Here is a 243,793-nt window from a genome sequence, read left to right on the forward strand (position 1 = left end):
ACAACTTGTTTGGGGGCAATAAACGGTAACTACAAAGTTGTGGAAACTGTGATTCATCTAAATTAAAGGAACATTTTTCAGCATTGAAAGTTACTTTATACTCCTTTTTAATTTAATTTAATAATTACTTGAATAAAACCAGCTCCTAATCAAGTACTCGATACCCCGACTCGTTAAAAATATTACTCGACGTTTTTTAGTTACTCGACTCGAATAAGAGAAAGTCTCCCCTTAATCAAGTACTCGATTACTCGACTCGACCTCAATATTATTCGACTCGAATAATCCATGAAAAAAATTGATACTCGATAACCGACTCGATTGCCTAAAACAATTAATCGCACAGCCCTAACTTTAACCTTTAAAATTGTGTAATTTTTGTTGTATAAATTTAATAAAATTGTGAAGAAATTGGATTCCAGGGAGATTTTTCTACATTAATCCGTTGAATTATCAATCGTTGATTAATTAGTAGGAAATGTGAAAAGGCCTGAATTGCTATAAGTAAGCTCGTAATAACTTCAATTTCTACTTCATTAGCCACGTCTTTTTTACTGCATATTTATTTGGGTAAATCTGGGGTCAAATAATTTGCCCTTCAAAAAAAGTGTTCTTTTTGAACTATGCATTTATACTTTTCTTAGACGGAATACGACATATTGGAGTGAGAAGAAAGGAAGAATTGAAATAAATCCTCAATTTGAAACGTTACGTAAGTCTGCCATATTTGACTCTTTATTTTGGTGAAGAATTCACGTATCCGTAAGGGGTTTACAGAGGAGTCTGGAAATATGACGGAGTTTATTTACCCTTAGAGGCAAGCCATACATTTTCAACATCGCATCCGCAACCACGCTAGTAACGGTTGTTGATCGTGTTCAAATTGAAACAAATCTTAATAATTAAAAAAGGAAAACATCATTTTTAATTTATTCGGTATATTATACTGGCTAAGGGGCAAACCACTAAGTTTTTGAATGTTCTAATAATCACGATTAAATGATATTAAAATTACACGTGATTAAATCGTATAAAATAGGATAATTGTAATGATTTACTTTTCCTTATTACACCAAAAAGACCAGGTTCCAGGTAAAATATCGCCTCCTATCGTACCGATCGAAACATCCGTATTTTGCGAAAACGGGAGAGGAAATGAAACGGGCGAGCGGCTTTTAAAGATTCGGAGAAAACGTAGAGACGGCTGAACCGTCGGCGGACTCACCTCGGGACCCTCCTAAGTTCAGTTGGAGTTCTCCGTGCTAACAAGGTTCTCAACGCGGAGTGATGAAAAAATAAAATCTGTATTTAAACCAGTGCTTCCACATGCGGGGAATTTTTCAATTTCCAGTAATTTTTCAACCTTCTAAAACGCTAAAAGGGAATAATACAATTTAAGAGGGAAAAGTGTTCTTTGCACGAGAAGAAAGGGGACTTTTAGCTTCTCTGATAACATTGCCGGTTTTAGTCTACTCTAATTGTATATTTAGTCCAAGGATATATGAGTCACTGATGTAAAAAATATTTTTAATACGTTAAATAGTAATGAAAATCATGATCTAAAATATCCATTTGCGACTTTTGAGGATATATTTTTGCTAAATTATTCAAATGTAAGTAATTTTGTAATAAATAAAACCTTTTATTTGGAATTATTTTCAGAATTTAACTGAATATTTAAACAAATCAGTATTATAAACTGCAAAATATAGCGAGGGATAAAATTCAATTCAATTCAATGTTATTAAAAAATGAGAGATTAAAATTGAGAAATACAATGGTTCCCATTCGATCGCGAGCGATTAATATTGAGTCCCATTCGATAGAAAATTGCCTAATCAATTTTTACGTTTTTCTTATTTTTTATAGTACATCTAATAAGTAATCTGGTATCGTGCGCTAAGTATTGGCGGCGCCACCCCAACCCCATTCCTGCTATCACGGTGGGCTGTCTACAACGCTACCCAATATTAACCCAATCTAACCTAACCTAACCTAAATATTGTCTATATACAGAAAAACTATTTAAAAATTTATTTACAATATAAAATCCCAATAAACCAAAACCAGCCAAATGGGCTATATTTTGAAATTATTTCGGTCGAATGGGATTTCGGCCGAATGGGAATATACCGATAAAAATGGTAATTTCCAAGTCAAAAAAAGAGATAAAAAGGATTTTTCGTTTACAAATTTATCGCGAGAGAAAAAATTTAGATATCAAATGTGGAAGCCCTGATTTAAACGGAAAATAAAAGAGTTATAAACAGAAATACCGTATCAACATTATTCAACCCAGAATTAGCGTGTTTCAGTCCGCGGTTATTCTCAAACACGCTCGCCTAACAGCTAGGGTATCGTTATAAAAAGATATTATACAAGCCCTAAACAAATATTAGATCTACAACCGATATCCCGTATCATAACAAGTACTAATCGTTTTTCGCCCTTGAACCCACGAAAAATTTGCTAATATTTTTATAAAAAAATTGTAAATTTTTACTTTTACTTATCAGAATGAACTTTCATATTAGCAAAAGTAAATAGGGGATGTGCTTGGTTCGGATACCGCGACGGGGTAAAACTATTTCTCATAATTTGGATTCTTTTTGATTCTTTAATCGGACAAAACTAGTAATTTAATCATTACTTATTGGAATTATCAAATAGGACTAAATCATGAATAGAATAACATCATTATTAAATGATTAAATCACGATTACAAATTAAATCGTTATTAAAATGATTTGATCGTGATTATAATGATTTAATCGTTATTAAAATGATTTGATCGTGATTATAATGATTTGATCGTGATTATAATGATTTGATCGTGATTATAATTATTTAAGCGTGATTGAAATGAATTAAGCGTGAGTGAAATGAATTAAGCGTGAGTGAAATGATTTAATCCCGATTGAAATGATTTAATCACGATTGAAATGATTTAATCGCGATTGAAATGATTAAGTTGTGATTGAAATGATTTGACCGTGATTTTAATGATTTAATCGTGATTATAATTATTTAATCGCGATTGAAATGATTTAAGCGTGAGTGAAATGAATTAAGCGTGAGTGAAATGATTTAATCCCGATTGAAATGATTTAATCACGATTGAAATGATTTAATCGCGATTGAAATGATTAAGTTGTGATTGAAATGATTTGATCGTGATTTTAATGATTTAATCGTGATTATAATTATTTAATCGCGATTGAAATGATTTAATCGTGATTTAAATTATTTAATCCTGATTGAAATGATTTAATCGTGTTTGAAATGATTTAATCGTGAGTGAAATGATTTAATCGTGACCGAAATGAAAACCGTATAAATCATTAAATCATTATTATTATGACTGCCTAAAGCTCGTCGACTGCCTGGCAATTGTCACAATTTCCTGTTTTTATACAATTTTTGTGTCCAAAGAATCGCATACGTAAAGCTAGGCTTACATGTAATTGCCACCGCAGCTCTGGTATCAAAAATAAAAATTTCTTTATTCTCTATAGTCGAGGAGCTCAAAAATTATTTTTAGATTTTCCCCCGTATATTTGTGATTTTGTCACTTTTTTTGGAAATTCCTGAAAGCATTAAGTGGTCTGAAATTTGTAATGTAAGAACTGCCTACTTCGAGTGGGTGTTTGTCAAATGGAAAGCTGGAATTTTCATTATTCTACCGTGAATCTGGTAAACATACGGAAGCAGAGAGTGTGCTCAAAATCATTATTAAAATAAATATTAGCAGTGGAAATATATTCTACAAATATCGTATCAAAATGACGTATTTCCACGTTCGCAACTCGGGACTCACAAAATTGCCAGTCAATCGCCATAATGGAAATTTTAGGATCGGTTGGACGTTAGCTACGTGGTTTAAGGTCTAATAGGTTCTGTAAGATTTATATTGCTCTGTACATACACGAGCCTAAGTCTATAATATTTTTCCATAAGTTGGTCACTTTGGGTAATATTGTACTGAGAGCTAGTAGTGACGTCATCACAAGAAGAAAATCTGCCCCTAGCGAGGAGCTGTCAAAGGCTACGTGTGACGCCAAACTGCGACGAAGCCCGTAATGAAGTCTGCCTTGGGAATAGCTCTCAGTAAAACTTTTGCGTGTGAAGAATAGGAAGTGTCACACTTTCGTAGCAATATTATACACTTATGACACGAGGCAATAATTTTGAAGGATGTCGATGGACAACACGAGTTGCTCAGTTTTTGTAAGGGCCAACTGATCGGGTTATTCGAGTCGTAAATTTCAATTACCCTTAAAGCCCCATTTTCATGCTCGCTGGTAGCGGGTAAAAATCGTCAAAATTCGCTTCCGCCACTCGCAAGCGTGAAAAGAAACCTAAAATATCTGTTTGAAACTGATCGACGCGGAAAGTGAAAAAGTGTGTAGCTGAAGCGAATTTTGTCGATTTTTACCCGCTACCAGCGAGCGTGAAAATGGGGCTTAAGATCAGGTTCATCTTTTATCTCACATTCACTCGGGAATCCCTAAAAAATCACGTACACTCTAGAGAAAAATGATTTTAGAAATCGTAAATATAACATGAGATTCCCGAAATCTGGTCGAAAATCAGCCGAAACAAGATGTCACGGACATTTCTGTACACACAATCCCTCCGCTGTATTAACTATATTTTAAATATTAAATATTAAATTTAAATTTGAACAAATTTCCAATCATATTGCACATTAATTTAATAAACCAAAGAGGAATTTTATTGAAAATTAATTTTTTGAGTTACCTGGTTTTGGAAACAAGGTAGCGAAACGCGAACGAGTTAGATGGCGCCTGTATCAATTGGCACGAAATTCAAATATGACAATAGCGGGTTGTGGGGTCCCGCGATTATTCCAGAAATCTCACTTAAAATTAAAAATTCTTAATGGAACCGAAAACTTAGTTCAGAAATGATCAGTACTAACTAAAAATATAATTTTCAACAAAGTCGGTCTTAATGTAAGAAAATTATGGACACTTAAATTCGAAAATCGCCAAAAATTACTAAAATGGGGAAATGCCCCACTTACAATGCCAGCGAGGGCATGATATTTCCACTCGTTTGATGTATCATGTGTCTTTGTACCTCTAAAGTGCCGCGATAAATCAAGCAAACGGACCCTGTACGTGAAACTAGCCTATAATAAGGGTCTCGTTTTCGAACTAGAGGTATTCGGAGGAATACAGATTTGTTAAGGCGATATGAGGCCAGAAAATATAGTCCTCTCGATATATTCATACCGAGGGACTCCAGGTGTACGAATCAGCAGTGAAATCACTTGAAATCACGTAAATTTAGTAGCTTTAATAACTTTAATCAATTAAATATTAAAATCACTTGAAATCTGAAATCAGATGTACAAAATTTCTAACATTGGAATGATTGGATAACCCCTCGATTCATACGCGAGCAGTAGCGGAGAAAACATTTGGAAAATGCAGACAATTTTAGCTCGTAATTCCCTTATGATTTCGCTGGAGATTTTAAATTTTGAGAGACTCGCCTCGTTTGGATTTAACTTGGTAATTTCTACATTATAAAGGAAATAAATGTTAAAACTATTATTTTCTATCATAAATATACATACTAATGAACAATAATCGTGATTCTGAATGCGATATCTCCGTATAATTTTCTCAATACGCTTTCAAAAACCTTAAGCCTTGCACGCCTTTCGCGTTTAAAGTTTTAAACCAAGGATGATCTATACCTACGTTTCAGGATTTCCAGCCAAAGTTTTGGAGAGCAAACTACTTTTTCGCTGCAAAGACTAAATATAGGGCTCACTAGATTTGCTAGTCCTAGGCCGCTTTAATTTCATCTTTGCTCCATGTCGAAAACCAGACGTTTCAAAAGTTTTACGTTGGCGGTATTGGGAGTTAGAAGCTTCTCTTATTATAGGCTTCTGGTGAAACTAATACACACAAATCCCTTAGGATTGTGTGTAAAAAACCAAAAATCAACACGAAAATCTTGTTCGGAAATCTCAAAATCAGTTTATGATTTCTGAAACAACTTTGACATTCAAAATCTCGTACGGAAAAACTTGCGAAAGTTTGACCCGTCGGTATCTGATCCCGAGTAACCGATCTGACCTGATCTGCTATAATTCATCTGACAAGATTCAGTTAGCTAAACCGTTCGCTGGAAAATGCGATCAGGAAACTCTATACCACTTGTGAATACGCTTTTATAGTTTATTGGTCACGGCGCGCCGTGGGGCAAACTGAGCCCAAACCTGGCCAAAAGTCAAAAAAATAAATCGCGCGTATGAATTTTATTTTAATTTATAATATTTGTTTATAAACCACCGCACACTTAACCGGTGTTTGATTTTTGACTGCAAAATTTTATTCTCCACCAGGCTCCTTAGAAGTAGTAGATTTTTTTTAGAAATTTTAAGTAGGAGTTTTGGCATAGTTTTTGGTATACATTCAGGCTTGATATCAATACCAAGTAGATATCGATATTTTAGAGTTATGAAACTATTATACAAAGCCGCGTAATTCAAATAGTGTGAATTCTGGAAAACGACGTTAAAGGTCTTAAACTAATATATTCCTTTTAGAATTAATGTGACTTTTAGTTATGAATTCAGGTAGATTAAGTTACAATTTTTGATTTAAGTTCATGAATGTTCATTATTTATCACAATATCGATTAAAAATTTTGCCAATATTTGCCTATTTTCTATTTTTTGTACAGATTTTCAAAAGATATATGAAATTAAAAAGGGTGTCCAATTTAAAAATTTGAAAAATCTGGGTTAAAATTGTCAGATCCGATCAATCAGATTCTGTCCGTTTTCGTGAAATTCAAACCCCAAAGGACCGGTGCCACGCTATTCCAAATATTACCTCGTTTGAGTCCTCGTTTGAGTTTACATTTAACTATTAAACACGCATTTTTTAAACGCACCAAACTGGTTATTTCCGTTAATCAGCTTGGCTAATACCCAAGGCCTAAGTCATCGAGTGACTTTTAAAGCCATTAATTCAGGTGGCCGGGTTACAATGCGTAGGAGGGTAGTGGCAAGCTTTTCATGCTACGCGAGCCAACAGCTCCTTACACCTACTATTACCGTTAACCTCCACAAGGTTTTCTTGCAAAAAATTGGCCACCATTTATTTTAAAAGGTTCGCTTATACCTAGCCCATAAAGAGATTGTTCTACGAACCTTGTACCTAGCCCACCTACAACACCATGGAAGATGCAAAAACAAGCTATATGGAATAATACCATAGTGACAGTCTCGAGGGACTTAAATATTTGTCTTATTAGCACATGTTTTAGAAATAAGACGTGATACGCGGGAAGTATTATTTGGTTTTGAAAACGTAGGAAAAAGAACAGAAAGAATACAGGTGTTACAACGAAATTCCAAAATGTGAGAAACATTTATTTTACCTTTTCAGTTTATTGTTCAGGAAAAAATACTAAAAGTTATTAAATAATTCTAGAAAATATAACAATTTTAAAAAGGAAACCCTATGAAAAAGAGCTAGATCCTTAGGCCTTGCTCGTGCAGACGAAATTCTTTTAAAATAATGAAAATAATTGCATATGATCATCACTTTCTTAAAAATTGGCACCCTTAACCAAGTCGGGGTTCCAAAGCGAACGGGCGTTCTCACTCGAAATGACCTTGTGGAACACCTTCCTTAGGATGATAAAATACGCGAATAAGTAGATTAGTTTGAAGAAATTTAAAAACTTACAAGTAGCTCATACCGATTGGTCTTCGAGCAAACATAAAGACGCGAAACTCAGACCAAATAGATCTTAGAGTGGAAAACTAAATGAAATGAAATAAAATAGCCAGAAAATCCAACGGTAGACCGGTTTCGTCCTATTTGGGACTCGTCAGTACCGCGCGGGAAATCTGGCTCGCGACTATAACACCGAAAAGAGAAACTAAGCCTAAACATTAAAAATTTCAAAACGCTTTGCGTAGCAACGGAAAGCCAAAATGGGGGAGAGTGGTGGAGATTAGTATATACGAAATGTTAACATTTATATATATGAGGTCCATAGGTGGTTCCTTTTAACTGAACGCCTTCCTTAGTCTATGATAACACTGAGGCACACGACGAACGCTTGGCGGCACGTTCCAATTAATACGTAGCACCGTCTTTAAATAATAGCGTAAAAGACCCCAGATGTCGCGTCTGCCGTTGTTTTCAAAATTTAATAACAAAATAAGCGTTTAATATTTTTAAACGTGGCTACATTTCACCGTGCTTCCGTCGAATATTTTAAACTCGACGGCGGTACTTATATTATTCCATATTTACCCTTTCGAACAAACTTTCGACGTAACTTTCCCCCCAAATAATAATCCGTCGATAATAGTAGACGTAAAAATTAAAATATTTTATCTTTGTACAGGACGCCTTTTCATTTTCCATAGTTGTAGTGAATTATCATAAAGCATCGGGCCAGGCACTAGAATAGAAAACGTGTCTCTCTTTTTGTTGTTGTGGATTTTAGGCTCCTCGAGAATAAGTCTGTCTCTATTGTCGAGGATGGCTTCTTTGGCAGGACTCTCTCCATCGTCTGGAATCTTCGGGCTCCCAAGTTTTATAAGAACCTAACTCCGGCACGTCTCGCAAATATATCTAAAAATTTGTTTTTATATATTCATTTTCTTTATACGACTCTCGAAGCCCGGTGATTTTTCAAAATTAAATTTTTGAAAGAGATTTGAATAATATTGTCTGAGCTGAAGGCCGTTCTCGAAAATCTTTTCCAATTCCATTCGATTCAATTCTCGGATTACGTCTCGAGTATTAAACTTACCTGGGATGCGCCCTTTCATTTTATTCGATGAATAGAGCAGTTGCTTTTCATTTACAATGGACGACGCCATGTTGGTTTTCCCCTTGCCAAGGCTATCTGACCAGCGGCCAATTTCAAATCGGTCCCGTACCGCTTGGTAATATCAACGGAGTAGACCAACCGATGATAGCAATTTCACGGCCAGATAGCGTACTTTTTGCAACGCCATCTATTTTTCGCAATCACTCGGGGAAAATATCTCAAATCGATTTTCTTTCGAAACTTAATTTCCTGTCCTTTTCGGTTGATTTTTTTTATTAAACGTTGTCGGGGGGGGGGGGGGGGGGAATATAGCAGAAGTAAATGAAGCGAAGTTACTGATAAAAAAGTTCTTTTTCGGTGATAATCGCATCAGGGAATTATGGGTATTCCCGCAGCTGCCATCTCTGGGGTCAAATATAGCCACTGAGTGCCGGCCGATAGTTACGATACTTTTCCTTCGACTAACAAGGAGAAGTGTTTATCAAAGATTTTTACCAACTCGGGGGTTAAGTACAGTGGCTTCGCCAGTTAGTGGACCAGTTAGTCCCCCAAATTCCTACGAAAGGTGTCCCAATAAATTTAAATCTTAATATACTCAAAATTTTGTATTTTACAAAAGTATAACGATATTACTCAAAAGTATTTCAATTCAATTTTTTTTTAATTTTATCTAACTTTACTTTCATGATTTTACTCAAAATAGTTTCGATTCGTACTGTTGTTTTGCATGTTATAAACAGCTATTATTATATTATTATATTATTATATTATTATATTATTATAGTATTATAGTATTATATTATTATAGTATTATAGTATTATATTATTATAGTATTATATTATTACATTATTGCATTATTATAGTATTATATTATTATATTATGACATTATTTTTATTATTAACACAATTTAACCGATTTTAACTGATTTTACAAAACAAATTGGCATTCCTCTAATTTATTTATTGGAATTTACAAAATTTATTCGATTTAGTCCAACTTTATTTCATTTTACACCAAATACTTCATTTATTTATTTTATTTATTTTACTTCATTTGAGTTAGTTTAATATTGCTTGATTTTACAAAAAAAAATTTAACTTTACGCCTTTTTTAAGTTTACTCAATTTTATCCCAAAATTACAAAATTATTACAATATTCCCTATTTACAGGCATATTTTTTTATTTAATAGCATTTACCACACATTGCTTAAATTTTCCTTAATTTATTCGTACATACTTGAATTGACTTATATATTTACCCGAATTTCCTTTCCCAAAATTTACAGAGATTTTACTCGAAGATTCATAAATTTATCCGTTTTTGATATATTTATATAATTTAATTATAACTACAACAATATTACTGTGTTTTAATAATTACTACACATTTTATACAGTATGGTTTAATTAATTTTGGGTGTTATTTACAGTGTTTACCATTTTATAGTTTTAAGTTTATTTGGGATATTATTTTGAGTTTCATCCTAAAAATTTAAATTTCTTAACTCCCGGTAAAAAATTTCAATATCATAATAATTTATTTAAAAATTAACCTCCAAATATTTTCGCTAACTTAAAATTTTTGGGACACCTTTCGTAGAAATTTGGGGGACTAACTGGTCTACCACCAGGCGCAGCCACTGTACTTAACCCCTGAGTTATTAAAATACTTTGATAAACGTTTCTCCTTGTTAGTCGAATAAAAATATACCGTAATAATATGACGGTTTTTAATGGGTCAATTGAGCAAAATAGTTTTCATTTAACCGTAAATTTCGGCATCGTTTATAAAGTCACACGGTTAATTATAGATTTTGCGTTTACTTATAACATAAGTAACAATGAAACTTAAGTATGACACAAACAATATGGGTTAGTAGTTTCAAGCATTGAGTTGGCAATAAATAGAGGTACAACTAAATCTGGCTGGCGCGGGACCAATTTCGTTCCATAAGGAGACTTTATCAACTTTATCGTTCTACCGTGGGGGCATCTGTCTCTATTGGTGGCAACTATATTGCAATTGATTTTTTTCGCAAATCTGATGCGAAATTGAAATATATGATTTCTCGTAACAAACAAACCTTTGAAGTTGTTAAAAAATAATTTTATTCTGTCAACACGATCCTTTTTAACTCAAGTTACGGTGAATTAACTAATAATTATTTATTTTTAGCCATATAACTTTACAAAATATAGATGGCGGTTCCACCTAATTATAAAGATGAATTTCGTACAGTCTTATCAGATTAGGTCCCGCGTAACCATGGCAACCGAAATTGTAATTGTAATTCTAGCAGTATTATTCCCAATTCAATGGTTTCAAGTTTCGGCTCTATTTATATATCTTTGTTGGAAAAATTTACCGCGAAAAATAAGAACCGAAAACAAATTTAGAGTTTAATAATAAATATTATATTTTACGTTTCAATTCAATATTTAATAATTATTTTATTAAAGTAGCCGTTATTTTTATTTTTGATGGCTAATTACTTTCCAATAAGCCTTGGCCGCTCCGTAAATAATATCGTATCATGGCTGAAATTCATCGTTAACTGTTAGTTCCAAACCATATAATCATATAAGTTAAAAATTTTAGTTCCAAAGATATGTAAAAATTCGTGGATAGAGGTCACTATTTCATAGTCATTCATTTTGGTACTAAGATAAAAAAAACTGACTTTTGAAGCTTACTTACTACTGCTACTTTACTTATAGTGCTCGGCATTCGATTAATTTTTATCCATGAATAAAATAAGCTCGGCTATATTTAAATAACCAATAGTTGAATAAAAATTGTAAAATGTTTAAATAATCGAAAGTGAATAAGCCTATTATTTAAATAAAACAAACAAGTGTTTAAATAAATACCACTTTTATTCAAATAAATGCTTGGTTGCGTAAAAAAACATAATTAAATAAGTTAAAATGATATTCTTATTACCAACGTTTTTTAAATAAATCGGAAAATTTGTGGATAATGAATAAACAATTCCGAGCACTAGTTACTTATGCTTATAATTTAATTAGAAATACATTGACGCTTCGATTAACTTTATTACATGGAATCGCCAGACAATCATTTGGCGTAACGCGAACTTCAGAGACTTCTATGGGACAACACTACCAAGATAGCGTGTCGAAACGTTAGCGAAGCATGGTGGAAGGCTCATACACGTTGCCGTTCATGACGTCGGCTGCTTAATCTCTCCAATATAAACGACGAAATTAGACACAGTTCGTCCAAGTTTAAACGGGAATTTCAGACTGCTATGGGACAACACTACCAAGATAACGTGTCGAAACGTTAGCGAAGCGCGGTGGAAGGTTCATAGACGTTGCCGTTCGTGACGTCGGCTGCTTAATCTCTCCAATATAAACGACCAGCTCTTAACGAATATATTAGTACAGAATGTTTAAAGAAAAAGAACGTTTGGGGTTGAACGTTAATTTCGTTCCCTGTTCGAATGGCTTAACTTGGCAATTAAATGGTTCGGAAAAATCGGCTGCAACAATTATTTCCAGTCCAGTTGTCGCCCGCGTGTGTGCGTTGTCACACCTCTCTCCACCCCCCCCCCCTTGCACCCTCCTGGATTTAATGCTCCGGAAATTTCCTTCGAAATTATCCAAATATGTGTCATCCCCCTCAAGGTTTTATTTATTTATTTATTTGTCCACTAAATTAAATTCCTATTGTTAACTGAACATTTCTCGAAACCCAGATCGTCAATATTTAAGTATTGACGTATCCAAAGTTATATCCCGGAGGTGGGATACACTAAAGCCAAAGTGTAAAGGGTGTAAACAAAACAAGTTGGCAAGCCAAAATATACCTCTCCTCGGAAGAATTGTCCCTAGCGATATTAATTTTTCAAGATGACTTTTAAAGATATATCTCCGCAATTCCGAGTTATTTACTAAAAACTTAATCCCAGTTCAATCCCACCCGGTATAAAATTTTAATTATAATTAAAATAATTGAGACGAAACAACCGATTTTAATTTATTCAGAATATTATAAATTAAGTAAAAACAATGCACAATTGAATTTAACCCTATTTACGGTACAAGTTTTTCAGTTAAATTTAATACGAAGCCAATTTTAATGAAAGAAATATCTACAGAGGGTATTTGTATTTTTCTCGCTTACGAAATACTTTCCGCATCTTTAACGCTCATTTTATTTCAAATTAAACATCTTAATCAGTCGAGAAAACGTTTAAAATAAATAACGAAGTAATGACGACCCAGTTAAAAACCAGACCAACATAAGTGTAAGCGCACGATGTATACAACTCGATAAAAATATACGACTGAAAAAACGAAATAAAATACAAATAAAACAAATGATATTTAAAATTAAAAAAACTGATCCTAATAAAACGTAAAAATACCCTCCACATCACGCTCATTCGAAATACGCAGAATTAACGTTATACTATATCCAGTTTAAAATATTAGAGTATCAAAAAATAAAAATAACGAATAAAAAATACACAATAACAACCCAATCAATCAGACTTCAGAAACAAAATAATTCATAGAAAAATATTATAACGCACTCAAGCAATAAATTAGTTCAAATATTTAGAAATCAAGCAATAGAAAATATAATATCAAGAAGCGCAACACCTTACCATTCACAAGTACGATTTTTCACGTTATTATAATGAAACCGGATAAGCTTTTGGGCATGACTTATGCTCTGAAAGGTTCCTCTAAGACTGGACGATTTTGCGGGAAAAAAGAAATAAACTTAAAAAATAGTAGATACCAATATAAGACAGAAAAAACCAACAATACCAAAGATTAGACAAAAAAGAACGTAATCGGGATCAGTTAAAAAACACAACAAAAAAGGGTATCCGAAACAAGATTTCACCTTTAAAATTTCATACGTAAAAAATGTAGACTTTAAAAACCATTAATATACTCTTCCGAGAAGCTGATTTTATAATTTTCAGAAATGAGTAACATGTATTGGTGGTTCTATGGTAGAACAATCGCCTGTCACGCAGGAGGGCTCGGGTTCGAAACCTGGGCGGCGCTTTCGTTTTTAATCAACAGAGAATACGCTACATTAGAATTACTTCGATGCAATAATTTAAATGGAACACAAAATTTCGTTCTATTTAGTAACAACCAAAATTTAATACTGTTTATTTGTAATAAACGTTTCAATTAAGCGTAATAAGTGTCGGTGGTTCTGTGGTAGAACGTCCGCCTGTCAAACAGGAGGTCTCGGGTTCAAGTCCCGCCTGATGCGATCGCAAATTGATACTAAGATACGAATACCGTAAACAATTGGTGGAAACCCTGCCATTTGGACGTTGAGACGTTTATCGTAACCCTCAGCACTCGGTCCGTCTCAAAAAGTCAATAAGAAGAAGTTGGAGAGCAAAGATGCATATGCAAATTCAACACTCACAACATTCACAACCGTCATAACAAACAAACTCAACATTCCTACACTACACATAAACATTGCAACAAATTCCCATTACAACTGAGCCGAAACCGAAACGAAAAAAACTACTAAACCGCACCCTACGCAACCGCAACTTTACCCGTTAACGCTCACCGTCAGACGGTGGTTTTGCCAACCTTTAACAACGATTTCACGACTATTGGACTTTGCCCCCGGTAACGCATTCGCACACACACACACAGACACACAGACAGACACACACAGACACGATGATTGTAAAACCCCTCCTAGGGGACTTTGTAAAAAACGATCCAGTGCTAATAACTCAAAATGAGGTTTAACTACGAATTTGAAATTTTTAGGACATATAGAACGTGCAGGGGGTAAATTGACCTTGAACCATGTCTTCAAGGTCATTTAAAATATATTTCGAGAACCATTAGAGATACAAAGTTGATTTCAATTAGAAAAGTGGCGGCGGCGTTGGACCGGCGGCGCTAGGCTCTAAGAGTAGTTAGCACTTTCACCTCACGGCAAGAGGAGCCGGGTTAGACCCCAGCTTATGGCACTGGGTGAATACTCTGAACAATTCCTTCTGCGGAGAGTTTCAAAATTATCTCGTCACTGGTTAAAAGGGTTTTCCTCCCGAGTGACTTTTAAAGCCATTAATTCAGGTGGCCGGGTTACAATGCGTAGGAGGGTGGTGGCCAGCCCTTCATACCACGCCAAAAGTGTCAAATATTAAAGAAATACCTTAACGGGAGTACATTATAAACGAAAAATCTTATTTTTAACGTAACTAGCGCCAATTACCCAAGTTACTGTTAAATCTGGTGGCAGATATGTGAAATTATATACTTAATAAACTTTATGTATCAACCAATCAGGCCTATCACATTAGGTCGGACTCACTACCGACATCTATCGAGCTATTAAGGTACTACACCAGAACCGCCACTTTCTTTAAGTATATAACTAGAGCCTAGCGCCGCCGATATTTTATCTCCACCACCGCCGAGTCGTTTTTACTTTTCGGCGCGCTTCAGATTTAGTACGTAACTTTATTTTTTTTACCTTCAAAATAATTTTAGAATTTTTTGTTCCAAATTTTCAAAAGGGGGGAGACACTTTTGCCCCTTCACGCCACCGCCAAAAAAATTCAACGCCGCCGAGTATTTTTGAAAAATCGGCGCGCCACGTCGCCGCCGGGTGATTTTCAATCAAATCAGCGTTATGCTCTATATATAACTTCTCAGAAGCCACGTTCACACTAGAGCCTAAAACCCAGATTAGGTTAGTTTGAATGCCAGTTTTGATAATTCGTGGTTCACACGTGCGAAATCACTTCACCCCGGTTCGCTTATAGCCAAAGCTTAACGTCATTTCTAATTACGACCATAATTTTTAAAATACTAAAATTTCTCCCAAAACAATTAGTTAATCATATTATCTAGACATACAGTAATATTATTTGACATTATTTAGAATTTTAATCCCATTATTTTGGAAAATACGAGCAATTTTACTTCCCCGCCTTGTCGTTTTGAAAGCGATTCTAAGCGACACAACTTGGACGAGTTGCTTCCCAAACCAACACGAAGCGATTTCTTACGCTGGTTTCGAAAACTAGTTATCTAAACGAAGCGATTTAGGGGTAAGTGTGAACGCGGCTAGAGAGACAGAGAGAGATTACTCAATAATTTAAAAAAAAAATTGTCGATTTTGGACGTTTGACCTTTCGTAGTTGGTGTAAAGTTTGACGCCCAAAAAACTACAAAAAAGAACTAAACCATCATAATAAATTTAAAAAGAACTTCGATGAAGCAGCGAAATATTTTTGATTTCCGAAGTGTTCGGCCAAAAAAAGCCGCATCAAATTTCGATTTGGCCTTCTTCTAAGACTTTTTCTCCTTCGATATTTTAAGCCCTGGATTAATTGTTAAGGAATAAACGAGACAGGCCCTTATCGGGGCCATTTAGCCCTTACCAACGAACAATGGCGGTTTGTGTGATTTGTGGCTTGCAGAAAACGTTGCTTTAGTATTATTATCTAGAGCTTAGTTTTACTAATTGGAACGTGGTCGTATTGCGCTTAAAAGAAACGATAATATTTAGACTAGTTACGCGTAAATTGATAGCCAAATAACTTCGATATGTCTAAGTAAACGTTTTGACGTGTGGATCTATCGCTTCAAAAAAAAATTGCCTCGAAGAGTGGACCAAATGGTTTCCAATGGACTTGTTACTTAGTTTTTTTTATAACGCTTCGTGGGATATGCAAGTTTTACCGTCGCCATCTGGTGGCACTCAAAGAATTTGAAATCGACAGATAATATGGTGGCCATACATCATAAAATAGACCATTGAGATTGGGATCAGATTTATTAATTTTTAATAACTTGTTAGCCGTTAAATTTTTATTTTTATTTTTACTAACTGGGGTAACGACGAAACTTCGATTTAAGTAACTCGGTCTTTGGACTAAGACCAAAGTGTAGTATCTTCCGAGAAGACATGGCTAGGAAGAAGCGCCAATGATGGAACTACGTTATTACCTGAGAGTGGGGAAATATACCTAAACCAATTTATATTTGTACAACTAAGGAAAGATATTCCGACACATTCACTTGCAAACTAGAACGCTGCATTAACTGTCTCCACGCATGGCATCGTACCCAATATAACCAACTGGTTAATGAAAATATTAACCACTTGTACGTTGATTACATAATCATTTGCCTTTTATTATACGGCCTAGTGTCTATAGAAGAAGGCTTTTAAAATAAAATTGCAATAATTTAAGCTTTTTACGCGTTTATGTCTAAATAATTAAGAAACTCGGTCTTTTGGCTAAGACCAAACTGTAGTATCTTGTATATAGCGGATATACCTATTTATTTAATTAATTCAATTAATTAAAGTTGTTTTGCCGACCTTAACCGTCGAAAACCACAGTCAGGGTACCATGAGGTAGTATACCAAATGTGGTCGACCTAAATTAAGTTGAAAGCTGTAGATTCCTATAGCGGACAAACAAACACTCATCTTTATATATTAAATTTTAATTTTTGAAATTTTTCTACATAATAATTATAATAATTTAATAATCAGTTAGGCTAATACCCAAAGCACCACCTTAAGCCCAAGTCATCTAGATACTTTTTATGCCATTAATGGCGGTTTAAATTGCATAGGAGATATAACAATAATAATCATAATCATAAGGAACCACACAGGCCTAAGTCACCTAGTGATTTTTGGAGCCACTAACCGGTGGTAGGGTTAATTTACTTAGGAGGGTGGTGGCAAGCCTACATGCCACACGAGCTAGCAGCTCCCTACACTTACTATTACCGTGCTCTACAAGTTTTTATGGAAAGGGGAAACTCGAGTTGTTAATTTTGCGGAAAAATAAAATGCGGAAAAATTTCCAGAAAATATCCCGCAAATAGGGAAAATTAAAAATTGAAACATAAATTACTTTTTTAGGGTTTTTAATGTTTTAAACTTTTTATCGATATAAAATGTCTAATAACAGTAAACATACTACAAAACATTGATATTGTTACATTGTTAATCAGTTTAAACTAGCCTAGTCTAGAGGTTTAGTTTTACTTTTAGATTCGAAAAAATTAGGCGAAAATGCCTCTTTATTTAAATTTGCAAACCATATTAGACTAATCATGGAATGAAACCTTTTTTATTTTTTTCTGAAAATTATACGACTTACAACACTAGGAAAAACCAAAAAACTCGGAGGAAAAGCTATTTACCCCTGCAGTGAAAAATTTAAAAGTACCTTTAAACGCCGCTGAATTCTACACAGGCTGTGTAGGCGGGAGCAATTCCTTAATGGAGCAAATCTCAAGTCCTTATTGGCGTCCTTTGTCCACGCTGAAAGCGACAATATTCTGGTAAAAATTAACTACGCGTTGCTTAAAATATTTGGTGTTTACTTTTAAAAACTGAAAAAACTTCTTATATTAACTATACTAAAGATCGAGATTGTATGCTAACCAATCAGTTGATAGTTATTTTTCTAGTGCGCCTTGAAACTGACGCGTATTGTCGATCCAAAGCCAATCAGTTTGTCGATATGAAGCCGCTTTGAAAGCGCTTTGAAAGCGCTTTGAAAGCTCATTAGTCAAAGTATCGCGAAAAGAGTTCTAACGGGATAAATTTGAGCTCCTAACACATCAATTTAAAACTCAAACTATCCCATTAAATATTTCAAACCTTTCAGAGATTCCTAATAATATCCGAGAGATTTCAAAACATCGTGGCGTAGCCTTGAGTCTATATTGGCTTTGCTACCATATTGTTTAATCAAGAATCTATTTAGAAGGACTAAGAACGAGCTCCTCTAGATTTTTCTTAAGGTTCAGGCGCACTCACCTTTTGTCTCAAAATTTACAAACACGAAAAAGTTACTTAAAAGTAATAAAAGTTATGTTACTTAATAATTCTGAAAAATCCCGATCGTCGTATTCGGAGCGAAACTAAGATAAATCTTTTATTTCGAAAAGTCGAAGAATTGCATTTACTAAAATGAATTGTGGAATCATCTTACGAAATTTACATTTTTATCGAAAATAACATTTTTCCAGGTATAACACTAACCGACTGTGATACCGTCCCCCGACTTTGTGTTCCCGGAATAACATTAACCGACTGTGATACCGTCCCCCGACTTTGTGTTCCCGGAATAACATTAACCGACTGGTAACCAGTCCCTCCACTTAATTTTTCCAGGTATAACACTAACCGACCGTTATCCCGTCCCTCGACTTTATTTTCCAGGACTACACTAACCGACTGATATCCACTTCTCCGACTTAGTTTTTTCCAAGTATAACACTAACCGACCGAAACTATATTTTCCAGGAATAAAAATAACCGACTGGTAACCCCTCTCCTCCCCCTTAATTTTCCCAGGTATAACACTAACCCACTGTGATTCCGTAACACGACTTTATTTTCGCGGAATAACACTAACCGACTGGTATCCAGTCCCCCGACTTCATTTTTTCCAGGTATAACACTAACCGACCGTGACCCCGTTCGAGACTTTATTTTCCAGGAATAACACTAACCGACTGGTATCCACGAATAATTCTAACCGGCAGCAACATTCACCCCGACTTTATACTTCAGGAACAACGCTACCACATGAACACTAAAATCTGGTTCCCAGTCTAACGTCTTCAGAAACTATTTAAGAGAGTAGTGTGCTAATTTAAACGTTTAGATCCGGAAGTTCAGACGTCAGGAAAACCATGTATTTGGTGTGAACTTTGGAGTTTATAAATTTTATGATGGAGTTAAAACCGTCTATTATTATTATATTTTTATATTTATTTTCATATGGAGGTTTTTCTTGCTAAAATAATTGTATTCTGATTTTAGTCAGATAGATAGCGTAGAAAATGGAAAGCCGTCTACAGTTATAAAATTAAATTACATTTTTTGAATTTGTCTGCTTGAATTATTTTATTGAATTATTTTTCAGCTACTAGCGATAAAATAACCGTGAAAACGGGTTTCATGATTTTTTGAAACCAGTTTTCGTGGCTAGTTTCCCTTAATTTTATTGCTCAAAACTGGCATTGAAACCGATTTAAACTGGGTTTTAAGTCAGCGGCGGCGCTAAGACTTTATTCAGGGTAGGCTATAGAAGGTTTTAGGGGGGGCCCATAAATAGGTCAGGGGCGAGCGATTCTACACTAATTTAAATTGTTTTCTTATTTTCGTGAAAATTTTTACGATAAGAGTAGAATCACACCCCAAATGAAATTAATTCAAACAGATTCAAAAAAACTTTTATTTTAAAAGTTATTATAATTAGGCTAGAAAAGTGTAGCAAATATATAGGCGCTGTTTATTTTACAGCTTAAATTGAAGCCTGCGATTGAGGGGGCCAGATAATATTTATAATTTTAAAGTATCATTTTTGGGCCCCCCTATTATAGGCTACATAGGCTACAAAAAATTTGACATAGGCTATAGTCTACTTAGCCTGAGTGTAGCGCCGCCACTGTTTTAAGTTCCAGCGTAAGGTTATAAAAACAGAGCGGCTTGTTACATTTTTCGTCGCTGTATGTCACTAGTGGTTTCTAAAAAACACCAAACTAAGTACAGGACATAGATCTATATTTTCCCCGTATTTAGGCCTTGAATTTCCACTATTTTTAACGCTGATGGCGAGTGTCAGAATCTCGGTAAGCCTATATAAGTTCTAGGTTTGGTCTAACGCCTTTGACGTTCAATTCGCGACACAAATTGTAGACTTTTCGACCTTCAAAAAAGTCGTATTTCCAAATCGAATAGACGATTCCCTTCGGGCAGTTCTTTTTGTCAGCTAGACAGATCGTCGGCGAATTTCGTCCATTGTTCAATCTTTGAAAGGCACACGCGGTTGCCGCAAAGAGAGGGAAATAATGAGGCGTCACGCGAAATTGAGAGTAACATCGCTTTTTAGAAGACAGTGAAAATTCGGACGCGCGTGGGACGTCGCTAACAGTCTCGCCCCGTGTGTCAAAAAATATTTCGCGGACACTATGCTCCGATGACGAGATCAAAAAATTTACAGATTGAACTACGATACGGATCCTAATTGCGTGGGGACACTTAAACGAGTTAAAATTTTGATGGAAAATATAAAATAGCCGCGCTGTAAAACGTGACCAGAATATTACTAGCTATTAAATGTAATATTTTTTTCGTCCGCTTAAAAATCTTTATAAATGAACCACCCCAAAAAACCATAAAAACCACGTCAATATACATCGTACCCCGTGATACCCGAACCGGCCAATCAAATTATCGATTTTTCCAGACCTATTTCCGGAGCTCTCATGGGAAATTAATAAAATTCAAACTCCCACGTGTCACCTTGGACGAATAATTACTGGACCCGAAACCAAATGGCGCGCTTGGTGCTTTTACGGTAGCGCCGTAGTGTCAAGTATTGGAAAGATTTCTATCCAAATACTAAACACGTGCCCAATATTAGGCCTAGCGTTCTTAGCTCGTCACTGTCGTCGAAGCTTACAACTTTATTTCCATTTTGATGAGCCATTTTTAAATTTATAAACTATTTAAACCTTCACACAAAATATATATGCAAAAACATTAAAGCGAACTTCCTATTTAAATTAATTAAATCTATACCCTTTCATTTTTATTCCAATAAATCATCCTCCCATAAAATTGCCAAGAAGTAATATTCCCGAGAGCCAGGACCCGCAAGGTATTGTTTATATAGTGCTGGTGGAAATAATGGAAACTTTTCACCTGTAAACAGAACGTCGCAATATGTCAAAAAATCTACCTTGTTAAAAGGAACGCCATGGGGAACGCTTGTAAAGATGAAAAATTTCCATTATTTTAACAAGCACTATATAAACAGTGACTTGCAGGTCCTGGCTCTCGGAAATATTACTTCTGGACGATTTCTTGGGAGGATGAATTATTGAAGCCTATTAAAATTCCTATTTAAAATAGAGGAGCAGACGACGGAATGCGGGTCATCTGACATTTTTACGCGCGTGTTTTGTATTTGGACAGAAATATTTCGCGATTCTCTAGGAAGGAGCGCTGACGGGCGATGCAAATTGTTTCGAGTCCAGTAATTATTCGTCGAAGGTGTCACCTTAAAGAGCCACAGAATCGTTTGAAAACTTCGCTTATATAAAAACGAGTTTGGGGGGGGGGGGGGCACGTGTCAACTGAGCGTCTGCATTTGCTCACGTGACTATGATTTCCGAAACACGTGATTACGCACCCCACGCATCCTCAAAATTCCAATGATTCTGTGGTCCTTTAAGTGAAAATTATTACAAACGCCACTCAGCCACTTAATATTTATCGACGTAGAGGACTAAGCTCCCGTTATCAAACTAACCCGTGGTGACAAATAATTTGAGCAATAGTCAAGCCGTACAATATCGCAATTGTGAGAAGAAATGATACATTTTTGGCGCTTTTTTTCTTTATTTATTTCGCTGGAGCCTTTTTTCGGAGAGTAGTCTTTATAGCGGCGAAGATTGAGCCATTTTCTATTGTATTTGCCCTTTAAAGTTTTCTGGCGTGGCTCACGTGTCGGCGAGGGTGCTGACTTATGAGCTCCGATATTTCCAAACAGAGAGAGAGAGGCATTTTATCTGGTCGGGCGCTCGCTAACAAGTCAGCCTTGCTGGAATGGCTCAGGAAATTGGCCATTTCGACAGCACCCTAACCTTGACTCGGTAATTGAGTTATTGATTGCGCTCTCCCTAGCTGCAAAGTGACGCTATATATGAAAATATAGTTTTTCCCCACCTTAACATAACTCCAGATACATTTGCCTCGAAAGACCTTTTTTTTCCTTTTATCACGAGGCGAATTTTTGTCGCGGGACTTTTGACTTAAATTTGTCGCCATATGCAAATAAAAGATTCTATCTTATTCCCCGTAAGTAATCCTCCACTTGGGTTTAAAAATAAAGGTTTTACTTTAGACCTCTAAAGTGGTTAAAACTTTTTCCAATATTTAAGACCGTTCAGGGTTTTATCATAAAACATATTTTAATAATTCACACTGACTTACATATACTTTGGATTTATCGGTTACATTGATTTTATTACACACTTAAATTGTTATAATCAGAAAAACTCTTGTTTATTTTTTAATACGTTGACCTTCTGCTCACGTGATATTAGAACTTGAATATGGCGCGTGGTAAAATTTTAAATCAAATTAAAACTAACGAACGACTGAAGAAGAGTCTCGGCTCGAAACATCTTGTTGAAAATAAAGTTTTATCTTCTAATACCATGCCGTTTTCTCTGAATTAAACATAATTTCTACTAATATTTAAACCATCTGCTCCCCAAACTCAGTCCTTTTGTGGAGTGTTTAAATATTTATTTTACACTCTTTTATCCATTTTACTTCATAAACAGTAAGAAGTTAATCCTTTTTAACTTTATTTTCAGTCCTTTATAGGCCCTTATTTAATTAATTTTTTATTATTTAATACGACTCAATATATTAACCATTAAAATGGCCAGATTAGGCGGGTTTTCGCTCGGGGGAAATAGCCGAATGAGCGTCCCTGAAGTCGTTGAACGAAGGGAGTTGATCACGTAAAGTATCAGTTAATACCTTCAGATCGAATTCTTTGTTGCCGATATTTGGGTTATGATAGTTTGACGCCTTAATCAATATCCCTATATTTAAAATCTGTAATCAAACATTTAAAGATTTAACCGCTGTTAAATATTCCAAGTGATTGGAATATCTTCGCATTATGTTACTTTAAAGAAAATATTTAAGAAAAGAAATAACGTGGTATTCCAATACTAGTCTCGAAATTGGTCCACATAATTTCTTTCTTCGTTTAAGGGAATTAAATGGGTATTCAAAGGAACTAAATGTTAGAACGTAACGTTTTTATACCTTTACCACCAGGACTGAAAAAGGTTTATTCTTAGGTCTCGTTCCCTTTCAATACCCCAAAAGGTATTGTATTAAACATGAAAGAGTAAAATGGGTCTAAAATAATTTATTAGACCGTTTTTAGTAACCAAATGGTTTGAAATAAATTAAAAGTCCAAGTTTAGTCGTTTTATAAACCTTTATTTTTAACAGTGTATAAATTACCGAAAACGTTTAACCAAAAGTGACCTAATTTATCGTTTGCGACATTTTTCCAAAGCTGGTCAAAGGTTACGCTAAGAAGACGCGTTTTGAAAAGGATAGCTAGTCCTTTACCATTACCGCCATCTATTGGTTTCAAAAAAATTGCAGTGATTGAGATTAGCGCGTTCTTAAAATTATTCTCGCGCAAAAGTACCATCTTGGCCAAAAGGCCTTTTTATAAAATAAGCTAAGCTTGCTGAACTGGTTTTTATGCAGCTCATTCGTCACGAAATACGTAGAAGTTCAGTTCATTTTATGCTTAAAAACCGGGTGCCTCGTCGAATTTACTCTAATTTCCAGGGCTTTTCGTAGTAAAACGTCATCAATACGTCACCCGTGACGCAGCAGCCCAGCAACATCAAAACAAGAAGGCCAATGTTACTAGGCTGTACCAATGGTATTTGAAAATACCTTTAAATTATTGAAACTGGCGAATTGACCAATAGGAATAGAGAAACAAAATGTAATTGGAATTTCATTGGCTGTTGGCTCGCGGGTCTTGAAGGGCTTGCCACCACTTTTCGCACGCGTTCTAACCCGGCCACCAGTATTTGGCTTCGCGAGCCACTAGTTGACTTAGGCCTCTGTAGTTCCTTGGGTATTAGCTTAGCTGATTATTAAAATAGAATTTTCTGTAACCAACGATTACCTCCGCGCATGCTTTCGTACCAGAGTGACTGAGAAAACTTACATCACCTCGTGCAGGAACCGAACCTACCTGGGTCCGGTTCTTGTAACCCATTAACCCATCTCAACGACATTAAAATTGGCATATGTAACATAATTACTCATAAGTGTGCCAGGAAGAACTTTTTCTCAATGAAACCTTATTGCAAGGATATGACGTAATTGACGTCATCAAAACTAGTTCTGGCGGGGAGGGATGGAAGTTAAAACCAGTTTTACGTGACGTTAGTCCGTATTTTCTTTGGTGGCTGTGAAACAAGGTCTCATTTAAATTTTTAATATAGAGATGTTAAACCGAGGCACACTTATGAGTAATTATGTTACATATGATATTGGACAACCTATCAACAGGCCTCGGACATCCAATTTTATGAATGACTCGATTGGGTTAGCTTATTGGACTAGTTGCCTTTTATCCCGTTGTTGATAAGCATTTCAAATTTAATTAATCTCATTAGCTGATTATTGCTATTGTTATTAAGCCCTTAACGGGTCACAGTGTGCAATAACTGGTGGCTTTACCGGGGAGTCGGGGTCCGGCTCTTGTAACCCATAAGGGCGGTGACGCACTGGGAGATGTTAGCCATGATCAAATGGTCCTATCTCCATCTCCGACTTCTGGAAAATGGGTTTCGGCTCAGGCTAACGGAGAGGGTCTGTGCAAACTGGCCGCCTCGGAGGATTGGTAGCCTGCTGTGGGGTGGTGAGTCTCCGTATGAGGCGCTGTAGCACTTGCTTCCTCGCCTTTGAGTCACCAGCGGGGCTCCGGGGCTCCGGTGCCAGCTGTGCCCAACGTTCGCATTTTGGAGCCATTTCTGAAGGGCTGGCTCTCTACCTACGTAGGTAGGGTGTCGATTGGAGATGTTAGAACAGCCACTCTTATTCCCACAGCTGTGCGCGAAGTGAGGGGTTGTCGTCCCATAGTTGCGCTTTTTAAAAGGGTTGAGTGGCTCGCGCCAGCCGGTGCGACTATCTGTAGTATGGTTCTCTCGCGACTCCCGGCTGTTTCGTCACCCGTTCTGGCTTTTTAATGAGAGCACCGGTGATATGGGTCACGTATCATTGTACCTAGGTGCACCGGTATACAAATTCTGACCACCTGTTATTGTTAATGTTATTGTTATGTTATCGTACCATCTAGTGAATAGTCTTTAAATTAACCTTGGGAATTGGAGGTTGGACGAAAAATGTTACATAGTGTAAACGTAACTAAAAACGAAGAATGGTCCCTATGAGTTCGAATCCGCCATAGAAGGTTATTTCTTCCGAGACAACTATGTCGCCATCTGACGGAAAACAAAACTGCCGAAGCACAGTTAAGCCTTTGCTTACACGGCAGTAAATTTACATTTTCCGCGTATTATCTTAGGCGATGGTACGTGGGAGAAAGTTAGGTTAGGCTAAGTTCATTAATTTTTTAAAGTTTAGAAATGAAATGGATTCCAGTTAATTTGATGAATTAACCTCAACCATACGCGACTTACTGGTTATTTCTACTTAATACAATGGTTAATTAGCATTACTTAAACTTTTAAAGAAATAATTTCAAAAATAAAAGGTCTAAAATTTTCTAAGCTTCATCATTTAACCGACAACAACGGCGCCATTTTATCAAAATTGAACGTGAACGCTCCAGCTTCTCTACGAAACTACGTCAGCGGAAATCGACTTCAGCGACGCCAAGTTTGTCCACATTGAACTTAAATTAGCCGTGATTTTCCTATTACCAGTATTAACGCGTGCTTTTTAAAGACTAAACAATGAGTCCCTTAGATTCTTGGTCCATGGTTAACCACTGACGCCTAACAACTGGTCGGGACATTTAAGCCCGACGACTTACCGACAATTTTAGGTTTATTTTAGTATTTTTGTACCCGTCTCGATTTTAAAAAAAATGTACAGAACTTTTGTTAAATCCATTTTCCCAAAAAGTTTTTATTTAAATCATTTTGATAAGCTTCGTCGGCAGTGGTCATTAAGAACTAAAGTACGGTTCGTTAAACATTTGGGAATACAAGCTAAAAGAAGAATATCTGTCTGGGATCTTTCACCCATATACGCATTTGACAAAGGAGAAGATCCATTTACAGGGGTAACGCCATTAAAGATCGAATATTTAATACCGGAAGTTTTAGAAATTTTAAATTACCTAACTGTAAAAAAAATATTAATTTGGTCATGTTTCTTTTTTCGCCAAATTTTTCCTGATTTGATCATTCGTTTATGGTTTAACCATAAATGTCGCTTTAAATAGTCGTTGAAGTGGTTTTTCATAATGAATTCTGAAGTATTTCCAATACGTTTAAATTAGCGCCATCTACTATAATAAAAAGCATTGAAATCAAAGCCCTAATGGAAGCTAGTGGTGTGTTTCGAGGCACCCTTTTCCCCATATTCAAACCACCGCAGTAAGGCCGCCTGCCCCTTTTTCCCATGCGAGAATTACCGTGGCACCCTTTACCCCATAGTTGAACCACCCCAGTAAGGCCTTTCCTCCCCTTTTTCCCAATGTGATAATTACCGTGGTACCCCTCCCCCCTTTTCTCATGTGATAATTACCGTAGTACCCCTCCCCCCTTTTCCCATGTGATAATTACCTTGGTACCCCCTCCCCCGTTTTCAAATGTGATAACTACCGTGGTACTCCCTCCCCCTTTTCCCATGGATGTGATAATAACCGTGGTACTCCCTCCCCCTTTTCCCATGTGATAACTACCGTGGTCTCCCCTCCACCCTTTTCCCCATGTTATAATTACCGTGGTTCCCCCTCCACCCTTTTCCCATGTGATAATAACCACGGTACCCCCTCCCCCTTTGTCCCATGCGAGAATTTCCGTGGTACCCCTTCCCCTCTTTTCCCATGCGATAATTACCGTGGTACCCCTTCCCCTCTTTTGCCTTGTGATAGTTACCGTGGTACCCCTTCCCCTCTTTTGCCTTGTGATAGTTACCGTGGTACCCCCTCCCCTCTTTTCCCATGTGATAATTACATTGGTACCCCTCCCCCCTTTTCAAATGTGATAACTACCGTGGTACCCCCTCCTCCCTTTTCTCATGTGATAATTACCTTGGTACTCCCTCCCCCTTTTCCCATGGATGTGATAATAACCGTGGTACTCCCTCCCCCTTTTCCCATGTGATAACTACCGTGGTCTCCCCTCCACCCTTTTCCCCATGTTATAATTACCGTGGTTCCCCCTCCATCCTTTTCCAATGTGATAATAACCACGGTACCCCCTCCCCCTTTTTCCCATGCGAGAATTTCCGTGGAACCCTTTTCCCCGCTAAAATAACTCAAAAACTCGCCGCCGTCCCAAACCCCTCTGTACTTCTGTAAACCCCCTGTATCCAATGGCTGATTTACTCTCATGACGAACAAATAAAAATACGCTCGTCCTTGAGTCCCGATTTACAGTGCGAAATTTGAGCCAGTGCGAAATCCGATCCGAAATTTCAAAAACAAACTCAAAGACAAAAATATATTCAATTAAGGCGAAGCGCAACGACTACGGGTTATACGATGTCACGTTAGACCCGATTTCTGAAATATACTCAATGACCTAGTATTAAGGCGAAGCGCAAGGCATACCTTCGGTGTGTACCTCCGTGTACCCGCGGCGAATGAAAGTCAGAAAAAAATGCGACGAAAGAGGCTTAGTTTTATTATGCAGCTGCTTATTTCCGACCCAAAACTGATCTAATTATTAGATGCCGCGTTTTTCGAATACATATAAGTTTGAAGAAAAAATAAAAGTGAATTAAAAATTATCTCAGAAAATCATCAAATAGTCAGAAAATAATTAAAATATCCCCTTTTCCTAAATACATATAGTCTGTTTCATAAAGTTAATGTCGAATCCAATAATTAAATGTAAGGTCTATTTTAAGTCGAATAATGGTCGGCATACCGACCATAAATAGTCCCAAAAAAGGATTTACCGTTTTAGTGTTGAAAAACGTTCGGACTTTTTTAGGTCGGCATTTGGTCGTCGACTATAAAGCGACTTTTCGACCGTACCTCGACCCTAAAACGACTTCATGTGCTAAAGGGGCGGGTTCGTAAAATGTTTTCGATATTTCGATCGTTAACCGGTCAAGAAAATTACAATAATAATAATATTAATATTATCTTTTATTTTTGTGTAATCAAAGTGATTTGTAAGAAATGTATTAGATTTAAAAATTTAAAACTAAGCCTCAGTCAGAAAAACAAGTTGTTCTTCAAATATTATCAAATATTATCATTTATTTTTGTGTTATCAATGGGATTCGTTAGCAAATTATTAATTTAATTATTTAAAACTAAACCTCAGTCAGAAAAACAGGTTGTTCTTCAAACTTGACCAACAAAAGCGTTGGTGTGGCCAGCACATTGTTGAAATCTTTCCTCCATTCACACGGAGCAACTTGGCTTGTTGGTAAACAATGCAAAACTTTGAACACGCGTGAATAGGCAATTTGTGAATTAGGCTTATTTTTGCTTTGTAGTGGACTAGGACCATTGAATTGGGAATAGTACCGCTAGAATGACATAGGCGCGTTCGGGAATCGTGGTTTCCCGAAACAAATTCTGAAATTTCGAGTCGGCGCACTCAACCGTCAACTCCATAGATACAAGAAATGTATATAAAGGTCTAGATAAATTTCGGGGCGTCTAAGCCTAACATAAAATACGGAATTGACACCTAGCAGACACCGAGGAAGGCACGTGACCAAGAGCATTTTAGCCGTAGTCTTTAGACACCATTTGTTGGTGACTTTTAGTATAATTTTTAAGCAGGAGACAATGGCTCTCGCGATGATAGCACGAGCTTTCTTACCGATAGATAGCGCCTTATAAGGATATCCTGCAGAAATTACGCGTTTCGGCTAGCTGTCACCTCCGTATTCACTCCCTTTGAAATATTTTATCTAGACCTTTATATACGTTTCCTATATCTATGGTCAACACTATCATTATACGGGTGGCGCTATCTATCACTTTCAAAAGTAGCATAAGACCTAAAAGTGTGTCAGCTGTACCTTCGCGCCTATTAAAATTTCTAGTGAGACCTAGTCACACTATAGACTACATATTATACATAACCTACTAGTTCGAATAATACTCGCAACACTATATTTAGTCTATACACTCTTTTATATCCTTATTTGTGAGAGCTGCCATTTTATTACAGGTCTGATTTCAAATAGTGCATGCATGGCCGCTTCACGCGGTCAAGTGCACGCGACGTCTCGAGCTGATGAGCACGTGCGGGCGCCCTTGCCTGTACTATTTTAAATTAGGCCTGTAATAAAATGGCCGACTTCGTAAAAGAGTGTATAGTCTGGCGCGATTTTTCTCTTCGATTTACTCGCCCGTAGACATACGTTCTAAAACGCCTCACTCTGCGGCGCTGGAGTACCTCGAATTTGATGACGTATTTCCGACCCCCTTTCGTTTCCCTTTTTTACTTTGCGACAAACTCTCATTAACTACTATACCGTTCTGACACACTTTTGGGTCTTATGCTACTTTTGGTACTATTAATTCAATTGCATAGGATATAGTTCCCGCTGCTAACAGCGGATGGCGCCACCGACAAATGATAGAGTTCGCAAATTCGAAAATTTGTTTCGCGGAAGGCAGATTGAAATGGTAATTCTAGCGGTACTATTCCCAATTCAATGACTAGGACATCTACGAACAAAGGATTTGAATTGACGTGGTATTTTCCTCAGGGTCTCCCCGCGATGTCTTCCACGGTATTGGGTGTCCACCAGTACCGAGTGTTTGTCTCCAGGCGCGTTGTCCCTGCCAACGCCAGCGGGAAGCACGATTGAAGGATGGTCGGCCTACGAAGATGGTTCCCGAAAATATGGAAACGCCCGATAACGAAGTCGAGAAGTACTTGGCCTTTCGATTGAACTTCACGGACGAAAACCGCACCCTGGAGGACGTCCTACGATACGTGGACAACGACTTTTTCCAGTTGGACTTTTCCGACTGGGGAACCAACATCTTGCTGATCATTTATCTGATTTCCTTCACTTGTTCCATGGTGGCCAACAGCGTCTCCTTTGTGATAATTATGAGGTCAGTTATTATACTATATGTATACGTATATGAATGGATAATAGCAGAAAAATATAGGCTATAATAAGAGAAGCTTCTAACTCCCAATACCGCCAACGAAAAACTTTTGAAAAGTCTTGTTTTCGACAAATCTAGTGAGCGCTATATTTAGTCTTTGTAGCGAAAAAGTAGTTTGCTCTCCAAAACGTTGTCTGGAAATCCTGAAACGTAGGTATAGATCATCCTTGGTTTAAAACTTTAAACGCGAAAGGCGTGCAAGGCTTAATGTTTTTCAAAGCGTATTCAGAAAATTATACGGAGATATCGCCTTCAGAATCACGATTATTGTTCATTAGTATGTATATTTATGATAGCAAACAATATTTTTAACATTTATTTCCTTTATAATGTAGAAATTACCAAGTTAAATCCAAACGAGGCGAGTCTCTCAAAATTTAAAATCTCCAGCGAAATCATAAGGGAATTACGAGCTAAAATTGTCTGCATTTTCCAAATGTTTTCTCCGCTACTGCTCGCGTATGAATCGAGGGGTTATCCAATCATTCCAATGTTAGAAATTTTATACGTCTGATTTCAGATTTCAAGTGATTTCAATATTTAATTGATTAAAGTTATTAAAGCTACTACATTTACGTGATTTCAATTGAATATTCAGCATCTTCTTCAAGTTTAAAATACGTTTCAATGGCTCATAAATAAATATATATATATATATATCCCTATTTACTGCCCATTGAATCATTGGGGCATTCTAAAAATCCCTCGAAAAATCCCTACATATACGTACACTCTAGAGAAAAATGATTTTATAAATCTTGAAATCAAATTAAAAATCCCTACGTACACTCTAGAGAAAAATAATTTTATAAATCTTAAAATCAAATTAAAAATCCCTACGTACACTCTAGAGAAAAATGATTTTATAAATCTTGAAATCAAATTAAAAATCCCTAAGTAGAAGGAAAGTGAGGGCGAGGCTCCGATCCTAGGATCGAGGATCGAGGATCCAGGATTTTAGGGCTGAAATGGGGGTAAAATCGTCGAAAAGTCAATGTATTTATGATATTTCTCGCGACGATTTGTTTTCCCGTATATCAACATATTGTGTCCAGGCCAACTTGTTCATTTATCTACGCTTATCTCGAAAGATACTTGAACGTATATCTTATCAAGTTTTATCGTACGGAATAAGTTGAAATGATGTAAAAATTAATAACCTAGGCGGCGCGTGCGCAGATTACCCCGGAGGACGCGGTTAATTTGAATTTAAGAGTTTTTTGACGTCATGGAATATGGGACGCGCGTTAACGTGCGCGGATTGGGGCGCGGTTAATTTGAATTTAAAACATGGATTTGAGTGTTTTGACATCATGGAATATTCGTTGTTAAAATGACGTAGAATGGAAATATTTTTAAACTTAATTTTAATATCATTGTAGTACTTAAATATGCTTGACACTTGAACCTTTCTCACGAGTATTTCAAACGAATATTTTAGGGTACTTTTGGTCCGAAATGGGGTACATAGGGCCGAAAATGGTGACTTTGGTCGTTTTAAGGGTACTTTTGGTCTATTTTGGTCCATTTTTGGGTACATCAGAAAAGCAGTTGGAAAAACGAAGAGCCTTATTTTTTTTCCACCCATCTCCAAACTCCAAAAATTTATTGCTTTAATTTATTTATCGCTTCCGTAGGTATAAAATAAGATAAAAACCACTTACCTATATTTTAATTACGGTAAATTAAAAATACTTAATTAGTGTACTAAGTTACGTTTAAAAGAACCTTTTGTAACAATTCCAATATGTAAATATAGGTATAAGGATTGAAAAAATACTTAAAGTGGTTTTACTGATAAACTCTAAAGGAATTTAACTTTAAAGGGTATCTTAGATTATTGTTTTTAATTTTATTCAAGTTGAAAACGTATTAAGAGTCCTTCAAAGTACTATAAAAGGATTTTATTTACGAACTTAATTCATATTTTCTTCAAACTTTCAATTCGCTTTTATTACTATTTAAATATGGTAAAATATAATTCTTATACACAAATATAGTCAGAAAGATACTATAAAACACTAAAATTAAAATTAAATTAAATTTGTGTGGATAAGATTTGTAAATATCATTTTGAAACTAATAACTTTCACGCTTTATTTAAGTCAAGCCAATAAAAACAATTACCTATATTTTAAATACGGTAAAATATAAATACATTTCCGATATGTAAATAGGTAGAATAACACTATGAAAAGTTCCTTTTTCTTCTTTTAATACGACAACACACAACTCTGATACGCAAATATATAAAGAAAATATAAAAAAAAATTTACTCTACGTTCGATACGTTAAAATACATTTCCGATACACACAAATATAGATAAAGAAATACTATAAAATGTAAAAAGGTAGAAAAATACTACACATTAACCATTATGAATTTAAGCTTACAACATCCTTCACGTATAGAGCATAACATATATGTTCAGAGTTAACTTGTTTCCTCGTTATCTTTATCGCATGTGTTTTAAATAGCGTATGGAATAAGTTAAGAATGTACTGAAATGGTGTATGTTTAAACCTCGTAGAATAAAGAGTAAAACATATGTTCAGAGTCGGCTTGATTACTAAAGCGAATAACACAGAGACGTTTCAGGTGTAGTCACGTAGGAAGAAAAATACTACAACACTCTCTATACTCTACATTCAACACGTTAAAATATACTTCCGAAATGCCAATATAGGTAGTAAAATACTACAAAATCTCTATACTTTACCTTCAATACGTAAAATTACATTCCAATATGTAAATATAGGAGGAAAAATACTACAAAAGCCTCTTTTCTTGGCGTTCAATATGTTAAAATAGATTTCTGAAATGCAAATGTAGGTAGTAAATACTACAAAATCTCTATACTCTACCTTCAATACGTTAAATTATATTCCAATATGTAAATATAGGAGGAAAAAAACCACAAAAGCCTCTTTTCTTGGCGTTCAATATGTTAAAATAGATTTCTGAAATGCAAATATAGGTAGTAAATACTACAAAAGCCTCTTTTCTTGGCGTTCAATATGTTAAAATAGATTTCTGAAATGCAAATATAGGTAGTAATTACTACAAAAGCCTCTTACTCTACGTTCAATACGTTAAATTAATGATATGCCTCCGATCGAATCGTTCATTTTTTCCTATTTAAATATACGCATTTAAATTAGAATTGCTTCTAGTGTTCGGCAGTCGATTAATTATTATCCACAAATTTTCCGATTTATTTAAAAAACGTTGGTAAAAAGAATATCATTTTAACTTATTTAATTGTGTTTTTTACCCAACCAAGCATTTATTTGAATAAAAGTGGTATTTATTTAAATAACCAATAGTTAAATAAAAATTGTTAAATGTTTAAATAATCGAAAGTGAACAAGCCTATTTTTTAAATAAAACAAACAGACTTTAGAGTTGATAAGATTTGTAAATATCATTTGAAACTAATAATTTTCACGCTTTATTTAAGTCAAGCAATTACATTTTTAAAAATGAAAGAAGTTAAACAATATAAATTTTTTTAAATATTGTAAATATTTTTAGGTAATAAAGAAATTAAGAAATGTTTTAATTAAAATATCTTTCATTTTCTACTACATTTTTAAAAATGAAAGAAGTTTAACAATATAATTATTCTAATATAATTTCAAAATCAGGTATTATTTAAAGTACAAATGCATAATTTAGTGAAGCAATTCTTATTTAAATACTTTTATTTAATTAATTTGTGTATCTGAAATGTATTTATTGAAAAATAAGTGGGTTTTACTATTTATCACGGTTTTTATATATATATATATATATATATATATATATATATATATATATATATATATATATATATATATATATATATATATTGGAATTGTTACAAAAGGTTCTTTTAAACGTAACTTAGTACATTAATTTATTTTGGAAGTTCAAAACGTATTAAGAGCCCTTCAGAGTACTATAAAAGGATTTCATTTACAAACTAAATTAATATTTTCTTCAAACTTTCAATTCGTTATAATTTGAATTTAAATGAAAACATCATGGATTATAGGTGTGTAATCTACTATTAGACCGAACGGATTAAAAAATACTTAAAGTAAGTGGTTTTACTGATAAACTAAAGGAATTTAACTTTAAAGGGTATCTTAGATTATTGTTTTTAATATTATTCAAGTTCAAAACGTATAAAGAGTCCTTCAAAGTAATTTAAAAGAATTTTATTTACGAACTAAATCAATATTTTAGAAGTTAGTTTGTATGAAATACTTACTAATACCTGAAAAATGGACTTTAGAGTTGATAAGATTTGTAAATATCATTTGAAACTAATAATTTTCACGCTTTATTTAAGTCAAGCAATTACATTTTTAAAAATGAAAGAAGTTAAACAATATAAAAAATTTTAAATATTGTAAATATTTTTAGGTAATAAAGAAATTAAGAAATGTTTTAATTAAAATATATTTCATTTTCTACTACATTTTTAAAAATGAAAGAAGTTTAACAATATAATTATTCGAATATAATTTCAAAATCAGGTATTATTTAAAGTACAAATGCATAATTTATTGAAGCAATTCTTATTTAAATACTTTTATTTAATTAATTTGTGTATCTGAAATGTATTAATTGAAAAATAAGTGGGTTTTACTATTTATCACGGTTTTTTATATATATATATATTGGAATTGTTACAAAAGGTTCTTTTAAACGTAACTTAGTACATTAATTTATTTTGGAAGTTCAAAACGTATTAAGAGCCCTTCAGAGTACTATAAAAGGATTTCATTTACAAACTAAATTAATATTTTCTTCAAACTTTCAATTCGTTATAATTTGAATTTAATGAAAACATCATGGATTATAGGTGCGTAATCTACTATTAGACCGAACTAATTAAAAAAAATACTTAAAGTAAGTGGTTTTACTGATAAACTCAAATATTATCAACTCTAAAGTCTGTTTGTTTTATTTAAAAAATAGGCTTGTTCACTTTCGATTATTTAAACATTTAACAATTTTTATTTAACTATTGGTTATTTAAATAAATACCACTTTTATTCAAATAAATGCTTGGTTGGGTAAAAAACACAATTAAATAAGTTAAAATGATATTCTTTTTACCAACGTTTTTTAAATAAATCGGAAAATTTGTGGATAATAATTAATCGACTGCCGAACACTAGAAGCAATTCTAATTTAAATGCGTATATTTAAATAGGAAAAAATGAACGATTCGATCGGAGGCATATCATTAATTTAACGTATTGAACGTAGAGTAAGAGGCTTTTGTAGTAATTACTACCTATATTTGCATTTCAGAAATCTATTTTAACATATTGAACGCCAAGAAAAGAGGCTTTTGTAGTATTTACTACCTATATTTGCATTTCAGAAATCTATTTTAACATATTGAACGCCAAGAAAAGAGGCTTTTGTAGTATTTTTCCTCCTATATTTACATATTGGAATGTAATTTAACGTATTGAAGGTAGAGTATAGAGATTTTGTAGTATTTACTACCTACATTAGCATTTCAGAAATCTATTTTAACATATTGAACGCCAAGAAAAGAGGCTTTTGTAGTATTTTTCCTCCTATATTTACATATTGGAATGTAATTTAACGTATTGATGGTAAAGTATAGAGATTTTGTAGTATTTTACTACCTATATTGGCATTTCGGAAGTATATTTTAACGTGTTGAATGTAGAGTATAGAGAGTGTTGTAGTATTTTTCTTCCTACGTGACTACACCTGAAACGTCTCTGTGTTATTCGCTTTAGTAATCAAGCCGACTCTGAACATATGTTTTACTCTTTATTCTACGAGGTTTAAACATACACCATTTCAGTACATTCTTAACTTATTCCATACGCTATTTAAAACACATGCGATAAAGATAACGAGGAAACAAGTTAACTCTGAACATATATGTTATGCTCTATACGTGAAGGATGTTGAGAGCTTAAATTCATAATGGTTAATGTGTAGTATTTTTCTACCTTTTTACATTTTATAGTATTTCTTTATCTATATTTGTGTGTATCGGAAATGTATTTTAACGTATCGAACGTAGAGTAAATTTTTTTTTATATTTTCTTTATATATTTGCGTATCAGAGTTGTGTGTTGTCGTATTAAAAGAAGAAAAAGGAACTTTTCATAGTGTTATTCTACCTATTTACATATCGGAAATGTATTTATATTTTACCGTATTTAAAATATAGGTAATTGTTTTTATTGGCTTGACTTAAATAAAGCGTGAAAGTTATTAGTTTCAAAATGATATTTACAAATCTTATCCACACAAATTTAATTTAATTTTAATTTTAGTGTTTTATAGTATCTTTCTGACTATATTTGTGTATAAGAATTATATTTTACCGTATTTAAATAGTAATAAAAGCGAATTGAAAGTTTGAAGAAAATATGAATTAAGTTCGTAAATAAAATCCTTTTATAGTACTTTGAAGGACTCTTAATACGTTTTCAACTTGAATAAAATTAAAAACAATAATCTAAGATACCCTTTAAAGTTAAATTCCTTTAGAGTTTATCAGTAAAACCACTTTAAGTATTTTTTCAATCCTTATACCTATATTTACATATTGGAATTGTTACAAAAGGTTCTTTTAAACGTAACTTAGTACACTAATTAAGTATTTTTAATTTACCGTAATTAAAATATAGGTAAGTGGTTTTTATCTTATTTTATACCTACGGAAGCGATAAATAAATTAAAGCAATAAATTTTTGGAGTTTGGAGATGGGTGGAAAAAAAAATAAGGCTCTTCGTTTTTCCAACTGCTTTTCTGATGTACCCAAAAATGGACCAAAATAGACCAAAAGTACCCTTAAAACGACCAAAGTCACCATTTTCGGCCCTATGTACCCCATTTCGGACCAAAAGTACCCTAAAATATTCGTTTGAAATACTCGTGAGAAAGGTTCAAGTGTCAAGCATATTTAAGTACTACAATGATATTAAAATTAAGTTTAAAAATATTTCCATTCTACGTCATTTTAACAACGAATATTCCATGATGTCAAAACACTCAAATCCATGTTTTAAATTCAAATTAACCGCGCCCCAATCCGCGCACGTTAACGCGCGTCCCATATTCCATGACGTCAAAAAACTCTTAAATTCAAATTAACCGCGTCCTCCGGGGTAATCTGCGCACGCGCCGCCTAGGTTATTAATTTTTACATCATTTCAACTTATTCCGTACGATAAAACTTGATAAGATATACGTTCAAGTATCTTTCGAGATAAGCGTAGATAAATGAACAAGTTGGCCTGGACACAATATGTTGATATACGGGAAAACAAATCGTCGCGAGAAATATCATAAATACATTGACTTTTCGACGATTTTACCCCCATTTCAGCCCTAAAATCCTGGATCCTCGATCCTCGATCCTAGGATCGGAGCCTCGCCCTCACTTTCCTTCTACTTCCCTACGTACACTCTAGAGAAAAATAATTTTATAAATCTTGAAATCAAATTAAAAATCCCTACGTACACTCTAGAGAAAAATGATTTTATAAATCTTGAAATCAACTTAAATATCCCAAATCAAAATCTGAAAATCAGTCTAAATCTCAGAAATCAATACGAAAATCGTACTGTGAAAATATTTGAGATTAAAAATCAAGTACGCAAAATTTGCAAGTACACGTTTCATTTTATATCCTAGGTGGCTGCTTAAATCGTAAAAGATATATTATCTCCTGATGATATTGTACGATGGTTGTCTTTAATTTCCGCGCGCAGATTTCGCAACATGCGTCGCATCTCGAACTGCCTTATAATGACCTTAACGTTGGCGGACTTCTTGGTGACCCTGATCTGTATGCCCATCGCTCTGGGCTCCTACATGTACAAGTTGTGGGTCTTCGGGGAGACACTCTGCAAGCTCTCCAATTACATTCAAGGTACGTGACGCCCTCTTTGCAATTATTTTAGCACTCTCTTTGAAATTGACGTTTAACGACGAAATTAATTTATTAGCACGATTAGCATACGGTTAAAAGTTAATTTCTTTTATTTACAGGATGACTACAAATTTTACGTGTCCCAGTAGTCGTTTATAATCGTATTTTGGTTTTTACCTCTCCGAGGGGACTTTGTACCCTAGTAGGGGTTATACAACCACCGTGTCTGTCTGTCTGTCTGTGGGTCTGTCTGTCAGGCCTGCATTTTCGGGGCAAAGGGTAATCACTGCGTACCTAGTTTCTTAGAATCAGGGAAAAGGTTTTTCCAAAAGCGCCCTCTTTTTGTCATTGGGTGTAGTATAATTTTTTAATCGGCCGGGATTCGAACCCGAGCCTTCTTGAACGACAGGTGAGCGTTCTACCGCAGAACCACGGATACAGTCACGCTTCACTGAAAATTAAAAACTCTTCCGAGGAGAGGTATATTTTGGCTTGCCAACTTGTTCTTTAGTACTAAGACTAATTTTGTACGCAAATTACTCTTAAATGTTGGTAACATTGATTTTCGAGGGTCGAGCATTTGACCAAGTCCCGTACAAGATTTGGATAAAAATTCACAAATCCAAAATCGTTGAATTTTCCTGCCGTAGACTTTATATAACAAATCCAGAATATTAAATCCAATATTTAATAAAATATCCCAAGTCCCGTACGCAATCGAGGCCAATTTCTTTCCTTTGAATAGAATAGAATCAGTCTTGACAGGAGGCAATGAGGAGATTGATCACTCGGAGTGCGCCGAGATTAGGCGAAGAGTACTCTTTACGGGAAGCGTGTGCACCGATTGCGCCGAGTGGTCAGCCCCTCGGCTTTAACTAAAATCAGAGAGAGTAAAGGGTGGAAATTCAGACTACGCAACTTTTAAATGGCAATTAGTTCGGCCACCAAACTTGTCGAACTAATTGGCTGTGATTAAATTAGCGAATATGTAGATTAGAAAAGGAATAAAAAAGCTAAACCCTATACAAATTTGAAGAAATTTAAAAACTTACTAATCGCTCGTACCGATAGGTCTTCGAGCAAACAAAAAGACGCGAAACTCGGACCAAATATGTAGATCTTCGAGTGGAAAACTAAATTAAATTAAATTAAATAGCCAGAAATTCCAATGGTAGACCGGTTTCGTCCTATTTGGGACTCGTCAGTACCGTGCGGGAAATCTGGCTTGCGACTATTAAACCGAAAAAAGAAACATTAAAAATTTCAAAACGAGTTGCGTAGCAACGGAAAGCCGAATAGGGGGAGAGCGGTGGAGAATTATCGGCTTTTAAAATTAATTTTTCGCGTGAAAATACCTCTACATGTTATGGTCAAAAAAGCACGCAAAGAAGGCTGTGTGCCCAAGACATGTACCTGTAGTGTCGCGCGCTAAAACGTCATTTCAAAATCCGTCAATAGTAGATTCGAAATGTAACGTTAAAAGGAACCACCTATGGACTGCATTGCAAAGGGTGATAAAATTAGCGAATAAGTAGATTAGTCCATTATGAAAAGGGATAAAAAAGCTAAATCCTAAACAAATTTGAAGAAATTTAAGAACTTACTAATAGCTCGTACCGATAGGTCTTCGAAAAAGATCGTTGGTCACATTAATTTGGTTACTTTCTGTCGTACGGTTTAAGTATTTGAGCGCGCGCGAAATCACCCGAGTCACAATCTACTAATATATCAATTAAAATGTTGGTACACTTTTTGCAGGACCGATTTTTGAATGTAAAATTTGTTTAGCATATTCAACTTCTGAAAATTCAGCCAATGAAATTAAGCTATTTCGTCACGTCAGTAACTCGGGCACTTTGAAATATTTGACCCGTTGACCGCTAATTTTGCTAATATTGCTATTTTTGAAATAGCACACATACATAATTTTGACAGGTTAAACCTTATTTTTAAATTTAATACAGGAAACATTTTCTGATTATAGCAGACGACAATAAATTGAAAGTCCTCGTGCTACTATCTTATTACAAAAGTTCTTTTTATAAAGTAACGTGGCCTTTTGTTTTAATGTGCCTCGTACGCCACAGTCTCTTAGTTTTTACAAGTCTACGAGCGCGCGCTACACTCGCCAGATGAATAAAGCGTTTTCTAGCGCGCGTGCAAATTGCTCGTGCGAAGAATATACTAATAACATACGTAACATAATTACTCATAAGAATGCCACTGTACCTTTATGCCATTCAAAAATCTTCACTAATGGTTTGCTTCACCACGAACCAGTAAAAAGGTGGACTATGTTAGATTTTAACCTTTTTATTCATCCTAGTAATTTTGGGAGTTACACTATTGGCTACTAACGTATGTATTTAAGCCAATGGAAAACCTCTAAATTGAGAAGGAATTTTTTGCGTCGGAATTTTAGTCAGCCTTTATTGAAATTAATAAACTCGCTCGGTTTGTGCGGATGAAGTTAAACAATCAGTAGTTTAGTAAAAGAAAAGGAAAATGACCAATACGGTTCGGTTCAGAGATCACTTTCCGAAAATAGCGTCGTAGAAGTAGGATACTCCACCAGCGTTATTAAAAACATACCATACCTAGAATAGTTAGTCCTAGCCTCAAAAGAATCTGCAAAGACTCCAATCTTGTAGATGTCCCAGAAAAGCTCAACCTGAATTTCAACTATTTTTTTTCCAATAAACCTGCTTCTTTTATTTGACAATGCAAATTTATTTTAGAACCTGAGTCTCCGAAAACTTAATTAATTTGCATATGAATTGCATTAACAGCACTTGACAGTATATTGTAGTTCATTTTAGCTCCTAAGCCTTGGTTGCTCAAACTGGTTTGTTTACTAAAATAATGGCCGTCGGTTTATCAGACGTAGAGCTAATTGCCCGACGGCATAATCGGCATTTGAGATTTGATGACGTCAAATATTACGTAAGGTACGAATGACGCAATATCTGTGAAACCAACCGTTATTGAAGAAATAGAGCTAGTGGCATACTTATGAGTAATTATGTCTTGTGACGTAAGAGCAACATTTTAACAAGTTGGGCAAGACCACTTTTTATTTTATAAAATCAACTATTGAATATAAAAGCATTGTTAGGTTTAAAAATTGTATTGGTAAATTCAGGAATCCATACATCATCTTGGAATGCTTATCGCGGCAGATTTTGGTTTCGATGTGGCTGACGGTTTTTTTGACGTCACTATGTTAACTTAACAAACAACAACGTGAGAGGGGAGCGCGCGCAGAGGGTATTTTTTCTCTCGTAGGCGGGGCCAAAGCCGTCAGAGTGATCTTACCATACGCGGTACGGCAGGATAAGCATTCCAAGTAGATGTATGGATTCCTGGTAAATCGGATCATGGTCATTAGTATATCTAAAGATATATCTTTAGATATACTAATGTCCATGATCGGGCAAAACAATTTACTCCAATAAAATTGCATATCCTGAGCGGTACTTAGTCCCAAAATTGACAGACAAAAATCGATAGTGGGCGCTCAAAGAAATTAAATTAAAAAATCTAAATTATGGGTTGTTGCGTTCGATTGTCAACAGGTGTCGCTGTAAGTGCCAGTGTGTTCAGTATGACTGTGATGAGCTTCGATCGCTTCATCGTGATTTGCCAGCCGATGAAGAGCCGCCGCGTCTTCTGCCGACGTCATTTCCGCTGGGTCATCACCGGACTGTGGATCGGGGCCTTACTCATCTTCACACCCGTCCTTTACGTCCGCGAACTGCAGGAACTGCGTTTCTTCAACAAGCACGGGTCAGTGCCACAATTCACTAATATATTTATCATGTTTTCTGGTTCGAGGGGAAAATACTTATGCTTTAGAATGCTCTAATAATCATGATTTATTCATATCAAAAATGATTTAATCATTTCAAAAATGATTTAATCATTTCAAAAATGATTTAATCATTTCAAAAATGATTTAATCATTTCAAAAATGATTTAATCATTTCAAAAATGATTTAATCATTTCAAAAATGATTTAATCGTTTCAAAAATGATTTAATCGTTTCAAAAATGATTTAATCGTTTCAAAAATGATTTAATCGTTTCAAAAATGATTTAATCGTTTCAAAAATGATTTAATCGTTTCAAAAATGATTTAATCGTTTCAAAAATGATTTAATCGTTTCAAAAAGGATTTAATCGTTTCAAAAAGGATTTAATCATTTCAAAAATGATTTAATCGTTTCAAAAATGATTTAATCATTTAAATCCCGATTTAATGTGCTGACCAATCTCTTAACCTTAGTTAAGTTTTCGGTGGATTAACTTGGACTAAAGGTTCAAATTCGGACCCCTCTCGTAGTGCACTTTCCCCGATAAATTATACCGGAGTTTAATAGCTGTTTATTTTTTATTATTTTATTGGATAAAGAGTAATTAAGTACAAAACACAAGAGACTGTATGTTAAATAGGCTTACCTTTTAACATCGTTTAATCGTATTAAGTTTAATTTTGCTACTGATAACGAATCGAAAGCGACTATGGGTGGAGATTAATTGAGAACTGTGTCATAGTTCCCGTTTATGAGCCCCCAATAGTACTAGATATAGTATTATAATTTAGATTTTTACCCATTAAAATAACGGAACTGAAACGAAACAGTTTCAAGCCCTTTGTTCTTAGTTGCCTTGATCCGTTCTTGGTGATCTCCTTCAATATGACCCGAAGCAATTATTACGGAACTCAGCGGGGTGAGGTACTTTCCAATGGTCGCTCTTTGTTACGATGGTTAGGGGTTTCGAAACAACTAATTGTCCTTAAGCTTTTGGTTGTTAAAAAATTCTTAATGGGACTATAACCTCTAACATTTATATCGCCCCCAAAATGGTTCCAAGGCCATTCCCGTCGCCACTTAGTGGTTTGTTGGGATCCTCCGTAAAGAACGCGTTGGGGTATTCCTGGTAACACGAGATAATTAAAGGCATTAGTTATCTAAGCCCCTTTCTGAACGCAATTTCCGTTTGTTGGTCTTTGCCGCCTAGGTTGGAGATAGTCTTGAAGTACTGCGTGGAGCGATGGCCGCGAGATTACTTGCGCCAGGCCTACGGCTCGGCCATTTTCTTCGTGGTGTTCCTGGTGCCAGGGGCCATCATCGTGTACGATTACTCGCGAATCGGATACCGGTTGTACGAGCGCAACGAACGTTTGAACCCGCTGGACAACCGGCGCGTCCAAGGCAACGACGTCAAGAGGGTCATCCTCAAGCGACGCATCGTGGCCACTCGCTTCCTGATTCTGACTATCGTCTTCGCCGTCTGTTGGATGCCTTACAACATCGCCTCCCTGATCCTTGACTTCCGCGTCGACGAGGAGACCCGCAACCGCCTGCTCTACTGCCTGCCGTTCCTCCTCTTCCTGGGACACTTCAACAGCGCCGCCAACCCCATCCTCTACCTGTGGCTCAACCGACGCTTCAAATGGAGGCTCATGGACCCCACTGTCACGCTCAACCACGAGAGGATCTCCTTCCGAGAAAGGGTAAGCGGACGAAACTTAATCCAAATGGGCTCGATTCCAAACCAAACCGATTTGCCGCTTTCTTTAACGACCCGAGATATGGCTCTTTATAGCCGACCCACCTAATTTACGCCTTGTTTTGGATAAAACCCGTAAAATAACTTGGCGCTGTTTACGTAATTACCCGGCCTTTACGCCATCGCGGTTAGGCGAGATTAAACCGGACAATAAAACGTCTAGTGAGAACGCTTCAAAGACGTTGCTTCATTTATCCTCGATCTCAAATGGTATTTTATTTTGACAGGGTTGCCACACGTCAGGGAATACAGGGAAATCAGGGAAAAGTCAGGGAATTTCAATATTGGCCTAAAAAGTCAGGGAAATGTCAGGGGATTTTAAGAATTTGTAAAAAGTCAAGGAAAAGTCAGGGAATTAAATTTTCTTTTGACACTCTTTGAAGGTAATTTTACTCTAGATTTATGACAAATAGTCTTAGTCGGTAATTCAAAATAACGGTCAAAAACGCCGTCGTTCAGTTTAGTAAAATATTTTCGGCGGCGTAATCGTCGGCCATTTTCGGTATGGAGATACAAACCGGAAGGCAGGCAAGGCTGCCAGATTTCGATAGACCGAAAACGGCCAACTCTCTCAAATATTTTCGTTTTCAAAACGAATATTTTGCGGCGTAGCTATCGACTAAGACTATTGTATGATTATCATTTATTTCCTTGAAATTTTGGCCAATTTTTTCAACATTGAAATTACCTTTTTACTGAAATATAAGTCCATTTTAATTTATTAACTTCTGATAAAACTAAAATATCAAATAAAAATTTTGGACTTAAAAAGTCAGGGAAAATCTCTTAATATGGTCAGGGAAACAGGGAATAGTCAGGGAATTTAAATCTAAAAAAATTTGTGGCAACCCTGTTTGACGCGATTTATCATAAGTCAAAAGTACTACTTTCAACAGTATGAAACTTACTATAGTGAAATTTCGCTTACTCTTAGGCTGCCTAGTTTTATGTAGTCAGGATTACTTCCATTCTCAAAGTGTATAAACAAAAGTTTTATTTACAATTGGCCAAGTTTTCTAATCAGTATAATATCTACCCTTCCAAAAGCGAAACGTTGCAAACTGGTACGGTAAACTCGAGAGTAAATATAAAATCAAAAATGAATAATTAGGTTGAATTTAGGTATGGTATGAAATGAAAAGTAATTATCTACGTTTGTGTAGGCGGATACGGATGTCTTACAACTGTCCAAAAATTAATGATTGAGCCAATTGCCACCCGCTAATAAACTTGTATGCAAAATACAGAATATAATCAGATTACGCAGTCATTCTGAACGCGTAAGGTTTCAATTTCACCGTGCGTCGAATGTTTCCGGAGAAACGGACGAGGCTTAATCTACGTTGAATGTAAGTTGTAATAAACATTTTCAAATTCATTGGTAACTATTAAACAAATAAGCACTAGAGTGGTTAATTTTCCGAAAAAATATCCAAAAAGGTTTCCGAATTACTTTAAGGTTTTTTAATATTTTTCACTTTTTATCGATATAATAATAATAATAATAATTCTTTATTAACAACAGTATAAAGGTTACCAAGTTTTAGCGAGGCCAAGTCGAAAAACGACTTTTAGGACTGCGCTTTATAGAAAAAATTAAACTAAATGTAAATGAACATAAGTATACAAGAAGTTAATCAAAATACAAAATTGAGACACTATGACCAGTAAAAATACTGAAAATTGTCCGGAACAACTCCAATTGGCACTGAGTGAAAACTCGGAACCACTCCTTCCGCGTTGAGTTTATCTCCCTGCTCGTTAGAGAATTTTCCCCCGAGCACTTCGGTTTCCCCTTTCCATAAAAACTTGATGAGGTTAACGGTAATAGTAATTATAGGGAGCTGTTAGCTGGCGTAGCATGAAGGGCTTGTCACCACCCTCCTACGCAATTAAACCCGGCCGCCTGTTTTTTTCGCTTATGATTGACGATAGGTGGCTCTCTGGTCTGGACCTAATCAGATGTTTTCATGAAGTTCGTTACGAAATTATTATTAAATTAAACTTATTAAAAGAAGCGAATCAATCCATAATTGGTTGTAAAGAAACAGTTTGCAACGCCATTTTTAATAGGTTTTGAATATTGAAACCTTGTCGTTGTCTAGGCAACGGAGTCCAGATAAGAGAGAACCTAGTGGTCAGAATTGGCGAACTAACATTCCAGAAAAGAATTAAAGAGCTTTCGCGTAAATGGGCCTTAATAATAACGTACGCAACGCGTATATTTTTCCTGATCCAGCCTGATACTTTCGGCAAGGCTTAGCAAGATGAAAGAGGAGGACAATCTTCGCTTAAAAACTTTCATCGTCTGCTATGGTTTGTTGTAGACGACTCAAGCTTTTTCAAAATTACCCCTTATTATCTGGAATAAGGTTAATTGGTTTCTAACTTTATGAGTACCCAGTTGCGTAGCTAACGTTTTGTCGCTCTTGCACGAGGGGCAGGTCACTTCCATTTTGGGTGCGTCTTAATCATAGTAAAATGATTAAATCAGGGTAATCGTGATTAAATCAGGGTAATCAAGATTAGAAAATCTAATCACGATTTAAACGAGATTTAATCATTCTAATCATGATCTAATCTTTTTAATCAGGATTTAATCATTTAAACGAGATTTAATCATTCTAATCATGATCTAATATTTTTAATTAGTTTTAATCATTTTAATCACGATTTAATCAATATAATCGGTCGAATAGAGAATTTATCATTAAAATCAAAACTAAAGTACGATTTAATCATACTAATCACGATATAATTTTTTAAATCAGGATTTAATCATTTTAAACAGATTTAATCATTTTAATCAGATTTAATCATTTTAATCAGATTTAATCATTTTAAATAGATTTAATCATTTTAATCAGATTTAATCATTTAATCATGATTAAATCAGATTTAAACATTCTAATCATGATTAAACGTGATTTAATCAACTTAATCGTGATTAAATTAAATTTAATCAAAATAATCACGATTAAATCGGATTTAATCTTTTGAGGGGTGCGTCGTTAATCAAGGAAGTGACCTGCCCCTCGCTCTTGCAAGGCTCTCAATGAAATATTTGATAAAGATACTTACGTTTTGAACGCTTTTACAGACTTCCGGTGTTATACAAGGAAATAATCAATATTAAACCATTCTTGTGGTAAAATTTGAGTAGCGTTTCGACTCGTTCTTCCTAGGCGTTTTACTGCCACCAGCTTAAACTCAAAATATAAAGTTTATTTTACGACCGTGTATTCCACACGACTGGAGCGTTATCCAGTGCCATTACTCGTCCCATTTCTAATTCAAACTGCCACAATTCAGGACTATTCTCGAAGAACGGAAAAATAAATCGACATTAAGCGGTAATAGGCGGATTAAACTAGCGCTACAATAATGGTAGATCTAACTTTATTACGCGTAGAATGTTTACCTCATACGTTCAACCAAACGCGTTTTCCAGCGTGGAATTAACCCCTCTGTTGTTGTCGTCGATATGGCGTGAGGTCAAGGAAAACCGGAGAAAATAGTTTCTCAAAGGAACTGCGGTTAATTTTACGACCCAAAAATATAATTTAAAACAATAACGCCCAAACTTTGGCGAAGTAAGGCAATCAAGGGGCAAATATTTATAATCAAATTTTCTGATCGTAAAATGCAAAGCTAGGTTTCCAATAGGCCGATAAAAATATTTCGCCTAAGTTGTTCTCTTTCCCTAACTACTAGAGGATTTCGGAAAGGGGGTAGGAAGGGGAAGTAAGTATGTTCAACAGCAGTGCCATCTATGTAGAGATATCAAAACTATAAAAAAAGTTAAAAACAAATTTTGTCTGCTGCAGTATTTTTGTGGGAAACATAAGCCTTAGCAAGAATCGTGGCCTTACGCGAACGTTTCTTATGATTAACACGTAAATTAAAAGTTAAAAATATAAAATGAATCGTCTAATTGGAATCGGAGGATCTGTTTGCTGTTTTATTTAAATGCTATTTAATTTACATTTATCAAAAACATTAACAAACCTTTTCTTTGAAGAATCCATCGCTTCAAACTTGCCGATTCGCGAATTGCGAATTCGTTAGACTGCAAACAAATCGTCGAAGTTGGCCGTAAATTCCAACCAATCAGAGAAATCCTCTTTTTTGCAGGTTTACGCGAGGGAAGTACTGATGGGAAGTCTCCTCGTAGGATAATATTTTTATCGGCCTATTTGTAAATTCCAATTTGGAAACTTCGTCCAAGGGAAATCTCTACTTACGCAGGCAGAAAAAGTCAGCTTATGCGCTATTGCTAGCGCCGGTGCAAACTTTGCTTTCCAAGCTTTAGCATTTTATAATTTCTACTCTGAATCGGTGGAACTACGCAATAAATTAGGCCCTGACAAGAGTCTTATTAAAATGTTTACAAGAAACATAATTTTGAATAATATTATACTAAATAGCTGCGTTATATTCGCAATTCGAATACAGTCTCTCGAATTTAACACGTGCACCGGCTTATGACCGAGGTTTAACCGTTTAACACCAAGTTTTAGCAAAAGTAAATAGGGGGAGAAAGTCTGGCACTTGGGTCCAACCGCACGACGTCTTATTTGAGGGGTAAAATTTTGGGCTTCGGAAATGACTTCCCCCTCGCCTCTTTACAGGGACACAAAGGTATCGGTTGTACTCCGCCACGATGAAAAATAGTTCTCTATAAAATACGTGAATATTAAACTTTTGCTTTCGATAATTTGGTTAATTTAGTTCAAAAATAAAGTAGATATATGATAGAAACTAAAACGCGACATTTAAAAAATAATAACACGACTTTTGAAAAGTAATAAACCGTAACTAGAATAACGCTCATTTCAATCGTGGAGAGCGGAGATCGGGACTAATTGGTAAATCTACGATGTTAAGGCCTAACAATTTGCAAGTTTAACTGAAATAATAGCTATAGCTACGAGCTTTTTTGTTTATTTTACAATTGATATAGTACCTATTAATTAAAATCAACCGTTATTGAAGGAAATAATGGTCAGCATTTGACAGAGAGACTATTTGAAATCGCGAGGCGGTGACATGGTTGCCAGGGAATAAAATTCAAAATTTTCATCTTGAGCGCGGACCGGAATACCACAAATGCACTACTTCGCGCGTAATGTGCTATCCTTATTGGTTAGAAATATCACGTGATCACTAGCTCTTCAAAAAGGGTGTCGAGCATGGTGGAAGGTAAAATCTGAAGGCAGTGATAGACTTTCTCCCCCTATTTACTTTTGGTTTTAGTTGTAAAATATAAAAAAACTTCTTTTCGATAGGACAAAAATAAGTTCAAATATGAAAATGTGCACGCCTAAATTACGTTTATTCGATTGCGGTAGATGAAGTATTTTTGAAAGAGTTACGGGTAATTTCCTTCCCCGATTCAACTGAGAAATCCGCGGGGTATATGCTAAAAATAAAATATTTCGCTCAGCGACTACGATAGGGGGCGATACTTTATAGGGTCTTTTTGGTGTAATAAGGAAATTCAAAAAAGGAGTTTCTTTAAATCCTTCTTCTGGTGAAATTTACAAGCCTACTATCAATTCAGTCTTTTGGGAAATTATGAATTTGTAGTTTGATACTTCAAATTGGTTTCGCTCTTTCCTAAAAATAAAACCTTTACGAAATATATTTTTGTCAGCGCAGTAAGGTTACAACAAAAGTTGATGAACCGAAGAAAGAATTATTTAGGTTATTGAGAACGTACACGCCTTACCTGTTTACAGAAAATAGAAGTACCTGTTGGACCATATCAAATTGACTCAGTGGCGCCATCTGTCACAGACTTATTCTAGAATTTTTCAACCCTGACACAGTAAATGATAACAATTATTTTTGTAGTAGACCGTTCCATAAAATACTACTTAATGGATTATTTACTTTTGGATATAGAGAGGCTGAAGGTTTGGCCCGATTTTTCATGAACCAGGGCGGCTCATTATTATCTTTTATCTGGAAAACATGCAACACTAGTTGGCTGGTCGGTCAAGCCATAGAAGAAGAACGGGTCAAGCTAAATAAATGTAATATGTCTAGCCCGAATAAGGACGGAACAAATTCTTAAAACTAAAGAATAATTAATGTTGCCAGTCCTACAGCAATAGCTGTAAAGTTTTTGCCAATGGTTTGACCGGTTTAGCTCGGATTTTATAGAATGGTCTATTCATTATGAATTCAATTAATTAAATTGTTAAATTCACCTTATTTAGAGTCGTTAATGCAACTGTCGACCATGAATCTATCCGATTCTTCGAAAAAACGACTTTAGTGGAGAGCGTGGTGCCATCTATTAATAGCACAGGAAGCTAAAATTCAAAATAGCCAAATGATAACGTCATCAGAGAGATCCATTGTAGAGTATTATAATAAGACAACTTATCATCTATTTAGTGGACTTTAACCTAAAGTATATATCCCATGTAAAAACTATTGTTTAAAATTACTGTAATTTATGTTATTGACCAATTTACAAACGATTCAATCAACGCGAGCGGTACCCGCCTTTTGGGTCAAAATGTAGCTTAACTCTCTTGTCTTTATTACGACGATAGCGACATCTGTTGAAGAAAGAGCTACTTGACGTCGAGCCGACGCTTGCTTAAAATATTTTCATTTAGCCCCGCCTTGAAACAACCGCCATTTCCATTATTAATTTGTTTACTAGCTATGGCATTAAAAAATTATTAAAACACCAACTAGAGTAACCACAACAACATCAAAATGTATCGACAACTTTTTTACCAATATTCTTGGAACTGCTAAAGTAGTTTCCGACGCAGATGTCTCGGGCCACCCTCCAATTTTATTTGACTATGAACTCTCGGTTAAAACAGATAATCTAATCAAAATCAGAGACCTCAGTTTAAAAAATACGCTCAGATTTGCAACAAAAGTGTCCGAAATTAATTGGGCGGGTCTGTAAAGTTTCGACAACCCAAACGAAGCATATAATTATTTTGAGGAGACCTTATCAGAAGTCTACGTTGGAAATTTCCCATTCAAAAATATTAAAATCACTAGGGAATCCTGGATCAATGAAAATTTAAATTTAATTATTAAAACAAAACAGCAACTTTATAAAAAATACAGTCGTAACCCCATAGAAATAGAAATGAGACTAGAACCACGATCGGATTGGGGGGAGATGTACCAGCTAGATGGCCGCCATTAGAGTGGAATTGCACATATACGCGCCATCTAATAAAAATAATTTAAACTAAATATGATCACGTGGCATAACGTCTTATGCAACGTCGTCTGGTTTGTTTAGGTTTTTCGACATTGTTGCGTTGTAAAAAAGACAGATTTATTATTTCAAACGACAATACGGAAGTTATTTAAACAAATATGAAATTCATTACGTTCACAAGAATCTACATTACCGTAAATTGCAATCGCTAGTGTGTATAAATCAATAATAAACGCTTTGGACAAATCTAATTTTTGTATGGGAATATTCATAGATCTGGAAAAAGCGTTTGATAGTGTCCCTCACAAACGACTTTTGCAAAAACTAGAACGTCTGGGAATTAGGGGTCGCGCCCTTGCCTGGTTAACTAGTTACTTAAGTAATCGACAATGTCTCACCAAAATTAACCAAGTGTTATCGGAACCTAAATGTTTTTCGGTCGGGGTCCCACAGGGACCGATTATCTCCCCCCTACAATTTAATATGTATATAAACGATATAACCCAGATAGTTCCGTGGGGTCTTATAAAATTTGTACGGTGATGACGCAAAACTGCTATTAGAAAATATTGCACTCAGGCCGTTAGTTAAAATAGCAAATGAATATATTGTTTTAATAAATGACTGGATATGGTCTTAAATTAAATAAATCTAAAACCGAATATGTTGGGTTTAGAAACCGCGGAAAACCTCTAGAAGAAGACTTGTGTAATTTAAATTGAAAAGGCTCAGAACTTAAGAGAGTTTCCAAATTTAAGTATCTGGGAGTGTGGTTTGACACACATCTTACGTAGAATGATCATATTAACTATGTTTGCCAAAAATTGTCGAGTTCCACTTATATGATTCGAAAATGTAATGAGTAATTGTTTGAACTTTACTATTCAATGTTCCATTCTTATTTAACCTACGCAACAAACTTTAACTTGAACAGAATCCAAATTTTACAAAAACGTACGATTATAAATATATTTAGTGTAGACTGGAAGGCTGCTACCAAAACACTCTACAAAAAAAGTAAAATATTGAATATTTATCAAATTTATAATTTCGCGTAACTTTTATTTATACATAAAAATACCAATACAACCCCCGACAATTTATTTACTTTTGATTATAGAGAAACTGTCGCAAGATCTCAAAATTTATTAATACTGCCACAAATTAAAACGTCTAAAAAAATTAATTTAATATTCTACTATGCTAGCGTGAATATTTATAACAATATTTATGAAAGTCTACAAAAAAAATTCCCTCCAATCCACTAACAAATTCTTAAAAATTTAGTTTTAGAAAATTACTGATTATAAGTAAATTCTTGTTTATTTTATTTCATTTTTTCTAATATTTATTATTTTTTGTAAACAAAAATTATGGTAAATTAATAAATTGAAATTGAAATTGAACTTAATTAACGTCACAGATCACGGGGCCAAAAGAAATTCCTAATGTCATGGACGTTATAAACGCGTTACCTTGGCAACGAACACAGACCACACCCACGAGCAAGCTACGAATAGATATTTTAAGTGGACTAATTACTCTGTCCCTTCAGATTTTGATTTTTAATTCTTATTCTCTGGTTTATTTAATAATTATTCCGATAAAAATTAAGAAATAGGTGCCAAATTAAAAATTACAGTTGGTTATGATTGCAGAGATCGTATCTTTTGTCGTAACTATGCTCAAATTAAATACACAGTAGACTACCAAGAACTAATTTACTCAAGAATCTGGGTCTACGCCGTCCCATTTAGGGCTCAATTTTGATTTTAGGTATAGAGCACCATCTCCGGAAAGCGATTCGAAACCGTATTCAGAAATAATATTATATTAATTAATTATTATGAGTATATTTTCAAAATACTTTATATTTTGTAATATTAATATATAGCATATTAATTACATTTCATTCATAATATTTTGTAGTTTTTATTTTTATATATAATATAATTTTAATCATTAATAGTATAAAACGTACTTATATTAGATTTAAAATTATCGCTAGCGTTTGTCCATAAGTATATTTACCTAGAAGTAGTTTGGAAAATTAGATATTTGTGTGATATTATTAATACTTTATTTTTCGCTTAATTGATGGCGGAATGTGTTTCTTAAAAAAAAATTGGATAAAATTGCATGAAAATGAAAACTGAGCAGGGTTGCCAGGGCACCTGCAAAACCTGGATTTCCTGGAAAAATCAGGGAATTTTAATATGGTTGTAAAAATGAGGGAAAAGTAATTGAATTGGAATATGGGTATAAAAATCAGGGAAAAGTAATTGAATTGGAATATGGGTATAAAAATCAGGGAAAAGTAATTGAATTGGAATATGGGTATAAAAATCAGGGAAAAGTAATTGAATTGGAATATGGGTATAAAAATCAGGGAAAGGAATTGAATTGGAATATGGGTATAAAAATCAGGGAAAGGAATGGAATTGGAATATGGGTATAAAAATCAGGGAAAGTAATTGAATTGGAATATGGGTATAAAAATCAGGGAAAAGTAATTGAATTGGAATATGGGTATAAAAATCAGGGAAAAGTAATTGAATTGGAATATGGGTATAAAAATCAGGGAAAAGTAATTGAATTGGAATATGGGTATAAAAATCAGGGAAAGGAATTGAATTGGAATATGGGTATAAAAATTTCTTGACACAACATTTCAAAGTACTAAATTCGGGCATAGCTATGACTTTAGTAATCTCTCAGTTCTTATATATATGACGAAATTTCATACGAATCTTTTGAGATTTTCCCGTAGTCTTAAAATGGCGTGATTTGTCACGTTCAATATTTCAGATCACAAGTCAGATCACGAAACGTAGATCATTGAATTATACCAAAGGTTTTTACCGATTGTCTTCTTGCTTTTAACACAATAAAAACAATCATGGCTTATGCCATAAGATCCGTAAGGTGATGAAACTGATGGCGACACGCGGGTCACGTTTACTTGGATAAAGTCGCGCAATGCGTATTATGTTGGGAATGAAAGGTCTGACTTTCTCGCAAAGTCAGCAACCGATCTTCCGGAGAAGGAGATGAAGCCGACTAAGTTGGTGATTAAAAGGTGGTTAAATGAGGTGACGACTCAAAGGTGGCCTGAGTCGTGGGAGGTGAGTGAGAAAGGTAAAGATACTAAGCACTTTCCTAGAGTTAAAAGTAGTTTCAACATGAACTACTATTTGACGCAAATCCTAAGTGGACACGGTAAATTCCCACTTTACCTGTCTGTACAACTTACAAAGAGACGACCCGAGGTGATAATCACCGATTTTGTTCAAACTCGGGTATAATGTACACCTCCATGTAACTTGAAAAACCTGCAAGGGAAAAGTTACGATGGGCTTTCGTTTTGCCATGGCAACCGAAAACGTTTTTGACATCATGATTTGGAATTTTTCCCATTGAAAATAACATGGGAATCTGAAGGATTTTAAGGGTCCCCCAATTGACCAAACTGCATTTAAACTTGATTAAATTTAATTTTAAAAATCAATTTAAATGTATTTTTAACGTTTTGGAAATTTTCAAATTTTTTCATTTCTTTAAAGGTTTCACAGGGACCCTTAAAATCCTTCAGATTCCCATGTTATTTTCAATGGGAAAAATTCCAAATCATGATGTCAAAAACGTTTTCGGTTGCCATGGCAAAACGAAAGTCCGTCGCAACTTTTCCCTTGCAGGTTTTTTAAGATACATGGAGGTGTACACTATACCCGAGTTTGAACAAAATCGGTGATTATCACCTCGGGTCGTCTCCTTATTAGGGCATATGGCGTCGCCCAAATGCATATGCGCTGCTCTGGAAGCAAACTCAGAACACTATGTTCGTTACTATCCCAAAACGAACCATTTGATAAGAAGGCCACTCCAAGCGGATGGACTTCTAAATCTGGATAACGAAAGGATCAACGAGCTGTAATGCGTTAAGTCGTTGCAAACTTTGACGAATTCACGAGTGAGTCGTGAGTAGGAGTTGTTGCGTATCCGGGTGTATACTTCAATGTGTAGGTTTTAGGAAGTGATTCCTGACATCGTATACAGGTCGGGGGCTCGGCCGGAACAAATGACGCTAAACCCCTGTAATTTGGTCCACGGGATTTATAAATACTATAGTCTGATGTCTACGGCATTGGTTGAGAATTATCGCGGATAACCAAATGCAGAGCAGATTTCTCGACACAAACGAAAGATAGTTGAACTTTATAAATCGATAACTTAAGAGTCCCATTTCGGATTTTTATCCTATATATTTCAGGAGATTTTGGTCCACTCACAAATATCATTAGAAATTTCTCCGAGTGCACTCCAAGGCCGCTTCGTTTCAATATCGGATTTAAATTTACGCGATTAACCTGGCTTTTTCCAAAGGCGCTTGAAAACTGACAAAACTTCGGGTAGAAAAGCTTAACTTGTTTTGAACCTTTTTTAAACGTAACTTTATATTTGAAGCGCGAGAAATAGAAATAAAATAAGGTTAAATAAAGTTTTTTGGATATTGAAAATAGAAACACGCGCGAGAGATTTAAAAATCGAGACAAGTGCGTTTTAAAGGGAGTTCAATGATTACGGTGGATGACCCGTATTTTAAAGCATGGACGAATTAATGAAGGACACTTTTTGGCTGCCTTTCACTTCACGCTAACGCATTGAGTTGGGAATATTAATCTAGAGATCCAATCAAATCTGCTCCCCACGAAACAAGTTTTTGGAAATTACGAATGTGCCGTCTCCTCTAAAATGACGAGAAAACGTTATCATATGACCCGTGGCGCCATCCATTATTTAAAAAAAAATCTTTTGGCCGGAAAACGCGTCTTATTTGAACGAACCATTGAGAGATAGACGGCGCCACGGGTAGAATGATAAAGTTTTCTCGTTATTTGGGAGCAGACGGCAGTATTCTTTTTTTTTTTAAACTTGTTTCGCGAAATACTGAAATCCGACGTTTTGATTGGACCTCTAGATTAATATTCCCAACTCAATGCGCTAAAGAAGAACTGATTATAAAAATTAGACGTTTTTGGAAAACGAGTGGCAGAAAATCAGAAAGAGTTGATAAAAAGGAAAAGCAAATATTTGGACCTAGGATATATTAGAAAATGTTCTATAACGTTTAGGGCTATCTTAGCCGGGAGTAGTGGCTCACTCCTGTAATCCCAGGCGTCCGGGAGACAGAGTTTTTGGATGGCCGTGTGAGGACGACCACCGATCCCCCAACGGGTGGTCGGCATACCCCCGTTGGCGTGGCCGTTACACATATCTCGCCCTGATTAATCAGATGGTGTCTTCGCCGGGCTCGCGGTCTTCTCAGACTCAAATCAGCCCTTTCTTCTTTGAATAAAAAAAAGGGTTATCTTACGACATCATTTCATTTTACCTTCGTACAAAATTGGTCAATTTGTTGCTCAGATGTAGTCTTGAAATATTATTTTTACAAATAATTATTTGTAACTTTTAGAAAATTTCAATTTGGAGTTAAATAGAATTGTCTTGAACGAAATGCTTCGATTTAAGGATATCTTGCGTTATTTAAAGCAACTGTCGGCTCTATTATTGCCACCTGTATTATGATAAGGCCCTTGTTATTAGAGATGGCCATGAATCTATCCAATTCTTCGAAAAAACGACTTTACTGGAGAGCGTGGTGACATCTATTAGTGTCACAGGAAGCTAATTTCAAAATAGCGAAACGATAACGTCGTCAGAGAAGCATTGTAGAGTGTTATAATTAAACAACTTATACTCTACTTAGTGAACTTAAACCTAAATTATATATCCCATATAAAAGATATTGTAAAGAATTACTATAATTTAAGTTATTGTCAAATTTACAAACGATCCAATCAACGTGCGGGGTACTTTTATGTCCCGCCTTTTGGTTCAAAATGTAGCTTAAGCATCTTGTTTTTATGTCGACGCTAGTGACATCTGTTGAAAAAAGAGCTAATACACGTTGAGCCGACCGTTGCTTTAAAGCAAGTGTCTCCTCAACGTCTATTCGTTCTTTTTTCAACAGATGTCGCTAGCGTCGAAATCAAAACAAGATGCTAAAGCTACATTTTGACTCAAAACGCGGGACAGCAAAGTACCCCTCGCGTTGATTGGCTCGTTTTTAAATTTGACAAAAACGTAAATTATAGTAATTTTGAACCATATATTTTATAAGGGATATATAACTAAGGTTAAAGTCCACTAAGTAGAGTATAAGTTGCCTAATTATAATAATTATAAATGGTTCTCGGACGACGGTATTGTTTCGCTATATTGAATTTTAGGTTCCTTTTCCATTAATAGATGTCACCACGCTCTCCTGTAAAGTCGTTTTTACGAAGAATCGGATAGATTCATTGCTAACTCTAATAACAAGAACCTTTTTGCCGACATTTGCTTTAAATTTAATTTTCAACCTTCCCTTTCAAATGTTACCTTCTTTGTATGAGTTCCTTCAAGGATCTATAGTTACTAATTTTTTTTCTCTTTCTGGAGAACAACAGCGCTATCTATCCTACGAAATACGAACTATTATTCATTTTATTTTGCTAATGACGGTTTAAATTTTGATCGATTCATCTAATTGTTATTATTATTATTTTAAACATCTTTTAATAGAAAGGTGTCTGCAGTATCTGGAAGTTATATTATTTCTTTACCGTCGCACGGCCAACTATGAACAGGAGTTACCAAATCGAAGTTGGCTGTGATATGGTAGTCACGTGATTTTGTTTTCCCATTTTAACAAGTTGGTAAAGACTAAATTTACTTTATAGTTTCGCCTATTGTTCGAAACAGACGGCCAGATTTGACGCAAAACAAAAGTAATTTAACCGATTCCGATACCGATACCGATTTCATGTTTCAACCGATACCGATACCGATTTTTTTACCGATATGCCAAATCGGTACCGATACCGATTTTTTACCGATTTTCACCGATACCGATTTTACAATTCTTTATCAATGGTCCAATACTAATGTTACCGATTTAAAAAAATCTCGATCTATGAAAATGGCGTCTCTTCCTCTCCACCGCCATTTCTCCATGCCGCAACTGAAGTTTGAACTTCAAATGGTCAAGGTTAGTGGCGCCATCTACCAGGACTTTAAGAAAATTGGTTTTAAATAATCGGAAAAAAATCGGGTAAAATCGGTATCGGAAGGTTTTTTTTATAATCGGATAAAATCGGTATTTTAGACGCGAACCGATTAATCGGGAAATCGCGATATCGGTGACCGATACCGATTTCATATCGGTTTGGGCCCAACAAAAGTATTAGGCCTTCAAATGCCACAGAAATGGAAAATGAAACGTAAACCAGGGCTATTCGTTTTTAGCTTAAACTAGAAATAGAAACGCGCCCTCTATCGCGTATAAATAGAATCTAGTAAAAAATGAGAAAATAATGAATGGTTTGATTAATTATGAAAATAATTTAAAGTAACTGTCATTGCCAACTGTATTACGAACAGGCCAAGAATCTATTCGATTCTTCAAATCTTTACTGAAGAATAATGAATGTTGCCAGTCCTACAGCAAAAGCTGTAAAGTCTTTGCCAATGGTTTGACCGGTTTAGCTCGGATTTTAAGGAATGGTCTATTCATTATGAATTAAATTAATTAAATTGTTAAATTCACCTTATTTAGAGTCGTTAATGCAACTGTCGACCATGAATCTATCCGATTCTTCGAAAAAACGACTTTAGTGGAGAGCGTGGTGCCATCTATTTATGGCAAAGTAAGTTAAAATTCAAAATAGCGAAATGATAACGTCGTCAGAGAGCCTTTGTAGAGCATTATAGTTAGACAACTTACACTCTATTTAGTTGGCTTTAACATAAATTATATATCCCGTGTAAAAATATTGTTTATAATTAGTGTAATTTATGTTATTGACCAATTTACAAACGAGCCAATCAACGCGAGGGGTACCTAAAAGTACCGCCTATTTTATTTCGACGCTAGCAACAACTATTGACACTTGCTTTAATAAAATTTATTTAAAATACTTTTTTTAATAATTAGAAAACATATATTAAATAAATAGTTTTAGTACATATGTATTTAAAATTATGGCTATCTTTCATCAATGTAATTAACAAGGTTAATAAATACGTTATCTAAATGACAGGGAAATTTGGGGAAAGCAAATCTGACTTATAGGCGCCATCTGAAATCTTCCGTGAGATAACCTACTAAAGTTGAATAACCCTGTCTCAACGTAAAAATATTTAAATAAATGTAAAAATACAGCGTAGACGCTACACAAAAGTGAAATCTAAAACAGGTTGGCAAGCCAAAATATACCTCTCCTCGGAAGAATTGTCCCTAGTGGTATTAATCTCTCAAGATAACCCTTATAGATATATCCGCAATTCAGAGTTATTTACTAAAAACGTATTCCCGGTTCAATCCCGCACGGTATACAATTTAATTATAATTAAAATAATTGAGACGAAACAACCGAGTTTAATTTATTAAGAATATTATAAATTAAGTAGTTACAACAGTGAGTTAGACGAACTAGAACAACGCACAATTGAATTTAACCCTATTTACAGAACAAGTTTATCAGTTAAATGTAATACGAAGCAAATTTTAATGAAAGAAATATCTACAGAGGGTATTTGTATTTTTCTCGCTTACGAAATAACAACACTAAAAACCTTCTTTAAACCACTTCACACGAAAAAATGATAATTAAAAGCCAACAATACCGCCCAAAAGCTCAACACAATCAAAAAATTAAAATACCAAAACCCAATCGACCAAACTTTGGAGCCAAAACGACCAATAGAAAAATATATAATAACAACCCAATCAATCAGAGCAAAAATAATTAATAGAAAAATAATTAATAACAACCCAATCGATCAGGCTAAGAGCAAAAATAACGAATAGAAAAATATTTAATAATATCCCGAATTATCAGGCTTCAGAGCATAAATAACGAATAGAAAAAATTTATAATAATATCCCAATCAATCAGACTTCAGGATCAAAATAGCTCATAGAAAAATATTATTACGCAGTCGAGTAATAAATTAATTCAAAACCAAGCAATAGAAAATCAAGAAGCGCAACACCTTACCATTAACAAATACGAATTTTCGACGTTATTATAATGAAACCGGATAAGCTTTAAGCCACGATGTAACCACTTTAAAGGTTCCACTAAAACTGAACTATTTCGAAAAATAAGCTTCAAAAACCAACAATACCCAAGAATAGACAAAAAAACAACGTTATCTCGATCAGTAAAAATAACATAAAACCCTTACTTTGCCTGAAACCCAGATACTTTTTATATTTTAAAACAAGATTTGACCTTTAAAATTTCATACGTAAAAAATGTAGACTTTAACAAGATTAAATCAAATTCGTAAAAAAAAACAGATTAGGTCTTCATAAATTCATTCATAAAAAAATTCAGGACTTTATTACCTATTATGCTTACGATGAGTTTCTTATTTTCAGTGAAGCTAAGCAGCTTTCGGTGGTTCTGTGATAGAGCGCTCGACTGCCAAGCCAAATGGCCTGGGTTCGAAACCTGGGTGGCGCATTTGTTTTTAATCAATAGAGAAAATGCTAAATTAGAATTTCTTCGATGCATTAATTTCAATTTCAATTCAACCAAAATTTCGTACTCTATTAAATACGCTTCCGAAAAAACAAAATTAACATCTTCGTAGGGTGTTTATAATCTTCCCTCCCAAACAAATATTACATTTATTTTTATCTCGGTTTTACTGGAATTTCACGAGCAGTAGATGTCAATGGCTCATCGGTAAAACGTCCGTGTCTTAACAATGTGGCCCCGGTTCTATTCCTGACGGCGATCGAATTTAACTTCAAATTAATGTATTTTCACATTTGAAAATAATTTAACTTCAAATTAATTAATTTTCACATTTGAAAATAATTTAACTTCAAGTTAATTAATTTTCACATTTGAAAATAATTTAACTTCAAATTAATTAATTTTCACATTTGAAAATTTTATACATATCTAAAAAATTAAAATTGTACAGGATAAATTGACGATAACAACTTTAAAACTGCTTAAAAGACTTTCGATAAAGCTGTTATTGAATAAATGTTAACAACATTATGGAAATATTTGACATCAATAAACTCATAATAGCGTAAAAAAGAACGGACTTTCGCCAAAGCTGTTTTAAAAAAATTTAATTAGTCGAATACTTGTCAGTGGTTCGGTGGTAAAGTATTTTCTTGTCAAGCTGAACGGCCCGAGTTCGAAACCTGGGCGGCGCATTCGTTTTTAAAATATCTTCGATGCAAAAATTTAAATCGAACACGAAATTTCGTTCTATATAAATAAACACCGAAATTTAATTCTCTATTAATTAGTAATATACACTTCCGATAAATATGAAAGTCTAATTTCCGAAGAAGCGTAATAAGTATCGGTGGTTCTGTGGTAGAACGTCCGACTGTCATACAGGAGGTTTTGGGTTCCAATCCCGCTCGGTACGATCGCAAATTGACACTTAAAACGAATATCGTGAACAATTGGTGGAAACCCTGCCATTGGATGTTGAGAGGTTGCCATAACACTCAGCACGCGATCCGTCCGAAAAGTCAAGAATAAGAAGAAGTTGGAGAAAAAACGCGCATACATACAAAACTCAAACACCACAAACACAATTCAACATTGCCATCCAACACATAAACATTACAAAAAAATAACTGAGTTAAAACTGCCGCGACGGTAAGCGTTAACGAAAAGCAACAACCAAACTCAACGCAATCGCAAATTTATCCGTTAACGCTTACCGTCACACGGTGGTTTTGCCAACCTTTAAACTGCTAAAACGGTTATTCGACTGCGTACGCAGTGATTACCCTTTGCCCCGAAAATGCGAACGCGTTCGCAGGCCTGACAGACAGACAGACACGGTGGTTGTATAACCCCTCCTAGGGGACTTTGTCCCCTCGGAGAGGTAATGAGTACTTTTATACTACCAAAAGTGACATAATTACCAAAAGTGTGTCAATCTGATCTATATCTTAATGAATGTTACGAGCAAAATACAAGTTGGGAGGGGAGAAGGGAAAGTAGAGGCCTGCGCCGATCTGATATGGGTCAGCGGCGGCGTTTGCCCCAAAATATACCGGCGGCGGCGGCTTACGCCGGCGTTTAGGCCTACGGCGGCGGCGTCTTCGGCGTGGCCCAAATGACCGGCGGCGGCGGCGTACGCCGGCGTTTGTATAAATTTTAGAGCTATTTCTTGTAGCGACAGTTTAAAAAACACGCGACCAGAAGGGCAAGGGCAAATACCAACTCGTACTAGTCCTTCCATGGACTAATTAATGTACTTCGCACAGGGACGCCCCGTTCCCGAATATTTGCTTCGGGCGATTGTTAAATGTGCGCTCTGGCGGCGGAGTTAGGAACTAACTAACTAATGATAACCGGGGAAGAAGGAAAAGGGGTGAGGGGAGGGAAAATACAAATGTAGCTCAGCATCTGGAAAACACGTGGGACTGGCCGACTGGCTCAATTTGTAAAACGTTTGTTTTAATGTTTAATTTGCGAAGTACATTAATTAGTCCATGGTCTTTCAGAGGTAGGCCACTGGCAGTTATGCCGGGTCGAAATTCGGTTGATGGCTCGATATTCGCTTTTTATTTTTTTGGTCGTGCTCCACGATAACGCTCTGCAGTGGCGTAGACAAGGAGGGTTCAATGTCAACCTCCTGGGCCTACCTTGACTTTACTAATTTGACACCCCCTTCTCGACACCCCTCTTAATATTAACATTCTTGGACCCCCTTTGACGAAATTCTGGCTACACCACTGACGCTCTGAGCCTTCCAATCAGAAATAAATCCGAGTTACGAATAATATCATTTTTGGTTATCATCGCACGGTGAACATACATATTGCTATTTTGATATGTTATGTTGCATTTAAATATAATTTAAGGTATTATGATGTGATTTTATAAACGTATTGGACGTCTAAAATGCAGTATATCAAATGCTTCATTTATTGAATTTAAAGTAAAAAATTATTATCAGTCTCGAATTGGCCATAGAGGTAACTTGCCCGATGGCGTGGATCCCATGGACCGTTCATGAAGTGGGCCTCCGTAAACATGGTAGCGTTATAGTTGTTAAAAATGGGACCCTTAGTCTCCTAGCAACCAAAAAATATTAGACCCAGTCCGCCACTGATTATTATAATGCAATTTTAGAAAACATATCGATAAACCAAGCAATATTTAAATTTAAAGATAATTAAAATGTGGAGAAGCCTTGGTTATATTAGTGAAATTAGTCTGGAAATTCTCCGAAAAACTCGATTTCCACCATTTGGACTTCTTATAATAATTTTAAGACCGCTTAACCCATTTTGATGAAATTTTCCGTTGTTGCTATAATATGTTTGCTCTTTCTAATGAAACATTAATTATCCATAGCTAAAATTTCGTGCAATCAACAATTTAATATTACATTAATACAGCGTATTCGAAAAATTATATATTATTAATAATTAGTTTAATACTTATGAATAAAGTTTCGTATTCTTTTGAAGAGACGGCGCTCTGTACTTAAAATAAAGATGAAGTCGGAAAAGCAGCGCAAGGTCGTAATTATAAGCTGCAGTCCCAGGTTCTTTCTCGTTTAAATTAGTTCTTGGCATCACCGTGACGCAGGTGGGATGACGGAAATTGGGGTAGACATCGAAACATTCCCCCCGCAGGGATGACGTCAAAGCAACCGTCAAAGCCGCTTATTCCCCAGCTGCTGGCGTCGTCACGCGCTAAAGAAAGACCAATGCTTACCCCCTTTTTGTAGACTTTACCGGCATCTCCCCAATTCTCCGGCTGGCATCATTATGACGGGTTAAAGCAACTGTCGGCTCTATCATTGCCACCTGTATTATGAAAAGGCCCCTATTATTAGAGATGGCTATGAATATATCCGATTCTTTAAAAAATAAAAATACGACTTTAGTGGAGAGCGTGGTGTCATCTATTTATGATAAAGGAAGCTAAAATTCAAAATAGCGAAACACTAACGTCGTCAGAGAGCCTTTTGAGAGTATTGTAATTAGACAACTTATGCTCTATTTAGTGAACTTTAACCTAAATTATATATCCCATGTAAAAACTAATGTTTAAAATGACTGCAATTTATGTTATTGACCTATTTACAAACGACTCAATCAACGCTAGGGAGCCTAGGGGTACCTATAAGTACCCACCTTTTGGGTCAACGAATAATCTCAAAATCCGGCAATAAATACAGAACTCCGACGGATAATCTCGAAATCCGGAAAGAAATACATAAATAAGACGAATAATCTCGAAATCCAGCAATAAATACAGAACTCCGACGAATAATCTTGAAATCCAGCAATAAATACAGAAATCCGACGGATAATTTTGAATCCAGTAATAAAAACAGAAATCCGACGAATAATCTCGAAATCCGGCAATAAATACAGAAATCCGACGGATAATTTTGAAATCCAGTAATAAATACAACACTCCGACGAATAATCTTGTAATCCGGCAATAAATACAGAAATCCGACGAATAATCTTGAAATCCGGCAAGAAATACATAAATAAGACGAATAATCTCGAAATCCAGCAATAAATACAGAACTCCGACGAATAATCTCGAAATCCAGCAATAAATACAGAACTCCGACGAATAATCTCGAAATCCGGCAATAAATACAGAAATCCGACGAATAATCTCGAAATCCTGCAATAAATACAGAAATCCGACGAATAATCTCGAAATCCGGCAAGAAATATAGAAATAAGACGAATAATCTCGAAATCCGGCAAGAAATACAGAAATAAGACGAATAATCTCGAAATCCGGCAATAAATACAGAACTCCGACGAATAATCTCGAAATCTGGCAATAAATACAGAAATCCGACGGACAATTTTGAAATCCGGCAATAAATACAGAACTCCGACGGATAATCTCGAAATCCGGCAAGAAATACAGAAATAAGACGAATAATCTTGAAATCCGGCAATAAATACAGAACTCCAACGGATAATCTTGAAATCCGGCAATAAATACAGAAATCCGACGGATAATCTTGAAATCCGGCAATAAATACATAAATAAGACGAATAATCTCGAAATCCAGCAATAAATACAGAACTCAGACGAATAATCTCGAAATCCGGCAATAAATACAGAACTCCGACAAATAATCTCGAAATCCGGCAATAAATACATAACTCCGACGAATAATCTTGAAATCCGGCAATAAATACAGAACTCCGACGAATAATCTCGAAATCCGGCAATAAATACATAACTCCGACGAATAATCTTGCAATCCGGCAATAAATACAGAAATAAGACGAATAATCTCTAAATCCGGCAATAAATACAGAAATAAGACGAATAATCTTGAAATCTGGCAATAAATACAGAACTCCGACGGATAGTCTTGAAATCCGGCAATAAATACAGAACTCCGACGGATAATCTCGAAATCCGGCAAGAAATACAGAAATAAGACGAATAATCTTGAAATCCGGCAATAAATACAGAAATCCGACGAATAATCTTGAAATCCGGCGGATAATCTCGAAATCCGGCAATAAATACAGAAATCCGACGGATAATCTTGAAATCCGGCAATAAATACAGAAATCCGACGGATAATCTTGAAATCCGGCAATAAATACATAAATCCGACGAATAATCTCGAAATCCGGCAATAAATACAGAAATCCGACGATAGTTAAATCTCGAAATCTGACGTTAAATTGAGAAATTGTAAAAATGCGAAATCCAACGATAAATTCCGAAATCCGAAGGGAAATCCTGAAATCCGTGACAAAAATTAAGAATTTTGAAATCCAACAAGAAATCTTGAAATCCAGCTTGAAATCATGTACACATTTTTGGTGAATGTCCGACCCCTCGCTTCAATAACTATAGCTAGTGACGTAGAAAAACATTTACACGTGACCTCACGTATTTTATAGAAACACCTATTCATTTATTCCTCGCGTCATTGTAAAGATTACCATGGAAACAAAATCTAGTGATCGCGAGGCACGAGCTGAACTATAGATTGGGAAACATAGAAACGTGCGAGCACCTCTGCTCGTTTTCAAAATACGCATCACCATAAGTGTATAAGATATCTCTGACGAAGAAAGTATCCATCTGGCCCTAACCCGCTAAAGATATTCGCTGGAAACATTTTTCGAATCTCTGTTTGGAAGAGAACCTAGTTCGGGTTAAAATTCACCATATAACGAGTTTCTAAAACTATTTAAAGGCCGACTACATAAATCTTCGGTTTACTCTGTCTATCACTGGAAGTAGGCTGACTGGATGGCACACGTGTATTGCAGTAAGCCTACTTCCAGTGAAAGACAGTAAACCGAAGATTTATGTAGTCGGCCTTTAAAGAGGGAAAATTATTTATTAATATTAGTTCGGTGATAATTTTTCCTATTTGACATACTTTTTACTATTATGTTACTTATGCCTTGGGTCTAAGGTGGTGCCAAGCGTATTAGCCTAGCTGTTTTTATTTATTTATTATTTACTGTCGTAAGAAATATATTATAAGCTTTTAACATTAGTTAACTTCTATTTCCCTTCTATGAAGTTGATGACAAGATTTTCGTCATATCCCGTGAACAAGGGTTTATTAACGAAAATACCGTTATGGCATATTTAAGAGTAATTATGTTTCATATGGTTTAGTATAATAGTTTAATTAATTTAACACAAAATAGTGCAGCCAAGAACATATTTAGGCTTTTCTGAGAACATCCCAAGGAGACTACCCGAGGTGGTTATCACCGATTTTGTTGAAACTCGGGGGTTAAGAAGACCTTATGGTAGTATGAAAATTTCCGAAGGGGAAAGTTGCAATGGGCTTTTGTTTTACCATGGCAACCGAAAATGTTTTGACCTCTCCATTTAAAAAAGCATGGGATTTTCTCAGTTACCCAAATTTTGTTAAAATTTAATCAAAATTGATCAATTTTACCCAAAATCCTTGATCAATTTTACCATAAAGTCTACCTAACCCCGAGTTTCAACAAAATCGGTGATAACCACCACGGGTAGTCTCCTTGTCAGTTGCGGGTCAAGAAAGGCAAAATATCTAGTTCATTTGGCGGAAAGATACTTGGATGAATTTCCGGTATATCGGCGGCGGGAATTTCGAATTTGGCTTGTTTACGTTTGAATTTCTAAGTATTCCCGCTGGCGTTATACAATTTTGGAAAATACCGTCTAATGCGTTATATTTCATTAATTAACTAACATAGATAATATTAAAAATGAGGCAAAAAATCAGTTTGGCGAGTCCAGGGTAAGTATAGAACGGGTAATGCTAATATTAGCACGTTGACGTACATAGAAGCATAATTCTAAAAATACGCTATAATAAAGCTTAATAATAATCATCTACGTTAAATATTTATTGATCACGTTGAAATTTACGCAATAGACCTTTCTTAAATGGATTAATATAACACGCGCAGGAACCTTTAGGAATTCAACAGAAAGTAGGCGAAAAGCGAAATTCGCACCGCCGATTTACCGGAAATTCAATCTGTATCTTTCCGCCAAATGTACTAGATATTTTGCCTTTCTTAACCTGCAGCTGAGTATAGCATGACCTACTTTCTACCATGGTTCATTAGTTCTATACGCTCCTCTCTTTCAAACGGAAATCATCCATTTTTATCAACTTTATAACGCCCCCTAGTATCGGTCCTAAGAACGTGTTTTCTTTTTGCTTTACGGAAAAGTTTTATTGAGTCACGGGTTCAAATAGAACATCTAGCAAACAGCCGCGGTATTTTCCGCGGTCGTACTACATTTGAGCCATCTGGTAGTGAGCTATGAAAACAAAATTGTAAAAATGGTCAGCATTCTTTCTTTACTTTCCTTTACTCCCCCTGGAGAATATGACCCTTCGGCTAGTTGCCTCTTCCCCGTTTCATCGACCCATCTAGATTAATTTTGCGTCATATATCTATGATTGCGTCAAGGGTCTAGATTAATTTTGCGTCATATATCTATGATTGCGTCAAGGGTCTAGATTAATTTTGCGTAATATATCTATGATTGCGTCAAGGGTCTAGATTAATTTTGCGTCATATATCTATGATTGCGTCAAGGGTCTAGATTAATTTTGCGTCATAAATCTATGATTGCGTCAAGGGTCTAGATTAATTTTGCGTCATAAATCTATGATTGCGTCAAGGGTCTAGATTAATTTTGCGTCATATATCTATGATTGCGTCAAGGGGAAAAACTAGATCATGACAGATGGCGATGCAGTTTCAATTTGAATTACAAGGCTAAAATTGTCATTGTGTTTTCTATACGACTCCTAAGTTTTCATAACATCAGAAAATAGAACAAAAAACGTTTAACATGGATGTTTAAAGCAACTGTTGGCTAGATCTTTTTTCAACAGATGTCGCTAGCATCTAAAACAAAAACAAGTTACTTAAGCAATATTTGGACCCAAAAGGCGCGACACAAAAGTACCCCTCGCGTTGATTGGCTGGTTTTTAAATTTGACGATAACTTAAATTACAATATATTTTATATGGGATATATAACTAAGGTTAAAGTTAACTAAGTAGAGAATAAGTTGTCTAATTATAATAATAATAATAAATGGTTCTCTGATGACGTTATCATTTGGCTATTTCGAATATTAGCTTCCTGTGCCATTAATAGATGGCACCACGCTCTCCAGTAAAGTCGTTTTTTAAAGAATCCGATAGTCCATGAAGTAGCAGTTCTTTTTATCATAAATCCTTTTACCATTTTCAAATAGAACCATGGAACGGAACTCTAAAGTTCAAAAATCCGATATATTCATTGGCATCTCTAATAACAAAGGCCTTATCATTGCCACCTGTATAATGATAAGGCCTTTGTTATTAGAGATGGCAATGAATCTATTCGCTAGCGAAACGGGTATAGGTGGCGCTGCCGTCGCTACCCCTGCAGCTTGGTTTTCCAGCGTATAGTCAGAGAGTGTAAAGATTATGAGAGGCGTCTCTCTTTCAAAAAAGCGTACTAACTTTTTTTTCCCAAAAATGTCCACTACTACCGTAAGAGCGATGGCGCCACCAGTGGCGCCGTTCTCACAGCGCGTGCGTTTCGATGTTAGGTTTAAAAGAGACGCAAAAACTTTCCAGATTTTTAATGCTAGTTTTACAAGGTTTTTAAATAATTTAGTGGGTCTGGGGTATATTCTTTTGTTTTAAATTGTAAAATATTGAAAACAAGAAATCCTTGTTCATCTTTTTTTAAGTTTCCAAAGGAAAAAGACTGGTAAATTCGCATTTTCATTAGATAGGCTTATTGGCATATTAACTTAATATAAAGTTTAGTTCTATTTTGTGGCTGAAAAATGTAAATAATGATGGGCTTACAAATAAAACTACGGAATATTTACACGTTAACCATATAATTTGCGCAAATAATTTCATTGATGCCAGTTTCATGAATATTAGAACTAAAAATAGGCTCACACCATCCGCTGTGCCAACAATTTTCAGTCTTAATGACTCTACACCATTGGAAATTTAAGAAAATGGTAATTTCAATTCAAGCCTTGCTACTCCTCTGGGAAGATCTAAAGGATAAAACCAAAATTAAGTTTTTATTAACGGACAGGATTAGCCAAGATTTTGTAGATAATTTTCTTGGATCTATAAGACAGAAAGGAGGCAACCGCAAGTCCGTGATCATCCCAATCCACAACAATTTCGAGCTGCATACAGGGCGGCCTCTGTGAATAATCTCTTGAAACCACCGGATTCTAATTTTGAAAATCTTGTAGTCTCGCAAAGCCAGGGGCAATGTTCCGATGAAGACTTAGAATTTTGTAATTCTATTGGAAGTCCAAACCTGCTAAAACAAAATGTTCTTAGTTACATTTCAGGATATCTAATTCAATGCTCTTCTTGCATAAGTCAACTCAAAAAAGACAATCCAATTGTTGACCCAACAAATCTGCTCTTTTACTTTAAAGCTTTCAAAACAGCAAAGAATTCTTCTATCAGCTGCTCAGCAGCCTCATCGTACCAACTGATAGTTTCTTCAAATTTGTAACGGAGACAAATGAATTAAGTATTTGACACCAGTTTTAAGCTTTTATCGCACATGACAAATATTAAAGGATGTTTGGAGAGATTCATCATTCAAAGAATTTACAAGAAATATTTTAAAGCTAATGAAGATTCTCCATGTGCAACTGCATACCAAAACATGATATCTTTTTTCATAGAATTCTGCATACATAGTTCCCTTAAAAAACAAGATCTCAACCATGAATACACGAAAACCCAGAAAAGATTAGATAGGAAACTGTTAAAAATACAACATTAATCTCATTTTACCAACTTCAATGTTTCCTCGTATTTTTTAATTTATAACGCTCTGTTCTCGTTAAGCCTCGGCCATTTCATAAAATTTCCAATGAATTTCCTTGGTTAATCAAACAAATAATTCTTTTAGTATCAAAATATTATAAATAGTCCGCTTTCTTGTACTTACGTTTCTTTATTTTTCATGGAATTGAATTTTATTTATTTTAAATTAGCATAATTCAACTATGTTTAACAGCCATGACTGATGAAAAACTTTCCGGATGTTTACAAAATTTAAAAATTTTCCAGTAGCGACATCGTGTGTCGGATAGTATCGTAACCTCTCCTATGGGCGCGCGCTCTCAAAATCTTGTACGAAATTTTAACGTTACGGGAATAGGAAGAGACGCCTCTCATAATCTTTACACTCTCTGGTATAGTGGTGATCACAATCAAAACAAATCCAAGAAATATGGCGGTTCACATTAACGCTAGAGGTGGGAGAAGTTGTGCGGTCCCTTTTTGCAATAATACTGCGCTTAAAAAACGTAAAACTGAAGAAAATAGTGAAGAACCAAAGCCAGGATTATCATTTCATAAATTCCCAAGTTGTAAGAAACTTTTAAATGTATGGTTAACAAAGATAAAGTCGGGGAAAAGGCCTAGTAAGTGGGCTCAGATTTGTAGCGCCCATTTTACAGATGATGACTTCTTGGAAAGAAATGGTGAGATGCAAATAATATAAATTTTTTTTAAATAAATTAATCGAAAAACTCATCAATAGATGGTAGATCTGTAAGAAGACGTTTGAAATGTAACGCCATTCCCTCCCAAAAATTGCCATGTAAGCCAATTAAAGAATCAACCGAAGTTAGATTAAAAGAACGAGCTCAACGTTACGTAAAGCGTTCTAAAGGTATTCTTATTTTATGGTAAACTTTTGTGAAATAATAAATAGAATAATAACACAAATTTAATTTTAAATCAAGCAGTTCTATGTTCAACATCACCAATAACAGATTCCATTGCTCCAAAAGTTGTTGAAAGCGCAAGTGAACCAGCTCCGGATGATAATGTTTTGTCATTATCAAACTTAGCTATGCTATCTGAAGTAACAACTGAAGCTCAAGGAAAGGACCAATATCACAAACCATCTAGAGTAATGAATGCGTCTATTGGTGTTCAAGTTTATTTGGACCATGGAAAGTATTTTGCTGGGTCAAGAGTTGGAATTTCAAGCAATGGAATGAAAAATGCTGATTTTGTGTCTCTTACTGGCATTGGGAAAGAACTATTTGAAAGCCTTTCAAGTGAGGTTTTAGGGCTTGAAAACCAGAGCAAGCTCTCTAATTTTCTAATGCCTGTAAAAGATAGGGTGTTGTTAACCCTAATGAAACTTAAGTCAAATTTGACATTTGACGCTTTGGCTTCATTATTTGTCATTTCGAATCGTACAGTTTCAACATATTTCAAAAGAACCCTTTGTGCCCTTGCTGAAGTTTTGAAGAAATTTATCTTTTGGCCAGATATGGAAAATATCAGAAGTAACTTTCCTAAATGTTTTAAAGAGTTTAATAATACTCGCATTGTGTTGGACTGCTCAGAAGTACCTATGATGAAGCCCAACACATTTCACGACAGAGTGGCAACCTACAGCCATTATAAAGGAACTCACACAATAAAAATTCTCATTGGAATTTCACCTTCTGGCATGATCACGCTCGTTAGCGACCCCTGGGGTGGAAAAGTAAGCGACAAGGAAGTCACCATTGAGAGTGGGGTCATAAATCTTTGTGAACAATTTATTGATGGAATTATGGTTGACAAAGGTATGCATAAAAGTGTAATATGTTAAAAAAATATTTTAAAACTCATTCAACTTAAATTTAGGCTTCCTTATTGAAGATGAATGTGCGGCCAATGGCATAGCTCTACACATCCCTCCATTTTTGAGAAAAATAACAGTTTAGTAAGGAAGAAAGTGTAAAAAATCAAAAAATTGCATCCGCTCCTGTTCACGTGGAGATAACCATTTGACCTTGATTTAGTTCCCTACTGTGACGAAATTCTGAAGGTCGTATGTGGATTAGTAAATTTACTAAAACCAATTCTAGTAGATGATAAATTTGATGACTAAGTTTAAATCTTATTTAATGACGATGATGATTATTTTATTAATTTTTATCAAATAAGTTTAAAAATCTTTGATTATAAATAAAACTTCAAGTAAAAATTCATTTATAACATTAATTGATCAAATACATTTTACTTTTCTTATATAATACCAAAAGTAAATAGGGGGAGAAAGTCTATCACTGCCTTCAGATTTTACCTTCCACCATGCTTGACACCCTTTTTGAAGAGCTAGTGATCACGTGATATTTCTAACCAATAAGGATAGCACATTACGCGCGAAGTAGTGCATTTGTGGTATTCCGGTCCGCGCTCAAGATGAAAATTTTGAATTTTATTCCCTGGCAACCATGTCACCGCCTCGCGATTTCAAATAGTCTCTCTGTCAAATACTGACCATTATTTCCTTCGATAACCGTTGATTTTAATTAAAATTACTATATCAATTGTAAAATAAACAAAAAAAGCTCGTAGCTATAGCTATTATTTAGTTAAACTTGCAAATTGTTAGGCCTTAACATCGTAGATTTACCAATTAGTCCCGATTTCTGCTCTTAGATGGCGCCTCGCTCTCCACGATTTAAGTGAGCGTTATTCTAGTTACGGTTTATTACTTTTCAAAAGTCGTGATATTATTTTTAAAATGTCGCAATTTAGTTTCTATCATATATCCACTTTAAGCAAAAGTTTAATATTCACGTATTTTATAGAGAACTATTTTTCATCGTGGCGGAGTACAACCGATACCTTTGTGTCCCTGTAAAGAGGCGAGGGGGAAGTCATTTCCGAAGCCCAAAAATTTTACCCCTCAAATAAGACGTCGTGCGGTTGGACCCAAGTGCCAGACTTTCTCCCCCTATTTACTTTTGATAATACTAATTGGCACAGTACAAAATAGGAACTTTTTTGTTTTAAAAATCACTTACTCTTGACTAGTAATGGTAAATATAATTTGAAATAAAAATTGCACAATTTGACTATGTTTTGTTTCAAATAATCTTAGTCTCTTTGAATATCAATTAAAAGATGAGCTTTTATGCTTAACACATAAAGGCCAAGCTGAATTTGTGCATAGTAGCCTCTACAATCGTTAGTTGGTAAATAAATTCAGTCTTTTCCAATTTTCAAGAAGTAAAATTTGTTTTGAGCGACAGCATCTTCAATTGATATTTTCTTCTTAATCTCGAGTAATTTTATCTCTCCATTTTCCATGTATAATCCATCTGGACTAAAAGCTAGAAATGGATAATTTAAGTTAATTAAGAGGCCATATTCCAATACTTGTACTTCTTTAAGCCACGAAAATTTGGCCCGAGCAACTTTCTCCATTTTGATCCTTTTGGGCTTTCTCTAAACATCTGTTCTCCTTCTTCTAAGGCTCTTGGCTTTTCCCCAATGTATTTCCAAATTTCAACCATGGTGAGATTCACTATTATGGAATAAATAAAGGTTAAAATAGGATAATATAATAGAATACCAATTAAATGTTAGCATACCTTTTTGAGATGTCATCTTTTATTTGAACAATATTGCTCCAAGGCCTACTCTAACAATGTTTTAAGTAAATCCAAAAGGACTTCAAATCTTAATGACAGTATATAATTAGAACCAAACATTATGTCTTTAAACTTGACATTCAATCCTACTTACCAAGAAAACACTAATTCGCTGTTAAAACGTATATAATACCATCTCATCAGTAGCACACCACTATTTGCTGAATGCTGATCACCACTATACAGTTACACGCAGTGTGGACAGGGGGCGCTGCCGGAGTTTTCGTTAGCAAATCCGATTCTTCGAAAAAACGACTTTAGTGGAGAACGTGGTGCCATCTATTATTTATAAAATTCAAAATAGCGAAACAATAACGTCGCCAGAGAACCATTGTAGAGTATTGTAATTATATAACTTATACTCTACTTACAAGGAGAGTACCCGAAATGTTTATTGCCGATTTTGTTCAAAGTCCGGCGTGATGTAGACCTATATGAGATATGAAATTTCCCAAAAGGAGACTTTGCACTACCCATTCGATTTGTCATGGCAACCGAAAATGTTTTTGACCACTTAAAACCAAAAAACTCCATTTAAAAAAACATGGGATTTTTTCGGTTTCACAGGGTACTTACGAAAATGTAAAAAAAAAAATTGAAAATGGGTAATTTGGATAAATTTCCTCCAGTTTGGGTAAATTGGAACATTTTGGGGTAAGTTGCCATGACAATTACAATGGATAGTGGAACGTCTCCTTTTGAGAAACTTCATACCTCATATAGGTCTACATGACGCCCAATTTTGAACAAATTCGGCAATAAACACCTCGGGTACTCTCCTTGTTAGTGATCTTCAACCTTAGTTATATATCCTATATAAAATATATTGTTAAGAATTACTATAATTTAAGTTATTGTCAAATTAAACAAGTGGGTCAAGCCCCAAATATAACCTCTCCTCGGTGGAATTGTAAACCTCCTGCGACGGATTAAATGACTCAGACGAAACAAGCGAGTTTAATTTAAAATATTTAATAAAATATTTCGAGAGCAACTAACGCTATTAGTTAGAAATCGCGTAACGTAAAACTTAAATTCATTACATCTAAGTAACTGAATAACTGCATAGTGGAAAGAGCGTCGTCGGTTCCGTGGCTTAACGCCTGTCTTTCATGCGGAAGGAGTCGAGGTCAAACCCCGCTCGATACTACCGCAATTTTTAATATTCAAATATATAATACTAACTTAATCAATTAGGCTTCAAAACAAAGGTAACCAATAGAAAAAATAAACAACGCAATCAACAAATTAACTTACAATTTAAGCAAAAGTCAATCCAAACACCCACACTAATAATTAACGTTTTCTCACAAACCTTGACAATACCAAAAAGTTATTACTCTTAAAAAATAATAGATAACAGCGTACTATGGACGTGAAAAAACCTACCAACACCAATAATAGCAGAAAAAGGTAAATAAAAAACACTCGTTATCTCAACCAGAAAATAAAGAGATTAAACAAATTAAAATAAATCAGAAATTAAAGACATTTTTATAAAGACAAATATAGTTATTTTTACGCAGTAAATAAAACTAGGTGACCCGGGATCGATTTCTGCTACCGATCGCATTTTACGTAAAAATAATTAATTATTTTAAATTCAATATAATTCACAAAAGCGTAAAATGTTGTTGAAAAAAAATTTTACAAAAGTGTAAAATGTTGTAGGAAAAAAATTGACGTCAATAAATTTATAACAGCGTAAAGGACTATCGCTTAGCTGTTTTTAAAAAACACCGAAGCTTAACAAGCGTCGGTGGCTTAGGTGTTGGAGTAAATCTCTCCACGCAGCAGACCCGGGTTCGATTCCCTACCGGCGCCAATAAATCGCAAATAGACACTTAAGGCCTTTTCACACGAGCCAACTTTTTGATCCAACTAGATGAGTCAACTTGAGTTGAGTCAACTAGTTGGTTCGTGTGAATAAAAGTTCGAAGAGTTGATCCACCAAAAATGTACTCAGCATTTTGATTTAAAAAGTTGGCTCGTGTGAAAAGGTCTTAAGACGAATACCGTGAACAATTGGTGGGAACCCTGCCATTGGAAGTTGAGAGGTTGTTAAACACTCAGCATTCGGTCCGTCCCAAAAGTCAACAAGAAAAAGTTGGAGAGAAAACGCACGTACACACAACCAACACAAACATAACATAACCAACACAAACATAACATAACCAACACTAACATAACACACTCAACACCCACAACCGTCATAACACAAACTTAACATTCACACCCTACACATAAACATTAAAATAACGTAATATCCAATCAAACTGCATCCACACTGTCGCGACGGTGAGCGTAAAACCAGGGGTAAAACCATCAAAACCAAACCCAACCGCATTGTAGTCCGTTAACGCTCACCGTCAAACAGTGGTTTTGCCATCCGTTAGACTTCGCTCTCTAATTCCTAGCAACTGCGAACGCAAAGAGCCCTAGCAACTGCGAACGCGGTGATTTCAACACAAAGCGTACGCAGTGATTACACTTTGCCCCGAAAATGCGTACGCGTTCGCAGGACACACACACCCACACACACCCACCCACAGACACGGTACCCTCGGAGAGGTAAAAACGAGCCAATCAACGCGAGGGGTACATTTGTGTCCCGCCTTTGGAGCCAAAATGTAGCTTAACTGTTTGGTTTTGATTTCGACGTTAGCGACATCTGTTGAATAAGAGGTAATACACGTCAAGCCGACACTTAAAAAAAAATAAAATTTAATTATATTTAGAATATGAAAGTGAACTTTCGACCCGCGGGTCATTTTCAAACGAAAGCGTAACGCGTATCCGTGGTTCTGTGGTAGAACGCTCACCAGTCGTGCAGGATGGCTTGGGTTCGAATCCCACCCGATACTAACGCAGTTTGAAAAAAAGTTATACTACACCCACTGACAGAAAGCTTTTCCCTAATTCCAATAAACTGTGAACGCGGTGATTTCACTTTTCCCCGAAAATGAGTACGCATCCCGGACAGACAGACCCACAGACAGACACGGTGATTGTAAAACCCCTTCGGAGAGATAAAAATAATTAAATTTTATTGTAATCGTTTTCTCCATAAATCCAATAAAATATAATTTCAATATTTTGGTCAGTAATTTCCCGCTCTAGTCTCCAGAATATAGCTAATTCGGGTTGAATTATTCGTGAACCCTGCCTCGCGAAACAGAAGCAATAACTTGATTATCTAATTGCGGCCATTTAGGTAAATTGGAGAGCTCAGAGCGCCAATTCGTCTGGTATTTGGGGACTAGGGAGGCGGCGAATTATCTAGAGTAGAGTCGCTGCGACGGAGTTAATTCGGTCCGCGGATCCCCGGCGCGTCACTCTGATAACTATCGATGATCAGAAGCGAAGTTGACGGATTGGGTGCGTGAATAGGCACTTAGTACGCTCTAACGCGATTTCACGGCCGTGGCTTCTTTGCGCTCTCTCGCTGCACCTTCTAATTAGATCTGAATATATCAGCCAAGTCATATGTCAAACCGGCTTGACACACTTCATTTTCTTTCTTTCAATTATAGTGATAGTAAAAATATCATTTTTTAACCTTTTGTTTAGATATAACCGCGTAAGTTTATAAATATTGTTCGTAGAAGTATGACATTTTTACTGAGAGACATTTATCGAATGACCACATATTTGAAGTTAATTTCGGACTAGGTAATTAGGCTTAATTAGCGCGCTTTGCCTCGTCGTCAATGAAACTGCTTCATTTGTTTTTGCGTTGCGTATTATATAAATAAATATTATCGTTTTGGGTATGCCGAGAATTCTACACCATTTCGCGCGTAGCTATCAGTAATTATTCCTATTAAAGAGATAGTTGCAAATTATTTCTTCCACGCTTAATTTTAGTATTAAACGATGCGCATACGTTTAAAATATCCGAATATAAATTTTCGTTGCTGTACATTACATATTTAATTAGAAATATTTAAAAGAAAAAGATGTTGTAGGTTTATTCAAATTATTTTTCAGCAGCCGGTGACGTAGACGGCCGCTCGCTACCCAATTGGCCGATATTTTCTTAGCTTCCACAATGTAGAGCTTTGGCTTATATACAAACGGTAGAAACTACTGATTTCGGAGGGTGTAACGGAAAATCTCCTATCGAACCACGTGATGCTACCATGATTATACTACAATTTGTTTTCTCCGACCACGGGTTTTTCTTGGTCTAGCCACGGCCCACGTGATAACTAAAAATGGAGAATTCAAGCGATGATGAAGTATTTTATTCGGGTCTATCTGGGAACGAATCGGATGATTCGATTAATTTTATAGCAACTCAGCTGTAGATGAGGAAGACTACATGGGCCTTGGCAATGAAATTGATTTTGGTGTTTTACCATATCAATTTGAGCCTTTGGCGCCAGTGGAAGATGATGTTGTAGCTATTGAGGATATTGATGTTGAAAATGAAGTTGTGCCACATGATAGACTGGACAACACTGACTGGTAAGCGCCTTTGTATTTACTATTCATACAGCTTGGAAATAAAGTATAATTTTAACACCAGGTGTAGTTGTGGTGAGTGCCATCCCATGTCAACACTTACAGAGAGTCAGTGTTGTCGGGAAATGCCCTCTGTGGATGCCAAAATTTCCCATGGCAGCTGCATAACGCAACATGATGCGTTTCATCGGGTATGCATTGATCGGCTGATGCTGGACCTTGCATACCAGGCCCATTATGATCCCCATGCCCGAGGTAGAGATAGGGAAGAGCCTCCAGAAGGTTTTATTTATAAGTAAGTTAGGTAATTATTGTGGCTTGAATATTCCACGCAGGTAAGTTTTGGTTATATTAGAAGCTTGCGTTACATCATTTTTTTGGTAGCGTTAATGCTTCAGTTTACAAATAAGATTTAGGTATTAGTTCACGAAGCAAGTTTTGTGGAATATATTTGCATGAATGATAAAAAGGTATAGGGTTGTGGTTTCTATTTAAAATCACTTTCAAACTGTAGTAATATTTATTTTATTCCAATAGAGCCTATAGGTACCAAGCGTACTATAGATTTATTAAATGGATCTTCGGGGCGATGGGCCGCTATAATCGTCACCCTATCCCAAGTTGCGTTGTGTCAGAAATCAGATCCCATTATCCATCGGATGAATACTGTGGGTTCCAGCGAGCATTTTAACATCAATATTTTCAATAGATTTATCATCATCTCTCACTGTAACTTCCTATTGATAGTAAAATACCAATATTTTTTGCTAAGGCACTCCTGAGATGTTATCTTCAGATTTATCTGTAAAATTTCAACCATCTAATTTGATCCCATTAATAAAAATTTTTTTCTTCCTTGTTTCCATAATGTAGAATGTGCGTTATTGTGACATTTAATTCCTACATAAAAATTATATAATATAATTAATATAAATATTGGTGTGCTTGAGGGTTCGTAAGCTTACAGTTGATGCACAATTCCTTTTCCTAACACCGAATAAAGTTGGTGTGGCATTTCGCTTCAATCGATTTGCAGCTGGAATGATGTTACATCCACGCTCATAGCAGTCACTTTCGAAATGAAGTGAGCAAATTCTTGACCGTTCAAAAACCTTGGAAGTCGTAGGACCCATATTAGTGAGCCACTTAGCCCTAGTTTCTACATTCTTGGGTAGCGTGTGAAACGTTAAACCAGAATTGCTGCTGGTACTTTTACAACCTGGAGCTATGCATATCATTTTTGAAGACATTCTGTATATGAAATGAACTAAGAGTTAAACAATAAATATAATAAGAAATAGCGAAATAACAATATATAAATAATAATAAATATTCAAAATACCTTAAATGACGTTAAGAAGCTCTTTTATTCGATTGAGAAAAGGATTCTCAAGAATATAATTTATAAAATATCTTGAAAACAGAGGTTTGGAGTTGAGCACAATGAATGAATCGGAATGTAGATGAATCACAATAAAACCCAAAGAAGGAGGGAAACCGTTCTTGGTAAGATAGGAGGATTCTGGGGTAACTAGAAAAACAGTGGTAAAAATACCGCACCTACCAGCATCGGCGGCGCGTGGAAAAAGAAAAACGCGCGATAACTATCCTGTTCAAAATAAAGCCGCTGCGGGGCGCTGCACGTAAATTTTACTTTATCTTAAGATTAACTTAACGGTAACGTTATTTGAAGCTATTTACATTTTCGGAAAGCCCATCTTTAAATTAACCAGAAAAATATAAAGTAGACTATTTTCTAATCTTAAAATCTACTTGCAACTATCACTTTAGCTAAAACCCTAGTTTATGAATGTAATTATACGCTTATGATGTTAGTATAATATACAATATTCAGCACAAAGCTATCGGTAATTACTTCCATTAACTAAAACCCTTATGAATATAATTAAAAGCTTATTATATTAGTATATTATACATTATTCTGTGTATAACTGTCAGTAATTATTTCGACTAACTGACACACTTATGAATGTACTTATACGCTTATAATATTAGGATATTATACATCATTCAGCACAAAGCTATCAATAATAACTTTGAATAGCTGACACTCTTATAAAAATAATTATACGCTTATGATATTGGCAGGGCCGGACTTAGAGATCCTGGGCCCATAGGCAGAAAAGTAGTCTGGGCCCCCTTTTCACGCGCTGCATTTACTCTTATCCCTGGAACTAGGCTGTGCCTGAATTTCCCTGATTCACCGTAGAAGTCTGAGCTCTACGGTTATATTACTAAATAAAAGCTCGTAACAATCGTCGACTAAATATGCGATAATTATGCAACATCGCGATTTAAGGCTGCGTCCGTAAACTGCCAGGAAGAAATTTTGGTAATTTTAAAACAAAATCTTCTACCTAGGAATCTCTCCAATATAAATTACGATTGATATTATAGATTTATGCCCTCGAATACAGTAATTACGGTCACTGGAGGGCCCCTTCCAAGGATGGGCCCCTAGGTATTACAATAAGAAAACATTTTCATCGAACTGATTTTCAGAATTATTGCTCCATCAAGGTTTAGTTCAACACCGTCATGTCTCCTTGTGTCTATATATGCCAAGGATGACAATTCGCTTGACAGTCCGAGTCGGAGCTGAGAGTGTCAAGTGTTTGTTACCTGTGATAATATTATTGATCTTAAAAGCTTATTATTAAATTCAAAAAAGTGGTTTTATACGAAGTCATCCAATTAGCACAAAGTTTTTTTTTAACGCCATAACATCTCTCGAATATATTTGATTGAAAATCAAATTGATTTGGACTAGTTGTAAACAGTTTTAATTAGGTTTTATTAGAAGTTAATTAATCAAGAATGTTTTCATTCAAATTCTATTTCTACATAAGTTACGATCGAGAGTTCAAAACTCTTCGTCATTATTTAAAACGTTTTTTAAATTCTTCTTCATTATTTAAAACGTGTTTTTAACTCTTCTTGATTATTTAAAACTTGTTTTAAACTCCTCGTCATTATTTAAAACGGTTTTTAAATTCTTCTTCATTATTTAAAACGTGTTTTTAACTCTTCTTGATTATTTAAAACTTGTTTTAAACTCCTCGTCATTATTTAAAGCGTGTTTTACACTCTTCGTCATTATTTAAAGTGTGTTTTAAACTCCTCGTCATTATTTAAAGCGTGTTTTAAACTCTTCGTCATTATTTAAAGCGTGTTTTACACTCTTCGTCATTATTTAAAGTGTGTTTTAAACTCCTCGTCATTATTTAAAGCGTATTTTAAACTCCTCGTCATTATTTAAAGCGTGATTTACACTCTTCGTCATTATTTAAAGCGTGTTTTAAACTCCTCGTCATTATTTAAAGCGTGTTTTAAACTCCTCGTCATTATTTAAAGCGTGTTTTAAACTCTTCGTCATTATTTAAAGCGTGTTTTACACTCTTCGTCATTATTTAAAGTGTGTTTTAAACTCCTCGTCATTATTTAAAGCGTATTTTAAACTCCTCGTCATTATTTAAAGCGTGTTTTAAACTCCTCGTCATTATTTAAAGCGTGTTTTAAACTCTTCGTCATTATTTAAAGCGTGTTTTACACTCTTCGTCATTATTTAAAGTGTGTTTTAAACTCCTCGTCATTATTTAAAGCGTATTTTAAACTCCTCGTCATTATTTAAAGCGTGATTTACACTCTTCGTCATTATTTAAAGCGTGTTTTAAACTCCTCGTCATTATTTAAAGCGTGTTTTAAACTCCTCGTCATTATTTAAAGCGTGTTTTAAACTCTTCGTCATTATTTAAAGCGTGTTTTAAACTCCTCGTCATTATTTAAAGCGTGTTTGAAACTCTTCGTCATTATTTAAAGCGTGTTTTACACTCTTCGTCATTATTTAAAGTGTGTTTTAAACTCCTCGTCATTATTTAAAGCGTATTTTAAACTCCTCGTCATTATTTAAAGCGTGATTTACACTCTTCGTCATTATTTAAAGCGTGTTTTAAACTCCTCGTCATTATTTAAAGCGTGTTTTAAACTCCTCGTCATTATTTAAAGCGTGTTTTAAACTCTTCGTCATTATTTAAAGCGTGTTTTACACTCTTCGTCATTATTTAAAGTGTGTTTTAAACTCCTCGTCATTATTTAAAGCGTGTTTTAAACTCCTCGTCATTATTTAAAGCGTGTTTTAAACTCTTCGTCATTATTTAAAGCGTGTTTTACACTCTTCGTCATTATTTAAAGTGTGTTTTAAACTCCTCGTCATTATTTAAAGCGTATTTTAAACTCCTCGTCATTATTTAAAGCGTGATTTACACTCTTCGTCATTATTTAAAGCGTGTTTTAAACTCCTCGTCATTATTTAAAGCGTGTTTTAAACTCCTCGTCATTATTTAAAGCGTGTTTTAAACTCTTCGTCATTATTTAAAGCGTGTTTTAAACTCCTCGTCATTATTTAAAGCGTGTTTTAAACTCTTCGTCATTATTTAAAGCGTGTTTTACACTCTTCGTCATTATTTAAAGTGTGTTTTAAACTCCTCGTCATTATTTAAAGCGTATTTTAAACTCCTCGTCATTATTTAAAGCGTGATTTACACTCTTCGTCATTATTTAAAGCGTGTTTTAAACTCCTCGTCATTATTTAAAGCGTGTTTTAAACTCCTCGTCATTATTTAAAGCGTGTTTTAAACTCTTCGTCATTATTTAAAGCGTGTTTTACACTCTTCGTCATTATTTAAAGTGTGTTTTAAACTCCTCGTCATTATTTAAAGCGTATTTTAAACTCCTCGTCATTATTTAAAGCGTGATTTACACTCTTCGTCATTATTTAAAGCGTGTTTTAAACTCCTCGTCATTATTTAAAGCGTGTTTTAAACTCCTCGTCATTATTTAAAGCGTGTTTTAAACTCTTCGTCATTATTTAAAGCGTGTTTTACACTCTTCGTCATTATTTAAAGTGTGTTTTAAACTCCTCGTCATTATTTAAAGCGTATTTTAAACTCCTCGTCATTATTTAAAGCGTGATTTACACTCTTCGTCATTATTTAAAGCGTGTTTTAAACTCCTCGTCATTATTTAAAGCGTGTTTTAAACTCCTCGTCATTATTTAAAGCGTGTTTTAAACTCCTCGTCATTACTTAAAGCGTGTTTTAAACTCCTCGTCATTACTTAAAGCGTGTTTTAAACTCCTCGTCATTACTTAAAGCGTGTTTTAAACTCCTCGTCATTATTTAAAGCGTGTTTTAAACTCCTCGTCATTACTTAAAGCATGTTTCAAACTCCTCGTCATTATTTAAAGAGTGTTTTACACTCTTCGTCATACTTTAAAATATGTTTAAAACCATGAATCTACAGATTACTTTAGCGAATTCTGATTTGTCCAGATTGCAAAATGTCATTTGCGTCAAAGGTTGATTAAAATGATGCTAATGAATTTGTAAATTGAATAGACTTGCCTATTCTGTCTGACGGCTTGGATTAGTAGACAAGTTAAGACACCAATTTGAGAACGCTTATGAGGAACTTGTAGAAGTATATAGTTTCATACACAACGAAGCTACGTCTACACTCAGCTACAAGTTTCCTTTACAGCTCTGTCTTAACATGTCTATTCGCTTTCCATATAATTTACTCATTAGTACAGCGTAAATAATGTTAAGATATTTTCGACAATTATTAATGCTCTAAAGAAGAATTAATTAAAGTGTATTTTGGTTGTTATTCTATTGTCTTTCCTTATTTTAAATTCGGCAAAGCGAAAAAATTATAAAGCAAAATTTAAATTTAAAGTGTCGGTGGAAACGGTTAATTTCTACCGGGTGTTAATGTAGCCACATTATCCATGGACTAAATCTGCATTAGGGCATTTCATTTTGGCTTAAAATCGGTAACAGACTTTCTACAGGAAATATAAATTTTAGCATTTCTGCCGTCACCTAAAGGGTTGCAATATTGGCCCTTCCCGCCTTTGGGTTGGGGCATTCTCTGCGCTGCTTAGTGGATTGTTGCGTAGTTATATTCCCTTTAAGCAAAAATAAATATTTATTTTTGCTTTAAGCTGTTAAACTAATTTACCTTTCCCTTTGGACGTAGTACCCTATTCAGTAGAGGCCTATAAAATAGGGCTTAGACGCCACAATTCGATTTTTCTGAAATATACAGGGTGTTTCAAAAGGTTATGCAAAAATTTGAAAGAGTTGTAGGGGGTGAGTTGACAAGTATGCCTGTTTTTTTTTCCTTTTTCCTACGATGAGTTTTAAGAGAGCTTCAAAGTGTGGCCTACTAGCCCCAGGAAGTAGGCTGCAACAAGCGCAAAACCAAGCAGCGGGGAAACGCGAACATTAAGGTTTGGGTTCGTGTGGAAGGTAAAAAAAGGCTTTTTAGGTAGACCAACGTGTTCTGCGGTTGGCCTACCACCAGGATATTTGCGTGGCGGGAAGAAAACTTAAAGGAAAACTGGCAGAAGAAATCCTAGGCCTTTAACCTCGGCAAGTTTTTATGGAAAGGGGTAACCGAAGAACTCGGGGGACAACCCTTTTAATTCAAACTATACGCGGAATGCCACCAGCTGGGTTCGAACTCGGCTCCTTTCGCGGTTAGGCGAAAATGCGAACCACCCCACTTCACTTACTACGATGTTACTTATGATATTTTTGTCAAGAGGGCTGAGACATTTTGTTCTAATAGATTGTGTTTCTCTTTGATCTCTTAGCGGCCGAGAGAAGTGTGCTGGTCGAATTTGCTGGCCGCCTGCCGACTACCTCGAATGCTGGGAGGCCCCAAAGCCGAACCACCTTCCGCGTTCATTTGAGAGCGAACTGTGTCCGGAAGCGTCAAACGCCGAAGTGGAGACTGATATCAAAATAAGAACCCCGCGATTCGATTTGTGAAAAGAAGAAATTAAAATGTTTGACCCGAAGTTCAATCTAGAAACAGGATCGAGGCTAATATATATATTTTCGTATGGACGGTGCAGGCGCGCGTGTTTCTTAAGTTGCTCAGGATGTAGTTAAGTACCTATTCGTACCGCGAGATGTCGTTATTTAGTCGAATGAAGGTACGGTTTGATTGGTTGGTGCGGTACTCGATTGATAAGTTAGTTGTTTTGTGTTATGGAAAGATATTTTTCGCCACTTTATTCGTTTCGCTGTTTGCTCTTTTTACGTGTACAAGACCGTAGTTACTAAGCTTTCGGAGTAGTTATGATAGTTAAACGAGGGACGGATCACTAACGTTATTACTAGGGAGTATTTAAATTATTAAATTTTGATGAAATGATTAAACTTTAATTAAATGATTACGTTTTGATTAAATGATTAAACTTTAATTAAATTATTATGTTTTGAGTAAATGATTAAACTTTAATTAAATGATTATGTTTTTATTAAATGATTAAATTTTTATTAAATGATTTGGTTCTGATTAAATGATTAAATGTTTATTAAATGATTTAATTTTGATTAAATGATTTAATTTTTATTAAATGATTTGATTTTTATTAAATGATTTAATTTTTATTAAATGATTTGATTTTTATTAAATGATTTAATTTTTATTAAATGATTTAATTTTTATTAAATGATTTAATTTTTATTAAATGATTTAATTTTTATTTAATGATTTAATTTTTATTAAATGATTTGATTTTTATTAAATGATTTAATTTTTATTAAATGATTTGATTTTTATTAAATGATTTGATTTTTATTAAATGATTTAATTTTTATTAAATGATTTGATTTTTATTAAATGATTTAATTTTTATTAAATGATTTAATTTTTATTAAATGATTTCAATGTAGATTTATTTAATTAAATAACTATTGAATGAATTACATTTATTGAAATACGACAAATGACGTGTTCCTTAATATTGAATCATGATTTTGAAATAATTAAATCGTGTAAACTATGATTTAAATGATTACGCCAAAATTATTAAATCGTGTATTAAAAATGATTAAATTAATACACACAATTTATATAATTACGATTCAGATTTAATCATGATTAAATGATTTAATCTGTATTTAAGCATGATTATTTTTAATGACCATTGAGACACCCAAAATCTTAGTGATCTACCGCTCGTAATTAACGCAAACGAATTAATTAATTAATTAACGAATATTCAGCAGTGTTCCTGTTAGCCGCTAAGGCCCGCGCTTATCGCGAGGGAAAATGTAAATTTCTAAAATTAAAATTCCAATTTATTTTCGTAGAATGTTAGACTAGAAATGAAAGGTTTTTCGCAAACATGAACAAATATTTATAAGGCCTTTTAGGTAGATATTGCTATATTATTTATTTTAGGGGAATGTTAGTAGTAGTAATAAGAAAAAGATTTGACAAATATGAATAAATGAAAAGAGCTTTCACGACAGGGGACCCTTACCGAAGGCGAAATATTTTTGGAACTTTAGAAATGATTAAAAAAATATATAAAATTGCATTTTCAATATTTAAATACGTGAAAGACGTTTTTCTATTTTTAACTTATAAATTGTATTTTATGAAAGAAAACTTAACGGGGTATAATTGTAAAACCATATTTACCTGTCATGTTTTATTTTACGTTTAATATTTTACCGTAGTCTAAGAAAGACTCTTAGCCATTGTTTTTTACTATATGAAAGCAATACTGACAATTTCGCCAATATTTACGAAATTTAAACCAAAGTTATTCCATAGTACGATCTAAAAATATAATATCATCCCCAAAAAAACCAGATAAAACACGTGCCAAATTATGTGTATAGGAATTTAAGATATCTCAGTGTACGACAATAATTTCATATTTTGAACGAGTTAATCTTAGCGATAAAACAAATACGTTTGAGGTTTTGTTAAATCACGCCATTAAAAATACAATATTAAATTTAGTTTTAAATTAGATAGTTTAATCACCTCAAAACGGGTACTCCCCCTCAATTGTTGAGGACTGCAAAATTGCAAGTGAAGTTTGTTCGTTTCATAGATCACAAGATCGTGTTTTTTTAACTCTGTACGTGTTAATCAATTTTGTGTTCCTATTTAATAATTCTTCATTATTTATCTTTATTTTCATTTTCAAAAGAGTTTTATTTTTTTAATAAAGCTTTCTATGAGAGGTTTACACACTTTGAATAATTGACCCCGCATTACGGGGTCAATTATTCAAAGTGTGTAAATAGCTCAAGCCTATTGGGGACTCGGTGCTTAAGCCGTCTAATCTCTTTTAAATGACGCGTAACCAACTAAATAATCATTACGTTATAGGCTTCGAGCGTAGCTCCATCTGGTGTAATATTTTTAAGCTAGCTCTGGGGATTATAGATCCTAATAGAAATTGCGCGTTTCAGAATGAATATTTTTGTCGCGGATAATTTTTAATGAGCGAACAACCGGCATTCAGTTTAAAACTCCGCCAGTAGGCGGCGACACTACCCACCGAAAATAAATTCTGCTTAAAGAAAGAAAATATAGAAAAGGAATTGAAACTGCAATTGAAACTACTGTACTTTGGCGTTCGAAATCTTTATTGCTTTTTGCGCGATGAACTTCCCGTTAAAAGTATTTCAATAGGCATAAGCTTACTTTAAGTGAGTAGCCCTAACATCACCCGAGATGGAATTTCAATTTTATCTCTATTTTCTTTGGCTTGAAGCCTATTTAAAATCATAAATGTATTTATTAACACTTGGAAATAATGACTAATTGACTATGTCGAGCGGACCCGCGTGGCCAGGAGAGGAGCAGATCGAGGGGTTGTTCACTTCGATGATTCAGTTTGCAACCTTGATCGAATAAATCACGATTAAGATGATTAAACCACGATTATGATGATTATATCACGATTAAGATGATTATATCACGATTAAGATGATTAAACCACGATTATGATGATTATATCACGATTAAGATGATTATATCACGATTAAGATGATTATATCACGATTAAGATGATTATATCACGATTAAGATGATTATATCACGATTATGATTATTATATCACGATTAAGATGATTATATCACGATTATGATGACTATATCAGGATTAAGATGATTATATCACGATTAAGATGATTATATCACGATTAAGATAAATAAAAATAAATATATTCAAAAATTAGATTAAATGAAGATTTAAAAGATTAAATGAAGGTTTAAAAGATTAAATCAAGATATAAAAGATTAAATCAAGATTTAAAAGATTAAATCAAGGTTTAAAAGATTAAATCAAGATATAAAAGATTAAATCAAGATTTAAAAGATTAAATCAAGGTTTAAAAGATTAAATGAAGGTTTAAAAGATTAAATCAAGATATAAAAGATTAAATCAAGATTTAAAAGATCAAATCAAGGTTTAAAAGATTAAATCAAGATTTAAAAGATTAAATCAAGGTTTAAAAGATTAAATCAAGTTTTAAAAGATTAAATCAAGGTTTAAAAGATTAAATCAAGATTTAAAAGATTAAATCAAGATTTAAAAGATTAAATCAAGATTTAAAAGATTAAATCAAGGTTTAAAAGATTAAATCAAGATATAAAAGATTAAATCAAGATTTAAAAGATTAAATCAAGGTTTAAAAGATTAAATGAAGGTTTAAAAGATTAAATCAAGATATAAAAGATTAAATCAAGATTTAAAAGATCAAATCAAGGTTTAAAAGATTAAATCAAGATTTAAAAGATTAAATCAAGGTTTAAAAGATTAAATCAAGTTTTAAAAGATTAAATCAAGGTTTAAAAGATTAAATCAAGATTTAAAAGATTAAATCAAGATTTAAAAGATTAAATCAAGATTTAAAAGATTAAATCAAGATTTAAAAGATTAAATCAAGGTTTAAAAGATTAAATCAAGATATAAAAGATTAAATCAAGATTTAAAAGATTAAATCAAGATTTAAAAGATTAAATCAAGGTTTAAAAGATTAAATCAAGGTTTAAAAGATTAAATCAAGGTTTAAAAGATTAAATCAAGATTTAAAAGATTAAATCAAGATTTAAAAGATTAAATCAAGATTTAAAAGATTAAATCAAGACTTAAAAGATTAAATCAAGATATAAAAGATTAAATCAAGACTTAAAAGATTAAATCAAGGTTTAAAGATTAAATCAAGATATAAAAAATTAAATCAAGATTTACTAAGATTAAATCAAGATTTAAAAGATTAAATCAAGGTTTAAAAGATTAAATCAAGATTTAAAAGATTAAATCAAGATTTAAAAGATTAAATCAAGATTTAAAAGATTAAATCAAGGTTTAAAAAATTAAATCGGATAAAAAATTTAATCGTGATTAAATCGGATAAAAAATTAATCGTGATTAAATCAGATAAAAAATGTAATCGTGATTAAATCGGATAAAAAACTTAATCGTGATTAAATCGGATAAAAATTTAATCGTGATTAAATCGGATAAAAATTTAATCGTGATTAAATCGGATAAAAATTTATTCGTGATTAAATCAGATAAAAAATTTAATCACGATGAACACGATTTCATACATTTAATCGGATTTACTCGGGGGAAGACAAAACGTCACCGGCATGTATTTCAATCGCGTCGGAAATCTTCAGTCTTCGAGAACCAATGAGATAGCAGGACGATTTGATTGACTTATAAAGGGGAGGAGCTTACTGTTAGAGCGTCAGGCCGATTCGGAGCGACGCTAAAAATCCTCTCAACATTCAGTCATTCTTCTTAAGTATAAATATATGCATTCTTGATGAAAGTATTAAGGATTACCATGAATCTATTTAAGCCATGAATTATATTCAACTCGATCACTAGCCACGGTACACTCTGAGAGATCGTGGGGTGGAGCCTATTTTCGCGCCACACGAGTTATTTACTTTTTTAAGCCAATAAGAACGAATTCGGGAATGACGTCATTTTAGCGCGAGATATTTTAGGAGAGCAGAATAACCACGAAATTACAGTCCACGCCATTTTGTAAAAATAAGGTTTAAATTCACAAATATTTCTAGAATAAAAATACGAAAGGAAGGAATGTAACTTCGATCTTTTGAAAGCGATTCTATCAAGTGCCTGTGAAGTCTTAAACAATTTAAACATACGAACAATCTCTGAAAAGCTAAGCCTAGGTGATACTTTTGAAGAAAACCTGCGTCAGTGTTTACCATATTATTATTCAAAAATAAATGCTCTGTTTCAATTTTATTAAAATAATAAGTATTCTAATAATCATATTAAATAAATACATGAATCTATTTATTTTATTTTATTAAATAAATTCATTTTGCAAAAAGGAAACCTAACCATAACTCGTCATTTTAGGAACTAACGCTTCGACTGCTGATAAATAACACCGGAAATGACCTAGGGTATTCCAATTGAATATTCATGGCTTAAATAGATTCATGTTATTACGCGCATCTTTAAATCAAGTCAATATGAAAGCTAATTTTAAGATAGAATGCTTCAATCTGCAGCGATTTCTGGAAATTTGAAAAGCTAATTCCTATTTATAGTGTCGAACTGGCTAACTGGCGAAGTTTGTTTATCAATCCAAGGTTTACATTTCGAAATTGCCACCTGTTGTTACACGGTGATGTCTTTAAAATGTCAAAAGACGTTGGACGGAGCACAGACCACCTACCCCAAGAGGGACACGTATCGCTGCTAGAAGATACAAAGATGGGGCACGCGATAATAAAAAATTTACTTTGGAAGTTGGCTCGCGCACGACTTTTTTATTTTAATTTCGTAAAATAAAGAATTTTCTCGCGCTATTTTCTATTTGTTGTAAAAAAAAGTCGTATCACTTTTGAAACACCTATTTTTCGAGGTTGATGCGAGTCCTTCTTGGGGTAGGTGGTCTGTGATATTGAATCCATATGAGGTTCATGAGAGACCGGAGAAGGGACCAAATTCCTACCTATCATGAGCTATGAAATATAAATACCTTCATAAAAGTACCGCCCCCTTTTAAAAATGTCTGCGAGGCTATATTTCCTTTAAACACGGTGACTTCGATGTATTAAAAGATATAACTTGTAACATTACATCCATAGGGGATTCTAACTTTGTTATTCCCTTATGCTAAATCCTATTTGGTACTTATCGAAAATGTCGGAACCAAGTTCTCTAATTTGATGTTATTATAATTTTTCTAATGTAGAACTAGATCACATACACACGCCAACAGTATTATCCACAAGTAGTAAGTGAAATTAATCACCAAATAAAGCACACCAAAAGTATATAAATTTATTTGTAAATATGTGTAAAAAAGTAGATGTAAATATATAAATAATTCGCGATAATTGAAGGAGATATTAAAATAAAATCATTCTTTTGGAGATTTGTTTCACCTTTTCTTAATAGGCAATTTTAGTCACCTTCAGAATTAGTATTTTCAGTTACCCTATAGCCACCTAGCGGCCAATACGAGACGTTGTTTTTGCTTTTAAAATGACAAAGCGTTTGCTTAGCACATAAAAATTCAGCTGTTTAGAGGCTTCTTGGGTTGGCCGCTAGGTGGTTCTGTGTAAATTGAAAAGGTTAATTACCTATGCGTACTGCCAGTTTTCTACTACATTTCATGGAAATCTTAGTGCAGAGTATCTATAGAATGCGTACCGTTGCACCGCACTTGTTGACAAAGGATTTATCCGCAGCTTTTTGATCAACGTATTACATCCGTTAATAAGTTGTATCGCTGTTCCGAATACAGTTACACTAGTACCATCTGATTAGTTGGCATTTAAGCATCATATTTTATTGTTTGGATAAGACTGCAGCAACAGGGTAAGAGAGAGAGATATATATACATATATATATATATATATTGCGAAAAAGGAAACCGGAAATTACTATTTCATATCCTGTTGCAGTGGCGGCTTAAGAAGGCTGGGTCCCCGGGGCGGCGGCAGTGTTTTGTGACACCCCCCAGGACCATGCAGAAGTTTTCACGGGTCCATCTTCTTCAAGTTTAATCGTTCTGATTTGCACCCCCCCCCCCCCTCGAGCTTCTCTGATGGCACCCCCCGCTGCCCTGGTACCCGGGGCGGACCGCCCCCCACCTTAGGCCGCCACTGTCCTGTTGACCATCCACTTTTCTGCGTAACGTAATTGTAACGTACTCTGCAAAGAGTCACTACAGAGGCGGACCAAATTTTGTTTTTGGGGCCGGTCGCATTATTAGGTGGTTTCTTTTCGCTTGTTCCGGGATTTCGGAGTAGGGTAAGCAGAGTAAGGCTATGACGTCATTTTACTCCGATTCTCTGGTGGCGAATAGTTCGAGTCTTTGTAAAAACGTTTTTCTGAAATGGCTGCCTGTGGCCTTTTTAGCAGATAAATTCTATCTAGCAGACGAAAAAATCCGATTTACTCCCTTACACCTCCTTTTCATATAAAACGTTTTAGGGTAAAAAGAGTACACTTTTAGTCCGAGAACAGGTGAAAAGAATCCACCAACTAAGGGCTTAGGTGGTGTTTAGGAATCCATTGGGTGGGTATGGATTTGGGTGATTGCGACCGAGCTTAGGATGACCTTTCTGGAACCAGCACCACAAAAAGAGATAAATGTACAACCAGATGAAAAGTAAGGATCCCTCTGCAAGTGTTAAATTTTGAAAATATTGTATATATGTATATTAAGATTTCATAATTACTGTAAATAATTGTTAGTGTATTTTGTTTTGTTGTACTTTGTGTATTGAGCTTTTGTGCATGATAGAAATTGAGAAATGTTGAGAAATATGGAAAAGCCCGAACTGGGGCTAGCAAAGAAAATTTCCTCTCTCTACTCAACAATGAGCGGAATCTGGCCTACCCTATAATGGCCAAATAGTGGTCAGGCGCGGAATGTTAGGAGGGGGTAGAGAGAGGAGAGGGCAATCATGGAAAGTTTTTGGGCTTAGAAGAGTGACGAGTGGCGAGAGGTCACTAGTTAGAATTTAGTAGAAGAAAGGAGCTTGAACTGAGCGGAGTGATAATTTATGTGCTGAGTAAAAATAATTTTAAGTTGTCCTTTTGAAAATAAAATTGAGTTTGTGCTAGTTGTACTAAGGAAAACTATGTTGTCCATTTTTTCATTAGAAGACACGTACCCGAATCATAAGCAAAAAAAAATGCGCAAAACGTCGGTGTTTCAGTCCGCTGGAAGTTTTTAGAAGATGAGCTCTCCCGACGGTTTATTATCCGCAACAGCAAGTATACAAAGGGGAGGCCCCTGAGAGAGCCAAAAATAAAACCAAAGGCCTGGAGCATACCAAGACACGGCAACTATGGACCGAAGATAAAGTGGGTCCAAGACAATACAAGAGACATATTGGCCAAGGTCTCATTCCACACGACACAATTAGAATAGGAACGCGGCCACAGGAGCGCGGGTAATCTTATTTTCTTCGTACAGTAGCTGTTGACTGTTATAACGAAGATAGTACTGTTCGTAGTTGGAAGGTTTCTGGATGAAATTACGTTTCCAGGTATTTAGACAATGCTATTAATCACGTGTAATTTTAATTCAATGTGGACAAACTTGGAGTTGTTGAAATCGATTTCCGACAAAATGACTCCGTGGTTGTCGGTTAAATGATGAGGCTTGGTAATTTTTAGACCTTTTATTGTTGAAATTGGTTCTTTAAAAGTTTAAGTAGCGTTAATTAACCATTGTGTTAAGTTAAAATAACCAGTAAGCCGCGTATGGCTGAGGTTTAGTTTTATTAAATTAACTGGAATTAATTTCATTTCTAAACTTAAAAAAATGAATGAACTAAGCCTAACCTAACTTTCTCGCACGTACCGCCGCCTAAGCCACTACTAAGATTCTCGTAGTGGTAGTTGAACATAATTCTGGTGGGTGCTTCAAAGCGGCTGGCGTACCTCAGTAAGCCTTCCGATTTAGGCCACGCCTGCCATGTCAAAACATTGGGAATAGCGAGTCCAATTAAATTCTTGGTCCATGCTGGAGCAAAAAACGTCGGCAAAAGGTCAGCCTATATAATGGGGTGCAGTGTCACATGGGGTCAAAAATTAGTCGGTCTTCATGCTCGTTAATTGCTTGGATCAACTTACTGACCACGTTTGCGTTAGGCGATAGATCAACGTAGAGTGAAATAATGGTAGGTCCGTCATGTACCACTGTCGGTAAGTATTGAACCTCAAACAGCTACGTATATTAAAATCTGTTTGTACATTGTCTAAGCATATTTTAGACCTTCTTAATTTGGAACGCGATTTGTGAGAAACTTCTTTAAAAGGTGCTGGAAGTATGACTAGAATATTCTCTTAAGGAACAAAGCAAATATGACAGTGTAGCAGCCTAATTGTCTGATCTCACTTGTTAAGTATTTAGAAATAAAGTTACTCCTTAAATCCTGGCGACTTTTTCATGAACAATTGTAATTTGATGTTCATAGCTAAAGTTAAATTCTTTGAATTTAATGTAGAGTTATAGTAGTTTATTCGTGTTTGGAACTTTAGAACTTTGGGATTAGCGATGGAATTAGATTCACATTTTCCGAAACAGTGCTCGGTCGGTGAACTAAAGAGCGAAGAGTGTTATAAAAGTTCATTAATTAAGACAAAGGGAATAAAGAAAATGGACGAATTGGAAGATGAAATAAAAAGTCTGATAACAGCTCGCTTAGACGATATTGCAGTTGAGAGTTTGCAAAATATTTTTACCACCATTACGCAATTTTAATTACGATATATTAATTTTGGATTTAAATCCAGAATTAATATTCTCAACTAAACGCAATTTACCTTACAATAGATTTGCTACGTGAAACTTCTTTAAAAACGCCCTAATTGTATATATTTGCCATTTAAATTCGTTCTAAGTAAATAAATAGTATGTAAAGTCAAATTTTAATTTAAGCTATATAATTCGAACTGCACTGCATTGATATCGAAATTTACATTATTGGTTACATATTAAGACTTCGAAACTATTATACAAGGATTTAGCTGAATCTACTGACTCTAGAATGAGTATGTATCTTGTGGATCGATCAAATTTGAATGCTGGGCATGCCGAAATATGTTACTACCATAAGTAAATGGAAGAACAAAAAGTAGGACAATTATCAAAAGGGACGTAGGAACCCAATCAATTTACTGGGGTGAGTAGTAAGAAAAATGAGAGAATGTGACCACGAAGTATCGATTTGTCATAGGTTATTGACGGGGTATCGATTTTCTATGGAAAATAATTGAGCGGTGTATCGAAATCTTTACTAAGAGGGGGGTATCGATTTGCTATAGCAAAACCGGGTATCGAAATCATTGCTGTTAAGGGCATCCTATCAACGGGTAAATAAAGTATTGAGGGTATCGATTGAGCGAGGTGGATTGAAGAAATCGACAAGTTTCGATCATTCATGAAAATATGAACGGGCTCTCGTTGTATTTAAAAAACTCATGTGGACAATATTGCAATAGTGATGAATGTGAAAAGTCCAAAATAAATTGTTTAAAAGGATACAGGTCTGGCGTCTAAGTCATCACAAATTCGAGAAAACCCCAAAAAACTGTAAGATAAATTTTATAAAATATGTATGGTAAATAAATTGTTTAACATTAAACTTGTTGAAAGGATAGTCTTGTATATATTACAATTGATTCAAATAAAACCACTATTGTACAATAAAAAAAATTATTACAAAACTTAGCTACGGCCGTTTCGGCGCCAATACTAGCGTCAGGCTATTTGTTTAACATTATTAATTTGAATAGGTCGTGTATCGTAGAAGTCAACTTTTTAAGAGCCAATAACAAATACGTTGTTCAAGAATTGGCATTAGTCGTCATGGAAACGGGTGAAAATGAAGTGTTCACAATTAGGCCGCTGTTTCCTTTTAAGGAACTAACCATAAAGGACAAAAGGCTTTGCTCTAGGATTTCCCGGACTATTTGCGGGATTCACTGGAATGAAGGGGATTATGAATTCGAAGCCTTACCTGATATATTTTTGGGAATTGACGAAAAAGCATTATTCTTTTATTAAAAAGGACTGGAGAAATCAAAATTTCTGTCCCAATATCTCGGAAAAAACGTTATTAACGTAGACGATTTTGGATGCCCAAAATTAAATAAATCAACTGGGGACTTGTGCCCAATACCTTGTAAATATCATTGTATTAAAAACACGAACTGTTCTCTATATAAAGCGTGAAAATTGCTCAATGGAGAAATAATCGCGATAGACCCCTCACAGATTTAATATTTTTGTGTTGATAAAATGAGTTCAAGTATTTTGTTTATTTCAAGTATAAGGAGTATTTTGACATAGAGTTACAATAAGAAAATTGGGAAATGAGACATGATTAATAGCAAAAGTAATATAACACCCAAAAGTGTGTCAAAACGGTTTGTTAAGTTAAAAGGAACCACCTATGGACTGCATTGCAAAGGATGATAAAATTAGCGAATAAGTAAATAAGTCCATTATGAAAAGGGATAATAGAGCTAAGCCCTAAACAAATTTGAAGAAATTTAAAAACTTACTAATAGCTCGTACCAATAGGTCTTCGAGCAAACAAAAAGACGTGACACTCGGACCAAATAGATCTTCGAGTGAAAAACTAAACTAAATTAAATAAAATAGCTAGAAATTCCAAATGTAGACCGGTTTCGTTATTATTATATTTAATGAGGAGGAAGTGAGAGAGGGAACGAAAAATCAAAATTTTTAAATTTGATCCACTTATGGCACTATCCATTCGATTTGCCATGTCAACCGATAATGTTTTTGACCACTTAAAAAAAAAAGTTTTTTTTCTTATTTTACCCAAAAACGTTCCAATTTACCCAAACTTGATGAAATTGAACTACATGTGGTCCAAATTACCCATTTCGTGATTTTCAAATTTTTAAAAAAATTTCGAAACCGAGAGAATCCCATGCTTTTTAAATGAGATCTTTTTGTTTGAAGTGGTCAAAAACATTTTCGGTTGCCATGGCAAATCGAATGGCTAGTGCAAAGTCTCCTTTTGGGAAATTTCATATCTCATATAGGTCTACATTACGCCCGACTTTAAACAAAATCGGCAATAAACACCTCAGGTACTCTCCTTGTAAGTTCGGTTGTATGAAAATGAGCATTAAAATAATAGGAAGGGTTATTTATGTATCTATTAATAATATAAATAGTTTCCTGATATAATTGGTGTTATCTTAAAATTATATTGTTTTGGAGATAAATCTAGCGTTAGCTATAGCGTAAAGCTTGGTTTCCACCAGCGCGCGTCAAAAAGCGACACTCAGCTTTGAAACGTGCAAATGTTCTTACGCTTGTTTTCCACTGGCGCGCGCAACGACGCGTTTCTCAGCTTTGAAACGTTCAAACGTTTTTACGCGCGTAAAGAAAATAACATTATGACGCGCGCTAGTGGAAAACAAGCTTTACGAGCGACAAAAAATTAACATTATGACGCGCTCTTACGCCCGTCGATGGAAACCAAGCTTCAGGACCAAACGCGCAAACAAAAAATATTTCGAACCTACCAGTAGTTATCGCTCAAGCGGCCCAACCAACTATTTCGGTTAATTGAAACCCCTACGCTGTTCGTAATTCAATAAAAGCACATTAAATAAATACGGAAACCATCCTAAGATCTCATTAAGCAACAGATGCGGTAATTGTTCGTGTCTCTTTTGCAAAGCTTCGTTATTTGTGTTTCGTACCGGTGGTTTCCTTTTGAAACGGGGCATTTGGAGAAAAAAACCCAATATTACATCCGCGGCCATTTTTACATCTTCTTCCGGCTCTTTTTAGAAATGCCATTATGCTAATAATGGCTTCTAGGGACGCCAAGGCCACCGAATTAAATATCCTTAGCTCACATCACTTTACCAGGATCCCATCACCGTCCATTAAGATAACGCCTCTTCATTTTGAGTCGTATTTCGACGTCTTAAAAGACGACCCGCAATTCCCAAATTAGCTTAAAAATTCCATTTTAAAGTTGCTTCGAACGTTTCAAGGCATAAAGGACAAATAAAAAAAGGTTTACCAAAAAGCCGCGAACGAAAGAGATAAAAATAATACGTGAAAACTGAACTTTATTATTGATCGAACGCGTTATTTCGGTCGACATAAAGCGACTTGAGTCTGAAGGCCCATTCACACGAACCAATTTCCCCAATGCGGGCCCCAATTCAAAATGGGAAATGGGCCCTCCTTTACACTGATGTCGCGGTTAGTTCGGTCTTCGTAGGGGATGGCTGTGGGCCCCAATAAATTAAGCGGGCCCCAATTCAAAATGGGAAATGGGCCCTCCTTTACACTGATGTCGCGGTTAGTTCGGTCTTCGTAGGGGATGGCTGTGGGCCCCAATAAATTAAGCGGGCCCCAATTCAAAATGGGAAATGGGCCCTCCTTTACACTGATGTCGCGGTTAGTTCGGTCTTCGTAGGGGATGGCTGTGGGCCCCAATAAATTAAGCGGGCCCCAATTCAAAATGGGAAATGGGCCCTCCTTTACACTGATGTCGTGGTTAGTTCGGTCTTCGTAGGGGATGGCTGTGGGCCCCAATAAATTAAGCGGGCCCCAATTCAAAATGGGAAAATGGGCCCATCTTTACACTGATGTCGCGGATAGTTTTGTCTTCGTAGGGGATGGCTGTGGGCCCCAATAAATTAAGCGGGCCCCAATTCAAAATGGGAAAATGGGCCCATCTTTACACTGATGTCGCGGATAGTTTTGTCTTCGTAGGGGATGGCTGTGGGCCCCAATAAATTAAGCGGGCCCCAATTCAAAATGGGATAATGGGCCCATCTTTACACTGATATCGCGGATAGTTTTGTCTTAGTAGGGGATGGCTGTGGGCCCCAATAAATTAAGCGGGCCCCAATTCAAAATGGGAAATGGGCCCTCCTTTACACTGATGTCGCGGATAGTTTTGTCTTCGTAGGGGATGGCTGTGGGCCCCAATAAATTAAGCGGGCCAAAATTCAAAATGGGAAATGGGCCCTCCTTTACACTGATGTCGTGGTTAGTTCGGTCTTCGTAGGGGATGGCTGTGGGCCCCAATAAATAAAGCGGGCCCCAATTCAAAATGGGAAAATGGGCCCATCTTTACACTGATGTCGCGGATAGTTTTGTCTTCGTAGGGGATGGCTGTGGGCCCCAATAAATTAAGCGGGCCCCAATTCAAAATGGGAAAATGGGCCCATCTTTACACTGATGTCGCGGATAGTTTTGTCTTCGTAGGGGATGGCTGTGGGCCCCAATAAATTAAGCGGGCCCCAATTGAAAATGGAAAAATGGGCCCATCTTTACACTGATGTCGCGGATAGTTTTGTCTTCGTAGGGGATGGCTGTGGGCCCCAATAAATTAAGCGGGCCCCAATTCAAAATGGGATAATGGGCCCATCTTTACACTGATGTCGCGGATAGTTTTTTCTTAGTAGGGGATGGCTGTGGGCCCCAATAAATTAAGCGGGCCCCAATTGAAAATGGGAAAATGGGCCCATCTTTACACTGATGTCGCGGATAGTTTTGTCTTCGTAGGGGATGGCTGTGGGCCCCAATAAATTAAGCGGGCCCCAATTCAAAATGGGAAAATGGGCCCATCTTTACACTGATGTCGCGGATAGTTTTGTCTTCGTAGGGGATGGCTGTGGGCCCCATTAAATTAAGCGGGCCCCAAATCAAAATGGGAAAATGGGCCCATATTTACACTGATGTCGCGGATAGTTTTGTCTTCGTAGGGGATGGCTGTGGGCCCCAATAAATTAAGCGGGCCCCAATTCAAAATGGGAAAATGGGCCCATCTTTACACTGATGTCGCGGATAGTTCGGTCTTCGTAGGGGATGGCTGTGGGCCCCAATAAATTACGCGGGGCCCAATTCCAAATGTTAAAATGGGCCTCCTTTATACTTATGTAACGGACACTTCACGGAGGACATTTGAGCTGTGGGCCCCAATGCCCACCACTGATGAAATATTACCCAACGAAAGCGTTTGTACACTTTTACAAGTTGGTCCATGTGAATAGAACTTTAGTGTTTCTCTTATAAAGCTTATTCGCGCCTCGTTCAAGGTCGTTTTTATACTTCCTAATAAGAAGTCGGTCAACAATCGCCGCTGGAAATTTGTAATTAGATATTCGAGGTTAATATATGCTTCAATAACACATCTTCAAGGAAATTGCCAAGAACTAATATTTCCGAGAGTCAGGACCTGCATTATACTGTTTATATACTGTTTGTTGAAATAATGAAACTTTTCACCTGTACGGTATGCAACAAGTGTTTCAAATTAACCAGATAGCTTTTTTATCCTTTCTCTTTATGGACTTTTCGGACTTTTCGACTTATTCGCGTTTTTATCTCTTTGCAATGCAGTCCATAGGTGGTTCCTCTTAACTTAACATTTCGTACATGTTATTATCAGAGAGTGTATAGTATAGAGAGGCGCCTCTTCCTATTCCCGTAATGTTATACTTTTGTCGTACGTTTTTGAAGAAGCAGACGACCCGTTATGATAGTGGCGCCACAGAAAAACCAATTATAAAAAAAAATCAAAACAGCTGCAATTAATTTTTCTTCAATTGACGGCTTTTAAAATTCATTTTGCGCGTGAAAATACCTCTACATGTTATGGTCAAAAATGCGCTCAAAGAAGGCTGTGTGCCCAAGACATGCACTTGTAGTGTCGCGCGCTAAAACGTCATTTCAAAATCCGTCAATTGTTATTTTGAATTCTTCAAAAAACAATGGTGGATATCATTTGAAATGTGAGATGCAAGTACAAAAAAATTAACTAATTACAATATTTCAATTAAAAAAAATCACGAGAAATTGTAAAGGAGGCCAAGTCTTAGATGAACAGGAACAATAAGTTCATAAATTAGGGTGGAGTGGAATAAATTATAATAATATTGTAATTTAAAATAAAATAATTAATTTTTATAAGTAATGTAAATATGAACTAAATAGTAATTCAATACAAATATCTTTGAAGGAATAATGAACGTTCAGTGTTGTATTTATAATACAGGGTGTCCAGTAAAAAACGATCCAGGACGAATATCTCAGAAACCGTTTTCTCTAGCAATTTAAATTTTTTTATGTTACGTAGCACGTGCAGGGGGCCAAAGAAGAATGATAACCTCGATGACCTTGAACCAAGGTCAACCAAAAACTATCTCGAGAACCGTAAGTGTTAGAAAGTTGGTTCCAATTAGAAAAGTGTTCCGCGTCACGTTTTATGCCTACTTAGCGTGAACATGATCGGATTCGACCAATAGTAAGTCGAGAAAATTAATACCAAAATCACAAAGGTCGTAAAAGGGAAAATTGCAAGACAGCGCTAATAACTCCAAAACAAGTCGTGCTACATTATCGATATTTGCTAGAAAATCGCATCATGGTAGGATATTTTAATATTTGGAAAATTGTACGACCTTGAACCATTGTCTTCAAGGTCATACTAAAATTATCTCGAGAACCATTAGGTTTAGATCAAAAATTCCAATTAGAAATTATAATTTAAAGTTAATAATACATAAAATGTGACAAAGAACAACTTTCTAATTGGAATTTTTGCTCTAAACGTAATGGTTATCGAGATAATTTTAGTATGACCTTGAAGACAATGGTTCAAGGTCATACAATTTTCCAAATATTAAAATATCCTACCATGATGCGATTTTCTAGCAAATATCGATAATGTAGCACGACTTGTTTTGGAGTTATTAGCGCTGTCTTGCAATTTTCCCTTTTACGACATTTGTGATTTTGGTAACAATTTTCTCGACTTACTATTGGTCGAATCCGATCATGTTCACGCTATGTAGGCATAAAACGTGACGGGGAACACTTTTCTAATTGGAACCAACTTTCTAACACTTACGGTTCTCGAGATAGTTTTTGGGTGACCTTGAAGGCATGGTTCAACGTCATCGAGGTTATCATTCTTCTTTGGCCCCCTGCACGAGCTACGTAACATAAAAATTTCAAATTCCTAGAGAAAACGGTTTCTGAGATATTCGCCCCGGATCGTTTTTTAGTGGACACCCTGTAGTTTTCTGTCAAACCTTTTCTGTGCTTTTGTATATTGGTGATCAAAATCTTGTTTTTTAACCATTTCCTGTCAATTCTCCACGCTTCCATGCTTTGAATCTTTGTAAGCGTCCTTTCACATTTGTCATATGTGATAATAGTTTGAAACTGGTGTCAAATATCTCATTTACCTTTGTTACAAATTCCGAGAAATTGGTACCAAAAGAAGAGTTTTTGGAGCATTTGAATGCCTTAAAATAAGCAAGCACATTAGTTGGATCAAGAATTGGATTGTCCTGCCTTAGTTGACTGATGCAAGAAGAACATTGGTGATTTGAAAAGCAGCGATGGATTAGATATCCTAATATATAACTTAAGTGGACATTTTCTTTGAGCAGGTTTTGACTTCCAATGAACTTGTAAGACTTCATATTTATCAAAATCAGATGAATCCTCTTGTGGTCCTGGAGCTGATTTCTTAAAGGAACTTGTTTAAAATGAAGTTATCCAAATCATCGAAGCAATTTGAATCTGCAGGTTTTAAGAGATTATTGACTGATGAAGCTCTGTATGCTGCCCAAAATATTTCAGAATTCAGACGATATCTATTGCCTCCTTTTTGACGAATATAACCAAAGTAATTTTCTAGAAAGTCTTGACTAAAAATGAAATTATCCTTTAGATCTTTCCACAGGAATAGCAAAGACTGAATTGAGAGTTTTATACCTGCAGTTTTGAGCCTTCCATGTGTTTAATGTTAAGTCTCCTAAGTCCTAATCTCCAAGAGCATGCTGTTTGAATGCAATTGGCGACACTCCGGCTGAAAATGTGGGCTGCTAAACGGATTTTCATATTGGAAAATGCGGGTAAATTAATGTGTTTGTGTGTCAGCTTATGGGCGCTTCGAAACTTTCCAATTTTTAGATCTATCCAAGAAATTACTTGGCCCTCCACCATTATTGAATATCGTTTGAAATTGTTCCTCACACTTTTCAAGAGATAGGGAGGATCAGAGAAGAAATGAATTTTCTCTTCATCAATTTCCATGTACGGCTTTTCAACTGATATCCTCATACTTCTGAACAAAGTTTGTTTTTCCGTCTCTTGGTAACAAACCACGGCTTTGGCAATGAGTTCAATATTACATAGTAGTTATTTGAAGCGTAGCTTTCGTTTGTACGGTTATAATTGAGTTCTATTGGAATGCATTTAGTTGAGAATATCAATTCTGGGTTTAAATCAAAAATTATTTTCCCATTGCCATTAAGTTTATCTACTGAAATTTTTTATCAATTTAAATATAGTGTTTATCTGCCTTAAAACTTCAAATTTCCATTTTTACAATTTGGTTCATTATAGGGAAAGCGTAATTGCGCAATTGGAGAATTTGTTTTGTCCCGTTTATCTCTGGCCCTGTGTGTAGCGAACGTGTTTTCTTTTGAGATATCTTCTAACCCATGTTCATTAGCCCTGTTTCCATTTACTAGTTATTGGAATAATTAATTATTAATAAATATAAACAAGCAAGTTCCCCTGGTAGATGTTTTTCTACTTTTAATGGGTGTAGGGGAAACTGAAATTTGATATCCATTATTGCAAAAAAATAGTTGTTAGTCTATTTCTGGTTTTAACATTCGTGAAACAATCGTCAATAAAATAGAGAGAACAATGTGTATGGTTTGTGTACAAATACTCATTTATTTTATGTAATAGTTTGTCATTGTTGACATTTCGCAGCCACCATGTAGAACTAAAAGTTTGAAAGCTAATATATAAGCTTATCTAATAAAAACGCGTGTTCACCGTTCTTTTTCCCTTGGAAACTTAAAGGGCAACGCAAGTGGTCATGCAGGGGGGGAACTATGTTTTCTTCAACAAGCCGTAAGTAGGTTTTCCAAGGATGATTCTATACAGCGTGAAAGCCATATTCTCCTTGGTGTAGCCACGTGGCGCAATTTCGCTCTCTTTCGCGAATTTTTCGATTTTCTTCGCTGAGTTAGCTCGCAATCAACGAACCGAGGAATTTAAGCCTAGCTTAATTTATTTATTATGGAGAAAAGAACTGGGTTAGTTTCCGAGAGTTGGACTTTGATATTTTCGATTTAACAAAGTTTTGGAATAAAATTATTTGTGAATTGAATATTTTTAATAATAGAAGTTGAAACATTAGGCCTTGGACGCGGTAAATCTCTGCCGCTAGTCTCACATTGGATTAAGAAAATTCAACACCACACACACTCCTATATCCCGTCTCCCTTAACAATTTCCCTATCATTATACCCCGACAGAATATTTATCTTTTTTTATTACATTTATTTTGTAGAAGTTTAGGATCCGATTTGTCGGTAAGCACGGATACTTCACTTTCCTCGGCCATATTCGCGACTAAAGAATGCATGGATTTTGCGTAAAAACCGCGAGAGGCTCATTTATACAAAATAAATTCGGCAAATATGGTTCTGCTTTTTTTACAGAGGGAAAGGCTATGGCAGATAGCGCATGCGCAGTCGTTCTTTTTATCTATAAGATAATTTACCCCCCTGCATGGTCACTTGCGTTGCCCTTTAAAGGCCTAGGTTTTCTTCTGCCTGTCACCCTTTAAATTAACTTAGTGGAGTACAAATACCCGGGTGGTAGGCCAACCGCTAAACATGTTGGCCTAATTTAAAGGGGGACAGGCAGAAGAAAACCTAGGCCTTTAAAATAATAGATTTATTGATGTTAATTTATCCAACAAATAGAAAACGTTTTGCGTCGTTCTACGCCTAATATTAAATTGTGCGCCGCTCGAGGCCAATAGTGATAGTAGCGCCCTCAAACGTCCAAGACTAGTGGACATTTTAGCGAAAAAATCATACGACGGATTTTTGAAAGAGAGGCGAGACACTCTCTGTTATTGCCCGATTTCAAAATAACGTTTTTGCGCGTGACAGTACCTTTACATTGTGAGGTATAGCAGGCTTATTTACCCGCTTTTATACCTTAATATGGCGGCGTATTTTCACGCGCAAAATGAATTTTAAGATCCCCAAATTATCCTCCACTTTCCCCCATTTTGGCTTTCCGTTGCTACGCAACGCGTTTTGAAATTTTTAATGTTTAGGCTTAGTTTCTCTTTTCGATGGAATTGACGGCTTTTAAAATTCATTTTGCGCGTGAAAATACCTCTATATGTTATGGTCAAAAAAGCACGCAAAGAAGGCTGTGTGCCCAAGACATGTAACTGTAGTGTCGCGCGCTAAAACGTCATTTCAAAATCCGACAATAGTCGCGAGCCAGATTTCCCGCGCGGTACTGACGAGTCCCAAATAGAACGAAACCGGTCTACCGTTGAAATTTCTGGCTATTTCATTTTATTTAATTTAGTTTTTCACTCTAAGACCTATTTGGTCCGAGATTCGCGTCTTTTTGTTTGCTCGAAGACCTATTGGTACGAGCTATTTGTAAGTTTTTAAATTTCTTCAAATTTTTTCAGTTTAGCTTTTTTATCCTTTTTCATTATGGACTATTCTACTTATTCGCTTTTTTATCACTCTATAAACGGTGACTTGCAGGTCCTGACTCTCGGAAATATTACTTCTTGGTGATATACTTGAAGATGTTTTATTTAAGCGGCTATTGCATTCCTGCGGGATTTTTCGGGCGCGTCTTCCGCAGTCTGTTCACGTACCCCATTACGACCAAACAACAACCATTCACGGTCAGGAACTATTTTTCTATTTTCGCAACGGTATTTCATCCGCTATGAAAGTGAAATAATATAAGCCTTTCGCTCTACGAAGACTAAATGCGGCAGAGGTGGATAACGGACGAAGTAGTATTTAGCAATTACATTAGATTCCTCGGAGGACGCGTTGTTGGTATTTTGTCGGCGGAACCCTTTTGAAGCGTTGACCTCTCCATCGCCCCTACGACCCGTCAACACGCGAACCCTGTTAAATTGATTGATTTGAACAATGGCCCTCAGAGTGCAAACAATCAAGAATGCTATCTGGGTTTTAAAGGGATGGCCTCAGTAAATACGCGAGGAGTCCGGAGTCTTTCGAGAGGTTGTGGTATTTCAGAATTCCCGGTTCGCCAATAAAAGTTTCCAAAAGTCATTACTTGTCTAAGTTGTCTTTGACGGTTCGCGTCTGAGAAAAATTCCAAATTAGTTACCCATAGCGCGGAATTTTACGCCACAAATGAGTGGCGTAACTAGGAACACCGAACCCCCCCTCCCGCGAAAAACTACTCGGGGGCCCTTTTAAATAGCACCGATTTTAATCATAAACGTTTATGGGCCCCCTAGTTCTCGCTATTTACACCACTGCCACAAACGATTGGTCCACGTTCGAAAGTTTCTCCATTTCACACTACGATGACGCGTTTCTTGAATGCAAAACAGGCGGCTTCACAAACGACCGTTTGGCAGCTTAGAAAGCTCTTTTGAATTTTTAACTAACTTATTCCAAAATATTAGACTATTAACAACGTCTTGGATGGTTCGGCTTTTAGGTCTATTGGCTGTTGCTTTAAATAAAGCTTAGCTTTCACTTAAATTTTTGGGTGCATTTTTACTTGTTCATCTTATTCAAAAGCTACAAAAGGTAAATAATTAAATTTGATAGCTCTAATTAACCCAATTTTCGTTACTCTCGGTATTTGTATTAAAACCAAATAAAAACGTAAAGCATTTCTATTGACTGCTGTTATGGATATTTGTTAGTAGACGTAATATTTCAAATGCACCGATTAGATGGCGCTACTTACAATGTAAGTACTAGGGGGTTTAAACTATTTCAACCTAGTACTTAGTGAAGCCAACTCTTAAAGCAACTGTCGGCTCTATCATTGCCACCTGTATTATGATAAGGCCATTGTTATTAGAGATGGCCATGAATCTTTCCAATTCTTCGAAAAAACGACTTTACTGGAGGGCGTGGTGCCATCTATTAATGGCACAGGAAGCTAAAATTCAAAATAGCGAAACGATAATGTCGCTAGAAAACCATTGTAGAGTATTATAATTAAACAACTTATACTCTACTTAGTGAACTTAAACCTAAATTATATATCCCATATAAAATATATTGTAAAGAATTACTATAATTTAAGTTATTGTCAAATCTACAAACGAGCCAATCAACGTGCGGGGTACTTTTATGTCCCGCCTTTTGGGTCAAAATGTAGCTTAAGCATCTTGTTTTTATGTCTACGCTCGTGACATCTGTTGAAAAAAGAGCTGATACACGTTGAGCCGACCGTTGCTTTAAAGTCGAATTTTAGAAGAGATAATATTTGAAAATATAGTTAAGAATTGAATATTTCAAATCAAGACAAATATTGTGGCACTTGTGCCCTTCATAGTGTTAATCCAGCCTTGGGCCCGAGACGAGCCTAAAGAGAGCTAGTTCAGAGGGACCCTAATAAGGGTCAAGCCTACTGGCTTCAGTAGCGTCACTAGGGAAGGACGGTGGATGCGCACCATACCCGGTGTCATCCTTAGCTGGGGTGGCACTAACCATAATTACACACGAAAAATTTCCTTAATTCTGGTATCCGGACATCTTGTTTCGTCTTCTATCTTGCTTTACCAACAATACCCCAAATATCGATCAATCTACCAAAACCGGCGCACGAAGCACTCGTACAAAGAACAATAGCAAAGGGATACATCCAATTCTTCAGAGTAATCCGTACGTCTCTTTTAATAATTTAAGTTTCATTTTTACAAATCGCCATAGTTCATAGACGAAATTAATTAATTCCGGTACAAAGGCCTAAGAACATGCTTATTTGACTGTAAAAACAATAAATTTGTAATTATAATTTATTATTAAAACGCAAATCATAATTGAGTCTATTTGATATTTCAAGATAATCCTTCCGAACATACAGGCTAGGCAATAAAAGCAATTGCCTAGGGCCCGCCCTTTCGAAAGGCTCTGATTCTAAATATAGGTTTCCTTATAGATATTTTAGGCAAAAAAAAGCATTGAGCATTGGGCCCAGAAAAGCGCTTCCAAACATTCAAAAATATCTATCAGGCAATGGGAATTTTCCAAAATTGATATTACTTCACTTTAACTAATTCTAATAAAACTTAAGTTAAAGGGAACCACCTATGGACTGAATTGTAAAGGATTATATAATAAGCGAATAAGTAGATTAGTCCATTATGAAAAGAGATATTAAAGCTAAACCCTAAACAAATTGTAGATATTTAAAAACTTACTAATAGCTCGTACCGATAGGTCTTCGAGCGAACAAAAAGACGCGAAACTCGGACCAAATAGATCTTCGAGTGAAAAACTAAATTAAATTAAATTAAATTGCCAGAAATTCCAACGGTAGACCGGTTTGGTCCTATTTGGGACTCGTCAGTATACGTGCGGGAAATCTGGCTCGCGACTATAACACCGAATAGAGAAACTAAGCCTAAATATTAATAATTTCAAAACGAGTTCCGTAGCAACGGAAAGCCGGAAATTTGTTTAGGGTTTAGCTTTATTATCCCTTTTCATGATAGACTAGCCTACTTTTTCGCGTAATAAAACTTACATATGAAGTATTCTAGTACTATATTATATATGAAATCATTAAATATTAGTTATTATTTTTAGACCCTTTAGGGGCACCCTCTTTTAATTCCTAAAGCTAGCTTAATGTAGTGTTTTATAATTAAAATTTCAATTTCTTTGTAATAAATTTCGGCAGACTTTTAAGGAAGTAAAAATTTAATCTTCAAAAGTCGTTTCTTATTTCAGAGACAATATCGGCCGATAGTTTCGAGTCGAAATGGCTTCATCTTCAGTTTCCAATTGATCATTGATCTCTCTTTCCTTGGCCGACGCGGGCCTGAATGGGAGGATGCGGATTTCCGCTGCATAGCGAGACGCCTTCCTTCCTCGCGAGCCCCTCTTCCTTATCCAATTATAATATCCGCTTTGAATATTCTAATTGTTCTAATCGTAACCGTGTCTCGGCCTTTCCGAACTTCGCCGCCGTCGACTCCTCCGGGCCTTCAAATCTCAGTTGCTTATTGTGGCCGAACGGTCGAAAGCCACGCCACAATGATACGCCCCAATCAGCGAATTTTCCCCCGAAGACCTTAATCATTCTTCGAGTAGATAATGTACAGGATTATAGACTTATCAGGGTGCAGGAGGGTCTTCTTAAACCAACTCGGTTGACGACCGTGGGTTTAAAACTCGGAAGATAATTTGATGTTTTTGTTGCGCAAAGGTTGAAAAATTATTGTTTTTATGAATAGTGTTTGTTCAGCGAGGATAGCCATTGTAGAGTTATCTACGTCTGTGTGTGTCCCGTTCTTTCAGTATTGTTGGACTGACTTACCATAATCACATACGTGCACCCAAACAAGTTGAAGCAGCGACAAAAACGAGGTTTTTGTGTAGTTATAGATTGTAATTATAAAGTAACAATAACATTTCCTTAAGTTTAATAAAAAAAAACACAATGTATCGCCCCTGATAACTAACGTCGTAAGTGTTTTTCGATTGAACAAATTTGTTTGTACGTTTTCAAGTATGATCTACAACTTTATCTTTAACATTTTTCTTCCATCGCATACCGGTCAAAAAAAATTCAAATCTAAAATTTATGATTTATAAACTTTCCCAACTAAATACATATAGCCTTGAAATTTCAAAACTGTAGCTAAAATGGTTTTTGAGAAAAACGCCTGGTCAGGTTTAAAAAGCGACGGGTGGTTCCATTTTGTCGATAATTTAAATTATTCGCTTCCACCGTTTGGTCGTTATGATTTTTTTTCTAAACGTACGGTATGAGTTCTCAAAGACTGACTACGTTTTCATGAAGGTAAATATTCGTGCATTGGCGCACCCAAGGAAGGGGCCCCGGGGTCCGGGCCCCTTCTAAACGAAATGAAAAAATCGAAAGGTCTTATTCCCATATGGACGAAAATCGAAAGTTTGAGTACAACCTTCTAAATTTTTCAGAAAAATACCAATCATTGACCGATGTCCTCCCGAAGTGAGACCATGATCGGGCAATGATCGGTTTTTTAAATTTACCCGAAATATTATGATTTATTTTTCCTTATTCTCGAATTTCTTCTAGGAGTTCGTTTACGCTTTGCGATTCCGGTGGACTCTGCGCTTATTTCCGTCCCTGCTTGACATTTTCTCTTTTGTTTTAAAAAATGAGGTAACGCAGGGAAAGCGACGTAGAATATTCTGAGTTTAAACAAAACTAATTTTTTTTCATTTACCCTGGATAGAGTTTATCCGATAGAGCCTATATGTAACTTAAATGTATTGAGTAATTTCCTTTTTATAACTAACAGATATTAAACTCTAGTAACTGATTATAAAGAAACGAAGAAGCATAAACCCTATGAAGTCCAGTAAATATATTATCTTTTTCAAAATAATAATATATTTACCGAACCTCTTATGGTTTATGGCTAGCTAATTCCTTTTTTTTTATAATTGGCACTAGTAAATTACTAGATAATAATAAATGCGTGTAACGATGTAATTTTGAACCGTTTGCTCATGAAAATTAATTCAGCGAAATGTTTTACCATTCTTGCGGATGAAACTTGCGACATATCTACAACGGAACAATTTCGAATTTTCATTGTGTGTTAGATATATAGACGAAGAAAACGACATCATAATTTGTGAACAATTTTTACAGTTCGTTCCTGTAACTAGTACAGGTAAACACTTGTCTGATAAAATATTAGTTAAAGCTTTACCGATTATGTAATCGATTTGTCGTATCTACGTGGGTAAGGGTACGACGGAGCAGCGTCAATGAGTGGAAAGTTTAATGGTGTTCAGTCTCACATATCAGCGATTTAGCCACAAGCGTTGTATGTTCACTGCGCGCCCACAGTTTAAATTTGTCAATAGGAAATGCCGTTTCGGTGACCCAAATACGAAATTGCATCGGCATAATTGAAAAGGTATACAATTTTTTTAATAACCCAAAAAGACAAGACGTATTGTTTCAAAATATTGATAAATATACACCTGAAACTAAAAGGCAGAAACTACGTCTAGTGTGCCCGACTAGGTGGGTAGAAAGACACGACAGGGGCGTAGGAACCGGGAGGGGCAGGGGGGGGGGGGCAATGCCCCTCCCTAGAATATTGCTGGGAGGGGCAACTTATGTTATTGCCCCCTCCAACCTTTGGTCAGTTGAAATCTTCAAAAGACTCAAATTATCATTTTAAAAGCATATACAGTTTATAGAACCTCAACTGTGTTTAAATTTAAGTCTTTTCCCGCCAATTTACATAGTAGTGACCAGAACACACGCATTCGGAGAAGCTACACTCCATTAAAAATTCAAAACCATTCTCTAGACCCCTTTTCGTTTATCTTTGCCCCCTCCAACTTCTAGAACGTTCCTACGCCCCTGAGACACGAAGCAATTATTACTATGGTAGAGTTTTATGATGCTGTAATACATAGTCTTGAAGCAATAATGTCTTCTTGGGACGATAAAGACTAGACCTCTAACTCAAAACTTTTGATTAATTCTTTGTGCGAGTTTAGCTTTATGATATCTTTATGTACCATACAAAAAGTATTTGCGTATACATTACCATTGTGTAAAATAATGCAAAAATCTAATAGTGATGACGTTGTGGATCAAATAAGTATTCTTCGTGAATCACCGGAATCTTCGTTTAAAGAAATTTACGATTAAGCGTGTTTAAAAGCTTATAACTTAAATTTCGATATTAAAAAGCCAAGGACTACATCGAAACAAACATTGAGATCCAATGTTCCATCGGATTCCGTCGAAGAATATTTTAGGAGGACTACTTTTTTACCATTTTTGGACCAAATATTAAGTTAACTCCACGAACGTTTCACGCGACACCGGAGCATTTTAAAAAACTTTTTCACTCTTCTCCCTAAAGGAAATATCTTAGCAGAAAGTGAAATAAATAAATTTCTTGAGCTTTGCGAATTTTACGAACGTGATTTGTCTACTACGAATTCAGCGATTTTAATAGCAGAAATTAAATTATGGCACAAAAAATGTGAAAACCTTGTTTCAAGCAATCCCTGCAAAAACGCTATTGACGCGTTATCGAAATGCGATAAAATTATATATCCTAACATATATAGCTTACTTAAAATATTTGTAACACTTCCGGTAACATCTTGCGTTAGTGAAAGGTCATTTTCAACGTTACGTCTTTTAAAGACTTATTTAAGATCAACCATGACTCAATCTCGATTAAATGGATTGGCTATGTTGTATATACATAGAGAGATTAATGTCTCCACCAGCGAAGTTGTGCAAGAACTTTGTAAAAAGAAACAAAAACTAGACTTTACCATCTAATAAACTTTTATAAAGATTTTAGGCTTTGTCTTTCATTAAATGTCTTCAAATTATTTCAACTGAGTTTACTAGACCAATCAGGGCCCCCTCCATAAAGAAAATCCTGGGTGCGCCACTGTATTCGTGTTTGGTGTAAACCGAATTTCGAAATCCGTGCTACATTGCGTGAAAACGATTGTGTTAGAGTGTTTTCTCTAACACGGCTAATGGACCCGTATTTTCTTAGAAAATCCGATTTTTCTAAGCTTGAAAACGCACGAACACGGGTTTGATATGCTGGGGTTTTTTTAGTTGGGAATGTGGGGTTGTTTATTGAACGGGACGAAACGAAAACGTCTCGTTTTGATCCTTTCTTTCAAGGAAATTCCGAAATAATTCCCAGAATACACTAGAAAGGGTTTTACCGAGGGGTCAGACATTTGCCTGTTTTGTGTACGGGATTTTGGATTTTTTGAAAATCCAGGATTTTTTATTGTGGATTTGTCATACAAAGTTTATAGGAACAAAAATTTAGATTTGTGGATTTTTTTCCAAATTTTGTACGGGATTTGGCCAAATGACCGACCCCTCGGGTTTTACGGTTACATTACTAATTTCGACCTTTCGACTAAATTGCGATAGAAATAGAGCTAGAGCCGTTTTAACCATGATACTCGTATTCATTTTGTCCAATAGATTTTGCAGAGATCGAAGCTAAGATAAAAATTCTAAACAGTTTTTTTTTTGGTAGGGCTAAACCCGTGGACGTCATGAAAATGGCTAAAAACGTGTTCCCGCAAGGCTCCCTGTGGAGAGCGAAATCGTAGTGTGTGCTGTCCGTTTTCGGATTAACCTAGTGTTGTAAGTCGGAAAATTTTCCGTATTTTTCCGAAAAAATTAAAAAAGTGTTCATTCCATGATTAGACTAATATATTATTTGCAAATTTAAATAAAGCGGCATTTTCACCTCATTTTTTCGAATCTAAAAGTAAAACTAAACATCTATACTAGTTAAAACTGATTAACAATGTAACGCTGTTAATGTTTTGTAGTATGTTTACTGATATTAGACATTTTATATCGATAAAAAGTTAAAAACAATAAAAACCCTTAAAAAGTAATTTATGTTTCAACTTTTTTATTTTTTCGATTTGCGGAAAATTTTCTGAAAAGTTTTCCACATTTTATTTTTCCGAAAAATTAACAACACTAGAATAACCAGTTAGTTATTTTGTGAAAAAATCGTCAACTTGACGAAAACCAGCGTTTGGGAAAAGACGTTTTCTGCCATATTTGGCTCTTTGTAGGGAGCGTTTGCGCATTGATAGAGTCGTTTTGATTTGTGTTTCGGAAACTACGATCAGTGCCGTATTTCCGCCTAGGCCAACGGACGCAGCCTAACATCGAAATGTTGCATAATTATCACATATTTAGTCGACGATTGTTAAAAGCTTTTATTTAGTAATATAACCGTAGAGCTCAGACTTCTACGCTTAATCAGGGAAATTCAGGCAGAGCCTAGTTCCAGGGATAAGAGTAAATGCAGCGCGTGAAAAGGGGGCCCAGACTCCTTATCTGCCTATGGGCCCAGGATCTCTAAGTCCGGCCCTGACTACGATGTCGATTCTCGGACATAGTCATCTCCGATTTTGTATTAACCCATTAGTTATTATACAAAAAAATCTGAAACATTAATGAAAATACAAAAAAGCACCCTCCCGCGTAAAAATCGGGGGCAATACTGTAGAACGCTTGTATTCTTTACCGCGATATGTTTTTACTCAATCAAAGCTAGCTGTGTTGAGCACTCAACGGGGAGGTCTCGGAAGAGTACAGACTTATTAGCCTCCTGCCCTTGGCTTCAGTGTTTGCCTTTGCCTCGCCGCTTAAGCACGAAGAAATTTCCAGCTCTCTCTCTCTCTCTCTCTGGCCTCGAATTCGCGGTGCCGAAAGCTGATTACGGAGGACTCGGGAGAGTATAGTTTTATTCTTCAGATGGGGTCGTCCCTTAAGTAATCAGGTGTACAAATCATAGGCTATCACGGTAATTCACTTAAAATAATCGCCAGAAATCACTGAAAAATAGTGAGTTATCATTGGAAATCACCGAATATTTTACGAAAATCAGTTATCATGTATACGAACTTTTTACAAGTAACTACCCCCTCGTTTTATTCCCCCCCCCCCGCCTTTGGCTTAACTATCCGTGTTTTCCTAGGTTTCTGATTGGTAGTTTCTGGTAGTTCTAAAATAAAACTATGACACGTTGTTCCCATTAATTTAGAATGATGAAAGTATCTAAACTATGGTGCAAAATTCACTTCGTTTCATTAGAAAGTTTATCCGCTTTGCTATAAGCCGACTTTAAAGGGGCCTAGAGGTGGTATATTTAGAAAGTGAACTTCAATTGTCAAATGTAGTCAGTGGCGGCGCCAGGAATTTTCGCGACGGTAGGCAAACCAAATAAATGGGCCCCCGACCCGGGACCCCCCTTTTCTCAACGAAATACTGCAATAAAATAAAGTAGTGATGTACATGACGAACAAAAAAGTTCTAACCACAGTAAAACGAGTCCAAATATAACAGAAGTGGTTTTATTTACTAAGAGATACCTAAAAAATTTCTAAATACATTATCGACATTTGTTTCATTGTTATTTATATATAATTTTTCTCTTGGGACAATTTTGAGACCCTTTCTAGATCAATTTGGGGCCCCTTATAGGGTGATTTTGGGGGCCCTCAAAATTTTAAGGTAGGCAGTGGCCTACCTGGCCTACCCCCTAGCGCCACCACTTAATGTAGTGAACCATATTGGCACTCTATAAGAGGGTGGCAGACATACTAAAGATTATATTCCCTTTAAGCGTACACATTTATTTTTTAAGTTGTACAACTAAAGACCTTTTCACACGAGCCAACTTTTCAAATAAAAATGCTGAGTCAGCAAAAATGGATCAATGATCCATTTTCTTCTCGCGTACTTTGTTTGTGGATCAACTCATCGAACTTTTATTCACATGAACCAACTAGTTGACTAAACTCAAAGTTGACTCATCTAGTTGTATCAAAAAGTTGACTCGTGTGAAAAGGCCTTTATACAATCAACTCAACTAGCGAGGGTCCGGCCAAATCTAAAACGGTAAAGGAGATTACAAATTATCCATGGTTTCTTAGGAATTTGGAAAAACGCGTTATGTCTTACAATCGACGTAGTTTAAGCCCCGTTGCTGAAATATATTTTATATATATTATTATATATTATACTTTCGCCTTACTACTTGGGGAGGGGACCCGTTTGGAGAAAGGAATTTTTAAGAGTAGAGGTAAAGATAGTACGGCTGTGACGGCCTCCACACTGATAATCTTCGGTACAAGATAGAGGATTTAAAATTACTAAGCCCAAACATCTAAAATTTATAAATATATAAATTTATAGATAGTAAAATCTAGTTAGGCCCATTTTAGTGCGGTCGTCTTTCTTCGGCAAAGAAAACCTAGGCTACGTTCAGCAGCGCTCAGTGACATCGGTTTCCTACTGTACGCTTTTTCGCGTTTCCGGTTTTGACGTCACGATAGTCATCGGTTACTTACCGAAGTCATCGGCTGGAAGAGTCGGTTTTTCCGATGACTGACCTCATTACTGGCGTAAAACTACTATAAATTCTACGGCATTTTAAAAAACACCGATGACTGAATAAAAGCGTTCAGCAATTTACGACGTCACTATGACGAACAAGGAAACAAAAATATATTTTTGTAATATGAATCGTGTACCCGTGTGTTTTCTCAGATTGTTTATTGTTAGTAGTTATTTTAGTTTAAAGAGTGTAATTTAATATTTTTAATATTTTTGGAAATACTACTGAAATTAAATACTATTATAAATAATTATAATTGAAAAATACAGCAATTCCAAAATTCTTGGTTATTTTTTTTGTAACGAGATGGCGTTGGGAGCCCAAAATGAATTAAAATGACAAGATAATTAATTCGAGGAAATTCAGTAATATAAATTATTTGATATAAAAAGCAGATAAAATGTTCAAACTGAAAATAAAATTAACAGAAAAAAATTTATCTAAAATATATGCGGAAACGAGATTTGAACTCATGCCCGGTAGATTGACAGAGCGCGTCTTTAACCATTATACCGGCCTCTTCGCTGAGTGTATTGGCCAAAAAGAAAAATATGTATAAATGTAAAAGCATCCAAGTCTTAGCGATAAATTGACAACGAAATAGCCAGAAATAACCGAATTACAATTACATACAGGTCAAATCGCTAATTATTTTATTGCACAAACTCAATTTGCAACTAGATTTTGTATTATTTATGAATTAGCTTTAATTTTGACTAGAAACTAAACCCGTTTTGCCTGAATGCTCGTATTTTCTCGACGACGTTCGGCCATCTTTTTATATTTCATTTCTAGCCGGGAAGCCGAAAAGCGCATGCGCGCAGTCGTGAAACGAATATACTTCAACCTGTGTTGTCACGTCAATTTGCCGTTGTATAGGGCTCTTGATGATCTACACAACGCAAACTAAGAGGAATTTCCCCCGCTTGGCTACGTTTTTTCGCGTTCCCAATCATACCCGATCACACACACACACACACACACACACACACACACACACACACACACACACACACACACACACACACACACACACACACACACACACACACACACACACACACACACACACACACACACACACACACACACACACACACACACACACACACACACACACACACACACACATGGACGACACCAGCCTATAATGACTCGTATACTATATATAGTACACGATTCATAAAAAGCTCATCGGTAGAAAATATCAAATCCATCGGGTTTTTTTCCGTTGACTGCTACTGAACGTACCCCTAATCAGCGTCGATTGAACCAAAATGATTCCACATGTTCTCTGTTCACCTGAATACATTCTCGCTTACGATTTAGTAAAACTATCTGGACTATTTAACTTTGCAAGGCTACAAGGTTCTATCCAAATCTAATGCTTGTAATTTAGCTCTATATTTTCATTTGAGATGGCGAACGGATGCTAGCGTGACTGAAGTTCATATTGACGTTAAATTAAGTATACTTTTTCCGTAGACCTTTTACGGCGCTCTATTTAAGGAAAACGTTGTTGATTTAATTAAATTCCGTAAAATAACGTATAATCGGCTTTTACTTTTCTCTTTAAACTTCAAACCCGAAAGGAAAACTTGAACATACAAGAAACATCAATAGAAATTATCTTCCTGCCATTTAAAGAATCCATTCTTGAATATAATGCCCTATCCTTCTAAGCCTCGGGGAGTCGAAGTTCCTATTATTATACTTTTCATTTGAAGTATATTGGAGCAAATTTTTATCAAAATCCAGTTCAATTCCTATTAGGCGACTCATAACGTCGTACGAGCATTTATTTCAGATCAAACAATGGCCGAGATATTCTGCTTTTCAGAATAAACGAGATTTCCTACCCTTATAGCTCCAGGACCTTTTAAATTATCTAAATAGTATTCAAAAATAATATTTTATTTTAATATTTAAATAAAAACTCGGGCATCAGCGTTTCCTCGTATATATTTGATAGGATTTCGACGGGAATTTTTATTCTAACTCTGCAATAAAGGCCTCGGGTATTAGCCTAGCTGATTATTATTATTATTATTATTACTATTTTAAAATGACTAGCCAAGTTATGCTGGTCCAAATTTTTAGGTATCTGAAAGTAATTAGTTGGTCAGATCAGGTTAGTTTTTAATATACCTCTCACTCGGCAATCTGATCTGGAATTGTATCTGATTTATTATCCAAAATAAAAGGTTAAAACTTAAAAGTTAAAACTGATTTGCTCGGACCTTCGTAAACAACGAATTGATTTTCAGAGCTTTTGCGCAATCTAGAGCCGCGTTCACACTTACCCCTTAAATCGCTTCGTTTAGATAACTAGTTTTCGAAACCAGCGTGAGAAATCGCTTCGTGTTGGTTCGGGAAGCAACTCGTCCAAGTCATTTCGCTTAGAATCGCTTTCAAAACGACAAGGCGGGGAAGTCAAATTGCTCGTATTTTCAAAAATAATGGGAATAAAATTCTAAATAATGTCCAATAATATTACTGTATGTATAGTAAACATGATTAACTAATTTTTTTGGGATAAATTTTAGTATTTTCAAAATCCTAGTCATAATTTGAAATGGCGTTAAGCCTTGGCTATAAGCGAACCGGGCTGAATAGATTTCGCACGTGTGAACCAAGAATTATCGTCGTCGGTCAAAACTGGCATACAAACCGACCTAAATTGGGTTTTAGGCTCTAGTGTGAACGTGGCTCTAGGTATAGTTCTCAGCACCCCCTAGTGCAGCGGTTCCTAAAAGGTGGAAGGGTCGCAGGGGTTCCGAGAATTCGCAGCGCGGCCATCTTTGTTTGTGTCAAGAGTCTTTTAAGACGCTCGTTTTAAGATAAGTAAAAAAATGAGTTGCGGTTCCGCCAGAATAGTTGATTTTATAAAATGTCTTTACGCTTGCCCAACTTGTTGAAATGTTGGCCTGGAATAGTTCAGCCAATGCCTAAGAATGAGTTCATAAACTCTTTAGTGGGAGAGAAAACGGATCCACAGCTGAAGCGGGGAGGCAACATTTCAACATTATGGCCAAGGTTATTTTATAAAAAGAACTATTAGGTGGGTAATTTAGGGTTCCATTGCAAAAAAATTGGAACCCGCTGCCCTAGTGTCTGAATTAAGGGCTTTAAAAGTCGCATGATGACTTAGGCCTAAGGTGGTGCCTTGGGTATTAGCCTAGCTGATTATTATTATATACCAAGGAGGATAAAAAAGCTCCTCAGTTCGAGTGCAAGTCCAAGTCGCAGCTTGACGAGAATGTCAGTGTCGAAAAAACGTTCGGTCAGGAAAATTAAAATATTAGGAAGCTGTCATACTTATTGTTATTTGTTGGTTAAGAATTTCGTTGCTTATTTCATGATACAACTATTGGGGGTAGGTACATTTGTTCGAATTTCAATCGTCCGAACGGTGGAACAAATGTTCGAATTTCAATCGTCCGAACGGTGGAACAAATGTTCGAATTTCAATCGTAAGAACGGTGGAACAAATGTTCGAATTTCACTCGTCCGAACTCCGAACCGCCGAAATAACAAATGTTTCAATTGTTCGAAAAGGGCTAGGTGCAGTAGCTTGCAACAAATTAAACGTTGCAGTATTTCGGAACCGGTTTTCTACTGTACGCTTTTTTTCATTTCCGGTGTGACGTAGCGTTGCTGAACCGTTGCTGAAACATTTGAACCTGCTCTTCCAGCCGGTTTCTTCGTTGTTAAACGGAATCGTGACGTCACAGCACGCGGGAAGGCTAGCTGCGGACGACACAGCAGACGATATTTTATAAAAATTACAACAATCGTAAAAAAGCGTTCAACAAGACCGGATAAAAAGTCTCAACGGAAACAACGCAAACGTTAAACGGTATAAGACCGTTAAGCTTCACTGAACGTAGCCTTGGACAACTTTTTTGTTTCATTCGTCCGAATCGGTAGCATCACTTGTCCGAATTCTGTCGCTAAATTAGTATTTCTTATTGCTGTTTTTTTGGTCCGGATTTTTTTTAGTGCAAGAATTAAAAATAAAAAACTACATTGTAAATATCGTTGTTTGTTCAAGTTGTTTTTTCTTAATTGCTGCTATATCTATACATTGTATATTTTACTTCATATTCGTATTAATATTATTTAAAAAAAACAACCAATTCCTAATGTTCGAAAAAACGGACAAACGATTATTCGAACAAATGAAATTCGCCAGTAAAGTTAACATAAATTGAACGACTAAATCACCAAAAAAAGTTGTGATAAATTTTTCAGGCAAATGACATACGTTTTCGGACATACGATCCTGTTTTCCGGCATTCGGAAAAATGTACCCAAATCAACTATCGGCGTAGCTAGCATAGGAGGTACCCGGTGCGGATATCATGATGTGCTACTTACTAGTCAAAACGTGTAAAAACGTTTTTTCGAATTTTTCTAGTTTGTGTAATTGTTTTTCACGATCGGATATCACCCCCAAAACGGCCCCAAACGGGTGGCCCCCGGTGCCCCCCCCCCTAGCTACGCCATTAAAACTAAAATATCAGAAGCCTCACACTCATTTCAGATTGAAGCAAATTGCGGGCTAATCTATTTTCTAAGGAATTAAATTGTTTTAATTACAAATGACTTTTCCATTTCGCCACCTGATTTATGAAAGAAATTCGAAATGATAATTACTTAATTTTTTCTAAGTAGGCATAGTTTTACATTTATTTTCATGCAATTTAATTTTTGGTTTACTATTGTCATAATTGTAGATTTAAAGAAAAAAAATTAGAACAATTTTTTATTTCAAAGGGGGGTTTTTAGACTTGCTTGACTTTTGCTCTCAGGTAACGCGTTAAAAGTGACAAATCCTTTGCTGTACCAGAGTTATTAAGCCTAATCAAATAGAATCGCATCTGCTGCCATGGAAACCAAAACGCGCGAGAATGTACTTGGCAGCATGACGTAGATAATACGTCACCAATGCTTTTTCCAATTGGAAAAAAGCATACCAGCATGGCGGCCATAGCCAAAGGTACGGCGTGACGTCATACTACCAAGTATCTATTGTAAACGGAGGCACGTTAATTATTTTTTTAATTATTTTTCGCTGTGAAAGGAACTTAATCTCCATTGATGAAGTTTTTGGGTTAAGTTAAATTTATTAATTTACAATTGTGTCGTAACTCCGAAAAATTATCCTAGAACATTTTTTATTCCAAAAGACCTCTAGAAACCGTAGACTCTCAGTTTTTGAAACTGCTTGTTTACATAATCTTCTGGAAAGGAAATCAAAATAAACAGATTTTAATATTTCGAAAGGAATTTTGATCGAGGGATATGGTAAATCGATAACGGCGAGGAATTTGCAATCGGTTTACTTTGTATCTGTCAGTTTACAATTAATTCGGATTAGTTTCGGGTTTAAACTATCTGGTTTTCATTTTGACTCATATTAACTAATCTGATAAAATCTGAGTTAAATCTGATATTTATTTATGGAAAATATTATGATCTAGGTTCTGATAACGCCACTGATATCTGAGAATCGGGTTGGAAGCGCGAGCTAATATGACTCATCATCAGTATCATCATATGTAACATAATCGCTCATAAGTATGCCATAAAAATCATTTTCGTTAATGAAACCTTGTTCACGGGATATGACGTAAATTACGTCACTTACAACTCCGTGACGAAATATGCGTCATCAACTTTACTGATGGGAAACGGAAGTTAGTGAGAATTCCTCGCGCGTTTCTGGCTTTGCCCATGTCAAGCTTAGCTCGTGTCTCGCGATCACATGATTTCATTTCCATGGTAGCCTTTTCAATAGCGCAAGGATTATAAGCATTTTTGCATTTTTGGGTCCGCTCAATGTATATTCCGCGTGAAACAAGGTCTCATTGAATTTTTCAATGGAAATATTATACAGAGGTATACTTATGAGTAATTATGTTACATATGGTATCATTGAATGGGTACCAAGCCTAAAGTCTTTCCCATCAAACTCATATTTTGTAGATACTAAATTTGTTACTTCAAATTTCCCGCGGTTTGGTATCGATGGATCTGAAGGTTTTTCTCCGTCACGGTTTGAAACGCCATCTATAATTTACAAGGTCGGTAACCAAGGCGTATTTTGTTTTAATTTATCGTGACTTAAACATTGAGATCACGTTTCGCCTCGTACAGTTTCATTAATGGGTTATACAAAATTTAACATTGTGATTCTTTTAAAAAGCTTAAAAACGCCATAATCGTGATCGACGCCAACTCTCTTTTTAAATTTATCGTTTTAAACCAGACCGCCCAATTACTAAAAAAAAATTAAAACACCGAAAGAGGAAAACTTAATATAAAATTAATCTTGAATGCGTGTTATTAATTGAACGCTTTTCCTTATAGCGATTCTATTGTTTCAAAAATATATTAATCTTCTACTGTGTTTCTGAAATCTTGAATCCCGTCTGCGTACTATTTGGATTCTTTCTGCAGGAAACGGATTCCCTAAGGATATTTCAAAGTCATCGTACTGTTTCTCGTTTTTTGAATTCATTATATGGTCGATGGGGTCGTAGAACGTTTTCTTGTTTTATTTTGAAAATGAAATCCTGGCTCAGCGTTTTATAGTTAAGTCCGCTGTCAATTTGAAAGGCCAATTTATTTCACAAGGGCAAAACGCGAAACATCGACGCAAAAAAATTTCGTTAGGCCTAATGCTTATTTTCCACTCGCGCTCACCGGCGCGAATTTCAACTTCGTCACGTTTTTACGCGCGTAAACGAGGGCACATGGATTAATGGATTTATATACCCCCGTACGGTAAAATACATACCGGGGGTACAGTTGGGACGTTTTGGCCCTAGCGAAAACCACCCTTAAAGGGAATATGAAAAGTGTTTATAGTGGATCAAAAAATTTATCATTTGTTCCACCAAGTTTAACAGAAGCTAAAGATGATGGGCGCTAGTTACAATAAAAACCAGTCCTAACATGGGCTGGCAGACGATTTTTTCATTTAGTTCATATTATCTTATTGTATCAAAATATTATCCCTCATTTATGTAATAATATATTTCACGTACGATGCCATTTTAAAACATGGTTGCCGAAATAATTCGAGTGTGAAATTTTGGGTTTTTTTATGTATAGCAATTTCTTTTTGCACCATTCATTGAATTTCAATATTTTTTACTTTGAAAATATGGTCATGTTTTACGGAAAAAAAATATAGCTAGTCATAAATACGGAAATCCAACTTATTTCATTATCAACGAAAAATAATGGAACGGAAATGCATTACAACGTAGATTTGTAGTAAATTTCGATATCAACTATACATTATTTGTCATGTAATTATTAATTTTTACACTCTATTGACTACGTCAGTTTTTTGTTTCGTTTCTGCATTGTTTTTAATGGTTTTAATTTAGGGATTTTTACGGCAATATAGTGAACTTGAAATACAACGCAGTTTGTTAGGTTTGTTTACCACAAGTACGACCTAGACCTTATTGATGCGGTGAAAGTAGAACGGTCTGCCTAGAACCTTCTAACTGAACCAATATTGATTTGAACAAAAATACTAAATTCAGTCGCGTTCGTACGAAGGCCACTGCTAGACTTAAAAAGTTGAATTCGGGCGCGCGCGAAATTGTTAAAAAAAGTGAGAGAGAGAAAGAGTGGGAGTCAGCTGTTTCGCGAAGAATGTTTCTGCGAATTGTTTTTTCATCCGCGCCCAAGGCTTAGCGGCTATATTGAAATCTCGTTTTTTTGTCGCCGGCGGCGCTGCGATCGTCGCCGTTCACCCAACCGGGGAGATAGTACGTACGACTTCTACTAATGAAGTTGCGTATTATTTTTGACGTAACGGGCGCGCTCAAAAATGTAATGTTGTTGTATTTGTAAAACCTCGCGCCGTCGGTCGACCATGCATTTTGTAGCAGAAAGTCTTTAGGTGTCGCTCTATTAAGGCTTCGAATTATTGTTGCGGCGACTACTATGGCTCGTTAACGGGTAGACGAGGCCTAACAATTATAATATCCGAATATTAAAGGTTTAATTCCTTCAAACGCGTCTAGGGCATTCGGGATTTTAAATTATTAACATGCCCAGTGGATCGTGGTTCGTGGTCTCTATTCCCAAGAAGGAATACGAGTACCGCAACGGCAAAATTCCGTCCGTGACTTCCGCCAGTAGCAAGGAATCATTGTCCAAAAAGAGTGGTAAGTTTGATTTCGCTTTAGCCGTTTTTGTAATTAGCCTTCATTACCGGTACCCCTAAAATATGGAAATATTTTTTCTACCCGTTTTTAATAAAGTGGAGGAATATGGCGTGTAAGATTTCGGGGAATCGGCAAGTTTCTGCGAGCCAGTAGTTAATATAAAACTTTTTCGTGGGATAAATGTATCAATGTCTGTGCCTTGAATCGATAAAGCCCCCCCCCCTTACCCTGTTGCCAGGGTTACCCTTTCCAGCCACATGAGGAGTATTTTATTTTTAGACTTAAAACTGACGAGGCCTCTAGGTGCATTCTTACATTCTTATATTTATTTGGAAATCGACTGTTTAGTTGATTTTTAAGGAGCCCTGGGAGGTTGCGTAATCCTTTCAAACTTCAAAATTTGTTGTTTAGAAAGAAACAATGAATAAAATATATTAATGTTGAATAAACTTCCATATTTTAAAATTATTATTTGAAATCTTTATTTTAAATATAAAGTTAGTTCTATTGAAACCATTGACCAAGGAAAAAATATATTTTAGAATATTAATTAGCTATTTCTAGTATTTTATTTTGGTTTAGGGGCACTTTTTAACGTAAATTGCCTAAAGTAAAACCACGAATATCGAACTGTGTTGTTAATTACTCCATGGTTATTATGATGTTGGTCACGCGCTGCCGATCAAAAATTGTATTAAACGGCAACGTTTGGAAACTGGACTAGCTTTCAGTGCCAAGGTTTAGCGTGAAAATTAGTTTCAAAATTTTAATATATCTTTTTTATTGAACGAAAATATGTAGGGATATTCATAATAAATTCGTTTATTTATGATTATCAAGTAATTTTGTTAAAGTACAGGTATTTTTCTAAGAATAACGAGTAACTTTTTTGCGCGCGCCGGTTAAGGGGGAAGACTACAGTGGTCATTGTCTACTATCGCGTTATTTCCAAGGTTGGCAAGAACCAGCCAGACTAGTTTAATCTACCCTGGATTAAACCGGGTTTAACCACCGAAAAAATCCATAGTTAAAACCTCTTTTTTTATTAAAAGAAAATATTGAGAAATGAATTAGAAATATTGAAAAAACTAAATCTTTAACCTTCACTTTTTGTCGCGAGTAATGAGCGCTAGATATAAGCAATTAGGGGATCTTAAAATTCATTTTGCGCGTGAAAATACGCCACCATGTTAGGGTATAAAAACAGGTAAATAAGTCTGCTATACCTCACTATGTAAAGGTACTGTCACGCGCAAAAACGTAATTTTGAAATCGGTCAGTTTGATCATTTTCGAAGTAATGAGGGCTAGATATAAGCAATTTGAGAATTTATTTATTAATGGTTTTACCTGGATTAAACCACCGGTACAACCGATTTTATACATACTTGATTTTTCAATTTTTAAAAAAGTCGGTTTTTTGCCAACCCTGGCTATTTCAAGCTGAAATTAATTTAATTTTTTTATTTTAACTTATAAAATTAATATTTAAGTGTACAACAGCTTCTTGTTTAGTGACTAAAATAATTTTGACAATTTTAAATTTAAAAGTAATTAAGTTATTACGTTTTAATTCGGACCCCCGGAGCTAAACAAGTTGGGCAAGCGCCCAAACCACCCTTTAATTAGGACCTTATATCTCGTTAACTATTAATATTAGAATTATCAACATTATTTTAAGCACTAGAGGAAGGTTCATCCTAACAAGAAAAATATAATTCAATTGTGTAATTATTAAAACAGAAACCTTCAGATTGAACGAAAAAGAGGCTTTTACTGTATTCTTCCCCCTTAAGTCGCGCAACCCCGGAAACGTTTTGTGGCTCAAGTCAATGACAAACGCCTGTCTCCTGATTGGCTTAAGTGATTACGTAAATGCAGTATGCTCCTCCCATCTTTGCCCCAGATGGTAGAAAGGGTAATGATATATTTAGATATTCATGGTTGAAATGAATACATTCATGGTAAAACTGATTGATTCATTTGATTATTTAAATGTAAATATTTGAAAACTAAATTATGTTGGGTTGTAAATATTTGTTTTAAATCGTAAATATTTGTAAACTAATTTATGTTGGGTTGTAAATATTTGTTTTAAATCGTAAATATTTGTAAACTAAATTATGTTGGGTTGTAAATATTTGTTTTAAATCGTAAATATTTGTAAACTAAATTATGTTGGGTTGTAAATATTTGTTTTAAATCGTAAATATTTGGAAACCAAATTATGTTGGGTTGTAAATATTTGTTTTAAATCGTAAATATTTGGAAACAAAATTGTTGGGTTGTAAATATTTGTTTTAAATCGTAAATATTTGGAAACTAAATTATGTTGGATGGTTTAGAAGTCACCTGACATATTTATAATTCCAAGTATTGTCAGGCCTCACCCGAAATACAATGCTTACGAACACCATATTAAGTGAACGACTTGTACTTATTTGCATACGCAACGCGTTACTGGAATTAATTTTGACGCCTCGTGAGTTGTCATAATCGCGGTTTAACGGGTGATGGACCGAGTACGTTATTGTTACTCTTGTTTTATAAAGGGCTATTGTTTTTTGGTAACTCTCACTCTCGTTTTTCGGGTGCTCTAATTGCATATTGCCCTCAGCCCCCCCCCCAAATAATTGAAACTTAAGTATTTTAATTATCAAAAACCACCGACTCTCGTTTCAAAGTTTTTATTGTATTCTCAATAAAACCAGTAAATAAAACATATCTTTTGAATAGGTAAATACCCCTATGCAGTATGCACTGTATTTGTTTTTACATTTTACATCATTAGGCGGAGTAATATTTGTAAATTTTGAGCAGTTATGTAGTGTAATTATTCCAGAGCTCTGGCTGGGAATTATCTCCCATTGAAAACTGCTTCGAGCCGGTGAAGGAACACATTCCATATTTATATGCTTCAGCTTCCTTGTAATACGGGAAAGCATTCAAAGGTTTTGTTTGGGGCCGCCATATGGCTTAATGTGATAAAATTAGCTAATGCTGATAACCCTCTTTAGACAATTGGCCAATAGCCGATTTCGCTTTATCGTAAGTCGAGAAATTAGATAAATATAGTTAGCAACCTTAACAATTGATTTTAGTTTAAAAATAAACTGCGGTTAACTAAAGCCACGGTCACACTGGAGCTTAATACCTAGTTTAGGTTGGTTTGAATGCCAGTTTTGACCGCCGACGATAATTCTTGGTTCACACGTGCGAAATCACTTCACCCCGGTTCGCTTATAGCCAAGGCTTAAAGTCATTATGACCAGAATTTTTAAAATACTAAAATGTACCCTAAAACATTTAGTTAATCATGTTTACTATACATACAGTAATATTATTTGACATTAATTAAAATTATATCCAGTGGCGTAACGACAAAATTTGGGCTCCCCCGCAGGATATCCAAAGGGCCCTTAATAAAAAAACAATTTTTTTTTATTTTCAACATTTTTACAAGTTCTCTGAAAATATTGCCAGATTTCTACATTTTTACCAATAGTTAAAGCATAATTTTTTTAATTATTTAAAAATTCAAATAAAATTTAAAAAATCAATACTTAAACGAAGGGGCCCCCTATTTGGTGAAAATGTCATGCCCCCCCCCCCCCGCGTTCGCGGGGTCTGCGGGTCCTTAGTTACGCCACTGATTTTATTCCCATAATTTTTGAAAATACGACCAATTTTACTTCCCCGCCTTATCGTTCTGAAAGCGATTCTAAGCGAATCGACTTGGACGAGTTGCTTCCTGAACCAACAAGAAGCGATTTCTCACGCTGGTTTTGAAAACTAGTTATCTAAAACCAAGCGATTTTAGGGGCAAGTGTGAATGTGGCATAACAGAGCCGGTCTTTTTTTATTCAAGGTAATGACATGTTAAACGTAAGCCCAGTACCATTGTGGAGGGGGAGGGTTTATGCGCGCGTTACTTTTCAACCTACATTTGAAGCGTTCTGTTCAAGTCTACTCAGTAGATGTAGAGCATCCACGCATGTTGTATATAGAGGAAATATTTGATAACCAGAGATATGACTCACGATATTTTCCAATCAGGAAAAAAATAAGTCACACATCAAGGTAAATCTTACCTTTCCACCCACAAATTATCCGTATATACCTTCCACATTTTGTTGTTATATCAGAAGTATATATAATAAATCATTCGAGGGGGAGTAAATAGCTCTCCTATCCTTATGTCGTCCGCTTGTCTATAGTATTTTCTAAATTAGGGTTTTCGTTGTTAATTATCTATTTCAGTTTAAGTGAGCCACGGTCGCAATTGAGCTTAAAACCCAGTTTAAGTGGGTTTGAATTCCAGTTTTGCCCAATGAAATGGAGATAAACTAGCCATCAAAACTGGTTTCAAGTGATAATGTGTAGTGACCAACGTGAGAATTTCATAAACTGGATGTATTTGCTTTTATAAAACACCAATCCAGAAACTTATGAGCTTCTAGCATTGGCCAATTTATCGACTTTTGAAATTTGCTCATCCACGGTTCTAGCCAAGTACTGGTTGCTCCGAATGTTTAAGGCACTAGTGGCATGACCCTAACTGGAAATCTTAGTAGACGTTGGTGGTGCCCTCTGAGATCCGGGTCAAATGGATGTTAAAAGGAAAGTTTATTATAAGCTTCTGATAATATTTATAAAATAATAAAGCTAGTGACGATCGATATTCCAGTAGTTGTCCTATTGTCGAATTTGTTATTGCTGCGATATCCTTATTCTCGTGGGTGTCTCCAATCAAAGATAATATAAACCTCGTACCCTAGATTCGAAATAACTACCTAGCGCGTAGTCAATAGCGTTTACCCACTTCATGACGAAACTCCGGAAAATTAAGCTCCAAGTTACCATGGTAACTAACAGCGATCGAAGGAGACCGATTTTTCGTCGGTCACGTGACGTAAGTTGGTAATCGCCTCGTTACCAAATCGTCAATCGGAAAGTTCTCCGAATTGGAATCTAGGGTACGGAGTTCAATATGATCTTTGCTCCAATTTGGTCGAATTTAAAATTATTTGTTGTGACTCGAGTGTACTTTTGTTTTTAAAATTGGCGTGTCGCCGAACGAAAATATGTCGCAGTCATTCTCAACTGAGGCTGTTCGCTGGAAAACGCGGTCTCATGGTGGTTGGAAAGTGGCGAAGAATCTCGATTTCATTTGGTCATAGGCGCTTTGGATGGGTCTCGGGCGAAAACAATTATTTCCAGTCTGTCATTTCGGCTATTCTCGGTGTCTCTGGCGTGGAACAATCGATTTATGATTCCGCGCACGGAAGGTCATCTCGCGGTTATAATTCATTTAAATACCATGGCTGCGTAAAAAGGACTATGCACGCCGTGTCACAGTGTGATACGCGCTGAGCCATCCCTACACGTCATTTACGACGTCATCTCTTTTTATATATATTGCCACAATTGAGTACATTAGGCTGACACACTTTAGTTCTGTCACTTAAGTGAACAAATTAGTTTGTTGGCGTTTGCTAGTCTTACTTGTCTTTGCACAATGTGCATTTTTTTCATGGTCATAAACAATTGCTCAATTTTTCAAATTTTATTAAAATATTTCAGTTGTAAATTGAATATACTTCTAAGAAAAATCTTAATGCTTGCTCAATTTTTAATTTAAATATTTTCTTTGTAAATTGAATATACTTCTAAGAAAAATATTAAATTTTGCTCAATTTTTCAAATTTTATTTAAATACTTCCATTGTTAATTGAATAAACCAATAGTTTTTGGTGCAATTCTGTAACACACTTTTTGAAAGTTAGATCTAAACAACCACCAACGTTAAAACTAAATAGTTTAATCTTTATACAGCCAAAATAGATACAGATTGGCTTTTAATCCAATTCAATCATTATTTATTTATTTGAGGGTTTCCTGATAATCGTGGCTGCCTCTCAAAAACGCAGGAAAATATAAAATATTTTTAATGTGAACCCTTCCTACTTAATGCTGAAATTTTACCCGGGAAGTTATTAAATAAATTTCTTTAATAGTATATTCAATTTACAACGGAAATACTAAATAAAATTTAATAAATAGAGCAAGAATTAAGATTTCTCACGCTGGTTTTGAAAACTAGTTATCTAAAACGAAGTGATTTTAGGGGTAAGTGTGAACCTGGCTTAGTTTGGTGCCAATTCAGATAGAAATTGGCTTTTTTAAACTGTGGGTGTAAAGATTTCCAAAGTGGAAATGCCAAAATGCGGCACTGGAATTAAAATTCCAGAAGATAAATGATCGCGATGGTACCCTGTTGATTAAAGCCACTTTGAAATGACGCCCGGTATCACGTGATTTCCAACTGTTCCGGACCTTGAATGTAATTCGTTTTTTATTAGTTTATTCACCCTTTCATGAAAGACGTTTGTATCCATGGCGTTCCTAGTTTTCGCGGTAAGAAAATATTCCGCGGAAAGCTTTAGATTTCGAGTGTTTTTTATAGTTTGAAGTATCGCTTTTGAAAGTAATAAGCGTAGTAAACCATTAAAAGACCCCCCCCCCCCCCATTAGCGCGATACGTTCATAGCCGGGATGGCGACTCTGCTAAAAGCACCCAATTTTCAAGTACTTTCTCGGAAATGTATAATGTACTAATTCGGAATAATTTTGGTTCTACAAGGTTGGAAAATCCTACTTCCCTCACTTTCCGATTTTTTTATCTTTGGCCAGCACGTGTCCCTCTAACGGCTGCTAATTGAAACTGAAATAACGCGTCTTGTTTAATTTAACCGACAATTACACGTCTGTGTAGAAGGACTGGAAAGTGGCCTAGATTAAACATTTCCTTTTAGAGAGATAAAATTGTACACGCGAAAATTCTGCAAATATTGTATAAGCATTCGTATCTCTTCCGCAAACCTTTTCTTTTCCCGCGAAATGGAAATATTTGTTTACCTGCACGGTTCGTATGTCCTTTTATAAAGACTAAACTCCGGAGGAACTTCTGTACGAGATAGGAACTCGCTACCGGATCATATTAAAGGCCGACTACATAAATCTTCGGTTTACTCTGTCTTTCACTGGAAGTACGCTGGCTGCATGGCACACGTGTATTGCAGTAAGTCTACTTCCAGTGAAAGACAGAGTAAACCGAAGATTTATGTAGTCGGCCTTTAGAGCCACGTTCACACTAGGGCCTAAAACCCAGTTTAGGTCAGTTTGAATGCCAGTTTTGACCGCCGACGATAATTCTTGGTTCACACGTGCAAAATCGCTTCACCCCGGTTCGCTTATAGCCAAGGCTTAACGCCATTTCAAATTATGACTAGAATTTTGAAAATACTAAAATGTATCCCAAAACAATTAGTTAATCATGTTTACTATACATACTGTACTATTATTTGACATTTAGAATTTTATTCCCATTATTTTGGAAATTACGAGCAATTTTACTTGCCCACCTTATCGTTCTGAAAGCGATTCTAAGCGAACCGACTTGGACGAGTTGCTTCCCGAACCAACATGAAGCGATTTCTCACGCTGGTTTTGGAAACTAGTTATCTAAACGAAGCGATTCTATGGGTAAGTGTGAACGTGGCTTAAGTGTCACCCAAGCTGCTCAAGAACTAACTTGAACTTTAAAAGAAGCTCATGAGTTTCTTAATCATGTAAAACATTTTAGCTCTAATTCCCCCATGGATTTTGAAAATTTGAGTATTTATAACTTGAACTGCTCCATACCACCACTGGAGTGATGGGCTGGGTCTTTGGGCAGTATTAAAAACTTAAGAATCGGAACGAAGTCTTATCACGGACGAAATATAGTCATTAGGATCTATATGAAAATTGGCAGAGTTCCCATTTAATCGGTGTTAATTTTATTTTAACTAATTTAAAAATAATATTAGCACTTTCGCCTTGCAGCCATAAGTTTGCAAGTTCTCTCCTCACTGGTTAAAGGGGTTTTCTTCCAAGTTCTTCTGTTTCCCCTTTCCATTATAGCTTGTTGAAGTTAATAGTAATAGTGAGTGCAAGGAGCTTTTGGCTCGCGTTGTATTGAAGTGCCTTCCACCACCCTCCTACGCAATGCTACCTACATACTAGGAACAGTGGTGGCGTAGCTGAGAACTCAGAGGCCCCCCCCGCAAAAATCTCTATAATTTTTTTTATGGTTAGCGCCCCCCCCCCCCCCCCCGAAGCTCGAGGCCCCCTTGAAGCTCGAGACTAGGAATCATGGCATTACAAGTCGGTCGATGACTTGTGGCGCTAATTATTATGATTTTTACAACATGTTTGTCTGTAGTCCTGTTCAAACCTGAGATAATCTGATTCTCAGACGAGACTACTTCATTGATTTATTAATTTAATTAGAAGTAAATAATTAATCTATTCTATATATGAATATATTACTTACTTTTGGAAGTACCTACTACCTAGGTCGCAGGCACGAAATGAAAGTCTGCCAATTTGAATAGACAGTTGCTTATCCTTACGACTGTATTCAGTCTTAGGTATGTCCATCACCCAGGATCTTAGGCCTTGTAACTATAACCATAAGCAACATAATACCAATAAGTATGACAATTATCATATAATGCGCGATTTAGTGCATAAATATTCCCAAGGCAAAATAATTAAAACCAAGGACGATAATCTACAGTTCGGTTACGAGTACCAGTCGGAGCTGGGTTAGAGTTTGTTAGTGTCAAACAACATGTCACGGACATTTCGGAACACACAATGTATTATATTTGAAATATTAAATTTAAATTTGTATTTGTACCAATTTCCAATCATTTTGCACGTTAATTTATTAAACCCGAGAAGAATTTCATCGAAATAGATTTAATTTAGTTTGTTTTGTAACTGATTTTAGCAAAAAATTTAGTCATTTGATTTAAATTAGTATTATTATATATCATTTGCTGTATTTACAGTAGCGCAGAAGGAGTAAAGAACTTCACTGCTCTGATTAAAACTTTTTAAAAATGTTATTTTGTTGCGTTAGATGACTTTAAGGCCGTTTGAGCCCCTCTTTAGATAAGCAGCCTGCCATCCACTGTAGGAAACCAAACTCCCCACCCATTTGTTACTCTTGCAGCCTTTATTCTCGAAGTTTAACATTCAATCTCGGCAGTAGCTGCCCAAAAGTATTCGACTGGTGTAAAGTAAAATTGAATGGATGAATAATTTAATAAATAAAAAGCAAAACATGCACTTTTTTCCCCCTGGAGTAAGCGAATAATTTACACCTATTAAAAAAACTGGATGGCCAATTTAGTTTTACAATTAAACTACAAGAACTACCGGTACCTTAATTAAATTTTACCGAAAACTCTCCATTTCACTGTGTAAATTAAGATGGATTTTTTTTCTTGCTAGCTTGAGTGAGCAATCCGTGAACTGCGAGGTCGTTGTTAAATAAAATTTCAGAATTACGCAGAAACTAACACCGAATTTTCCAAACGGAAGTTACTAGTTATGTTTTGGGTAATATACGATACGCTAGTTTTCTGGCGCAGATCCGGTCTACTCGAAATGAAGACTTAAAGCATACTGGACCAAATCTAATAATTCACTGATTCTGCTTTAATTCTTTGTCGTTAATTCAGAAACCTCAACCGTCCCTAATGGAGGGCCGAAAACGCCGGAACCGGAAACGCCACCCGTCAAAGAAACGCTCTCCGCTAAAGAGTCGACCACTTCCCAAACATCGCTCAACAAAAGCGCCGACAAAAACTCCCAGTACAGTGACATGGTTTACTTCTGCGACAAAAGAGGACCCCTCGAAGATGTCCGTTCACATTTATTAAAAACGCTACCATACGCCAAACGTTAGCTGTAGAACGACCTTGTTGATATTTGAATAAATTAAACGGGGGCTTTAAACTTCGTCTACATAAACGTTACGCTATTCAGTTACCGAGGAAACACTAGTAGTTTCTCTTCCTTGACAAAATTGTCAAATACGAGCCAAAACACGTTTATGGTCTCAAATTTCAAAATAACTAGCTTCAGAAAAGAAGTGAATTCTTAAAATCGCCAATTTTCGGTTCCAATTAAAAAAAATGTATCACTCTTTCGCTAAAGTAAGCGTTATTTTTACTTTTAAAGGGAGTATAACCTTAGAAGAGAAAGTCAAGCTTCCTTCAGTACAAATTGGTGGCACGACAGTCTAGAGCATAATATAAAATCGTGCGGACAGCCTGTTTCTACCAAAGTAATTTCTATACACCTCGCAGCAGAGTGGGTAGTTGATTTTCTACTGTCGCGCCATGAGATAGTATGGACAAGAAACTTGATCTTCCCTGTTGATTTTGTACTCCCTTTAAAAATCGTGCAAACGATATTGCTTACCATGCATACAGCGCCGTGTTCTTTGTGCTCTTTTCAAATGTCAACGAGGTCAATAGAGCTAGGCTGACCACGGTAGAATTTCTAAAAATCTGAAGACAACTTACTTAAGTGTATTTTAAACGACTTCTTTTAGATGATGAAAGATGCTCTTCAGGTCCTGGGTATCACAGATGCCGTTTGGTGTAGTGAAAAAAACGACAAATTCTATCAGGTATTTGGCGTGAACATCTACTTACAATAGAACCCAATTTCTAATGAATAGTTTTAATTCGACGTCAGGTATTCTTTCCTTGTGACTCCGGCGCAACATGCGACCACATTCTAAGAACGCTAGCGGCCCGAGGAATTGGCTTCGTTGGCGAATCCACAGTCGCGTAAGTTACAACTTTAGACCCACGATTGTCATTGGATTATATTTAATTGAATTTTGCGTGGCGTCGTAGTGTGTTGCCATGCGCCGTGTTTTACCAGGAGAGGAGTATTCTGGACCAGGAAGACTCTTCCTCGGAATCCGAACCAGAAATGTATACTTTCTAACCCACTTGCGTCTCGCGGGTTTCATTTATCCCTCGTTCTCTTTTGCCCTTAATTAGAACTAGTACGACGAAAGATCCTGGCCAAAGCGTCAAGTCGACGAACCAGGAATCCAAGGCGGGAAAGTCCATGAAAGGGTTCAAAGCCATGCAACAAGAGTTCCTAAAATCCGTAACGGCCCGACTGACAGTCGCCCAGGTTGTCGAGAGCGTCAGAGCGGGTGCCACGCTGACGTTCGACTTTCTCCTCTTTGTCATTTTAGCCGGGTAATTATTTTTGGAGAAATAAAGTAATTGAAAATGCGTTAATGGACGTCTTTTGGTAGCCTCATTGCCGGCTTTGGTCTGTACGACAACAGTTCCGTGTCCATTGTGGCAAGTATGCTTGTGTCTCCTATTATGGTAAGACATCGGCAACTTTATACGTCATTTAGCTTCGGTACATGCGCGTGAAGACATATTTATTTTCAGGGTCCAATTATGGCTTTAACTTTCGGAGCCGCCATGTAAATTATTAAAATTAATCTCATGTCAAAGAGTTTAATACTAAATGAATTTTCCACCGAATAGCCGCGATCGAAGTCTCTTAATGTTAGGAATCAGAACCGAAGCGATCGGTTTAAGTATATGTTTAACATTAGGTAAGATATTTAGTCTACCTTACAACGCATTTGGATGGGACTCACCGCCTCTCCCATCTAGGCTTGACTCTGGGTCTCATTTGTAGCAATTTTAGCGAGCAATGGGGTGCGAATTCTTTTCCAACTCCCGAAATGGCTGGCAGGTAAACCTATTTGATCTATATTAAATTCCACTATCTTATTAACGAAACACAAATGTTTTCGCGGTTCAGAGGACAAAGTCGAAGCTTATGGATGGGTGTACTTATTGCTTTGCCTTCTGGTGCCGGGGTAGCGCTGTCGATCCTAGGTGGTAACGCTGGTTCTTTAGTCGGTGTCGCCATTTCCGCTTCCTTGCTGCCGCCTGTGGTCAATGCGGTAAGTCTAAGTAGTTGCCAATGCCGGGACGCGATTATAAATTAACAGAACTTATAACTCTTTCAGGGTCTGCTATGGAGTCTTGCCATCGTGAAAACCCTGCAATCATATAGTTACGAATTGAAAAAGGTACTTCTTACGCTTTTCCTAAAGACGACGCTAGTCTGTTTCTGAGTTTTTGGTACTTGTCGTAGGTGGTGATCAACGGGAAGACTTACGAAATCAACGAAGCCTTGATTCCTCCCGAAAACTACGTGAACACTTACAGGATTGAGATGAACAAGGAGTGCGCCATTCTGGGTATCTTCAGTTTTCTTCTGACGGTCGTCAATATCGTCTGCATCATCATTAGCGCCATGGTCGTACTTAAAGTACGCTCGGAACACGTTTAACAAAAATACTTCGATTATTGAACAACTTCAACGCGCTTTTCAGGTCAAAGAAGTAGCACCCAATACGAGTATGAACACGACGAAACGGTTCTGGAAACAAGACATTAAAGTAACCAGAGCATTGACCTACGCGCGTATTTCCGCAGTTTGTCCACCGTTAATGAGATTGTCGTTTCAATTGGCAGATCGCTCGCGACTATAACAAAACCATCAGCAAAACGGAGGGAACCGAAATGGGACAACAGTTCCTGGAAGAATGGGCGGTAATGTTTAGCGTTTCCTACCTGAAATAAAACACACTTAACAATTCAGGGTCGCGCGTTAATTGCGCCTGTGGCTGTAAATGTTTATCTATTTTACTCGCGCATGACCGGTCCTATACTATTATTATCTTTCGAACTTTCACTAATGCATTTTTCCTTAATCCGTACAGGCCTGTACGGATAACTTCAAGCTTTTGAAGGTATTGCGGTGGAGGCCTTTATCTTTTTCTCTTTTGGCTTGGTAGCTGGGTAGAATAGGGGGACATGACTCGATATTAGAAAGCGGGATTTTGTTTTCTTTCAACACCACTCACTCGGTGTTGACTTTGTACGTAGAATCTTAATGGAATTAGCCCAAGTGAAGTTCTGCAAGACGAGAAAACGCAATACCAGACCTTGCAAGACATGCTCAACGTAGGTTTCTCGTTATTCTTATTATTCTATCAAGGTAGTTGGTGACTATTTCGTTCCTTTACCAGGACGTGGAGGATGATGACGTGTACAGAAGTATTTTAAGTTACGTACCCCAGCGTCCGCCTCAAGTAAGGGCTCGACCAGAATTAATTCGAAAACTTCTTTAAAGCGGATATGTAGATACGCTTCATTTTATTAGGACATATCGCGAAGGGTGACTCTGTGTGCCTGGCCGACAAACCAATCCAGGAGAGTCTCGGACGTCGAGAGTGGATATTCGGCCAGTTCACCCGTTAGACGCGCCATCAACAGGAAGAGACACACTCGACTCAACGAAACCGGAAGCCCGCAAAACGTAAGCTCTAAATTATCTCTAATTATTCCAATCTCATAGTCCCTCCTCGGCACTCTTGTTTATGAAATATCTTTACGTGAGCAGGACGAGACGATAACGGCGGGAGCCACGACCGCTTTCCACAATCTGCAGGGCGACCCGGAACTGGCCGGAGTTCGACTACGGCACCCTCAGGGAGGTTCTTCGTCTCCGGGCATCCAGGACATCAACCCGATGCTTCGGCGGTCTCTTCAAACGGCAGCTAGCCCGCCTTACAGTCTTTGGCCGTCAAGAAACAAACTGCGGAGACTGGCCAGCTCAAGGTTCGTCGTCACCCCCGTCGAAGATCCGCTGCCGCCATTACCTCCTAGATTTAGGAAAAGTAAACACTTCACCATGGAATCTAATATTTAATTAACGTAGGCCCTCCCTCCGTAATTCCCAAGTGCTCATTTCGTCTTTTTAGTTTAGTGTTTTCTTCCCATCATCACCATCTTTGTTTGTCCGCTTACGTTTTTAAATGGATCTTTAATCTTTACCGTTTTACGTTAAAAGTAACGATAATTTATGAGATTATTACGTTATTATAGTTTAGGGGGTGTCGCAAATCCTCCGCCCAATGTAAACGTTAGAAGTACCATGGAGAAAATGGACAATTCTTAGAAGTATTATCGGTCATCGTAAACAAAAACAATTTGGTTTACCTTGCTGTAGTTATCGTATTGTACAATTTAATTTATATACAAGATAATAATAAACTGCGATAGTAGAATATATTCGCACAAAATCAATGGGCAACTATTCGGAAATTTTCGATTGGTTGTTTTTTTTTTCATAAGGACCATACTTTGACCCTCGACGGATTACAATATTTTACCTCTGTATACCGTAGTTTTTCTGAAACAAATATTGTTCTAATTTTATAACGCTTTTAAAAAATGAAATTTTTAAAAAACAAAGCCTTGTTAATTAATGCTATTGTGATAATTGCTGAAATAGTGCCTTTAAAGTACTTGGTAAATAAATATATATCTTGATTTTACGAAGTTAGTTTTCAAGCTTCGATTTATTTCAGTGGCTTCCGATCTAATTAGTATTCAAAGAAAAACGTTTTACACCTGGACTCTGCCTGTTTAGCCTATTGAAAAATCTCGTAGGGTGTCAACGGAAGCTTTTGTAGAGCGAGGGGTCTGACATTCGTAAAAATCTTGTACACTTAGTAAAAAATATTTTAGAAAGTTATTTTCTGATTTCTTAAAAAAAACTTTGAGATTCAAAATTGCGTACGCAAAAATGCAAGTGTCCGACCCCTTGGTTAAGAGGGTGAATGGTGAGATAATATTTGTCTGGGTCTGGCAATTCCGCTTCTGCTAGAGGGGCTTCTATGGTAAGGGTGTCAAATACTTCATCTCCAACTTCTGTCGTTGATTCCAAAAGTGTTGAGAAACGTTGCTAAGTTGTCCCTATTTTCTTGTTGAGAGAACTATGGAAAACTGGTAGGTTGAAGTAAATTCATTCTCTTTTACGTTTAGCTAAAGGACTAATTTAGAGGTAAATGTTACAACTTGAAAAATCATGAATCTGATAACAAATTGAGAAGGTTCGTTTTCCTTTGATTGAAGAATGTTCGTGGTTAGAGCTTTTTAGGATTAGTTATTTTTATGACATAAAAATGATCCGTCCGCTTACATGTTTTTGACATTCGTATTTGGTCATATATATAACATTTCCCGTACCACAGTTAATTTAGATAACGGTATTTGGCACCCTATTGTTATCGCCTTATACCATTATCTAAATAATACCTGCCCCGTTGGGTTAAACGGTTTTGTCTTTGTTTCACTTGAAAAAAGCGGTTGTGCCTTAAAAGAGATTACGTTATCTTAAGGTAACCTCTGTTATCACGAGAAGTCGTTCTATTCCAAGATATTATTTTACGAAAGTTTTGAGATGCTCTACTAAAAATCAAGCGTGTTTTTCGTGAGTTCCGTAACATGTCTAGTGGAATGTGGTTTGTCGTGTGTGTCCCCAAAAAGGAGTACCAAATTCGTGATTCGGACGACACCTCGTCGTCTAAGTCAACCGAACACAAAGAATCTTTGGATCAGCCTGGTAAGTAACGCCCCGATAACGGCTAAGTACCTCTTAATTCGAGGCCATAAAACTTTGAAGAAAAAGTAACGTTTTTACAATTTAGATTTGGGCTTTGAACTAATGGTTAGAATCCTTTAGTTCTAAGAATTTACTAGATTGATATTATACTATAGTTATAAAGCAACAGCAGTTGACATTAATTCCAACAGATACCCAAGCATCCACTCTAGAAATTCCCGCGATTCGGTTACCGGAAACAGAAACAAAATCTAAAGATGAGGGAAAAGATGGAGATGACGAAAAACACGAATCAGAGAAGAAGAATTCGCTGTACAGTAATATTTACTTCGTGGATAAGAAGGGACCTTTGGAAGTGGTTAGTACATAATTATAGCCAACCATTACGTAGTTTTTGTACTTCAGCGTGTCATCCACAGATGTTGAGGGACGTCTTACCGCAGCTTGGTATATTTGACGCCGTATGGGCGTCAAATGTAAACGATATTTTCTGTCAGGTATGTCTCTGTCCGATAATTGTACTCAATCGAGTCGTTCGTCTTAAGTATATCTTTTCGGAACAAGGTGTCATTTCCTTGCGAATCAGCCCAAAGATGCGATCACATACTTCGAGCGTTGTCTGCCAGAGGAATCGGAATAATTCAACAGTCCACTGTCGCGTAAATACAATAAGAGCTGAAAAGTTACGATATTTGATATTTTTTTAAATACCAGCCCTACTTTGTACAGAGTTTTACCATGTTCCGTCTTCTATCAAGAAAGGGAATTGTCGGACGAAGAGTCTGAAGAGGACGAAGATGATGAGGATGAAACAAAGTACGTTAGATTTATTAAAGGGCCACACCAACGTTTGAAAATTCGGCCCAAATTTAACACCTGGTAGCAGATACGACCAATTCTTTTCTGGAAACAGGTCAAATTCAAACTCCGGTGTGGCCCTTTAATACCGGTGTTTCAAGTGTAAATTTTATTCTACGTCACAAGCAATAGTTATTGAAGATAGAGAGCACGCGTTGGAGTCGATAAAGATTTTGAAATTTGTAGTCCACGTGCAAAACGCGCGTATCAATAAAGTACTAAAAAGCTTAAGGGGGGAAGACTATACAGTGGCCATTGTCTACTTTCGCGCTATTTCAAGATGAACTCTTTTTATTTTGTATTTTAACTTATAAATATTTAAGTGTAGAACAGCCTCTTGTTTAGTGATTAAAATAATTTTGACAATTTAAAATTTAAAAGTAATGAAGCTATTACGTTTCAATTCGGACCCCCGGAGCTAAACAAGTTGGGCAAGCGCCCAAACTACCCTTTAGTTAGGACCTTATATCTCGTTAACTATTAATATTAGAATTATCAAAATTATTTTAAGCGCTAGAGGAAGGTTCAGCCTAATAAGAAAAATATAATTCAATTGTGTAATTATTAAAACAGAAACGTTCAGCTTGAACGAATTAGAGGCTTTTACTGTAACGTTTTGTGGCTCTTCCCCCTTAAACTCATAACGCGGAGAAAAACATTTTATTTTATGGAAACTCCTATTCTAATGGTGTTTCTTATGTACATCTATCGACAATTAGAGAGGAGGGTGACTCTGTGCGTATGAAACTTAAAAACACCAAAGGCAAGAAGTCCAAAGGGTTCAAAGCCATGCAGAAACAGTTTCTCAAATCCATTACAGCTCGGTTGACAGTAGCCCAAGTAATTAGCGATTTGATAAAGAATTGAAAGTTCTAATTATCACGCCTTACAATATATGACTTATCTCTCAAAAGGTCGTTGAGAGTGTCAAAGCCGACAGCGAACTAACTTTCGATTTCGTGATGTTTGTCATCTTAGCTAGGTAAGATTTGTACGAATTTGCGTCGATATCAGTGGCGTAGCGTGTATTTCTTCCACCCAGGGTAAACCCTAAATTGGCCCCCCCCCCCCTATTTTCACAACTTAATTTTAGCTGAAAATCGGTGAAAATTCTGTGATTGCAAAATGATTCAAGTCGTTTAAAAATTAAAATTTTATTCTGCGTGTTTTTAACGTGAATTCTTTAATGCAATGGTCAATATAAATTTGTACCTCTTGTTCGATTGCTAAGATACCCAGATACCTTAAATAATTTTTTATCACTTTTCCGATCTACGATCTCGGCCGGCGACGTTCGTTTCAATTTTCCAGGCCGCTGGCCGCCCCGTACATCTTAGCCACTCGGGGTCATGGCTCCCTTTGCCCCTCCCACGCTACGCCACTGGTCGATATTATAAATTACATTCTTCGCATTCAGTTTGGTTGCCGCGTTCGGATTGATGGAAAACAGTTCCGTAGTAATAGTAGCCAGTATGCTCATTTCCCCTCTAATGGTAGGAACTATAAAGGACTATTCCAGTGATACGAAAAGTTAAATGTTTTTATTTCGTGGAAAATACAGGGTCCAATTTTGGCGGGAACATTTGGAGGTGCCATCAGAGATAAACGCCTCGTTTCCCTGGGAGTTAAAGCCGAATTAATTGGACTAATCATATGCTTAGTAATAGGTACCGTTATACTATCTAATTCCCCTAAATTGAAGTTAAATAATGATTTTTGAAATGTCAGGTTTCTTAGTGGGACTGGCTAGTTGCGAGGAATACGGTGGTTCACCATTTCCCACTTCGGAAATGTTTGGACGGTATATTTATAAAAATGATAATATTTTCACACGGATCTGAATGCTATAACGTATTGCAGAGGTCAGTTACGAAGTTTATGGGTTGGGATTCTCATCGCGGTTCCTTCCGGTGCCGGAGTGGCCTTGTCGGTCCTTGGAGGGAATGCTGGCTGCTTGGTTGGTGTCGCCATATCGGCTTCTTTATTACCACCAGCTGTAAACGCCGTACGTTTATTCAATTATTTTCAATGACGCGAAAAGTTCAGTACCAGTAAAATATAGTTGGAGTATTGTTTTAGGGTTTATTGTGGGGTATATCATCCCTGAAGCACGTAAAATCGTACTGGTACGAAGAAGTATTTGTTGTAATACGAGAAGAAGAGGTTGGCATCAATCAAGCTTTGATTCTTCCGAAAGGATACGAGTTTAGTTTCGCGCCCGAAATGGACGTGGAATGCGCTATCCTGGGAGTCATCAGCTTACTGCTGACCATCATCAACATCATCTGTATCATAATTAGCGCGTTGGTAGTTCTTAAGGTATCGTCTGTCTTAAAGAAAGAGAACGGCAGCACACCCACAAGTAACGCTTCTACTGGTTATAGATCAAAGAAGTCGCACCGGGAACGAGTTTGAACAGGACAAGTCGTTTCTGGACTCACGACATAAAGGTTTGTACCATGAATGTTCAAGCGTTTTCAATACGCCAACGATTCTACCGTGATCTTCTCAGATCGCGCGAGAATACAACAAAACCGTTCAAGGTCAAGAAGCCGAGGAATTAGGGAAATCGTTCGTTAAGGAATGGGCTGTAAGTCTTTCATTCTTTTTTTGTGGTTCATACTTAAATTTCACCTAATGGTAGAATCTTAACGGAATGAATACCAACGAAGTCTTGAGAGATAGTAAAACGCAGTACGTCACCCTCCAGGATATGCTTCAAGTGAGGTTCCATTGATAGAGGTGAGGGAACAGAGAGCTGATAATTTATCTTCTTCGTTTTCGTAGGACGTGCAAGACGATGACGTATATCGAAGTATTTTAACTTACGTGCCCAGATCTCATGTATAGCTTTAAATGGAAAAAATGTGTTACGTAGAGATCGATTATAATTCCATCTTGATTTTTAGGATGTGGCCCAAAGGATGACCATGGGGGTTTTGGGAATGAATAACGTCAAACATAGAGGAAGCTACCAGGGAGTTGGTAGAGAGTATAGTTTCAAACGTATTTTCAGCAGAAGAAAGACAAAGCCGGAGATTTCCGATGTAAGATACTTAAAAGCGGAAGATTGCAATAAACCCCTTCGGTGGTGTGCGTTGTGGGAAGTATCTATCTTCCAATTGACCGATTTCAAAATTACGTTTTTGCGCGTGACAGTACCTTTACGTTGTGGGGTATAGCAGGCATATTTACCTGCTTTTATACCCTAACATGGCGGCGTATTTTCACGCGCAAAATTAATTTTAAGATCCAAAAATTACGCCTATATAAGCGAGTTACATCCTTGACCACGAAAATAACTAAATTGAAACGGGCTGGTCAATTATGTGTATAATCATTAGCCTATCATAAGGTCCCCATAAGTAAAGGTCTAGCATAGAACCCCATGTTTACGGCATTGTCCATGCGAGAAGAAAATTAACGTACGTCGGGCAGTAGCGAGATCTTTTTCAAAATTTCTAAAATATTATCTTTCTTGGTAGAGCAGCCACGCTCGGGTTGATAAATGCCACTAAAACGCGTCTAAATCTCTAATTTGATTAAAAAAAACACCTTCAGAAACACAACTCTTATTTCTAATAGCTAGTTGTAGGTTCTGATGAATCATTTTTCAAAGATGAGTGTCAATTTTAAGTTTTAAAGCTATGAAATTGTTAATAGGCTACGGTGTTAAGGGCTTGCGGCGAAGATTTCTGCCGCGTGGTTTTTTTTTTATTCAAGAAGAGCTGATTGAGTCTGAGAAGACCGCGAGACCGGCCAATCAGGGCGAGATATGTGTAACGGCCACGCCAACGGGGGGATACGTGGGGATATGGGTGGGGACACCAGTGTCAGAAGTATTCCGACCACTCGTTGGGGAATTGGTGGTCGTCCTCACACGGCCATCCGCAAACTCTGCCTCCCGGACGCCTGGGGTTACAGGAGTGAGCCACTACTCCCGGCCTGCCGCGTGGTTCTAGGTTTCAAAACTTTCGCGCAATAATGCATTTCGCGAAATTTATTTCAGAAATGCATAGTTGAGAACGTAGCCATTAGGAGGTGCATATTTTGAATACCTACCTCTTAATAACGGGTATGTGATCGTCAAAAATTTGGCCTAGACCTTTGCTTATGGGGACCTTATGATAGGCTTATGGGATAATCTATGTTGGCTATATGGAAAATGTGCAGTTAGACACTTCCCTTTCCCGAAGTGGGATTATTATAAATCTCTGGTACAATTAACGGTCTGTCTATAAGTAAATTATCCCTTTAACTAAAGATAAAAGTGGAAGATGGTGAACAGGAACTGGACGGTGTTAAATTGCGTCGTCGTCGTCTTTCGGAACCATCGGGACAGGTCAGGATAAGCGATGCTCTTCGAAGGTCCATTAGTCACGCTCCGGGCACCACACCCGGAAGCTTATGGCCGACGCAAAATCCGTTGCGAAAAATGAGCCTCGCGTGCAACACAAGATTCCTGGTGACCCCGGCTCACGACGATATCCCACCCTTACCACCCCGATTTCCAAACGTTAAGATTTACGACGAAAAGTTATAGCTGTCAAACAAAAGCTTAATTATCTTAAATTTGAAAACGGTTCTTTCTTAGCTATAATTATTCCATTGTCATCGACATTCTTCTCTTCCACAAATTAACGTCAATTTCTTTGATATTGACTTCCTTGTAGCCCAATTTCATTTGTATTCCATGTTTCTTCGTTATGAATTCGTATCGAGATTCGTACGTAGAAATTGGATTGGTTCCATGTTAATTTTTATAAGGTGATCTCCGTTGTCTACTTCCGAGCAGTTTACGTCCGATTTCGAGCTAGACGTTTGCTAGGACTGAATATAAAAAGTTTGAAGTGGTGTAGCTTCGACAGGTTTTATATGAAAATTATTATAATAAATTCAAACGCCGAAGATTAAAAAAGTTTGTTTCTTTAAAATTATGACATTTATAACATTTATTTTTCTATAAGTGACCTAAGAAAATGATATTTTTAAATGAACCGCCGTGATCGGTTATTCGCCGCCAGGGGTAATAGGTGATTCTGAAATATAATGACGACAAATACATGTACAAAAGAGTTAATTCTTGATATATTAGTAGATTTCGGCTCGCGCGATTTTGCGCGCGCGTTGAAAATTAGAAAGAAGCGCGCGCTCAAATACTTTAACCATACAGCAGAAAGTAACCAAATCATGTGACCACCGATCTTTTTCGGAATTGCCTATTATTTCATTATAATTGCCATTCCGGCAACACTGCTGTCCGTGAGTAGAGATCCCATATTTGCTGAGCTGCGCTAATGCCAGAGATACTGGCAATATAGAGATATGAAACTCCGCCTGAAAAGCGACCCCGGAATTTTAAAAAAATCCTGAGCGGAGCGACGCCTAACGGCCGGAAGAAAGCGGATTTCAGACGCAAAAATATATCTATTCGTTTCGTATCAGAAATTATTATCTTGAGGGTTTGTAGCAATAAAGAAATATGCCTGCAAGTAATTGTTCTAAAGAAAAGCCAAGGATCTGATGGTTTAAGTTTCCAAAAGAGCAAGAACGGTGGGAAAAATTAATTAATATAGCTTTTGTTAGGCTTATCTTTAATACGGGGTTTTTCAATGAACTTACCTCTGGGAAATGGCTGATTAATATCGGAAGAAGCGATCTTTATTTGAATTTCAAATTACAATTACATCATAATAAAATATGCGCCCTACATTTTGAGGATTCTTGTTTTATGAATAGTAAAACAAAAATAAGACTGACACCAAACGCTATTCCAAGAATATTTTCCAATGAATTTAGGCCAACAAGTAAAAGTTGAGTTTTAAGTATTGTTTAAAAATAATACCAAGGACTTTCATAAAACAACTGGTACGATGAAATGTATATATTAGTAAAGGCAGGAGCTGGTAACAGGGTCATGAGTTCAAACTTAAATTTCAAATAGAATCTAGTAAACGGTAGAGGTCAGGGATGGTTAACTTTTATTCAATAGATAAAGCTCTCAAAATTATTCGTAAAACTTTTTGATCAAGTAATTTATATTTCTGTATTATCCGATTAATTTTTTGATAAATTTGTAAAATTAATCGGAAAAACGACGTTTTTTTTCGATAAAAAACCCAAATTTTACGAATAATACTAATTTTTTAATCATTTTCCGAAATATTAACCGGTAAATTTCTTTGTTTACATTTTTCCCCAAAAAAAATCAATTTAATCATGGATAATGATTAACCGTTACCGACCTCTAAACGGTTTGTAGAAATGGTGGAAGAGCGCAACAATAGACCTACAAAAAGGAGCGGTGTTTCAGTTGGAACAAGTTCCAGCGAAAATATATCTATAGAATTTGATTTTAAACAGTTTCATTCGAAACAACTTTATTAAATTTTAACATGATTTTCTTTATCAGTGGAAATTCCTACAATTGAAATGCAAATACACAAAGGTAAGAGGATTACAAGAATTTTTTCAAGAACAATTGATCAATCTTGGTTTATTTCAAAAGATGATATGCATCAGCATCTTTCATGTGTTGATTACTTGAAATAAATAATTTTTTTTGTACAACTTTCCATTCGTAGTAGATTGGAAAAACAAAATTTAAACCACAAGTATGACAAAGCCCAGAAGCGTATAGAGCAGCGGTTCCCAAAATTATTTTGCTATGGAACCCTAAATTGTCCACCTAATTCTGGCGGAACCCCAACTCATTTTTTTTACTCATCTTAAACTCTTGACACAAACAAAGATGGCCGCGCTGCGAATTCTCGGAACCCCTGTGACCCTTCCACAGAACCCCAGGGTTCCGCGGAACACCTTTTGGGAACCGCTGGTATAGAGTACGAGCGATTGACGCGCAGCGCCTCTAGGGGCGAGCTCACGCGTAACTTGGTTAAAAGTTTTTACCCACCCCCATTGAAATTAATGTAAAGTTGGCAATAATTAATCTTTAATTAACCTACCAAATGATATAAGAAATATTCCACTGACCATTTTTCCCGTTTATATGAACTTAAATGTAGGCCTAATATACAATCGTCTTGAAAAATCGTTTATCGCTTTATAACATTCAAAATTAATATTTTTCCCGCGCCATGTAGATAATCGAACATCTGCTCGTCTAGGTAAAGTTTGCGTTGTCAACCCGCGTATTAGAAAGCAAATGAAAGGCAGTGAATCTTGCCCAGTACTAAGCCTCGGTTTAATCTGCCGCGTATTTTCAAACGGAAAAACCCGAATGCTCCTTGTAATAAGAAACAAATAACGAAATACGTTCTAAGTCCATTTAACGCCAAAAATCTCACGTATTTCGTTATTTGTTTCGTATTACAATTAGCGTTCGCCATCATTTAAAGATAGTACTCGGGTTTTTGAGTTTCAAAATACGCGGTAGATTAAACCGAGGCTTAGGGTGGGCAAGAGTCACCGCCTTCAAATTTTCGTCTACTTTAAAAATACATTGTGTACGAACCAATGGATGAAAAGTTATGAAACTAGCTTTTAAATAAACCTTGAAACTTATTTCAAGTAATATTTATAATTCACTTATGACAAAATTCGCGAAAAGTATTAATATCGTTCCGAATTTCAACGTACTTTCTAAAATCTCATTTTGCTTTCTAATACGCGCGTTGACAACGCAAACTTTACCTAAACGAGCAGATGTTCGATTATCTATATGGCGCGTTAAAAATATTATTTTTGAACGTTATAAAGCAATAAAGGATTTTTCAAGACGATATTATATTACATTTAAGTTCATATAAACGGAAACAAATTGTCATTGGAATATTTCGTATACCATTTGGTAGGTTAATTAACGTTTAATTATCACCAACTTTACATTAATTTCAATGGGGGCGGGTAAAAACTTTTAACCAAGTTACGCGTGATCTCACAACGAGAGGCGCTGCATGTCATTTTCGTTTGAAACCGACAAAGCGTTAAAATAAATCGTTAAATATAATTAAATAAAAACTTACTTTTTATCTTATCTTAATAAATTATATTTAAAATCCTCTAAGCAATCGTATTTCTGTATTAAAGCTACACATCTGATTCATTGGATTTCACATTTAATTGGGAATAATACTGCTAGAATTACAATTACGATTTCGGTTGCCATGGTTACGCGGGACCTGTTCTGAGAAGACTGTACGAAATTCATCTTTATAATTAGGCGGTAGCGCCATCTATATTTTGTAAAGTTATATGGCTCAAAATAAATAATTATTAGTTAACTCACCGTAACTTGAGTTAAAAAGGATCGTGTTGACAGTTTACGAACCTTGGATAAAGTGGATAAAGTCTCCTTATTGAACGAAATTGGTCCCGCGCCAGCCAGATTTAGTTGTACCAAAAGTAAATAGGGGGAGAAAGTCTGACACTTGGGTCCAACCGCACGACGTCTTATTTGAGGGGTAAAATTTTTGGGCTTCGGAAATGACTTCCCCCTCGCCTCTTTACAGGGACAGAAAGGTATCGGTTGTACTCCGCCACGATGAAAAATAGTTCTCTATAAAATACGTGAATATTAAACTTTTGCTTTCGATAATTTGGTTAATTTAGTTCCTAAATAAAGTAGATATATGATAGAAACTAAAATGCGACATTTTAAAAATAATAACGCGACTCTTGAAAAGTAATAAACCGTAACTAGAATAACGCTCACTTAAATCGTGGAGAGCGTGGCGCCATCTAAGAGCGGAGATCGGGACTAATTGGTAAATCTACGATGTTAAGGCCTAACAATTTGCAAGTTTAACTGAAATAATAGCTATAGCTACGAGCTTTTTTTTGTTTATTTTACAATTGATATAGTAATTATTAATTAAAATCAACCGTTATCGAAGGAAATAATGGTCAGCATTTGACAGAGAGACTATTTGAAATCGCGAGGCGGTGACATGGTTGCCAGGGAATAAAATTCAAAATTTTCATCTTGAGCGCGGACCGGAATACCACAAATGCACTACTTCGCGCGTAATGCGCTATCCTTTTTGGTTAGAAATATCACGTGATCACTAGCTCTTCAAAAAGGGTGTCAAGCAGGGGCGGCGATATAGGGTACGCAGGGTACGCGACTGCGTGGGGGCGCAAGAGGTTTTGGGGCGCATTTTTCGAGGACTATAAAGTGAGTAAGTTATATAGTTGGCGCCAAAAGTAGGTAAAGACTGGTTTAAATTTTATGTAGTTCAGTCTTTAAACACGAGTAGTTTATTTAAATGAGTTACGAGTGTTACGCTACTTCATTTTAACTTACTCTTCGAAGAATTAGTTCATAACGCAGGGTACACGCCGGAGACTTTTTAGATTATCTAGTCGCGTTACGAGATTGACTCTACTTTACTTTAAGTTTTACTGCTTAGAATTAGCTCATAAAGCAGGATACACGATGGACACGTTTTTACTCTATGTTACATTTCTATGTTGGAGAGCTTAATAAGGAGACGGGTTGTTTAAATTTAAAAGTAACATATAATGTGATATTCGCAGTGGCGGCACCAGGATATTACTATAGTGTTGTCGTCTGATACGATTTTGAAAACTTGTAACGTCACAGCTGTAGTGTTAATAGTGGCCGCCATGACAGTTACCGTTTTTTATCAATAGGCAAATTACAATGGTGACGTCGCAGGGTTTCAGACGACAACACTCTATGGGTAGGCTACTTAATTCTTTAATTTGGAGGCCCCCACTTTACATACACTAACTAAACAAAACTGTGACAAAACCGGTTTATTTTTAATAATTTACAAAACAAATGTACATGACTGTTTAAATGTACTCGGAAGTTATTTTTTTTTGTAGTCGATGAGCATAACAATGCACATATGGGCAACATCCTCCAACAGCATTCTCCATTTTCACTTACAATTGTTGCAAAAACACTTGCCAGTTGCCACGCTTTATTTTGGAAATTGGGACTCGGAGAGTCGGAAAACCCCGCAATTTATCATCTGTCTAACGATGCAACACTTTTTGAAGTAGGTAGTTTAGCAACTACAACGAATCAAGGCTGCGTTCGAAAAAATATTAGAAATCACTGTTCAGTGTTCGCAACTTAAAGGGAATATAACCTGCAAAGCAATCCTTATGGAAAACCCCTTCAATTATTCAAGTATCCCTGTACAGTAGCGCCAAACATATTCAAAGCCAAAGGTAAGAGCGGCCAGAGCGGCAAACGTTGGTGTTCCAATGAAAAATGCTAGGAACCAGAACCGGAACCGACAAAGCGCAAATTTAAGAACCGGAACCGAGATAGTCCGAAAACATGGAACCGTTGCATCCCTGATATATATATATATATATATATATATATATATATATATATATATATATATATATATATATATATATTTATATAGATATATATATATATAGATATATAAATATATAGAAAGGGGCGCAAAATCTTACGCGGCGTGGGGGCGCTACTAACCCAAGCTCCGCCACTGGTGTCAAGCATGGTGGAATGTAAAATCTGAAGGCAGTGATAGACTTTCTCCCCCTATTTACTTTTGGTTGTACCTCTATTTATTCCCAACTCAATGGGATTTCATTCAAAACCTAAACCAACTAGACCCTGACGCCGCGAAATTTTGATTGGCGGCGGCGAGCCGGTCAATTTTAGTCGGTGGCAGCGTTGACTTAAAATACCACGGCGGCGGCGGCGTGATCCGGCGTTTCTTTATAAAGAAAAATAATTTTATACTAGAGAGTAGAAATCAACCTACCTGTAGTCAAGGAAGATAAATCTTCCTTGCTGTGGTCCTGCTCCTGGTTTAATTTACTCCGAGTATAAGCTTATTTTATTTACGCTGGTTTAGAATAATAATTAACAGCACAGCACATAATAATACAAACAAATCTATTTTTTTAAAGTATCAGGTACATTATGTAAATACTACCATCTTGGTAGTTGGAAAATATATCATATGCCATATCCAATTTCCGTCTTAATAACGTTGCCATTGTCCAAAGTAATTCCAAGCTTCGCTACTACTTATTGCAGAACTTATTTTAGGCAAATTACTTTAAACTTCCCGCGCTCAAAATCATCATCTCTAACTTTATTACTCATTACTCGATTAATAAAGTAAAAAAATACAACGTCTAATAAAATAATACACAACTGAAGCTGACAAGGAGACTACCCGAGGTGTAACACACCAATTTTGTTCAAACTCGGGGTTAAGTAGGCCCTAATAAATCATCAAAGTTCCTAAAAGGAAAAGTTTCAACGGGCATTAGTTTTGCCATGCCAACCGAAAAGGTTTTTAATAACACAAAATGGAAAATTCCTTACCGAAAAAAAACGTGGGATTTTGAAAATTCCATAGAAATCTTATAACATAGAATGATTCCGTATAAATACAAAATGGGCCAATTACATTTTCGGAGGTTTCGTCATTATCAGCCAATCACGATTCAAAGAGTGACTACGGCAACGACTCGTTGCCATCTAGTTTGAGTTACTGAAAATAATTATTCGATTATGGATTACGTCACCTTAAGAACCCGCATTTGATTGGCCCACGTCAATCGAGTCACGGCCCCCTCCACGCGTTCACGGGAGCGCGTGCAGGGGGCCGTGATCGAGTTTAATGTAGTTTTTAAACATGGTAGAGTGTTTCTTTACTCGTAAATATTTTTCTCTTATATGCAAACGTTTTTGTTATGGCTCCTCGATGCTTCATTTCCACATGTAAAAAGTAAAGTTTGGGTTTTCTTAAGCCTTGGGGCAATTTGAAATGTTAACAAACGGCGGGCTTTCAATTTGATGATTTGGTAAAAGTTACTTCAGGAAGTTCAGTGAGCCTAGTGGAACAACAACTCAGGGCTATAATTACTGCAATATCCGTTTTTTTTAAAACACTTTATTTAACATTGTAAATATCGGTCTTCATTGAGTACTATCTCTTATGTTGTTTAACAGTGGAATGTTGAATTTAAGCAGAGTGCGAGACATTTATCTTGGCTAAGCTTCTCAGAGAAAAAGCATATTATTAAATTGAAGGTAAAGTTTTGAAAAATAAGACAATTATCAGTATGATTGTTGCTGTTTAATTCAATGACTGTCGTCAATTCCTCATAAGTGTCATTCTTTAGTGTAATGTATTTTTTCTGGGATATAATTACTCTTTCATAAGGTTTTTGTTTATCTAAGTTTCTACAAACATAATAATAAATATAATATTACTTACTCTAAATGTGAAATAACCTTTAAATACAAAGGTTAATACTAAGGACCTTCAGTCACTGCTTCTCCCAAAACTGCCATTGACATTGCCTGCTATTTTAAAAGTTAGGCCTATGTCAGGCCTAGGCTTAAATATTTTCAAAGCGAACCTAAACGAAATTTTATTTATCTTCCTCACAATGGCATTTAAATATTCCTTATAATAAGTAAATATGAAAACAAAACTAAAAGTTCAAAAAATCTTAACACTATTATTAAATAAAAATCCAAAAACCTTGAAGTGGTTAATGAAAAACTGAAAATCGTCTGAGCTTCAACTATTTTTAACCGCCATGTTATGGCGCTAGCGGCTTGCCCATAGAGATAGAAAATAAGTAGAGGCCCAATGAAATCTGAGGGTTTGTTCCGCGCTGCTATCCCCCTTCACGAGCTATGCGTTATAGGGAAGAAATACGTGGCGCCACAAACGGTCATCTAAGAAACTAAACTCCCTTTGTGGCAACCAGCTGGGCTCTACGACGTCATTGCAAAATCCACGTAACTTCTTAAGACTTGCGTATATAGTTACGTGGATTTTGCTTTCAGGCGACGATTTCTAGTTCCTCCAGAACGGTGTGGTGACGCTACGTGCTTCTTCCCTATAACGCATGCCACGGGGGGGATGCAATTTCCATAACAGAAAGCAGCTCTTTTTTCCCCTGTCTGGGCCTCTACTTATTTTCTATCTCTATGGGCTTGCCGTAGTCAATGAATGGCCGCTGATTGGCTGAAGCTTAAGCAAAGACTCACGGCCAACTTAGATCCACTGCTACTCGCACTGATCTAAGTTGGCCGTGAAAGACTACATAATCATTAGTCGTTGCTACAAAATGTCTTGGCGTCAGAACCACTCTTTGAGCTCTGATTGGCTGAGATCTGGCTATCGTCTGCCACGGCGTTTGGCCCATTTGCCAGTTACACGGCAGCATTCTAGTTACCTATGAGATTTCTATGGGAGTATAAGATTTCTATGGAAAATTCTAAGGGTGGCCACTTGGAAAATTTTCCAAAAAATTGAAATTTTTTAAAGTGCAAAAACTAGAAAAAATTCATCAAAATTTACGGAAAAAAAATTATCAAATTTTATCAATTTAATGAAATTGGGTAGAATAAATAGAGATCCAAACAAATATGGGATTCGCGGGACACGTTTTATTTGAGTAGGAGAATTAAGCTTAAGTTTCAACTTTTTCCAATCGTGTTGGCGCCATCTCTTTCTATAAGCAGACACTTTTGCAAAATATGTTAAGGTTTAGTTTTCCAATAACACGATAGATGGCGTCAACACGATTTGATTAAGTTAATTTACTAGGCCTAACTCAATGGTGTATTTTTCTCGACGAACCTTGGGCGTAACTCTCCAACTCAACAAAAATACTGTCCCGCGAAACGGTAGGTCCTGGAAGGTGGATTTGTATCTCTATTTATTCTACCTCATTGGTTACACCTCGGGTAGTCTCCTTGTGAGTGCAACCGGGAGACCCTCCTTCAACTTTAGCAGACGATGGGGGAGACAAGCGAGGCAGCGACTGCGAGCATGGCGCTATATAGCGTCAAAGATAATTTAAATTCGTACCCTAGATTCGAAATCACTCTCTCGCGCGTTGCCGATAGCGTTTACCCACTTCCCGCCGGAACTCAGAAAAAATTCGCTCCATGGTTTGCGCCTTACCGCAACCGATGGAGCCCGATTTTTCCGAGGTCACGTGCCGGAAAAGGGTAAACGCTTCGTAACAAAACCGTCAATGGGAAAGCACTCAGTATTCGAATCTAGGGTACGAGTTTAAATTATCTTTGATAGCGTCCAAGATGCGAGGCGAGCGCACGAAACACAAAGACGGGTTAGAGAAAGGACAAGATTTTCGTTGAAAACCGCAAAAAGCGCGTGGCAGCATTTTAGACAGATTTAATCGGCGGCGGCGGCTGCAGCGCGCCGTCTAAATTTTAAAATCGGTGGCGGCGTTGAAAAAAAATTGGCGTCAGCGGCGCGTACTTCGGCGGCTTCGGGGTCTAAAACCAAATAAACCCGTGAAGAAACAGCTTTCTTCCGGCCGATAGAAGGCGCCGGCGTCAACGAAAAAAACGGGTTCGCAGCGATGTATAAGAAGTTTCATATCTCTATATTGTCAGTATCTCTGCTAATGCATCTTTTCTCCAAGTGCTAACGGTGAAAACCGTGAAGTGTCGGCTCGAACAGAGCAGGGAAATTATAATAGGGACTCGAGGACGAGGAGTGGTTGTGTCTAAAATAAAAAGCTTCTTTTTCTCTTCCTAAAAATTTATAACTTTTATGATATGATAATATTTGTCAATTTTTTTTGTTTTCCGTATTTGGATAATTATTTGGATTAGAGTAAATAAGTTCTAAGAGGCTATTTGTGATGAAAAATATATACTTTTCAACTAATGCGGCTTTTCTGTCAATTTTGGAGTTGACACCCAAGGCTTAAATTTGCGGGGTGAGGACACCTCACAGTGAGGTGAACCGGGTGAACCGTGAACGGCGTGAGCCGGGGTCTTCTGCAAGACTGCAAGTTCTGCAACAGGCTTTGAAATTATATGCGTTTTTCAGATTTATAGTCCTTTCGACGCTTAAATGGGCACCTTGGGGCTAAGCAATTGTTCAACTTGAAGTAAATTTCATTTAATAAAGCCTTGGTCCAATAATACAAGCTGCTAGTGACCAAAAAACTTAATGTTGTGAAGAAAAACTTAATTTTGGACTAAAAAGTTAACACCCTGTTGACAATAATCCAAAACTGCTAAGTCTGAAAAGAGGTATTCATTCCACAATGGCAGTCACCTATATGAGTAAAGATATGCTTACGGGCTTCGACAACTATAAGGTAAATTCATAATAGTTAAATTTTAAGATATTTATTTAATAGTGTATTTTGTAATCACACTTAAACCATACTTCATACCTTCTATCAAATTGCACACATCTAAGAACAATCATATGACAGGATTATTAAGACTGTACCTGGTGGCCAAGAAATTAAATAATTTCTTGTAACATTTACCTTTATATAAGGAAAATCAATAACTTGTAGTATGTGCTTTTATGCATCAATGTATTAACTTTCACCTTTTGAAAATATAAGTTTATTTTATTTAAAAATTAATTCCAATTCCTAGAAACTTTAAAAATATCAGTGTAGATGTATTTAATGTGCATTAAGAATTATTCTTGATTTCATTTTTACAAAAGTCAGGCCTATGACCTTTTATAGATAAGGATAAGTTATGACGTGAACATTCAGACCACGCTTTTCAAAAGTGATAAAGCACTCTTATACTAAAACACCTTAGTCAACTGAAAAATGGAGTGATTTGAAATGTAATGAGATAATGAATTCTTTTGAGAGAATAACGTGTGTTGGAGATTATTTTGATTAGAAAATGCGATTTCTCTTAATTTTTCTGATTGCTCTTAGTAATTTTTTTGATGTTACAGCTACCAGATTTATCTTACAAATATGTAAATTTTTTAATTTTCAGTATAGTTCAAAAGATACCAGCCCACTTAGCAACTATGTTATGCACCCATTTTGGGACCAAGTTGTCAAAGTAATTTAAATTTTGAATTCATAACTGTATAGCAAAGGACAATTAATTTTTATTTTTAACAATTTATAATTAGATTGTACCGAGATGGATCGCTCCCAATGTCTTGACGTTTTCCGGTTTTATGCTAACCACAGTCAATACCTTTTTATTGACCATTTACGACTATAGTTTCTGCGCAAACAGTGATCTTTATCCAGATGCACCACCAATTCCGTGCTGGGTGTGGATTGTATGCGCTATTAACCACTTCTTGGCTCATACATTAGGTTAGTATTGCCCATTTTTACTCTGATTAAATTCTGATGCAGGGTGATGGTGTTATTGTTTTATTTCTCAGATGGCATTGATGGTAAACAAGCTAGAAGAACTAATACAAGTGGGCCACTTGGTGAATTGATGGATCATGGCTTAGATAGCTGGGCGTGCCTTCTAATGCCTACGTGTCTGTATTCTGTGTTCGGAAGAGGTCCAAATAGCTGTGATCCCTATAGGATTTTTCTTACACTGTGGATCGTTCACTTTTGCTTTTTCCTTTCTCATTGGGAAAAATACATAACTGGCATCTTGTACTTACCGTGGAGCTATGACATTTCGCAAATTGTATTTATTTTCTTATTACGTTAAACATATGACTTGATACTTTAGCAAATAAACATTATTTACAGGTTCTCTTCGTTTCCTTCCTGATAAGTGGTACTAATTCCCATCAAGTTTGGAAAGTAACTGTTCCAATTATTAATTGGAAAGTTTCTGATGCTACTGAAGCTGTTATTTATTGTAAGATTCTTTGGTTTTCATGTGTATATTTAGCACTGTACTTATAACCATATTAAATGTAAAGTTTAAAGCATTTTAAGCCAATTTCCTACAGGAATTTAATTAATTCTGAATTGTTTTAAAGGAAATTATTTAAAATGTTTTTTATTAATTGCAGTTTGTTCTTTCGGAATGACCATACCAGTTTCCATATATAACATTTACAGGTACATTTTCCTTTCCTTTTAGCTAGCTTAGTTTAAAAAATAAAAACATCATAACTTGTGCTACATTATCACTATAGTTAATTAAGGTAACGTTAAATTGAAATTATTGATTAATGGAATTTTTAATAATATTTTCCACATATTTTATCTTGGTTTTTTTCTATATTCAAATAGTTTCCTGGTTTAAACTTAATCATTACTTTTGATGACATTGAATTTATTACTATAATATTTTTGTCTTGGGTTATTCTTTTAATTTAATGAATGTAAATTTTTTTAACAGGGCCTATATGGATGGGAAAGTCAAACAGAGCTCTTTAATTGAAGCTATTCGACCTGGAATTCCATTGGGAATATTTTTTCTCTTGACTTTATTATGGGCTACTTTTTCACCCGAGAACATTATCACTCGTGATCCTAGAATGTTCTATTATATGGTTGGAACTGTTTTCGCAAATATTGCTGTGAGTTACCCTTTTTTTTAAACTGGTTTACGGTTTTAATTTAGATGCATAGCTGTCTGAATAGACGGCTATGGTAGATGTAATTGTGTTACAGGAGGGATTGGATCCAATTGGGATCACGGTTATTTAATTGTGGTTAATTAAAATATATAGGTTGTTAAATTTTTACATATACATCCTTACCAACTGTTGGATATGAGTAGTTTTGTTTTCTCACTGCCAACTACATTTATATTTTTATTACAGTCTCTAAAAGTGCTAATATAGTGTTAATAATAAATTGAAAATACTATTTTAGTGTTTGTACAAGGCTAAAAATAATTTGAAGCACTGGGAGAGGTTTTAGAGACTGCGTTTATTTACCTAAGTCAACCTAATTATTTTAGTCAATACCTAAATTAAAATTATCAAACACAATTTAAGTTAACAGAGAATATTCAGTCGCAACTATAGCAGCTGTTTTGATAATTCTTGGATGGTATTGCCATGGAATTAATAAATTTTACACATCAAATGGCTAAGGTTTCATTGCTGCCAATGCTCCTAGAGAAATGGGCCTGGCTTAATCTACTTTAAATGCAAGACTTTAAACGTATTTTAAAATTCAGTGTCTGGCTGCCGACACCATAGAAAATAGGGATGCGCCGATATGGGTACAGCCCATATATCAACTATTCGTGACTGATAATATTAACAAAGTTATCCATCATAACAGTAGTGTATATGATAAAATCATTTTTAAAGACGGTTCAGTGCAATGTCTTACCATTTTATTCTAATTTTTCATGAAAAAATGTTGGAAAGAGCATATCCAAATGTTTCTTTTCATTTTACGTGATACATATTTTCTATCCCAAATTGAATATCGTGGTTTTTTTATTTGTTTACACTCGTAACCACCTGTCTAAAAAGGGTATGATCTAGCTTCTGAAGTCTGGCGTACGTGGCGCAGCCAATAAAATAAAATATTATCATTAGTTACTAGTTAATCGAGAATTTTCTTATTTTTAAATGTTTTTCTGAAAATATTTTTATAATATTGGCCGATACCGATATTAGAAAAATAGGTCGATATATTGGTGCATCCCTAATAGAAAAATTAATGCTCTTGCTGCAATTATTTTTTCCACTCATAAATCAATGTATATACATGGTTATAAAAAGGAGAAAATACTGTAAGAGAACAAGACTGGATGTCGAGTTTGGGCTGTGCTTAGCATGCGTGCAAAAATCTCTGAGCAAACCTTGCCCATATCTAAGGAGTACTACCGTGTCTTACATTCCAAGTGTATACATATATAATCTATTGGTTTAGCTCAAATATCCCAAGAATATCAAGATGTAGTTGTTTTCCCAAATTAACACTATCTTATTTTTATATTGGATAATTAGTTGTGCAATTAATTTTAATAATTATATTATTTTCTTTAGTGTCGTCTTATAATAAGTCAAATGACACAGACGCAAAGTGAAACAATTAACTGGATGACTTACCCAGCTGGTTTGGCAGTAGCTATTGTATTTGGAATCCCCAGTTTGGGTATAAAAGAAGTTTACATTTTAAGGTGTTTGACAGCCATCGTTACGTTAGCCCATATTCATTACGGGGTATATGTGGTATGTATTTTTTCCAACTAACTTTTAATCAAATATGAGGGTTTGCTATTTAATTTTTCTTTATAATGTTTTGATAATTAATATTTCTATTATAGGTGAGACAATTGTGCGCACATTTTAAAATTAACTGCTTCTCCATAAGAAAGAGGGCTGAAGATTGACATTTGTCTGACAATGTGTGAAGATTAGTGAAACCATCTCCAAACTGAACTCTTGAGAAGGAGAATTTTGTCTGAAGATGGTAGCTATAAATATTGATGTTGGAACTTTTTTAAAGTATCAGGCACAAGCTTTTGCGTAAGACTTTTTCTTCCCCAAGCTAAAAAAATCTCCCAGAGTAGGTCTTCAACTTTTAACACTTTAGAAATTTTTTATTTTCCTATGGGGATGCACTGTTGGTTTTTCAAATTCTGCCTGAGAATAATGACGATAATTCGTGCTTCCACTAATTTTATATTGGGTTAAGAGTTATAGCATGATGGTTAGAAGCTTGTAAATTTTAGGGCGGAGAACGAATACACTTGGATTTAAAGGCAGTTGTTTCTTAACTTATGGCTGATAACCAAAAAAATAATGTAGCTCTAATTGTTGCTATTTAAGAGAACAAGTCATTGTAAATTAGGCCATGAGAGATGTTACTTGTACATTTATAGTACTATCTTAGCCCTTTTTTTATCTGACAGCATTTTTCTTTAAGAGGGGACCATATCAAAATAAGAATGAATTTAAAAAAATAATTATGTATTTTGACTTAAAAGGTGGTTAAGGTTTAATCTAAATCACTTGGTATTAGTTACGTTTTAGATGAATTTCAAGTTTGTAGTTTATAACAAAAAAATATTGTTATGCAAACTTAGGAAGTTAGGATTTATAATATTGGTACGGAGATAGTTTACCAAAGTCAAAATGTGCAATATAATTTTGCGAAAGACCAATGTAAAGAAATTATTACATTTTTCTTTCCTCTCAAAATTATTGCCTTGCAACGCGTAATGCCAGGGATTTTATGGACAAAATATTATTTCTTATAAACTTCAGTTTCATAGCATTAGGGAACAATTTTGTTGCGTTATGTAATTATAATGATATTTTTATCAATCAGAATATTAACTAGTCACAATTTTGAGTTAGATAACGTTTAATAAAGTTTTAACATAATAAAGTTTTAGAGCATCTAGTCAAAAAATAAATTTCTAGTTTTTAAAACAAAAATAAGAAATTTTCAAAGACTAGTCAATACCCAATAATTTATGTAGTTAAATTTTTCTAAAAAATTACAATTTGTGCCCAAAAATGTCACAAGTCATATGGCAGTTTGTTACAGAATTAGTGATGTAGCAAGAAAAGTGGAGATTTAGAGATTATTTTACTGTAGTTTTAGATAATTTTATTTGAAATGGTGTAATTTTTGTTTTTATTGTCCTTGTAGTCTAAAGAGACAATCCCAATTATATATTACCTTGTCTTTTGTTTTGGCCTTATATAAAAAAACTGATCCATCCTAAGCATTAAAAGAAAAATTAGCGTCTTACAAGTCCTTAAGTGCCTGATGTTACTCTTTTAATTGGCAGGATTGTTAGCAAATTTTTATACAAACTAATGTCTGAAATTGGATGAAAAGAAATATTTCTTTGTTATTATGCTTTCTACTAACCCAAAACCACGGATGTAATAAAATAATGTCCTAAAAACTTTCTCTTTTGGTTATCTTTCATTTCTCTTGGGCTACTCACTCTCTCTGCATGTTCTATCTCTATTTAATTTTGGTAAATGACATACTCCTAACACAAATCCTGTAAAACTGCCCTGCCTTAACAGGATCCAACATTTTTATTTATCTCACTATGAAACACCCATTGTCAATATGACTTAGCATTGTATACATGAATTTAAATATATTTGCCGTTATTTTTATACATCCCAGTATTAATAAACTGTGTTAAAATACAACTATAATTTTCTATTTTTCATATATTCTGCTTTAATTTGTTCTCTTTCTTCGGGTGGAGGCAAAGCTGGTGTAATTCCATTTCTTTTACGATCAATACGTATTGTACGCTGGGTAAGAATGTTTTTTAAATGAGTTGGCTTACAGCTTACAAGTCCCAAGAGTGAACTTGAGATTTATGCCTACCCAAAAACTTTGACAAGCATTGTAGTTTGAGAAATATTGGTTGCACATGTTTTTTTCTCCAGCATTTTCACTAATGCATTTGTAAGACATTTCTTGTTCCTTAAATATAAACAGTTTAGATTTCACCAAAGGCTGCCCTATTATGGAGTGTACCTTTAAACAGGGATTTTTTAAATGAACATTTTGCTGAGAAGACAACTTTATCGCCGTCCGTCTTCCTTCTTCATTTTTGGCTGGTGGTAACCCCGTCGAATTTTCATCAAACAGACCCATTTAAGATAAATAATTTCTAGCTTATAAATAAATAAGGAAAATTAAAAAATTCCACGACAGGACGGTTTTCGATTCTAGCTTAGTTACTCCATCATCTCCATGGCATATTAGTGATATGATTGGTATCTCCACCCAAGGAAAGATGAAGACTATGCAACCTGGAATAGAAAATTGTATTCCCCTAATACGGGCTAGGAAGATGAAGACTACCAAAGAACTTAGAGACTACGCACACTTTTATCCTCTTAGATCTTCCTAGCTCCACCCATGGGCCAATTTGGCCCATGCTCCACCAATAACCTTCGTGGTTACTCCACTACAATTTTGTAAGGAGACTGGAAATAAGCCGCGGTACTGGGTATGATTTGATATGGACTAAAAATTGAACAACGAACCTTTATCAGGAACGACTGTTTTTATTATGAAACATTCATTGTGGTGTTTAAGTAAAAAGTATCAAATAAAGTAATAAACCAAAACCCTGAATACATAATACCGGAATTAGTTTTAAAAAATATCTACTTAATATCTTGGAGGAATAAAACAAGTATACAGGAGTTGCGGAGAGCTGCGAAATCGGTTTCGTCAGTGACCGTGAACTCGTGCGAGACGGAGGGGTTCAAACGCGACTAGCGCCAACTGCATACGGAATTTTGCAACTATTATCGTTTTATATCATTGTTTTCGCGTCGTCTGGTTTGTTTTATTCCTCCAAACAAATACGAGTCATTTTGGAAAAAAGCGCAAAGAATTTAGAAATGTTTCAAAACAAACCAGACGACGTGAAAACAATGCTGTAAAATGATAATAGTTGCAAAATTCCGTATGCAGTTGGCGCTAGTCGCGTTTGAACCCCTCCGTCTCGCGCGAGTTCACGGTCACTGACGTAACCGATTTCGCAGCTCTCCGCAACTCCTGTATACTTGTTTTATTCCTCCAAGTTAATATTAGCCCTAGGACAATTAGGTTTGTATAGTTTGGCCCATAGAGATAGAAAAGAAATAGAGGGAAGATTACCGCGTTAAGGCACCCCTGTTTTTGACCGGGAAAATTAATCCCCCCCCCCGCATGTATGAAAGCGGAGATGGGCAGAATTTGCAACGCCATCTATTCTTCCTTTGTTTACATCAAATGACAGTTGATTTTCAAAAAGTCATAATGTATTTCATTTCACCGCGCATCGATGGCGCCACGTAATCTGCCAATCTCAGTCATGGCTTCCTACATTGCCGAAAAGGGGATCGGCACTCGCGGTCAACTTCGCCAGATACAATAGTGCCTCTATATCTTTTCTATGTCTATGGTTTGGCAACTCAGTCAAGGGTCAAGGCCGAACGAAACTACGACTGTGAATGTGAACGGGACCGAAGTTCGGAATCTAACTACCAAAAAGTATTCAATTTAAATTACTGAATACCGTTTAATAATTTAAGTAAAATGAAGTAATAATATTAATTTGGACTCGTTGTTAAAGATCACTTGATGGTTACTTTCGTTCCCGAGGCTTACAGAATCACAGTAAGTTATTTGAAATAAATTCTGTCTTTAATCAGAAACTTCCGAGAATAATTCTTATGCTTTACGTTAATTTAAGTAGCGAGACAAACATTAAATGATCAAATAAAATTATTAGGAGACTTCAGACAATGACAGGGTGGGTCTATATTTGGACATTGATGCTATCCACATTTTCAATTATCACTGGGAACCACTTAATGTTCAATTTCTCATCTGACTTCTTTTTTCTTACCCCACTGGCCCACTCTGGGTCATCTGATCTAATTAAAAAAAAATCCAACTCTAGATTTTACTATCCCAATTGCAGCAAATTTAGGCTTTGTCTCTGTTGTTGTAAGCAGCACAAGCTTCCCTTAGATTTCAACAAATTATCCCCTTATTGGCCAATTACCTACACCTCATTGTAATTAATTTGTTATTCTCTCTTTGTATCCATATTCTCCAGTGTTCATAATGTGAAAATGCTTTTTGTTTCCTTGTATTTCTCTCACCACCAGTGTACAGAGCATTTAATGTATTTTTTCTATTTACAAATTTGTAAAGTAGTTTTTGTTTTTTTGTCATATTCATTCTATATTATGGTCAAAGAAACTCCCAGGAGCCTTATTGAGCAGATTATTTCAATAAATAGAGTAGCCACTAGCTTATGGAAAAAGCAAATACTGATTTAAAAATTAGAGGTCAAAATCTTGGAGTGGAAATTGAATATAGTTCAAAACCTGGTGAAACAACTTCAAGGACAGCTATCCTGTACCTTTCCTTGTGCTAAAAATTGTCCTCTCCTAAACGTTATCTTTCGCTTGGGGGTTAGAAGGGAACGAATGAAACGGAATTGGCTACAATATGCGGCTTGTTTTCCCGGTCAAAAAGGGCCGTGGCGTAAGTTGTACCCAAAGTGACGTCATTCTGTGTTTGCAACATTTTTTCAAAAGGTGGCGCTAGTAACTGATTGCATCTATTTTAGTTCCTTTAAATTCTTCTACTAGAAGGGGCAAAACAAGAGAGGTTGTGCGAAAGTGCAAAAATCGGAAAAAGCACTGGATTTTGATATATTTTTAAAATGCATTAATTAATACGCAATGTTTTTATTCTTGATTTTTTTATACCTAAATAGGTATGAATTTTCATTAGGGTTAATAACAATGAAACGAAAGCTGCTTTGGTCATATTTTTAATTTATCTCTTGGCCCATTTTGCGGTTTAACTCGGTTTACATCGGCGCAAAGGTGGACGAATCGATAGCTGTGCAGGAAAAACATATGACCCATTGAACTCTGCCGGTCAATCGCGTCTAGTGACGGCTAATGGCTAGTTCGTTTGTCGTGACAGGCTTTCATTAACCTCTTTTTGCAAAGAAAATATCTATATGGAATAGAAACTCTGTCTCTTGACAAGTTTCGTACTTCCGGTACAAATAAGGCTAATAGTCGAATATTTCTATCCACAATATTAATTATTAGGAGCATAAGCAAAATAACTAATATGTATGACACTAACCTTTGTCGCAAATCGAGTACGTTATGGAAGTTACCTCGAAATTCCAAAGATTAGTAACAACTCCACTATCATTAGAAAAAATTAGTGTTGGGTAGTTAGGGAGCAGTGGGTGACACCCGGGGCGGATATCATGGTGTGCTACTTACTAGTCTCTAGTTTGTGTAAGTTTTTATTTTTTTCATGGTCAGGTGTCAAACCCAAATCACGCTCAAACGGGTGGCACCAAAAGTAAATAGGGGGAGAAAGTCTATCACTGCCTTCAGATTTTACCTTCCACCATGCTGGACACCCTTTTTGAAGAGCTAGTGATCACGTGATATTTCTAACCAATAAGGATAGCACATTACGCGCGAAGTAGTGCATTTGTGGTATTCCGGTCCGCGCTCAAGATGAAAATTTTGAATTTTATTCCCTGGCAACCATGTCACCGCCTCGCGATTTCAAATAGTCTCTCTGTCAAATGCTGACCATTATTTACTTCGATAACGGTTGATTTTAATTAATAATTACTATATCAATTGTAAAATAAACAAAAAAAGCTCGTAGCTATAGCTATTATTTAGTTAAACTTGCAAATTGTTAGGCCTTAACATCGTAGGTTTACCAATTAGTCCCGATCTCTGCTCTTAGATGGCGCCACGCTCTCCACGATTTAAGTGAGCGTTATTCTAGTTACGGTTTACTACTTTTCAAAAGTCGTGGTATTATTTTTAAAATGTCGCAATTTAGTTTCTATCATATATCCACTTTATTTAGGAACTAAATTAACCAAATTATCGAAAGCAAAAGTTTAATATTCACGTATTTTATAGAGAACTATTTTTCATCGTGGCGGAGTACAACCGATACCTTTGTGTCCCTGTAAAGAGGCGAGGGGGAAGTCATTTCCGAAGCCCAAAAATTTACCCCTCAAATAAGACGTCGTGCGGTTGGACCCAAGTGCCAGACTTTCTCCCCCTATTTACTTTTGGTGGCACCCAGGGTGGACCGCACCCCTCCCCTAGCTACGCCACTGTTAGGGATAATAGAACGTCTCATAATTAAATTTGTTACTTATTTGGGAGTATGTAGTGTAGTTCACCAGATATTCGAGAAGTAATCATCAAGGCTATAAAAATGAAATAAGTACCCTTACAGGCTCGAATAGGGTTCCAATGGGGGCAAATTTCACGGCCAATAGCGAAAATGTTCACTGATCAAAATTTTATAAATTTGTCGATGTTGTAAAATGTAAAAATGTCAAAATGACATTTCGTAGAGTCTGAGATAATATATTTTTATAAACGAAATTTTTCTGGATGTTTTTTATTATATATTTCGCCAATAGAGAGTTTCAGTGAAATAGGCGTTCGTGTTCACGTCCTTTTCATGAGTTGCTGAAACTGTGACAACTGTTTAGTAGCAATATTCGGAAATAAGAGATTAAAGTATATTTCTTATATCTGTTAAGTAACCGGAAGTTCATACACGCGAAGTCTTAGGTTTCAATGCCCCGGTTTCTATTCCTTGTGTTAAATTTTTTCTCCGGAAACTAAACCAAATGCAACGCCCAGTTTGGGCAGCTGTTGGACAAGTTAGGTCATATTTAGTTTATCGAGTGGCTAGCGGGGAATATTTAATAAAGTTAAAAAAAAGTAGAAAGTTCCATTATCACTGCCCGGTAGTGTTTCGCGGCTTTGGCTATGTGTATAATGTCATCTGGTGGCGATGACGAGAACCTCAAAACCTCGGCGCCGTTAAATTTACCGTAGTGGCATGTAGATGTCGCCAGCTTCGCTATCTTCGCTCCAGTTGCATTTCATATTCAGATTCTATTGCGACATCATTCTAGGAACGTTAATTCGACGAAATTATATATAAATGGATGTTTCATATCCCCATTGAGGGTTATATTTCAAGGCTAGCTGTGAAATTATTTTTTTCTTGGAGCGTTTAGGGCTAAGTTAATGCCAAGGCGATTTTTTTTTTGTTATCGTAAATGGTGTAGATTGTAGAATAGAAACTTGTTTAATATAAAGGTTGGATATTTGTAATGGAATTTTGTCTTCCAGTATGTCAGTCGTCCGAGCCTTAAAGTTAAATTATTCCCCTTCCAAACACGGCCATTTTTCTTCTAGCGTATTTGCACGGGTCAGTGGTTTCAATACACGTGTAAAAAATAAAAACTTGGCTGTACAATAACTATTGAAAAAAAACCCTTTAGGCCGCGACTGAAATGAGTCAATTGGTGCCAATTTGAAATGATTAAAAAAAATACTCGTACTGTTATGACCTTTTAATTTTTTCCCAAAAAAATTTCGATAATGATTTGTATTATAGGTCTCCTCGATTCTTATTGAGGCCCTGTAAGTTTCTCAAAGATTCCCTCAAAAACGGGTCAAGATCGCTTTACTTTTCTATCAAGTGTACACCTTAAATTCAACGCCCGTTATTTTCTTCGGGGCATTTTTTGTAAAGTCGAATTTATTGAAAGTTATGGAAAGGTAAACTATAGCTTTATCGTTATTCGCGAAAGGCGAATTAATAATTAACATTGGTGTCCCGCTGGTTTTCGTATTTTTGAAATACTAACGATAATTTATCACCGCAAGATGTTGACTATTGCAACATCTTTGTACGCTACTATTTGAAATAGGTATTGCGAGGGATGTTTACTCTAGCGTAATATCCCTTAGACGGCAACTCCGGTTGGTGAACTTCGCGGTTCAATTACCCTCGCCATTGTGGTCGAGGTGAACCTTTGCTATATTCTCCAAATTAACACGATATGTGTAGAGAGGGGATAGTATCGTTTGTTTGAAATGTCAATCTTTGAATATGGTGCCAAATGGTAGAATCTAAAATTCAATTTCGTTTCTTATGATCGAATCAGGGGTTTCTTGTGAGTGGTGTCATACAATTTATTAAAGTAAAGGTAGTTTAGGACAATTAAAATTATAATATTTGTAACTCGATTCGGACAAATTTGCAGCACGATTCGGGCAATTGAAATTAGAATATTCACAACACGTTTCGGACAAATTTTCACCATGATTCGGACAATCGAAATTAGAATATTCGCAACCCGATTCGAACAATTGAAATTCTAACATTCGGAACTCAATAGGCGAAACTATAAAGTCCACGGGGGCTGAAAAGATGGTAGTCACTTAAGTTAAGTGACTACCATCTTTTCTATTTGTATACCCCCGTACGATTAGTACATTCGTTATCTTTATTTGTATACCCCCGTACGATTAGTACATTCGTTATCTTTATTTGTATACCCCCGTACGATTAGTACATTCGTTATCTTTATTTGTATACCCCCGTACGATTAGTACATTCGTTATCTTTATTTGTGTACCCCCGTACGATTAGTACATTCGTTATCTTTATTTGTATACCCCCGTACGATTAGTACATTCGTTATCTTTATTTGTATACCCCCGTACGATTAGTACATTCGTTATCTTTATTTGTATACCCCCGTACGATTAGTACATTCGTTATCTTTATTTGTATACCCCCGTACGATTAGTACATTCGTTATCTTTATTTGTATACCCCCGTACGATTAGTACATTCGTTATCTTTATTTGTATACCCCCGTACGATTAGTACATTCGTTATCTTTATTTGTGTACCCCCGTACGATTAGTACATTCGTTATCTTTATTTGTATACCCCCGTACGATTAGTACATTCGTTATCTTTATTTGTATACCCCCGTACGATTAGTACATTCGTTATCTTTATTTGTATACCCCCGTACGATTAGTACATTCGTTATCTTTATTTGTATACCCCCGTACGATTAGTACATTCGTTATCTTTATTTGTGTACCCCCGTACGATTAGTACATTCGTTATCTTTATTTGTATACCCCCGTACGATTAGTACATTCGTTATCTTTATTTGTATACCCCCGTACGATTAGTACAATAAAAATTAGAATATTCGCAACTCGATCCGGATAAATTCAATTAGAATATTTGTTGGATTCGGACCATTGAAATTCGAATATTCGCCCCTAATAAACTAACTAACTAACTAACCCAAGTCATCTAGCGACTTTTAATGTCTTTATCCCAGGAGGGTGGTGGCAGCTTAATCCGGATAAATGCAATTAGAATATTTGCAACACGATTCGGACAATTGAAATTCGAACATTCGCCACTTGATTAGTACAATAGAAACTAGAATATTTGCAACACGATTCGGACATTTGAATTTAAAATATTTGCAACACGATTCGGACAATTGAAATTCGAACATTCGCCACTTGATTAGTACAATAGAAACTAGAATATTTGCAACACGATTCGGACATTTGAATTTAAAATATTTGCAACACGATTCGATCAACTGAAATTTGTATCGCGATTGTAAAATGTGGATTTTGAACAAATGATATCTAATATTAAGTTAGATGATGCTTATACTTCAGCAATTATTTTTAGATATTTCTTTAAAATAGCGTATTTACGTTAAGAAATGGACCTACCGTATACGCGTTTTAATGAAGGGACTTAATCTCTTTATTCCGTGACCTTAATTGTGACCTCGGGTCTAAAATTGGGTCTCATTCTTGGAATCTAGCTCTTGTTTGGCTAATTGCGATACGAATCATACTTTTCCAAAATGATGACAAAAGTAGTTCTAATAGCCTCAAAAGAGAATTCCATCTGACCTACATCGTGAGGATCAGGGCTAATGGAAAACGATTCTCCACTTTAACCCTCGGATCGGCCACACTTTTACTACCCTCGTCTTCCCGCGAATTGTCTTTTAATCTTTTTACATTTCTCCCAAATATTCCACGAGGACCTGTCCCTTTTCTTGTCTTTATTTTTTGCTCTTCGCGTGTCCTACTTTAGTTGACTAAGATCGTTTGCGTTGCCATAGTAACTGGCTCGAATCACTTTCTTCCGTTTTGGCATCAACGGGTCGACAGACTTGTCTTGTTTCGGTTTGATTGAGTAACACGTGGTCGGGAATGATTTCGTGTTGTGGAAAAGCTTCCATTTTGAGTTGGCCACTTGATTCGCGTCGCGTGCCAGCACTCATTCCTTCAAAATAATATTCGAGTCATTAGAAAAATGTTTCTTCCGATTTCGTCATTAGCCTCTTTTTTAGCGGAAGTTAACGCTTTTTTTGTTGATTTTTTTTACTGTGTACGTATGCAAAGTCTCAAATTAACTCTTCTAAAGTCCGCTTTGCCAATTTTTCCAGGAATCCAGATGTACATTTTTCATTTTAAGTATTCCTGGGAAAGACTTTGGCCGTTACGCGTCATGTCCTGTAAAACTTTGTAATTTTTTGTCTCCTTTCTTCGTAAACAAACGTAAAATCTTTGCACTTACTAAAGTTGAGAGTTTTTACGTCCGTTACGAAAAACGCGTCGTTTTCGCATGGAAGAAGTAGGCTTTGGGCGCTAGTGAAATAATCAGCGCGAACATGGCTTTAGGGGGGTGAGCTCACAATCAGGGGAGTCCGACGACTGTTCGGACATGTGGTTTTTTTTTCTTCGTTTTCTCTGAATTTTGGAAAGCCATTTCTCTCCCGTTTTTGCAAAATCCGATTGTTTCGATCGGTTCCATTTGAAATATTTTATTTTTCGGACATGCCTTATGAGGTAGAAATTGAAACTATTACGAGTTTGTTTATAGCAATTCAGGCCATTTCAAATTTCTTAATAATTAATCAACGTTTGCAGGGACCACAGTGGTCCTATAAAATCCCATATTTTCAAAAATTTCCTATAACATCCTATATTTTTAGCAAAAGTCCTATAAAATCCTATAATTTTTATATTTTGCCCATTTCAAATCCAGCCACTCAGTCAAATTGCTACATTTAGCGAAAATTCATTCTAGTCTATACTTTTGTTATTGTTAACATGGTTAGCAACTAGTATATTTTTGTGATAAAATTATTAAATAGTTTATAGGTTTTAAGTGAAAATCAAAGATTTATTTATCTAAATATAGATTTTGTTTTTAAATGCATAAAGTTAGTACATTAAATAGCATATATAGTCCTATAAAATCCTATAATTTTGTAAAAAATAGTCCTATAAAGTCCTATAATTTTGTAAAAAATAGACCTATAAAGTCCTATATTTTTAGAAATATAATCCTATTTTTCCTATAAAAAAATTGAAGATTTGAGTGGGGGCCCTGCGTTTGATAACCGATCTAATAAATTAATTTCATAGAGTATAGCAGTACTGCGATTTCATTATTTTGTTTTTAATTTTGTTATTGCGTTGTCACAAATATTAGACTTTCCCCAAAAGGAAATATTCCTTATCTCACCCCCCTAGGTGAGAAAAAAATCGGAGTCGAACATCTTTGAGGTCCGGACCTCACTTAGGGGGTGAATTGACCCTCCCAAGTTAGAAAAACTACGCCGTGCGAACAAGGAAGCGTGAAATATCGAATCTTTGGTCTATTGACGTTTGATAACTTCTTGGGCGGGAAAACCCAAGATTGACGTTAATGCTTCTCTTTCAATTCTTCTACACAATATGTCCAAGGTAACATCTTTGTCACGGGTAGTAAACCTTTTGGACCAAAACTCAGCGGGATCTGCGTGAAGGAACACCGGGTCTATTGCGAATTAGTGATGGTCAGTTTTTACGGCGTCGTAAAAATTGTTGCTAAAAACAGTGATGCCAGATCGAGGGAAATTTTACACATCTAAGGAATATTTGGAAAAGGTAAATTAGATTGGTGAAATCTAAGGACGTTTTTCAATTTTATCTTGCATTTCCACAGAAAAATAGTATTCTGTTGTCATAATACCCAAGAAAAATAACTTTGGTTTTTCCGTGTAGTATAACCCAAAAACATTTCGTCGTCGTGTACCCACATGTACCCTCTATTTTACATTATTTGGCCAAATTTTTATATTTTCCTTTATTTTGCCTATGGTGTTTCCTATATTTTCCTTTATTTTGCCTATGGTGTTTCCTATATTTTCCTTTATTTTGCCTATGGTGTTTCCTATACAGGGTGTCCACTAAAAAACGATCCAGGGCGAATATCTCAGAAACTGTTTTCTCTAGGAATTTAAAATTTTTGTGTTAATTAGCACGTGCAGGGGGCCAAAGAAGAATGATAACCGCGATGACCTTGAACCCTGTCTTCAAGGTCATTCAAAAACTATCTCGAGAACCGTAAGTGTTAGAAGATTGATTCCAATTAGAAAAGTGTTCCCCGTCACGTTTTATGAACATGATCGAATTCGACCAATAGTAAGTCGAGAAAATGTTTACCAAAATCACAAAGGTCGTAAAAAGGGAAATTGCAAGACAGTGCTAATAACTCCAAAACAGTGCTACAATCGAAATTTGCTAGACAATCGAATCATGGTAGGAGATTTTAATATTTGGAAAATTGTATGACCTTGAACCATGTCTTCAAGGTCATACTAAAATTATCTCGAGAACCATTAGGTTTAGATCAAAAATTCCAATTATAAATTATAATTTAAAGTTATTAATACATAAAATGTGACGAAGAACAACTTTCTAATGTTATTTTCAATGGGAAAATTTCCATTTTAAAGGGAATATAACCTCTGGTATTTCTGTCGCCCTCCGAGGGTTCCAATATTGTCCGCTGCCTCCCGCGGCTTTTCACACTTGCGGCGCTGATAATCGCTGATTGTGAAAGGAATAAAGGAAGTTGATGAAGTCTTCCATAAAGAACGCGTTGGAGGTTCTATTCCCTTTAAGTTGTCAAAAACATTTTTCGTTGACATGGCAAAACCGTTGCCCATTGAATAAAATCCCTTTAGGATTTTTCAAGTTACATGAAGGTCTACCAATGCCCCGAGTTTGAACAAAATCGGTGTGTAACACCTCGGGTCGTCTCGTTGTTAGTATAGTCTATTTGTTAAAAAAAGTCACGTCCAATCGGTTAGCGTTCTACGTTCGCGCGTCGCTAGTCCTGGCTCACTATCAACTAGCAATCAATAGAGTTTTCTTGCCAAGATTCGCGGTGCTTCCCAAAACAGAGCGTCGGATTTGGTTACTTTCTGATCGCACGATGAACGAACTCAGTAAATAAATAATTAAATATTGAGTTTTAACTGTCGTTTGACCGTGAATTAAGACGACTGTGTGACTAAAATCGATAAATAAGTGTTTGATATGTTGTGGTGTGACCAGAGATATAAGAAATGTATATAAAGTTAAAAAGTGTAGCCATATGACGTCATTTTACTTCAATTCTGTCTTGACCATTGAATTGGGAATAATACTGCTAGAATTACAATTACGATTTCGGTTGCCATGGTTACGCGGGACCTGTTCTGAGAAGACTGTACGAAATTCATCTTTATAATTAGGCGGTAGCGCCATCTATATTTTGTAAAGTTATATGATTCGCGCAAAATTTCAATTGCAATATAGTTGCCACCACTAGAGGCAGATGCCGCCACGGTTGAACGATATAGTTGAAAAAGTCTCCATATTGAACGAAATTGGTCCCGCGCCAGCCAGATTTAGTTGTACCTCTATTTATTCCCAACTCAATGATCTATGGGTGTGACTGTTTCTTTGCTATCAGCGAATGTTGAATGGGGGATTCGTCGAAACGGTTAATCATATATATTCTGATTTCTTAAGTATTTATTTTATGTTATGTTTTCTTTTATTATTGCTCATAAAATATTGAACAATAAATTATTCCACGTACGAAAATTCATCGAATAATAAGTTTCGAGAAAATAAATAATGAATAACGAAGTAGAGGTGTAAAAATTTTGGCAAGAAAACTTTATTGATAGTGAGCCCGGGCTAGCGACGCGCGAACGTAGAACGCTAACCGATGGGCGCTGACTTCTTTTAACAAATAGACTATACTAACAAGGAGAGTACCCGAGGTGTTTATTGCCGATTTAGTTCAAAGTCGGCCGTAATGTGGACCTATATGAGATATGAAATTTCCCAAAAGGAGACGTTGCACTATCCATTCGATTTGCCATGGCAACCGAAAATGTTTTTGACCACTTACAACCAAAATAAGATTTTTCCCTTATTTTACCCAATTTTTTTTACAAATTTACCCCAAAAATGTTTCAATTTACCCAAACTTGATGAAATTTACCTAAATGTGGTCCAAATTATACATTTCGTGATTTAAAAAAAATTTCGTAGCTAGGACCCTGTGAAACCGAGAAAATCCCATGCTTTTTTAAATGGAGATTTTATTGTTTTAAGTGATCAAAAACATTTTCGGTTGCTATAGCAAAACGAATGGGTAGTGCAACGTCTCCTTTTGGGAAATTTCATATCTCATATAGGTCTACATTACGCCCGACTTTGAACAAAATCGGCAATAAACACCACGGGTACTCTCCTTGTAAGTTTTGTCCACCTTTGAGCGCTGATACTGGACAAACTATAGGAGCTAGGGAAAATTGGCAATGGACAATTTTGCTCCTTTTATCAAGCTTAACAACATGATGCAATTTCAAAAAAAATCTGTCGAAAGCCAAATCCCAAAGAAGAAGTGCGATGTCCTTTCCCCTGGTCACCCTGTACATGGAAACCAATGACAAAGGGGGATCAAGGTTCAAATTAGAGACTTTGTGTATGTCTATTTACTTTTGATATTAAGAATTCACAAGACCTGACAAAATTGATTAAATTTAAAAAATAAATATAATAAAATTATCAAACTATTAGTAAGGCTTTGGTAGAATTTGGTTGTGTTGGCACCTCTGCAATCTTGCTTTGGTATTTTATTTAATCTTTGGTTATAGAAATAAACCTAAAATCAAACTATTAGAGATTAAATATGGGTATCTAGTTAGATTTTGAGAATATAGATGGCGCTTTATTTTCTATACTAGGGGCCTCTGGGATAATTATTTTGAAAACAATGAAAACCACTATTTCCAGGATTAATTATGTAATGTTTTAGTTAAATATGAGTATTTCTCAGGTTTTGACTCGGGTTTTGGAAAACTACAGAATTTTTATTCCAAAAAGGGAAATTTAATTTTTGGGATTTGACAGCACTGCTTCGACCTTCCGCGCGCAGTGTTCAAGAGTGAAGCTACTTCTTTTGTTAGTTACGCCCGAAACAGCGCGGCTGTCGAAAAAGCTATAAAACCAAAATATAATCAGTTATCTTTTGCAGAAAACAGCTGATTATACGAATTTTATTTTTCACTGGCAGTTTTTCCTCATTCGATTATATCATGCAAATTAATATTTGATGAAGTCATTTTTCTAATTTTCCACTTATAAGGAAAAAACGTCCAAAAAGAGAATTGAATAATTTCCAGTATTAAGTTGACTGGCAAATATTGAACGACGTTACTATGATTTTTATTATTTCGGCATAACAAATTCTTCGTGTTTTCCATCGCAATTTGTGTATTTGATTTTCTGAAATCCTTCCCTGATTCTGACTATATAAGCTACGATTTACAACTACAACGTTATTTTATGTTCTCGTTAATCTTCGAATGAAAAGGGATAAGAAAATGATGCTTTAGATTCGGCGCTCGACTCGTCGATTCTGTCCTTCAAATATTTTCCTCGTGGCGTCATTATAGGGAGAGGTTGTTCGTCTACACAGTCGCTTTCGTCTTTTGATAACCGCTTTCTGATTTCCCTCTCTTTCAAATTGATAGACCCCACTGAAAGTAAAAATATCGGGACAAAATCTTTCCTCGTCATTGTTTTTCGGTCGCTGCGTAGTTAAATTGTTTTTCCAACTAGACCATTAGGTTTTTTTGAAAGCTTCAAATAATTCGCCCACGAGGAAAGTGGTTAAGTTGCTTTTAGCCAAACATTTGTTCATTAAAATCGGTTTCTAACTAATATGTTTTTGTATCCCGTGTTTCTTTAAAGGGCAACGCGAGTCATGATGCAGGTGGGAATGGTATCTTATAGATATAAATTAGATTTAAATTGTATCTACGTATGCGCCTATCCCACCTTCATCCCCCCTCTACCCCAAATCGAGGCGCATGCGCAGATGCTGTTACCAAATATCTTTTTTAAAGGTGGTCGGTTGTTTGGTAATGGTTTGAAACCCTTTAGGGTTTATTTAATTACCCTTGAAATACTTCATTATTACTGCCAATAGGCCTATTACCGTACATTTTACTTATTATAATTCTTAAGTAATATATTTAAGGTCCAAATATTGCCAAGGGCCACTCGAAATGGATCTAGTCCCGAAACCCTTTTTTATCGTTTGGAGGGCAAAAGTGTTTTAATAACAAACTGGTTTCGTGTCTGAGCCAAATTATACGATACGTTATTAACATGATACTGTTGCCAGTGGCCCTCCAAGGCCAGACGTCGTAAAAAGCTACTGCTAACGAAATTCGAACACTTTCCCAATAACTTTCTCTAAAGTTTCAATTCAAAGGACGTCTCAATTTTGAAATACGCTGTTTTTAAGTAAACTCTTCAGAATGAAGGGACATTCTGGTTTTGTCCAGTTTATTTATAATACAGGATCTTAAAGTAGCGGCGGCGATCGGAAAAAATTTCTGTGGGGGCACAGGCCGTTATTTTTTATCCAAAAATGCATATACTTAAGCAAAAAAATGTACCGCTCTAAATTTGTATTAGTATATATATATTTTTTTAAAAGTGTTCTTTCTTCTATCTCATCCGTCAATGAATACATTGATAACAAAAGCTAAGTCGATATCTTTAGAAAAATATCTGTGTACATGGCTAGATAATTAAGCCCTTTTTAGCCGCATACTTTACGAAGGTATTTTAGGTAAAATAGGATACACGACGCGGCGATTTTCTGTTTGGACGAATCTATCGAAATCGATTTTACGGTTATATCATCTTAATGCTGCTCGCATCTGCAATCTCAAAATAACTTCTGTAAAAAGACTGAATTTGGGCCCAAATAAAGGCAATGAGAGTATAAAGTTTTCCCTGATTGCTATTTTTCCTCAATTTTATTTCTGTGGGGGCTCTGCCCTCGTTTGTTTTTCCCTGTGGGGGCTCGAGCCCCAGAGCCCCACTGTTTTAAAGCCCATCATGTTAGCTAGAAAGTACATCCGTTTGGAAGCATCGCGTAAATGACCAACTGACCATTTTAGTTTTATTTAACAAAGATAACACAATTTATGAACTAATCACTCGCTAGCAAAAAACGACTTGTTAATTTGAATAGGAAAATATTCCGTTTTCTGTCCAATTTTGTACAGAGAACAAGATTGAAATTCTACATTCTATTGAGTTTAAAATTGACTCGAAATATACGTTTAAATAAAACCTGTTCGGCGATTTTAATTTCCCTAGAAATAGTAATACAGAGAGCCGAGACATACTTGTAGAAGCGTGATATTTAAAAGCGCACTGCTTAATATTTCAATAGGTGCTTAAATAAAACATCTTCAAGGAAATCGCCAAAAAGTAATATATCCGTGAGCCAGGACATGCAAGTTACTGTTTATAAAATGGTTGTTCTGCTAAGCCTTAACGTGTCAATAAAAACTACCTGGTTGAAAGGAAACACTTATGGCCTACCTTACAGGTGAAAAGTTTGCGTCAATTCAACAAGCACTAAATACACCGTAACTTGCAGGTCCTGGATCTTGGAAACATTTCTTCTTGATGATTTCCTTGAAGATGTTGTATTCAAGCTTCTATATAGAAGTGTTCGTTCAATTTCGCACTGAAAAAAAATGCACTCGCTATCAACTTTAGCTTTACAAATAAAACTAACATAAACAAGTGACTATTTTATTCAGTGACTTGCGCGTAGGGGGGGGGTGGAGGAAAGAGCGGCATTTATTGAAACGCTTCAATAAATCATCCAATATTTCCGAGAGCCAGGACCTGCAAGTCACTGTTTATACACGGACTGTAAATTTTAGAGGACGAGTAAAGCGTTGCCTTCCCCTGTAGCATTTCAGTTTCCCCGCCCATCAATCACATCGAAATAGAGAGAGAGAGAGAGAGAGAGAGTCCGTCAAGGTCATTTGTACCACGCATAGAGGTAGTCCCCCCCCCCCCCACACGCATGTTATCTGGAAATCTGGCCGACCGAAAGACAAGCACTTTAGTCAGTGACCTTGAGCGACTTCCGTCAGCCTGATCGGTGAACGGGGCGTAAAATACCTCGGGAATACCGGTCCTCTAAAATTTACTGTCCGTAGTTTATAGCAATAAACACAGCACCCCACACAAGGAGAACGCAACCCGTCTAAAGTCTTGGATTTTCTTGCGTACAATTTTCATTGGTTAGACGGAAGGGGAAAATTCCGAAATTGTCTTCTCCCCCCGCCCGTAAAACGTTCAGCGAAAAAGCTCGTCCAATGAAATTTGTACACAACTCTGAGTAAGCGTGTTTAAAGGCTAGCTGCGTGCTGTTTGTGTTTGTTGCTCCTAGATGGCAGCCACAAGCGTTCCCCACGGCGTTCCTTTTTAACCAGGTAGATTTTTTGACAGATTAAGGCTTGGCAAAAACACGACGTTCTGTTGACAGGTGAAAAGTTTCCATTATTTCCACAAGCACTATATAAACAATACCTTGCGGGTCCTGGCTCTCTGAAATATTACTTCTTGGCGATTTCCTGGGAGGACGATTTATTTAAGCGCCTATTACCGTGAAATATTTTGTCACGAACTTAGCAAATATTGGTTTAGTGTTGAAGATTTCTGTATAATGTTGGTTATTTTTATCTGCGTTAGAAAGTGAATTTCCTAATAGCCCGACATGACCGTTCTTGGCAAAGAATAACTTTTTTATCTAATATCAGTCCTTTTATATTGTTATTGACGATGTCTCTTTTATCCAAGGCCAGAGCGATTTGAATTTAAATGAAAGTGTTTTACTCTGATAAAGCGAAACACTAGAGAGGTTAAGCAAAGTTTAACAATAACGTCGTAAGTACCTCGATGTTCAAGGAGTAAACTTTAAAATCGGTTAAGCGCGCTTTCACTTCGCCGGCTAACGCAATCAAGTAGGTTTGCAATCGAATTTTAACAAATTGCACACCTTTCGCTAACCCAGGGTACACGAACAATTAATAACGTCGTTTGAACAATACCAAAACAGACGTTTTGTATTAGTGTTGTCGAAATACAATTATTCGTTGCTTCGTGTGCCCGGTTATACCGCAAATTTCTCTTTTTGTATACTCGTACTTATTTCGCCAAATTCGTCTTAATTGTTCAAGGCCTAGGTGTATTTCAATTGAAACAAGTATTTACGCTTTTTAACAAGTAATAATAACCTCGGTCTCGATTTGTGGAGTTGGAAAATTATAATGATCAATTTATTTTAAACACTATAAATATATTAAGAGTGTCACGTAAAATTGACAGAGATATGGCGTCGTCTTGAAGTGGTTAAATGTTCCACTCCTAAGTACAAACGAGAAACGTAAAACGTCTAAAATTTCATCAATAGGACAAAATTCAATCATGAATGTCTGTTGATCGTTCTCCCTTATTATAAATAAATACATTTTATATTATATTATTAGGAATATATATTAAATTTTTATACGGTTTCCTAAGACTATGCATATTTGAATAATTATAGAAATGCTAATCCCGTTTAAAAATCACGAGGAAGTAATTTAATGCCAATGTCACTTATTTTATTTTAATGAGACACTAGACTCTGCAAGACGCTTTCTACGAAGGAAAATTTTATCGTAAACTAAGTGACAGCTAGGAGCAACAAACACAACACCCCACACAAGGAGTGTACATTTTTCATTGGCTAGACGCTTTAGCGCCTGCTGCCGTCGGAAGGGGAAAATTCGGAAATTGTCTCCCCCCCCCGCCCGTAAAACGTTCAGCGTAAAGGCTCGTGACGCTCGTCCAATGAAATTCGTACACAACCCTTCGTTAGACGGTGACGGTTAGCGTGTTTAAAGGCTAACTGCGTTCTCCTTGTGTTTGTATCAGACCACTAGTCAACTTTTTAATTCACTTTTAAATATATAAGAGGGTGGAACCAAGTTTTATTTTACGTTTTAAACACCTTTATATCGCTTTATCGTAACTCTTTTAATTTGAATAATTTTATCTGATTTTTCGCGCAGTATACTTTAATTCTTCGTACACCGTTTCAAAAATTTGGTTAAGGAAAACAAACATTTGAAAGGAAGCCTTTAGAGGTTTGATTTTAATGCTTTTATTTATACTAGATGGCGCCAATTTAAACCTTTTGACCTAAAGGGAATATATATTGATTTATTTCCAAAAAAATAACCTCTAACAAAAACGATATTTTACGTAAAAACTATGAACTAACTCGGATAACATTTGCTATAGAAAAATCTAAAAAAAAAATTAATTTTCGCAGTTTTAATATAATTAAAAGTTTTACGTTTCAAACTATTGGCGCCATCTAGTAAGACTTCGGGTATTTGAAAATGGACCCCCAATGGCGTTATCCCAGTAAAAGGATCTTCTCCTATGTCAAATGTGTATCAATTTATAAAACGCAATAGCTTCTTCATAAAATTAGAATTTAAATTATTTGAAACCAATAAATTTCTGATAAAATTTATAATGCCAGTTGAAGGAGCGGGTTTTTGCAACTACTTTTTCCTCGTTGGCCACACCAATCCCTGTTATCCAAGTTTATTAAATTAAAAAAATCATCTTTTGTACCGTCACGATAAAAAAAATGTGCGTGAGGTTAAATATAAAATTTTTCCTCAAACAAACCAGAGTGACGAGAAGAAGACGGAAAATAAAATAATGTTTAAAATGTACCGGAATTACCGGGAGCTTCGTTTCCGGCTGTTAAAATAATCTGATCTTAACGTCTTTAATGGCCACTAGGGGTGTCGTTAAATTAAATAATTAGTATAAGCATGAGTAACAGAATGGACATAAGTGTGACACAAACCGTCTTTAATGACCAGTAGGGGGTGTCTTTAAATTTAATATTTAGTATAACCATTAGTAACGTAATGAAAGTAAGTGTGACACAAAATGTCTTTAATGACCACTAGGGGGTGTCTTTAAATTTAATATTTAGTATAACCATTAGTAACGTAATGGACATAAGTGTGACACAAAACGTCATTAATGGCCACTAGGGTGGAGTCTTTAAATGAAGTATTTAATATAAGGATTAGTAACTTTTAAATACACTTACTTATTTTACCCACTTTAATACTTTTTTAGAGCCGTATTTAAACTAGACCTTCCCATAAAAATATTTTTAATAAATAGATACAAGAATAAATATGTTAATTCAGAGACGATTTGGCAAGTACGTTGCATCAGATGGTGAAAAGGTGTTCTACGACTCTTGATGAAAATCGTGGACGTAGACGACACCCAAAGGCTTGGAAAGCCTTATTGGTTCATTGAATTTGAATATATTTGTGTGAAATAAAAATAAATAAATTAATTATTAAATTATTGTTTATTATTATTGGCAGGTCTAGTTTATAAAGGGGTCTAATAAAGTATTTTTGTGGATAAATTTAATACGTGTCTAAAGTAGTATTTCTTAGGGGGTAAAAGTAGTTAAAAACGTCTTCAGCAGCGCGCGCTTTTATGTTGTTTTTCTGTCTCTCCGATTTCTCACCAGGTGTCGCGGCGGACGCGCGCTTTTCAATTTCCCGAAATTTCTTTATTTTATTAAAAATTAACCACTTAATATTTTTTGATGCGGTTTTCGCCATAAATTTTAGTTTTTAACGGACTATAGGGCTATCTAACTGGTTAAAGCTTGACCGTTCCCCTTTAAATTAAATATTTATTAACGTCATAAGTGTTACACAAAACGTCTTTAATGACCAGTATAGTGGGATGCCTTTAAATTATTTTTTTAGGATAAGCATTAGTGTGGGACACCAAAGGATATCGGTTAATGACAGTTTGTCTGAGAGCGATTTCGTAATCAGAACTAGAAATTCGTTACTGATAACACGTATCTCAAATTCGAAGATTGCATTCAGAATTTAGTCACTTTAAGTGCTATTTTTACTTTTGGAATCGTTTCAATATTTAATGACTCTTGTCATTTTATCCAATGCGCTGTGTTAAATAATTTTTTTTGTCGAAAATTAGCATTGAATGAGGTAGACGTGTCATAAGGTCTGTCTATTATTCAGGCTGACACCTTTATTTTAAAATGTTTCCTATATTTTCATTGTCATTCTATGGTTTAATTTAATCCGACTATTTTCCTGGTTTCCCTCTGGCCGCTACATGATTTATTATACATTTTTATTCATTCTTAATTTAAAATCCTTTAAATGGACTACAATTTTCCTATTATTTCCTTTAAAATGTTTAAATATTTCCCGTAATCCCCCTGAGTATGTTATTTATGATAAAATAAATAAAACGTGACAATATTTATTAGAATAGGAGATTCTATAAAATACGGGAGGTCAAGTGTTCATGTTACTTTTATTGATCTGTCCATGATAAGAGCGCGTGCTATTTTTGTTATTTTAGAGACTGCTTGCAAAATTGCGCTAGTCAATTTCTATTAAAGAATAGACGCTTAAATAAATCCTGTTCAGCGATTTGACTAGAAGTAATAATACAGTAAAAGCGTTATATTTTCAAGCGCGCGCTGCTTAATGTTTCAATACAGGGCTCGTTCAATTTCACACGCGCCTCCTGAAAGAAAAAAAAAATGCGCCCGGGCGCTTGATATCAATAGGCGCCTAAATAAAACATCTTCACAGAAATTGCCAAGAAGTAATATTTCCGACAGCCAGGACTCATAGGTTATTATTTATATAGTGCTTGAGGAATTATTAGGAAGCTGGAAACTTTCTCGAACGTAACATCGGTTTTTTGCTAAGCCTTAACATGCCAAAAATGTTACCTGGTTAAAAGGAAACACTTGTTGCATACCGTACTGCAAAAGTAATATGTTTAGTTCTAAAGGAATTAGTTTTCATATTTTTCCAAAATATAATTTTATACGAAATGAATTAACTCTGCCTCCATGTGAAGCTTTAAAATTGCCCGGTATTATAAAAATATTACATATAATTTTAATTATTTATACCATAAGAGGATGATAATAATAATATTATTATCTTCTTATACTTAGTTTTAGTAACATTATATATTTTACCTTAAAATATATTATCGAAAATGAACATTAGTATGTTCCTTATACACGTGAGCCGACGCGTTTCTTATCTGACGCAAAATTCTCATGAGGGCAAAAACGCATCTCCAATTGGCTTAAATATGACTTTTTGGCTAGCCATCTAACCGTTTAACCGACCGACCGGAAATAGCTCCTTCCCAGATGAATTTGGAGAGGGGAGTAAAAACCCGAGTATCTTTTATTGAAGCGTCCATTTTAAGCTTTAAAAATAAAACTAGCATAAACACGTGACTATTTTGTTCAGTGATTCGCGCATGCGCGTATGAGAGGAGAGAAAAAGAGAGCAGCATTTATTGAAACGTCTATAGGCCCTTAAATAAAACATCTTCATGTAAAGCACCAAGGAGTATTATTTCCGAGAGCCAGGACCTGCAATTACTGTTTATATAGTGCTAGTTGAAATAATAGAAACTTTTCACCTGTAAATAGAACGCCGTGTTTTGGCTAAGCCTTAATATGTTGACAAAAAAGCTACTTGGTTAATTTGAAACACTTGTTGCTTACCGTAGAGGTGAAAACTTTCCATTATTTCAACAAGCATTATATAAACAGTAACATGCGGGTCTTGGCTCTCGGAAATATTACTTCTTGGCAATTTCCTTGACGATGTTTTATTGAAGCGTCTATTGAACAGCGCGTCCCAACAAAATGTTTTTACTTTATTATATTACATGACAGAAAGAGCTATTAAAACGACAATATTATATATTTCAATTTTGTCGTATGTTCTCTTTCGAAAAAAAGCAATTTTTTGCCTCTAAAAAGATGAAGTGGGGGGGTTTGGTATAAATTTGGGAGATACAACCTCGAGGTGAAAACCTTGAGGGCGTAATCGTATGAAGTACTTAAATTATAATTGAGAAAGTCACCATCGGAAGTGAAAGTGGCAGTCAGCCATCTAGGTACTAAGGTACCTAATTTCTAAGCGTTTGTTTCCGGGTTTTTTTTTTGGGGAACTCGACTATCGGGGCCATACCTTTCACTACCTACACAGAACCGTAAAAACAAATCCCACTTTTCGCCCCCCCCCCCTTATATTTTTCCATAACACTCTTTCCCGAAATCGACGAAGACAGTTCGGAAGGTTTCACTTTAGTCGAAAGTGAAAATCACGTTATTTATTTTCCGGTTCTTCGTCTTTGGAAAACATCGAGACGTGTTGCGATTACCGTTTCACCAAGGATAGCCAACGAAGGTGATTTCTTCAACGCAGAGGACGTCGTCTTTAGAGACCCAAAGTCACGATAAATGTTTGTAAATTAATGCTAGAAAAGGGAGAATTTTCGGTGATCGGCGTGTCCCTGCGAAGTTTTTTTTTTTAATATCAACCAGGAATCTCTCGCTGGCGGTAGGTACAGCCGTGGCATATTTTTTGATCGGCTATTGCTCGAAGCGATTGTTGGCATTGATACTTTCTTAAGTTAAGAACGTTTGATTTATTCCGAAAAATATTTTCGCGGATTTTTTAAGAGTTATTTTAAATATTGAGGTTTTTTAAATGTTTTGGGAAATCTAATTTAGATCAAGGGTTTCCGGGAGATTTTGGATGGTAAATTACGTTATCAATTTTTCACGGACAACGGTCAATTGCAATCTGTCGTGTTGCTGTAACGTTGAATAATGTTATGGAAATTATGTGGCGTAGTTGGCGTTTGAATTGGTTACGACACTTACAAGGATAGTGAATTTCGAGTACTTTTTGCTCTCCCAGTCGTTGAGATTTTCTGAATTCTCGGGTTGCAAAGGCAGTGTAATGGGTCTTGGAAATAGCGTTATTTGTTTTCGGTGGTCATTATCAAATCCTTGACTCCTATTGAAGATTACCCCCAAAGTCATAATAGTTTATTAATTTGGTTAAATTGGTTATTCTGTTAACACAATCTATTATTAATAAAGCACTTTGAAGGACGCGTGTTACCAGAAGAAAATAGGGGAAGTACGTATCTGTAGCTTTGAGCCGTAGAAGTCGTCGTGTGACCCACGAAAACGCCTTTTTACGCATAATAAACCAAACTGAAAAAGTAGTTCCACTTTTGTTTTGATTCAACACGGCTATAAACGACGAAAGCAAATGGACAATATGCTACAATTGTTCAATTTAAGAAAAATTGATTTTTTAAACGATGTATTCATCCGCGATTTCCCGCCAAACCGTTTTGGCGCGAAAATTTGTGAAAAGTGACGCCTTTCCAAGGCTGACTAGAAGCATACTTCCCCCTATTTTCTTCTGGTGTTACTGATAATGCATTTAGGTATCATAAGAATATGGGTCAGTAGCCTTAGTCTGCTCCGTGAAATGCACTTTTAGAAAAGCATATCAAATTTAATCTATAACTGAAAGCTATTTGATATTGTAGTTTCAAATATCAATGCTAACCAAAGTTCTAACGAGTGATTAAAAACTCTTTGCGATGAAATCCATAGGTGGTTAATCTTAACTATTAGTCATGTTTGGGTACTCGTGTAAGAGTTTGACCTCGGGCCGACCTTGTCAGGGGCATTTTTGGTACGAGTATATTTTATACTCCACACTTTGTAAGGTCGTTTTTAGCAACGCACCGGCTTCATACTTTTTTAAAAACAAGGTAGATCGTTTACCTTGACATGCAATTGGAATATCAACTAATAATAACCCCGTTCACATCCTTTTCCTTTCGTAACAAGACTTTTTAAATGAATTAGCGATTTATTATTTGGCTTTGTGTCGTTACGGATATTTAAATAGTATGATAGTAATGCAGTGAACTTTTTCAATTGAAAATTAAATTTGTGATTTTCGACTTGCCGCTAATGTTGAAAATAAGAACGTATACCAATGAAGGCTCAATTTTAACAATAAATTAATAACATAATAATTACCTTTGCAAACGAGGGTTTATTTGTTTGGTTGATTTTTTTTAAATGGAAAAAATCGATTTATTTGATTTAAATCGGATTTTTATGAATTTTTTATTATTATTGATTTTAATTGTTTTTATTACAATTTTTTTATTTTATTGATTTTAATTGTTTTTTATTACATTTTTTTTATTTTATTGATTTTAATTGATTTTTTGTTACAATTAAGTTTTTTATTTGATTGATTTTAATTGTTTTTTATTACAATTATTTTTTTATTTTATTGATTTTAATTGTTTTTTATTTTTATTTTAATTGTTTTTTTGATTTTTATTTTAATTGATTATATTGATTTTTTATTTTAATTGATTTTTTTATGTTTCTTGACAAATTTATAAATAATTCGACTGCAGTGATAACGTAAATTATAGTTTATATTAATCTTTATTAAATTGAATTATTAATTAATAATGAAATTTAATTGCATTTTCATAAATACATTGAAGTATAATACGTGATTTAAATCAATGATTTTATAAAAAAAAAACTACTTGATTTCTTGTCGGATTTGGGGATTTTATGCCGTATTTTGAGATTTCCCGACGGTTTTCTGGATTTCAAGCCGGATTTCGAGATTTATCGTTGGATTTCGGGATTTTATGCCGTTTGAGATTTCCCGTCGGTTTTCTGGATTTCAAACCGGATTTTGAGATTTATCGTCGGTTTTCAGGATTTCAAACCGGATTTTGAGATTTCCCGTCGGTTTTCTGGATTTCAAACCGGATTTTGAGATTTATCGTCGGTTTTCTGGATTCCAAGCCGGATTTCGAGATACGGATTTTTAAGAAATCCATGCTGGATGTTGGATTTCTTGGAAAGTGTACGGGATTTCTTTGAATGTCCGAACCCTTGAAAAATCTAAGTAGAAATTAATACAATAGAGAGGTCGTTCGAGATAAGTTAAACAAGACGCTCTGGTAATTTGAAAGACAACGTCGGAGTGTCTAGACGTTCGTGAAATAAAATTATATAAAAATCGGTTAAGATTGTCTAAACGCAAACATTTGTTTTCGTGTAAACTACTGTACTTTAAATGTGTCTCCGATTTCGCCTATAATATACGAGGCTTAGGAACATTTCAATTTACACCAGTACCAGTATTTACCATTGCTAAAACGCACCTTGGATTAATAATAGTAGGAACTACTATTATTAATCCAAGAACGCACGTTGCTAGAAAAGGAACAACCAGTCATAATTATCTTTTCGATTTGTTGAGCAGGAAAATTGTAATATTCAATATTTTTAGACGCTATAGACATTATACTACTATCAAAAGTGGATAATGCTTGTCACTGGATGACTTAGGCCTAAGGTGGTGCCTTGGTTATTAGCTTAGCTGATTATTAAAGGGATCCATCACTCACAACAGGGGGAGGCAGAGGGGTCACATAAAATCCAGACTTGCTGTGTGCCTCAAAACCAGTTTTTTGTGACCCCTATGCCTTCCCCTGTTGTGAGTGAGGGATACCTTTAAGATTATTATTTCTTAACCATAAATAATAGCAGACCACGTATAATTCTTATTATCCAATAAGAACTCTAATCGCTAAACCACGTGATTTTTATAGAAAAGTAGTACAGTCAGAAGGTCAACCCGGTCCCGGTGTTAATAATTATTATACCGAAAATTGGGAGGTTGTAACTGTTTGGCGTGAGTTTAATTTAGTTTTAGTTAATTTAGATACATATTTGAAAATATGAAATGCCGCGAAAGAAAACTGCAGCCCAGTTAGCAGTTGTATTAAAACCACAATCGACACAGTGTAGAAAGCGCAACTGAAAAGTCAGTTCAGTTAAGCCTTGGCCCAATATTGCATTACGAGATCAAATTGTTATTCTTAAATACAAATTGAACTATTAATTATTTACGTAATAAATAAAACTGAATTATTGAAATAACATTAGTTGATTTTATAAAATGTCTTTACGCTTGCCCAACTTGTTGAAATGTTGGCCTGGAATAGTTCAGCCAATGCCTAAGAAGGAGTTCATAAGCTCTTTAGTGGGAGAGAAAACGGATCCACAGCTGAAGCGGGGAAGCAACGTTTCAACAAGATGGCCAAGGTTATTTTATAAAAAGAACTATTGAATTTTAGAAAGCAAATTTTAAAGATATCGCGAATTTTACGACGGAAATTCATTGAACTCTTTTTAATCACGGCGGAACACCTATAAGGTCGTATGTACCCGCGAAAGTCGGCTTCAACTCTGGCGGGAAAATAGTATTTATCCGCCTACGAGGGGGAGACATAGAAATAACACGTTTCTTGACCGACGGCGAGAGCGAGCCTTTTTGTATGAAGTCATATCCACTTTTCCTACTTAGTGTTAAAATTGGCTCAAGGTTAATTGATACGCATACTTATTTTCTTTGTGATATAAGTACCGCGTGCTATAAAACGTGACCACATAATTTCAAAAGCCGGCGAAAAATTTCCAAAGTCGGCGAATAATTTCCAAAGTCGGCGAATAATTTCCAAAGTCGGCGAATAATTTCCAAAGTCGGCGAATAATTTCCAAAGTCGGCGAATAATTTCCAAAGTCGGCGAATAATTTCCAAAGTCGGCGAATAATTTCCAAAGTCGGCGAATAATTTCCAAAGTCGGCGAATAATTTTAAAGGTCAGCGAATAATTTTAAAATTCGGCGAATAATTTTAAAGGTCGGCGAATAATTTTCCGTCCTGTCAAGGAATTTGGAAATGGTTCCGAAAAGTCAGTGAATTTAAAAATGGAAATAAATTTTTTAAAGATGTATTAAAAATACACATTTAATATTTTGCAAGATTTTACCATTTATTTATTCTACAAATATGATCAGTGAAAACCTGGAAAAGTCAGAAAAAGTTTGTACGAACCCTGTCAAAAGTCAACCGCAGAAGGATATTTTGTAGAATTAGTTTTACTTTATGGGAAGCTAATGAAATACTGAACCTGACATCGACCTATTCTACTTCCGTGATAAATGTTTGTACGGAATTGTGGGTATTGACGTCCCTGCCATGTATAAATATTCAAAAAACTTCCTTAGAAGATGCTCAGGGACGTTCTCCCCCCCCCCCCCCCTCCGATGTTAAATCCAGCACTGACGTCATTTGATTTCTAGAAATTATTCTTTAGGAGAGGCGGGCATGCTCGTTTCAAATAACTTTGAAATGTGTCAGTTCTTCTGGAGGTGGTCGTTTTTCTTTCCAGGCCAACCTTTCCCAGTTTTATTCCCTTCCTGGCTACCGAAAAAATTATCCTTTTGTTGTAATGTATTGAAATCCCAAAATGTATAGGTCGCTCACATAGACTCTTTGGGACATCTTATTTATTAACGATAGTTCCAATAGATTCGACTTGTCTAGTTTTCAGTTATCAAGCTAATTTTGGCATTATTGTTTTAATCTTATTAGTTTTTCCTATTAATTCATTCGCTACTTTAACGTGAATTTCGAGCACGAGCCAAAGCTAAAATCGCTGTCGAAATAATTTAACAGATATTAATCAACGAACGTTTTTCTCGTTAATGTTTTAGGTTTTATCAAGCGTTAAAAATCGCTAGATGACTTGGGGCTAAGGTGGTGCTTTGGGTATTAGCCTATCTGTTGATTATTATTTTTATTAATTGGCCTGAAAAGGTTGCTTGTACCTTCGTCGTATTTTACTTCAAATATTCCGAAAAATTTTAACTTTTTAATTTTTATGGCTAGTTTTGCGAACGGGAAAATCAACTTACAAATCTGGTGTACCGTATAAGTAACACAAGTGACATAATTAACATAAATATGACATTAATAGTTTGTCGCGGGAACTCTGCACATATTTGCCGAAATTACTGTCAGGTTACGAAAACGCGTTAAGATCTTAAATTCGAAAATAAGTACGTTCAGAAACGAAGGAGATGTTTATAGTAGTAAATTGTAGGTTCAGATTCAATAATTCATCATAATTTTGCCAAAGTAAAGTTTATTGTTTCTGTTAAAAGCGTTTCAATGTTCAATAAGATTTTTTCAAATAGGCTGTCGGTGGCGTTTTGCCCGGCAATTCCATAGACTATACTAACAACTGGAGAATAGTTCACAGTCTTTAATGATTTTTATACGGTCATTGGTAAAACAAACTGTCATGAAAAAATTAGGGTTGGGAGAATAGGAAATATCGAAAAGATAACCACTATAATACTTATGACATAATGAATTTCAAAATCTAAGGTAATCTCAAGGAACAAATTTGTAATTTTCTATACGACCCTGGTATAAATGGTTATCAGCATTAGAATTCGCGATAAACAGATTCTGATAAAATAAATTAGACATACTTCCTGTTACGATTGTTCGAAATGTAAGGCCAGGCGCTCACTGTAACGTCTCCGTCCTAGCTTTCATAACCCTTTGCTTCGTAACGGAGACAATGCTTTGTGGAAGGCAGGACGGATACGAAACGGAGAGCCAGTGCGCGCCTAGCCTAAACACTCCGCCAGCGTACACTACCGTAGAATGTCCACGCCCTTGAAATGGGGGATTCAATTTGCCCTTTGTCTTTAATCCCATTAGTCGAGAGAACTAAAAAAAACGGGCCAATCTGTTATAAAAAAGAAACAGTTTTCGCAGTGTAATAATCGGGGTTAAGGCTTTTTTTCGTACAAGCTATAACGCGGGGAGTGGTCGTTGCCATGACGACCGGTCGCACCACTGGCTCGTAGAATTATCTTGGAATGTGGCCAAACGTTCTTCTCTATTTTCTTTTAAAACTGCCTCTGCCGCGAGTTATATATATTTGACTGCGCGTACCGGGCGGAAATTTGTGGGAACGCGGTTGCTGTAGGGCCCACCTCTAACCTAGACACGCTCCCACAGTCGTTGTTTACAACGGCAGATTGCTGGCCGGGTTTCTCTACTCGTCAGCTTGCCCTTCATTGCCAGTTTATAAACACGAAAAGAGACATATATTTCATCATATTATTCGCGAACTTGCCCGAAATCTCTTGGGCCGTACCACTTTTACGTGTACGCTATTCTAAAGTATTGAATCTTCAATTATGACCATAGTAAACTAAAATGCACGAAAAGGAGGTTAAAAATACCTAGTTATTTTTTAAATATAATTTATTTTTGTTTTAAATAGCTATTAAATTAAATTTAATTTTAAATTACCATTCCAATCAAATTATTAATCAAATTGTTAAAAAAGAGGCATGGAAAAATAATAAACCAATAAAATCAATTAAAACCAATAAAAATTGTATTTAAATAAAATAAGTCGGTTTTTATAAATCAAAAACTCAGGTAACAAGTCAGCCAGCCTGGGGTAGCGGGTTGTCCCCTATCCCGAAGAGCGTGTTGTCCCCTATAACGAAGAGCGTGTTGTCCCCTATAACGAAGAGCGTGTTGTCCCCTATAACGAAGAGCGGGTTGTCCCCTATAACGAAGAGCGGGTTGTCCCCTATAACGAAGAGCGGGTTGTCCCCTATAACGAAGAGCGTGTTGTCCCCTATAACGAAGAGCGTGTTGTCCCCTATAACGAAGAGCGTGTTGTCCCCTATAACGAAGAGCGGGTTGTCCCCTATAACGAAGAGCGGGTTGTCCCCTATAACGAAGAGCGTGTTGTCCCCTATAACGAAGAGCGTGTTGTCCCCTATAACGAAGAGCGTGTTGTCCCCTATAACGAAGAGCGTGTTGTCCCCTATAACGAAGAGCGTGTTGTCCCCTATAACGAAGAGCGTGTTGTCCCCTATAACGAAGAGCGGGTTGTCCCCTATAACGAAGAGCGTGTTGTCCCCTATAACGAAGAGCGTGTTGTCCCCTATAACGAAGAGCGTGTTGTCCCCTATAACGAAGAGCGGGTTGTCCCCTATAACGAACAGCGGGTTGTCCCCTATCCCGAACAGCGGGTTGTCCCCTATCCCGAACAGCGGGTTGTCCCCTATCCCGAAGAGCGGGTTGTCCCCTATCCCGAAGAGCGGGTTGTCCCCTATCCCGAACAGCGGGTTGTCCCCTATAACGAAGAGCGTGTTTTACCCTATCCCGAACAGCGGGTTGTCCCCTATCCCGAACAGCGGGTTGTCCCCTATCCCGAACAGCGGGTTGTCCCCTATCCCGAACAGCGGGTTGTCCCCTATCCCGAACAGCGGGTTGTCCCCTATCCCGAACAGCGGGTTGTCCCCTATCCCGAAGAGCGGGTTGTCCCCTATCCCGAACAGCGGGTTGTCCCCTATCCCGAACAGCGGGTTGTCCCCTATCCCGAAGAGCGGGTTGTCCCCTATCCCGAAGAGCGTGTTGTCCCCTATCCCGAAGAGCGTGTTGTCCCCTATCCCGAAGAGCGTGTTTTACCCTATCCCGAAGAGCGTGTTGTCCCCTATCCCGAAGAGCGTGTTTTACCCTATCCCGAACAGCAGGTTGTCCCCTATCCCGAAGAGCGTGTGGTCCCCTATCCCGAAGAGCGGGTTGTCCCCTATCCCGAAGAGCGGGTTGTCCCCTATCCCGAAGAGCGGGTTGTCCCCTATCCTGAAGAGCGGGTTGTCCCCTATCCCGAAGAGTGGGTTGTCCCCTATCCCGAAGAGCGGGTTGTCCCCTATCCCGAAGAGCGGGTTGTCCCCTATCCCGAAGAGCGTGTTTTCCCCTATCCCGAAGAGCGGGTTGTCCCCTGTCCCTAAGAATTACCCTGGAATTCCGTGGTAGGGCCACAGGGGTTCCGAGAATTCGCAGCGCGGCCATCTTTGTTTGTTTCAAGTGGTTTTTAAGGTAAGTAAAAAAAAAGAGTTAGATGGATAATTTAGGGTTCCATAGAAAAAATTGGGAACCGCTGAGTTAGATCAGGTTCATCTTCTATGGAATCTCATTTCAAACTGTAGAGAAGAATGATTTTAGAAATCCGGAAAACAACTTGATAATCCCGAAATCTAGGCGAAAATCAGTCCCAAAATCTCGAAATCAGCCTAATAAACCAGAAATCAACACGAAAATCGTGCTCTGAAATCTCGAAATCCGCCTTACAAAATAGGAATCAACACGAAAATCGTGCTCTGAAATCTCGAAATCAGCCTTACAAAATAGGAATCAACACGAAAATCGTGTTCTTAAATCTCGAAATCAGCCTTACAAAATACGAATCAACACGAAAATCGTGCTCTGAAATCTCAAAATCAGCCTTACAAAATACGAATCAACACGAAAATTGTGCTCTGAAATCTCGAAATCCGCCTTACAAAATAGGAATCAACACGAAAATCGTGCTCTGAAATCTCGAAATCAGCCTAACAAAATACGACTCAACACGAAAATCGTGTTCTTAAATCTCGAAATCAGCCTTGCAAAATACGAATCAACACGAAAATCGTGTTCTTAAATCTCGAAATCAGCCTTACAAAATACGAATCAACACGAAAATCGTGCTCTAAAATCTCGAAATCCGCCTTACAAAATACGAATCAACACGAAAATCGTGCTCTGAAATCTCGAAATCAGCCTTACAAAATACGAATCAACACGAAAATCGTGCTCTGAAATCTCAAAATCAGTTTCTGAAATCACTGAGAAATTGAGATCCAAAATCCTGTACGAAAAATTGGTAAATGTCAGACCCCCCGACAGTGAGTCTGACGAAAGGGGTAAAATGTGGCACGATCTAGTTCAAAGAAAGTCCGCTCGTGGCGCCAAAGTTACTAACTTTTGTCGCAGCTTGTTTGGGTATCTGACATCCTTCCATGACGCGTTTCGCCATCATGATCTCTTTAGGCTTTTGCCTCTGTAATTTCTTCACTTTTGCTTTATCAGCGAAGTTGATTGCTCCAGTTCAGCTAGGCGCCCACTGCTCTTCGTAACGTCTCCGTCCTACCTTACACAAGCCTTTGCTTCGTAACGGAGCCAATGCTTTGTGGAAGGCATGTCAGAAAACAGTCGGATACGTAACGGAGAGCCAGTGGGCGCCTAGTCTTACTCGTCAATCTTCCGTTCGGTTTCTTTGGAATTATTTAAACTTGTTATGACACAGGATATACTCTAGATTATTTTATGCGCGTATTTCACGTGAGTTGCCATTACCGTTGGGGGAAAGACATTTCTACTGTAGAGCTACGTGCAGTACGTCTATGGCGAATGCCTGTGGAGGAAATCGTGGGAGGGATCCTTGATGGGGGAAAACGCGCGTAAAAGAGTTGGTCGTAAGGTTCTGACTAAAGTTGTTGTTATAACATAAAACGATCACACCCGTAGGGGTTTAAGTTGAAAAATTAAATTATTTAAATTAATTTATTATTATAATTTTTACACTACCTTCTATAATACTAGGCCTAGAAATAAGAATAAAAATGGGGTGGCGGTAACGATTTTGAAATATCCGATAGAGGTCGCTTTTTTGGGTAGGGAAAGTGCGGGAAATTCTAACGTACGCGAAAAATTTGAATATTAATAGCGAAAATACACTTTAATAATGTCAACATTCAATTTATAGGACAAATAATGAAATAGATTTAGTAAAAAACATTTAAAAATAAGCTTGGATCTTCTACAGGTTTTTTAATCCATTAAAAAAAATACATTTATTGTTTTGAAGCCACCAGTGACAGGAGACTGCTGATTGGCCGCAGCCGTTTAACCTTATTTACCCCTACCAAAAAAACCCAAGAGATCGACATCTAGCGCGAAAATCATGTCAGTTTGAAAATGTCACTTAAAAAATCGACGTAGCTACCATTTCTAGGCCTAGTATTATAGAAGGCAGTGATTTGGAAGTATCAAGTTCCACTTTACTCTTAAAGGTCATAGAACCATTTGAATTTTTGTGGGTGGAGCTTCAGAATCACGTGTTTCGCAATGCGGGAAGGTGTGCCTGAGTCACGTGACGGACCTTTACCCTCGCTGATTTTACGACTTACGTACGCGGAAAAAGGCAAACTTCAGGGTTGCCACACCGTCCACACGCCAGGGATAACAGGGAAAAGTCAGGGAATTTAAAAATGGGCCTAAAAAGTCAGATATTTTTTTAAGGTAATTTTACTCTAGATTCAAATTCAATGATTATCATTTATTTCCTTGAAAGTTTGGCTAATTTTTTAATCATTACAATATAAAGTCCATTTTAAATTTATTAACTTCTAATAAAAGTAAAATACAAAATAAAATAAAATAAAATAAAATAAAAACTTTGGCCTTAAAAAGTCAGAGAAAATCTTTTAAAATAGTCAATGAAAACATGGAATAATCAGGGAATTTTAATCTGAAAATTTTGTGGCAACCCTGAATATTAGTTTATTAGTTAGTGGCTTTTAAGACAGATAAAAATTAAAATAACAACGAATAAAATTATTATATTTTTATCACTTTTATAGCCTACACTTCTCTCGTAAAAGATTTATATATTTGCATAAGTTAATGATATCATTAACTTATGATATTTGTGATATTTTTATACAAATATCGTGTTTTTTTTTTAAAAGCGAACCGGAAAATTAATTTGAAGATCGCAATTTCGATAATTTCGGCATAATTATCATAAATTATCTACTATTATTTTCCATTTAATTCATATTAATATTCCAACTTGTTGCCAATTTTTCGCATACCAATATTTACCGTTTTAATAGATATCGAATATATTGTTGCTGGGGAAAGTTCCATCTAGGAGGAACAAACACCAGGAGAACGTAGCTAGCCTTTAAACCCGCAAACGCAGTGTTGTGTACAAATTTCATTGGACGAACCTTTACGCTGAATGTTTTAAAACAATTTCCGAATTTTCCCCTTCCGACGGCAGCAGGCGCTAAAGCGTCTAACCAATGAAAACTGTACGCAAGAAATTGCAAGACTTTTGACGGGTTGCGTTCTCCTTGCGTGGGGTGCTGTGTTTGTTGCTCGTATGTTCCATTAATTTTAAGGATTATAAAATTCAAAAGTTTTTTAAACTTTTATTTCTATACAGAAGCGTGTTTCCCTTGTTTTCAAAAACGGGAATAGGAGAGTCGTTTTCCTTGAATTTCCGTTCTGAAATGTTTTTATCGCTAATACGTGCTTAATTTAGTGCCGAAATAAAAGTGTGTGTATCCCTTTGGTGGTTTGAGGAATAAGAAACGTGTCTAGAATCGGACAAGAATTTCGTCAATTTCCCACAAAAAAAATCACTTTCAAGTTTTGAGGGTCAATTTCGTGTTTACCAATTATATTACATTTTTGTCTTTTCTATCTTTACCAATATCTTTAAAATGGTGACCATCGGAAAAACTCGTATCTAGGAGAAAATTTAGATAAAAATAAAATTCCTTTTCTCGTGTGCAGGGGGGGGGGGGGCGGAGTGGTTGGCACTTTCGCCTCGCAGGAGCCTGGTTCGATCCCAGCTTGTGGCACTGGGTGAAAACTCGGAAGAACTCCTTCCGCGTTGAGTTTGCAAGTTCTCTCCCCACTGGTTTAAGGGGTTTTCCCTTCCATAAAAACTTGTTGAGGTTAACGGTAATAGTGAGTGTAGGGAGCTGTTGGCTCGATCGTGTGGCATGCAGGGCTTGCCACCACCCTCCTACGCATTGTAACCCGGCCACCTGAATTAATGGCTTTAAAAGTCGCTTGATGACTTAGGCCTAAGGTGGTGCCTTCGGTATTAGCCTAGCTGATTATTGTTATTATTATAGTACAGTTTCGAAATCAAATTATCTGAAAGTGTAAATATTTAATCAACGTGGCTATGGCGAGATTGACAATTGGTAATTTGGATAATTTACAGTACATACCATTTTAATGTAATTAAAATCACAATTTTAATATAATTTAAATCACCATTTTAATGTAATTAAAATCACCATTTTAATGTAATTAAAATCACCATTTTAATGTAATTAAAATCACCATTTTAATGTAATTAAAATCACCATTTTAATGTAATTAAAATCACCATTTTAATGTAATTAAAATCACCATTTTAATGTAATTAAAATCACCATTTTAATGTAATTAAAATCACCATTTTAATGTAATTAAAATCACCATTTTAATGTAATTAAAATCACCATTTTAATGTAATTAAAATCACCATTTTAATGTAATTAAAATCACCATTTTTATGTAATTAAAATCACAATTTTTATGTAATTAAAATCACAATTTTTATGTAATTAAAATCACAATTTTTATGTAATTAAAATCACAATTTTAATGTAATTAAAATCACAATTTTAATGTAATTAAAATCACTATTTTAATTGGCGTACAAAATTTTATATTTCAAATAACGTTGCATTTTGAGACTTTCAAAAGTCAGTCTGAATTTTAGATGTAGAAGTACCAAACACTGAACAGGGAAATGCTTATGAGGTAGAATTTTCCAAAAATGAAATATATTTCTGATAATTTTTTTTTATTGCTACCTCTTGATAAATTATCGTAGCGTCGGAAAAAATCTTGGCGTTACGCCTTAGCTGACTCACTAAGACCATTAACACTGGCTCTTCTAAATAGGTATATACTCCGATCATAATGTCCAAATGCCAACTGTGTGTTTTCATTCGGTTTTCCCATCTTAACTTGGCAGTGGGTCGAAAAGGGGTTACGAGCGAGCGTGTATCATTGCTGCTTTTACGAGCAAAACGAGAGAAAATCTTATTTTATCAATAATTCTTCAGCGAAAGGTTTCTGGCGCCTCTCAAGTCCGTCTCCAGTACGTCTATATATAGGTTGATCTAGAAACGGCGGCCTCATTGCCGCCGAGTCTGGGGGCGGTCAATTGTCCAGTTCCCGCGTGTTGTGATCACGCGCCGCGGTCAAATGCTGGAAGTTGGAGCTATCCGGAACTGCACGCCGAACTTCTGGTAGCCACACTGACGCCTATGCAAAAACGATACTAGGCTTTACCAATGTGGTCGGCTTGTATCCCAGAATTACCCCTGAGTTGTCATACTCCCCTCAATGTCAATGACTTCTGCCACATTTCATACGCTTTGTTTTTCCATTATTCAAGTTTACGGGGAATATAATTCTGGCTTTTTTTCATGTTAAAATTTTAGTAACTTCATTAATACGTGTTGAGTTATGTGTGCAATTCATGTTAAGATAGCTATATAAATTTAATGTTAAGATATATATATAGGCGTTTAATGTTAAGATATATATATAGGCATTTAATGTTAAGATATATATATAGGCATTTAATGTTAAGATATATATATAGGCGTTTAATGTTAAGATATCTACGCTTAATTAATGTTAAGATATCTACGCTTAATTAATGTTAAGATATCTACGCTTAATTAATGTTAAGATATCTACGCTTAATTAATGTTAAGATATCTACGCTTAATTAATGTTAAGATATCTACGCTTAATTAATGTTACGATATCTACGCTTAATTAATGTTAAGATATCTACGCTTAATAATTGTTAAGATATCTACGCTTAATTAATGTTAAGATATCTACGCTTAATTAATGTTAAGATATCTACGCTTAAATAATGTTAAGATATCTACGCTTAATTAATGTTAAGATATCTACGCGTAATTAATGTTAAGATATCTACGCGTAATTAATGTTAAGATATCTACGCGAAATTAATTTTAAGATATTTACGCGTTATTAATGTTAAGATGTATGTGTGCATTTAATGCAAAAATTTTAATGCGCATATAAAGATAGAACATTTGTATTAAGCACAAAATTATACGTTCTTTATTGCTCCTTACAGTTTGATAATTCGTTTGGAATTCGAAATTTGGATTTTGTTAATCGGTATTTAGCAATTGACGCTGGAACTCAGTAATTTCTTTTGACGGTATTTGTCGAATTCGCCTTTTCCAAACTGAACTTTGCATTTAAATGAAATGTAGGGAGGATGATAAACTTAAATCTTGTCCAAAGTGCTTAGTCGCGAACCGGGATTATTTTAAAAAGCGACATATATCCTTGAAAAACGAGCAATGTCATATTATTTTATGTTTAAATTGTCTTTTACCTTTTGAAAAATTGGGAAAATTGTCCTTGCTCCGCGTCCAAGGAAAATTAAGTGCTTTTTTCGTATTCTATGTCGCATCTCAATAATCGATTCCTACATGTAATATAAATTTCAATTTCCCTTTTTCCTCCAAAGTACACGTATAGCTTTAGGCCTATCGTAGAAAGTTTCTTTCCCGGATTTCTCGTTCCGTCTCCTTGTTCCGATTCTCAGAATGTTTTAAGGTTGTATTTTCGTTCGTAACATTCGTGATTTAAATTGTTCTATTTGATAACAAACCAAGGTAAATTAACTTTCTCTTATTGCCTTCGAAATATTTTCTACCAAGGTGTAAAATATACAGCCATTATATAGGCCCACATATTAAGATTGATATTACGTTAATTGACTTTAATTACGTCTAATAGTAATTATAATCTTAAGTAAATTATTTCGAAGACCGAAACTTCAATTTTAAAGAAAATTGGTTAAACTGGTATTTCGACCAACGCAAGAAGAACATTGAAAAATTATCGAGGCTTCTTATCTTTGCTTAGTCGCAGGGGCGGAGCCATAGGGGGCATGGGGGGGGGGAGCTGCCCCCACAAACGTTTTTCCAGAGTTGGCAAACTATTCATTTCAATCTTTAAGTTGGCAAACTTAGAATTTCTATATCTCGAAGTAATATGATATTTAAAGAAACTTCAATTCTTTAAAATATATTTAAAACGATATAATATAAATTTATGTTCAATTATGTGTCTCTCCTCCCGATGCATTGGTCCCAAATTCCCTACATATATTTGACCTTTTTCCAACTCTATTCTCTACAAAGTAGTGCCATCGTTGACACTGTTTTTGGTCGTACAGTATCTACGATCTCTAAGCAACGTAAATTTGAGCCCTTAGTAGATGTAGGCTTACCGCTTTTTAACCATAGGCGTTAAAACTGGGTTTACACCAAACATTTCCCGTAATCCATAAAACCTTTTTATTTTTAGTGAAATTATTAATTCAAAACCATTTACTATGAATTTAAATAGACAGGTGATAATAAAAAATATATTCCATGAAGTTGGCAATTTGTAGGTTTTGAGTTGCCAAAAATTTATCTACGCCTCTGCAAAGTAAATCGTATTATTTTTGTCTGCATATATTACTGTTAAGATTTTATTTAACATCGGTCTTACAGTTTAATTAAAAGAATATTTGTTACAAATTATTTAGGGTGTTGATTGTATATTGCGAATATTTAACACAGACTTCAAAATTGGACCGAAAGCTGTCGATTTTACTATGGAAATTAACTAGTGTTGTAAGTCGGAAAATTTTCCGGAAAATTACCGAGGCCTTTTTTCCGGAAAATTTTCCGTATTTTTCCGAAAAATATTAAAAACGTTTTCATTCCATGATTTGTCTAATATATTGTTTGCAAATTTAAATAAAGCGGCATTTTCACCTCATTTTTTCTAATCTAAAAGTAAAACTAAACCTATAGACTAGTTTAAACTGGTTGAAATGTAACACTATTAATGTTTTGTAGTATGTTTACTGATATTAGTCATTTTAAATCGATAAAAAGTTTAAAACATTAAAAACCCTTGAAAAGTAATTTATGTTTAAATTTTTTATTTTTCCGCCCCCCCCCCCCCCCGCGAAAAACGACTCGGGGTCCTTTTAAATAGCACCGATTTTAATCATAAACGTTTGGGGGCCCTATAGTTCTCGGGCGGATCTGTGGGGGCGCTATTTACGCCACTGCGCTTTACCCCCTTTAATTTGTATCAGAAGTACCGCTATCATTTTTACTACACGGTGTAAACCAGTTCCTGAATTTTATTACGGTAACAATTTCAATAACACTTGACATTTTATCATTTTGCACATTAAAATGTGAATTTTTAGCTGAGGTTTGCCTTTTCGGTAGGTTGGCTGTGCATTCGCGCAAAACTCTTTTTTCTCCGCGAGTCATTTTCTTTAAGTGGCCACTTCAATGTTTTTAATCTCGTTTGATTTGGCGCAGTTCCGTCGAACCCGAACGGCCGTCACTTTCAATAGAATGTATCTCTAAATCTGAGAAGAATTGTTCCCATCACGAGGCCCCCCAACAATCTCGCGTCACAGTCAACCATCTCTCATCGTCTGGTCGTCCAATTAAAGTTTAACAGTCGAAACGGATTCGATAAATTAATAATCGAATATAGTGTCGTCTCGGTCTCCCTTTGATTCGATCATTATTTTCACCTTGATTTTATTAAAGTCTAAAATGTAAATTGATTGAATCTCAAAACCCGAAATGTGAAGATCGTCTTCGTATTACTCGGAGAGTGGTTGAGGTCTAACAATATGTCTCGCCAGGGTACTTCTACAAAACCTTTATGGCGACGTTCATTATCCCGTGAAAATGTCTTTTCAAAACTTTAAAACTTTCGTAATTATCCCTTCTTCAAAATAGAATAGATTAAATTTCCCAATTTCAAGCTTGGCTTACCCCATTCTCAATACAATTTTCCGTACGTTTCACGCTAGAATTTCCACATTTCATTCCTAATTATAAAGTAAATAATAAAAAGGAAACTTTTTGGAAAATGGTCGGAAGTAAATTTTTTTCTAGGCAAAATAAACAACGTAATCGTTTTTTTAAACGAAACACTTACATTTCAATTTCCGGAGTTTTTCAACAGTGCCTCGTTAAGTAGAAGTTGGCATTAGACTCCCAAAACAAGAACGGATCTAGGCAACTGAGAACCATATGATATGGTTACGTTTCAGTGATCAACGTTTTTTAAATATTACAGGGTTGCCACCAAATTTTCAGATTCAAATTCCCTGACTATTCCCTGTTTTCTCTGACCATTTTAACAGATTTTCCCTGACTTATTAAGGCCAAAATTTTTCTTTTATATTTTACTTTTGTCAGAAGTTAATAAATTTAGATGGACTTATATTTCAGTAAAAAGGTTATTGCAATGTTGAAAAAATTAGCCAAACATTCAAGGAAATAAATGATAATCGTGGAATTTGTCATAGATCTAGAGTTAAATTACCTTCAAAAAGTGCCTAGAGAAAATTGAATTCCCTGACTTTTCCCTGATTTCCTTGACGTGTGGCAACCCTGTATTATGGATTTATTTAATGAATACGTCATCGTTTGCCAGTCGCGAATAATACTTTATTTAAAGATAGCCATATGTTATAATAGTATAATAAAAGTTTATTGTAATTCTGTTATATATTTTATTATAAAATCTACTATTAAAAAAATCATTTTTGTTAATTTTATTGCAATTACCATAAAAATATTCATCTTTATCATAAATTTATTATAAATATTTCTATAAAAATAAAATTATTATAATTATATTAATTATTAATACGTGAATAATTATTATTTAAAAATAATAAAACCTTTAATATCTCATTGCTGGGCTTGATAAATAAGTAGCAGATCAATGTATTAGAACTTAATGCATTTACTTATTCTCTGTTGCCTCAATATGTTCTTGCTCAAAGACAACAATTCAAGATAACGCTGAAGCTTTTGAAAAGAACTTGATCTGCTTATCACTTTTTACCAAAAGTATTTTCATTAGGAATGAAGCCCTTCAAGTTACGCTTCATTTTAAGATACTAAATTTATCTATAGAATATTATTGGATCAATGTAGTTATATCAAGAATGTATTTATTTATACTCAGGGAGAATGAATGTGTCGAGATTATTTTTAGCGTTTCTCCAATTCCACCCGTTGGGCCCCCCGGTATGCTCCTCCGCTTTAATAAAATCAAATAATACTGCAATCTCATTGGTTCTTAAAAATTACGTTTTTCGACGCGATTAACGCTGCTGCGAGGACGCAAAAAATAAGACCGCCTCCTTTTTTCCTTAGCGTGACGGGGTTAGGGCCTCAACGTGTCCGTCGATAGTCTCGACATATTCATTCTCCCTGAGTATAAATAAATACATTCTTGGTTATATCATATGTATGTTATATTTATTTACCATTTAAAACGTTAGTCACGGTTCTATCCAAGACTTATAATATTTTCTTTTTATATCCAAGGTAAATGCTTAGGTTAGAAACATTGCGCCTGGTTTAGAAGGTGATAAAGTAGATATATTCTGTCAATTCACTGTTGAACTCTGTCTGGATACGATTCGAGCATCGAAAAACACTGTACCAGAAATATATATACCCGTACTTTTATGACAGCTGAATTTACCGTATTCTGAAGGGAATTTGTATAATTTTTATCATAGAGAATTAAATGTCATTATATACTGAACTGTTTAAATAACATACCCATACTTATAACTTATAGCGGTTGAATTTACATTATATGGAAGGGAATTGGTAGAATATTCGTCACAGTTAATTTTAAGTCATTACTGTTTATATAATAGCGCCAATTCCATTGTTATTGAAATTAATCCCTAATAACCTTTAATATTCGAATCACTGAAGCAGTACTGGTTTTTATAAGAAGTCTTTTTCTGTAGTGAATTTTTTTTAAAGTTACGATATCCGTCCGAAAGTGTTTATAATTGTTAACTTCCATCAAAACAATGTTGTTTTGCTCTATTTTCATTGAAATGATTCCGTGAGTTGTAGGTTGATGATAAACTTGCACACAAAAACGCCTTAAGATCTCAAATTCGAAAAATATTAACTCGGAAGACGAAGTGAATGTTTTGAATAATCAATTTTATGCTGCGATTCAATCATTTATTTTTTTGCTATCGTTATTTTTCGATTTGAAAACCTTTTTACTAAGCCTCGGTCTGAAAACTGTAAACAAAACGACTACATTCCCATTAGAATTGTTACCGCCATTGAGTGTACATTTTTAATAATCTACTTGTTACTAGATGGCGCCATCAGTTTACAATCCGTAATAACAAAAATGCAGGGTGACCAGACTTCCTATATTTTCCTATATTTTTAATGCCTTCCTAAAATTTCCTTTATTCTAACCTATTTTCCTATAATTTCACGGTCTTTTGAAAACGAAAGAACTTTTTTTGTACTTGTCATCATCTAGTGTAAATACTGCAATTTTCGAACAAAATCTTGAAATGTACAAGCTTTGTAAATCCGCTAAGTGATCCGATAATGCAAGAAAGCAGTGTACAAAACGTTATCAATATTCTAGGTGATTAGAGTCGAAGTATACCGATATGCAACAATTACCTTATTATTTTCCAAATATTTTTCTTAGCCTATTTAGTTTCCTATAATTCGCCTATTTTATATTTAGCTTATTTAATTTCCTATATTTTCCTAAAATTCGCCTATTTAGTTCCCTATATTTTCCTATAATTCGCCCCTAAAATTCCTATTTTTCCTATAAAATTTTCAAAGCTTTTCCCTGGTCACCCTGAAAATGATAAAATCCGCGAAAGTTTAATTTAAATTGTGTTTATTTAAAAGCTGAAATTTTGTAGAACTATATTTTCTAAAATATTTTATATAAATTTTCAGCTTGAAATAGCACTTAAATTATATAATAAATATAATTGTTTTTTTTTTTTTAATTTTGAGCCAAAATATCCACGCTGGTGTCATCTAGTGTAGAAATACGAAATTAAAATTTTATACTCGATGGCGGTTTCTAAAGGTTTGTTTCCCTGTATGTAATATGCGAATTGGTGTATTGCCAAGAGATGATTTTTCAAAATTAATTCGTTTACTCAAGGAGATAGATTCGGGGGGGAATGGGGCAGAAATTGAGAGAAAGTTGAATGGACAATAGAAAGAAAAGAAAGGGGCTTAAGGGAAATACCCCGGGAAATGCACTTGCCCCCTCCAGGTCGGATACAAGGTCAGTAGGGGTCCAGTAAACGCGACGAGAGCCGCAACAATAAAACGACCTTGCTCTTCTCGCTTCCTGGAAAATTTATAAGGGGTCACTAAAGTTGTAGGGGCCACAAAATAATTATCCCACCTGTGGAAAAACCTTAGCGCCGCTACTGCATTTTTGTTAAAGCTGCAAAGAGACTGATATCAACGGAAAATCTGGGTCTACCGTGGTATAGTACCGTCCGTACGCGAAAGTATTATTTGTTCGTTGTCAATCCAAAGAATATAAAGCTTTATATTCTTTGGTCAATCGTTGAAGGATCGCGGGATTTCCTGAAATGTCTTTTCCATCAATTGGACTAGAAATGAAAATCGTACTTTTCAAGAAAAATGAACTGGACCAGTAAGGGGCGTCAAGAAACGTTACGCTTTATCCCGTTGAAAAACGTTTAAAATGGCGTTCAAGTTCGAAGCTACTTATAGAAAAACTTTTAGGGTTATGGTAATTCATAATAACAATGGGTTCGTTTCGTAAAAAGTCATTTAGGTTTTTTTAATACTGTCTAATAAGTACTTTCAGTCGGTAACTTCTGAGAAATAATGAGGCGTAAAAGGATAGTCTTTAATTGGTCGTTTCCGCTAACGCAGACGTCTCGAGTGGACTAATATTACACCAATATTTCTTAGGGGCTACTTAAGCACGTGCTTGTGAATTAATTAAATTGCCATCGTATGATTCGTGTAACGGGGGTCGTGGGAATAGAATCGTATTTGTCATTGATTTTTAGAAACCTCGTGAATTTTGCCCCAAAAAAAGCGAGTCTTTTTGGAAGGATTTCGGTAGCTAGCCTGTGGGGTTGTTGGGAAATTAGACAAGGTTGTCTATTTAGCGATTTAAATTATTAATGATTTTAAAAAGATTTTTCACTGACAATCGAAGGTTTCGTCGTTTAACTTCTGAAATTAATCAGTTCTTTATTTTCTTTTCAGGTTTACTGGGATAAACTGTCCTATCGGCTTGGAGGGACTGGAAATAAAAAAAGATCAATTAAGATTCAGTCCGTAAACGCGTGACGTTTCCGCCTCGTAACCAATAAAACATTTTCGGCTGAAGTAGATAATTTTTGCCACATTGCGCGTTGTACTTCAGATTCCCGAACGGCGCAGGTCACTCGAGAATGACGTCACAGGTATTTAACTTGGGATTGTATACGTCATAGAGCTCTCTCCCGTCTCGCCCTATTCAGTCGTTCTTGCGAGTAGTGGCGGTCGTAGATTTCAGAAACTTTCGATAGTTCTTCAAAGGATATTACGCGAAAATGGTGTACTCGTAATAAGTGTCGATTTTCGACGACACGTATCGAAGATTTAACCAAGTTTATTTATCAAATTAATTCCATGCTTTCTTGAGAGTGGCCGACTTTCGAACAGTGCCGAAATTTTTTTCCGCAAAGGCTTCGGGTGAAATTTCCAACCGGAACGAGGAAAAATCGGATTATTTCGTTCGTAACATTTAGCTTGTGTGTGTGTGTGTTAAATCCGTCGTTATGGATTGATAGTAGGGCGATTGATTTTTCGAGAAACCAACTGCCGGCGACTGTTCCGTAATAGTTGGCGTGCGTGATAATTCACCTTTTGACCCATTCCCGAAGCCGGCTCTTATTTTTGAGCCGCTTTGAAGCCAAAACAATGGCTCGTTCTAATCGTAGCTCAATGTTGTTATCTCCGCTAAGGACAAAATTAACTAGGCATTCGGTGTGCTTAAAACTTTCGCTTTTCACATGGATTACTTTAATATTTATATCCAACCTAACTCAGGTATGTTTTAATCTTTTGTATGACATTTTTTAGTAGGGTGTTTTCTTGCAATACTAAGCCTAACCTGGCAATACCAAATTATTAGGTGTCATCCAAGGGCGTGTGCATAATGGAAGGCCCTTGTGACTCTGAAGAAGATGGTTTTGGGGGTGATTTAAATTGTTATAATAGGAGAGTGGCCGAACCGCTAGTCGATGAAGAAGCTATTAATAAACTAGAAATTATGTGTCCAGATTTAGTTAAAAGTAAGCATTGTCTTTATTATTTTATATAGTACCGTGTAATATTTTAACAGCATCCTAACTATATTTATAATAATAGCGAGAAATTCCCCGTTGTGTTGTACTCCGGAACAAATCAGTTCCATGGAATCCAATTTTGATGTTCCTTTCAACATGTTGGGACGTTGCCCATCATGTTTTGATAATTTTAAGAAGATATTTTGTAATTTCGCCTGTTCCCCTGATCAAGATGAATTCCTAAATGTCACCATGACAGAAAAAAATTCAGAAGGCAAACTTCTGATTAAAGAAATTACCTACTATATCAGCAAGACGTAAGTATTTCCCTACTTATTATTTCAGTTTCTCTGTTAGATGTATACAGGGGGTTTAAAGAAGGGTAGACATAGCGAGCGACAATGGGTTCCTGGGATTATTTTAAGGCGAAAATGTTCTATGACAATTTATCGATTTGGGCCCGAGTTTGGGGTATGAAGCGATTCATGTTGGGATAACCCCTTAATTTGCCATCATTTTTAAGTAGCTAATATTCATTTCTTTCAGCACGTGAACAAATTAAAAACCCCTTCGCCGTGAGAAGCGCGCGAATTTTTTGTGAATGGAAAGAATTTTCCTTTTGAAATTGAATGTTTCTGGTGCGCCGTCACCAAAGAGTTAAATTAAAGATCCTATTACAAAATTAATTAAAAGACAACGAACAAAAATATTAGAGCATGCGCCACAAACATTTGATTTCAAAAGGAAAATTCTTTCCATCATAAAAAATTCACGCGCTTCTCACGACGAAGGGGTTTTTCATTTGTTCACGTGCTGAAAGAAATGAATGAAATAGCTAATTTTTGGTTTATTAGTTATTTAAAAATGATGCCAAATTAAGGGGTCATCCCAACATGAATCGCTTCGTAACTCCCAAATGGAGGCCTAAATCGAAAAATTGTCATAGAACATTTTAGTCTTAAAATAATCCCAGGAACCCATAGTCGCTCGCTCTGTCTACCCTTTTTTAAACACCCTGTTTATTTTTTGACCTTTGTTATTTTAAAATTCATCTTTTCTGAATATCTCTATAAAGAAAAAAATCTCACTATACTTTTTTCTTTATTTGAAATTTGATTCCTTAAATTTAAAACATTTATTGACCCTTAAAAAAATGTATTTGAAATATTTCAACAGTAAGAGGAGATTTTGGCACGTGTCAGTAATTCAAAGGATAATCTGATTGGTTAAGAGAGTTAAAAGGAATATAGAGAAAAACAATGTGGCTTGTGTGACGGATTTTGAGTTGAATTTTTTATTTGATAGTTATAATTTTCTCGCTGTTAAATTATTTTGCTGTGTTATGTAATTTTAAAATTGCAACCAAATTATTTCTAAGGGTGATAGAAAATTAAATTATAACAAGGGACTGTAATGTTAGTCTAATCAAGACTCGACAAATTACCCATAAACTAAAACACTGCATTTAAATAAATCGTTTCCTGTTGCAAATCTCATAATTTTGAATCAAAAAGGTCAAATTGTAATCGCTCTTATAAAATGTTAAATCATATCTTGCATATTTATTTTCTTTACTTCACGAGAAAAGTACCAGCTTTAGGATAGCTTTAAGCAGTTGCTTTTATAAAGAACTTATCTTTGATTTTAAACTAAATATATCTAAATGTTTCAACTTAATCTCAAATTGATTTGCAAGTCATATATTTCTCTTAATTGATAATCTTAATTAATGTAGAATGATAGTTAACCGAGTAGCTAAACCATCTTAGCCTAAAGTGTATGTATTGGTTACATTCCTTTAATGTAGATTTTCAATTTTGCATTTTGAATTTTATCGTTAACTGCGATAGTTTATTAACTTGTTTTTGAAACTAGACCTATAACTGTTAACAAACAGGTTTAAAAGATCATAGATATTGGTTTCAATGCTGGTGTCACTTACAGCAGAAATTGTTTTTTTCTCTTAGTCATAACCTACTTTTTCTAACAAGCAAAAAAGTTAGTTTAATCCTAACCTTGGTATCTTCAAGGGTACTCCAACACTTTTAAAACAAGTTAAGGAATTTAGTATATTCTTTTAGATATGTGAAAAGAAAAAAATGTAGACTCCATAAATAACTTACTGCTTTAAATCTTACCCTAAAGTTACTTAAGATGCTATAATAATACCTATTTTATTTATTTACATTAAAGATTCGCTGATGGTGCTTTTGAGTCCTGTGAACATGTCAGGGGTATTACCCCAGGCAATACTGCCATTGAGTTAATGTGTGGCCTTTACGGAGCTGATTGTGACGCTGATAAGTGGCTGAACTTTATGGGTACAAGCTACGATAATGGCGGAGTGGCTCCCTTCCAAATAGACTTCAATTTAACAGACGAGACAATGGTATATGGTGATACCAAAGTCATTCCCACCACTCCATCTTTTTTAAAGTACAAGGCTTTGTCACATTCTTAAACCTTTTCGTTCTCTCTTAATCTTGTTTTATTTGTAGATGTACTGATATGGCGGGACCAGACATGATCTCCTGCAGTTGCATTGACTGCTTGGAAGCGTGTTCGTCTGGTAATCGCACAATTCCAGTATTACCGGAAGAAGAGAAACCACGTTTGATCATGGGTCACGATGCCATGACCTTCCTCACTTTGGTGGTGGGCTGCGTTTTGGCGCTGCTCATACTGATAGTTTTCGTATTCCAAGGATTCCAAAAAGTCAACACATACAATTGTGATTTTAGATGTAAGTAGCATTCGTCCTTATTTTTATCATTTTACTGGACTACTTGTAAATTTATTTTGAATACATTTTCCCACCTAAAAATCAGGGCTGTTCCCTCACTTTTACGTTTTATTATACATCACTTTGGCATGGTATTGATTTTGCTTTAAGAGATTGGTTTTTAATGTTTTTTCAATTCACAAGAGTTTTACCGCAAAATTTTCCCATTTCGGTTACTAAACGCCAGTCCTGTTTTTTAAATTAGTTTTTAAAGTGGAAAAATTTATCATTAATACTTAAAATGGTGTTAGTAGTCCTGTAAAAGCCAAAGGGGCCCTGTAACTCTTTAAAAGTACGTATAAAGGGCTCTAATTTTGTACCAAAATGTTTAAGTTGTCCTAAAATAATAATGTGGATTCTTTCAGTAGTTGGATTTTAAGATACGACGGTAGTCTTTTTATCACATTGTAAAGGTTATGAGTAGTGCAGGGCTCCTTTTCTAAGGAGTATGTGTTTGGTAGTTGGTAAGATTAGGACAAAAATCGGAATTTTGGGAACCTTTTGTTTGCAGCCGGGGAAGAGAATGCTGGAACTGACAAAGAAGCGTTGTCACATCGTCAACCGGCCTCCGGGTCAATTGCAGCCACAGGGGTTAATCTTGGCTCCCTTGAGGAAGTGGAACCACTACGTTCTAAGCGTTCAAGTATGTCGCTAAAACATAGACCACAGCCTCCTCTTTTCCTCACTGGCTAAAATCCTTTAACCAAATGACCCATCTAGTTCCCTCCTCTGTTAGAGACTTTTTGCATGTCTTAGTAGTGTTTTGTTTCTTCGGGGTGATATGTCCTTTGTTTTTGTAACTCATATTCATTGCATGTCAAGCATCATAAAATATTATGGTAAAAGAATTCTATTAAAAAATTTAATTCAATGCATGACTACATGGTGCCATTTCGATGAATTGGTTTTTTTAACCAATTAAATATCTATTTAACGTTTTAAAACAAAATACTTACAATAGCACTAAGGTTTTCGGCTAAACTAATTATTGTTGAACATTATCATATTTTGCAAATGTTAGATAATATATATTAAAATATATATGTTGACTAACTGCATGGTATTTTTAAGCATTATCTAATATTGATCTTTTCATAGGTCCATTACATTTTTTTAGATAACATTAAGCTTTAGAGCTTATGTTTTTAATAACTGGGGTATATTTTAGTTTAAATTACAGAATATTTTTGTTTTTGTACTAATTCCGTAATGCAGATTTATTTATTATGCATGAAGTTAATTATATATTTTTACCAGCATGGCTGTATCCACGTTTTTTGTTTTTAAATTTTAACATTTAAAAATTAGTTATTGTTTGGTGGAGGGGTCAGATTTCCTGAAAATATAAGAACCTTGAGTACCTCAAATTTTATTAAAATTTATTGCCAAGGGAGCCAAGAACAGAAATGGTTTCGTATATAAGGGAGATGTTTTTCTAGCCCACATTCTCTACGAATTATTGCCGTATTATAACTGAACTGAATGGCGTAGTGATAAAAATTGGTATTGTTTTAGTTGGCTTCTTTTTGGCTTTCCGAAATCAAATTTTTGGCATGACGCTTTAGTAGTTGTAGTTTTTCTTTGGCCAAAATTACTTTGCCTTTTTTATCTTTATTTAAAAATTGATCTTCTGTTAGATATGGTTACTTCATGCATGTGTTATTATTTTTATCTTATTTTATCTTTACCGTGATATACTGCGCTTATATTTTAACCTAAGTTACACCAGTTATTACTTCATAATTTTCTTAAGGTTTGTTTAATTTTTTAAATATTTGCCAAAGAGCTCTTTTCATTACCAATTTTGTTTATCTCAACTCTGTGTACATCTTTTTATTTCCTAAAGGTATTTATGGTACTTGGAATGGAAAGATGTGTAGAGTTGGTTTTTTGGCCATTGTAAATGTGTTATATTTTGTTTGTAGCTCGTTTTAATATTGTTTGCAATTTTGCTGTAAACATATTGATATATTTATGGTGTTCCTTTTCAATTTGTTTTTGTTTCTGTAGATTTTAAATTTGCTTCGCTATTTGTTTTTTTGATTTTTATTAATTCTGTTTTTAGACGGTGCTTCTTCTAATAAAGTAGAGTGTAAGAGCCCAACTGACTCCGTGGACAGTGAGAAACAAGCGGAAAGCATGGGGAAAAGCCCTAAATTGAACTACCTGCCACCCATGCAAACCATGTCTTGTTTAGAATCCCTGGGAACCGCTGTGGAAAGAATGCTGGAAAATGGTTTTCAAGCGTGGGGAACTTTCGTTGCAACATACCCCGTGTTTGTAATGATTCCATCATTTTTGGTCAGCGCTATCCTGTGTATGGGATTATTTTACTTCAAAGTTACTACCGATCCAGTCGCTTTGTGGGTATCGCCGAGTAGTCAAGCCAAACAAGATATGGATTATTTTAACAACCACTTCAGTCCATTTTATCGAGTTGAACAAATTATTGTAACCCCGACTAACTTGAAAAACTTTGAAGCTAACATCACGAACCCTGAAGGTGGAAACACATGGGGCCCTGCTTTCGAAAAGAAATTCCTATTAGAAGTTGAGAAGTTGCACAAAACTGTTCAACAAATTACCGCTGTTCGGGACAATAAAACTGTCACTTTGAGTGATATTTGTTTGCAACCTTTGGCTCCTGCCAGAAACGTATGCGTCATCCAAAGTCTCTTCATTTATTATGAGAAATACAATCTTACCAAAGATTATGGTAATGGATACCTAACAAGGTTTAAAAACTGCCTTGGGTAAGCTTAAATTTTTTTGTTTGTTTTTATTTCGTTTATATAATTTAATTGTTTTTTTTTAGTAAATTCGGAAATGAAGATTGTTTCGGACTTTATGGAGGTCCCCTTCTTCCTGTTGAACTTGGTTTTGGCGCTTTTGACACTAATGAAAATGGGTCCTTGTATCATACTGCGAAAGCTTTGGTCATCACTCTTCCAGTATTGAATAAATTAAAGAAAGAAGATAATTTGGATGCGATGGCTTGGGAGAAGAAGTAAGTTTATTTTTTTTAACTGCAATGCAAAGGATGAAAAAATGGACTAATCTACTTATTCGCTTATTTTTTTAAGGTTAGTTGGTTTGTTATGCTAAAATTATTTTTATAGTTTCATAGATTTCATGAAGAATTTCAGTCATCCTCTCATGAGTGTAGCATTTAAGGGAGAGGTAAGAAGATGCGGAATTCCCCTTTAAGCGATCAATAGATCAAACCTTTGCTATTACTTTTTAGAGATCCATTGAAGACGAATTGGAGCGGGGTAGTCACTCTGACATTGTTACTATCGCTATCAGTTACATCATAATGTTTGCTTATATAGCAATTGCACTTGGTGATGTGAACCATTGTAGTACTCTAATGGTAAGATTTTTTTAATATATATTGAATGAAGAAGACTGTGACCACACTTCCTACATTTTCCTTTATTTCGATTGTCTTACTATAATTTGTCAATTTTCCTATTTTTCGTACTTTGTGCTTTGCTTTCAATATAGTTTTAAAGTTTCATAGAAGGCGCTCAAAAATAGCCAGTGTTTTACTATAGCACTAATTTCATTGGCTTTTACTGCTGGCTGGTGTTTTAAAATGAAAATGTAATATTGCTTTAATACATTTATCTAGTCACTAAGTCTGTGATGTTTTCATATTAAATGTAATATTACTATTCAACCGAAACTCCTTTAAAAGCATTTGTTTGATCTTTATTAAAATTATTCCTAATTTCCTTTAAATTGACTGAAAATTCCTATAATTTCCTATTTACCTATAAATTACTCGTATAAAATGACTAGTTTTCCTATTAAAAACTTAAGGGTTTCGTGTGGTCACCTTGAGAAGATGAAAATTTGATAACGTTGTTTTTACTCATTTAGATTGACACCAAAATCTCTTTGGGCCTTGTTGGAGTAGTTATTGTACTGATATCGGTAGTGGCATCTCTCGGCATATTTTGTTTCCTCGGAGTTCCCGCTACTCTTATCATTGTGGAAGTCATTCCCTTTTTAGTATTAGCCGTGGGTGTTGATAATATATTCATCTTAGTCCAGGCTTATCAGGTGTGATTTTGTTTATTTATTCGTTAAGGATTTGGTGTTAGAAAATTAACACTCAATGAAAAATGGTGTTTTTATAGCGAGACGAACGCCAACCAAACGAAACTATGCCTCAACATATTGGTCGTGTTGTTGGTGAAGTAGCTCCGAGCATGATGTTATCCAGCGTTTCCATGTCTTGTTGTTTCTTCATCGGAGCTCTCACTGACATGCCCGCTGTCAAGATTTTTGCTCTCTACGCCGGTGTGGCTCTACTCATCAATTTCTTTTTACAAATGACTTGCTTTTTGGCACTCTTTACCTTCGATACTAGAAGACAAGAGGTAAGATCTGAAATATTTCTTAAGAATTTAGTTCGATTCTTAAGACTGGTTTCCTTTGGGCAGAACCATCGTTGGGATATGTGTTGGTGTGTCAAGTCACCCAAAAAGAAGAAGGCTCCGAAATCGAACGTTAGCCTGTTGTACAAATTCTTCAAAAATATATATGCTCCATTCTTAATGAAAAGTTGGGTTAGATTTGTTGTTGTAAGTATTGTCACTCCCATGTTCTTACGTTTAACTATTTGTTTCTCACAAATGTTTTCTCTTAAATTTTTATAGATGTTGAGTTTCTTGGGATGGGTATGTTCCTCTCTAGCTGTGGTTGACAAAATTGAATTGGGACTTGATCAAAAGCTCAGTGTTCCCGAAGATTCTTACATGTTGAAATACTTTGACTATCTAACGGAGTATCTTTCGGTTGGACCCCCAGTCTATTTCATTATTACTGATGGCTACAACTATACTGACCGTAAATCTCAAAACCGTATTTGTGGGGGTGCTGGCTGCAATGAAAATTCGTTAGTGGCTTTTACCAAAGCCATGGAAACTTATAGTGATAAGTAAATATCTCAATAAATTTATGTTTAGTCAGATTATCAACAAATATTTCTTTTTAGGACTTACATTGCAACAACAGCCGCTTCGTGGCTCGATGATTACATGGATTACATGAAAAGTAAAGGCTGTTGCCGTAAATACCCTGGCACCGAAGACCATTGTCCATCTTCCAATCCTCACGCTATATGTGATAATTGTCTCAATCCTCCCCGAACTCCAAGTGGGGACTCTTTCAACAGCTACATCAAATTCTTCTTGGAAGATATTCCCGATGCAAATTGTCCCAAAGCGTACGTGCTAAATTGATTTAGATTGATTAAATGGTTTATTTCATAATTTATTCGCTTACAGCGGGCGTGCTCAATACAAAGGTGCCATAGAACTTAAAAATGTCACTGGAAAAATTGAAATCGGGGGTGAGTTATAGTATTTTTGTGCTTTGTTGGATTTATAACTAATATGTATCAAATACTTTTTGGCTTTTAGCAACCTATTTCATGACGTACCACACTGTACTCAAGACATCCAAAGACTTTTATAAAGCTTTGGAGTGGTCTAGATTTGTATCTGATGAATTAACAAAGATTATCCGTGGCAATGACACTGAAGTCACGGCGAAAGTTATACCTTACAGTTTAATCCATGTGTTCTTTGAGCAGTATCTGACCATGTGGCCAGATACGTTTAAAAGCTTAGGATACTCGTTGGCTGCTATTTTCATCGTCACATTCTTGCTCTTGGGGCTCGACTTTTTCTCAGCTGCAATTGTAGTTTTTACCATTCTCATGATCATTGTTAACTTAATGGGAATGATGTACTGGTGGGAAATTTCACTGAATGCCGTATCTCTCGTAAATTTGGTTGTGGTAAGTAGAAATTGATTTAAGGTTTGCAGGGTGACCACAGTTTCTATATTTCCTATTTTTTACTTTAATTTAGCGTCCTTCCTTTTTTCTCCTATAATTTCATTGAATTTCCTATAATATTCTATATTTTAACTCAAACGTCTGAAGAAATTAAAATAGTTGATATTTTACCCTTAGAAGTCTTCATATTGTCCTAGTTTTTAAAGATGCTTATTTCCAACACTGTTTGCCGATAGTTTTTTACTATTTCTATCGGTTATCCACTTTATTTTGAATGTTATTCCCCCTTTAAATAATGTTGACAACCGTTTTCTCTTATTGTATAATTAATTTTCTCCAATTTTCTTCCTATATTTTCCTTTTTCCCCCCAATTTGCTTCCTTTATATTTTCCTATATTTCACTGATAAATTTCCTATAATTCCTTTAAAGGAATTAAAAATATTCTGTGGTCACCCTGGATTTGTCTTAATTGGTTTTTAATTTTTTTCTTTTATTACAGGCTGTAGGCATTTCAGTAGAATTTTGTTCTCATTTAACTCGTTGTTTTGTCATCAGCCCCGAGCCAAGTCGCCTGGCTAGAGCCGAAGATGCTCTTCAAAAGATGGGTGCTTCGGTATGTTATTTACTTTCTTATGTTACCACAGTACTTGGGGAGAATTTCTAAATGTAATTTTTTAGAACTAGTAAATATAAGTTTTGCCAAATTTTGGATTTCAAAAGTTTAAGAAAATCTGTAAATGGTCAGGCATAATCTAGGAAAGTCGAAGAATTTGAATCTGGAAAAATTGTGGCTACCCTGGTGTAGAACTTGTGTGCTGGCCTCTTTTGTAATTTAACAGATTCTGACGGGAAGTTTGGGATTTAACCAATACAAATTTTTTCCTGCTATTGCAAATTAAAGCAACTGTTGGCTCATGGACAGTACATTAAGAGGACAGGTTTTCGATACCCTTCCACAGTGCATTTTATTTCTCCCCGTGTATCAATCAGCTCGAGAGACTAGAGGGAGTCTTGCAAGGTCGTTTGTACCACGTGATCTTAAAATTTCAAAATGGCAATCTAATGCGATTGATATTGTAGGGAGCGCTATTAAAAGTGACGTATGAGGTCCTTGGCTTAGTGCCATACTATTTTGGTATATTTAAAGCCCCCTAGCTAGATCAAGGGGACTAGCAGAAAAGGAGCCTTACGAGTAGATAGAGACGAAGGATAGCTCAGTGGAAAGAGGAATGGTATGAGAGAATAAACAATTTATATTATTATCAAGGCGTCTTCCCTAAAATTAAATATAAGATGTGTAAACTTACTCTAATGATTCGTAATTAGAATATTATTGAAGGTGAGTGTATTACAATATTATGTAATTTTTTGCGCTTTATATTTTAGTAATTTCTAATTTTGGGTTTAATTCAATAAACTATCAACTGATATTTAGTATATCATATTTAATCTATAAAAACGTGAAAAAATACCTTTTGGCGTAAATCTTTTTCTTTTTTCACACAGTATTGTCCACTCTTAGCGATACTGTTTTTTTTTTCAAATAACCTTGGCCGACTCCCTTACTGTGATTGGTTTATGGGGGCTAAAAACCAGGCTGTTTGCCGATCCTCTAAAATCTACTATCATTGGTTGGCTCTATCATTGCCACCTGTATAATGATAAGGCCCTTGTTATTAGAGATGGCCATGAATGACTTTACTGGAGAGCATGATGCCATCTATTAATGGCAAAGGAAGCTAAAATTCAAAATAGCGAAACGCTAACGTCGTCATTATAATTAGGCAATTTATACACTACTTAGTGGACTTTAACCTATATTATATATCCCATATAAAATATATTGTAAAAAAATTATTAATGAAAGGGGAGAAGGGCTAAAGAAATGCCCATTTGCGCACTTTAAGTTCCCATCAAATTTGCAAATGAGCCAATCAATGTTAGGGGTACTTTTTGGTGAAAATGTAGCTTAAGCCTCTTGTTTTTATGTCGACGCTTGTGACATCTGTTTAAAAAAGATTTAATACACGTTGAGCCGACACTTGCTTACATACCAATACCGATTTTTAACTGACGTTAGCAATGTGGAAACAAGCTTTTACATAATTGTAAAAAAAAAAATCTTGTAATTGTGCCCATCACTGTATGCAACTTTTTATGTTACCTAATTTTCACATTGTAATTTTTTACAGATTTTGTCTGGAATAACACTCACTGATTGTGGAATCCTAGTCCTAGTTTTTGCAAAGTCGCAAATTTTTAAAGTATTTTACTTTAGAATGTATGTGGGCATCATTTTATTTGGAACCCTCCACAGTTTAATATTTTTGCCAGTGTTCCTCAGTATATTTGGTAAGTTGGAGTGCGCTTACCCATTTTTTTGAGTTTCATTGACTTTTGTTACATTCTATCGAAGGTCCACCTGTGAACAAAAAGCGTATGTACGAACATATTCATCTAAGGGAAATTCGATCCCAGGAAAGGATCACTGTCAATGATGTAAGTGACAGTCTTACTCAGATTTAGTAGCCTTGATATTTCTCATTTGGAATCAAAAAAATTTATTGGAATTTACGTGAACTTATTTCAGTCAAACATGTAACTCTGATAAAAAATACAACGCAAGAAATCCCTGCATTAAAATTATGAAACAAAAACTTTGTGACAAATTTAAGCCAAAAGTTACTCCTAAAAATTGTCATGCGTTATAAAGTTTTATTCAACGTATTTTGTATTATTTTTTTATGAGCAATAGAAAATTACTTTTTAAATAACTAAAAAAAGTTGTGTATATTCAAAATAGCAATGTTAGATTTGTGCGCGACCTTTACTCTCTCGGATGAATGGGAACGTTTTTACCTCGTTTGAAAATATTTTATATACTTTTAATGATTGGTTTTCAAATTTGAGTATAACTTCACAAGAAATGGTGGTAAATTTTATAAATTTCTACAAATGCAATTAACTTTTTATTTTTTATGTATCTCATCAAATATTTATAAAAGGAGTAACGTTTCTTGGGTTTAAATGTAAACCTTGAATGGAAATCTATATAGGCCTTATTTAGGCCCTCCGCCAATTCAAATGGCGGTTCTCTAGTTAATGTCGATGCAATACGTACTACTATGCCAGTTTTGGGTAAAATTTATTGCGGATGACACCCTCCAAAATGAACTGAATACTGTGTTAAAACTGGTTGTATCAGTATTAATTTATTGTCCAAAACTATTCGCTTATCGAGTTAATGCTGGTACTTTTATTATTTGGAATTTTTTTGTCACACCGTAATCACATCTACGGTGCCAATTGTGCTTTAATCATTCCATATCAGTATTTGGATACGAATGCTTAACTTTAAAATAATACTTCGTTTTAGTTTTATCTCGTTACTGTTTTAGAAAGGGAATGGTTTGTTGAATTTTTCTCTTTTTGAAAAGTGAAAAACTGTGAGAAGCCAATAAACTAAGGTGCGTTTACCTGGTTTTCGCAGTTTTTACTTAAAATTAAATTTTTAAATTAGTACTTTTGTTTCTAACAATATAATGAAATTAACATCCTTAAGAATCTCTTATTTTCACTTTTAAATATTTTCATTCAAAAAAAAATACCAGGATAACTCATTTTAGTGGAGTTGTGTTAATTTTCTATGAAAATGGCAACAGAAATGGAAGAAATAAACTTTGTATTTCCAATATTCGTGGTTCAAACGATATTCCATTTAAAATAAGAGTGATTAAAGTAATTTTCAGTCTCTCTTAGCGGCTCAGAAATTTGATTTCAGGCAATGAAAAAGTGTACATATTTTTAACTGAACGATATAATTGCCCGTTATTTAAATGGTGCAAGATGAATTTTTGTACCAGAAGAAATTTGAGAAAATGGATTTCTATGAAAAAGTGCGCGTGTGTGGTGATAAATGTTGCGCTTTAATGTAGAGACATTGCGCTGCCTTTGAAAACAAAAAACGTTTTGAGACATTTGCGAACTAAATTATTCATGGATAAACATTGCCACGAAGTATGTGTAACCTAATTCAAAATAAAGATATTTACTGAAAGAATTTACGTTCATTTTTAAGTAAACTAGGCGTAAGTGCAATTTTTATAGCCCCAAAATGGAACACCAGTCACGAGTCCTTGTTCTAGTGCGTTTTGGAAATTCAAATTACCCGCATTTAAAATGAATAACGAGTGACATCTGAAGAGGAAAAAGCAAAGTAGTAGAAAAAAAGTTGTTGTCAACAAGGAGACAGAGTATAAATTCTAGCTCATTGGTTATCAAAGTCCGTTTAAGAAATTAAGAGACCTACAGAGAGATAAACGTTTCTAGGAATAATCCTCCCTTGGTCAAAGATTTCCTAAAAGAGAAGTAAATAATATGCAAAGGTTTAAAGTAAATATTTTCAAGCTTTAAATATAGTATTCCAGTTTCTGCTCTTTTATAAATTATTAGGTTCGTTTCATATCATTTTCATTAAATTCCAAATTAAAATTGATTTACATATCCTCTTGTTAATCTTGTATATCTTGGATTTATTTCAAGTGCTGTCTCAGTTTCATCACCTTACATTATGTAACTTATCAGCTCTTGCTGTAAAATTCAGTAGCTTTATTTAACAATGAAGAGACCAGAAGCTGTCAGTGGAACTTACGGAAGCCACAATTACGTTACTGTTATTCCTGTTGATTATCCCCCGTCTGAATCACCTTCTATTACAAGTAATAGTCATTTCAACAACGTTTGTTTTAAAATATTTAATAAATCAATATGTTAGCTGCCAATGTTACAAGACGGGAGGACCAAAGACATTTACCACGTGACTATTCATGTCCCGAGAATACTGGTCATGTCCCATCTCATGGTCTAGTTGGAGGTGGACAACCGTGGTATAACAGACCAGGTACACGATGCTCAGTCAGTAGCATTCACAGTTGCAACGAATGGTCAACGAGAGGCAATGACCGAAGTAGTCAAACATCCACGAGTAAAAGTATAAATTTTTTCTTGTTTGTGAAATGTATTAAAATTTAAAAATTATGCTGATGGTTAGCTATTCATTTACAGAACAAGATTTATGCATCTTGCTAATGAATAAAGTAGGCCTGTGCTTAGAAGTTGATTCGGTTCAGCAAGTTACTTCTTTAGAGTTACTTGATATGATATTCAATGACGAACAAGAAATAGCCTTACCTCCCATTGCGCGGGAAATTTTTACTTTATGGATGATTTCCAAAAGTTTAGAACTTCAGCTAAAACACCATCACAAACCCCATCACATCAGGCAACAGTGGGATGATATGCTAGCAAAGTATTGTACCTCCGTTACGGAAGCCGAGGAACCCGTTCTCGTGTTTAAAAGAAACGTTTTCTTTGACAAAAAAGAAGAGATGAGAGTATGTAAATTTTACAAAAACAAATTTCCCTAAAAATTTTCTCTGATGTAATTTATATGTAGATAACTGATATGAAAATACTAGAATTACTATATGAAGAGGCCAAGTGGAATATATTAGAAGGACGTTATGTCTGTAGAAACGAAGACTGTGAAATGTTGGCGGGAATTCAGGCAAAATTGGAATTAGAATCGTATGATAGAGATGTACACATGCCTGATTTCTTCAAGTCTGTTTTGGTTTTTGTTAAATGAACTGGGGCTTTTGGTACTTATTTTTATAAATTTAATTAGGACTAGGATAACGGAGTTTCTTCCAGAATACGCTTGTCGAACAAGTTGGAATCTTTTTGGTTTTGGCCCCAAAATAGGAGCCGAACATCGTATACTAGAACAGTTCAAAAGCATTCCTTCAAAAACCACCTCTTACAAACTACTACGAAAGTATTTGGAGTTCTGTTGGGCTCTACCATTTTACGGGTACAAAAACATTTTATATTACTGTCTTGATTATTTAAATTTCTTAAATATGTTACTGTTTCTTTTAGGAGTGCTTTTTTTCCAGGACAAATTGAGAGACCTGCCAAAGGTTTAGCTATGTTGCTAAATCACTATGATCAACCCATATTGGTTGGAATCAATCGTGAAGGCGTTCACCTTATTGATCAAGACGATCATGTTAGTATTTTAAATTTTCCCCCATGAAACTTCCATATTTATTTTCTTCTCTTATTCGACAGAGTATTATATTAAGTTTGAAGTATAAAGACTTTTCTTGGGATTACGCCTGTCCAGCTAAACCAGACAGTCCCACCTGTTTTCCCTGCCTTTTCCTACAGTTCCGTGTGCAAGGCATGAGCAAAAAAGAGTCTAACCTATTGCAAGTATTTTCCAAACAGGTATTACATAATATAATATCAAAAGTATCATAATAACAGAAAGTGTGACAAAATATCTGTTAAGAGTTATCGAAAGATTTGGAATATGAAACGTCATTCCTTACTCTCGTTGGCAGAATGACTGCTAGGTTAGTTTAGTACCCATAAATACAAGCTGAAATACGTTGTCCCCCTTCAAAAATGAAGCGGAGCCAAGTTTTTTTCTGATTTGATAATTCAGCTTCGCCAAACTAAGCGTCATATTTTACTTTTGAAGGTATTTCAATCTTCAGTAAGTCTTGGTTGCTTCCCGGCCTGATAAGAGAGGGGCAGTACCGGATTAACTGAAGGTGGGGCTCTAAGCAGATTTTGGTGGGGGCCTAAGGAAAGCATAAAAACGGAACTTATATTTTACCGGTTGTCTGGGGCTTTGTTAAAAGGCTGGAAGCAGAGATTTGATGGTCATCATTACCTGGAAGTTCCATAGACTAGTGAAAAGTCGCAGTCAGTCCTTTCCACACATGGTCATGGACCAACAGTAGAAAAACAAGTATTGGCCGAATAGTATATTTGTCATACTTATTACCGTTATGATAGTGTTTCATTAAATGAACTCATAACACGATATTCTATGATTGAACGGCGCATCCTTTGTCTAACAAAATTCTCTTTTAGGCTAAATTTATGGATATCCTAATAAGTTCCTTTGTGGAAGAATTGAAGCAACGTCCATCTTGGAGTGAAGATGAGGTGGACGGAGTTGGTTTAACTAGTCCCTTCCATGATGATAATGGTAATTATTTCAGTACTAGCAATCCAGCACCACAATGGCCTAATAAATGTGCATTATATAGAGTTTGGTGTGCCTCCTACCCCTCACAAAGTGCGACCTGAAGCTCTCCTGGCATCGAAACTTAACAGACTATCTCTAGCTACTTTCAGTGATTCTGGTAAACAAAATATAAAAATTTGCATCATAACTCAATGTGATTAATATAATAAAATTAATAAATTATAATTTCTGTACTAGGACAATGCTTGAAGAGAACAGGGTCTTGGGCTTTCCGAAAATGAATGTCTTGCAAATGTCAATGGTTAATTAAAAGTTTAAACAAGTATACCAAGCTTGTTACGGTTTACAATATTGATGCAAATTGGAATGTACGTATGAGAATGGGAATTGTAGGATTTTTCCAATACCTTGTTAAGATTTGATCCCAGTGTTACATAAAAGTGAAGAACATAAATCCCATAATGTTGAGTGTTATCCTGTGATGAACCACAGTTTGCTTAAGCACGGCAACTTTGATAATGTGCTACAGCAGCCAACCCATTTGCCAAAATACCTTGAACAAGAATTTTCCCGCTATAACGAGCATGGCGCTGAACTCATAGTTTTTTATATAGGCTTCAATGCAAAAACTATTCTAAAAAAAATATTGCGCTAAGGGCGCTCAACTCATATAGATATCTTTTGCTCGTAGGTTAACATAGAAACTTCAACGAATGGGCTGGCCGCTATAGCGCGAGATCAAAGTTGGCTGTTTCTTAAGTTTTCTATTTATTATCAGTCCTTGTCATTTACTTGAAAATTTATGTAACATTTTTCAGACAAGGCTTATAAAACTGGGCTTAGACTCTCTAATATATCAAAGTTAACTTTCTATACTGAACTGTTTTTGAAAATAAACTTTGGGTAACTTGAAGGCAGTATAAAGTACAACGTTTTACAGTATATCAACGAAATTAGTGTTTTTGCCGCTAAGGGCTCTGTTGATTGGCTGTTAAAGTTAAGTCTGTGAAAGCGTCCCTCCCTGCGTATACTTAAACTTGGGAAAAACTATGGTACTAAATTAGAGTGCAGATTTGGTTCTATAAAATGGAAATTGGCTGCTGACCCCGCAATTATAAGCCTCGTCTGTAAATGTGTTAAAAAACTATGGTTAAATTTTGTCATGTTCATGTAGTTTCTTGGAATAAGTAGGTCAAATCAGCATCTTTTTATAGAGTTTCTCACACTCCAGGTTTTTGTGCAACCTGATTGTCACTTTGCTGTAAACTACATATAAGACATAATATAAAATAAATTATTTTATGGTACCAATATAATTAGTTCGTTTCCTTAATAGCTCTTTCTATAAAATAATATATACGCATACATGTATAACAAGTGTTATTTTTTGGGGCGCGCGCTTCCGAATATTTCCGTGTAGTGGCGTTATATAGTCTTTGGTGTAGAGGGTCTCGCGCGAGCTCAACAAAAACAAAAATATGCGCGCGCTCTCCAACTTTAACTACACGATGAATCTAACCAAAAGTAAATAGGGGGAGAAAGTCTATCATTGCCTTCAGATTTTACCTTCCACCATGCCCGACACCCTTTTTGAAGAGCTAGTGATCACGTGACATTTCTAACCAATAAGGATAGCGCATTACGCGTGAAGTAGTGCATTAGTGGTATTCCGGTCCGCGCTCAAGATGAAAATTTTTAATTTTATTCCCTGGCAACCATGTCACCGCCTTGCGATTTAAAATAGTCTCTCTCTCAAATGCTGACCATTATTTCCTTCAATAACGGTTGATTTTAATTAATAATTACTATATCAATTGTAAAATAAACAAAAAAGCTCCTAGCTATAGCTATTATTTCAGTTAAACTTGCAAATTGTTAGGCCTTAACATCGTAGATTTACCAATTAGTCCCGATCTCTGCTCTTAGATGGCGCCACGCTCTCCACGATTTAAGTGAGCGTTATTCTAGTTACGGTTTACTACTTTTCAAAAGTCGTGTTATTATTTTTAAAATGTCGCATTTTAGTTTCTATCATATATCTACTTTATTTAGGAACTAAATTAACCAAATTATCGAAAGCAAAAGTTTAATATTCACGTATTTTATAGAGAACTATTTTTCATCGTGGCGGAGTACAACCGATACCTTTGTGTCCCTGTAAAGAGGCAAGGGGGAAGTCATTTCCGAAGCCCAAAAATGTTACCCCTCAAATAAAACGTCGTGCGGTTGGACCCAAGTGCCAGACTTTCTCCCCCTATTTACTTTTGATCTAACGTAATCACGTGACCTCTCGTATTTTATATAAAGAGCTATTATTTCTATACTAAAATTTAAACATAATAAAGTTTTAGTATGCAATCAGCTATAGGTGGCGCTTTGCAGCCTTTGTTTAGTCCAATGAGGTTCTTCCAAATATGAATTCAAGTATCACTATAGTGTGTATTCTTGTGACGTATTAGTCTAAGCCACACCTTATACGAATGACGTTTGATGACGATGAACGAGCAAATTTTTTTATCGCGAGTTGTGCCGGTGGCCATTTTGTCTATCACTATTTTGGAAGTTTAGCTGTATTTCTAAGCCTTGGCAGATAACTGGTGAAAATGTCATTTGCTCTACAAACCGTGGGTCTCGTCTAATGGATTAATTTTGCTTGGATTAAACGGAATATAACCTGTAAAGCAATCTTTACGGAAGACTCCTTCAATTTTTCAAATGTCCCTGTAGAGTGGCGCCAAACATTTTTAAAGCCGAAGGCAAGAGCGGCCAGAGCTGCAAGCGTTGGTGTTCCACACCAAATACCTGAGGTTATATTCCCTTTAACAAAGGCGTAGACAAGGGGGGGTTTCCAGGTCCAGACCCCCCTTGGGCCTAGCTTTGACTGTACTAAATTACCACCCCTTCTTAACATTCACATACTGAGGAATTTCTGGTTATGCCACTGGGATTAATTAATCCATGGAATCCAAGGCATTTGGGTCCATAGAAATCTGATAGGTAACTAGAATGCTGCCGTGTAACCATAGACATAATAAAGAAATAGACCCAAGATTCTACGGGGGTTAAATACGGGAGCGATAACGAGCAGACAACCGGTATTTGTTCCGTATTCCTGTGGTACCACGTTTAAGCGACGCCTGTCGATTAGGCGAGAAAATACAAAATCATCACGTGACACGTCACACATGTTCGTGTTTGTAATCTTTTAGGTACTCTGACGTGATTCGCGAATATTTTGGCTGTGAGAATTTAAAATAAGGTAAATTTTTATTATAATTTTTAAATAAGTCAATTAATTCTTTCAAAACCCAAATAAAAAGCAGCAGATGATCTTATAATTAAAAACAAAAAATTATATTTGCGAAATGATATTTTGTCAAAGGCTTAAGTAACTATCCGGTTTGTTGTGGAACTTGTGGTTATGGCTTGTTATGGGAATATTCTGAGATTCTAAATTGTAAACAAAAGTAAATGGAATTTCGATGAAAAGGATGATTCTACTAAAGGTATGTAGCTATTGTCCTTGAAAAAAAATTAGCTTTGACAATTTAAGTCTGATGGCTTGAACCTTCATTTCTAGATTTTTGTCCTTCGCTAATTTGTGGAGTCTGAGCTTGCAATATAAATTAATAATTTTCTGAATGATGATGTTCGATTCCAACTTCAGGATCAAACATGTTCGTGGTGATCTGGTAAGATGTCCATGCCAACAATATTTTGTAATACAGCAAGTTCTAGTTCTTAGACTACATTTCTTTTATAGAGAGAGGAATATCTCTTCATAATAACTAAACAAAATTGGCTAAAAACCAAGGAGATCTTACTCAAATTATAATAACATAATTAAACATTGGTCAAAATTTAAAGGTGAGAAGTTAGCATCACCGGTTTTTTCTATTTCACTTTCAACTGGATGTAATTTCATTAAATTAAATAAAAAAATTATTTTGACTATTTTTACTTGTTTTAATTCTATGGAAACCAAACCAGAGTTGGAATGGATTTTGGTGTGACCCACCTTTTGCCATTTACAATTTGTATATCCTGTTCTAAAAAGTTATCATTACAAATTAAATCATGATTTGAATGTGTCGCGATTTACAGCAATTGTCCATTGAGAAAGTATTGTAGGTTTAGATAAGGGAAACCTTTAGTTCTAAAAAGATTTTTAAATAAGAATGAATATTCATTGAAATAATATGATAGTTTATTCCAACTTATAAAGCGCCACTAAACTTAAGTGGCGCTTTGGACTAGGCGCCCACTGGCTCTCTGTTTCGTATCCGTCTACTATCATCCGTCCTGCCTTCCACAAGGAATTGTCTCCGTTACGAAGCAAAGGCTTGTGGAAGCCATGACAGAGACGTTACGAGGAGTAGTGAAGCTTGACCTAGGCCATGTAGTACCTAACGCTTAGGAATATTTATCCGGTTTAAAATCAGACGCAAAAACTTTAGGGGTGAATTTGATAAACGGGTAGTACTTTTATGTTAGCTAACATGTTTCATAATTCGTTTTGATGATTTTTTTTATTAAAAAGTTATAGAAAAAGTGTTTTCTACTAAAAATCTTGTTTTTATTTGGTAAAAAAAGGTTAATTTTAGTGTTTTTACGCATTGCAATAACAAGTAAAACAATACCGGAAAAGGTTTCATTCCATAAGTAGGATTAAATCATATTATTTCGATGAATATTCATTCTTATTTAAAATCTTTTTATAATGAAACCTACAATACTTTCTCAATGGACAATTGCTGTAAATCGCGACACATTCAAATCATGATTTAATTTGTAATGATAACTTTTTAGAACAGGATATACAAATTGTAAATGGCAAAAGGTGCGTCACACCAAAAGCCATTCCAACTCTGGTTTGGTTTCCATAGAATTAAAACAAGTAAAAATAGACAAAATAATTTTTTTATTTAATTTAATGAAATTACATCCAGTTGAAAGTGAAATAGAAAAAACCGGTGATGCTAACTTCTCACCTTTAAATTTTGACCAATGTTTAATTATGTTATTATAATTTGAGTAAGATCTCCTTGGTTTTTAGCCAATTTTGTTTAGTTGTTATGAAGAGATATTCCTCTCTCTATAAAAGAAATGTAGTCTAAGAACTAGAACTTGCTGTATTACGAAATATTGTTGGCATGGACATCTTACCAGATCACCATGAACATGTTTGATCCTGAAGTTGGAATCGAACATCATCATTAAGAAAGTTATTAATTTATATTGCAAGCTCAAGACTCCACAAATTAGAGAAGGACAAAAATCTAGAAATGAAGGGTCAAGCCATCAGACTTAAATTGTCAAAGCTAATTTTATTTCAAGGACAATAGCTATATACCTTTAGTAGAATCATTCTTAATCCAAGGTAGAATCATCCTTTTCATCAAAATTCCATTTACTTTTGTTTACAATTTAGAATCTCAGAATATTCCCATAACAAGCCATAACCACAAGTTCCACAACAAACCGGATAGTTACTTAAGCCTTTGACAAAATATCATTTCGCAAATAGAATTTTTTGTTTTTAATTATAAGATCATCTGCTGCTTTTTATTTGGGTTTTGAAAGAATTAACTGACTTATTTAAAAATTATAATAAAAATTTACCTTATTTTAAATTCTCACAGCCAAAATATTCGCGAATCACGTCAGAGTACCTAAAAGATTACAAACACGAACATGTGTGACATATCACGTGATGATTTTGTATTTTCTCGCCTAATCGACAGGCGTCGCTTAAACGTGGTACCACAGGAATACGGAACAAATACCGGTTGTCTGCTAGTTATCGCTCCCGTATATTTTTGGCAAATCAAACTCCGCGTAAGGTGTCTATTTCTTTATTATGTCTATGCGTGTAACTGGCAAATGGACCAAACGCCGTGGCAGACGATAGCCAGATCTCAGCCAATCAGAGCTCAAAGAGTGGTTCTGCCAAGAATTTAATGTCACCAGAGAGAATGACGTCACCTAGCTACCGCAATAGTAGCCATAGATATAGGAAACGTCATATGTAACATAATCACTCATAAGTATGCCATAAAAGCATTTACGTTAATGAAACCTTGTTCACGGGATATGACGTAAATTACGTCACTTACAACTCCGTGAATTACGCGTCACCAACCATAGAAATCGGATAACAAACTAGAACGCTTAATCGAATGGCTGACAAGGTACCGATTAGATTCTTGGCTAAAACGACAGTAACGCCATCTGTGCTGCCTAAAGAGGCGCGGTCGCACGTAACTTGGTTAAAAGTTTTCCCCCACACCATTGAAATTAATGTAAAGTTGGCGATAATTAAACGTTAATTAACCTACCAAATGATATAAGAAATATTCCACTGACAATTTTTCCCGTTTATATGAACTTAAATGTAATATAAAATCGTCTTGAAAAATCGTTTATCGCTTTATAACATTCAAAAATAATATTTTCCCCGCACCATGTAGATAACCGAACATCTGCTCGTCTAGGTAAAGTTTGTGTTGTCAACGCGCGTATTAGAAAGAAAAATGAGATTTTAGAAAGTAGGTTGTAATTCGGAACGATATTAATACTTTTCACGAATTTTGTCATGGGTGAATTATAAACATGACTTGAAATAAGTTTCAAGGTTTATTTAAAAGCTAGTTTCATAACTTTTCATCCATTGGTTCGTTCAGAATGTATCTTTAAAGTAGACGAAAATTTTAAGGCGCGGAATCTTGCCCAGTCTTAATCTACTGCGTATTTTGAAACGGAAAAACCCGATTACTATCGTTAAATCTTGGTTAAATGATGGCGAACGCTCCTTGTAATAAGAAACAAATAACGAAATACGTTCTAAGCTTATTTAACGCCAAAAATTCCACGTATTTCGTTATTTGTTTCGTATTAAAAATATCATATTATTAATCCAAGATTTAACAATAGTAATCGGGTTTTTCCGTTTCAAAATACGATATTATTATTGTTAATAATTTTAATATTATTTTTGAATGTTATAAAGCCATAAACGGTTTTTCAAGACGATTTTATATTACATTTAAGTTCATATAAACGGGAAAATTTGTATGTTGAATATTTCTTATATCATTTGGTAGGTTGATTCGCTCGCGTTCTACATGTCGAACAGTCTCATCGGGGTCGTGTTTTCTTTTCAAAGCATTGATACTGGTCTTTTGGATTTATTCCTTACGGCAGTCAATATGAACTTAAATTGAAGTGACCCATTATTCCGACTTTCCCATCATTTTGTCTCACACAACCTTCACAATAGCTTCATTTTCAAGCGATTTATTGCAAAAATAACAAGAGTTAGCTGGGTGGTAAATTTTAAACGCGGTTACATGAAGAGCGGCGGATGCGTTTTAGGTCAACGAAGGCGCAAAATTGTAAGACGCGTTTCAGGTACAACGTTAAAACCGCGATTACGACACAACGATTGCTCGTATGTAAAATGTTCATAGAACATTTTTTGTAGGAAATAGCTGGACCCTAATGTTCATACTTGGGTATATAGCCGTACATACAATACTAACGTAGATATTCGCGATAAACCATTACTGTGCACCGGTTTTCCCCATAACCATTGCTCGTAAAACAACTATTTCTAACAGTAACCTGTGAAAAGATATGTTTTTGTTTGAGTAATTACTCCTTAAATATTTAATTACGGAATTTTGAACCATTCTTCATTTTTTATTTAAAAAACTATCTTTCTATGATTTGAAAGAAACGCGTTTTCTAGTGCGTTCTTAGCGATTGGAAATTATGGTAAAAAGAAAACTATTTCTAACACTAACCTGTGAAAAGATGTTTTCTTTTGTGTATTTACTCTTACATGATTTAATTACGCAATTTTGAGCCTTTCTTCAACTTTAATTAAACATAAGTCGCTTTAAAGATGTCAAAAAAACCGCGTTAGCGTCGAGCTAAAGTCGGCCATTTAATTTTAGGCGAAATAGAGTGTTAGTTTACCAGTTTGGCACCGATGGCGTAACTTTCGTTGCCAGCCAAACGAAAAGCATGGGCCAAAGGCAGGGTTTTTTAAAAGTTCTAATCGGAACCCGCGACAAAATTTCAAAAATCGTTCTAGTTTGTTATCCGATTTCTATGTCACCAACTTTACTGATGGGAAACGGAAGTTAGTGAGAATTCCTCGCGCGTTTCTGGCTTTGCCCATGTCAAGTTTAGCTCGTGCCTCGCGATCACATGATTTCATTTCCATGGTAACCTTTTCAATAGCGCAAGGATTATAAGCATTTTTGCATTTTTGGGTCCGCTCAATGTATGTTCCGCGTGAAACAAGGTCTCATTGAATTTTTTTCAATGGAAATATTATACAGAGGCATACTTATGAGTTACATATGGAAACGTATATAAAGGTCTAGATATAATATTTCAAAGGGAGTGAATACGGAGGTGACAGCTAGCAGAAACGCGTAATTGCTGCAGGCTATCCTTATAAGGCGCTATCTATCGGTAAGAAAGCTCGTGCTATCGTCGCGAGAGCCATTGTCTCCTGCTTAAAAATTATACTAAAAGTGACCAACAGATGGTGTCTAAAGGTCAAGCACTTAGTACTAAAATGCTAAGAGAGCTCGCGCTCTTGGTCACGTGCCTTCCTCGGTGTCTGCTAGGTGTCAATTCCGTATTTTATGTTAGGCTTAGACGCCCCGAAATTTATATACATTTCATATATCTATGATAGTAACGGAACCAAGGAGGATTATTTTGGTGGTAGCGGCGCAAAGGGACATAGAAATCTCATAGGTAACTATGCTGCCGCCTACGGCCGAGCTTGACGCCAGTTCGCCTTGAACCTTCAGCCAATGAGAGGCCGTAGAGTGGTTCCGCCAAGGAGGAGGATTAGACAACGGGCTTTTATTAAATTCGGGCTGGACGCTTCTGCCGCCAACTTAGAAGACAATAAGCGCATTCAGCAGCAGAACCAGGAACTTTCAATTCTCCGATCTTTGTAAGACTTCGCGGGTCTACTCTTCTCCGGCTGAAAAAGTTAAATTCCTAGCAGAAGCTTTCAGCCAAGCATACACGGACATTACTCACTCTATCAAGGGTGTTTTAAAGTTGTTACAGCAGCAATCCATACAAAGCACTTGTTAAACATCCGGAAATTCTGAAGCGATATGCTGCTGCGCTGACGACCCTGTCATGGATCTAATTTCCTGCTCTCTCCTCTTCTACGCTCCCTGAAAACTGAAAAACGAGCTAATCTCACGCTGGTGCTAAATAGAGGTCCTCCGGACGACCCTGATGAATATCAGCAGATCTCGTTGCTAACCCATCTCCTGTAGGTGGTCGCACATGTGGTAGCTATGTGAGGTTCAAGGTGGGTACCTTGAACTTCACATCACTCTAACGCCGGCCCAGCATGGTTTCCGCTGTGGTTACAGCACAGAAACGCAGCTTTTCTCTTGCTTTGATGAGAAGACAGTTGAGTGCTTTTCCAGTAGATGCTCTTTTCCTAGATTTTAGAGAAGGTATCGTCACTATCCCCCACTAACATCTCATGGACAAATTTCGTAGTTACAGCGTGCGTGGTCCTATTCTGATATAGATAATCGCATACTTGGAAGTACATGTATATCGAGTGGTCTTTTTTGGGGCAGAGTTTGAATGGTAAATCGTCATCTCTGGGGTTCCCCAGGCGTCTATCCTTGGGCCCTTACTCTTCACAGTGTGATGTGGTCACGCGGCTTTCCTTTTATATGCCAACGACGCCACTCTGTCTCGGAAAATATGCTCTTCAATGATTATGTCACTCTTCAGACTGATTTGGATCATTTTACATCTTGGAGCTCTCACGGGAAGCTCCACTCTGCTTGTAACGTTCAAGGACCACACCCACTACTTGCCCTTGAATACGTAACTGAATTAAAGTATTTTAAGGTTACTCTCACTGCCACACTTTCCCGGGACGTACATATCTCGAAGATTGTTTCTCGGGTTCACACATCATTCGAATTCATCCGCCATTAAGACCCTCGTACTGCCTATCCCGAAGTATTGCTCCTCTGTCTAGATCCCCCAAACGAAAGCAGACAAACACCACCTGGAAATGGTTCAGAGGACAGCCGTCCACTTCGCCACCTCTATTGGATACTCGTGGAACGGGACCGTCCCGCGTGTTTCTCAAAAATGACAGCTGGCCCACTCTCATATCGCATCGTCGTATAAAACGCCTGGTGACCATCAACTCTATTATCAACAAAGCTAGTAGGGCGCTGTTCCCAATTACCCACGCAATTTACTCTCGGACTAGACCTTCCCGGGGTTCGAAATGAGGTGTTTATTTCGTCCTTCCTTTTATGAAGATCAGCCTCAGGCGGAACTTGTTTGTCCTGTTCTCAGTCGGCGACTGTGATCATCTCACCCACGCAAAATTCACACGTGAACTAAATCCACATCTGGGCCAGCTCTAAGCTACTCTATAACGTTTAATCTCACACTGGCGTGATGAGAAAACTTTAGAATTTCAGCCTATATACGATAAAAGAAAACGATCCTACTACCGATACTAGGTGACGCTATGCAAATGAAAAAGTAGTTTGTCTCGATTTAGGGAGGAGCTAAGTTTTCAGTAACCTAAGTACGTTCTTGATATGAAGGATATGGCTGAAACTCAATCCATGATTGCAAACAATTTTTCAATCGGCCAACTGGAAATTCCTGCCACGATGCTAGCGCCACCTTAGTGTGAAGGCTGTGCTATAGCTACAGCCAGAATTTCCAATCTGCCGATTTGTATATATAGTTAAAGGGAGTATAACCTTAACAAGGACTGACTTGCTTCCGTCATTACCCACTCGTGGCGTGACAGTCTATCTAAAAACACTAGTTTCGGCTGAATGAACTTTTTCTATGATGACGCTGGATTACGGAGAAAATGTAAGGAGTCGTGCTGTAAAACAATTTTAACAGAGCACAGTGACAATGGATTTTTTTCGCATTTGATTTTGCTGCCTGAGCTCTTTTTGACGTCCTCACTATTCTTCACGAGCGAAAAAAGACCCAGCGCTTACCCCGTTTTTTGTCAGCCCCCATTCTCCCGCTGGCTTCACGGTCGACACGCTGAAATGGTTTTACAACAGTATTGTTTACGTTTTCTCCGTGTCTGAATGATAAATTCCTATTGCTGGAAACTTAACACTTTGAATGTATGTATGTGGTGGCCTCAATGACTACACAGAGACTTTCGCTCACCCGGTGGTAAGCCAAGCTCGGCATCGATTTGACATTAAGCCTTGTCCCATTTGCCTTTTTAACCATCTAATTACGTTAATTTATGCATAGCTAGATTACTGTATCTTAAATCCATTTTCAAATAGGTTTATCTTTCATTTCGTTTGCCGCAGCGACGGGAGAGTAGCGTAATCGTTGACTACGCGGGCGGGATTAACTACCTTCCGTTCGTGCTTGACTCAAAACAAGGAAACAAAAATATATTTTTGTAATATGAATCGTGTACCCGTGTGTTTTCTCAGATTGTTTATTGTTAGTAGTTATTTTAGTTTAAAGAGTGTAATTTAATATTTTTAATATTTTTGGAAATACTACTGAAATTAAATACTAATATAAATAATTATAATTGAAAAATACAGCAATTCCAAAATTCTTGGTTATTGACAGAGCGCGTCTTTAACCATTACACCGGCCTCTTCGCTGAGTGTATTGGCCAAAAAGAAAAATATGTATAAATGTAAAAGCATCCAAGTCTTAGCGATAAATTGACAACGAAATAGCCAGAAATAACCGAATTACAATTACATACAGGTCAAATCGCTAATTATTTTATTGCACAAACTCAATTTGCAACTAGATTTTGTATTATTTATGAATTATCTTTAATTTTGACTAGAAACTAAACCCGTAAAAAAAAACACAAACACACACACACACACACACACCCCCCACACCCCCACACTATGCTACTATAAAGACCTGTAACCGTCAAATTGTTGCTATTACTATTAATAAAAATATCCCTTACAAAGTAAATATATTTTATTCGGGTTTTTACCTCTCCGAGGGGACTTTGTACCCTAGGAGGGGTTAAACAACCACCGTGTCTGTCTGTCTGTCTGTCTGTGGGTCTGTCTGTCAGGCCTGCGAACGCGTTCGCATTTTCGAGGCAAAGGGTAATCACTACGTACGCAGTTTCTTCTTCTTTAAAAGATGTAAAACACAACATTATAATAAAATATAAAATATAATACATAAAATAACAATGATTTTTTAAATCTCGATTTAAAATATTTATAGGTTTTCATATTTGCAATTCAGGGTTTCGCGAATTCTTAAGGTTTACATCCAAAGAAAGATAGAGGCGAGTTTTTTCGAGGATTTACAAAAAGACACATTGAGTTTATTATTTCTTCGTGTTTTCATAATTTTATTAACTTCGAAATTATCGATAATTATTGTTAAACAACTATAATTGAAAACATGGAAGACATTTAGGATGTTGCTTTTAAAAAAGTAATCATAGAAAAAAGTAAGTTATATATAGGGTGTTATAGTTAGAGTTTTGAAATTTTCAGGGTATACGTATAAAGTCGGGAACTATCTAATTTCTAAACTTCAGAAAAATGTAAAAATATTCGAATGTTTTTTAAAAATGAATGTTTCGATTGACGAAAACTTTCAATGATAATGTTGTAGAGCAAACGTGAAAACGTACAAATAAAGTTGGTTCAGCCAAAAAAGACCGATTTTTCACAAAGATACGAGGTCAGGAAAAATAACAAGTTGGTCATAGGAGGCAATAGCCATATTAAAAAATATTGCAAATTTACTTTGTGTGTGCTTATTTTGTAGCTTTGCAGAATAGCACATTTCAGTAGTCTCGTATGAAATCAATGGTTCTATAATACCCCCGTTTGCTGCGATAAAGTTTTTTAGATTGTAAAAACGTTTACTAGGGTGGTGGCGTGTAATTCCGGACACTTTTGTTTACATTTGTTTATTTTTAATTTTCAAAGGATGTATTTTAAGCCCCGGGAACCAGGCTATACGTAGAACACAATTTCAAAATCGTGTAAAACGTTCCTGATATTATATTATTGTTATTAAACGACAGGCCTAAAACGCCCGATTAAGTTAATGCCAATTTGTGAGAATGCCGCCCCAAGCACCTCTCGAAATAAGCTCTCATCTCGTCCACAGTGAATGGGTGATAAAAACCTAAAAATTCAACTTTTTCCTTACAAAACTAAAACACGCGGGGTCATATTGTCCTAGAATTTAGTTACTTACAAGTAATTTTAAAAACCTTTAGGTAGCAGCTAATTCCGGACATCTTGAAAGTTCACTCGTTCATTCGTAAGTTATAGAGAATAAAATTAAATTAAACGATATTAATCAAGACTGTTTAGAACGTTATTTTATCCGCAATAATACAACCACAAGTTTTCCCGCACTTTAAGAGCGGACGACGCGTTATTTCACCTCCCGTTCGCCCCCTCATTTTTTCCCAAACATGGCTAGAAATAAGACTCTATTTAAACCTAAAACGTCGCCTCTCGGATAACGCGCGAAGTTGGAAATTGGTCGTTCGCTCTACCAAGGAGGATGGTTCTACGAATCAATCTTTCTATCCTCGATCATTATTAAAAAAAAAGAATTTCACGATCATTATTATTAAAATATTTATATTTCTTAAAATATTTATATTTATTAAAATATTTATATTTATTAAAATATTTATATTTATTAAAATATTTATATTTATTAAAATATTTATATTTATTAAAATATTTTTATTTATTAAAATATTTATATTTATTAAAATATTTATATTTATTAAAATATTTATATTTATTAAAATATTTATATTTATTAAAATATTTATATTTATTAAAATATTTATATTTATTAAAATATTTATATTTATTAAAATATTTTTATTTATTAAAATATTTATATTTATTAAAATATTTATATTTATTAAAATATTTATATTTATTAAAATATTTATATTTATTAAAATATTTATATTTATTAAAATATTTATATTTATTAAAATATTTATATTTATTAAAATATTTATATTTATTAAAATATTTATATTTATTAAAATATTTATATTTATTAAAATATTTATATTTATTAAAATATTTATATTTATTAAAATATTTATATTTATTAAAATATTTATATTTATTAAAATATTTATATTTATTAAAATATTTATATTTATTAAAATATTTATATTTATTAAAATATTTATATTTATTAAAATATTTATATTTATTAAAATATTTATATTTATTAAAATATTTATATTTATTAAAATATTTATATTTATTAAAATATTTATATTTATTAAAATATTTATATTTATTAAAATATTTATATTTATTAAAATATTTATATTTATTAAAATATTTATATTTATTAAAATATTTATATTTATTAAAATATTTATATTTATTAAAATATTTATATTTATTAAAATATTTATATTTATTAAAATATTTATATTTATTAAAATATTTATATTTATTAAAATATTTATATTTATTAAAATATTTATATTTATTAAAATATTTATATTTATTAAAATATTTATATTTATTAAAATATTTATATTTATTAAAATATTTATATTTATTAAAATATTTATATTTATTAAAATATTTATATTTATTAAAATATTTATATTTATTAAAATATTTATATTTATTAAAATATTTATATTTATTAAAATATTTATATTTATTAAAATATTTATATTTATTAAAATATTTATATTTATTAAAATATTTATATTTATTAAAATATTTATATTTATTAAAATATTTATATTTATTAAAATATTTATATTTATTAAAATATTTATATTTATTAAAATATTTATATTTATTAAAATATTTATATTTATTAAAATATTTATATTTATTAAAATATTTATATTTATTAAAATATTTATATTTATTAAAATATTTATATTTATTAAAATATTTATATTTATTAAAATATTTATATTTATTAATTTGGAATTTTAATATACCTACTTTTAATTTGTTATTTTAATATATTTTTAATTTGTAATATTATTATATTTTTATATATTTTTTTGCATTATAATTTTTAATTTGTAACTTTTTATATATTTTTTATTTATAATTTGTAATATATTTTTTAATTTGTAATTATTAGTATATTTAAATATTTTTTAATTTGTAATTATTAGTATATTTAAATATTTTTTAATTTGTAATTATTAGTATATTTAAATATTTTTTAATTTGTAATTATTAGTATATTTAAATATTTTTTAATTTGTAATTATTAGTATATTTAAATATTTTTTAATTTGTAATTATTAGTATATTTAAATATTTTTTAATTTGTAATTATTAGTATATTTAAATATTTTTTAATTTGTAATTATTAGTATATTTAAATATTTTTTAATTTGTAATTATTAGTATATTTAAATATTTTTTAATTTGTAATTATTAGTATATTTAAATATTTTTTAATTTGTAATTATTAGTATATTTAAATATTTTTTAATTTGTAATTATTAGTATATTTAAATATTTTTTAATTTGTAATTATTAGTATATTTAAATATTTTTTACATTTATATTATTTATATCGTGTATTCTATTTTAATTCGTGTTATAATTTCTTAATTTGTAATTTAAATATTTATTAAAGTCTAGGTAATTTTTAAATATGGAAATTATAATATTTTAGAGTGTCCAAAATTAGAAGCCGGTGGTCGACAATTAGAAGCCAGTGGTCGGAAATTAGAAGCCGGTGGTCGACAATTAGAAACCGGTGGTCGGAAATTAGAAGCGAGTGTCCGGAATTAGAAGTGGGTACTAGCTTCAGGAAAAAGGTCATAGAAATAGAAATATCAGATAATTTTCACTCGAAATAGGTTTAAAAGACGCGCGAAAGTTCAAACTATGGAATACGCTATAAAGTATTCATATCAAATTAGTTATTGGGTTATGTTTCTATCGATTTTTAAAAAGTGTCCGGAATTACAAGCCATGCACCACCCTAATTAGAACTTGATTTTACATAACATTATTTTTAAAAACGTAATGATTTGTACAAAGGTCCCAGATTCCACGGTCAAACCTATCACAACATTGACATGAACGAGTGGGGACCTGGGTTTAACAAGGGATTATGTCTGGTAAATTCCTCGCCGTCACCACTTCCATCCGTTCAAGCTCTTCATGATGGAGATATGGAACATTGATTTGATTTTGGCAACTGGCTTAGGATCACTTGTGACGGAAACCCAGATTTGATCAATCAGCTCTTACTGTCAGATGAAGATTGGTTTCCAAGACACGGGCCATTTAACCACCAAAACAACCACATGTGGAGTGACGTTTATCCTCATTTGGTATTTCCTCATCACCACCAAGTGCAATATAGAATAAACGTCTGAACAGGTTTGTTTGGTGATCGTGTAATTGGGCCGTTTTTTCTTCATAATCGCATCAATGGACAGAACTACCTGGCCTTCCAACAAAACGAAGTAGCGAATGCCTTAGAAGACATTCCTTGGGCTAATTACAGACGCGTTTGGGTAATTATTTCTGAAATCATCAGACTTTGCTGCATGATAGTAACAGATTTCAACCAAACTTTTTTTGCGCGTTCATCTACCTCTACAATGAAGATTTCCGAAGTTTACCGGAAATATTTCAAACATTTTAAAAGTTATGATTTTTTGAAATTTGAGTTTTTTGGTTTAATTTTGGTGTATGTTATTGACATTAAAATTAATATCGCGTTCGCTAAAGGTTGGGAAAACATAAAAAAGGGTATATTAAGATAAAACTGTACGCTGAAACAGAATTTGAAATCTCGGGTGAAGAATCATTTATGAAAGTTAAAATATGCGATGAAACGTTGCATCCACGGTCCGACTTCTTGCCTGGCCAATACGTTGCCACAATTTTGGACCGTAAGTTATATTTCTGAGTTGTTAGAGAAAAATATTAAGAATGCAGAGAATCACTTATTAGTTTACTCACCCGCACGGAATATTGAGCTCTTACAACTGGCGAAATAGAAAAGATGGACACTGGATTTCGGAATTTGAAATTCTTTTGTGTAGTTAAAAGTCCCACATCACCAAGGTGAAGACATTACTACTTTGCGAACGAATGTTTGAAAAAGGCCAAAGCACGGTTCTTAAAAATGGAATAAATAGCATAGAAATTGTTTAGTATAACCATTAGTGGTTTTTTGTATTACTTCAAAAAAAATTTAAATAAATAATTGGTCAAAAATTAGAACCATTTTATATTATTTTTATATAGAAATAATGCTTAGACCAAAACGATATTTTACAAGAACGTTTCTGCACTGAAAAAAGTCTTCTTGATATTGGAGGTGTGCCGCCTAGTAAGTAAAATATTAAGTGTCACCCCACGTTTTGGTTCGTATATCAAAATTTATAGCAGATACAATAAAATAGATTTCAAATTCTGTTTCAGCGTACAGTTTTATCTTAGGATATCCTTTTTTATGTTTTCCCAACCTTTAGCGAACGCGATATTAAAATTAATGTCAATAACATACACCAAAATTAAACCAAAAAACTCAAATTTCAAAAAATCATAACTTTTAAAATTTTTGAAATATTTCCGGTAAACTTCGGAAATCTTCATTGTAGAGGTAGATGAACGCGCAAAAAAAGTTTGGTTAAAATCTGTTACTATCATGCAGCAAAGTCTGATGATTTCAGAAATAATTACCCGTTTGGTTCCAGCATGACGGTGCCCCAGCACATCAAGCTCGTCTTGTTGCGGAATATCTTAAAGGCCTAGGTTTTCTTCTGCCTGTCCCGTTTTAAATTAGGCCAACATGTTCAGCGGTTGGCCTACCACCAGGGTATTTGTACCCCACTAAGTTAATTTAAAGGGGGACAGGCAGAAAAAAACCAAGGCCTTTAACGTCGGGTTTCCTCAGCGTTGGATTTGAACGGCGCCGTGAAATGGCCTCCAAGGTCACCTCTCGGTTTTTTTCGCACGTATATCAGACGCCCGTCGCAAGCATTGACGAGCTACGACTTAAAGTGGTTGAAGCTTTCAAATTGCTCACTCCCGATATGACATTATGCTCATTTCGAGAATTGCTCCACCGTGCAGAAACCTGTATTTAGGCAAACGGGGGTTTTATTGAACCATTTCTGTGACTTGGCTAATAATAATAAAAATAATTTATTATATTTCATACGAGCCTAATGAAATGTGCTATGCTGCAAATCTACAAAATTTCCAACATTTTAAAATATGGCTATTTTAACAACAAGATCTTCACACCATACACTCCAAGGTACTTTGGAAAAAGAACGGCCTTGAAATAAAAAATTAAATTAAAAACACAAGTCGGGTTTACAAAAGTGGACACAAATCTGCGCCTGTTCACTGACCAAAAAAAAAAACAAAAAACAAAGAAATGAGTAGCATAAAACCATAGACTAATAAAGCTACATAGACAGGAACGTCAATGTTAAAAAAGTGTTGATCGTTTTGGGCTGGGGCGCCATCTAGTGGTCAGACCTGGACAACTTTTATAGAGCTTGTCATTGCTTTCAGATCAGAGTATTTTTATATTTTAGAAATTTTATAGTCACATGATGGATTTAACATTTTTATTTCTACTTATTTTAAAACTTTTAGCATTTTTAAACCGAAGTATAAATCTAGGATAGTCTTACATTTTTATATATAAATATGCCTAAGCAATTAGTCTTTTTTTTAAAAATTCAACATTTAGAACCGAAATTAATCATTTTATTGTACTTTAGGCCGGTAAATCATGCGTGCACACACTCTCCGAAAGAGAAAAAAAACTAATAATGTCCAGGTCTACACACCAGAAGCGCTGCCGTCGCGGCGAACGATTCACCGTATTCGACGTTCCTATCTAAATAGCGTAGCTTTATTAGGCTATGATAAAACTTGAGGGGAAAGTAAAGTCAGAAAATCTTGGCCACACGTAGAGTATCACAAATATCTAAGATTATGACTAGAACAGCTGTCTTTAAAGTAGTATCTGCCCGTAACTAGGGAATGAAAGAGGTAGTTTTTAATAATAAGAAAAGGATTTATTAGACCATAATCTTCATGCAAAGATTTGGTGAATTGACAAGAAGGAAGCACGAGTAAACAACAAAAGAATATATTAGACCATAATCTTCATGCAAAGATTTGGTCAATTGACAAGAAGGAAGCACGAGTAAACAACAAAAGAATATAAGGCGTAAAAATAATATTACTATCTGTATAACAAAAAAGAAACACCAAATAAAATGAAGCATACTGGAATAACTATCCAGTATTAACAGCCCGTAATGACTGGTAGGACACCCGAGGATAATGCCGCACGGAGACCCGACATCCAGCGGTGAGATCAGCCATAAGCGGCTGGCGAAGACGGACAGTACCCGCACAGACAAAGAGGACGTGATGTACCGTCTCAACCGCGGAACACTGTCCGTATCGACCACACTGTACCACCTAGGAGCAACAAACACAACACCCCACACAAGGAGAACGCCACCCGTCAAAAGTCGTGGATTTTCTTGTGTACGTTTTTCATTGGCTAGACGCTTTCGCGCCTGCTGCCGTCGGAAGGGGAAAATTCGGAAATTGTCTTCCCCCCGCCCGTAAAACGTCCAGCATAAAGGGTCGTCCAATGAAATTTGTACCCAACACTGCGTTAGCGTGTTTAAAGGCTAGCTGCGTTCTCCTTGTGTTTGTTGCTCCTAGGTACCACGAAGGATCGTTCTTTATAAAACCTCACACGGTCAGCAATAAAAGTACCCCAAGAACGGCGACCGGAGTTCGTAACAAGGGCGGAACACCGTTCCTCGAGGGAACGCCTGGTACAAGGCAAAACGTGGGAAGAATAAGTTCGGCGACATTGGTACACTAATCCACCATCTCGTTTGCAGGGATGCGCACATGGGCCGGACACCACAGATGTTAATATGCTCAGAGTAACCATTAAAAAGGCTTCTGAAACGCCCAAACGTCAAAGGGAAGGCAGATTGCGAGTCCGAACAAACTATAATGTTCCCGAGACAGTGCATGATGTCAAGCGAAGGCCACCACCTGGTTAATGGCAAAAAGTCCCACCGTATTAATAGGGTGACCCGAGTCCACAAAGATCTGTAGCGCCACATTTCGGGCGGGAATGCAAAAGCTAGCTCAACACAGCTATAGAGTCGTGGTTATAGATGATCACGGCGTCCTTGGTTATCTTATCGAGTTTGAAAAAGAAGATATCGTGCTTGTTGGAGGGCAGCCAACGATAATTCACCTCAGCAGCAACCGGAGACCAAGGAGGAGCTGATGGCAGACCAGGAAGCCTCGGTGCCGGATCATAAAGCCAGTACTTCAGAACCGAAGGGACTTTACACCCCAGCTAAGATTGGCCAAAGTGACCAAGTGTATATTTGGGACCTGTAGTAGTCAGGAGAGTCAGCAGCACAAACTGTAAGGTCAGCATGTCTTGAGGATGCGAGAGTGGCATTATTGCCGTTTCAGCTTCCACGATGCATGTGGACTTAGGAACGCCCAGGATAGCGTGGAGCACCGCGTTTTGGACGCGGTCCAGACGTAGAAGGTGTGCAGCCACCGCGGAGTTATATACGATGCAGGAGTAGTCAATGGGGAGCAAATGAACTGCAGATAGAGCACCTTCAGGGCAAGTGCATTTGTAATGCACATTAACCCTTAGGTAGGCAAAGCGGTCCACCCTAT

General features: G+C 35.5%; 10 protein-coding genes and 1 long non-coding RNA gene across 20 annotated transcripts; 8 read left to right on the top strand and 3 right to left on the bottom strand.

Annotated features, from left to right (window-relative positions):
- The first annotated feature begins 30,477 nt into the window (after positions 1-30,477).
- On the top strand, positions 30,478-44,317 carry LOC149934844 (QRFP-like peptide receptor). The gene is made up of 4 exons (XM_090153469.1): positions 30,478-30,710; positions 38,534-38,694; positions 42,270-42,480; positions 43,717-44,317. The coding sequence occupies exons 1-4, from the start codon at positions 30,478-30,480 to the stop codon at positions 44,315-44,317; spliced, it is 1,206 nt and encodes a 401-aa protein (XP_090009595.1).
- Positions 44,318-71,101: 26,784 nt separating this feature from the next.
- Positions 71,102-73,008, top strand: LOC149934845 (uncharacterized). 3 transcript variants are annotated; one of them, XM_090152806.1, is made up of 5 exons: positions 71,104-71,581; positions 71,641-71,772; positions 71,846-72,166; positions 72,314-72,685; positions 72,747-73,008. In XM_090152806.1, the coding sequence occupies exons 1-5, from the start codon at positions 71,329-71,331 to the stop codon at positions 72,824-72,826; spliced, it is 1,158 nt and encodes a 385-aa protein (XP_090008932.1). In that variant the 5' UTR covers positions 71,104-71,328; the 3' UTR covers positions 72,827-73,008. The 3 variants fall into 3 exon arrangements, with proteins under 3 accessions (XP_090008930.1, XP_090008931.1, XP_090008932.1); XM_090152804.1 differs by having other exon boundaries at positions 71,102-71,581; positions 71,846-72,685; XM_090152805.1 differs by having other exon boundaries at positions 71,103-71,581; positions 71,849-72,685.
- A 1,310-nt stretch (positions 73,009-74,318) lies between these two features.
- LOC149934846 (uncharacterized) lies at positions 74,319-74,743 on the bottom strand. Its single transcript, XR_016472166.1, has 3 exons — positions 74,640-74,743; positions 74,486-74,573; positions 74,319-74,418 (listed from the first exon to the last, which is right to left on the bottom strand). It is a non-coding gene; the product is annotated as an uncharacterized LOC149934846 (long non-coding RNA).
- Positions 74,744-78,690: 3,947 nt separating this feature from the next.
- LOC149934847 (uncharacterized) lies at positions 78,691-79,880 on the top strand. The gene is made up of 3 exons (XM_090153306.1): positions 78,691-79,015; positions 79,077-79,482; positions 79,550-79,880. Exons 1-2 carry the CDS (start codon positions 78,870-78,872, stop codon positions 79,309-79,311), a joined length of 381 nt encoding a protein of 126 aa, XP_090009432.1. The 5' UTR covers positions 78,691-78,869; the 3' UTR covers positions 79,312-79,482; positions 79,550-79,880.
- On the bottom strand, positions 79,476-80,439 carry LOC149934848 (THAP domain-containing protein 1-like). The gene is made up of 3 exons (XM_090153307.1): positions 80,355-80,439; positions 79,978-80,263; positions 79,476-79,912 (listed from the first exon to the last, which is right to left on the bottom strand). Exons 2-3 carry the CDS (start codon positions 80,260-80,262, stop codon positions 79,847-79,849), a joined length of 351 nt encoding a protein of 116 aa, XP_090009433.1. The 5' UTR covers position 80,263; positions 80,355-80,439; the 3' UTR covers positions 79,476-79,846.
- A 44,168-nt stretch (positions 80,440-124,607) lies between these two features.
- On the top strand, positions 124,608-139,393 carry LOC149934849 (uncharacterized). 4 transcript variants are annotated; one of them, XM_090181429.1, is made up of 21 exons: positions 124,618-125,094; positions 134,669-134,850; positions 135,547-135,624; positions 135,693-135,787; positions 135,857-135,937; positions 136,007-136,213; positions 136,273-136,348; positions 136,418-136,452; positions 136,517-136,587; positions 136,649-136,730; positions 136,800-136,944; positions 137,011-137,073; positions 137,139-137,315; positions 137,380-137,445; positions 137,522-137,599; positions 137,770-137,799; positions 137,936-138,013; positions 138,079-138,141; positions 138,213-138,368; positions 138,453-138,670; positions 138,938-139,393. In XM_090181429.1, exons 1-21 carry the CDS (start codon positions 124,977-124,979, stop codon positions 139,008-139,010), a joined length of 2,172 nt encoding a protein of 723 aa, XP_090037555.1. In that variant the 5' UTR covers positions 124,618-124,976; the 3' UTR covers positions 139,011-139,393. The 4 variants fall into 4 exon arrangements, with proteins under 4 accessions (XP_090037557.1, XP_090037555.1, XP_090037554.1 ...); XM_090181430.1 differs by having other exon boundaries at positions 124,621-125,094; positions 138,453-138,729; XM_090181428.1 differs by having other exon boundaries at positions 124,620-125,094; positions 138,453-139,393.
- Positions 139,394-140,278: 885 nt separating this feature from the next.
- On the top strand, positions 140,279-146,235 carry LOC149934850 (uncharacterized). Its single transcript, XM_090154176.1, has 18 exons — positions 140,279-140,459; positions 140,651-140,817; positions 140,879-140,956; positions 141,024-141,118; positions 141,189-141,275; positions 142,037-142,157; positions 142,232-142,299; positions 142,735-142,810; positions 142,879-142,984; positions 143,046-143,118; positions 143,178-143,322; positions 143,397-143,636; positions 143,702-143,767; positions 143,830-143,907; positions 143,962-144,039; positions 144,105-144,161; positions 144,227-144,364; positions 145,582-146,235. Exons 1-18 carry the CDS (start codon positions 140,342-140,344, stop codon positions 145,858-145,860), a joined length of 2,070 nt encoding a protein of 689 aa, XP_090010302.1. The 5' UTR covers positions 140,279-140,341; the 3' UTR covers positions 145,861-146,235.
- A 9,483-nt stretch (positions 146,236-155,718) lies between these two features.
- LOC149934851 (ethanolaminephosphotransferase 1-like) lies at positions 155,719-162,133 on the top strand. 3 transcript variants are annotated; one of them, XM_090181425.1, is made up of 10 exons: positions 155,719-156,237; positions 156,300-156,407; positions 157,063-157,131; positions 157,205-157,397; positions 157,469-157,731; positions 157,797-157,908; positions 158,066-158,114; positions 158,398-158,578; positions 160,010-160,195; positions 160,291-162,133. In XM_090181425.1, the coding sequence occupies exons 2-10, from the start codon at positions 156,354-156,356 to the stop codon at positions 160,354-160,356; spliced, it is 1,173 nt and encodes a 390-aa protein (XP_090037551.1). In that variant the 5' UTR covers positions 155,719-156,237; positions 156,300-156,353; the 3' UTR covers positions 160,357-162,133. The 3 variants fall into 3 exon arrangements, with proteins under 3 accessions (XP_090037551.1, XP_090037550.1, XP_090037549.1); XM_090181424.1 differs by having other exon boundaries at positions 155,719-156,020; positions 156,134-156,407; XM_090181423.1 differs by having other exon boundaries at positions 155,719-156,407.
- Positions 162,055-162,981, bottom strand: LOC149934852 (coiled-coil-helix-coiled-coil-helix domain-containing protein 7). 2 transcript variants are annotated; one of them, XM_090181426.1, is made up of 5 exons: positions 162,836-162,981; positions 162,690-162,760; positions 162,483-162,622; positions 162,330-162,428; positions 162,055-162,253 (listed from the first exon to the last, which is right to left on the bottom strand). In XM_090181426.1, the coding sequence occupies exons 3-5, from the start codon at positions 162,600-162,602 to the stop codon at positions 162,146-162,148; spliced, it is 327 nt and encodes a 108-aa protein (XP_090037552.1). In that variant the 5' UTR covers positions 162,603-162,622; positions 162,690-162,760; positions 162,836-162,981; the 3' UTR covers positions 162,055-162,145. The 2 variants fall into 2 exon arrangements, with proteins under 2 accessions (XP_090037552.1, XP_090037553.1); XM_090181427.1 differs by lacking the exon at positions 162,836-162,981 and having other exon boundaries at positions 162,483-162,618; positions 162,690-162,809.
- A 1,095-nt stretch (positions 162,982-164,076) lies between these two features.
- LOC149934853 (NPC intracellular cholesterol transporter 1-like) lies at positions 164,077-220,016 on the top strand. 2 transcript variants are annotated; one of them, XM_090181420.1, is made up of 22 exons: positions 164,077-164,120; positions 206,294-207,121; positions 207,207-207,366; positions 207,443-207,677; positions 209,554-209,796; positions 209,859-210,103; positions 210,654-210,785; positions 212,208-212,895; positions 212,958-213,149; positions 213,262-213,322; positions 213,387-213,515; positions 214,028-214,210; positions 214,288-214,530; positions 214,594-214,734; positions 214,810-215,090; positions 215,148-215,378; positions 215,440-215,504; positions 215,575-215,954; positions 216,456-216,569; positions 218,149-218,308; positions 218,373-218,455; positions 218,547-220,016. In XM_090181420.1, the coding sequence occupies exons 2-22, from the start codon at positions 206,993-206,995 to the stop codon at positions 218,556-218,558; spliced, it is 4,107 nt and encodes a 1,368-aa protein (XP_090037546.1). In that variant the 5' UTR covers positions 164,077-164,120; positions 206,294-206,992; the 3' UTR covers positions 218,559-220,016. The 2 variants fall into 2 exon arrangements, with proteins under 2 accessions (XP_090037546.1, XP_090037547.1); XM_090181421.1 differs by lacking the exon at positions 210,654-210,785.
- A 248-nt stretch (positions 220,017-220,264) lies between these two features.
- Bili (FERM domain-containing protein 8 Bili) lies at positions 220,265-224,315 on the top strand. The gene is made up of 11 exons (XM_090153770.1): positions 220,265-220,408; positions 220,499-220,674; positions 220,731-220,946; positions 221,021-221,349; positions 221,412-221,578; positions 221,643-221,828; positions 221,897-222,026; positions 222,089-222,247; positions 222,902-223,019; positions 223,081-223,176; positions 223,257-224,315. Exons 2-11 carry the CDS (start codon positions 220,575-220,577, stop codon positions 223,298-223,300), a joined length of 1,545 nt encoding a protein of 514 aa, XP_090009896.1. The 5' UTR covers positions 220,265-220,408; positions 220,499-220,574; the 3' UTR covers positions 223,301-224,315.
- Positions 224,316-243,793: the final 19,478 nt, after the last annotated feature.

The sequence above is a fragment of the Leiobunum rupestre genome, chromosome 7, assembly GCF_980474605.1.
Source record: "Leiobunum rupestre chromosome 7, qqLeiRupe1.1.hap1, whole genome shotgun sequence".
NCBI classification, from domain to species: Eukaryota; Metazoa; Arthropoda; class Arachnida; order Opiliones; family Sclerosomatidae; genus Leiobunum; species Leiobunum rupestre.

What these genes read in the sequence shown, in the direction of transcription:
- LOC149934844 (XM_090153469.1), top strand. Translation starts at nt 30,478, where the DNA reads ATGGTTCCCGAAAATATGGAAACGCCCGATAACGAAGTCGAGAAGTAC. An exon ending in TCCTTTGTGATAATTATGAG is followed by an intron (nt 30,711 to 38,533) that starts GTCAGTTATTAT and finishes TTCCGCGCGCAG; the next exon opens with ATTTCGCAACATGCGTCGCA. An exon ending in CGTTTCTTCAACAAGCACGG is followed by an intron (nt 42,481 to 43,716) that starts GTCAGTGCCACA and finishes TTTGCCGCCTAG; the next exon opens with GTTGGAGATAGTCTTGAAGT.
- LOC149934845 (XM_090152804.1), top strand. Translation starts at nt 71,329, where the DNA reads ATGGCGGTTCACATTAACGCTAGAGGTGGGAGAAGTTGTGCGGTCCCT. An exon ending in TGACTTCTTGGAAAGAAATG is followed by an intron (nt 71,582 to 71,640) that starts GTGAGATGCAAA and finishes ACTCATCAATAG; the next exon opens with ATGGTAGATCTGTAAGAAGA. An exon ending in TGGAATTATGGTTGACAAAG is followed by an intron (nt 72,686 to 72,746) that starts GTATGCATAAAA and finishes ACTTAAATTTAG; the next exon opens with GCTTCCTTATTGAAGATGAA.
- LOC149934847 (XM_090153306.1), top strand. Translation starts at nt 78,870, where the DNA reads ATGGGCCTTGGCAATGAAATTGATTTTGGTGTTTTACCATATCAATTT. An exon ending in AGACTGGACAACACTGACTG is followed by an intron (nt 79,016 to 79,076) that starts GTAAGCGCCTTT and finishes TTTTAACACCAG; the next exon opens with GTGTAGTTGTGGTGAGTGCC.
- LOC149934848 (XM_090153307.1), bottom strand. Translation starts at nt 80,262, where the DNA reads ATGTCTTCAAAAATGATATGCATAGCTCCAGGTTGTAAAAGTACCAGC. An exon ending in AAAGGAATTGTGCATCAACT is followed by an intron (nt 79,913 to 79,977) that starts GTAAGCTTACGA and finishes ATTTTTATGTAG; the next exon opens with GAATTAAATGTCACAATAAC.
- LOC149934849 (XM_090181428.1), top strand. Translation starts at nt 124,977, where the DNA reads ATGCCCAGTGGATCGTGGTTCGTGGTCTCTATTCCCAAGAAGGAATAC. An exon ending in TGCTTGTGTCTCCTATTATG is followed by an intron (nt 136,349 to 136,417) that starts GTAAGACATCGG and finishes ATTTATTTTCAG; the next exon opens with GGTCCAATTATGGCTTTAAC. An exon ending in TTAACTTTCGGAGCCGCCAT is followed by an intron (nt 136,453 to 136,516) that starts GTAAATTATTAA and finishes TCCACCGAATAG; the next exon opens with CCGCGATCGAAGTCTCTTAA.
- LOC149934850 (XM_090154176.1), top strand. Translation starts at nt 140,342, where the DNA reads ATGTCTAGTGGAATGTGGTTTGTCGTGTGTGTCCCCAAAAAGGAGTAC. An exon ending in AGAAGGGACCTTTGGAAGTG is followed by an intron (nt 140,818 to 140,878) that starts GTTAGTACATAA and finishes TGTCATCCACAG; the next exon opens with ATGTTGAGGGACGTCTTACC. An exon ending in CAAAGCCGGAGATTTCCGAT is followed by an intron (nt 144,365 to 145,581) that starts GTAAGATACTTA and finishes CTTTAACTAAAG; the next exon opens with ATAAAAGTGGAAGATGGTGA.
- LOC149934851 (XM_090181423.1), top strand. Translation starts at nt 156,354, where the DNA reads ATGGCAGTCACCTATATGAGTAAAGATATGCTTACGGGCTTCGACAAC. An exon ending in CTTCTTGGCTCATACATTAG is followed by an intron (nt 157,398 to 157,468) that starts GTTAGTATTGCC and finishes TTTATTTCTCAG; the next exon opens with ATGGCATTGATGGTAAACAA. An exon ending in TACTGAAGCTGTTATTTATT is followed by an intron (nt 157,909 to 158,065) that starts GTAAGATTCTTT and finishes TATTAATTGCAG; the next exon opens with TTTGTTCTTTCGGAATGACC.
- LOC149934852 (XM_090181426.1), bottom strand. Translation starts at nt 162,602, where the DNA reads ATGGGTCTGTTTGATGAAAATTCGACGGGGTTACCACCAGCCAAAAAT. An exon ending in TAAAAAATCCCTGTTTAAAG is followed by an intron (nt 162,429 to 162,482) that starts GTACACTCCATA and finishes TTTATATTTAAG; the next exon opens with GAACAAGAAATGTCTTACAA. An exon ending in ATGCTTGTCAAAGTTTTTGG is followed by an intron (nt 162,254 to 162,329) that starts GTAGGCATAAAT and finishes ATTCTTACCCAG; the next exon opens with CGTACAATACGTATTGATCG.
- LOC149934853 (XM_090181420.1), top strand. Translation starts at nt 206,993, where the DNA reads ATGGCTCGTTCTAATCGTAGCTCAATGTTGTTATCTCCGCTAAGGACA. An exon ending in ACTACGTTCTAAGCGTTCAA is followed by an intron (nt 210,786 to 212,207) that starts GTATGTCGCTAA and finishes TTCTGTTTTTAG; the next exon opens with ACGGTGCTTCTTCTAATAAA. An exon ending in TGGAAAAATTGAAATCGGGG is followed by an intron (nt 215,505 to 215,574) that starts GTGAGTTATAGT and finishes TTTGGCTTTTAG; the next exon opens with CAACCTATTTCATGACGTAC.
- Bili (XM_090153770.1), top strand. Translation starts at nt 220,575, where the DNA reads ATGAAGAGACCAGAAGCTGTCAGTGGAACTTACGGAAGCCACAATTAC. An exon ending in TCAAACATCCACGAGTAAAA is followed by an intron (nt 220,947 to 221,020) that starts GTATAAATTTTT and finishes ATTCATTTACAG; the next exon opens with AACAAGATTTATGCATCTTG. An exon ending in ACAAAAAAGAAGAGATGAGA is followed by an intron (nt 221,350 to 221,411) that starts GTATGTAAATTT and finishes ATTTATATGTAG; the next exon opens with ATAACTGATATGAAAATACT.